The following is a 288,358-nucleotide window of genomic DNA, read 5'->3' as shown; positions in this document are numbered from 1 at the left end:
AAGCCGAGGCCAAGGAGCTTACAGACTCACCCACAGTCACAGCTGGAAAGCAGGGGTAAGGACTGGATCCTAGGGTGGTCTTTAGAAACTTCTAGAAGTGGACAGATGTTATGAGGTAAGGTGGGAAAATGGAGGCCAAAATCAATTTCACTCAAAATTTTTTTCAAGGAAATGAACTTTTCTACCTAGAACTGTCATATTCCAGATAGCACCCAGGAAAAGTTTTCTTTCGTAACTTTAGGTTTTAGATTGAGGAATGACCTAGATTCAGTCTTCTGGTCCACAAGCCACGAATCATCACATGACAGCCATATTTCCTCTTGTTTGATGCAGAAGGGTGGGGGTTATCGTTCTGTATTTCCTGCCTGCAGCCAGTGTGTGGAGGGGGTAGGAGTTCACACATAAATTTGGCAACAGTGTGGTCATGTTTTCTGTGCATCACTTCCCAGCACAGCATCTGATGGGCCTTAAATTCTCAGAAAACACAAAGGCGTGCGGTTATCTCTGTGTCTGTAAACTGGGGACCCCGTGTGTGCTCTCAGGCTGTCACAGCTGAGAAGGACCTTGGAGACCAGTGCCTCCCATCCTTCCATTTTGCAAATGAGATGCAAGCCTTCAGGTGACTCATCCTGCTGGGTTTTAACTGTGGATGAAACATGTGCTGTTAGAAAAGTGGGTTCAGAGAAATTCCTGGAGCTCTCGTCCTGGTCCATGATTTGGCCTCAGCCAGACTTCCTTCCTTCCCAACCTGCTGCCTCGGGACCATCAATCAGCAGTTGCTTCCTACAGCAAACACGCTTCCTTCTGCTCAAACCACATTGGAAGCTTTGTCTGCTTCCAAGGGTGGGGCCAGTGAGTGTCTTAAAGAGCCTCATTTGTCTGTTGTGTTCTGGTTAAGATTGGGGCAGGACTCACCCCCCACCCTCCAGGAAGCTAAGTGTGCCCAGTCCGTTCATGAGTCATTTAACAAACTTTTCTAGAGCACTCGCTATAATTATATGATGAATAATAGTAACTATATTTATATGATGCTTCTCTGTACTTGGCTCTGTGATAAGTGTTGTCTTACATCAGCACCCAAGACTTGATCCCAAGGCTGGAGTGGGCAGGAGAGGCACCTGGCCTTTAACATGAGGGAAGAGTTGGGGCTGCCCTGCAGGGAGGGAAAGCCCCAGGAAGACCATCACGGGGAAGACACAGGCCAGAACAGGCACCATCTGTGTCCGCTTGTGTCCCTGCCCCCAGCTCTGCTGCCTGCACAGGCTTTCCTAGGCCCATCTCACAAGAAGATCCCTTTCCACCTCTCTTTACTACCCCTGCCCACGCCTCATCCATACCACTTTTTCAAAATTCTACCATATATTGGTTTTTTTATTGTTGTTTCTAAATTTATTTATTTTTTTAATTGAAGCATAATTGCTTTACAGAATTGTGTTGTTTTCTGCCAAACATCAACATGGTTCAGCCATCCCCATCCCACCCCTCCAGGTTGTTACAGAGCCCCGGTTTGAGTTCCCTGAGTCATACAGCAAATTCCCATTGGCTATCTATTTTATATATGGTAATATCTATTTATCATAGATTTTTTATTTAATACCAATGTGTAGAAATCACAATTTAGGTCACAACTAGGTTGATTCCATGTGGGAAGCTAATGAGACTGCTGGAAGTTCTCAAGAGTCTTTTTGTCTAAGAGCCATTATCTCTCTTCAGGTGGGCTCATACTCTTGGGACTCTGGGTGAAGATTTAAATATAAATGATTCCCAGGTAGTCATAGGAACTTGACTGAGCAGAGAAAGGTTTGGAAAGAAAGAGCAAGAGCGAGCAAGATTTAGTTTTCATTAAAATAACTTGGTGCCTATAAATAAGGTGAGACGCAGTTAATAGCTTTCTATTCAAGGGGTCTTGGCACTCTGGAGACTATGTATGGGGGTCCTTGAAAACTGAGACATTCCTTTCTAGTCATAGCTTTTGTTCATTCTGAGGGTTGAATTAATTCATTTGTACTTTTCAAGTAGCTAAAACTATTGTTACTTTTTAAAAAAGTTATCTTCACTATTGTTTCCTCTTGGGTAAGAATAAACGTTGACTTCTGACTTGTGAAAAATGGAAGCATTAAAACCAACATCCAAGGTCATCTGGCCAGTCATGGAGCAAACAGTGTGAAACAGCCTGCTTTCAAAGAGAGAGGAATATCTTAGAAAATTTCCCCGAGCATAGAGAGGTCCCACAAAGATATTCACTGTGGCACTGTTTATAATAGGGGATTGTTCAGAGAGTCAAATAAACTGTATTCATCAAACTATCAACTATGATGTTCTAATTAGGAAGAACAAGGTAGATCTAAGTCTAATAAAATAAAGTCATAGTCTACTGTTGAAGGAAAAAAGCTAAAAAATACTTTCAGTCCAATACCATATATCCTAAGACAATTGCCATATATTTTCTGTGGATGCATTTATAATATAGTCATATGAATGTACAGAAAATAGTCTGGGAGGATTTTAATCAAACCAAAAGCAATGTGAAAGTGAAGTTGTTCAGTCGTGTCCGACTCTTTGCGACCCCATGGATGGTAACCTACCAAGGTCTTCTGTCCATGGGATTTTCCAGGCAAGAGTACTGGAGTGGGAGAGGGGACCAGGAATGACCCAGGGAGTTCCACCCTCCTTGGTCCTTAGAGTGGGAAGCCAGAGGATGAAGCTATTGGCCTGCATGCTCCCTGACCAGCTGTGTGAAGCTGGACTTTGGAATTGGCTCTGCCCACCCCTGAGGTCAGGCATCTTTCATCCAGGCAGTGCGTGCCAATCTAACAGAACACGACATTGTAGTAACCGTCAGGGATCCAGCATCCTTACGTAGCACCTGCAGTTAGGCGAGCAGCATTCTAAGTGTTTTATGGATGGTAAGGTCTGTCTAGTCAAGGCTATGGTTTTGCCTGTGGTCATGTGTGGATGTGAGAGTTGGACTGTGAAGACGGCTGAGCGCCGCAGAATTGATGCTTTTGAACTGTGGTGTTGGAGAAGACTCTTGAGTCCCTTGGACTGCAAGGAGATCCAACCAGTCCATTCTGAAGGAGATCAGCCCTGGGATTTCTTTGGAAGGAATGATGCTAAAGCTGAAACTCCAGTACTTTGGCCACCTGATGTGAAGAGTTGACTCATTGGAAAAGACTCTGATGCTGGGAGGGATTGGGGGCAGGAGGAGAAGGGGACGACAGAGGATGAGATGGCTGGATGGCATCACGGACTCGATGGACGTGAGTCTGAGTGAACTCCGGGAGTTGGTGATGGACAGGGAGGCCTGGCATGCTGCAGTTCATGGGGTCGCAAAGAGTCGGACACGACTGAGCGACTGAACTAAACTCATTGAATCCTCACAACCAACCTATGATATTTACACTATTATTATTTCCATTTTACAGAGGAAATTGAGACACAGAGAAGTTAAGTCATTTATCTATTGTCACACTGCTAGAAAATGGAAGGACTAAGTCAGAGCTGTACACTTAAGCTGCTGTTCAGACATAGGATGGTATTATGTACTGAATAGCATCTATGTGTCCGGGGATGCTTTTGAGAATGAAGTTGTTGTTGTTTAGTCACTAAGTCATTTCTGCCTCTTTACGACCCCTTGGACTTTAGCCCGCCAGGCTCCTCTGTCCATGGGATTTTGCAGGCAAGTGTACTGGATTGGATTGCCATGTCCTTCTCTAAGGGATCTTCCCAACCCAGGGATCAAACCCACATCTCCTGTTTGGCAGGAGGATTTTTTTTTTTTTTAACCACTGAGCCAGCAGGGAAGTCCTTTTGAGGACGAAGGGGGCCATCATAAATACTTACACGGATCACTAGGCCTGAGCTGAAGCATGCTGGTCACACCAGGATGTATGGCCACTAAACTGTTTCTTGCCCCTGACAGCATGGCACCTGCCTTTGTAGAGCTGGCTGCTCAGGGGAAGGGAGATGAGTAAGTGGCAGCACTACCATAGTGTGCCATGTGCCAGCATGTGGAGGTCACAGTGGCTGGGAGAAAAACAGCAGCACAGAGAAGGGCCCCTGACTCGGTCTCTGGGAATCAGGGAGGGCTTCCTGGAGGAAGGGGCAACTAAGTTGACACTCTTGGATGAGTAGGAGTTAGGCAGGCAGAGCCGAGTGTGTTGTGGCAAGAGCTGACCTTGGAGGGACACCAAGGCTTGGGTCTAGAGGGGACATCTCTGGCCTCGGGCACACCCTTCCCCTCTGGAACCTCAAGTCCAATAAGATACAGTTTCTATCAGGAGTCTGCAAACATTTTCTTAGGGCTAGATAGTAAACATTGTAGGTTTTGTGGACCAAGAGGCAAAATTGAGGCTGTTGTGTGGAAACCTACATAACTGTGTCAATGTAATCATTTAAAGTATAAGAATACTCTTAGCCCTAGGACCGCAAACAGGGCAACTGATTGGATTTGTCCCTGGGTGGTTATGCCACATTTACCATCTTGCCCAGGTTTAACTGGCGTATCTATTTGTCAAGAAGCTTTGCCGAGTATTACATAGACGATGGTGTAGAATCAGGTACATGACACGATTCAAAACCCAGAGACCCGGCAGCCCGGAGTTCAAAATCATCTCTGCCACCCACCAGCTGGAGGGCTCCCACACACCTTGAAACCTCCCAGAATCTTGGCTTCCTCAGCTTGTAAGATGCAGATGACAACCCCCCCCCCCCCACTTCCTGGGGCTGCTGGATGACCCAGTGAGCATCCATTGGTTATGTCCCCTTTCCTCTTGTTCAACATCCACCACACACTTATTCTGTGCCACACCCTGCTCCAGGCTCTGAGAGGTCAGAGCTATACCTGACAGCCAGGACACCATTCACATTTTCTTTATAATGTATTTTTGGTGGTCATTTCTGTGCAAAACCTGGACCCATGGTCAGGCACACAAGCCCTTGTTCCACCACCACCCTGGTGGAAGGAATGAGTGTGACGTAGGATGTGCCTTCCCCTGGGTCTCTGGCCAGGATTCTACCTGGAATCGTGTTTACTTCATTAAAATGAAGCCTGAATGTGACGGAATGGATGTGAGGTTCTTTGAACTCCTGGGATAAAAAAAAAAACCGAGATGTCACCAAAGCCTTCATCTCTGGCATGAGTCCTGGGGGTGAGTGGAGAGTGATTAGAGCCCATTGGTATCTTCCTTTTGCCTCAGAACTTTCTGCCCTCCCTGTGTGCTTAGTCAGAGTGACTTTCGGTTCTCAGCTTTGATGTGGGAATGAGAGTTCCTCAAACCTAAGTCAGATTCCCGGCCCCCACACTGCAGAAGTTGGGAGCTTCCACTGGTTTAGAGAGCTCCCACCAGACCCTTTGCTGACCAGAGAAGATTCTGGAAGTTGTTGGTCCGTGAATCAGCTCTTGGGATGTTGCAGCAACTAGGGGCCTGGGGAGTTCTTTAGAGAGAGATGAATTGCCTTCAAATCCTGGCACTTTCATTTACCAGTAAATTGTGTGACCTTGAGCACGTCATACGGCCTCTATGAACCTCATCTTTGCCCATCTGTAAATGGACGTAGTGTAGCCCATTTACTTGGTTTGCCATGAGGACCAAGTAGTGGCCATTCTTAGCAGTTAATGAGTATTTCCTGTGTGCCAGCTGCTGTGCTGAGAGCTCGGCTCTTGAAGGTGCTATGAGGTGAAGGTGCTGATCATAGGGAGGTTTCATGTCTGTTCCAAGAACTTAGGCAGTTTGGTTCCAGAATCAAACATCCTTAATCATTAGTTGACCTTGCCCCATTAAGAGAGAGAGAACTTGAAAACTGTGTGTGTGTGTGTGTCAGAGGGGAAGTCATGCAGTTCGACTTCATGAGCAAGCATTTCTTCAACACCCACTCTGCAAAGCCTTGGACACATAAAGACACGGAGGCACTGTTCCTGGCAACAAGGAGGGAGCTCCAGGCAGATACTTCTATCTTGTCTTGTAACTAGTGATAAGAATGTTTCCTTGCACTCAATTCTACCCTCCCTGTGCTTTAACTTACTGTTAAATCATTTTGAAAATTCTGCATCCCAGAGCGTTTGGCCAGAGGTGGGGGAGGCATCCTTGTGCAGAAGCAGCCCTCACGGGCCCTGCCACACTCCTTTCTTGGGCATGTCCGGTCCTTGCCACATACAGGCGTGACTTGGATGTGAGATGGCTGTGCAGTCATGTTCTAGAGTGCCAGGAACAGTGGGACAGCCTGGAAGGAGTAACATTGGTGGAGGTGAACATGTATAGAGGACCTTGTGTAAATGAATGATGTGACCCTCCACCCCATTTGGCAGCAGTGCTGGGCTGAGAAAGGGATGCACAGGAAAGGAGTTTATTTTGCCCTCACCAGAGCAATCATTCTGAGTGTACAGAATATGGTGTTAGACCCCAGGGGGACCCCTAGGTATGTTAAATCACCATCTGCACCCCCTTTGCTGTGTGAAGCCCTCAGTTGGTAGGGGGCTTGGCGAACAGTTTCTAAGCTTTCTGCTTCGTTCCCACCCACTCCATTTCTTTTTCTTTCTCCTCCCACCTCCTTCCCCTTCCCTCCTTACCCCTCCCCACCCCCTCCTCCCTACTTCCTCCCTTCCTTTCTCAATTTGGGAAATTTTTGGAGATAAAGGGAAGTCTGCATGTGCATACTAGGTTGCTAAGTCATGTCTGACTCTTTGTGACCCCCTGGACTGTCTGTCATCCGCCAGGCTCCTCTGTCCATGGAATTCTCCAGGCAAGAATATTGGAGTGGGTTACCATTTCATTCTCCAGGGGATCTTCCCAACCCAGGGATCGAACCAGAGTCTCCTGAGTCTCCTGCATTGGCAGGCAGATTCTTCACCACTGAGCCACCTGGGAAGCCCAAAGGGAAACATCGCAAATGATATATTGATAATAAGCACTCTTTTATTCACCGTCCCACATTAATGAATATAACATCTTGGCATCTTTGCTGCAGTTCTTTTATAGGTCTGCCATATAATAGAAATAAATTGTCACCCACGTAGAAATCCCTTTTGAACCTTTTCTTTGTCCCTCTCTTCTCAACCTTGTATTATGAATTTACTGCAAATCTCAGTCTACGTTTTTACACTTTAACTTCCACTGTGTGTAGTCATATATAATACATAGTTCAGGTGTGTGTGTCCACAATTCATATAGATGACATCATCCTGAATATGTTTTTCTTCAATTTGCCTGTTCCACTCCACCTTGTGTTTTGAGGGTCAGCCCCACGGAGCTCTTGGTTTAATTGCTGTATTGTCTGCCTTCATAAGACCATACCACATTTTATTTCTCCATCTCTCTATAGATGGAAACATAGGTTGCTTCCAACTTTGAGTCATTAGAAACAGTGCTGATTTGAACATTCTGGTGCATGTCCACCTCCCGTTAAAAGAGTTTCTCTACAATCTGTGTGTCAAGACACCCACCAGCAGTGGGCGAGGGCTTCTATTTCCCTGTATCCTCCCAGCCACTTGATTTGGCAGATGTTTTGCACTTCTTATGACCTCTCTATTGAAAAAATTATAAACTAAGGGAAAAATGAGGAGCTGGTACAGAAATGTCATCAGCCCACAAAAAGGAATACTTTGCAAATCCCAAGATTCGGCATCCTCCTTCCACAGGCTCTTAAGAGATCCCGGCTTCATGAGCCTCTTCCCTTTCTCCTGGAACTTTTCAGCTTTTAGTACAACAACATTGCTTAGTGGCCTTAGCCAAGTGAAGGGTGACTCCCTACAGCAGTTTCACCAAGTCTTGACTTTCTTCCTCTGAGTCATTGGAAAGCCATCTGTGCTTCATCTCCCATCTGCTGTCAGCACTCGGTCCAAGTCTCATTACCTGCCTCTCACCAGCTGACCCTCAACCTTCCTGGCTTCCTGGCTTCAATTTCCCCTCCCCCACTTTAAGATTCCATTCATTTCATATAACCATTTATCAACCAATGTATCCATCCATCATTGACCAAAGCTGTGGTACGTGTATCTGTGTAACTACAGCTGTGGCCCCTGTTACCTGCTGGACTGAATCCACATGCCCCTTCCCCCAGCAAGCTCTCCGCCTTCTCCACCCCAGGCATCCAAACTCCTTGCCCACAGTTCTCCAAACACTCAAAACACTGTCCTCACTCTCTCTGCCAAAGTTCCCGTTCTCTACCTATTAAACACTTCGTAGAGGCTGGAGACTCAGCTCGGTTCCTATCAGAGGGGCTTCTCCCCTGCTCCAAGGCAGACCTGATTTTTTCCTTCCTGTGTTCCCATAGGGCTTTGCACATTGTTACCCATCTTGGCAGCAACTGTGCAAACCCTTCAAGAGCATGACCCACCCTCATTCACCTCTGTAACCTCAAGGCCGAGGGGTGTGTCTGGCATATGGAAGGCGTTTAATTAAAGCTTTTAATGAATATCTCCCAACACCTTCATTGCTGAACTTACCAGTTCAGCATAGGTATCACTGCCACCCAACTGTCCATTGTTTGTTAAGGAGGTTTTCTGTTGAGCAAATTAGTGCTGGAGGCATGTCTGAAGGTTTGTTTGTTTAATCTTAAGATAATTGATTAGTTCTTAAAGAGTTTAACCTTAATGTGTGCCAATGACTCTATTTTTAATCAGGAAATCTTATCTAAAACAAGCACTCTCTACTTGAAAACTCTTTTTCAAAGTAATTCAACTGAATGTTATCAGATGTTGTCTTTAATGCAGATCAAACTTTTCTTAGTCCATAGGAATTTGAGAAGGGGCCTTACTGGCTATCTGGTTGATATTTATTAGGCTGCATTTTAGGAGCTCACTGGTTCCATAATGATGAGCTACATCAGAATCCCCTGGAATACTGGTTAAACTACAGAGTCCCAGGCCTCACCTCAGATCTACTGAACTGAATCTCTGAGTAGGACCTGGAAATCAGTATTTTTAACAAATTCTGCAAGTGATCCCAATACACAGTGAGATGGAAAACCATGGTTCCAAATCTATGCTCTCCAGTATGGTAGCCACTGGTCACATGTGGCCGTTGAGCCCTTGAAATGTAGTCAGTTCCACGTGAGATGTGCTATTAGTGTTAAATACACACTGAATTTCAAAGACTTAGTACCCTCACAAAAGAGACTACATCATTAATATTTGTTAAATATTGATGAAATTAAAAGACGCTTACTCCTTGGAAGAAAAGTTATGACCAACCTAAATAGCATATTCAAAAGCAGAGACATTACTTTGCCGAGTAAGGTCCGTCTAGTTAAGGCTATGGTTTTTCCTGTGGTCACGTATGGATGTGAGAGTTGGACTGTGAAGAAGGCTGAGTGCCGAAGAATTGATGCTTTTGAACTGTGGTGTTGGAGAAGACTCTTGAGAGTCCCTTGGACTGCAAGGAGATCCAACCAGTCCATTCTGAAGGAGATCAGCCCTGGGATTTCTTTGGAAGGAATGATGCTAAAGCTGAAACTCCAGTACTTTGGCCACCTGATGTGAAGAGTTGACTCATTGGAAAAGACTCTGATGCTGGGAGGGATTGGGGGCAGGAGGAGAAGGGGACGACAGAGGATGAGATGGCTGGATGGCTTCACAGACTCGATGGACGTGAGTCTGAGTGAACTCCGGGAGTTGGTGATGGACAGGGAGGCCTGGCGTGCTGCAGTTCATGGGGTCGTGAAGAGTCGGACATGACTGAGTGACTGAACTGAACTGATGACATATTAATACAGTAATATTTTGGATCTTTTGAGATAAGTTATTGATATCACCCATTTCTTTTTACTCTTTTCATGTGGCTGCTAGAACACTCTAAAGTACCAGTGTGGCCTGCATTGCGTCTCTATGGGATGGCTCTGGTCTGGATTGTCACTAGGAACATGGTCCTTGCTGCTGCCGCTAAGTCACTTCAGTTGTGTCCGACTCTGTGCGACCCCATAGACAGCAGCCCACTAGGCTCTCCTATCCTTGAGATTCTCCAGGCAAGAAGACTGGAGTGGGTTGCCATTTCCTTCTCCAATACATGAAAGTGAAAAGTGAAAGTAAAGTAGCTCAGTCGTGTCCAACTCTGTGCCCCATGGTCCTTACCTCCTGGTAAATTTCAGACAGTAAATTTCATCACCTGTCTGTTAAATGAATGAATGAATGAAGTTGATCAGTAACACATGGCTTCCTCTTACCTACTGTGGGACCTCAGACAAGCTGTTTCACTTCCCTGGGCCTCCATTTTCTCATCTGTAAAATAAGCAGAGTTACCAGAGCCCCCATTTTCTGCCTTCGGATAGATCTCTTCAGTGATTTGAAGAAGGAATTTTAGTCTTCTGCTTCCAGGGACTGCAAAGTATTGCTCATTGTGGGCAGGGAATAATGGTGTCCCCAGCTTAGTGAGTGGTAAGGTCAGAGCCTCACTGGAACCCTCTATGATTTCATATTCCATTGCAGCACTTCCCAGATCGCCTCTGGGTTTCACTTAGAACTGAGAATAGTCTTGCTGCAGTGGCCATCTTTCTTACAGCTGTCCCCACATAACTTCTGGAATTTATTATTCATTTTTATCCCCTCACCCATAATTTATGACTCAACTCTAGAAATATCAGGTTACACAGCAGTGTTTTTTTTTTCCCCCTCCTACATTTTCTTTGAAAATTATGTATTCATGAGGCTCTGTGGTGGTCAAATGAACCATTTCCAAAATCAGATCATCTGGGTTCAAGTTCCACCCTCTCACATCTTACTATTAGAGTTATATGACTTTGGGCAAGTTACCTCAGTGCCTCGTTTTCCTCATCTGTAAAGTGGGGAAAAAATGCTAATTAATTCATGTAAGATAGAGAAGGTTACATGAACATAATGTATGCAAACCAATTAGCATGGTTCCTGGGACCTGGTAATATATTATTGTATATAATTATGTCATAATTCATATATATGTGCTGTGCTGTGCTAAGTTGCTTCAGTCATGTCCAACTCTTTGCCACCCTGTGGAACTGTAGCCCGCCAGGCTCCTCTGTCCATGGAACTTTTCAGGCAAGAATACTGGAGTGGGTTGCCAATTCCTCCTCCGGGGGATCTTCCTAACCTAGGGATGAATCCACATCGCTTAGCTCTCCTGCATTGGCAGGTGAGTTCTTTACCACTAGTGCCACCTGAGAAGCCCAATTCATGTATATATATATATATATATATATATATATAATATATATACAGTTATATAATTATGCTGTCCTTAGTCGCTCAGTCGTGTCTGACAATTTGTGACCCCAGGCTCCTCTGTCCATGAGAATTCTCCAGGCAAGAATACTAGAGTGGGTTGCCATGCCCTCCTTTACGGGATCTTCCCAACCCAGAGATCAAAGCCAGGTCTCCTGCATTGTGAGTGGATTCTTTACCATCTGAGCCACCAGGGAAGCCCATATATGATTATGGTATTGATTGTATTTTCAAAACGTATATTCTGTACCCACTCTATGCCAGACGTTACTGGGATATTGCCCAATATTTGAGACAGAGAAAGTTTTACCCCCATTACAGTAGCTTTTGGGGAAAACGGCAATGCAAAAAGATCAAGGGTGTGAGTATCCATAAGATTCACAAAGAAGAAGTCAGAGGAGCTGGCCAGGCAAAAAATGTAACAACAACAAAAATAATAGTAATAATGCTAAATGCCTGCCATAGTCTAGTCTGATTACACTTTGGCTACATACATGCTCTTATTTCATCTTTATAATTGTTCCATTTGACACATGAGAAAGCTGAGTTTCAAAGGCTGAGCCCAAAGTTGACTTACTACCAAGTGGCGGAGCTGAATCTAAACTCAAGGCTCCACCCGCAAGTCCACTATTCTTTCTCCCACCTCTAGTTCTCTCCATTCAAGTGACGGGGTCATTTCTTCTGATGCATCTGAAAATTTTCTTTTCCTACAATAAGACATTTTCCTTCCCAACATTATTGAAGACCAGGTAAAAACAAATCACTGAGGTTAAAACCAGTAGCCTCTGTGAAGTGTACCCCTCAGGCACATTGTGGGTAGGCTGTTCTTTAGGTATCAGGGGTCTGGTGATGGTTAAAGCTGGGCTGCCAGGGTAGGTGGAGCGCCTTGTCGTGCGTGAGGCTAGGAGAGGCTAAAGGTGCAGCCTTCAGAAACAGTCCCCATTTTGAGAGACTGGTGAGGTCCCTCCAGGTGAGACTTTAGGAAAAAGTCAGAGATGGAGCTGGAAATCAGACAGGAAGCTGGAACCTAGGCTGCTCAAAGTCCAGTTAGTGTGTTCGGTTCTGCTCAGACTGGGCAGGGAAGACGGATCCTGGTGTCCAGGTGGGGGCTGGGGCATGGCAGGGGCACAGGGTGGCCCTGGCCACAGACCATCCTGTGTTTCCCTCACCAAGTCCTGGGCTCCACTGTTTCTCTGAGCCGACCTCTCTTGGGGTTGGGGTCAGGGTGGGCTCAGCAAACTCCTGATACCCAGGCTGGACTGGGTGGGCAGGACTCACAGATCCACGTGCTGGTCCAAGCAAGTGGTCATCAAACTCATCTTGGATTCTGAAAGTCCATCTTTTATTCGTTCAACAAGCAGCCTGAGAAATTCTTCTCTCTTCCGTTTTCAGAGATCCTTGGAGAGAGTTTCTCCACCTTGGGTGAGTCACAATAGCGTCTCCTTCACCTTGCTGTTTACAAGTTACCTATGGCCCACTTCAAAGACAACCTAATGCCAACATATTCCAGGCGCTTGGTAAACAATAAATGCTAACAATTAGAGAGTGCTTACTGCGTGATAGATAGCATTTTAGGTCATGCTCTACTATTTCATTGAATCCTCTCAGCAATTCTGTAAGAGTTCACAGTAGCCCTAATTGAGAGATAATGGAAATGGCACAGAGAGGTTGAGTCCTTTGCCTGAAGTCCCACAGCCAGTGAGGTCAGAAACCCTGGTGGCCCGAAACCTGAGCTCTGAACGTGGCCACGAAGATGCAGACCTCTGTGATGGATGTTGGAGGACTGAGCCCAGGTGATGCCTCAGGGTCCATCAGGAAGCTTTAAGAAGGGCTGAGGCAGCCTTTCTTCCCAGGAGATTGGCCTCTAGCCTGCTGCAGTGGATCCTCTCTCTCGCCTGCTCCCTCAGCTCCCGCCCAGATCCCTCCCTGCCCCCAGCGGTGTCTGAAAGCTCGGTGGAAACATTAACTGGTCCCCTGTTAGTCGTCTTAGCTGGTGTTGGCTCAGGCAGTGCAGTTTAGACATGTTTCCAGGAGCAGACAGCGGGTCAGCGAGAGTCGATAATGGATTCCAGCGGATTGGATTCCGTTCAGGTTGGATGCGAGCCTGGCGTCCAAGTCCTCCTCATGCACTAACAGCTGCTGGGTGCTGCCCCCAGGGAGGGGCCTGGGCCCCGGGGCGCCTGAGGGCTCAGCAGGCGGGTGGTCAGGGCTGATCCCGGGTCTCTGATCTCCAGGTTCTCCCGGGTCTTCCCTTGTCATCATGCCCTCCCATGCCTGCTGGCTCTCACAGAGCCGGGACTTTTTGTTTCTGGCTACATTTGCTGCAGCCGTGTCAGCTCATAGTAGGCACACAATCGGGTATTTGTTGAATGAAGCACTGGCAGTTCCTGTTCAGAGTATTATTTGGCTGACACAGGGGCCCCCTGGACTTCAGTCTTCTCTTCCATCTGCTTCTTGGATGTCTTCATTGGACATTGCATGTTTAACATGCCAGAAACTGCAGAAACTTCCATTTTCATGCCACATGTTCAACCCGTATGCAGTTCCCTCTCAGTTCTGTCTTCAGTGTGGTCCAGGAATGCAATGACTTCTTCCCCCACCCCACCCTACTGCTGTCTCTTTCCTCCAGTCTCGCCTGGACCCATCCTTTTCCACCAAAGGACATTCAACTGCTTCAGCCAGAGCTGTTCTAGAATATAAGTGAGATCCTGCCATTCTTGCACTCACATCTCCACCTCCCTGTTGAAGGCCTGGGTCCTCCCCAGAGCCTGGGATACCTGGTATTCCCTACCCCATTGCAGGCTCACTGTGATTCTTTGAACATGCCAGGCACACACCTGATTGGCCTTGGTCTTGCTTCCGCAGATATACTCCTGGTTAGCTTCCTCACTTTCTTCAGGCCTCTGCTGAGGAATCACTTGTGATGCTGTGAGGATTAATGAGTTAACATGGGGAAAGCATTCAGGATAGTGCCTGGCTCATTAGCTGTTAGTTACTGCTCCATTCTTATAATGGATCCTTAGTCCGTCATTCATAGCAGACACTCAGGTTGGTCACTGGGCTACATGTCCAGGGCCTGGCCCAATTGGCCTGTCACCAAATGGGAACTCAAACGTTTGTTGAACTGAAAATATAGAGATGACCAGAGTGAAGCAATGTACACCCTGCCTGTCACAGACTAGGAGAGCTTAACAGTTTGGGGAAAAGTTGGAAACCCATTGTTTCTGTGTCCTCTGGAGGCAAAATTTTGTGCCTGTCCCCACTGCCCCTGGGGAGCTACCTTGGCTTGGGTCTTCCCCAGGGCCTCACCCTTACTTCCTGGCTCCAGCTCAAAGACATCAGGAAAGTCCTTGATGTCTCAAAGACTCCCGTCAAAGATGAGGAGTGCTGGCAGGGACTGAACCCTGGAGCAGCCTTGTGGGGTGGCCAAGGCTGTGGGGAGAGGGAGCGGGTGACGGAATGGGGACAGCTCTCCCTGCAGAGGTGACCCCTTGTGCTGGGCCTGACCCCCTCATCTCGCACACTGCCGGTTCTGGGAACTGTTGCTGGTCAGGTAGCGTTCGAGAGCTGGGACCTTTTGCCTCAACTTTCTTTTCTCAGCCCCTCCCCAGAAGCTTTTGCCCTAAAGAGTCCAAAGATCAAGACTGTGGCTCGAGTCCCTTGGTCTCCTTCCAGGGCAGAAAAACCTCGTGAATCTGCTCTCTGTTTAGAGTAGCTTCTAATTTGAAGCAGCTGCTATCCCCAAGCTAAACCACTCTGTAGGTGTCCCAGAACCCCAGCCCTCAGAGGTCTGCCTTGGTTAATTTGACCTCGGCTGTTTGTCCCTGAGGTACAAAGGGAAATGGGAGGTTGTTGTGTCCCCTCCCTGGGCCCCCTTGACCCCTCGGACCGCCCCTAGGGGCAGCTTTGCACAGCCAGCTTTCACTGCAGGGGACCCAGTAGGGGGTATTCAGGGCATAGTTTCTGCCTGTTTATGTTCCATGTGCCCCAGTGTGCTGGAAAACAAAATGCATGGAAACTGCTTATGAATAAAACTACACCGTGAAACTGCCCTCCTGCTCAGAGGGGGTGATCTGGTTGTTTGTCATAGAAGCATCTTTGGTGCTGTTAGCAACATCCCTTTTTTAGGCAAAACAAAGAGCAGCGCTCTGTGCCCACGGAGCTTGCTCTTGGGTGATCTTGGTTTGGGTCATCTGCTTTATGCAACAATTTAAAAAAAAATTCTATTGAAGTGTAGTTGATTTGTAATATTGTATTAATTTCTGCTGTATAGCAAGGTGATTCAGTTATATGTATATATATTATTTTTCATTACGATTTATCACAAGATATTGACTAGCGTTCCCTGTCCTACACCAGTAGGACCTCGGTGTCTATCCATCCTATAGATGAGAGTTTGCCTCTGTTAATCCCAAACTCCCAGTCCTTCCCTCCTCCATCTCCTTCCCCCTTGGCAACCACACATCTGTTCTCTACATCTGTAAGTCTGTTTTTCTTTCATAGATGTCTTCATTTTTACTGTCTTTCCGATTCCACGTGTAAGTGAATATGGTCTTTTTCTATTTCTGACTTACTACACTTAGTGTGCAACATTCCTGTCTTGTGGGTAGAAGCGTCAGGCCTTGTGGGTTTGGAGTCAGGAAGACCCAGATTTCAGCCCCCAATCCATCACTTATTCACTGTGTTTGTTTCGCTTCTCTGAACCTTTATCTTACCATTTCTAAAATGGGAATCATAGTACACACCTGGCAGGATTTCTGTGAGCACTGGAGACTATGTTGGTACAGAGCCCAGCACCTAGTAGGTGCTCAGGAAATAGGAACATTATTCATTGACTCATGCAACAGCTATGTATTGAGCACTAGCTGGGGAATGACAGTGGCAAAAATCCCTGTCCTTGTGGAGTTAATGTTCTAGATGGGGAGTTGGATAACTGGATAAAGAGGTCTAATAGGTAAGTCAGGAGGAAGGGCTGCAGTTTAACTAGTGTGGGCAGGGGAGACTTGCTGAATAGATGATATGTAAGCAAGAACCTAAGGCAGAGCGGGAGCTGGCCACGCAGATGCCCTGGAGAAGCAGTGCTGGCCTTGAAGGGCAGGCTTGCCCACCATCTCTGGCGCTTTTGACCTGAACTTTCCTATATGTGGTCTTTGAGCCCCATTGCCTGGTCTCTGCCCCTTCATTTCTGAGCCTTATGGACCAGTCGAATTACCCTCCACGAGATTGACTATGTCTTCCAGGAGTTTGTCCTAATAACAGAATTAATCAGACCAAATGTTATTTTGAAATGTTCCAGGGAAAGAATAAATATGTGCCCATGTAGGGCTGCCAAATTTTGATGTGAAATATTTGGGCAACATGTAGCTGAAAGGAGAGAAGGGAGCGAGGCCAGAGAAAGATGGATAGAATCATGGCCAGTATCTGAGTCAAGGTTCATTTCTAAACTTTGATAGCAGAGACTGCAGAGAAAATACTGGCCAGCTCCTTCTCATCATTTGGGTCACCTGCTCCAGGAAGTCCTCCCCGACCAACCACTAAAATACCTTCAAAGATTTTGTCACCATATAAAATTATCTTCAGTGTTTTGGGGTTTGTGGTTTATTTTCTCCTTTAGAATGAAAGTGCCAGGAGCACAGGAAACTTGTTTCCCAAGAACCTAGACTAGTAGTTGGCACATAGTAACTGCTTTATGTGTACTTGGTAAATGGATGGATGAAATCACTTTACATTGAGCTCGGGGAAGAGTCCCTATAGACCAGTGTTTTCCATACTGCAAGTTACATCCCATTAGTGAGCTGTGACATCAGTTTCAGTTCAGTTCAGTCGCTCAGTCGTGTCCGACTCTTTGCGACCCCATGAATCGCAGCACACCAGGCCTCCCTGTCCATCACCAACTCCCGGAGTTCATTCAGACTCACGTCCATCGAGTCGGTGATGCCATCCAGCCATCTCATCCTCTGTCGTCCCCTTCTCCTCCTGCCCCCAATCCCTCCCAGCATCAGTCTTTTCCAATGAGTCAACTCTTCACATCAGGTGGCCAAAGTACTGGAGTTTCAGCTTTAGCATCATTCCTTCCAAAGAAATCCCAGGGCTAATCTCCTTTAGAATCAGTTTAGCTGGCATTTGAAAAAATGAAATAGAAAAGAATTTAATATCAGAGTGCATCACACATGGTAAGGATAGGTATTGTTTTAAGAAAAATATATACATGTACATCCATATATGCTGTAGGTATATATGCAACGACATACTTTATTTCTCACTGTGGAGTAGTCAGAGAAGTTTGAAACAGCAGTGAATTCTTGGTTTTCTCCGACTTGTTCTTCAAAAGGCACATTCTTCCCTCAGAGACTGTAAACCTAAGTCACATAAAGTTTACATTCTGGGGCCCCAAAGTAGAACTTTCAGAAAAGATTCCTTTGTTTCATATTAGCTGAAAGAAATGAATCTTTCTACCGCAAAGGCGACGTAGTCTTCTAAGTCTGCTGACATGCGAGGGCTTGTTTACACACTCACCGATACACACCCACCATCATACAAGCACACACCAACAATATACTTGGGTACCCAGACACATCCACACTCCGTACACACACAAACACACACGTATGTACCCACAGACAGGAACACACAGACACACAGTAATACAAACATATATCTATAAATACAAGCACACATGTATACAATGGCACGTTGGCAGATGCAGACACAAACATTCATGTGTACACAGACACAGAAACAAAACACAGTTAGGGACAGGCACGTGGGTACACACACACACTTATATCCACACAGGAACATTCTTACTTCTTCCACTTTGTGCAAGTCTCACCCCCTCCACCTTGGAGACTGCCAGGCCATTTTCAGAGGGTCACCCAGGAAGGGGCACCCAGGCGGGGTGCCTGCAGAGCCCAGGCTGCCCCTGACCAGTGTCTGTGCCTGCTCGGTCCAGCAGAGTCCACAGCCTTTGCATTTGAACTCCCCCTGACTGGCTGAGTGACCTGGGTCAGGTTACTCCATCGCATGGAGCCTGATCCCTCACCTGGGAACTGGGGTGGGTAACACCTACCTCACAGGGCTCAAGAGGCAGTGGGACAGGCAGAGAAGGGGCATGGCCCACTCGCCAGCTGCGCCTGCAGGAGCATCAGGACTCACCGTGCCACTCTCTCTAGGTGGTGCTGGGTCAGCGCCCTGGCCCTCCATGTTTCTATTGGAACAAGAGGATCCTCTGGCAGGATCCTGAGAGGAGAACTAAGATCTGCAAGGGGGTGTGGGCACAGTGGCTGGTGACACTTGTCACACACTCCATATCCCAAGGCTGCAGCTCCCCCATGTGGCCCCGCCCAGCCCACAGGACCCCATGCTGTCCTTTGGGACCGTTTCTCTCAATTTGTGGAGTAGTGCCAGTCTGAATTCTTGAGAAGTTAGCCAGGCTCTCCCTAGAAAACCACCCTCTCTGCCATTGAAAGATCTCCCTTTGAAATGACACCTGTGAGTTCTCGGGTGGACCCACTCTCCCTCAGGCTTTAGAAGCAGCTTCACCGTGTCCAGAAGGCTCTGGTGTAGGGAATCTCATGTTACCTGCACTGGGGTGCCCTGAGGTCTCCCCGGGGTTCACTGAGGCACATCAGTTGCAAAGATTGTGTCAGTTTCACCTTCAGCGAGGAGGTAACAAGAGTCGTGAATGTAGGGAAAGAGAAGGGGTCACCAGGATGGGGTGGGGGTGGCGGTCCTCATCCAAAGACATGGCACGTCCAAACAGAGCAGCCGAGATGGGGAGAAACGGTGTATCCCCCGTATTTTCTGTTTTACATTTTGCCTCCAGAACAACGCAGAGCAGCAGATGTCAGTGACAAAGAAACTGAAAAACAAAGAAACGCATAAAATGTAACCAGAGAGCAGCAGAGTTTGTCTGCCATCTGGCGCTGCCTCCCGGCCATCCCGAGCCTGCATCCATCCACGTGTGGAGAACCTGTGAGCTGCCCGCAGACCTGCCATAGGCCCTCCGTGGGCACGGCCTCCCCTCTCCTCTCTGCTTCCTGTCTGTCATCAGCCAGCAGTGAATGTTTATCGACCCTCTGATATGTGCCTGGCTCGTGCCAGGTGCCCTTGGGGACAAGAAAGTGGAGGAGACCGACACAGAGGTTTTCATCAGATGGAAGGACAGACATTACTCGAATCCTGACAGCCCTGCTGCTGGGCATGCTGGGAGATTTGTTTCTCTACCAGTTCAAGGCAGAGCCACGGAAGCTGAGTGAATTGGTTCAAAGGAAGTGGTTAACCGGGGACATCTCCTTTTGTCCGGACCACTTCCCTTTGAGGGAAGGACTCTAGTGGCCCACCGAAAGAGCCCAGAAAGTTGCAGTCCTGGGGGGTCAGGTCAGCACATATAGTTCTTTCATTTAGAAGCCAGTCACAGAGAACCACATTCTATATGATTCCATAGGCAAATCCATAGACACAAACCATAGATTAGTGATTGCTCAGGGCGAAGGGGACCAGGGGCTGGGAGGTGATAGCTATGGAGAGCCTGAGAGGAACGGGGTTTCTTTTCAAGTAATGAAAATGTCCTGAAATGAATTGTGATGATGGATGTCCAACTCTGTGACTATTGAAACCCGTTGAACAGGACGCTTTAAATGGGTGAATTGTAAGGCATGTGGATTTTATCTCAAAAAAGAGCGTTTTCGATTTCACATTTAAAGTCGAGCCCTCTTCCACACACACTCCCCCGCCCCCCAACCCTGCCCCCGCCATTCAGCATCTCCTGCAGCTGGAGCAGGTTCTTCCTTGTGCTTTTAAGTGGCAGTGGGGGGTGGAGGAGGGGCAGGAGAAGTGGGAAAGATGCAGGAAGGTTCCTGCACGAGTGACACAGTCTTGAGTCGGCCTTGGCTCCCTCTAGACCGGGCAGGCTCTCCCTTTCGTGGGTTGTTTGGAAACTTCTCAGTCCCCGAGGATCTCTCACCTTCATTTTCCGTAATGCGGCTCTTTTTCTGCTTGTTGCTGCCACTTTGTTCCTCAGGACTGAGAATTCCATAGTTACCCTGTGGGCAGCCCAGGAATGAGCCTTGCGGGATCTCCTTGAGCTGGTAGGGGTGGGTATCTGTCTGGTCCTGAGGAAGCCACATTCAACCATTTCCTAATGAAGCTGAGCGGGCTGGCTGATCTCCAGTTCAGCACATGTTCTTACTTGTTGTCAAAGCTGCTCGGAAGTCACAGATTTGAGCCTCTGACGCCGGATAAATGTGGCCTCTCACATTGTGTGGTCGGGGGCACATATATTAAATTCTTCAGTGATTTCAAAGGCCCCCTCCCTCAATTTAAGACAAAGGGCAAAGCCTCCCAGCCTCTCAGCTGGTGTGTGTTTGCAGGTAGGATTTTGGCTCTTCAGTACCTCTCTCTAATAAACTACTCTAAAACCTCTTTACCATCTCCTAAAACTCAACCCTTTCTTGTGGATGTGGGCCAGGCTGGGTGGGATTGTGGGTCTGGGTTAAGAGTTGGGCCACTCAGCTCTTGGTATGTCCTTTGTAAAGTCTGCCTATAGTCCAGTACCTGCGTTGTAGTGAGCTGTTTCATGTATAATGTAGCTTCGTGCTTCATCAGAAACTTCCATTTCAATATCCTAACACAATTATAAAATATTTGCAGCAGAGATTGTATTCTCACATCTTCCCTGGAGCAGCCGTGTCGTGTTCAGTAAAATCATACTCATGCCAAGATGGGCTTGTCCACTGCATACATTTCCTGAGATGCCCCAAAAATGCTTTCTAAACGTTTCCCTTGTCAAACAGTGCCTGAACTTTCCAGAGGATTTGATTTTTTTTCACTTGCTTATGGATGAGGTTTCTTTTGTAGGAGGTCACAGTATTTTTTTGCCCAGCTGAAACACCATTTGAATAGGTTATATAGATCCAAATAAATAACAAACACTTAAAAAAAAAAAAAAACTGAGAAAGTTGACATTGCAGAATTACCCTGGCGTTTTGATCTGTTTGCTGGCACATTTATCCTGAAGCCTCTGGTGAAGATGTCACAAGAAGAGGCTAGAAAATAGCATTAGAAACTATCCCCTTTCCTTCCTCCATGAATAAACAGCCAGGCTCATTCTTTTTAATGCCCTTAGTGTTGACTTTACAATTATTCTTAGGAAGGACCAAAGGACAACATCAGCCAGTTTATAATTGAATCCAAATTTGTGGGGGAGGGGTGGAGGCCGAAGTAGGAGGGGAGAAGTTTATTCTCTTCTCAGCCACGTGCAGTGTCATTTTTAAGCCGTGCCTTCAAGGGTGAATGTAAAAGGGACTTCAAAGGGCAAAGTTGAGTTGCCAACCAGACTCTTTGAAGATGAAGGATGCTTTTGGAAAGAGCTTTGAAAGGAAACAACTAAGACACAGAACCCGGATGAAAACCTCGCATCGCTTGGTTCTGAGTTCACCTTTGGCTCAGGTTCTGACCCGTTTACCCTGTCTCTCTCCAACAAGGAAAAATGAGAAGCCACCATAGATGGGAAAATCTTCCGTGACACTTCAGTGTAGTACAGCTGATGCTTTCTCTGACCCCAAAGAGTTAACTTTATGGGAGGGACGGAATGATGGACACCAGATGTAGTTTCGGAAAGTGGAGTCGTGTTAGAAATGTGTTGATTGGTGCGTGCGTGCTAAGTCGCTGCAGTCGTGTCCGATTCTTTGCGACCCTATGGACTATAGCCTGCCCGGCTCCTCTGTCCATGGGATTCTCCAGGCAAGAATATTGGTGTGGATTGCCATGCCCTCTACCAGGGAATCTTTTGGGTGTGAGGGTAAATGAAGATTGGGCTGAGTGGGGTCAGGAATGAGTTGTTAGGATGAAAAGTCATACTGAGAGCTCCCATTTTTTAAGTGCTTGTTCTGTACAAGGCACCTCATGAGCATTATTTTTTTTTAAGTTTTTTGAATATTTACTTATTTATTTGACTGGGTCAGGTCTTCATCGCGGGCTCTCTAATGGTGGAGGTCAGTCTCAGCTGCCCTGTGACATGTGGGATCTTAGTTTCCTGACCAGGGACCAAATCCACATTTCCTGCATTGGAAGACAGATTCTTAACCACTGGACTGCCAGGGAGTCCCCAGGCATTTTATACAAATAGTGTTCTTTGATTTCTATGAGGTCAGTGCTGTTACTATGACTCTCATTTTACACCTGAGGATCCTGAGACACAGAGGAGCCCAGCTTTCCCCAAGGTCCACACCAGCTGAGAGACAGAACCAGGATTGGGGTCTGCCTTCAGGGCCCCTCTTTTATTCACTCATCTTCCCTGGTGAGGGAAGAGGCAAAAGGAACGGATCATGCCTTTTGGTTGTATATTGATTGTGTGCCAGTATAAAGCTCACAGCTGACTGACTTGGTATGATCATCTCTGGGTTCTCTGGAGAGTCCAGTTGGAGCTGGACAGTAGACACATTGAATGCATTTTTGCCAGCCCACCCTGAGCGGGCCCTTTGTGGTCCTTCCAGCAGCAGGATCTCCTTGAGAGTCAGGACGCTGGGATTTTTAAGAAAACTGGGCAGAAAGAGCTGCTTTCAAGTCTCCCTGACCTGACGTGTGCCATCAATGCCTAATGGACAGCACCGTGGCTCCCTGCCTCCCCCGAGGATGTCTTGGAACTTTGCAGCTTGGTCGTCTCAAGTGCAGTATCCCGGGGCTGTGCACGTGCACTGAGGCTTATAGTACATTCTGAAAGGTCAGACCAAGCACACGACGAAAGAGCACCAGGAGGGACTCCTCAGCACTCTGTGTGAGCAAACTGACCCAAGTCCCCATCAGGAGGCAGTCCCCTGTTTAGAGGGGCTTCCTGTTGCCTCTCCACAAATGCCAGAGGATGAGTGGTTTGGGGGCCAGGAAAAAGGCCCCAGCGTGGGAGGTGACAGAGCTGAGTGCAAAGCCCCGTCTGCTCCCTGGTGACTCAGGGCTTGGCCGGTTTTACCTTCTGCACACTGTGTGCCTTCTCTCTCTGTCCGGGTGGGCTGAGGTCTGAGGGGCCGAGGGATGCATGGGGAAGGGCATGAAGATATAAAAAGGTGCTTGGTAAACGTTAGGAATCCAATTTGCCTTGCTGCTGCTGCTGATAATGCTGCTCATGGCAACAACAGTCCTGAGCTCTGCCAGACACAGCACTGTTTGACATTTGACTTGGCTCAGCCTCTGAAACCTTCTCTTCAGAGTGAGCGATGGTGGTGAGGAGCCCTCCTTAGTACATGGTCTGTGTGATAGGGGAGCATAAAGTTTACATACAGCCTCATAGGTGACAAGGAGACTGCCTGGATTCCACATCTGACTCCACTGCCACCCAGCTCTGTGACCTTAGACCCATCACTCAGATTCTTTGTGCCTGAGTTTCTTTATCTGTAAAATGGGCATGATAGCCGTGCCTCCCTTATAGAGTTTTTGGTTTCAAAGACCATGAGCTAAAACTGGAAATGTGGTGTTCAAATCCAGACCATGTATAAACAGTGCATCTGAGCTAGAGGCAGAGCTATGGGAGGAACCCAGTCTTGAGTCCTGGGTGTGAATCCTGCCTGGGCCCTTGACTTGCTGGGAGTCCACAGGTAAGTTCTAGCCTGTCTGGGCACCTTAGGGTCCTTATCTGTAAAAGAGAGACAGTACCAGTGTTCTCTTCTCTCTGAGCCATGGTGAGGGATTAAATAAGACTCTGTGTGACATAAACATAGCTCACGCTGAGTCTGTGGCCATTAGGTGCCAGCCGCCCAGCAAAACACTTCACATTGTCTCACTGAAGCCTCCCTGACCCCTTCAGGCAGGTAAGATGTTTTTTTGAATCCACAAAACATGTTTTTATTTCTATGTCATATTTTTATTGGAGTATAGTTGATTTACAGTGTGTTCTTTTCTGCTGTACAGCAGAGTGAATCAGTTACATGTATACATGTATCCACTCTTTTTTTAGATTCTTTTCCCCTATAGGTCATTACAGAGTATTGAGTAGAATTCCCTGCACTATACAATAGACCCTTTTTAGTTATCTATTTTCTATATAGTAGTGTGTGTCAATCCCAGTTTCCCAATTTATCCCCCACCACTTCTGCGGCAGGTGCTATAAATGTTCCTTCCTTTATGGATATGGGAACTCAGGTCCCAAGAGGTAAAGGGGCAGAGTGTTGGGGGAGCAAATTGAAGGATGCTGGCACTCCGCGAGGCTCCCAGGGCAGCCTCCACACGCTGCAGCCCCTCCTCCCTGCTCTCACACATCAGCTGCTGTGGCTCCCCCTCCCCCAGTGGGAAGCCTTTCTATCTCTCTGCCCCCACCCTCCTCAGGGAATAGTGCTCTGGGATGAATGGGTCTGGGATTGCAGGCTGTGGCTGGGATAAATGAGCTCATGTGTGTCGTGCCTGTCTATTGTTGAGTGAGCATCAGCCTAGGAATTCTCGATGAGCTTACCCAACGGACAGCCGTATTGGATCAGCGTTTAAATGGACAGCCTTGTGCTTGCAGGGAATGAACAGTCAATAGAGGCCTGTTGACTGCCGACTGGCTTGCCCTGCTCGGGCTCAGGCATGGGGTCTCTGCCAAGACGGGAGAAAGGTGCAGCCCCCAGTTCCTGAGGATCTGGTGGTGCTTATTTTTGCATGGGGAGTGCCAAGGGCTCTGGCAACCTATTTAGCATTCACTTTCACACCCACCTGCTCAAAATCACAGACACTTGCTCTAAATGGGGTCTTGTCATTCTCTAGGCTAGAGGGACATCTTGGGAGCCACAGTCATACCTGCATCTTCTCTGGGATGATCCCTGTTCCCTGTCATTTTAGATGCAACTCAGCAGAGTGTACAAAAGTGCCTGGATTCCGAATATGGTCCACCACCATCCAGCTCTGTGCCTCAGTTCCCTCGTCTGTAAAATGGAGGTGGTAACCTGTGCCTTGGCACTTTCCTCATGAGGGCTTGTGAGGATTGGACGGGTTAATATATGGCACAGTGCCATGCATGTAGTAGGCTCCAAAAAGGGTTCCTAAGATCGTCTCCTGTAAATATCGGTTTAAGGTCAGTGTCCACTCTTGTCTCTGAGCTCCACAAGAGCAGGGGGCCTGTCTGTCCTGTTCACTGCTGGGTCCCGGGGACCTAGTGCCGGGTCTGACATGTAGCAGGTTCTCAGAAAGTATCTGCTAAAGGATGAGTGAGTACGTGTAAATTATACTGCTCCAAATGTGGGATGGAAGAGCAGTCTCTGTGTGCTCCTGAGCTCCTTAGGGGTTCACAGGCCAGGAAGGAAACATCGGGGACCATATTAATTTCCTATGGCTGCTATAACAAATTACTGCTAATTTAGTGGTTTCAAGCAACACAGATATATATCTTACAGTTCAGGAGGTCAGAAGTCTGATGTGGGTCTCACTTGGCTAAAATGAGGGGCTTTTAGTTTCTAAGGGGCCCTGAATTCCTTGGCTTGGGGTCCCCTGCCATCTTCGGAGCCAGCAGTAGCCTTTCTCATATCACATAACTCTGATATCGACTCTTACCTCTTCCCCATTTAAAGAACCCTTGTGATTATATTGGGCCCACTTATATAATCCAGGATACTTTCCTTAAAATCAGATGATTAACAACTTGAATTCTATCAGTCACCCTAATTCCTTCCCCCTTTGCCAGGTAACAAAACATACAGGATCCAGGGATTAGGGAGTGGACATTTAGGGGACAACTCTTCTACCTACCATAGCAACTTTCACTTATTCAGGAAGATGGGAAAGCTATGGCAGAGACTCTAAAGTGAAGTGAAGTCGCTCAGTCATGTCGCTCTTTGCGACCCCATGGACTGTAGCCTACCAGGCTCCTCCCTCTATGGGATTCTCCAGGTAAGAGTACTGGAGTGGGTTGCCATTTCCTTCTCCAGGGGATCTTCCCGACCCAGGGATCGAACCCGGGTCTCCCGCATTCCAGGGAGACGCTTTAACCTCTAAGCCACCAGGGAGGTAGTGCTCCAGAGACTCTCTAACTTCCCCAAACTGTATTTGGAAGATTAAGGTCTTAGAATCAGCACCTCTTCTACAGTAGCTCTTCCTGAAATGTTCAACCCCAGCCTGTGCTATGGTGATTCTCTGCAGTGGTGGTAGGTGCCAGTAAAACCAGCCTTAATAAAGGATAATAGCCCAGAATCATAATCAGGAAATGTTTAGGGAGCCCCTCTGATGTGTCCCACCAGTAGTTGCTCTCAGCAGCATTCCTGCTATTCCAGGTCAGTCTTTTTGAGCACTCACTGTGGGAAAGACACTCACTGAATTCTCATGTTGGCCCCTTAAGGTAGGTACAGTTGTCACCCCTCTTGGCAGATGAGGAAACCGTAGCACAGAGAGGTTTAGTGACTTGCCCAAGGTCACACAGCCCATCAGTGGCAGAACTAGGATTTGAACCCAGGGAGTTGGACTCTAGACCACTACTCTCCCCTGGTTTGCTCTCTTGCTTCTCTACTGTTCATGCTCTTTAGCTCATTTCAGGTGTACATCTATCCTGTGAGAGTAGGGTTTCTTTTTAATACCCATTGCTCAGATTAGAAAACTGAGGCCAGGAATGTTTCCGTGGCAAGCCCAGCCTTATCTGGCTGCTTAGTGCCCTGCTTAGACTTCCCTGGTGGCTCAGAGGTTAAAGTGTCTGCCTGGAATGCAGGAGACCACGGTTCAATCCCTGGGTCAGGAAGATCCCCTGGAGAAGGAAATGGCAACCCACACCAGTACTCTTGCCTGGAGAGGAGCCTGGTAGGCTACAGTCCATGGGGTCGCAAAGAGTCGGACACGACTGAGCGACTTCACTTTCACTTTCAGTGCCCTGCTTAGGCTATTTCTCTGTATCAAACTGCCTCACTATGTGTTACTGTGAAGAATTAATTTAGAAAAATGAACGTTTTCACAACATACCTAGCCCCCCAGTCCCTTTCAGGAGTGTTAGCTGTTTTCAGTACTACCCCTCCTCCTTACAGGTAAGTAATCACTGCTATTTAGAAGGAGAATTGGATGGCATTTTCCCTCCTGCCACCCAAGACTTTCATTTAGGGCCAGCCTGAAGACTGCAACAGGCAGGCGGGTGTCACGCTTGAAAGAATATACACGACCGGTCTCCGAGGAGCTCCTTAATGAGAAATTTCAGTCTTATGGATGAGAGTGGAACAGACACGGCCCTCATTACTACTTGTGTCTAAATTAAATAAGACAAGGGAGGCTCTTGAGAAAAAAGGCAGAAGTTACTACAAGCTGAAAGGACAAGGTGCAGGAGAAATGCTCCTGTCAGCAAAGGTTCTCTGACTTTCTAGGGTGTATGGAACCCCAACATATTTCTCCTTTGGAGCATCAACATCCACTGAGGTCGAGGATATAGAACAGATACAGCTATGACTCTGGCCTCCTCCTCTCCTTGTCCTCTCGCTCAGCCAGGCTTGGGCTGCAGGCCTGGCCCCAGGACTCTTGACCTGACTGCCATGGTTCCAGACTAGGGGGACCCCAGTACCAAAATACCTCCCTGATTTAGTCATTCATCCAATGCACTGACACGCACGCGCACACGCACACGTGCACACGCGTGCACACGCGCGCGCGCACACACACACACACACAGACACAGACACACACACACACACACACACACACACACAGAGCTAGCTGCGGTCCAGCAGGAATATAGGCTTCCTGCCATTAATTGGAAGCTCCTGACTGCAGACACAGCATAACAGTCTATTCATAGTCCTTTTTAATTCCAAGAAATGCTGCTATAGCTAATACCTACTTCAGGGCAAATGACTGGTTGGTATATCAGCACTTTTCAAGTTTTAAGCACCCCCTTTTAGCTGGGACTCCTTGTTTCTCTTAAGTTTTCTTTGGAATGAAGCATTACTGAGTGGCCAGCAGGCCTGGGGAGGTGGTACAGGAGATGAGCTCCCCAGAGAAGTGGCCCACGATGCTCAGGGAGGTGGGTGACCAAGTGACCCATGGGTTCCACTCCCTTCAGAAGCTGCAGGAACCAGGGGGCCCAAGCCACTTCCTACAGGGCAATCCTGGTCACAGCTTTCTTTGCCAGGCACCCATTTCTGGAGGAAAAGTACAAATACTTTAGGAGTTGATCCCTGCCCCATAGCCTCTCAAACGTAGTCCCTCTCTCCAGACCTTCTCTGCCTTCCAGGCTCTTCTACACTTTGGGGTCTGAAGCTGTTGTGGTTTTTTTAATAAACATATTGCTTTTTATAAATTGAGTGAGTGGACTTTTCTGGTTTTGTTAATGGGCTGGAGGCATCCAGGGCCCCAGGAGATATGCTTCCCCATGAAACACACCTCCAGAGCAGGCAGTTGGCGCCCAGAATATCTTACCCACTCTCATTTCTTGAGGACCTACTGTGTGCAAAGCATTTTACCCATACAATCTGTTTCTCTCCTATGTGGTGGATAACCTGACTCTCCTTTTCATGGCCAAGAAAGGTGGAACCGAGGAAGGGGTGATAAACTCATTCACAGCTTCAGCTTCGTGAGAGGCAGGGCCAGGACTGATGACGTCAGACTAGGACAAGCACCTGACCTGAGTTTCTGAGGACTTGGGCACTCATCACTGACCTGTTTTTGAGGTATTTGTTTTCGGTTCTGTGCCCATCGCCCCCTGAAGGCTGTGACTCAGCCTCCCCATCCAGACTCTGGTCCTGCAGGCCTCTTGCCAGACATGCCTGCCATTTATGTCCCCCCATTCAGCAAGATGCGGGTACCCCGGGACTGAGCTGCAGCCACTCTCACCCCATTAGCTGGGTGAGTCTGCCCTTGGTCTCCCCAGGACCCATTTCCCCGAAGATGAATTGTTGCAGCTACTAATTTTGAACAGTAAGAAACACTGAGGTCAGTGCCAAGACTGAACAAAGCCAACAGATGCTCAGCCTTTGAGGGAGGAGAACACTGCGACCTCTCCTTCGCTTTCCTTTTGATTTGCTATTCAATTAAGAAAGAAAAAACATTGGAGAGGATCAGTGAGTAGAAATCTAATTGGAAAAAAAACAGAACCAGTTCACCAGTTCACACAAACAGGAAGTGTGGTGTGCTGTGAGCTGGTTGGCTGCTGCTTCGTGGCTTTTTAAAACGACAGCGCGTGCTCTAGACCCAGTGTGCATCTCCTCCTGCCTCCATTCTTAAGCCTCGGTTCTTAGGCTTAGCTTCCCGGGGGTCAGAAGAACAGGGCTGAGCACAGAGGATGCGGGGATAACATCTGCATTCTTTGCTTTTCTGACATCTTTCATATCATGTCTTCCTTGGGAAACGTTTGCTTGCAAAGGATAAAAATCCACCCAGAGGTGCTAAAACAAAAGGGAAATTTATTAGAGCAGCAAATTCTGGGGCAGGAAGGGCATTTAGGTTTGTGCCTGGCCCCCACCCCATCAGCATCACAGGATCAAGGATTCAGTTGTAACTCTCCAGCACTCTCTCTGGCCCTTGAGTCTCTGCCGCTGATGATTTCTCCTGGTCTCCCTCTCTCCTTCTGTGTCTCACATACAGAACATGTAGCCACCTTGAAACAATACCTTCGGCCTAGAGCCTTCACTTCCGTATGGTCTACTGCCCACCACCAGCTCATCCTGCCTCTCAGATCTTCAGTGCCATATTCGTGGGAATGAGCAGAAAATTGGTCTAGTCTCTCCCTCCATTTCTGTAAAGATAGTGACACTAATAGTACCCTTGTCTAGAATTTCTGTGAAGACTGAAATCAGTTAGTGTTGCTTAACTCAAACAACTCTCTGCCTGTACATAATTAGTGCTCAAAACTTATGGTTATTACCACTGCCCTTTTTATTATTCAGTGGTCCTTGTGCAAAGAGTCGTGTGATCAGATATTTTCCAGACTACCTCAAAGAGAAAGCAACAGGCATAGAAAAAGATTTTTTTTTCTTCTCTTGAAGAACTAATATGAGTACTTGATAAGTAAGATCTTTGTAAGATATTTTGTAATGTTCAAAGTATTGCCCCCCACACACATTTCATTCGATTCCCCTAATATCCTGTGGTATTGTTAAGACTGTTCAATAAGGGTTTGAAACTGAGGTACTGAGCGGTTAAATATTGCCTGTGGGTACATGGTCTGCGAGTGATGGAGCCTAAATTCACATCTGGTCTCAACGCTAAATCCTGTGTGTTTTCAACTTCATCAGAGGTGGAAGGTTTCATAATTGATTATGTTTCCCTTTGTACCTTGGCTGCTAGGAAGCTCAAGCTAAGTATGATGCCCACATTCAGCACTCTCCTAACTGTGGTTATTAGTATGTTTCTTATATCCCATGGATGGAGGAGCCTGGTAGGCTACAGTCCATGGGGTCACAAAGAGTCAGACACAACTGAGCAACTTCACTTCACTTCACTTATATCATCATTAAATGAAGTTCTTAGATGTGGTAGATTTACTTTTGCATACGTGCCTCTGTTCCAGGTAGGTGAATCATGCTCTCCCAATGCATTCTGAAGTGATAAGGATGAATTTGGCTTGTAGAACATAGTGGTTTCTGTTCGTAGGAGACAGCAGGCTCTGGTGGATGCAACCTGGACTGTCTGCCTTTCTGCAATCTGGGTCTCCTTTCCAGACTCCATGTCAGGGGTCTCTGCCCATCTCTTTCCAAAGAGAAGAGGTTCCCTCCTTCCTCCCTAGGCTCTCTCTGCTTCCCTCTGATAGCCTGTGGTCAGGGGGGAGGCTTTTCTCAAAGACCCTGGCAGTGACACCTGATCAAAGAAAAGTTAGTGGAGACCTTTCGGAGGCTGAGATCGGGGGGATGGCGTCTTTCCAGAACTCTTATTCAGGCTCAACCCTTTGAAGGTTTTAAACTTGCCACCAACAAGCCAAAGCGTATTATGGGAAGGATTGATACGTGTCTGGGTGGAGTCTGATGATTTTCTTGGGTTTTGTCTCCCAGTTCTCAGCAGGAGTGTTGCTCAGGGTACCCAGTCAAACATCTCACGTAAGATTCTAGATTCTTCCAGAGTTCCCCTTTCCGTAGACAAGAGGTAGACTTACCTGGCCTGACTCCTGACTCCAGCCCTCTACATGGCGCCCCCTCCAAGCCTCTGTTTGCTGATCTGTGACCTGGGGGTAGTGTCACCTCCTGCAAAAACTGTGATTAACAGCTGGCAGTACTATTAACACTAATAACAAGGGCAGTGACACTTGGGGAAGACTCTTCTTGGCGTGTGAGACTACAAGCTAATGCTTCTTGACTGCTCGCCATATCTCAGTTGCAGTGGTTAGCACTTGGTGTGTTTTATTTAAGTCACAAATGCCTCACAACAGCAGATGAGAAAACAGAGAGGTTAACAATTTGCCCAGAGTCACACAGCAAGTATGTGACAGAGGCAGGACCCAAAGATGAGTGGAAGGCACTAGCTCAGACCATGGCGTGCATTGGGTCTCTCTGCCCTTCCCCAGGGACCCTGCGGCCAGCAGCCTGTCTTCTTTGTGGGCTAACGCTTGTCAGCAGGGCGGCCAGTGCCTCCCCTTGTTCCTCTTTCTCTGACCCTCTTCCACTTGTTGCTCTTTTTTTTTTTCCTTCAGTAAAAATCCAGCCTTGACCTTCACAGGCTGTGTGAGGGGCTGGTTTTCCATTAGAGGTGAGCTGGTGATCACTTCTCCTCCCTTCAGGGGTCTGGTCTTTCTGAGGGAGCCAATTTATAGTTGGTTGAGACACAAACAGTCTGTTTACAAAACCCAAAGTTGTTAGCAGATGAAATGCTCATCCCCCCACCAGACAAGGTGGCGTTCAGACCCTTTGAGCCTGGGGCAGTTTCCACCTTAGAGCACCTGCTCAGGCCCCAGTCCCCCTCCCCCCAGGGATGGGGACACCTCACTGGCTCAGCAGGTGGCCTGAAGGCATCTGACCAGAGAAAGCAAAGGCACTTGTCTGACTCTCGCTTTCCATCTCCTTTAGTTTTGCCAGATCAGTCCTGTTTGTAATCTGGATGAATCCTATCCCTCAAGCCCCTCTGACAGACTGCCGACACACCCACCCAGTGGGGCTGTCTCCTGAGCGCTGCCTCAGTACCCCTCCTTATGGAAAGCAACTGCCCCTTTGAGGGCTGGCCTATACCAGGCACTGCAGCACGGTTGACCAAGCCTCACCCCCCAACCCGGGGAACCACCCCGTCAGCCCCGTTACGGACAGTGTGGCCTGTGACCTCCCTGCCGAGAGGCCTGTGGGTCCCCTCCGGGATTCTGTCTGTGAGCCCTGCTGATGCCAAGAGGCTTGCTCAGCCTGTGGCCTGCAGCCAAATGGGAACTGACTCTTCTCCCTCCCCCGATGCTCACCCTTGGTAAATCACTCCCTGTTTTAGCGGTATTGTTAGAGCCAAAATAAAGCCTCCTTGGAGGGCCCCATATATCTGCCTTTGGCTTATTGCTGGAACCTCTGATGCGGAGAGACGTGCCCCCAGGAGGTGGTGAATCCTATAAAATCGCCAGGGGTGCAGATTGGGCTCTGGGGAGAGGGTCGTCTCGGCTTCTCTGCGCCCCCACCAGTGTCCCCAGCTGCAGTGACCTCAGCCAGCCCTCCTGGGAAAGGGGGCTTCCTCCTGTCCCATCAGAGCCCAGAATACTGAGTGAGTGTATCTGGGTGGTTTTCTGCATCTCTTTCCAGAGAGAAAATGTTATATGAAGTGAACTCTGTTCAGCCTTAGAAAGAAAGGAAGTTCTACATGCTCCATGCTACGAAGTGGATGAACCTCAGTGTGCTATGTGCAATAAGTAGATGCAAATCCTGCATGATTCCACCATATGCTGGGCCTGGAGGGGTCAGATTCATAGAGACAGACGGCAATGTGGTGGTTGCCAGGGGCTGAAGGAGGGGATGAGGAGTTAGTGTTTAATGGGGACAGAGTTTCAGTTCGAGATGATGAAAAATGTCTGGAAATGGGTGGTGGGGATATGACTGTCCCTAATGCCACTGACCTGTACACTTAAAAGTGGTTAAAATGATCAATTTTGTGTATATTGCACCACAGTTAAAAAAAAAAAAAACAAAACAACCCAGGTGGTTTTCCACCTATGTCGCTTCCCAGGGAACTTGTGCCATGGGGAAATGTTTGTTCTGCAGAGTGTGGGGTTTAGGAGCCATCAAGGGACCTCCTCAGGCCTCCTTCCTGCACCTTCAAGGCATTGTGTCAATCTCCCAGGCTGGTCTTTGCTCAGAACCATCTCTGGAGAGCTCGCCCGGTCGTTCTCTCCTCCAGTGGAGCCGAGGTACAGAGCCTTAGAGTGAGCTACTATGCTCAGTCCTGTCATTTTCACAGATTTCTGGAGACCCAGAGAAGCTTGCCTGGATCAACACAGCATGTTAGGGAGGAGCTGACAGTGAAATCCAGAATGTGCAGTTAGCATTGGATTTCATAAACAATGAATAATGTCTTAGTATAAGTATGTCCCATGCAGTATTGAGGACATGCAGTAATTATCTGAAATTCCAGCTGTACCAACTCTATGTATTTTCTTTACTAAATCTGGCAAACTGACCTGAGAGGCAACCCAGATCTCATTCTCCCCAAGTCAGAGCTTCATGGCTGGCAGCTGGGGGCGTGCAGAGGGGGAGGGCATGGGGAACACAGGCTTGTGTCAGACTCCGCTGATAACCTGTGTGACCTTGGGCAAGATACTCAGCTCTTGAGCCTCAGTTCCATGTCTTAAAATGTGGATAATAACAGCAGCCTCCTTATGAAGTGGTAAAGGATTAAATGAAGATACCTATGACTGAGCAACTTCACTTTCACTTTTCACTTGCATGCATTGGAGAAGGAAATGGCAACTCACTCCAGTGTTCTTGCCTGGAGAATCCCAGGGACGGGGGAGCCTGGTGGGCTGCCGTCTGTGGGGTCGCACAGGGTCGGACATGACTGAAGCGACTTAGCAGCAGCAGCAGCATGAAGCCCTTAGCACAGTCAGCATTCAATTAGTGGTAATGCTTCAGTTATTCTTGATATTTTCCTTCCTTTGTGAATGAAAGATAACCATTTACTTGATGAACTTTCATCTGTGGAGCCAAAACTGGAAAACACTGGTGTGAAGATCCGGCTCCTGTCCCGTCCTTGGGGAAATCAGTGAACCTCTCTGGGTCTCAGTTTCCTCAGCTCTAGATTGGATTAGATAGTCCTAAGGTGCCTTTCAAATTTAGAAGTGTAAATTCTACCTCAGCAAAGCTGTTAATAATAATCTTCTAAAATTCCAAAGTAGTCCTCCCTTGCGTCTGCACAAGGCACACACCGGGTTTTCTCATATAATGCTTGAAACCAGGTGCAATAGCAGGGGTCTTTTCCCTACGTGGCTAATGAGTCTCAGGACTCAGAAAAGCCAAGTAACTTGCTCAGGGTCACAGAGCTATTATGTGGCAGAGCCTGGCTTCCAACCTTGGCCTCCTCGTCCTCCCATTCTTACCATCCTGATCCCTTACCCTCAGGGATCAACTTCTTTGGAGGTGGTGGAGAGCAGGCAGGGTCCCATAGCTGCGGTTTCAGGTCATGTCTCCCTGGATGGATTATTCTTGGGCAGGTTCACCACTCACCAGACTGCAGCAGATTTGGCTGGCTAAGTCTGTATGGTGCCCATGGGACATGGAAGTAGTGTATGGATTATCTTCCCTATGGCTTTGCTGCTGCCATCTTGAATAATTCGAATGGAACTGGAAAACAGAGATCTCTTAGCCTTTAAGTCCCTGATGCCTTTTTTATCTATCCCTTAAGCCAGTGAAGTAGGGTTGGCAAAAACAGTGCTTACGATAAAGGCATTGGCTCAGCGAGGCCTCTGTCAACCAGAGGACAGGACAGAAAACAAATATGCCCCTTTCTCGCATGGCATTGCAAGTAATTGCATACTTCATAAGGGGTTCTTAGTGTCTCATCTAGAATCCTCAGCAAAATATGTAACCAGACACTGTTTAATCCTTTGCTTTAGGTCCAGCTACAAAGTTCAAAGGAGTCTTTGTCCTTTTCATTATCTAGACAGACCATTCAGAAGTTGGGTTTTGAGTTGTGGGTCTCCGCTGACCCACAAAGACCATACAGTGCATCCCTTTGGGTGCAGAGTCCAAGGTTAAAGTAGACAAGGGACCTGCCCCTCTGAGTGTTCTAAGAGAAAACCAGGGCAGCTGGATTAAAGTGGAAACCTAAGGGGCTTTTAATTAAAAGTCTGTGGTATAGACCAGAGGCCAGGGAGGTACCTGCTATGAAACTAAAAACGGACCCTTTCCACAAAGCAAAAGGGAGAATCCCAGAGATGATGGGCCACTGGGGGCTGGAAAACGAGAGAGACCGCACTCGTCTGCCTTCCGTTTCCACATGCCACAGCCTGCCCTCCAAACAAAGGAGTTCAGCAGCCCTGCTCCAGAAGGGGATTTTTCTGGAAAGGGCAGTCCACATGTACTGGTGCCATAGGCTAGGACGGGTGGGGTGTGCTAGGGTTTGGGAGGCCTCAAAGTTTACTTGTAACCCTGCCGTAGGGCTGAGACGTTAGAGTGTAATTTCTCAAGATGTTTCCAGATACATGTGTTTTAACTGGATTTAGATATGTATGATCTGAATCCACTGCCTAATGAACCCCTGAGCCAGGTTTAAGATATCTGAAGATATCTTAGCTTTAGAGATCTGAGCCTTGAAGTAAGCAGCTGCTGTCAGCCCTGTCATTTTTCACAGGAGATTCTGGAGACCCAGAGAAGAACCAGGTCTAGCAGAATGGAGGGCCCTGAAAGACTAGGATGTGGGGGCAGATAAATTTGGATAATGGATTAAGGAAGATATTAGGGACAAGTCTAGAACATGTCAAATAATGTAATTCAGAAGGATGGTTTTGTCCACTTGGCAGTTTTGTCTGGTTCACCAAGCTGCCTTAGGTCACCAGTGTTATTTTGAACCGGTAGGTCTCTAGGGATCTAGAAGGAAACAGGTATTTATTTTGCCTCCCCCCAAGGGATGATATAGTCATGGAAATAAATTACATTATTAGAACCTTCTAGAAGGGGTGGTACCTACTTCCTGACTATCACTGGGGGTTCCTAAGATCTTTTTTTTTTTTTTGGTTCCTAAGAGATTGATGGGTGAAATTTTGTGTTATACTCCTCAGGATCTGACATTCCAGACCCTTTAAGGTCAGTCTTGTTCCTGGCTTATCCCATTCAACCTTTTGAGGAGCAATAGATGGGTTAATCTAACTGGGAGCTGGCATCAAGGCTGGGGAAGTGGTCTTTCCCCACAGGTGACTGAAATTTGTTCCTCCAAGCACAACAAAGCAGGGCTATGGAGCCCACAAGAGGGTCAATGGGAGGGTGTGGGGCTCAGAACCTCAGGGCTCTCAGGAAGCCAGTTGCCCACTCCTTGGCGTGGTGTCTTGGATGATGGTGGAATGGAGGTAATGAGACTGGACCAGTCAGCCCACATCTCTACATGCTGCCGATGTTCCTCGGTGCTGGTTTTTCCTTTTTTCAAATTTTTATTTATTTATTTTTGGCTGTGCTGGGTCTTTGTTGCTGCACGGACTCTTCTCTAGTGCAGAGAGTGTGTTTCCTCTCCAGTTGCAGTGTGTCTCCTCTCCAGTTGCCGTGTGTGTCATCGTGGTGGCTTCTCTTGTTGTGGAACACGGGCTCTAGGGTGCTCAGGCTTCAGTAGTTGTAGTGAGTGGTTGCAGTTCCCAGGCTGTAGAGCACAGGCTTAGTAGTTGTGGCACATGGGTCTAGTTGCTCCTCGGCATGTGGACCAGGGATCCAATCTGTGTCTCCTGCATCAGCAGGCGGATTCTTTACCACTGAGCCACCAGGGAAACCCCTCAGTGCTTGTTGAATGAATGAAGTCAATGTGCTTTCATAATCATGTTTAGACAGAAATCTACACTCAGGACCCAAGGAGGAAATCTTTTGTCCTCCAGTCTTCTTCATTCGGTCTCATTCAGTAGGCATTTATTGAGCATCTATTATGTGTCAGGCAGGGTTATAGGTATAGCAGTGAACACGTAAGCAAGCTCTTGGACCGCACAGAGCTTGTGGAGGACAAGCAGATGGGCACAGAATCATGAGAAGTGCTGGGATGGAGGAGGAGCACAGGGGGCCCTAACCTGCCCAGGAAAGCTGTCCCGGGAAGCAACCGCTTAGCCTCTGCCTGACAGGTGAGTTAGGGGTGGGCAGGCAAAGAGGGGAGAGAGGAGTAGATCCAGGCAGAAAGTCAAGCCTTCTGGCAGGTGTTGGAGTAAAATCTAGTATTAAAAGAGCTGATGGCCTGTAGACATAGCATGATTTTAGAAAACCATGACAATAATAATAATGGCTGCAGTTTCTCACTGCTCTCTGTCAAGAGCATTTCCACCACCCTTTCACGGGCTGTGGGTTTAATTAGTCAGGTGTTTCCTTTAGAAACAGAGATTGTCATCAGTCACTGTTCTGAAGGAGGTCTTCGCAGGAACTCATTTGCAAGTCTCTTCAGACTTGGCCTTAAAACTTTCCCAGAGCTGTGAGGACGTGTCTGTCAAAGCCCAGAGGAACTGTGCTGGATTTCAGACTGAACGATAAGAGGAAGTCAGACGTGCCTGCAGTCAGCAGACATGCCAGCTCATAGCACTTCTCAGTCTCTGTTCAGAATCTGGAATAATCAACTCCAAACTCCTTAAAAAAAAAAAAAAGAAGAAGAAGAAAAGAAAAAGGAGAGTCCTGAGGTTAGTTTGCATCAGCTCTGAGTTTGTTGTCTTTTAAAAGCAAGGAATTGGAGTAGGAATCTCAGACACAAGCCACCCATCCCTCTGAAGTTAGCGTGATTTCAGCATCCCTGGACTTGTGTTTTAAAACTGGTGTCCTTCATAGTGCTCTGCGTTTTGCAGTGTCCCTGTGGAAAGTGCTAGCTACAGTGTGCTATTTTCGCCCTGGTTCAATTCAACATTGGTGGTGGTGATTTAGTCACTTAAGTCCTGTACGACTCTTTGCAACCCCATGAACTATATATAGCTCGTCAGGCTCCTCTGTCCATGGGATTTTTCAGGCAAAATTCTAGTTTGGGTTACCATTTCTTTCTCCAAGGAATCTTTCCAAGCCAGGAATTAAACCTGCATCTTCTGCTTGGCCAGCAGATTCTTTACCACTGAGCCACCCTCAACTCTACATTAGAGACCCATGAAGTCCTGTCCCCAATGACTTGAACAGAGGTCCCATCCCTGCCCAGGAAAGCTTGCTGCCCTCTCTCCTCCTGAGGAGAGGGGGCGATCACTCTTACACTTGCTGGAGGGATGAGGAAGAGGATGAAGGGCCGATGGCCATTAAGGAAGGCAGGGGACAGAAAAGGACAAGGTAGACAGTCAGCATCTTTCTCCCTCCTCAAGGTCCAGTTAAAGCAATACCATCCTTGCTTTTGGGTAACTGTTGGAAGAGAAAGTGTGGCTTAAAATTAAAACATAAGAATAAAGCTGAAAAATACACGAAACGTGACTAACACACCAAAACATGAATAATTATCATCTCTGGTAAATGGAAGTTTGGGGGATTTTTGTTTTTCTCTTATTGTTGACCTCTAATTCTTTTAGTTTTTAGAATTGTTTTAAATATTATAGCAGGAAAGAAAAAAAGACTAAAACAGAGTCATAGAGGCCGGGATAAGGTGGCAGAGGCACCAGACACATGGCTGAAATGACCACTAGACCAAGGCAGTCTAAACTTTCCTTCTTTTCAACTTGCTGTCACCTTGAGTAACGACTCTTTGAGCTTCAGCTTTCTCTTCTGTAGTCATGCTTGTGACTTCTGTCTGGATCATCTTATCAGTTGTGATGCTCAAGGGTTAGTAGGGGGACCTGGTAAATGAGGAGAGATTGTATATATGAAAAGATCATTTTGATCCAGTAATTAGGTACTGAGGATTTAAACTGTTTCTTCAGTGAGTTCCTGGAATCATTTGTTAAGAATGCAGATTCCTGGGCACAGAGTGGATCTCTGGCACAGATTGAATCGCTAGGAGAATGACCCTGGCATGTGCATTTTTAACAATTACGTACATGCCCCCTTTGCCTGCCCTGTGGATTCTTGTGTTCATTAAAGTTTTAGATTTTAAGGAATTCTGGCCTTTTAAAGGAAACAGCGTCATAGCAGGAACATGAGACATGGAGATGCAAAACCATACGGTTTGCACGATAAGATAACTCGTGCATTTGTGTGTCCACAGGACGCTCATAAAACTGGGGAAGGGAAATCTACAAAGGGTAGATTGGATGCAGAAAGACTGAGAGGACAGGAGCCGTGGGGCATCTGGCTGGGGGGTTCCAGGGGGAGCAGGGGCCCAGAGGTGGGGGAATGTCCTCCCCTCTCCTGGCCTTCCTCTCTGGCTCTGTGTGTCAGGCTGCTGGGGTGATTTTTCACTCTCTGGTGCCTGATTTCCACCTTCCCGCCATGGCTGGGTGCTCCAGGTAGCACTAGGCTGGCAGTACAAAGTGGCCCCTGGTTCCCTAACCTGCTGGGCTGGCTGTTGTCAGATGACAGCAGAGCCACTCCAGAAACAAAGGCAGCACCACGGCCTGCCTTGTGGGCTTTGGATGCACTGGTCTGCTCCCAGTAGACTCTGAAAGCTCCTCTGCTTCCCCACTTTCTCCACTCATTCATTTGAGAGGCAGTATGGCATCATGGGCAGTGCACTCAGGAGCCACCTGCCTGGGTTGGGATCCTGTCTCTGCTACTCACTCACTCACTTTGTGGCCCAAGACCAGCTCCTTAACCTCTCTGTCCATGTGGCCTCTTGTCACAGAGGGTTGTCATAAGGATTTTCACTGAGATAACCCCACAAAAGCCTTGTCACAGGGCTTGGCACATAGGGAGGGCTCCGTGACTGTTGTTGCTTAGTCGCTCAGTCGTGTCCAACTCTTTGCGACCCCATGGACTGCAGCATGCCAAGCGTCACTGTCTTTCACTGTCTCTCAGAGTTTGTCCAAACTCATGTCCATTGAGTTGGTGCCATCCAACCGTTTCATCCTGTTAACTGCTGATAACAGTTATCAGCTGGTCTTCCAATAACCATTTATGGAATAGCTACCACATAAGGTATGGCTGCTGCTGCCAAGTTGCTTCAGTCATGTCCAACCCTGTGCAACCCCAGAGATGGCAGCCCACCAGTCTCCCCCCTCCCTGGGATTCTCCAGGCAAGAGTACTGGAGTGGGGTGCCATTGCCTTCTCCGTCACTAGGTATGGAGGAGGGGCTAGAAACATGACATGATTGAGCACATACACACACTAGAAGCATGAGAAGCTTGTGGTCTGGGGCCTGAACAGGTGTGAGACAACTTCCTGTGACGTGGTGTAATGTAGTGTGTCAGCACACAGGTAGCACAAAGCGTGGAGCAGCTGCCTCATCAATTGGTCCGAGGAGGAAACCCTTAGGCTGGGCTTTGAAACAGGTAGCGGCAGAATGGTGTGTGTTGAAGGGGGCATGCATCCCAAGCAGAGGGAAGAGCTGTGAAAAACCCACCTAGGGTGTGACATCCTCACTTGTCGTCTGCTCTGCTTGCAAAGAAATGGGATAGGAGGGCCTCTTTTGCGGGGGAGGCTGCACTGGAGTTTAGTTGCAGCATGCAGGATCTTTGTTGCACTGTGCAGATCTGTTGTGACACACAGGCTCCAGAGTGTGAGGGCTCAGTAGTTGGGGTGCTTGGGCTTAGTTGCTCCAAAGCATATGGGATCTTAGTGCCCTGACCAGGGACCGAACTGGCGTTCCCTGCATAGCAAAGTGAATTCTCAACTGCTGGACCACCAGGGAAGTCCCAGGACAGGAGAGCCTCTTGATCACTTGTTTTCTGTCTCACTGGAGGCCACCAGTTGAATCCAAGGCCACCCTGGAGCAGACAGAGGGTGCAACAGTTCCCTGGAAGGACTCTCCTGGCTCCGGGGTTACAGCTGCCAGTAGAGTCCCAGCCTGCAGGCACCCTGTCCCAGGTGTGGGATGGTCAGCCTTGCAGAAGCACCTTGGCAGCCCCAGTGTCAGTGCTGGTACAGGGCTGAGCATCTTCTCTCTGACCCACAGCAGCTGTTCAGCATCCTGTGTATGGCCCTCTGCTCTCCGCTTACAAGCTGTCTTCCTGGGGCCAGTCTTTGCTGCCTCTCTCCCCGACCCCTTCATCCTGTTTGTACTGTGACTCTGTCTCCTCTAGCATTCCAAGCCAAAGAGCACAAACTAACCAGAACCTTCTTTGGAGGGTTGGTTTGCTGCTTGCATGGGCTTTGGAGAAGTGGAGGGCGGACATACCCATCACCCAGACTTGGCTGACCTCCACCTTGAAGACAAGTACAGCCCAAACAGTTACTGCCCCCCCACCGCCAGCAAACCAAACAGGAAGTTCAATCCATAAGGAAACCAAAGCCAAAAGGAGTGTGCCAAAGAGATTTCATTATTTCCCGGGGTGTGTGGGCCAGTGGCGCTCTTTTATACTTCGACTTTAGAGGGGGAGCCCTGCTAGGGTTGGAAGTGTCAAAAAGACCTTAAAGAGAGGCTTTTCTAAGTTTTGTTTGGGGGGAATGAGGAGAAGGGAGAAATCTGGTACCTCCTGTGCAGTACATGGGGGTTCAAACTATCACTCAGAAGGCCCATCTTATTATAGAAGAGTGAGCAAGCTGGTATGAACCCCTGCACCCCCTCCCTGCCAGCGCCGAGACTCGGGCCAGAACTGGACTCAGTGTTCTTGTCTGTCAATCAGAGATGAGCTTACCCTCCTCTCTGGGTTGAAGAAGGGACAGGGGAAATACACCAGGTTTCTAGCCCTAAGAAAAGGTTTCCAAACATTGGTTCACTCCCTACCCTTCCCCAGGGTGATGACTGTGCCCAGTAATGATTCCAGAATGTGGTTTTAAATGAAACAGTGGCTTTCCCCCATGGAGCGTTCATTTACCAAATGGTTTAGAGTGAAGCCTACCCATGGAGGGTTCAGTTGTGGAGATGGCTGTGGAGCCTGCCCCCAGGGTCTGGCAGCTGGGCCATGACTCCAGCCTTTGCTGGACTGTTTGGTGATGGCAGATCTGTCCCCATTTGACTCTGGCCTAGGGCAGAGAAAACAGAGCCAGCTCCCCGGCTTTGCTCCATTCCTCCAAGGAGATAATGGAACTGCTGGTGGCCAGAAGTTCTGTTCTGATGGTACCTCCTGTATCAGGGGTCAGGGAGTGTTGGGTCATGTCCATGCTATGTAAGGCCTCCCGGGGTCAGTGACTTCCTGGCATGACCCAGGCTGTGCTCATAGCGTGCTCTGTATTGGCCCACATGCTGGAAGCCAGCAGGGCTTTTCCTGCACACTTGCAAACTGTCGAAAGATGAACCTTAAAGACCTTCCAGCCTTGGACTGGATCCCGGCAGGAGATCTAGACTATGGCATGCTTTCACAGCTGTTTTAACCCCAGGGGCATCTGTATGTGGCCTGATAACCAAATCACTGGACTTTTGCTTACTTTTAAAACATTCATCTTTCTCATTTGAAATCAACCTTCTTTCCCCATCTCTTTTCTCCAAACCCACCCTCCAAGGGGTAAAGGATAGGAGAGATACCAGGATGGGGGCTGGGCGAGAATATCTATCACCCGTATTACCAGATAATAAAACACCTCTTGTTGTTTCACCGGCTGAAATCACCTGGTCCCACTGTCCCTCAAGTCAAAGCGTTGGGATTAATCCTGACCCCTTTGTTATCAGTGTCGCGGCATCCCGAGGGCATTTGCTGAATCCGGGCAGTTGACGTCATCTATCAATAAATACCCTCTGTCTCTAGCATCTCTTTGGCTTCCTCCATCCCCACTTGCTACTCACTTACAAGACCAGATGGCAAAACAAATGGTGATTTATTTTGCAGGGACATGAAGAATTGGAAGCTAATTTTCTTTCTAGAATTAAGTATTTATTAAGCATTTTTAAAGCCCTTATTTCCAGACACATTATCCATAGAAAAGGTATTAGCCCTGTACTCTGAACTTGACATGTACCATCTCGTTTAATCCTCTGTGTACTCTTGTGTGGCAGGTGTTACCAGCCCCATGAGAGGTGGGGAAACTGAGGCCCAGTCTGGGATTTCCCCCACCCCTGCCAACCCACCCCTCGACTCTAAAGTGTGTGCCCCTTCCACAATGCTGTGCTGCCCTCAGGCTCTTTAACTAGGTGATGTAGATGAGAAGTATGTTGCACATAAATATAGAGGGCACAAGGCCAGACTTTGATTCTTGCTTGATGTAAGCTGTCCAGATCACACAGGGAAATAATCTCCAAATCGATTCAAGATTGCTGAGTGGAACAGAATAAAGAGAAAAGGGGGGATGTCCCTAAGGCCTTTGTGGGAGGGAGTAACACGGACTGGGGATGTCAAGAAAGGGCCCTGCCTGCTGTGGGGGCACCTTCGAATTCAAAAGGCATGCCTCCTACACCCCGAGCCTGCCCACCTAGCAGGATTGAGCCTGAGCCTGGGTCACGTGGCAGTAACAGCAGCTAACGCTTTAGCACGTGCTGGGTTTCAGGCATTCTTATGAGCATTTTACCTATTCTGTGAGGTTGGTTCAACTGACTGCTATTCCCACATAACAGATGAGGAAATTAGGCTTAGAGAGGTAAAGTAACTTCGTCACTTGACTCAAACCCTGAGAGACTGGCTCTTATCTCCACTGGCTCTGAAAGGAGGAACTCTGCATTTGAGACTGGAAGTTAGGAAAGGTGGGCTTGGCAGTGGAATGGGCACAGGATTTCTTTGAAAAGCCAGCTGGAGGTGATTTGAGCTGGAGATGGTGCGATGTCTGCTCTCCAGGGCCACCACTGGTGAGGGTGAAGGCCTCAGTAAGTGTTCGTGGGGCTGCCGGGATGCAGGCTCAGGCCCGTCCCCACCTCTCCAGCTCTTTCTGCAGCCCTGGCTGGGCCCAGCTCCTTGGAAAAATGCAGCAGGGCTTCCAGTGCATGCACCAGTAGCTCTCAAGACAAAGGGATTGGAAGCCTGGAGGGCCTGCTTGCAGAGTGGCACCTGGCTAGTGCTGCTGCCAGGAGGAGCCCAGGGCATGCTTGTTCAGACCCGGCTTGCAAAGGGACCAATGACTTCACACCTGTCTATAGAAGTGGACCTGCCTTTTCTGTTATTTTTATTAATTTTTTTTTAGTTTCAAAGCAGTTGGAAATACTTAACCACTGGAGGAAAACCCAACCCCCCAAACCAGAACCAGGTCAGTTGATCTCAGGATCTGGTGTTGGGTCTGCTCTGTACAGGAGAGAGGTTCCTCCTGAGGAGCCAGTAATTCCAGGCCCTATGTAGGCAGGGGATGGATGATGTCCATTTACCTCTCAAGCCCAGGGCCATTTTAATGGCAACTAGGCTGGGCTGTGGGCAGTGGATGTCCCGGAGTCTGGCGGACCCTGGGCCCACTGCAGTGCCTTTCCCAGAGGTGAGGACATGGAAGAGGTGGGTGACAACTCACCTTCAGATATTTGGAGGTGGAGGTTCCTGCAGGACGTTCCAGGGGCAATGACCAGTGGGCAACATGCTTCTTGCTTCCCATGGATCCCACCCTCTCCAAAGGCCTCCCTACAACATGGCCAACCAAGTGGCCCTGAAAGCCTGCGTAGAAGGAGCTTTCCATGTGGAAGGAACAGGAAGTTCAGCCACCCTGAGATGAGTTCAGAGGAAGGAGGAAGTTAGAGGGGTGAATGATGGAGGACAGGCAGGAGGAAGCGAGGCAGGCAGGAGGGAAGCCATCTTGCAAAGGAGGGTGCTAGGAAAGAGGCCGGAGACTCGCAAGTTCGCTCAGTGAAAGCTGGTCCTGGCAAAGCCGGAGCTGCGCCCTGAAGGCGTCCAGCTTAGCCCCTTGTATTTCCAGATGTTTCTGGTTAGACGTTCCTATAAAACTCGGAGAAAATGCCCCACCCTTCTGGATTCTGGCCTGTTTGAAGAGCACCCAGACTGACTGTGCTGTAGCAGAGACCGGAGCCCCAGTGAGGTTGGCAGGGGGCTGGGCCCACACATCAAGGGCGTCCCTGGAAGCCGCGTGGACGGCTGTGCGCCTGCGCGAGATCCCGGCTCCGTGGCCGTGACCCCTCGCCCTGAGCTGGCCACGGGGGCGCGCTTTGTAGAGACTGGCTCTGCTCTGATCTGCTCCTCATGTGACTGCTCGTGGAAGCCGGGGTCTCCCTAAGCTCAGAGGTGTAGATAATGCTAGAAGTCGTGTGTAAACCACCCTGAAAATCTCTTTTACAAACTCCGAGGAGAAAGGCGGCCGTACCCGTGCTGTGCGAGGCTTCGGATTGCCCCACTTGATTAAAACAAAATGTGGCTTCAGGGGACAAGGCACAAACCACACCCTGTGGCCTCCAGAACTGAAACTGGTACTTGGGAAGAAAATCTGATTTCTCAAACCAGTTATAGATGATCTTTATTGAACATGCTGACGAGAGGATAAATTATGAGAATGGTTGAAACTGCTTAGTAACTTCAGGAAGAGAATTTCATCAGTGCTTCCTTCCTTACAGCTTGGTTCATTAATTATTGCCCTGGTGTTTTCCATGCACCCAGAAGTCATGCCTGCCCCTCCGAGGTAGATCTGGGCTGAGGATTAGCCTGTGTGCTTCAGGCTTTTCCTGATGGGAATGGCTTAGGGTCATAAATAAAGTGAACCAGCCACAGGTCAGCGTGGGGGTGTCTAGCTCAAGGCTGAAGACCCTGCTCCAGAACTGGGCCACCAGGGTTGAATCACAAAGTGTGGGCCTTGAGATAAGTGTTGGAGCACCCTGAGCCTAAGTGTACTAGTCAGTAAAGTGGGGATGACACTTCTAGGTTGTCCTGGGGATTCAGTGAGATGGTGGCTGTCCAGTGCTTAGCAGGATACCTGGCACATGGCAGGTGCCTAGCCTTCCCATCCCATTACTGGTCAGGTACTGCCACTCTATCCCTGTGGCACCTGGGCACATTTTCCACAGAGCAGACCATGCTCCAGACACAAAGGTCCAGGTCACAATGGGGAGGGCTTATCTCTGTCAAAAAAGCAAAGACAGACTGACAACCTTGGAAAATTGCTTAACTTTCTGAGCCTCAGTTTCCTTATCTGTCAGACAGAGATGTTAGTTTGCATCTCACAGAGTTATCAGAATCAGAGGTAAAATGAGGTAGAGCCCCAGCATAGTGGGTCTCGGTCTGCCTTTGTTATCAATGGTGACTCCATATTTGACAAACGGGCCTCCTGCTGTCAGTCTGGTTCTGAAAATCCATGACCTCGTTAATGGATGCACAGGTTCCCATAGTCGTAAAGAGGCAGGAATCCCCACATTTCCATTTATGTCTGAGTACTCTGGGTCCCAGGCAAGGGTCCATCACCACACAGAACCTGGATCCCTATCTGTGGTCTTCCTGGTCTATCCCTGTCCACATATCTGATCCCCCGACTGGACCCAGCTCCTCTCCTACCCCATGACAGTTCAGTTCAGTTCAGTCACTCAGTCGTGTCCGACTCTCTGCGACCCCATGAATCGCAGCACGCCAGGCCTCCCTGTCCATCACCAACTCCCGGAGTTCACTCAGACTCACGTCCATCGAGTCAGTGATGCCATCCAGCCATCTCATCCTCTGTCGTCCCCTTCTCCTCCTGCCCCCAATCCCTCCCAGCATCAGGCTCTTTTCCAATGAGTCAACTCTTCACATGAGGTGGCCAAAGTACTGGAGTTTCAGCTTTAGCGTCATTCCTTCCAAAGAACGCCCAGGGCTGATCTCTTTCAGAATGGACTGGTTGGATCTCCTTGCAGTGCAAGGGACTCTCAAGTGCGCACTAAATGTTTACCTCAGTAAATGCAACATCTGGTTTTCTTCCTTTTCCACCTGAGCCTGAAGGTGAATTTGTAGTTTTCTGTTTGGGGTCATGGACTTGTTAACAAATGGTCAGTTGACCTAGAATTGTCTAGCTCGTTCTGTTTCACTCCAGACCTCATCTGGACCCTTTGCCCAGTACCTTCCTTGAGGCAGTCTAGGAGACACAGAATGGAGGTATTCCTGTCTCTCTTAAGTCACTGTAGTTCTTACGGTTTTTCAAAAGAAAACAGAAATGGGGGAGAAGAATCCTCCTCGCAGGTGGTTTTGCACCCTGGGCCTGGCCTGGAGAGTGCGCAGAGCAGGGGGAAGTGAAAGGTGATGCCTGGGGGAGGGCAGTACCGAGGCTGTGTCCCCTGGGGAGGCTGTGGTGGCCTGTCCCTGGCTGTCTTCAGGTGCTTTTGGTCCCTGGTGCTCAAAAGCCTCCCCTGGAGGCTTCAGTCACCACAGGAAGGAGATTCATTCATGAAAATCAGTCCCCCCAGGCCCTGATCCCACTTGCTTTTCTGAACCTCTCTGTTGCTTTGGCCCAGAGAATGCCACTTAGTGTATAAAAAAGATTCCCAGAAGGCTGCCTCTCTCCACCAGTGTAATTATGTCTGTGAAGCTTCCTTTCTGGAAGGCCGGGGGGCGGGGTGCTTAGCCTCCCCTGGGCTCTGTAGGCTCATTTAGCTTGGGCAGATCACCCTGGCCCTCTCACTGGGGGCTCACGGCCTGTGCAGGGACAGCCCTGCTCCCTGTTCCTGCTGAGTCTCTGCGCGTCCAGTTCCCACCCCTGCTCCAGTTCACGTGTCCTTTTAGCCTAGCTCACGCCTTCTCTCTCCAGCTTCCCAGGAACACTCCTTTCTCAGGGAAATCATTTCTCCCAAAGAAAGGGCATTGCCTGCGCTGTCCTGTCCTCCTCCATCCTCACGCTGACCTTGTGAGGCAGTGAGCTCTCAAGCATGGAGTCATATGCAAGGGCGTATGTCATTCCTCTCAGCTGATCTTTTCCACCCCCTTTGAGAGAGGGGCTATTGCTTTGCCCATTTTACAGTTGGGAAAATAAAGGCTCAGAGAGGTTAAGAGAGCCCCATGCTTCTAAGCTAGTAGGTGCTAGGTCTGGGAATCATCCCGACACACTCCTAACCCCTGGGTGAGCGCTTGTCAGCTGCCACACTGCATTACCATGTTTTCCTTTGCTCTTCTGTGTCCGTCATTAGACTGCGAGATTTCTCCCTGAAGACAAACCTTATCTGGCTCTGAAGTGGCCACCCGGCAGCGCCTGAGCCTTGGTTGCTTAGCCTGCACCAGCTGAGGGATTGAGGTGGAGTATGAAGCATCTGCCGTAGGTGTCCCTCCTGGGCTTGGAGACCATGGCCGGGAGGTCAGTGACCTGCTGGGCAGTGGGAGAGAGGCGAGCTGACCAATCTGAAACCCTCTGAGGGATAAAGTGGGACCTCCAGGTGATGGGCTAGGTCAGCTGAGAGGCTCTGGTACCACTCTGTGTTGTGTCTGCCAGAGGTCAGGAATCGGCGCCTTCTCCACCCACTCAGGAGTGCAGGCGTATGCAGCTCAAGCTTGCTCTCCCACTTCTCTCTGGACTCGCCACTGTTTGGCCTCCACCCGAGAGAGACAGGGGAAGTGAAAGGACAAGTGACATCAGCCACTCTCCCTCCTTGTCAGCACTTTATGGCAGAGGTTTATGGGGAAAGTAATGTGGGGAACTTCCTCATCTCTTCATTATCACACTGGTCTTAACAGAAGATAAGTGATACCTCCAGGACAGTCCGCTGTGCACCCCTAGTGTTTGGGGCATACAGTGAGCTATTATCACCACCACGTCAAAACTTAGATGGTCAGTGGTGTTCTCAGCCCCATTTTATAGGTGAAAATATTGAGCCACATGTCAAGTAACTTGCCCAATCTCCATAGCCAGTAAGTGATGGAGCCAAATTTTAACCCCCGGCTGTCTAGCTGCAGTGTCTGTGTTCTGTTTCTTGATGGAAACAGCTAGAAAATAAGACCTCTTTTTGCCCCCCATGGGAAAGAATTTTTAACTCTGAATAATACTTGCATGTACATTAAGAGCAGCTATGGGCCAGGTGATATGCTTAGTTCTTTGCAGAGTTTACCCCTACAAATCTCACGACAGCCTGTAAAGTATGTGTTGATATCAGCTTCCACTTTACAGATACAGAAACCGAGGCTGGGAGGGTGGAAATGACAGTCCTGGATCATGCAGTTCTTCAGGGGCACTGCGCGGATTCAGGTCCGAATGTGTCTGCCTGACTTCAGAGTCTGACCTCCGATCTCTGTGTCAGGCTGGCTGAGCAGCATCCTAGGCTTCCTAGGCAGTGTAAGAAACCAAATACTCTCAATATTTGTTGAGTATTCATTTTATGGGATCAGGGAGACACTGATTTTCTGTAAAAATTCTATCCTGAAATTGAGTTACTTATTTTCTTCTTCCACTGGCCCAGTCACTGTTCTTTTCTTTTTCTTTTTTAGTTTTCTGCACTCTTAAATTTTTTTTAATTTTTAAATTTTTATTTGATATTAGGGTATGGTTGATTTACAAGGTTGTATTTTCAGGTATACAGCAAAGTGATTCAATTATATGTATACATATATATACATTACTCAGATTCTTTCCCCATATACATTATTACAGAATATTGAATACTGTGCTCTGCAGTAGGTCCTCGTTGATTATCTATTTTACATATAGCAATGTGTATCTGTTAATTGCCCACTCCTAATTTATCTCCGCCCCCAACCTTTCCCCTTTGGTAACCATAAATTTGTTTACAAAGTCTGTCTCTTTCTGTTTTGTAAATAAGTCCATTTGTATCATCTTTTTGGATTCCACATATAATTGATCTATGATTTTTGTCTTTGACTTACTTCACTTAGTATGATCATCTCTAGTTTCATCCATGTTGCTGCAAATAACTTCCATTGTATATATGTACCGCATTCTTTATCCATCCGTCAATGGATATTTAGGTTGCATTGTAAACTGTGCTGCAGTTAACTTTAGGGTGCGTGTATCTGTTCAAATTATGGTTTTCTCCTGATACATGCCCAGGAGTGGGATTGCTAGATCATATGGTATTTCTATTTTTAGTTTTTAAAGACCCTCCATACAGTCCTCCACAGTGGCTGTACCACCTCACATTCCCACTAACAGGGTAGGAGGGTTCTCTTTTCTCCACACCCTCCCCAGCGCTTGCTGTTTGTCAGCTTTTAGATGATGACCATTCTGACGGGTGTGAGGTGGTACCTCACTGTAGTTTTGATTTGCCTTGCTCTGACACTTAGTGGTGATCAGCATCTTTCCATGTGCTTTTTGGACATCTGTATGTCTTCTTTGGAGAAATGTCTACTTAGGTCTTCTCATTTTTTGATGTTTTTTTTTATATTGAGCTATATGAGCTGTTTATATATAGAGAGATTAATCTCTTATCAGTGATATAGATTGCAAATATTTTTCTCTCATTCTGTAGGTTGTCTTTATATCTTATTTATAGTTTGCAATGCAAAAGCTTTTAAGTTTAATTAGTTCCCATTTGTTTATTTTTGTGTTTATTTTCATTACTCTAGGAGGTGAATTCAAAAAGATGTTACTGTGATTTATGTCAGAGAGTGTTCTGCCTATGTTGTCTTTGAAGAGTTTCATAGTATCTGGTCTTACATTCAGGTCTTTAATCCATTTCAAGTTTACTTTTGTGTATGATGTTAGAGACTGTTTTAGTTTCATTCTTTTACATGCAGCCATCCAGTTTTTCTTCCTCAGAATTTCTCTGGCTATTTGGAACCTTCTGTGTTTCCATACAAATTGTAAAACTTTTTGTTCTAGTTCTGTGAAAAAATGCCATTGGTAATTTAAAAGGGATTAAATTGATTGAATCTGTAGGTTGCCTTGGATGGTACAGACATTTTGATGATAATGATTCTTCCAATCCAAGAACATGGTGTATCTTTCCATATTTGTGTCCTCTTCAGTTTCTTTCATCAGTGTCTTATAGTTTTCAGAATACAAGTCTTTTGCTTCCCTAGGTAGGTTTATTCCTGGGTATTTTCTTTTTGATGTGAGAGTAGATGGGATTGTTTCCTTAATTTCTCTTTCTGATTTTTTGTTGTTAATGGATAGAAATGCAAGAGATTTCTGTGTGGTAATTTTGTATCCTGAAACTTTACCAAATTCATTGACGAGTTCTAGTAGTTTTCTAGTTGCACCGTTACGATTTTATTTGTGTGATATCACGTTGTCTGCAAACAGCAGTCACTGTTCTTAAAAAATCGTCAGACTTTTCCTAGTTCTTACTTCAGTTTTCTTTATGGTTTCTTCAGTCAAGCCAGCCCAGGGGAATCTATGCCATGGTCCCTATTTGTTGTTGTTGTTTAGTCACTCAGTGGTGTCCAGCTCTTTGCGACCCCATGGACTGTAGACCGCCAGGCTCCTCTGTCCATGGGATTTTCCAGGCAAGAGTACTGGAGTGAGATGCCATTTCCTACTCCAGGGAATCTTCCTGGCCTAAGAATTGAACACATGTCTGCTGCAAGTATTCTGCATTGCAGGCAGATTTTTTACTGCTGAGCCACTTGGGAAGCCCCATGGTCCCTATAGTGTATAGTAAAATAGGTCACTGGCTCCTGTTCGGCTTCAGGAATTCCACCGACCATGACTCTACGTTATCAAAAGACTTCCTAAGTTGGTGGAAGCAGGGTTGTTTTCTAACCTCACAGAGATGTTTTAGCACCATGGATCCATCCCTGTGCCGTGCATGTGCTGCTGGGAGGATGGGATGAGAAACTTCTTTTTACAGTCCAGCAGCACAAAGGGGCAGCAGACTCAGGTTCCAGCCCCAGCTTCCCCACTTCCTGGGAGTGAGTGGAGGGATTAGCATCTTTGGGCCTCAGTTTTTCTATCTGAAAATAAGCATGTGATCTCAGGTGATCACAAAGTATTCTCTGACTCTGAAGCTGTGTTTCAAGGGCTCTGTTGTTTAGTCCCTCAGTCATATCCGGCTCTTTGTGACCCTGTGGACTGTAGCCTGCCAGACTCCTCTGTCCGTGGGATTCTCCAGGCAAGAATACTAGATTGCCATTCCCTTCTCCATCCAAGATCTAGGGATGGGAAAGTACTCTGAAGATCTACAGAAAGAAGGCAATGCCCACCCTTAATGCCATTAACTTGAGAATCTTATTAATCTGTGAGCCCCTGGTTGAAGTCCATGACATCACGTACAGCTGTGTTATGGGTATGTCCCCAGAAGTGACCTGAAGTCCCTAGAAGAAGCCCATCTTCTTAAGTTTCTCCATAAGCACCTGGCAAATGGTCTTTCTGTGGCACTTTCAGTAGCATCCCAGATGGATCATCCTTGAGGGAGGGGAAAGGCATTAATGTGTTGTTCAGTTCAGTTGCTCAGTCGTGTCTGACTCTTTGTGACCCCATGAACCGCAGCACGCCAGGCTTCCCTGTCCATCACCAACTCCCGGAGTCCACTCAAACCCATGTCCATTGAACCATCCAACCATCTCATCCTTTGTCATCCCCTTCTCCTCCTAATTACTCTTTTCTAAGTCCTGCAAGCCTTGGAGAAGGGAAGTCAGTTGAACCTACATCATTCATGGTGCTCTAACTATGATCGGGATGGAGGAGCTTGACACACAAGAGCCTGGGTGAAAGTGGTGGAAATGGCTCCTTTGGGGCCCCCTCTCAGAGCTGCTTCTGCCTCTCCTCCTAATGAAAGACTAGCCTTGCCCTCACCAGGAAACACACAACATGCAGATATGAAAACCCAAGAATGTACCCTTTGAACAATAGGGAAATGGGATACTGTTGAAACATGCTTGTCTCTCAATCCACAGTTCACTCACTCTGAAATTCCATGCATACTGTACAGTCTGTTAATGCATATTAATAGCTAATCTCTCTATAGCTAGAAAATTGCTCTTCAGATCTCCAATTTGCTTAACTGCTGCCAATCCAAGTTGCCTCCAATTTTTTTCCATCCGTCACCAATGTCAGTGAGATATTGAATCGCCCTAAGCCAGGAGTTTTGCAGATGAAAAATGTGTTGGATGTTCACTGCAGATCCTGTTCATGTAAAAGTAATGTCTGATCAGCAGTTTTCAAATGGGACCCAGGACCACCGACCTTGGAACTGACATGGTAGAATCACCGGGGGGCAGCCATCCAGAGCAGGCAACCAGACCCACTGAGTCAGAGTTTCTTCTGGAGGTGTCAAGAAATCCACATTGCACCAAAGATGTGCTGTGCTTCTGACATACACTGCTGATTGAGAACTGCCATCAGGCTGAGGAAGGCAGGGTGATTTGCTCGCAGTATCAGCCACTTCTGTAATATTTAAAATGATAACGAGAGATACTGTTTACTGAGTGCCTGCTGTGTGCACAGTGCTAAGTGCTTTCCTGGTAGGTTCTCATTGAATTTTCTAAACAGTCTTGAGAAGGAGATACTATTGTTGCCCCCATTTTACAGGTGGGATAACTAAGACTTGAGGGGGTCAAGTGATCCGGGCAAAATATGAGCAGTAGAACATCCTGGTGGGTCTAGGAAGAGAACTGATGAAGCCCGTTCGTCCCAAGGAGGGAGAGAGCAGAAGAAGCTGGGGCGGGAGTTGCTCCCCTCTGCCTCAGAAGAGTGTCGCCCTCTGGGAGCCCTATCTGGATGGGGTGCTGTCAGCCCCCAGAAGTCACTGTTGGCTGGGGGGGTGGCGTGAGCCCTTTAAGGCTGCGCAGTGGAGCCCGCCCCTTCCAACCGAGAGTGATTTCTAGGGTCCCAAAGTGCCAGGCAGCAGGTGCACATTCTTCCTGCCCTCTGACTGCTGCTTTCCCAGGAAGGCCAGAGCTGCCCCGGCCCCGAGCAGCGTGGGAGCCACATCCCTTCCCCACCATTGTCCCAGTTCTGGGCGCCCATTCATCGGACGCCCCAGCTTGGCAAGAGCCGCATCCTCAACCCTCTGCCCCTCCCGCACCCCGCCCAGGCCTCCGGAAGCCCGCACAGCTGATGTGAGATGGAAATCAGCCTCCTCCATCCACATCTGGTCAGGCTGAAAGGGGGCCCTTGGCACTGGCACCCTCTTGAGTAATTCTGCCGCGCCTCCTGCTTCCTGGCCTCACCATTCAGGTGGAAAGTGCCAGAGTCCCTCTCCCCCACTGCAGGCACCCTGAGCCCATTTCCACCCAGCGCCAAGCACCCCAGCTGCCGGTCTCTTGGCCTCCGGGCTGATACTAAGCTCTTGTGTTGCAGCTGCAGGATCTTTGTCATCAATCCTCCGTGGGAAGATGGGCTGGGCTCGCAGCAGGTTGAGGCACCAGGAGGCCCATGCAGCCTCAGCAGCCACTTTGTGGCCTTTAAAATCTCTGTCACCCCCAAGTCATTCATGCATGCATGCATCTGTTCATTCCTTCAACAGAACTCTGAGTGTCTACCATGTGCCAGGGACGGAGTACACAAGAAAGAACAAAAAGTGAGAAGTGCCTGCCCTCCTGGAGTTTACATTCTAGAAGGGAGAGACACACAAAATAGACAGTAATCAGAACGTTAGAAGGTGGTGTTACAAAGAAAAGTGGGGTGGGGAGCGCTGAGGTTCCAGGGGTGTCTTAATAACCTCTGATCCTGAGCTTTCCTAATTGCAGTCTGGCCCATTCCACCTGAGGTTTTTTGCCCCGACCCCCACTTGCTTACAGCTCCTAAGCTGAGCAGGGCAGTTGGACGGGAGGCAGCTGTGGTGGGCCCAGCTCAGAACAGCCCTTCTGGAGAGGGCTCTTCCTTACTAGCCTCACTGTCCTCAAAAGCCTGGGTGAGGGCGCCGACTGCTGGCCCTCAGACAAACCCAGCCCAAACAAGTTTAAAAATCTTTTAAACACCATTAAAAAAGCGGGGTTTAAAAAAAATAAATTATAGTTAACATTTCAGATTATGCATAAAATCGGGCTTTCTGATTTTCTTAAGAATTCAAAAGGCTAAGTCCCCATTCCCTCCTGACTACATGACCAAGATTTAAGTGGTGTCTCCCACACCTTCAGTGGGCCAGGGACTCCCTGCTGGCTTGGGAGGGCATTTGAATAGGCACTGACTCTAATCCAAATTTAAACCCAGCATAGAAGAGACGTACCTTAACCACTAGCCTGAAAAAGAAAACTCTGCTTGCTTGTTTGCCCTCCAAGTGCCTGAGGTTAAAATGCAGCTCAGTGACGTAGCTCACCACCCAGAGGCTGCATCCAGAGGCCCTCTATCACCCAGGGTCGCCTGCAACCCCCACCTCACCCTTTCCAGGGCTCAAAAGCCCTCCCATCCATTGCATGTTTTCCTTCTTTTTGCTTTGGAAAGGTAGGGTGAGCTCCTGTAGCAACTCAGTCCTTGTAATTAAACAGGTGACAAGTTGAAATCCTAAGAAACCAATTTCCTGAGGCAAGAGTAGACAATGGGAAAAAGACAGTCTCTTTAGCAAGTGGTGTGGGGAAAGTCAGACAGCCGCATGTAAATCAGAGTGAAGTTAGAACGCACGCTCTTAGCATACACAAAAATAAACTCAAACTGACTTAAAGACTTAAACATAAGACATGACACCATAAAACTCCAGAAGAGAACATAGGCAAAACATTCTCTGACATAAATTGTACCAATGTTTTCTTAGGTCAGTCTCCCAAGGCAAAAGAAATAAAAGCAAAAATAAACAAATGGGACCTAAACAAACTCACAATCTTTTTCACAGCAAAGGAAACCATAAACAAAAAACAACATAATGGAAGAAAATATTTGCAAACGATGCAACTGACAAGTGCTTAGTTTCCAAAAATATACAAACCGCTCATACAACTCAACAACAGAAAACAGACCAATCCAAAAATGGGAAGAAGATCTAAATAGAGATTTCTCCAAAGAAAAAATACCGATGGCCAATAGGCACATGAAAAGATGCTCAACACTGCTAATTATAAGAGAAAAGCAAATAAAAACTACAATTAGGGTCCACCTCACACCAGTCAGAAAGGCCATCATTAAAAAGTCTACAAATAACAAATGCTGGAGAGGGTGTGAGGAAAAGGGAACACTCCTACACTGTTGATGGAAATGTAAGTTTGATACAGCCACTGTGGAAAACAATATGGAGGTTCCTCAGAAAACTAAAAATAGAACTACCATATGATCCTGCAATCCCACTCCTGGGCATATACCCAGAGAAAACTATAATTTAAAAAGATACACGAACCTTTATGCTCAGAGCAGCACTATTCACAACAGCTAGGACATGTTCAGTTCAGTTCAGTCGCTCAGTCGTGTCCAACTCTTTGCGACCCCATGAATCGCAGCACGCCAGGCCTCCCTGTCCATCATCAACAACACCCTAAATGTCCATCAACAGCTGAATGGATAAAGAAAGTGTGGTGTACATAGTGGAATATTCAGTTCAGTAGCTCAGTCGTGTCCGACTCTTTGCGACCCCAGGGACTGCAGCACACCAGGCTTCCCTGTCCATCACAAACTCCTGGAAGTTCATGTCCATTGAGTCGGTGATACCATCCAACCATCTCATCCTCTAGTCATCCCCTTCTCCTCCTGCCTTCAATCTTTTCCAGCATCAGGGTCTTTTCCAGTGAGTCAGTTCTTCGCATTAGGTGGCCAGAGTATTGGAGTTTCAGCTTCAGCATCAGTCCTTTCAATGAATATTCAGGACTGATTTCCTTTAGGATTGACTGGTTGGATCTCCTTGCAATTCAAGGGACTCTCAAGAGTCTTCTCCAACACTATAGTTCAAAAGCATCAATTCTTTGGCACTCAGCTTTCTTTATGGTCCAACTCTCACATCCATACATGACTACTGGAAAAACCATAGCTTTGACTAGATGGACCTCTGTTGGCAAAGTAACGTCTCTGCTTTTTAATATGCTGTCTAGTGGAGTACTACTTAGTCATAGAAGAGAACAAAATAATCCCATTTGTAGCAGCATGGACACAATTATCATACTAAGTGCAGTAAATCACAAAGAGAAAGACAAATACTATCTGATATCACTTATATGTGGAATCTAAAATAGGAAACAAATGAACCTATCTATGAAACAGAAACAATGGACATAGAGAACAGACGTGGTTGCCAAGGCGGAGGGGGCTAAAGGAGGAATGGAGTGGGAGATTGGGGTTAACAGATGCAAACTTTTATATATAGAATGAGTAAACAACACGGTCCCTGTGACTAGCACAGAGAACTATATTCAATATCCTATGATAAATCATAATGGAAAAGAATATTTTAAAAGAATGTATATATTTATAATGAATCACTTTGCCGTATGTGCTGTGCTTAGTCACTCAGTCATGTCCAACTGTTTGTGACCCCATGAGGTCCCCAGGCAAGGCTTCTCTTGCCTGGGGATTCTGCAGGCAAGAATACTGGACTGGGTTGCTGTGCCCTCCTGCAGGGGATCTTCCCAACCCAGGGGTGGAACCTAGGTATCCCGCATTGCAGGCAGATTTCTTTACCATCTGAGCCTGATTAATACAACATTGTAAATCAGCTATAATTAAACTTCCCTGGCAATGTTAATGTCCGTTAATGTGAAATCACTGCTTTCTTAAACCCTTTAAGTTTTGCAACAGGTTCAGACTAGATTCTCTCTTTAAAGGCTCAAAGGCTTTTTCTTCTTTTCTAAACATAAAAGTTTTTAAGCATTATAGAACTCCTAGCAGTTCGCTAAGGATATAGCCAAAGACATCAGGATTATGGCCTTCTAGACCTTTGATCTCTGGCCCTACGGGATGGAAAGCCCCCAATTTCAAATCTGAAGACTAGGAAGGTGAAACTTTCCCAAGATCACAGACAGATCATCGCTCAAGTCCACTCTGTGCTTTAGTTAACAGCTGCCAGCACTGGAGCCTCTAAGACAGTGACCTCCACCTGGGCAGCTTTTGAATCCCCAGGGAGCTGGCCACACCCAAAGCAATGGCATCAGATCCCTAGGGTGGGGCCCCCAAGCTTCAGTGGTATTTACGTCTCCCCTGTGAGCCGCCAGCACAGAGACTCATGGCTCCAGCAGCTGCCCTGGAGTTGGTAACTTCTTGGGAGGGCTGAGGATCCTGGGAGGCTGCACAGTGCGGGGGCTCAGAGCATAGGCTACATGGATTTGAGCCCCAGCTCCTAGCTCCCTGATCTTAAGTTACCTGTTCTCCCTGTGCCTCAGTTTTCTCATCCATAAGTTGGGAATACTAACAATACCTGTCCCCTAGAGTGCAAGGATTAACGGTGGCTCAAAAAGTGGTAGCCAGTATAAACTCGGGCCTCTTTTCTGCTATGGATGTGGTTTCTTTGTGGATTCCTCCGTGACTAGCCTTTTAGGTGAGAGTTTAGGAATTTCTGTAATGAAGGAAAGAGAATAGAATCACAGCAAATCAGATCACTGGATTTTCCTCTCCTTCCCCACAATTACAAAATTCAACAGAACTTCCCTGGTGGTCGACTGGCTGAGACTCCGTACTCTCAATGCAGAGGGACCAGGTTCGATCCCTGTTCAGAGAACTAGATCTCACATGGCCGAAACTAAGAGCTCGCATGCTGTAACGAAAAGATCCTGCAAACCACAGTTAAGGATCCCCCATGTTGCCATGAAGATCAAATATCCCATGTGCCCCAGCTAACACCCGGCACAGCCAAATAAATATTAAAAAAAATAAAATCAACAGGATGATGGCAGTGCCACCAGGATGCTAAAAGGGGTCTTGTATTAGGATTTTCAAGTGGATAATCTGAGGCTGGGTCCAAGCAGACAGTTGTTAATGACAGGTTCTGCTGGTCCACACTCTCTGGATGCCTTTAAATTTACCTTTTTCTCTGGGTTTCCACTCCTCTGCGTCTCCCCCACTCAGTAAAATGGACCAGCTGTTCTTCCTTCCATCTGGGTTCTTGTGTCTGAAAGAAATTGTAAACACCACAAAAGATGTTTTAATTTAAGGGAAACCAGCCTCCCTTCCTTTTTAAGATGAAACGTAGTAAAGTTTTAAAGACTTTTTTCAAATAGTCCCTAAATTTGGTACTTCAACTAATTATACTTGCCTTTTTTAAATGTCCAAATTAAAAATAGACAGCTAAATGAGAACGCAAGATACAGCTCAGAGCCTGTAGCCATGTCCATGGTTTCCTAGAATCAGCCTTTCTCTGACCTAATTGATACTTTTGGGAGATCAAAGGGAGGTGAGGGGAGTGGGGGCTGGAGCTGGAAGTAGACCTGGGAGTTGCCTGGCAGCAGATGATGAACTTGATTCGGGGTTCTATAATTAAGACTAGCTCTGGCACAACGTTATAAAGTAATTTTCCTTCAATTAAAAAAAAAAAAAAGACTAGCTATGAATTGGTGAAAGATGTTAGATTACAGTCCTTTCCTCATAGTATAAAGATGTGGTTCTCAAAGTGTGGTCCTCAGACCATCAGCATCACCTGGTGTAATGGGCTGAATTGTGCCCACCCCCAATATTCATATGTGGAAGTCCCAACCTCCCAGTACCTCAGAATGTAACCCTGTTTGGAGATAGAGTCTTTAAAGAGGAGTGTGTGTGTGTGTGAGCTCAGTTGTGTCTGACTCTCTCTGACCCCATGGGCTGCAGCCTGCCAGGCTCTTCTGTCCATGGGATTTTACAGGCAAGAATACTGGAGGGGGTTGCCATTTCCTCCTCCAGGGGATATTCCAACCCAGGGATCAAACCTGCATCCCCTGCATTGGCAGGCAAATTGTTTACCAGTGAGCCACCTGGAAAGCCCTTTAAAGAGATAACTGAATTCAATAGAGGCCATTAGGGTGGGCCCTAACCCAGCAGGAATAGTGTTCTTATAAGAGAAGGAAGAGACAGCAAAAGGTAAAGATGCACAGAGGGACGGGCAGGTGAAAAGGCAGCAAGAAGGCAGACACACTCAAGCCAAGCAGAGAGGCCTCAGGAAACCAGCCCTGCCTGTATCTCCAGGACTCAGAAAATCCATTTCTGCTGCTTAAGCAGAAATGGTATTTTGTTAGAGCAGCCCCAGCAAACTGACAACCTGGGAACTTTAATGCAAATTCTCAGGCCCTGTCCCAGACCTGCTGACTTAGCAACTCAGGGTGCGAACCAGCAAACTGTGTTTCAACAAGCCCTCTGGCTGACTACCATGCATACTCGGGGTTGAGAACCATTCATGTGAAGTATTGTTAATACCTGGCAGGAGCCAGCCCAGAAAAAGATGATACATGGCTGGAAGCTTGGGCTGGTCTGCTAAATATAAACTTCCTTTTAATAGGCTCTGGAAGACTCCCAATGGGACCTTTACGTGGGATGGTGTGTAAACATGCTCTGTGAATGCTGGAACACCCTGTAGACACAGGTGGTAGTGAGGCATGATACTAGTGTCTGGTGAAGAAAGTGACCCTCTGAACATGCCAACATGGGCAGACTGAATCCAACAATCTCCCTCCTCGACTCAAATTTCTGCATCCCTTAAGGTTGTGTACATTTTCTGGACTTCCCTGGTGGCTCAGTGGTCAAGCGTCTGCCTGCCAATGCAGGAGGTCCCTGGTCGAGGAAGATCCCACAGGCTGCAGAGAACTAAACCTACGAGCCACAACCATTAAGCTTGTGCTCTAGAGCCCAGGAGCTTCAGCTGTTGAGCCCACGTGCTACATACTGAGGCCTTTGTGCTCTAGAGCCCATACTCCACAATAAGAGAAGCCGCTGCAATGAGAAGCCCGTGCAGCTAAAGAGTAGTCCCTGCTCCCTGCAACTAGAGAGAAGCCCGAGCAGCAATGAAGACCCAGCATAGCCAAAAACAAATTAATAAAGACTGTGTACATTTTCTGCCCTAAACAATTGGAATGGTTCTCCTTTCTGAGAATAAAAGCAATGAGATTTAATCACATTTCCCATTTCGTCCCTGCTACTAGGAAGCCCACCACCAAAGGAGATCCTTAATCACAGCCCTCTTTTTTTCCTATTTCAATTTTATACCACACATCTGTCCTTTGTACAAATACTTTTGAGAAAAGAAAAACAAAGAGGGGAGATAAAGGGAGTTAAAGAGTGAAGAGATTGATCTCGCAGCTCAGATAATTATCAGCACAACAAACCCTCTTTGTAAAATTGATAAAACATGGTTGGAGAAGACACATGTTTTCTGTCTGTGACAAGGGAGTGAACTGTTCCCCCAAAGAATGCTCTTTACTCCCTCGTTTTCCTGATGTCCCAGAGCTGTAGGTCCCTTGACTAGATCCCAAACTGATACTCAGAGAATGTTATTAGTTGCTGAAGAGTTGGGACCATTACAAAAGCTCCTGTGAAACTGCTTAGGATACAAGTGTGGAAATGATGTAACCAGATCTGCATTTTCTTTAAGTTAGAAACAGTGGTTTATCTGATTACAACTTCTAACCTGCTGTTGGTCCTGCTAACAAGTGTGGAGATAACTGTAACAGCCCAGGCCACCATCCGAAATCTCTCCTGCTCCATCCTGACCGTGATGGCAAAGCATTCCTCCAGTCCCTCTGACCCGTCCAGGGCTCTCCTTAATCCAGGTTTCTTAAACGAAGGTTCAAGGGGTCCACAGATAGAGCTCCCACTCCAAGTTCTAAGAATTAATTTAAATTTTTATTTTGTACTCTTATTTGTGTTTTTGAAAAAGTTAAAGCATTTCTGGATTATCCCTGGGCCACCCCTGCTTACCTAGTCCTACCATGTGAAACGATGGCACGTGTGTTCATCGATGGCCATGGTGGTACTGTGTAGCTCCATTTTTATTGTCTTGGGCTCATTAGAAATGGGCAGAGACAGAAAATACAGAAATGATGTATTTGGACCAAGTAAAGGTCAAGTGATATTACAGGGTGCTGGAATTCACAGTAACTAGAAATGAGAAAGTGGTGGGAGAGTTGAGTGGCATATAGAGGAGGGATGCCACACTGCAAAGATGCTGTCCCAGCACAGACAGCAAGTACCTTATATGTTTTTTTTAATATAAATTTATTTATTTTAATTGGAGGCTAATTATTTTATTGGTTTTGCTATACATCAACATGAACCTGCCACGGGTGTACAGGTGTTCCCCATCCTGAACCCCCCTCCCACTTCCCTCCCTGTACCATCCCTCTGGGTCATCCCAGTGCACCAGCCCCGAGCAGACCTTGTATGTTTCAAGCAGGGCCCTGGTTCCAGTAAAACATCATCATCCATCATTTGAATGTTTGGTCTCATCTCCCTACTTTTATATTTGTGCATACTTTAGTACCATTATACTTTTAATGAATTATACATTATACTCTTAATAAAATCTACACTAGCCTGAAATCATTTGCAAGTAAGAAGTTAAGAACCTCTCTGGTGGTCCAGTGGTTGAGACTCTGCCACTAATGCAGGGGACACAGGTTTGATCCCTGGTCCGGGAAGATCCCACGTGCCACAGGGCGACTAAGCCTGTGTGCCACAACTACCGGGTCCGTGCTCTGCAACAGGGGAAGCCACTGCAGTGAGGCGCCTGCACACCACAGCTACAGAGCAGCCCCCACCACGAGCGAAAACCCGAGCGCAGCAACAATGACCGAGCGCAGCCATACGTTTTAAAAAGTTTAAATAAAAGCAAAATAGTATTTTAAAAATGCAACACTAAAGGCCTGGGTGAGTTTTGTCCTCTGAGAAGCAATTGCGAATGTGTCTCAGGATTGAGAGTATACTTGTTCTCTTGATCTGTGCCCAAGTCCTCCTGAGGGGAACTGTGCTGCCTCATTGCAGCAGGTGCGCCATTTGCCACCTAGACTGCCGTGGAGGAGGAGGAAATGGAAAATAAAGAAACCCCAAATACCACATTTCAAAGCCCCTCTGAGTTATTTTCTGTCTCTGCAACTGGACGTAAAACGCCGCCATGGCATAGTTTCCATTCTTCATGGCTTCGTGGTCCTGAGTGCAGTATTAGCTGACACACTGCCTCCCTGGGGAGTCAGCCAGCCATACAATTGTCTCCAGCTGAAAACAACTGAGGGGAAAGTAGGCAGGGACCCCGTTTCTCTGTTCATTTGGCCATTCACGCCTTTAAACTTGTCCAATAGTGATTTAAATGGACAAAATTGATGCACCCTTTCCCCCTCCTTATCCTTCTGTTTCTTTTAGAACAGTTCTATTTGTTTTTTCAAGTGGCATGAATGCTCTTAAGGTGATGAGTACATCTGCTCAGAAGTCAGGATGTGCAAAAGTCAGAGTTTTACTGTTCAAAATAAATATGAATTGAACTTCATGACCTAGGGTTGGCCTGCAACAAAAATCACAGAGCTGGTGAAATTTGTATTTGAAAGTTCTGGCCTCGTATTTTTAATTTTTTTCTTCTGTCATCAAGAATGAATTGCCCCTGGGTACCATACTTTGTACCTAAACTAGACCTGATCTTATTTTCTAAATGCTGAACCATACTTTGTTTGATTTAATCTACATCCCTGCAGGGTAGGTGGCACTGTTCCAGTTTTGCAAATAAGAGAACCAAGGCTTAAAAAGTTAAGGGTCTTGCCTAGGTCTTCTGATTTCAGGTCTCACCCACTTTCTACTTAGTGCTCTAATACTCTTTTCTTACTCTTCTATGTAAAAATATGATCATGTATAACATTACCCACTCTTATACACTTATATTTTATATCAATTTGCTCAAAGTCATAGGCTGAAGGCTTGGCTCCTGTATTAATTCCCTAAGACTGCCAAAACAAAGTAGCACAAATTCACTGGCGTAAAGTAACAGGAATTTTCTGTTACAGCTCTGGAGGCTGAAATTTTAAAATCAAGGTGTCAGCAGGGCGGTCCTCTCTGATGGCTCTAGGGCACACCCTTCCTTTCCCTCACGCACTTCCGGTTGTGGCCGCCAATCCTGAGCATCTCTTAGCTAGTAGATACGTTACTCCAGCCTCTGCCATCACATGGCCTTCTCTCTCTGTGTGTTTGAGTCTCTGTGTTCTCTCCTGGTAAAGACGCTAGTCATTGGACTAGAAACCACCTTAACTCAGTATGACTTCAGTTGAATTGCATCTAAAAAAACACACAAAACCTATTTCCAGGAACTCCCCTGGTGATCCAGTGGTTAAGACTACACACTCCCAATGCAGGGGCCTCAGGTTCAATCCCCAGTCAGGGAACTAGATCCCACATGCTGCAACTGAGTTTTTATGCCACAACTGGGCTTCCCAGGTGGTGCTAGTGGTAAAGAACCCTCCTGCCTATGCAGGAGACATAAGAGACGTTAGTTCAATCCCTGGGTTGGGAATATCCCCTGGAGAAGGGAATGGCAACCCACCCCAGCATTCTTGCCTGAAGAATCCCATGGACAGAGGAGCCTGGTGGGTCACATAGGGTCACAGTCCATAGGGTCACAAAGAGTCAGACATGACTGAAGTGACTTAGCACCCACACCTGCCACAACTAAAGATCCTGGAAGTGAAGCGATCCCAAGTGCCACAACTAAGACCCGACGCAGCCAAATAAGTATTTTTCAAAAAACTTATTTCCAAATAAGGTCACATTCTGAGGTCCCTAATATAAGCCCTTCCCAATTGCCCCATGCATGTTCTAAAATGAATTGTACAGACTATGGGTCAGAGTTGGAAATACAAGGTCAGCTTCCTGTATGCCACTCAGGCCCTTGGCTCTACTGATTCGGTTTAGAGGAGGGAGTTCCCTGATCCCTCTGCATTCCCAACTCTAGGCCACCCCCAGTCCAGCCTGGAGGGGACAGACCTCACAACATAATTTGAGTGGATGGATCGGTGGCTCAGTAGATGAATGTGGCAGAGAGGAAAAGATCAAAGGTAATACATGTAAACACCCACATATTTTGCTTCCAAATGATATAACCCAGACAGACTGCCTTATGCACCAAAGCAAATATACTGACTAATGTAACCCCAAAGCCCAGAATGTGGGGGTCTGGTTTCAACAACATATGGACCTGGGTATTCAGATGATGTCCCTGGAAATACATCCCCCTGTCTTTCTGCTCATCTTTGCTCAGTCCCCTTCATTGCCAGTCTAGTGCTCCCTGCATGGTAGCCCTTCTCTCTGTCCCCAAGCTCCAGACTGCATTCTCTCAGCTTAGCAGCTTGAGAGGGCAGGGAGCAGAGAATGAAGGAAAGCAGGTTCCCAGAGGAGAATCAAGACCCTGGTACTGAGGAAGCAAAAAACGACAGGTGTGCACAGTGATAGGCTTGTAGAAAAATTGAATCCCCTTGCTTTGAGATAGATCAATCCAATTCCAGAACTCTAGGCTTCTGTCCTGCCTTAGTCAAAATATGGGAGGACTGGACATCAGATTAGAGTGGAAAGTGGGTAGCTTTGGTTGCCAGGAAGACCTGAGTTTGAATAGTGACTCTGATTGTGTGGTCTCAAGCTAGTAACAACCTCATCCTTGAACCTCAGTTTCCTTTTCTTTCCAGCTGGACTTTAAGCTCGATAAGGGCAGTTACCTTGTACTTTTTCATTACTGCTACCCTGGTGACTAGCAGCATGTTACCTGGCATGGTGGCAAGCTATTATAAATCAATAATGGTTCAAGCTTTTCAAGAAAAGAAAAACTATATATGAAGCTCTGGTACAATGCCTGGGATGTAGAGGGTGATGGGCACGTTACAGAGTTGATCATTATTATTACTCTCCAGAGGAAGTACAGTGGAAGGGAGAACCAGCACAGTCCTGACAGCTGATAGAGAACTGGAAATGGAGACAGGCCATCTAGGTTGGCAGTGGCAGCCTTGGTGGCCCGCGTTGGCCATCGTGGTTGTGGACCGGTGGTCCCGTATCAACATCCCACACCAAGTACTGATCTCTCATCCCTCTTTCGTCTCCCCTGCAGTTGGAGCTCTCCAGCACGGCGGTCCTGCATCAGATGCGGCGGGACCAGGTCACCGACACCTGCCGGGCCAACAGCGCCACGAGCCGCAAGCGGCGGGTGCTGACGCCCAGCGACCTGAAGCACCTGGTGGTGGACGAGGACCACGAGCTCATCTACTGCTACGTGCCCAAGGTGGCGTGCACCAACTGGAAGCGGCTCATGATGGTCCTTACCGGCCGCGGCAAGTACAGCGACCCCATGCAGATCCCGGCCAACGAGGCGCACGTCTCGGCCAACCTGAAGACCCTCAACCAGTACAGCATCCCGGAGATCAACCACCGCTTGAAAAGCTACATGAAGTTCCTGTTCGTGCGGGAGCCCTTTGAGAGGCTGGTGTCCGCCTACCGGAACAAGTTCACGCAGAAGTACAACACCTCCTTCCACAAGCGCTACGGCACCAAGATCATCAAGCGGCAGCGCAAGAACGCCACGCAGGAGGCCCTGCGCAAGGGCGACGACGTCAAGTTCGAGGAGTTCGTGGCGTATCTCATCGACCCTCACACCCAGCGCGAGGAGCCCTTCAACGAGCACTGGCAGACGGTCTACTCGCTGTGCCACCCGTGCCACATCCGCTACGACCTCGTGGGCAAGTACGAGACGCTGGAGGAGGATTCCAACTACGTCCTGCAGCTGGCGGGCGTGGGCAGCTACCTGAAGTTTCCCACCTACGCCAAGTCCACGAGAACTACTGATGAAATGACCACAGAGTTCTTCCAGAACATCAGCTCGGAGCACCAGACGCAGCTGTACGAAGTCTACAAACTCGATTTTTTAATGTTCAATTACTCAGTGCCAAGCTACCTGAAATTGGAATGATGGTGGGGGGGTGGGTGTGGGCGGGGAGAGGGGAGAGAGAATCGTGCTTTTTTTAATTTAAGATGTTTATTTGTCAAAAAGAATTATATGGATATTGGGTTATTTTGTAAATTAATATTTCTTTGGGGATTGATGCTGCGAGCAGCATGGTGAGAATTATTTAAAATCCTTACTCGGGAAGGACGGCTGTCTTGGCAGGGGACTAGGATGGGTGTCCTTGTTTTTTTAGACGTGAATCCCATGACACTGTCTCAGAGGTTTCTTTGTGTTCTGGTGAATTCCATGAATTGTGCATTCCATAAATGCTAATTAAGTTATTTATAGTTATTTAAACATGGTCTCTGTATAGATTTCTTTGGGGGGGGCAACAAGATTTTAATGTCTTTTCCGAAGAAATCTATGTTTTCATTCTGTGCTTGCAAACAGCTCCTGCAGGGGCATGAATGTTCTCCTTACTAACCGCTCAGAGTCACTGTGATAACCATTGTGCTGTCCATTGATGCCACCATTCTTAAAATTCTGCTGGAAATAAATAGAGCCACCTTTGCAAGGGACTGATTTCAGTCATGTCATGCTAAAGAAAAGTGATTTTTTTTTTAAATCCCAAGGAGAAAGCTGATTGTGGCTTTTCCCCCCCACCAGAATTAGCAATCTGGTAGAATAGGCTTTTGTACAGAAAATTTTAACTGGCAGTGCCAGTTGTGATAAGGTGAAATGGCTGTTGCTTTACATTCAACAAGTATTTATTGAGCAACTGCTATGTGCTAGGCCTAATTCTGGACCCTGTGGGTAGAGCCTTGAACAAAACCAATAGTCTCAGCCCTCAAGAAGCTTTACATAGACACAGAGTATCCAGCTTGACAATTAGCAAACCCCTGGTATCCGTGGACTTAGGGTGACCCCCCAGGAGGATCCGATCCCTACAAATTCACATTTTTTATGGCCCAATTTGAAAACCACATGCTTGAAGCAGGCCACTTGAGTAGTCCAAGCTCTATGCGTAACACAAAAGGTGACCAGTTCCCTGTCCTGTGCCCATTCCAGTTTATTGGTAATATTTGCCTTTAAGCCCCAGAAGAGATTTGCCAGGCATGGCACGGAAGAATGCTGTAGCTGATTAGTGATGTCTGCCTTGTTGAGGGAAAGGGAGAGATTCGCCAACCGCCTCCTCCTGTCATTTCCAGCCAAGCATTCAGGTCTCCACCTAGAAGTGTTGTTTTCTACTCTTTGCCATGTAAAAAAGATTGAAATTCTGTGGCAGGACTCTGACATCGGAGGATTTGCAATGGCCTGGCGTTTCTACTCCTGGTGAAGGTCAGAGGCAGACTGTTTGTACACACAGGCACAGGCATACCCTCTCCCATGTCCTCCAGAGGCCAAGAGACCATCAGCGCCTTCGAGACCACCAGCAGTGAGCAGCAAGGACCACCTTCTGGGATGGTAATTCATGCCCCTTTCCTCTGGAAGGCTGGAAACATTCCATTTCCTGTTTCTTGCTAATTAACGCCTGCACACGCTTCTCATTTCCGAGGCCATGGTTGAAGTTTGAGCCACCTCCCTCTTACAGCCAGTAAATGAGTTGGTAGCAGAGACTGTATATAATAATAATAGTGCTAATAATAGGGGATGGGGTGGGGGTAAGTTTTGCTTTGTTTTTTTTTGATTCAGTGTATAGCACAGAGGTGAGAGTATTCTAAACAAACAAAAAATGAATAATTTATTCACAGAAACTATTAAAACTGTATCAGCAAGCTCACAGCCAGCTCAGTGAGCAACAGCTGCCATGTCTCACTGAGAAAATTATTTTATTGAATGTGAGTGAGGCATGCACTGGAGAGGGTGGCCGAAGCTATATATAAAATGATGTATACCTTCTTCTTACAAGCTCGCTCTCCCCTTTGCAAAGGGCACAGCGACCATACCCTTGATGGATAGAGATGTATGCAAGTAGAGGGACAGACTTCAGCTCTCTCTGGTATTATTATTCCTGGACCCTATGACCAGGCAGGGGAAACTGTCCTCGGAGACAAAGCTTCTACTGATAAAAGAGGTTTCTGGCATTTCCTGATAACGTGCTTCAGAGAACACAGGTTCTCCCCAGACACGAGTTGGTGTGATGCAAAATAAGGGTTTTGTGGTCAAGTGTCTCTGGGAAACAAAGCTAAGTCCATTTCCTTTCTGCAGGACTTTTCAGAGCCTTGATTGTGTGCTGTGTGTTGTGAATCCCCAGGAGCATCACTGATTGAGTCCGTGGCATTTCCTGACTTTCCATAAGCAGGATGCTGTACTTTATAGACTATCTCACAGAGCTAGCATTGCTCTGTGTAGGCTTTGGTTAGGTTGTTTTAGCACATCTTAGGTCTTCTAGGATAAAAACTGCTTCCCTCACCCCTCCCCTCCAAAAATATCCAAAACACAGCAACAATAAAGCAACACCACTGTGCCCACCTGATTTATTATAGCAGTGACGGTACTTTACCAAATGAATTCCATTTTTGCCTACGTGCAATGGTTCTAATTCTGGATATTACATGGGCCACAGTTCCCTCCCTGCTGCAGGGAGCAGAGAAATCTTGGGTGGTGTGGACAGAAAGGAGGGAGGGGACACAAAGCCTCGGCTAGACCCCCAGCATTCTAGCTTAAGATTGCTCAATGCAAGCTGACTGCTCAACCCTTAACGAGTGCTTCTTCAGTTCTATAGTTTGGAATTGTTCACTATGTCCTTTTTGTTTTTCTAAGTGGAAATTCATGTAGATTTCCCAAGCTTTGTGTTTCTGCGTCTCATCCATTTTTGATCAGCCATGATGCCTTCTTTCGTCCGTCTTCTCCCGCTAGTGAGAAAGAGTGTCCTTCAGGACCATACGGCAGTGTGGTTCAACCACGAAGGGCTCTTTCTCCTCCTGTTTTGTGTTCATAGTTTATTTTCTAATGCCATAAAAACTTTAAAAAAAATAGATTCCGTTTTTGCAGAATGTAGAAAAAACTCTGTGTCCTTGGTTAAAAAGAATCCATAGGTGAAATGTGCCTGGAAAATAAAAATTCTTGGTTCTTTTGTTCCTTTTTTTTTTTTTTAAAGAAAACTGAACATGCTTTCTGTTGCATGCTTAGCTGGAGAAAAGTACAGGCAGGTGTCCCATCTCCCAGCAACTTTCAAAGGTGCTGCCTTGTCTTCAAAACCAGGTACAGAGTAGCATTTACAAGGACTTTCCTGCTTAACCTGACCCTTTGGTTGGACAACTCTATTAGCCACAGGGTTTGAATTCCTGCAGCTGCTCCAGACCCTCTCCCATCTCTGCCTCCCCAGCTGGTCTGGGAAAAAGGACAGTCTGCTGACCTGTGGTGTCTCAGAGGGAAACCTTCCTTCCCACCTGTCCACCAGGTGAGTTTCACTGTCTTGCCTTTTCACATGGATGGCGTAGGATGGCAGTGGACAGTGGAAACTTCATCAGACCAGTGTCCTGCTGGCAAAGGTGTGGAAGCACCAGGGTCCAATCCCTATGGGTAGAAAATTCCCAAAACAAAAGCTTAGCTGGTGGGGTCTGGACCAGTGCTGAGCTAGTGATTACAAAAGTCCTGATTCTAAGCTAGCCAGATGCTGAGGGACTGTGTCCCTGGTGAGTGGGACTCAGAGCAGATGTCTCACAGCCCAGCCCTCCCCTCCACACACACACACACGTGATCTGAGCTGCCCTGTTCTGTGTCATCCTGGGGACCAGAGTCCCTTTCCCCTTCGTGTCAGCAGGACTGACATCACTCCCGCAAAGTCCCCACAGCCAGTATTTCCTCCAGCTTTTTTCCATCACAGCCAACTGGACCCTACGAACAGGCGGCAGGATCTTCTACAACCAGCTTGACTCTCGGCTGTTAACAGGCGAATTTCAGTCTGTTACACTTTGTGAGGCACAGAAGGGGCGGCCCGTACTGTTTTCTTATGAGCAAGCTCAGTATGGCGTATGGACCTATAATTTAACATCTGTGGAGTGTGATTTTTTTTTTTTTACATAGTTGTATGCAGTAGAGGGCTTGTAGAAAACTCTCCCTGTATCTTACTGTACTGTTCAAGAAAGCTGAATTCCACATTGCCAACAAAAGTGTGAAAATGTTCATGAATCTTCTTCCAGGAAAAGCCATTCAAGCCTGATTATTTTTCTAAGTAACTTCAATTAAATTGAAGAAAAAAAGAAGCTTCTCTCTGTGTATGGTTTGTTCATGGCTCATTGACATAGGACTATAGGGGTGGGGTAGGCTGTGCTCCTTAGCATGTGGGGGGCCCTGCTCGTGTGTATCAGAGGATAGAAAGGGAGAGACAGAGACACTGACCCCGCTGGCGGCCTTGGCCCTGGTAAAGACCTCCACAGACCCAAACCCTGTCTGTTTAGTGGATGAACAGAACAAAAGCTTCATTCCTGTAGAGGACTGCACTAGAAGGCCCACCCTGATCGAATAGACTACCATCCCTGTGAAAAATAAGGAAACAGGCCCTGGAGGGCTAAAGGGCATTGATGGCAGAGCCGATATTCCAATATGGGTTAACGTGCCTTCAGAGTTGTGGCACTTGGGACGTCCTTGGTGTTCCAGGGGCTATGACTCTGTACTTCCAACGCAGAGGTCCTGGTTCAGTCCCTAGTTGGGAACTATATCCCACATGCCACTGCTAAAGATCCCACATGGCCGAATAAATAATAAATCATTTTAAAAGTGTTGTGGCACTCAGTGACATGACTGTCCTCACTTCAGAAGTTGTAGACCCTTCCTTCAAAGCCCTATTTTCCCTTTCCAAATCTGCTGCTTTCCTGACATCCTACACAGCTTCTTTCAGTCCCGTTAATGGCTATTTTTAGTTTTACTGATAAAAATTATTTATATGCCAAAGAAGAAATCATCTCAAAGTTGCAACTTTATTGTACCCTAATTTTTAAAAATGTATCATGTAAACATTTTAACATGAGAATATTGGATTAGAAAATATACCCCATTTTTTCAATCATGCCAGATATAGGGTCTATGTGTCCATTTACCAGCGGGTTGTTAACACCAGTGGCTTGGCTGCCTCCCACTCCTGGTGTCACTGCTACCGTTGCTCTGGTTGAATGAATCTGGTTGGGAAATGTCCCCATGGAGCTTAGTTTTCTTAAACAAATGGGCAACGTACCTGCTCTTTAACATGGTGAGTGAATATGATTGTTTTGGCCTGTCCCTGTCTCATTTGGGACAATGTAAATGTCAGCAGGAAGCAAAGCTGAGTAAGGACACCCCCAGTCTTAGCTTACCCGCCTTAGAGTAAGACTAAATACCCTCTTATCCTTATTTCTGATGGTGCCACAGGTGTCTTCTGGGTGATGAGGCAGAAGCTACAGAAACCAAGCAGCCTGTGGCCCAGGACACTGCCAAGGCCAGAGGTTATTACCAATCCCCCACCAAGTGAACAAAAATAACCCCAGGCAGAATCATGAGTGTTTGATGCCAGTGTCCTTTCTTGGCAAGAGCTCTCCTTTCTCAAGTGACAACTTCCCTACAATTTTTGGTATTTAAATCACTTTCATAATGGTAGGTGTTAATTGACATTGTGCTTAGTCCCTCAGTTGTGTCCGACTCTTTGTAACCCCACGGACTGTAGCCCACCAGGCTCCTCTGTACATGGGATTCTCCAGGCAAGAATACTGGAGTGGACTGCCATGCCATCCTCCAGGGGATGGCATTAGAAAATACAGTTTCATTTCAGCACCCAAAGCCATTTCAAATATTTTCTCAGAAAGTCCAAAAAGACGAGGAATCATTAGCCAAGAATGCATATGGGGGGTGGGGGTAGGTAGAAACCCAAGAGAATTGGATGGGAAACAGCCCTCTCGGGGAATCCCCCTCAGGGACAGTTCTGACCCCTGCTGGCACACTGTGGGTCCTTGGGACCCTGGGATGACTTACAAGACTGATCTGGTCTACATTTACCAAAAGGAGTTTATCACACATCTTGTTTCTGGGATGATGGACATTTCCAGTATAAAACTTTTTTTTAAGTGACATTCTAGCAAGACTGACATGAGGAAAAAAAAAAAAAAAACTAAACCAAACAACCTTTCCTCTGGCCCAAAATCCTCTCCTAGCGACAGCCTCATCCTCGCATCTTAACAACCCGTAGACAGAACAGTCAGAATGGAAGAGCCTGCTGATTCCAAACACTTGGCTGGCTGCGAACAGCTCACAGACACAGTGCCTTAGTCTCTTCCCCTTTGAAACAAGAAAAGCAGCAACATCTGAATTATGCCAGAGTTGAGGTTAACCAGAACCCCTCGTGGAAACATAGACATTATCATATGTAAAACAGATAATCAGTGGGAATTCTCTCTATGACTCAGGAAGCTCAAACTGATTCTCTGTGACAACCTAGAGGGGTGGGATGGGGTGGGAGGCGGGAGGGAGGCTCAGGAGGGAGGGGACATATGTGTACCTATGGCTGATTCATGGTGATGTATGGCAGAAGCCAACACAGTATTGTAAAGTGATTATCCTCCAATTAAAAATAAATTTAAAAAAAGAAGCAAGAACCCCTGAGGTCACTAGCCCCAGTTCATCCACCAAGGACTTGTTTGCAATCTAGAGGTAATCACATTCAGTTTGGACCAAAGTTTCCTTGTTGGTAAAATTACAAAATTGAGCTCTGTGGTTTTTCAGTTTTAAGGGGGAAAAATGAGCCTCAAAAATTTGTGTGCTAACCACTCATGTAAAATAGATGAAATGGAGATACTGTGAGGCCCAGCTGAGCCTCTTCTGTAAAATGACTATGGACCTCCAGGGAACCCTAGGGTTCTAAGAAGCACAGTTTGAGAAGTCAGATGACCTCATTCCTTCCAGTGTTGACATTCTCTAATGATCTACCCAAATCCTACACTGTGACTCTTTGTGGCTTTATACCAAAGAGGTCACTTAGCAATTAGATGGTACCATGGAAGTAAAAACTTTCAAAAACATAGTTAAGGCAACAGCATTAGAATGAGATTAAGATGGAAGACATAAGGAGAAAAAAAAAAGGTAGAAGCAGCTGCAGTAAAGAAATAGGTCACACTCAGATTTAAGATTGGAGACCAGTTTACCCTTCTCTTTTTCAGTGGTCTACCAAGGAAACACAGGCTCCAAGTTCCTACATATCCCCATTAATTTGAAATACAAGAGACTGGAATGAAAAACAGTCTCTGTATTGATCTGCTTTTTATTTTTCAATGTTTGTTTTTAAAAATAATAGAGCATCTTGTTATGGGAGAATAACAAGGGCTTTGAATTTCACATTGGTTTGGACAAGCCAGCAGCTAGAGAAGATTTTTTGTGGCTGCATCCAGCTTTGGGCCTTTACCTGATAGATCAAGCCAGAAACAACTTTGTGCTTGGAACCAAACTGGCAACAGGATGGAAGAAAAATGCCTAAAGAAGAAACAAAGGAAGAAGGGCCTTTGTCTACTGGAATGATACCTGTACACTGAGGTTCTCTGTACAATGAGCATAGATTCAACTGCAGGTGCCTTGAAATTGTTGGCTTTTCATGTAGTCTTTTCCAAAAATAATTAGCTTCATAAAGTTAACCATCAAAGTGACTAACTTCTATTAATTCACATAGTTTACTATATCACTTGTAATGCATTAAATGTTTTCCATTTAATCCTCACAGCAACCAACAAGGTAGATACTTTAAGATAGGGGTTTTTTTTCCGTTTTTAAAAAGCTGAAGTATGGTTGATTTGCAACGTTGTGTAAGTTTCTGGTGTACACACATAGATACTTTCCCTCTTTTTACAGATAAGGAAGCAGATGGTTAGAATGCTTAGATAACTTGCCCCAAATTACTCATCTTATAAGAGACAGAGACAGGATTCAAATGCGGGTCTGGTTGACCCTCTAGCCCACTGGAATCAGTATCACTGATGCACCAACAGGGGAGAGAGCCAGAAGTGGGAATTCTGGGAATGATGATGTTAATGAAGAGACTTTACAACTTTGGCTGAAGTGGCAAAAACTTGATTAAATACAAGCAAAGAGAGGATACAACAAAAGAGCTGGAAGACTATAAGGGTAAATTTCAGACTAAAATAGTCGCAGAAAGCTAGATGATTAGTCCAAAAAATTAAAATTCTCCCTGTGTTGTCATAGGAACAACTCAGTTCCCCTCCTGTTTCTCCTTCCCTCTCACACCACTAATCACTCTCTGACAACAGACGTGGGGAAGTTTTTCCCCACAACAAGCAATTCTCTGTGACACCAGGTGAAAACCTGAAAGTTGCTCAGTCATATCCAACTCTTTGCAACCCCATGGACTATACAGTCCATGGGATTCTCCAGGTCATAATACCGGATTGGGTAGCCATTCTCCAGGGAATCTTCCCAACCCAGGGATCGAACCCAGGTCTCCCACACTGCAGGCAGATTCTTTACCAGCTGAGTCACCTGGGAAGTCCACACCAGGGAAGACACCAGATGAGTGCCCTACAATTTAACTCAATTCTGACACTATCTGCCTAGAGATAACATCAGATCCCACAGGTAAAGGGCTCAGTCCAACAAGACAACTCACCCCTCACCCCAAGGCCAGGTTGTCACTTGTGCTCCTGACCAATTGATCATTCCCACCACCCCTTCCTCAGGTTCAATTAATTTGCAAAAGTGGCTCACAGAACTCAAGAAAAGAGTTTCTGTATTGTTTATAAATTTCTTATGAAAGGATATGATAAAAGACATAGATGAACATCGAGATGGAAGAGATGCATGGGCAAAGTGTGGAAAGGGATGCAGAGCCTCTGTGCCCCTTTGAGTGCCACCTCCATGGGTTCACCAACCCAGAAGCTCTCTAACATCTCACGCTTAAGCTTCATCTCATAGGCAATGATCAGTCATTAGTTCCATTTCCAGCTCTTTTCCCCTTTCCGGAGAACAAAGGATGGGGCTGAAAATTCCAACCTTCTAATCATGACCTGGTCTTTCTGGTGACCAGAGCCTTCACCAAGAGTTACCTCATTAGAACAAAAAAGACATTGCTATTACCCAGGAAATCCCAAGGGATTGAGGAGCTCTGCATCAGGAACTGGGGTCAAAGACTATTAAAATAAAAGATACTCTGATTACTTAGGAAATTACAAAAGGTTTCAGGACCTCTGCATCAGAAACTGGGGCAGAGACCAATACTTACATTCTCCATCATCTCACAGTTGTCTATTTCGGTGTCTTACCAAAACAGCTGTGGATAAATTATTCAGAAAGGCTGGACTTCAACTAAAAGCCAAATGGCAAAATTGAAATTTAAATTGGGATCTCAGAGGAGCCTGCAAGTCTAACAAATGGAACACATGAGCCATAAGTACCCTGATGGTCTGGACAGACATGTTAACCTGGACTTCAACGGTAAGCACCAAATCCAGCGTCAAGGGTACCGTTAAGGACAAAGGTGTATTCAAACAGCTGTTCACATAGCATTGCTGCATGGTGCACCCTGGGTGAGCAGTAGTAAGATAAATGACCTTTCTGAGCAGTGTAAAGAGACCAGACAAAAACGGGTCAAGACAAAGGCTGAAGGGCAGGTGGGAGTGTCTGGGAGCAGAAACAGCTTTGGATGTCTGCGACGTCAGGCTCCCAGCAAGACATGGCCAGGTGTTACTCTGGCCCTGGGCAGATCTCCTGCAAGCTGAGTTCTGAGCATCCTCACCCTTCTAAGGAGCCTGCAGCTGTCAAGGGATACTTCCATTCGTTCATTCACTTACTTAAATGTGTTAAGCATCTATCTGTGTTAGACCCTGAGCAGGATGCCAAGAATATGGAGATTCTTAGAACTTATAACCAAGTGAGAACACAGGAATGTTAGTAGTTACAACGTAGTCAAAACACACATGATAATGAAACATCAAACCATCCCCAGGAAAGAAGGGATGCAAGTCCATTGCTGGAGAAAGGAAGGTGAGGGATTGGAACAGTGGTAATTTTGGCCTCCACTGGACAGATATCCACCACAAAGAATTGTCTGGCTAAAACATGCCAAGGCTGGGAAACCTTGAACGGGAGAGATACTAAGGGGTGGGGAGAGGATACAGTCTGTGGTTTTTAGTAGCTAGATGAATGTGTAGTGAGAAAGAGAAAAAAGAGGTGAGAAGAGAGGCATGTTACCAGCTTGGGATACAGTCACTGGAGACTGGAGCCATTAATGGAGATCACATGAGGAGGAGCAGGTTTCTGGGAAAGCTGAATGTTACTTGCGAACTTGCTAGAAACACAGTTTCAGGCCCCAGACAGGCCCTCCTACATTTTAAGAGGCCATGTGGTTCATTAGCACGTTCACATTTGAGAAGCAATGGTCTAGAGAACGGTCTGAGACAGAGCCATAGCTCTGGGGGAGGGGGTCTTCTTACTTTACTGTGTATTTTTCCAGCAACTCTGAGGCATGAGGCTAATCAGAGCTGCTATGTCTGGTTGCCCAGGTTGTGTACTGCACAAAGGTGCCTGGTTCAGGATGGGGTTGACATTTGACATTTACCCTTCCTATGTGGTGCAAGTGGTAAAGAATCCACCTACCAAAGGAGACATGGGTTCAATTCCTGGGTCAGGAAGATCCTCTGGAGAAGGAAATGGCAACCTGCTCCTGTATTCTTGCTTGGGACATTCCATGGGCAGAGGAGCCTGGTGGGCTACAGTCCATGGGGCCCCAAAGAACTGGATGTGACTGAGCACATACATTCTGAAAAGAGATGCATTTTTTTTTCACCACAATTGCTAAGTTATCCGCACAGGGGCTGTGACCACCCAGAAGATGTATTGTTCTAATTTGCACAAAAGCCCTATGGCTGAGTAGTGGTCCTAGAGATAGTACAGATCCACATCGCCTTCTCTGCAGTTTTTAAATCTACAAAATCCTGAAAGTCGAAAGGTTTTTTAATAGATTTGCAGCAAGCTCACTTGGCAGGAAAACCTGACCTTAACTAACATGAAACTAATTATAAGTCTCTATTTTTCTCACTTACTGTGAGTATTCCTAGATTTTCCTGCAGACATATTAATGTAAATATAAATGAATTTTCTGTGCAGTACAGCTCCACACACGGCCAGCACATGAAGTAATACGCAGAATGCACAGCATTATTTTTCTAAAATTTGAAAAAACTTGGAATTCTAAAGTACATTTGATGGACAGGGAAGCCTGGTGTGTTGCAGACCACAGGGTCGCAAAGAGTTGGGCATGACTGAGTGACTGAACTGAACTGAACTGAAGCGTTTTAGACAAGAACTTGTACTAACCCAGTTTTACAGATGGGGAAACTGAGACACAGAGAGGTCAAGTACCTGATGGATTCAAGGTTCAAACCCTACCCCTCTGTGCATCACACTAGTTACAAGAAACTTATTGAGTAAGATAAGTCTGTGTATAGTCCAGGCCCCTCCCTCACAGGTACTCACGGTATATTTTCAGACACAAAAAATGGGTAAGAGGCACCAGAATCTGCCTTTTGTGGGGGTCTCCCATAATAGAATGCCAGTCCCCAAGCTTGAGCAGCATGTTTCCAAACCAACCTCTGGATGTTCTGACAACACTTAACCCAAAGCTAGGCACCCCAGAGTCATCCATCAACCTCAGGCTTGCTAGCAGACACAGAGAACCCCAGGAAGACTGAACAAGTATGAAAGCAAGTGAATTCTCATTTGATCTGTGATTGAGACAATGCAGACCAGAGCAAAACGGCATGGGATGGTCTTCTGTTGTGCTATTCTTATTCCGCAGATGGAGGTCTCCAGCAGTGAGATCCAAATGTCTGTTCCTTCTTGAAAAGACATGGGTGTGATGCGGAGAGCAAAGCGCCTGTCATCTCTACAGAACCACGGGTTGCTCTGCTCCTTCAACAAAGAATAGACTCTATTCCAACAGAAATCAGCCTGGAGCTGTAAGTTATCAGCCAGATAAGAGTCAGTGTACCATCTTCTCTGAAATTCTGCAGATTCTAAAATTATATTCATGTGATGTATCCACAGCTGTATTCTTCACCTTTGAGCTTATATATGACCAACCTAGACAACTATTAATAAGCAGAGACATTACTTTGCTGACAAAAGTCTGTCTAGTCAAAGCTATGGTTTTTCCAGTAGTCATGTGTGGATTTCTATACAGAAAGCTGAGTGCCGAAGAATTGATGCTTTTGAACTATGGTGTTGGAGAAGACTCTTGAGAGTCCCTGGGACTACAAGGAGATCAAACCAGTCAATCCCAAAGGAAATCAGTCCTGAATAGTTATTGGAAGGACTGATGCTGAAGCTGAAACTCCAATACTTTGGCCACCTGATGTGAAGAGCTGACTCATTGGAAAAGACCCTGATGCTGGGAAAGACTGAAGGCAGGAGGAGAAGGGGACGACAGAATAAGATGGCTGGATGGCATTATAGGCTAGATAGACATGAGTTTGAGCGAGCTCCAGGAGTTGGTGATGGACAGGGAACCCTGGCATGCTGCAGTCTATGGGATTAGAAAGAGTCAGACACAACTGAGGAACTGAACTGAACTGAGCTTATGTATTTGGGTGCTGCCACAGGGCAGATGCTTGGAGGACACAAACACCTTGTATGGACCAGGACTCAGGGAGAGGAGCAGTGATGACCAAAAGAGAGAGTGCCGGACCTCCCTGTGAGTGTTTGAGGGTCTCCTGCAGTGGCGTAGGTCAGAAGTGACCTGCCACGGAGCAGCAGTCCTAGGAGGTGCAGCACACGTCCTCTTGAAGGAGGTTGCCATCAGCCCACTATAGGGCTTCCATAGTGGCTCAGATGGTAAAGAATCCACCTGCAATGCAGGAGACCTGGGTTCAATCCCCAGGTTGGGAAGATCCCCTGGAAGAGGGCATGACTAATCCACTTCAGTATTCTTGCCTGGAGAATCCCCATGGACAAGAGGAGCCTGGCAGGCTACAGTCCATGAGACTGCAAAGTCAGACACGACTGAGCAACTAAGCACAGCACGGCACACATAGAGCCACCAGGTGGGCAATCTACAAATTGGAGAACAATTACCCCAAAGAAGTTCTCACATTGCTGTGAAAGTTCTAGGCCCCACAACAGACTTCCCAACCTGGGGATCCAGCAAAGGGACTGAAAATCCCCAGGGAATCTGACTTTGAAGGTCAGAAGGATTTGATTACAGAACTTCCACAGGACTGGGGAAACAGAGACTCTTGGAGGGCACAAACAAAACCCTGTGCAGACCAGGACCCAAGAGAAAGCAGCAGTGGCCCCACAGGAGACTCAGCCAGACTTAGTTTAAGTGTTTGGGAGTCTCCGATGGAGGCGTGAGTCAACAGTGGCCTGCCATGGGGTCAGGGGCACTGACAACAGCAGTGCTGGGAGCCAGGACTAAGTCCAGTGGTGAGCTGGACTAAGTCCTTCTGGAGGAGGTCACCATTACCCTACCACAGCTTGGCCTCAGGCCAAACTACAGGGAGGGAACACAGCATCAACAGAAAATTGGATTAAAGATCTACTGAGCATGGCCTTGCCCACCAGAGTAAGACCCAGTTTTCCCCACAGCCAGTTCTTTCCAGCAGGAACCTAACACAAGCCTCTTATCCTTATCCATCAGAGGGCAGGCAGAATGAAAATCACAACCACAAAAAACTCACCAAACTGATCATATGGATTACAGCCTTGTTTAACTCAATGAAACTTTGACCAAGACATGTAGAGCCACCCAAGATAGATGGGTCATGGTGGAGAGTTCTGACAAAACTTGGTCCACTGGAGAAGCGAATGGCAAACCATTTCAGCATTCTTGCCTTGAGAATCCCATGAACAGTACGAAAATGCAAAAAGATATGACACTGAAAGGTGAACCTCCCCCCAACCAGGTCAGTAGGTATCCAATATGCTACTGGAAAGAGCAGAGAAATAGCTCCAGAAGGAATGGAGAGGCTGAGCCAAAGCAGAAATGAGGCCCAGCTGTGCATGTGTCTAGTGGTGAAAGTCCAGCACCTTAAAGAACAATATTGCATAGGAACCTAGAATGTTACCTCTATGAATCAAGGTAAATTGGAAGTGGTCAAATAGAAGAGGGCAAGAGTGCACACCAACGATTTAGGAATCAGTTATCTAAAATGGACAAGAGTGGGTGAATTTAATTCAGGTGACCATTATATCTACTACTGTGGGCAAGAATCCCTTAGAAGAAATGGAGTAGACCTCACAGTCAACAAAAGAGTCTGAAATGCAGTTCAGTTCAGTTGCTCAGTCCTTTACGACTCTTTGTGACCTCATGGACTGCAGCACGTCAGGCCTCCCTGTCCATCACCAACTCCCAGAATTTACTCAAACTCATCTCCATTGAGTCGGTGATGCTATCCAACCATCTCATCCTCTGTTGTCCCCTTCTCCTCCTGCCTTCAATCTTTCTCAGCATCAGGGTCTTTTCCAAAGAGTCAACTCTTCACATCAGGTGGCCAAAGTATTGGAGTTTCAGCTTCAGCATCAGTCCTTCTAATGAACACCCAGGACTGATCTCCTTTAGGATGGACTGGTTGGATCTCCTTGCAGTCCAAGGGACTCTCAAGAGTCTTCTCCAACACCACAGTTCAAAAGCATCAATTCTTCAGTGCTCAGCTTTCTTTATAGTCCAACTCTCACATCCATACATGACCACCGGAAAAGCCATAGCTTTGACTAGAAGGACCTTTGTTGGCAAAGTAATGTCTCTGCTGTTTAATATGCTGTCTAGGTTGGTCATATCTTTACTTCCAAGGAGTAAGCGTCTTTTAATTTCATGGCTGCAGTCACCATCTGCAGTGATTTTGGAGCCCCCCAAAATAAAATCTGACACTGTTTCCACTGTTTCCCCATCTATTTCCCATGAAGTGATGGGACCGGATGCCATGAGCTTAGTTTTCTGAATGTTGAGCTTTAAGCCAACTTTTTCACTCTTCTTTCACTTTCATCAAGAGACTCTTTAGTTCCTCTTCACTTTCTGCAATAGTGAAGGCAATAAGGAGTTCATGATCTGAGCCCCAGTCAGCCCCTGGTCTTGTTTTTGCTGACTGTATAGAGCTTCTCCATCTTTGGCTGCAAAGAATATAATCAATCTGATTTTGGTGCTGGCCATCTGGTGATGTCCATGTGTAGAGTCTTCTCTTGTGTTGTTGAAAGTGGGTGTTTGCTATGACCAATGCATTCTCTTTTGCCCTGCTTCAATTTGTACACCAAAGCCAAATTTGCCTGTTACTCCAGGTGTTTCTTGACTTCCTACTTTTGCATTCCAGTCCTGTATAATGAAAAGGACATCTGTTTTGGATGTTAGTTCTAAAAGGTCTTGTACTTGGGTACAATCTCAAAAATGACTGAATGATTTTGGTTCGTTTCCAAGGTAAACCATTCAATATCACAGTAATCCGAGTCTATGCAAAAAACACTAATGCCGAAGATTAAGTTGAACAGTTCTGTGTTCTAAGACCTACAAGACCTTCTAGAACTAATATCAAAAAAAAAAGATGTCCTTCTAGTCTTCCATAGTGGCTCAGTGGTAAAGAATCCACCAGCCAATACATGAGACTTGGGTTTGATCCCTGGTTCAGGAAAATCACACATGCCATGGGGCAACTAAGCCCCTGTGCCACAACTATTTAGCCTGTGCTCTAGAAGCCAGGAACACAACTACTGAAGGCTGCGTGCCCTAAAACCTGTGCTCAGCAACAACAACAGAAGAAGAAGCCACACACAATGAGAAGCCCACACGCTGCAACTAGAAAGGAGCCCTCCCTTCTCCACAACTAGAGAAAAGCTTGCACAGCAATGAAGACCCAGCACATCCAAAAATAAATAAATAAGTAACTTTAGAAAAGATGTCCTTTTCATCACAGGGGATTGGAATGCAAAAGTAGGAATCAAGAGACATCTAGAGTAACAGGCAAGTTTGGCCTTGGAATGCAAAATGAAGCAGGGCAAGGGCTAAGAGTTTTGTCAAGAGAACGCACTGGTCACAGCAAACACCTTCTTCCAACAGCACAAGAGACAACTCTACATATGGACATCACCACTATAGCCAAATCAAATTGATTATATTCTTTGCAGCCAAAAATGGAGAAGCTGTATATAGACAGCAAAAATAAGACTGGGAATTGACTGTGTTTCAGATCATGAACTTCTTATTGTCGAATTCAGACTTGAATTGAAGAAGGTAGGGAAAACCACTAGGCCATTCAGGTATGACCTAAATCAAATCCCTTATGATTATACAGTGAAGGTGACAAATAGATTCAAGAGATTAGATCTGACAGACAGAGTGCCTGAGATTCTATGGATGGCGGTTCATGACAATGTTCAGGAGGTGGTGATCAAAATCATCCCAAAGAAAAAAGGCAAAGTTGTCTGGGAGGCCTTACAAATAGCAGATAGAAGAAGAGAGGTGAAAGGCAAAGGAGAAAAGGAAAGATATACCAATTTGAATACAGAGTTCCAAAGAACAGCAAGGGGAGATAAGAAACCCTTCTTAAATGGACAAAGTAAAGAAACAGAGGGAAACAATAGAATAGGAAAAACTAGAGATCTCTTCAAGAAAATTAGAGATACCAAGTGAAAATTTCATGTAAAGATGGGCACAATAGAAGACAGAAATCGTATGGACATAACAAATGCAGAAGATATTAAGAAGAGGTGACAAGAATACACAGAAGAACTGTACAAAAATTTCTAAATGACCTGAATAACCGCAATAGTATGGTCACACACCTAAAGCCAGACATCCTGGAGTGTGAAGTCAAGGGGGCCTTAGGAAGCATTACTATGAACAAAGCTAGTGGAGGTGATAGAATGTCAGCTAAGCTATTTCAAATCCTAAAAGATGACGCTGTGAAAGTGTGGCAATTAATATGCTAGCAAATTTGGAAAACTCAGCAGTGGCCACAGGACTGGAAAAGGTCAGTTTTCATTACAATCCCAAAGAAGGGCAATGCCAAAGAATGTTCAAACTACCACACAATTGTACTCATTTCACATGCCATCAAAGTAATGCTCAAAATCCTTCAAACTAGGCTTCAACATTACATGAACCTAGAAATTCCAGATGTACAAGTTGGATTTAGAAAAGGCCTAGAAACCAGAGATCAAACTGCCAACATCCACTGGATCATTGAAAAAACAAGAGAATTCCAGAAAAACCTCTGCTTTTTCTTCATTGACTGTGCTAAAGCCTTCGACTTTGTAGATCACGGCAAACTGTGGAAAACTCTGAAAGAGATGAGAATACCAGACCACCTGACCTGTTGCCTGAGAAACCTGTATATAGGTCAAGAAACAACAGTTAGAACTGGACATGGAACAACGAACTGGTTCAAAATTGGGAAAGGAGTACGTCAAAGCTGTTACTATCACCCTGCTTATTTAACTTATATGCAGAGTACATCATGTGAAATGCTGGGCTGGATGAAGCATAAGTTGGAATCAAGATTGCCAGGAGAAATGTCAATAATCTTGGATATGCAGACGACACCACCCTAATGGCAGAAAGCAAAGAGGAACTAAGGAGCCTCTTGATGAAAGAGGAGAGTGAAAAAGCTGGTTTAAAACTCAGCATTCACAAAACAAAGACCATGGCATAAAGTCCCATGACTTCATGGCAAATAGCTGAGTAAAACATGGAAACAGTGACAGACTTTATTTTCTTGGGTTCCAAAATCACTGTGGATGGTGACTGTAGCCATGAAATTAAAAGATACTTGTTCCTTGGAAGAAAAGCTATGACAAACCTAGACAGTGTATTAAAAAGCAGAGATATCACTTTGCTGACAAAGGTCCATATAGGCAAAGCTATGAATTTCCCAGTAGTCATGTATGGATATGAGAGTTGGACCATAAAAAAAGGCTGAGCTGAAGAACTGATGCTTTTGAATTGTGGTGCTGGAGAAGACCCTTGAGAGTCCATTGGAAAGCAAGGAGGTCAAACCAGTCAATCCTAAAAAAAATCAACCCTGAATACACATTGGAAGGACTGTTGCTGAAGCTCCAATGCTTGGGCCACCTGATGTGAAGAACTGACTCATTGGAAAAGATCCTGATGCTGAGAAGATTGAGAGCAGGAGGAGAAGGGGGCCAAGGGGATGAGATAGTTGGATGGCATTATCAACTCAATGGACAAGAGTTTGAGCAAACTCCATGAGACAGTGTAGGACCGGGAAGCTTGGCATGCTGCAGTCAATGGAATCACGAAGAGTCAGACATGACTGAGTGAATGAACATAATAACAACAACAACAAGGTGATAATTGGAAATTTGGTATCTTATTGCCAAAATCAATGATGATCTAATCTTTAAATGAACTTAAACTTTTATAAGAATATTTGTTTTTTAAAAACCCTTTAAAATATTTCAGTGAACACTGAATTCAAAATTGTTTTCTGATTCATTTCTAATTCTTTCGATTGTGTATATATCAATTATGCATGAATGTGTATTTATCACTTAATTATTTTATATACACATCTGCATCCCTTCTGGGAGATGGTGAAGGACAGGGAAGCCTGGTGTGCCACAGTCCATGGGGTCACAAAGACTTGGACACGATTGAGTGACTGAACAACACAGAAATCCTGTTTCTGGAAAAGTGCTTATTGAACTCCCTTGTCCATTTAAAAATTGGTTTATTATTGAGTTGTAAAGATTCTTTATAATTTTTACATCAAAGTCAATCAGAAATATGGTTTTCAAATATTTTCTCCTAGTCTGTGGCTTGCCTTTTCATTCTTAAAAAGGTGTCTTTCAAAGAGAAAAAGTTTTAAATTTTGTTGAAGCCCCACTTACCAATTCTTATCTTTTGTTAGGTTATAGGTCAAGTAAGACATCTTCATTCAACCTAAAGTCTCCAAGATTTTCTCCAGTGTTTTCTCATAGAGTTATTATAATTTTAGCTCTTATATTTAAATCTATACTTATTTAGAGATAATTTTGTACATGATACAAGGTAAGGGTCATAGTTAAGATCATATGTATATCCCGTTTTTCGAGTGCTATTTTTTGAAGGAACTATATTCTTCTCACCTTGGTACTTTTGTCAAAAACCAAGTGACCATATATGTCTGGGCAACTTTCTGGCCTCTCTCTTCCTTTCCCCTGACCTATATGAATTTTTTCATGCTCATATCACAACATCTTAATTACTGTAGTTTCATAATAAGCCTTGAAATCACATAAGTATAATTTCCTCCAGTTTTTATGTTTTTAAATTTCCCTGGCTATGACCTTCAATACAAGGTTTAACAGAAGTGGTTAGGAGGAAAGTGGGCTTCCCCAGTGGCTCAGCTGGTAAAGAATCTGCCTGCAATGCAGGAGACCTAGGTTCGATCCCTGGGTTGGGAAGGTCCCCTGGAGAAGGGAAAGGCAACCCATTCCAGTATTCTGGCCTAGAGAATTCCAGGGACCATGGGATTGCAAAGAGTCGGACACGACTGAGCGAGTTACTGTAGGAGCAAAGTATTCTGTTTTGACTATAAAGTATGATGCCAGATGTAGGTGTTTTGTAGGTGTCCATTATCAGCAAATTGAGGTGGCCAGTTAGATATTTTATTAGAGATTTTGCATTTACAGCCATGGGAAATACTGTTCTGTAGTTTGTTTTTTTTTTTTCCCTCATAATGTCTTCATGTGCTTTGGTGTCAGGGTAATGCTGACTTCATAACATGACTTCTTGTATTTTTTGGAAGAATCTGTATATAAATTGTATTATTTTCTCCTCGAATGTTAAGTACTATTCACCCATGAAGCCATCTGAACCTTGATTTTTCATTGCAGGGAAGACCTTTAATTACAAATCCATTTTACTTAATAGATATATGGGTGGGCTTCCCAGGTGGCGCTGTTGGTAAAGAATCTGCCTGCCAAAGCAGGAGAGACAAGAGACAACGGTTCGTTCCTTGGGTCAGGAAGATCCCCTGGAGAAGGAAATGGCAACTTGCTCCAGTATTCTTATCTAGAGAATTCCATAGACAGAGGAGCCTGGCAGGCTACAGTCCATGGGGCCGCAAAGTGTCAGAGACGACTAAGAGCACACACACACAACAGATATATGAATACTTAAAATATCTAATTTTTCTGGACTTAGTTTGGTGGTTTATATCCTTTAAGGAATACATCCATTTCCTCTAAATTGCTGGATTTATTGGCATGAAGTTGTTCATAATATTCCTTTATTACTTTAGTGTTTGTTGTATGTCGTTAAATCCCCTTATATGTTGGTGGTTGATATCTTCTCTTTTTGCTTCCCCAATCTATTGGTGAAATTTATCTGTCTCACTGATTCTTTCTAAAATAAGCTTTAGTTTCATCAATATCTCTTTGCTTTTCTTCTGTTTTTAATTTCATTGATTTATGCTTTCATCTTTTAATTTTTCTTCTAGCCTTGGGATTAATTTGTTCTTTTTCTAGTTTACACTGGAACCTAAAAATATTAGTTTGCATCCATTCTTCTTTACTAATATAAGCACCGAAAGCTATAATATTCCTTCTAGGCACTATTTCTAGCCACATTCCATATATTTTGGTAAGTTGTGTTTCCATTTTTATTCAATTCAAAGTACTTTCTGGTTTTCCTTCTTTGACTCATGGGTTACCTAGCCGTATGATAGGAATTTCTCATATATTTTTCAGTCTTTTATTTCTAGTTAATTCCACTTTGGTTAGAAAACATAATTGTATGATTTCCACTCTTTTAAATTCGTTGAGACTTATTTTATGGCCCTAAATAGTGTCAATCCTGATGTTTGTTCTCTTTGCAACTGAGAAGAGTATGTATCCTGCTGTTACTGGGTGGAACATTCTATAACCAACTAGGTCAGGTTGACTGATAATGTTGTTCAAGTTTTACATATCTTCATTGTTTCATCAATTGAGAAAAATAGTGACATTGTCTATTATTATTGTGGCTTTATCTATTTCTCCTTGAGGTTCTATCAATTTTTGTATTGATGTATTTTGAGGCTTTCAAGATTAGGTGCATGCACATTTAGTAATATTATGTTCTCCTGAGGAATTAACCTTTCGCTATTACGAAAAGTCCTATTTGTCCCCATTAATGTGTGAGAGTTGGACTGTGAAGAGGGCTGAGTGCTGAAGAATTGCTTTTGAACTGTGGTGTTGGAGAAGACTCTTGAGAGTCCCTTGGACTGCAAGGAGATCCAACCAGTCCATTCTGAAGGAGATCAGCCCTGAGATTTCTTTGGAAGGAATGATGCTAAAGCTGAAACTCCAGTACTTTGGCCACCTCATGTGAAGTGTTGACTCAGTGGAAAAGACTCTGATGCTGGGAGGGATTGGGGGCAGGAGGAGAAGGGGACGACAGAGGATGAGATGGCTGGATGGCATCACTGACTTGATGGACATGAGTCTGAGTGGACTCTGGGAGTTGGTGATGGACAGGGAGGCCTGGCGTGCTGCGATTCATGGGGTCGCAGGGAGTCGGACACGACTGAGCGACTGAACTGAACTGAATGTGCCTTGTGCTGAAGTCTGCTTTTTCTGATACTAATATAGCTACTCCATTTTTCTTTTTTTCAGATTTTGTATTGTAATCTTTTCCTGTTCTTTCACTTTTAGTGTTCTTTGTTGACTACGTACAAATGGATTCTTTTAATCTAACAATCCTTGCCTTTTAATGATAGTATTTAATGTAATCTAATCTGACAACTCCTGCCTTTTATTTAGACAACTTACATTTAATCTAGATGGGGAGGGGGGGTGGTTGAGGGGAGGATGGGATGAACTGGGAGAGTAGCACTGATATATATACACTGTGCTTAGTTGCTTAGTCATGTCCAACTCTACAACCCCATGGACAACCCAATGGATTGTAGCCCACCAGGCTCCTCTGTCCATGGGGATTCTCCAGGCAAGAATACTGGAGTGGGTTGCCATGCCCTCCTCCAGACGATCTTCCCAACCCAGGGATCAAACCCAGGTTTCCCACATTACAGCCAGATTCTTTACCCTCTGAGCCACCAGGGAAGCCCAAAGAGATTGTCCAATGTGGGGCTCGAACTCATGACCCTGAGATTAAGTATCACATGCTCTACTGACTAAGCTAGCCTGGCAGTATGTATAAAATAGATAACTAGTGGGAAGCTATGGTATAGCAAGCACAGGGAGCTTGACTCAGTGCTCTGTGATGACCTAGAGGGGTGGGAAGGAAGCTCAGCAGGGAGGGGATATATGTATACTTATAGCTGATTCACCTGTTGTACAGCAGAAATAACAACATTGTGAAGAAATTGCACTCCAATTAAAAAAAAAAAAGAGTGGTGGACTGAGTCTGGGATTTTTCTGTGGGCTACAGTAAGGATTACCTCCAGGCAGAAAACCCTGGCAATGGCAGACATCACCTCACCTCATTGTTCTCTTTTCTCAAGGATCACAATTTTTTTCTGCCTGTTGTCCCCAACTTCCAAAGCTAGTTATTTCCCATATTTTGCCAATTTTACTATTTTTTTTTAAATCATGGGAAGGTAATTCTAGACTATGTTAATCCCTCATGGTCCTATGCAAATGTCTGCTCATTGTTTTATTTTTATTTATTTATTTATTTATTTTGTGTGTGTAGATATAAGCTTTTAATTCCTTCAGGTAAAAACCAAGGAGCATGATTGCTGGTTCATATAGTAAGATTGTATTTAGTTTTGTAAGAAAATATCAAGGCATCTTGCAAAGTGTCTATATCATTTTGCCATTACCATGAGCAATGAATAAGACTTCTGTTGTGCCACATCGTCAAAGTATTTGATGTCAATGTTTTGGATTTTGCCCATTCTAATAGGTGTGGAGTGATATCTAATTATTGTTTTAATTTGTAATTCCTGATGATATATGATGTGGAACATCTTTTTACATGGTGATCTCTCATCTGTATATCTTCTTTGTTGAATTATCCTTAAGAGTTTTGAGCCTTCAAAGAAAACTGAGTTGTTTTCTTATTGTTGAGTTTTAAGCATTCTTATATATTTTTGATAAGCCATTATCAGATTGGTCTTTTCCCCCAGTACATGGCTTGTCGTATTATTCTTTTGACATTGTCTCTTGCAGAGTGACATGTATTTAATTTTAATAAAGTATAGCATATTATTTTTTTTCACAAATTGTGCTTTTGATATTTTGTCTATAAAGTTATCACCATGCTTAAGTTCTTCTAGACTTTTTCTTCTGTTATTTTCTAAAAGCTTTATAGTTTTGTGTTTATATATAGGTCTTTGCTCACTTTAAATTAATTTTTTGTGACAGCTTTAAGCTCGGTGTTTAACTTTTTTTTTGCATGTGGATGTCCAGTTGTTCCAACAGCATTTGTTGAATGGGCTGTCTTCCTCATTGTCTTGCCTTTCCTCTTTTATCAAAGGAGTGGGCTATATTTCTGTGGGTCTGTTTCTGGGTTCTCTATTCTGTTTCACTGATATATTTGTCTATTCTTTCACCAAACTCTGCTGTTTTGATTACTGTAGCTTTGTAATAAATCTTTTTTAAAACAATTATTTTTAACTGGAGGGTAATTGCTTTACAATATTGTGCTGGTTTCTGCCATATGTATGGCAGAAACCTGCTCATTGTTTTAATTGTTGTTCACTTCCTCAGTCCTGTCTGACTCTTGCAACCCCATGGACTGCAGCATGACAGGCTTCCCTGTCCTTCACTATCTCCCAGAGTTTGCTCAAACTCATGTCCTTTGAGTTGGTGATGCCATCCTACCATCTCATCCTCTGTTGTCCTTTTAATAGCTATAGCAAAATTTACACCCCCTGGCTTAGTTATTCCTTTAACATTGAGAATTTGGATTATATCTTTAATTTTTTAAAAAAGTGTTAATATGAACGCTATTGTTTTTAAAAAACTTGGATTTTCTTCAGAATATATTTTCTCGATATTTAGTTGAGTTAGCAGAACAAATAGTGTGAACAATTTTACAGTTTTTGTTGCAATATCCTAAGTGTTCCTAGAAAGATAAAATCCACTTACAGTCCTGCTAGGCACTGTAATATGAATATATATTTCTCCTGATTGCCAGCATTGGACTTTATCAGTTTATTTTTGTAAATTGAAACCATGAGTAATGGCACCTAGAAGATGGTTTATTTTTTCTTATGTTGCTATGAAAATTGTGCACTTCCCATCAAGTAATTAAATGTCTGAGGTCTGTTGTGCAGAAACTGTTTATCTACCTTGACAACATATCAGGAAAAATTAAAGTATCCTTTCTGTAAGAACTCATCACATTCCGTATGATAGTAAGCTACACAGTTCAACCTTTTTTACTTTACATATAACTTTCTTTCTTTTTTTTTTTTTTTTTACTTTACAATACTGTATTGGTTTTGCCATACATCAACATGAATCCGCCATAGGTGTACATAAGCTCCCACTCCCAAACCCCCCTCCCACCTTCCTCCCCATACCATCCCTCTGGGTTATCCCAGTGCACCAGCCCCAAGCATCCTGTATCCTGCATCGAACCCAGACTGGTGATTCGTTTCTTACATGATATCATACATGTTTCAATGCCATTCTCCCAAATCATCCCACCCTCTCCCTCTCCCACAGAGTCAAAAAGTCTGCTCTGTACATCTGCATCTCCCCTGCTGTCTCGCATACAGGGTTATCGTTACCATCTTTCTAAATTCCATATATATGCATTAGTATACTGTATTGGTGTTTTTCTTTCTGGCTTACTTCACTCTGTATAATCGGTTCCAGTTTCATCCACCTCATTAGAACTGATTCAAATGTATTCTTTTTGATGGCTGAGTAATACTCCATTGTGTATATGTACCACTGCTTTCTTATCCATTCATCTGCTGATGGACATCTAGGTTGCTTCCATGTCCTGGCTATTATAAATAGTGCTGCGATGAACATTGGGGTACACGTGTCTCTTTCAATTCTAGTTTCCTTGGTGTGTATGCCCAGCAGTGGGATTGCTGGGTCATAAGGACTCTATAGAACTCTATTGAAATAGAGTATTTCCAGTTTTTTAAGGGATCTCCACACTGTTCTCCATAATGGCTGTACTAGTTTGCATTCCCACCAACAGTGTAAGAGGGTTCCCTTTTCTCCACACCCTCTCCAGCATTTATTGCTTGTAGACTTTTGGATCACAGCCATTCTGACTGGTGTGAAATGGTACCTCATTGTGGTCTTGATTTGCATTTCTCTGATAATGAGTGATGTTGAGCATCTTTTCATGTGTTTGTAAGCCATCTGTATGTCTTCTTTGGAGAAATGTCTATTTAGTTCTTTGGCCCATTTTTTGATTGGGTCATTTATTTTTCTGGAATTGAGCTGCATGAGTTGCTTGTATATTTTTGAGATTAGTTGTTTGTCAGTTGCTTCATTTGCTATTATTTTCTCCCATTCTGAAGGCTGTCTTTTCACCTTGCTTATAGTTTTGTTTGTTGTACAGAAGCTTTTAAGTTTAATTAGGTCCCATTTGTTTATTTTTGCTTTTATTTCCAATATTCTGGGAGGTGGGTCATAGAAAATCCTGCTGTGATTTATGTCGGAGAGTGTTTTGCCTATGTTCTCCTCTAGGAGTTTTATAGTTTCTGGTCTTACGTTTAGATCTTTAATCCATTTTGAGTTTATTTTTGTGTATGGTGTTAGAAAGTGATCTAGTTTCATTCTTTTACAGGTGGTTGGCCAGTTTTCCCAGCACCACTTGTTAAAGAGACTGTCTTTAATCCATTGTATATTCTTGCCTCCTTTGTCAAAGATAAGGTGTCCATAGGTGTGTGGATTTATCTCTGGGCTTTCTATTTTGTTCCACTGATCTATATTTCTGTCTTTGTGCCAGTACCATACTGTCTTGATGACTGTGGCTTTGTAGTAGAGCCTGAAGTCAGGCAGGTTGATTCCTCCAGTTCCATTCTTCTTCCTCAAGATTGCTTTGGCTATTCGAGGTTTTTTTGTATTTCCATACAAATCTTGAATTATTTGTTCTAGCTCTGTGAAAAATACCGCTGGTAGCTTGATAGGGATTGCATTGAATCTTTAGATTACTTTGGGTAGTATACTCATTTTCACTATATTGATTCTTCCAATCCATGAACATGGTATATTTCTCAATCTATTAGTGTCCTCTTTGATTTCTTTCACCAGTGTTTTATAGTTTTCTATCTATAAGTCTTTAGTTTCTTTAAGTAGATATATTCCTAAGTATTTTATTCTTTTCGTTGCAATGGTGAATGGAATTGTTTCCTTAATTTCTTTTTCTACTTTCTCATTATTAGTGTATAGGAATGCAAGGGATTTCTGTGTGTTGATTTTATATCCTGCAACTTTACTATATTCATTGATTAGCTCTAGTAATTTTCTGGTGGAGTCTTTAGGGTTTTCTATGTAGAGGATCATGTCATCTGCAAACAGTGAGAGTTTTACTTCTTCTTTTCCAATTTGGATTCCTTTTATTTCTTTTTCTGCTCTGATTGCTGTGGCCAAAACTTCCAAAACTATGTTGAATAGTAATGGTGAGAGTGGGCACCCTTGTCTTGTTCCTGACTTTAGGGGAAATGCTTTCAATTTTTCACCATTGAGGATAACGTTTGCTGTGGGTTTGTCATATATAGCTTTTATTATGTTGAGGTATGTTCCTTCTATTCCTGCTTTCTGGAGAGTTTTTATCATAAATGGATGTTGAATTTTGTCAAAGGCTTTCTCTGCATCTATTGAGATAATCATATGGCTTTTATTTTTCAATTTGTTAATGTGGGGAATTACATTGATTGATTTGTGGATATAGAAGAATCCTTGCATCCTGGGATAAAGCCCACTTGGTCATGGTGTATGATCTTTTTAATGTGTTGTTGGATTCTGTTTGCTCGAATTTTGTTAAGGATTTTTGCATCTATGTTCATCAGTGATATTGGCCTGTAGTTTTCTTTTTTTTTTTTTTTTGTGGCATCTTTGTCAGGTTTTGGTATTAGGGTGATGGTGGCCTCATAGAATGAGTTTGGAAGTTTACCTTCCTCTGCAATTTTCTGGAAGAGTTTGAGTAGGATAGGTGTTAGCTCTTCTCTAAATTTTTGGTAGAATTCAACTGTGAAGCCGTCTGGACCTGGGCTTTTGTTTGCTGGAAGATTTCTGATTACAGTTTCAATTTCTGTGCTTGTGATGGGTCTGTTAAGTTTTTCTATTTCTCCCTGGTTCAGTTTTGGAAAGTTGTACTTTTCTAAGAATTTGTCCATTTCTTCCATGTTGTCCATTTTATTGGCATATAATTGCTGATAGTAGTCTCTTATGATCCTTTGTATTTCTGTGTTGTCTGTTGTGATCTCTCCATTTTCATTTCTAATTTTATTGATTTGATTTTTCTCCCTTTGTTTCTTGGTGAGTCTGGCTAATGGTTTGTCAATTTTATTTATCCTTTCAAAGAACCAGCTTTTGGCTTTGTTGATTTTTGCTATGGTCTCTTTTGTTTCTTTTGCATTTATTTCTGCTCTAATATTTAAGATTTCTTTCCTTCTACTAACCCTGGGGTTATCCATTTCTTCCTTTTCTAGTTGCTTTATGTGTAGAGTTAGATTATTTATTTGACTTTTTTCTTGTTTCTTGAGGTATGCCTGTAATGCTATGAACCTTCCCCTGAGCACTGGTTTTACAGTGTCCTACGGGTTTTGGGTTGTTGTGTGTTCATTTTCATTCATTTCTATGCATAATTTGATTTCTTTTTTGATTTCTTCTGTGATTTGTTGGTTATTCAGAAGTGTGTTGTTCAGCCTCCATATGTTTGAATTTTTAATAGTTTTTCTCCTGCAGTTGAGATCTAATCTTACTGCATTATGGTCAGAAAAGATGCTTGGAATGATTTCAATTTTTTTCAATTTATCAAAGCTAGATTTATGGCCCAGGATGTGATCTATCCTGGAGAAGTTTCCGTGAGCACTTGAGAAAAAGGTGAAATTCATTGTTTTGGGGTGAAATGTCCTGTAGATATCAATTAGGCCTAACTGGTCTATTGTATCATTTAAAGTTTGCATTTCTTTGTTAATTTTCTGTTTAGTTGATCTATCCATAGATGTGAGTGGGGTATTAAAGTCTCCCACTATTATTGTGTTATTGTTAATTTCCCCTTTCATACTTGTTAGCATTTGTCTTACATATTGCAGTGCTCCTATGTTGGGTGCATATCTATTTATAATTGTTATATCTTCTTCTTGGATTGATCCTTTGATCATTATGTAGAGTCCTTCTTTGTCTCTTTTCACAGCCTTAGTCTAGTTTATCTGATATGAGTATTGCTACTCCTGCTTTCTTTTGGTCTCTATTTGCATGGAATATCATTTTCCAGCCCTTCACTTTCAGTCTGTATGTGTCCCTTGTTTTGAGGTGGGTCTCTTGTAGGCAACATATATCGGCATCTTGTTTTTGTATCCATCCAGCCAGTCTTTGTCTTTTGGTTGGGGCATCCAATCTATTTACCTTTAAGGTATAACTTTAATTTTTAAGTGCCTCTCTTTAAGCCGATTGTTTACTTTTGTTCTTAATTCTGGCAGTGGCTCTTTATCCAGATGATTCCATCTTTTTAACTTACATATAAATGATACATTTTTTTTGAGAGAGAGAAGAATAGTTTATTAGAGTGGGAGACGCTGTTAGAAATGCAGGCTGGCTCAAGGGAAAGCTGAATGCTTTTGCAGGCTAATAGCCAATTTTTATAACCTCAAGACAGAGAAAATTCTTGTGATTGGTTAGGATGCTACAGGGTGGATGATAGGGTGAGTATTTTACATAATATGGCATCTGGTCCTATCACAGTCAGGGAACTGGCTGGTTTAGGTCTAAAGGCTCATGGCAACAGTTGCTGTGGGGCTTGGTCAGTTCCAGAGATTTTTATCCTGTGACCTTGGTATCAGTTCAGTTCAGTCACTCAGTCAAGTCAGACTCTGCGACCCCATGGACCACAGCATGTCAGGCCTCCCTGTCTATCACCAATTCCCGAAGCTTACCCAAACACATGTCCATTGAGTTGGTAATGCCATCCAATCATTTCATCCTCTATCAGTCCCTTCTCCTCCTGCCCTCAATCTTTCCCAGCATCAGGGTCTTTTCAAATGAGTCAGCTCTTTGCATCAGGTGGCCAAAGTATTGGAGTTTCAGCTTCAACATCAGTCCCTCCAATGAACACTCAGGACCAATCTCCTTTAGGATGGACTGGTTGGATCCCCTAGCAGTCCAAGGGACTCTCAAGAGTCTTCTACAACACCACAGTTGAAAGGCATCAATTCTTTGTCACTCAGCTTTCTTTATAGTCCAACTCTTACATCCATATATGACTACTAAAAAAACCATAGCCTTGATGAGACGGACCTTTGTTGACAAAGTAATAACTTTGCTTCCAAGGAGTAAGTGTCTTTTAATTTCATGGCTGCAGTCACCATCTTCAGTGATTTTGAGCCCCCCCAAATAAAGTCAGCCATTGTTTCCACTGTTTCCCCATCTATTTACCATGAAGTGATAGGACTGGATGCCATGATCTTAGTTTTCTGAATGTTGACCTTGGTATAGGGCTCAACATTCCCCCCTCTTTTTATTTATGGGCCAAGTCTTTGGCTCCTTAACAACCTGCTCATAACTAACTGTCTACCTATCCTTGTCTTGCGGCATGGGGACCAAGTCATTGGGGAAAGGGGCTATGACTGCTCTGGCTTCTTCAAGCTGGGCAGGGGCATCATGGGGTCCTGGGTCCCAATGTCCGCTCTCTGTATGGGTGCATTTACAGAGGGATGTGAGAGTACAAGGAAAGATATGGCAGCTTGTTCCAGCATTGTCTGGGTTTTGGCTGGGGGATATTCTTGTCATACTATCTTAGTGATACATTTATATTAATATTTTTCACCACCTTCCATGTACATTTTTACTTGCTACAATGGCTTGGTTTTTAATTACATAGCTGCCACAGTAAAATTCAATGTCTTGATTTCTCTTCATTCGGTACTCTCAATCTTGTTGTTTAGTTGGTAAGTCATGTTAGACTCTTTTGCGACCCCTGGACTGTAGCCTGCCAGGCTCCTCTGTCCATGGGATTTCCCAGGCAAGATCTTCTTGACCCAGGATTGACCCCATGTTCTGCACTGGCAGGTAGATTCTTTACCAAGCCACCAGGAAAGCCCCACCCTCAAGCTACGAACTTTAAATTTCACAAACCATGTCTGTGCTCTTACCACCGTATATCTAATGTCCAGAATTCTGATTTATTTAAAAACAATTATTACAATCTTATAATGAAAGCTGTGGAGACCAAGTGTGGGCGTTAACTCAGAAATCTGACATTTATTTTTAAAGAATCAAGTTTGTATCTCGTGCTTCTCATATTTTTTGGTCTGACAGATGTGAACATTCCTTCATTCACCATGCATCCTGGGAGGCACTAGGCAACTTCTCTTTCAGAAAAGCCTCATCCAATTCAAAGCTGCAGGGCCCCTCATAAAAGTTCTTACAGATAGGGGATTTGTTTCAGAACCTCTTACAAACACCCCTTTGGCTTCTTAAAAAGGTCAACATGGTGTCTGCTAAAGGTCAAGGTAAAGGCCAACCTAGCCAACCTTGTGAGAATACTGACAACACAATTTCTCTTAGCTTTCTGCAAAATTTTCCCAGAGCCTTCCTCTTCTATTCTCTAAGGTTATAAAGGATAAACTCCAAATTTGTTTTATTTTTATATCTCCCAGTATTTCTTTTATTCTCAAAGACTTAGAAGATCATGTCTTTAAATATGATGTTTAAAGCCTTGACCACCATCTGTCTTTCTTGAGCTTTGCTCCTACGTGGATCTCCATATTGTTTCCTCACCATGACTGAACTGAGGTTGCCATTCAGGTCAGAATATTGATCTTGAATGATTTCCATTCATCCTGGCCTTTCCTGTGGAATCCTAGACACTGTTGGGATCTGCTTTTTTTTCAACTTAGTTGATCGAGTACCTGCCAGGATTTCCAATGTCTGTCCCTTTTGCTTGCATTTTACTGCCTGTCTTTCTGATTTGGTCTTGATTCAGACTGCCATACAGATACAATTTCTACTTTTCTGATTGGCTCTCAGTGCCAGTGCAGCAACATTCATTTAAACTTTGCATGAACTTCCAAACGATGGGTTCAAATGAAATCTTGGAGCCTATTACACCGAGTGAAGTAAGTCAGAAAGAGAAACACAAATACTGTATATTAACACACGTATATATGGAATTCAGAAAGATGGTAATGATGATCCTATGTACAAGGCAGCAAAAGAGACACAGATATAAAGAACAGACTTTTGGACTCTGTGGGAGAAGGGTGGGATGATTTGAGAGACTAGCATTGAAACATGTATATTACCGTGTATAAAACAGATGACCAGTGTAAGTTTGATGCATGAAGCAGGGCCCTCAAAGCCAGTGTTCTGGGACAACCCAGAGGGATAGGGTGGAGAGGGAAGTGGGAGGGGAGTTCAGGATGGGGGAATACATGTGCACCCATGACTGATACATGTTGATATATGGCAAAAACCAGCACAGTATTGTAAAGTAGTTATCCTCCAATTAAAATTAATTTTTTAAAAAAGAAGTCCAAGCTTGTAATCGGGATGAATGTATCTGACCCCATATTGTATCTGTTTCTTTTACTTTAACCTTTATATTCTATTGGGCTTCTCAGGTGGTGCTAGTGGTAAAGAACCTGCCTGCCAATGCAGGAAATATAAGAGATGCAGGTTCAATCCCTGGGTCACGAAGATCACCTAGAGAAAAGGGCATGGCAACCCTATCCAGTATTCTTGCGTAGAGAATCCCATGGACAGAGGAGCCTGGTGGGCTACAGTCCACGGGGTCGCACAGAGTCAGACACCACTGAATGGACTTAGCACACACACACAAGTTAAGGATGTTCCTATAATCTGAAATGTATAGGACAGTCCATTCTCAAGGTTCTGACCTTTAAGGGTATACCACTTTTCCATTCATACAGTGATTAGAAGCTGTAGAGAACATAGAATAACATTTGTCTTGTTGAGTTCCGTAGGAATATTGTGATCAAACCTATGTCGATGGCTATAAGAATAAAGGATTTGGCTTGCAGCAACCAATCCTAGCCCCTCCTCTTTAAGTATAAAAGAAGCCTGAATTCGAACCTGGGTGAGAAGGTATTTTGGGACACTAGTCCCCTATCTTCTCAGTCTGCTGACTTTTCAAATAAAGTTGCTATTCGTTGCCCCAACAACTGGTCTCTTGATTGGCCTGTTGTGTGGTGAACAGTATGAACTATGACTCAGTTGGAAAAATAGACACCTGCAGAGCTGCTTTGGTCTTTGGTGCTGGTAGGAGGAGGAGACTGAGGTCTGGAGCCTTCTCAGCCTCATCATTCCCCAAGCGAACACTGAGAATCCAAGGGCCCCTCTGAGGAGCTGGACTCAAGCCACTCTTGTTTGTCTTACCCCCACCCCCACCTCAGTCTCACTTCCTGGCCACGTTCATGAGCCTTGGTTCTGTCTTTCAGCTCCACTCTCCTTTTTTAACAACCATCATTTCTTAATCTTTCACGTTAACTCCTTTCTTATCCTTCATGATTCCTTGAGGGTCTTTGAGAATCTGGGCTGATTTGGTTAATTTTTTAAAAAATCTATTTACATTTAGGAATTGCAAGGAAGCCAGAAAAGAAGTGTTGGATTTTTAAAAACTACACATATGGGCTTCTTTTTATTTATTAACAGCTTTTATACATTTTCAATATTATTCCTTAAAGCAGCTGTTTTTTCAGGTTCTCTTTCACACCTGCCTGTCACTTGAAACTTCCATTTGTTAATTTACAAATCTGAACTGGAAGTGATAAAAGTAAAGCACAAGGTAATTTTACTAATTTAAAGTTTTACTTATATGTCTGAGAGTCATTTAGAAGCTCTGTGTAAAGCCAGCTAGGATCACAGAAAGACCACTGGCTTATTCTCCATCCCTTAAATACTATTTCTGAGGTGTTAGTACTACTACAAATTTTGCCAAGCTTGTATTAGTTATGTTTGTGTATTCTTCCTCCACTAGACTGTAAAACTCTGAAGGGAACATTTCTTCTCTTTATCCATTATTGTACTTGGTATGATGCAAATGAATAATAGATGCTTCAGTTGAAAAAGAATCTGCCTGCACTGTAGGAGACCTGGATTTGATCCCTGGGTTGGGAAGAAGCCATTGAGAAGGGAATGGCTACCCATTCCTATATTCTTGCCTGGAGAATTTCGAGGACAAGAGGAGACTGGCAGGCTACAGTCCGTGGGGTGGCAAAGAGTCCGACATGATGGAGCAACTAACACTTTCACTTTCATGATGCAAATGAATAATAGATGCTTCAGTGGGAAAGACATCATCTCTTTATCTTTCCAAAAGGTATTAGAAGTCTATTAAAAATGTTAATCTTGATGTTGGAGAAAATATGATAAACTGTCTTAAAAAGGGAAAAAATAATAGGGATAATGTTCCTTTTCCTAGATGGAAAATAATATAATGTTCATCATTAGTCTCAAAGAAGGCACATTTTCAGATAAGCGGTTATCCAGGTTAGTGAGATGACCAAACAACAGAGCTGATGCAATACTGATAGCACTTTAATGTGGAAAATACAAGATAGGAAAATATCCAAATCAAATACACACAAGGGATCGCCATACACAGTCATCCCTTGATAGCCCCAGGAAACTAGTTCTAAGAGCTCGTGCAGATACCAAAATATACAGATGCCCAAGTCCCATATATAAAATGGCATAGTCCAGCAGCCCTCTGTATACCCGGTTTTGCATCTGCAAATTCAACCAACCAGGGATGGAAATTTCCATCTGCAGTTGGTAGAATCTGCAGACATAAAACCCAGAAATAGAAAAGGCTGACTGTTTATGGGGAAAAAAAAACACCTCTATAAATGGACCCACACAATTCAAACACCATGTTGTTCAAGAGCTAATTGTAGTTAGAAGCCATTATCTCCATGTTCAGTTTTGACAAAAAGGATCCAAGAATGAATTTGGCCTCATTGCTAAGCATAAGCAGCAACACAGCACAGTGGAGATGATGGCCATACTGATGGGTGCTAAGCACCTGCAGATCCTTGTTTCCATACATTCAATCTGAGTTGCCTCACCCGGGTGGATCACTAAGGGCCTGGGGTGGGGGACCTCTGACACAGCAGTTAGTTGGCCAACATTATTAGGTTGGTGTTATTTGAGTTTCTGGGAAAGGCTCTAAATAAATTTAGCTTATCCATTTATTCATTCCACAAGCATTTATTGAGACATTGAGGAATATCCAGATGAATAAATGACAGTCCTTGTCTTCAGCTGGCCACAAGTTATAGTACAATAATAAAATATGGTAAGGGCATAGTACAGTGTGTTGCCAAGAAGTCATGTGTAGACAATAATACTCTGGTACTCATGTCTGGCACTCTATGGTTGGCTATTATTCTTTGCCTTCCAATGTGGGAATAAGCCTTTTGCAATATACATGTTAGTTGAGATTCTGGAGAAATGTCCTTCAAAGAAATGCCCAATTGCCCTAATGATTCTAAAGTGAAATCCATGTCAGCAAATGAAACCATATGTGGTCTCATTCTTAACTATAAGCTGTTAGAATAACTAAACAATATGTAAGCCATACAGCATCAGTCGCCAGAATCTAAGCCTGTAAATGCTTTAAGGTTATGAAATGAACACAGTAAGGACAACCAATCACAAACAGAAAACTAGGCTTTAAACTATAGCCAATCAAATAATTTCCTTTCTTTGCTTTCACATTTCTCTATATAAGTCTTTCCCTGGTTGCTGGGGGGTACATTTCTAACCACTTTCCATTCGGCACTGCTTTGAATGTACTTTTGCTCAAATGAACTCTTAAAAATTTTAATATGACTCAGTTTAATCCTTTAACAAAGCAAATAGCAAAGAATCTCCAAATATTTGGGAAAGCCATCAAAAACAAAAGAACACAAAGCAAAGAGAAAAAAATAAATCCAGAGGAAATAGAGAAGATGAAAACAAGCAAAACCTACCAAGTGGAGCTGGTATCTTCCAAGAGGTAACAGAGGATATTGTATTCATAAAACAAGAAATGCCAAGAACAAGGAACAGATAGAGAATAAAAAGAAATTTTGGAAATTAAAAATAGGAGAGCCAAAGTAAATTCAATTGAAAGATAGGGAGATGAAACCTCACAGAAAGGAGATTTAAAAAAAGAGAGATTCAAAGATAAAAAACAAGAAAGATGAGAGAGTGGTTAACCTACTCAGAAGGCACAGTTTCCAACTTAGGAGTTCCAGAGAGATAAGGCAGTGAGTAGAAAATTACCTAAATATAGTGGGAAATTTTCCAGAAGTAAAGGAGAGACTGCTTACCACAATGAAGAAAAAAATATCCAAGAGGCATATCATAAAATTTCATAATACCAGGCACAAAGACTTCTGGTAAAAAGGTAACAAACCCAAGTAGAAAAATAAAGGCATTATCATATAGTGGGGACAATAAGAAATATAATAGGCTATCTCCTGGTGGAAGATGACATATTGAGCAGTTGAGTTTACCCCCTTTATCATCTCAATGAGTTTCTGGGAACAAGAAGTCATTCAGGGTGGTAGTAGTGAAGATGAAAAAAGAGTCAGATTTTAGAAATATTTTGAAGATAGAGCTGGTAGGATTTGCTGATGGTTTGGGTATTAGTTGTGAGGAAAAAAGAGAAGTCAAGGATAATTCCAACTTTTTGGCCTCAGAAACTAAAAGGATAGAATAGTCTTTTATTGAGATGGAGAAGACTGTGGGAGGAGGAGCATGTTGAGGGCTTGGTTTTAGACAAGTTAAACCTGTGATATATTTATTAGTGAGTTATTACTACATAACAAATTACCCCACAATGTAGTGGCCAAGAAACAAACATACTATCTCACAGATAACAATTTAGAAGTTAGGTGGTTTAGCTGGGTGCCTCTGGCTCAAGATGTCTCAAGAGGTTGCAGTCAAGCTCAGTTGAGAGTCTGGGGCTCTGCTTCCCAGCTCACTGATATATGTCGTGGGTCCTGCTCTCTGACCACACAGGCCTTGCTGCAGGGCTGCATTATGACCTGGCAGTTGGCTTTCCCTAGGGTGAATGACCCAAGGGAGAGCTAGAAAGACCGAGTGTCCAAGCTGGAAACCACAGTCTTCTATTTACATAATCTTAGACTTGACATCCCAGCATGTCTGCCAGGTCAGACAACCATCATATCCACTACTGTAGGCAATAATCCCTTAGAAGAAATGGAGTAGCCCTCATAGTCAACAAGAATTGGAAATGCAGTACTTGGGTGCAATCGCAAAAGCAACAAATGATCTCAGTTCGTTTCCAAGGCAAACCATTCAACATCACAGAAATCCAAGTCTATGCCTCAACCACCAATGCCAAAGAAGCTGAAGTTGACTGGTTCTATGAAGACCTACAAGACCTGCTAGAAGTAACACCAAAAAAAGAAGTCCTTTTTATTATAGGGGACTGGAATGCGAAAGTAGGAAATAAAGAGATACCTGGAGTAACAGGCAAGTTTGGCCTTGTTGTACAAACTGAAGCAGGGCAAAAGCTTAGAGTTTTGCCAAGAGAATACACTGGTCATAGCAAATACTTTCTTCCAGCAACACTAGAGACGACTCTACACATGGACATCACCAGAGGGTCAAACAGAAATCAGATTGATTATATTCTTTGCAGCTGAAGATGGAGAAGCTCTATACAGTCAGCAAAAACAAGATCTGGAGCTCTCTGTGGCTCAGATCATGAACTCTTTATTGCAAAATTCAGGCTTAAATTGAAGAAAGTAGGAAAACCCTAGACCACTCAGGTATAACCTAAATCAAATCTCTACGATTATACAGTAGAAGGGACAAATAGATTCCAGGGATTAGATCTGATAGAGTGCCCGAAGAACCATGGATGGAGGTTAGTAACCTCGTATAGATGACAGTGACCAAAATCATCCTCAAGAAAAAGAAATGCAAGAAGGCAAAATGGTTGTCTGAGTAGGCCTTACATATAGCTTGGAAGAAAAGATAAATGAATGGTAAAGGAGAAATGGAAATCTGAATGCAGATTTCCAGACAATAGCAAGAAGAGATAAGAAAGCCTTCTAGAGTGAACAATGCAAAGAAATAGAGGAAAACAATAGAATGGGAAGGACTAGAGATTTCTTCAAGAAAATTAGAGATATCAAGGAAATATTTCATGCAAGATGGGCAAAATATAGGACAAAAACAGCAAGAACCTAACAGAAACAGGAGAGATTAAGAAGAATATACAGAAGAACTATGCAAGAAATGTCTTAATGACCCAGATAAACACAATGGTGGGGTCACTGAGAGTCAGACATCCTGGAGTGTGAAGTCAAGCGGGCCTTAGGAAGCATTACTATGAACAAAGCTAGTGGAGCTGATGGAATTCTATTTGAAGTATTTCAAATTCTAAAAGATGATGTTGTTAAAGTGCTGTACTCAATATGCCAGCAGATTTGAAAAACTCAGCAGTGGCCACAGGACTGGAAAAGGTCAGTTTTCATTCCATTCCCCGCAAAAGGCAATGCCAAAGAATCAAACTACTCTACAATTGCACTCATTTCACATAGACTGCAAGGAGATCAAACCAGTCAATCCTAAAGGAAGTCAACCCTGAATATTTATTGGAAGGACTGATGCTAAAGCTGAAGCTCTAATATTTTGGCCACCTGATTCAAAGAACTGACTCACTGGAAAAGACCCTGATGCTGGGAAAGATTGAAGGCAGGCAGAGAAGGGAATGACAGAGTATGAGATGGTTGGATGGCATCACCGACTCAATGCACATGAATTTGAGCAAGCTCCGGGAGATGGTGAAGGACAGGGAAGCCTGGCATGCTGCCATCCATGGGGTCGCAAAGAGCTGGACATGACTGAGTGACTGAACAACAGAACATGCAAGCAAAAGTAATGCTCAAAATCCTTCAAGCCAGGCTTCAACAGTACATGATCTGAGAAATTCCAGATGTACAAGCTGGATTTAGAAAAGACAGAGGAACCAGAGATCAAATTGCCAAAAATCCACTGGATCATAGGAAAGGCAAGGAAATTCCAGAAAAAGATCTACTTCTGCTTCATTGACAACACAAAAGCTTTTGACTATGTGGATCATAACACACTGGAAAATTCTTAAAAAGATGGGAATACCAGACCACTTTACCTGTCTCCTAAGAAACCTGTTTGTAGGACAGGACTATTGACAGTTAGACCTGGACATGGGACAAGGGACTGGTTCCAAATTGGGAAAGGAGTACATCAAGGCTGTATATTATCACCCTGCTTATTTAACACACAAGCAGAGTATGTCATGTGAAATGCCAGACTGGATGAATCACAAGCTGGAATCAAGACTGCTGGGAGAAATATCAACAACCTCAGATAAATGCAGATGACACCATCCTAATGGCAGAAAGCGAAGAGGAACTAAAGAGCCTCTTGACGGTGAAAAAGGAGAGTGGAAAAGCTGGCTTAAAACTCAACATTCAAAAAATGAAGATTATGGCATCATGACAAATAGATGGCAAAAAGGTGGAAACAGTGACAGATTTTATTTTCTTGGGCTCCAAAATCATTGTGGACTGTGATACCGGTCAGGAAATTAGAAGATGATTGCTTCTTGGAAGAAAAGCTATGACAAACCTAGACAGCTATTAAAAAACAGAGACATCACTCTACTGATGAAGGTCTGTATAGTCAAAGCTATGGTTTTTTCAGTAGTCATGTATGCATGTGAGAGTTGGACCATAAAGTAGGCTGAGTGCTAAAGAATTGATGTTTTCTAACTGTGGTACTGGAGAAGACCCTTGAGAGTCCCTTGGATTGCAAGGAGATCAAACATGTCAATCCTAAAGGAAATCAACCCTTAATATTCAATGGGAGGACTGATGCTGAAGCTCCAATACTTTGGCCACCTGATGCAAAGAGCTGGCTCATTGGAAAGGACCCTTATGCTGGCAAAGATTGAGAGCAGAAGGAAAAGAGGGTGACAGGATGAGATGGTTGGATGGTATCAAAATGGACATGAGTTTGAGCAAGTTCTGGGAGATGATGAAGGACAGGGAAGCCTGGCATGCTGCAGTCCATGGGGTTGCAGAGAGTCAGACATGGCTGAGTGACTGAATAAGAACACGTTTGCCATACTCTATTCATTAGAAGTGAGGCAATATGCTCATCCTGTCCACACTCAAAGGGAGGATTATACCAAGGCATGAATACCAGGAAGTGGGGCTCACTGAGTGTCCATGTGGCAAGGTTATGTGTGCAGTTTGAAAAAATCTGAAATTTGGGGGATAAATTCAGCTAGAGAGTCATCATCAGGAAAGCATGGTATTGGGTTTTTGGCATCTTAGACAATCTTGAAAGAATAGGAGGAATCAACCTGGAGTCTCCAGGAACATCTTCCAAACCATATCACAAAACTAGTCTGGTGGAGCGTGATCTGTGGTCCCTGCTGCTACAGATCTCAGAGAAATTTTGCCTTTGCCTCCCCTCAGCGTAATATAGATGTCATGTGTCCTAGCAATTCCCTCATACAACCAACTTTAGAATCAATGTTCTCTTAGAAACATAATTTGGCTGACAGAACCAAAGTCTAGTTACTGGGAGTTGCAAATTTGATTTTTAAAATACATCTATTGTGGGTAGAAGAAACTAGTATCATAGAGAAGTATTAAAATATAGAGTGTTCAAAAGATATAAGGCCTCTATAAAGGACCATTGTCATCACATTCTGAAGGACCCGAGATAATTTAGCAGAAACTGGAGATCATAAATCTAACTAAAGCCACAAAGAGATGTGAGTAGGTATTAATTATGTCCATTAAAAACTCCAAAAAGGAACAAAGAACAAGCAATTGTTTGTGATCAAGATATGGGTGCAGAAATTTTAAATGTAATATTTAAATTAGATGGAAGAAATAGAGATCTTCCAGCATATAGAAAGAAATGGAAAATCTGAAGAAAGAAGATAAGAAACACACAAACTCAATCCAACACAGCCTACATTTAACTAAGATAATCTAGAAAGAAGAGAGAAAATGGAAGCCATGAAAGTATGTTTTAAACTATTTTTTAGATTTCCAGAGTTGAAGATACTTGAAAGGGTGTTCTAAGTACCAAGTTTATTGAGTGCAAAAGGACCTCCAGAGCTTTAGTATCATGAAATTTCAAAATACCCAGGATAAATATAAAGATAATGATAAAATTGATTCCAAAAAAAGAGCCAACACTTTTATGGGGCTATCTGTGTGTGAGTAGCTGTTTTAACTTGATATATATTAGGTAATTCAATTCTCAAAATAGACCTAAGAGTTAGCTGCCGCTGCTACTACCACTACTGTTATTATTATTACCATTTTTTATATGAAAACTCAGAAGAATTTACCCATGGATATAAAACCAGCAGACAGCAAACTAGGATTCAAAGTGTAACTGAGTAAAACCCTATGGGGTCTTCCCAGACAGATGCTCACCCCACCCCTATGTTCTCTGCCTACCTCTTGTCTGTAGAAAAACTATCTAAAAAATAAATCTAGTCAGAGCAGTGAGAAAATGCTGCAAGAAAAACAGTCAAGCAAGACAAAACAATAATTGTTTAGCCATTAAACAAAGTCAAGGACTTCAGTTCCTCCTCAAGGGCTATGGATAATACTTTGAGCCATATCTTTGAGCTGTTAGGCAGATGCTAGAACTGCCACTGGGTGGAAGAAGTTAACTATATGCTGCTGCCCACAGCACGTGGACCCCAGATCATGTGGAACCAGAAGCGCTAGCCGACCAGAGATCTGTGGCTCAGATAATATTCCAACCACAAGTGAGATATGACCACCACCTGGAATTATGTGGCTGAGACAATCATCTCTGAAAATAGTTTACCCCCTCCTCAGGACGTAGCCCTTTCCTCTTTCCCCCAAAATCTCCAAACAAAACCTGAGGAGTTGCTTCTTTGAAACCTTGGATTCATAGAAATTTCTCCCCAGAATCACCAACATCTTTAATAAACTGATTTTTCCTTTTACCCAACACTTGACTCTTAGTATTGGATACTGAGCAACAAACAAACCTCAATTTGGTAACAAAACCCAGCAGTTTGGGGACTTCCCTGTTTGTCCGGTGGTTGGGAGTCTGCCTGCCAATTCATGGGGCACAGGTTCAGTCCCTGGTCCAGGAAGATCCTACATGCTGAGGAGCAGCTAAGCCAGCACACTGCAACACCTGAGCCCATACCCTCTAGAGCCCACGAATCGTGCCTAGAGCCGCAGCGCGCAGTGAATAATCTGCATGCCGCAACTAAGACCCAGCGGAGCCAAATAGACAAAAACGCAGACTAAACAAAGCCCAGCAGTTTGGCTCCGTACTCTTAACCACTACTTTTTAGTGACACTAAACTCTATAAGGCAGTTGAGAAATACCTTCAAAGCGGTTCTGAATGAAGGTGATTTTGATTGTAAAATTAACCAAGTCACTAATCAGATTATCACAGGCATATAATACATAATCATATATGCAAAAATTCAGCTATCCCAAAACCCATTTTCAGCCATGCAAAAACTCAGATAAGCAAAAACTTATTTTTAGATATGCAAACACCTATGTTTTCTGGGAAAGGAACTTGAAGCTCTACTTTGGCAAAAGGAAAAATAAAGAAAGACAGTGACGTGAGCTATAAGAACAGTGAAACTCAAGAGTGTAACAAAAAGTACTCACAGGATAAGGTCTACTCACATGGCCTAGAAAAAGCCAGTGCATATTCCTGGCTTCAAAATGTATCAAACAGCTGGAAGATATTAGTAATTGGGGGTGGGTGGGAAATGATCTTATCAACAAGAAAAGAACAAGTTTTAAAACACCAGGGGTACAAAACAGTACAAAAGTATTTGTTCCAAAAGCAAAACAAACTATACACAGCAGGACTGAAACTGTTTGATGGAGTTTAGAGGAAGAGAAATGGATTTGATTTTGACTCTTGGAATATCCCCACTGATATGAAATTAGATTTTCTATCTTGCATGGCCAGTCAACCTGCCCCACTTCTTCATCAAACAATATTTTAACATAAATTTTAAAACTGTTTTCCATTTAGATAAACAAAGTAACCAAACAGCTAACTGGACTTGGAAAGAAAAGAGAGGAGTAGAGGAATATGTAGGCCTGTATATTCCTTTATCTTACACATTAGTAAGTAAAAGCACAGTATCTAAAGAGTATGAGCCAAGAAACAAGTCTAAGCATGTTACTTAAAATTATAAAAGTAACCAAAGTAAGAACCAGTCATTAAAAAATACAACCAACAAAAATCAGGAGGAGGGTGTCAGAAAAGAAGATGGTAGCAGTGAATTAAATTTCACATTTTTCACCTTGGAAATTCATAGACATTGCTTAAAACCAAGAAATCATGAAGCAGAGGTATAACCATACATTTTCGCATCGGAGGTAGCCATGATAAGACTTTGAAATAGTCAGTGGGGCTTACCTGTGAGCAGAAGGGCTGGGCATGGGCAGGAAGATTTTATCTCCATATTATTGCAATTTCAATTTCCAGATGCATCTTGAAAGAAATTTCCAAAGGGTGATACTCCCCACACACAAGAAACCTGGGGAAATGGGGAACTGCTTGCCCAGAGCACTCACAAGTACTGGCCATTCCACAGATGAGAAACTCAGTTCCAGGTAGCAGATGTTTCGGTTTGAGGCCAGTTCATATTTTTTCTCTTGGAACAAGGCAGATATGATGTCTGTGTTTTGGCCAGTGCACGGCCTTGGGCCTGGAGAGGGGCTGCAGCTAGCATCTGATGCGTAACTGCTGCTGCTCCGTGGGCCACGCACAGCGCAGGCCCTGGAAGGGCGCCCTGCTCTGGACTTCCACGGTTCTGCAGCTTTGGGACCCCTGGGAGATTTGACAGGCAACACCAGGGTCTGAGGGCAGGCACTCCCTCCCCAGGTGGTATCTTGAGCTTTTAGCATGAGCTAGGAGATACTGGGCTGAAGAACCTGAGAGAATTATTGTTGGAATGAACCGAGAAAAGACCCTCCCTGCCCAGGACCACCTAGAAATCACTGGGTGAGACACAGAGAGGGAGCTGGGGGTTCTGTGATGTACAAACTGAGTGCTAAGGAGACGTTTGAGTAAGTACCACAAACATATTGTAACCATGAGACCTTACCTGTACTCAGATTGGTGAGGTTGGGGGGAACTTGAATTATGTTTACCCAGCTTTCAAATTAGCATTACCATCATCATCCCATTTGGTTGAAACGCAGTGTGCTTTATCTTGGGCTTCCCAGGTGGCGTTAATGCAGGATACATAAGAGATGGTTCATCCTTGGGTCGGGAAGATCCCCTGGAGGAGGCCATGGTAAGCCAATCAGGTATTTTTGCCTGGAGAATCCCCATGGACAGAGGAGCCTGGAGGGCTACAGTTCATAGGGTCACAGAGTCAGACACAATGGAAGCAACGTAGCACACACATGCTTTCACTTTCTTCTTGGATGCACAAGAAGTGTGTATTGGTGCCCTGTTCCAGCTTTGCCATTCTGAGCTTGCTATCCATAGTGTAGTCCACAAACAAACACAAGCTGCGCACCTGGGAATCTTTCCTGATCACAAACTATCGAGCTTCACCGTAAGCCCGCTGAACCAGGATCATCACTGTAACAAAAAGCTCCCCCACCCCCACTCCCGTGATTGATAAAAACATTAAAGTCTGCGGAGCCCTTCTCTGAAGGGGTAGTTCTTAACCTGGCTGTGCTTTAGAATCACCTGGAATACTGAAAAGCTTTGAAAGTCCAGACCCCACCTCAAGCAATTAAATCAGAATCTCTGAGTGTGGAACCAGGTGGCCATATTTTAGAACAGCTTTCCAGGTGATCCTAATGGTCAGCTAGTGTTAAAAACCTTTGCTCAAAGAATCAGTCTGCTTAGGTTTCATGAAAGCTTTTACCATGACCGCCCCCTTATAGATTCAAATATGCAACCTTCTCCTTCTCTTTGCCACGGGTTTACCTACCTCTGGCTCCCTCTTTCTCCAGAAATGATTCCTTGTCGAGGGCTAGACAGGACTCAGACACGGAAGAAAATCAAGAGAAGTAGCACGGGTGATGAGGGGTCATCCCTCATGGGGGATGAGGAGGCCAGCCCTGACACCAGTGAAAGCTTGTGTCAAAGGGAAACGAGGGGGCTTCCCTGGTGGTCCAGTGGTTGGACGTCCACCGGCCAAGGAAGGGGACATGAGTTCTGTCCCTGGTGGGGGAGGATCCCACGTGCCTGGGAGCAACTAAGCCCATGTGCCACAACCATTGAGCCCGTGTGCTCTAGCATCTGTGCTCCACAACAAGAGTAGCCCCGTGTGCACTGCCCACACTCACGGCAATTAGAGAAAGCCCGCACGGAGCAATGAAGACCAAGCATAGCCAAAATAAGTAACTTTTTAAAATGTGAGATGAGGGCAGGAGCACCATGAAGGACTTTGATGGTTGAGCATCTATTATTTAATGGGCATCTGTTACGTAAAGTCTATTTAATGTGGTGGAGGAAGACGAAGCCATTGAAGATGGGAGAGAGGTGGGGAGGAAGGTGTGATAAGAATTTAGCTTGGTGAAGGTGATAGTTGCTCAGTTGTGTCCTACTCTTTGTGACCCCATGGGACACTGAATCTATATCTGAAAATACATCTTTATCCACTTCAGACATTGAAATGATGCTCACTTAGGTATTCTTCTGAAAATATCTACCAAGGCATTCCCCATACCAGTCTGCTCTGGAGCCCATAATGAAATCAAATAAATGCTTGCTAATTACATTCCCTAATTAACTGTGAGACTGCCTAATCCACAGGTCAGCGCTTTGTATAGTCAATAACTGTGTTAAATAGCCTCAGTGACTTATGTATGATGTCTAATTTTGGTGTTATTTATACCCATGAGCCTACACAGAATAGTTTTAAATTCCTGCAGGATGGTTAATCCCTTGGAGTAGGAAATGGCAACCCACTCCAGTATTCTTGCCTGAAAAATTCCACAAACAGAGGAGCCTGGCAGGGTATGTTCCATGGAGTTGCAAAGTGTAGGACACAATTGAGCACACACACACAAACATGATTAATGTGCTGATTCCTCTGAGGACTTAACCACATTTTTCTTGTCCTGCATTTATTTGACCTTCTGGATTAAGTGGCCAAAAAATTGAAATCTCTTCATGTGAAGTGCTTCAGAATCTTTGAATTAAAACTCAAAATCAACCCTACTGGTGTTTCCTGCTCACAAAGGTGACAGATGAAAGAAAAGTGACTAGACTTCTATCCTTCAGAACCGCTTGAAGAAGAACTTTTGTAACTTGAGTTAGCAGTTTTATGAGTCAAGATCTTCTCCAGCTAATCAAATCATCTCCATTTACCAAATTAAGTGGGCCCAAAATGTCCCTTTACTTTTGTGGGCATGTATCCCTGATGCTGGGAAAGATAGAAGGCAGGAGGAAAAGGGAATGACAGAAGATTAGATGGTTGGATGGCATCACCGACTCCATGGGTATGAGTTTGAGCAAACTCCGGGAGATGGTGAAGGACAGGAAAGCCTGGTGTGCTGCAGACAATGGGGTCGCAAATAGCTGGACACAACTGAGGGACTGAACAACAGCACATGCTAGCTAAGTAATACTCAAAATCCTGAGCAACTGAACAACACTGTTAATAGACTTGAGGGCACCATCTTACTTCTGATGGCACATTTCAATGGATGTGGTTGAGATGGTTCGCTCCAAAGGACAGCTTACTCCAATAATCTGATCGAGAGCAGGGTGGAACAGAGTAACTAAAGTTTTAGTTAATATATTTTATTGCACGCTAGAGCTTAAGACGGAGAAGGCAATGGCAACCCACTCCAGTACTCTTGCCTGGCAAATCCCATGAACGGAGGAGCCTGGTGGGCTGCAGTCCATGGGGTCGCTAGGAGTCGGACATAACTGAGCAACTTCACTTTCACTTTTCACTTTCATGCATTGGAGAAGGAAATGGCAACCCACTCCAATGTTCTTGCCTGGAGAATCCCAGGGACAGGGGAGCCTGGTGGGCTGCCATCTCTGGGGTCGCACAGAGTTGTACACGACTGAAGCGACTTAGCAGCAGAGCTTAAGAAGATATCATGGTGTGTAATTCTCGATAGAACAAGTTATATTTTGCCCAATATATGTTTGATAGAGGTTTTGGAAGCCTAGGAAATGCAATTAAGAGCTCTTGTCCTGTATGATCCTGACAAGTGCACACAGAAGGGGTCAGTTGCTCACCTTAAAAGAGTGCAAGAAGTCCTTAAATCACTATCCTGTGAAAATGTCAATCAACTTAGTATTAACTGATAGTGATGACAGTAAGCTGATGATGAGGACACTACAAACATATATGATACTTTCTGTCATAATCGCTAGAGTCAAGTGAATACTCCAAACACAAATTTCACTGGAAAACCCCATTTAAAACATACTTTTGGAAGTCCAGGATTGCCTTTTTTGTAGGACATACAACTTTCTAAAAATACAGTAATAGTCATACATGTTCCCTAGAGAAAATTTTAGAAATATAGAGAAACAAAGAGAAAAGAAAAGCATCAGAAATCTCACTATAACCAATGTTATTTTGATGTGTTTCTTTCCAGTTTTATAAAAATGCATTAGGTACACATCACACATGGGTTTATCTTTCTCCCACCCCCCGACTCCCACCCCCCGACCCCCCCATCCTCTTGCTCAAAGTCACTGTGAGTCCTGTGGCAGGCCCCTACTCATTCTGTCCCCAGAACATGTCTGGTGAAAGTTGGGGCCTTCAATTGATGCCCCCTGATATTCAGCAATCTACAGCAAGGGGGTTGTTGTGGCTCACACAAGGTAAGACAGGAGACCAGCCTTTTCCCTGAAGCATGTCCTTTGATAACTGACTCAATGGCTGCCGCAACATCATACTCAATTCGGGAGAGGAGGAGTTGACTAGTTGCATACTGGTTTATTGGACTGGTACTGGCCCACTCTTGCCTTCTGTACCAGGGCTGTGAGGTGCGCAGGCCCCACAGCTGTCTCAGTTAGTTGGGTAGAGGTATCCATGCTTTTTCAGGCACTCAAGTGACTCATATGCAGTAGTGAGAAACACTGGCTAGGCCTACAGGGCTGTGCCACACAGACCTCACTTACATCTGAATTCTCTCCATTTCTCTCTTCTTCCAGTGGCCTCCCCAGCCTGCTCCTTTTCCCCCAGAGCACAGTGCCTGCCACTCATCCCTGTAGAAACAACAAACTCACTAAGACTTGCTCCTGTCTTGCAAATTTCACCTTCTAAGACCACCAGTGGCTGTACTCCCTGCAGTTTCTTTTGACTCCACCAGGGGCAGCAGTGAGCCTGGATCTCTGTGGCCGGTACTCCAATTCATTGGGGTTGACATGGAGACCCTAAGGATATGGATAAATATGAGTGCTGATGCTGTTTTCCTAAAACAAGCTCTGAAATCATAGGCCTGGCCTTTGTAAGAATTCATTTCCTTCCTGCAGTATTTATTCCTCCCTGCCTGGGCTGTGTTATAGTTTCCTTGCCTTAATTTACCAGAAAAATTGGTAAACCCAAGTTGCTTCCTTGTTTCTCCTTAATCTCTAGGCAAGGGTTGGTAGAAGACAATCCACAATAAGATCAAACTGCATATATCTTGAGTTTTCACTTATATTGTGAAAATTTCCCCCATGTCATTAAATGTTTAGGGAAAATATGATCATATATGATGATGTATGTTTTACATATATTTTGCAAATTGGGTACCATAATTTTTAAACCTTTCCTCTATTGTTGGACATCTAGTTTGTTTACAATTTTTACTCTTATCAACAACTGCTGTGAATTTTCTTATATATACATCTTTGACCCCTTCAGAGATTATTTACTAAGAATGGTAAGTACCTCGTTTCATCCTTGGAAATCTTGTCAGCACTAACAGCAGAAGTGGCTTCACATATGGTGTACAGTGAAAACTCATTAATTCCACTCATGGTCTAGATCAGCTTGCATTGGAGCCCTATAAAAACTGTCTCTTTACTATTAAGCTATACGAAATCACAAGATTGTGCCAAATCCAATTAGCATATATCATGAGCTAGGCATCTCACATTTTGTTATATTCAATTTCCGAAATGCTATTAGCAGAAACCATTAAGGCATTAGAGAATCAAAGCACAAGTAATAATAATAATGATAAAAAACCCCACACACTTTCCAGTGAATGTATATATCATGTATTATCTATTCATCTGCTACAGCAACAAAAGCCCCTGTTCAAATGATGACCTTTTGAGAGGAACTATTTAACGAAACTTAGGTAATACTAGGGCCTCCCTGGTGGCTCAGATGGTAAAGAATCTTCCACAATGCAGGAGACCTGAGTTGGATCCCTGGGTTGGGAAGATTCCCTGGAGGAGGGCATGGCAACACACTCCAGTATTCTTGCCTGGAGAATTCCATGGACTTAGGAGCCTGATGAGCTACAGTCCATGGGGTCGCAAAGAGTTGGACACAACTGAGCCACTAACTTTCACTTTAAGCAGTTTAAGCTACTTTCTTGGTGCCTTATATGATGTATACCATCACATGTAAATCATAGCATCAAGTCCAGATTTGACAGTTACAAACAATACACACACATACACACTCACATCAGTGCACACATTCACACTGTGTATGACACTAACACCCAGCACTGATAGAACAATCAGCTGTTGATTCACCAAGAGGAGGAGAAAGGCAAGACAGAGGAAATCTACATCTCAAAGCTACTTGACTACTGCCTTTGTGGAAAAACAAAAGAACAAAAAGCAAAACAGGAAATCACCTCTCAAGCCTTTAGTTTTACCATCACTACAAAATAGTGCATGCATGCAAAGTCGCTTCATTTGTGTCCGACTATTTGTGACCCCGTGGACTGTAGCCTGCCAGGCTCCTCTGTCCAGGGCGAGTATGCTGGAGTTGCCATTTCCTCCTCCATGGGATCTTCCCCACCCAGGGGTCGAAGCTGTCTCTCTTAAGTCTCTTGCATTGGCAGACAGGTTCTTTGCCACTAGCACCACCTGGGAAGCCCACCACGAAGTAGACTGAACTCAAATGCTATTTTAATATCCGCACAGCCCTGGGCCCAGAGTTTCTCACGGAATACAGGTTAACTTGACCAAGATTTAGACTGAATCCATTTACCTCTCGTTCCTGCAGCTGTTTCCATTCTCTGTGGTTTTAACTGATAGAAACTTCTTTTGATATGAGGGGAAAAGAAAGTTGCTGTATTCAATCTAAGAATATCCTACTTCCTAGGGACAACTGGAGATTTACCATTTAAAAAAAATCCAAGTGTTTTCTATCCATATTCTGTGTGTAGCAGGCTATTTTTAGGCTCTTAGATCTCTATGTTATATAACTTTACCTTGCAACTTTTACTTCCTAAAGTACCAAGTTATAGTAACACACAGTATAAGGAAAAGGTTGCTTCCTGATCTATTCTTAGCAGTTGATAACATAACTTTTCAGGTCACCTTACCTGGGATGTGAAGATTGGCTTGGTGTATACCCTAGAGACACCAGTCCTCTCCTCTGCCCTCTAAGAGGGCTTATACAGGCAACCAATTACCTGGGACCTCTGACTTTATTGGGCTTCCCTGGTAGCTCAGATGGTAAAGCGTTTGCCTATGTTGTAGGAGACCTGGGTTCTATCCCTGGGTCGGGAAGATCCCCTGGAGAAGGAAATGGCAACCCACTCCAGTATTCATGCCTGGAGAATCCCATGGACCAAAGAACCTGGTGGGCTTCCCTGGTGGCTCAGACGGTAAAGTGTCTGTCTACAGTGTGGGAGACAGGTGCCCTGGTTTGGGAAGGTGCCCTGGTTTGGGAAGGTGCCCTGGAGAAGGAAATGGCAATCCACTCCAGTACTATTGCCTGGGAAATCCCATGGACAGAGGGGCCTGGTAGGCTCCTGTGTGTCAGTCTATGGGGTCGCAAAGAGTTGGACACGACTGAGCGACTTCACTTTCACTTTCCTGACTTTATTGGCCTTGGCTGACTGGACGCCCCCAGATCCAAGATGAGTCAGTTAGGTCTTCTGCGCTGTTCCGCTGTGCTTAGTCACTCAGTCGAGTCCAACTCTTTGCGACTCCAGGGAATGCAGCCCTCCAGGTTCCTCTGTCCATGGGGATTCTCCAGGCAAGAATGCTGGTGTGTGTTAACAATTCTGACACCCCAACACATGTGTATTGGAACTGAACAATTTAAGTAAATACATAGCAGATGGTGAGCCAGGCTTCTCATTGTTGGAATTTACGGATAAGCAAGAGGAAGAGGCTAGAATAACCCTCACAGTAACAGAGTTGGAGACATCAGTATGAGCTCATGTTTATCTTAATATATAGATGGCTACATATGGAAATATTACATGTATATGTAGATGCATAGGTTAGCATACACACACGTTTCCTTGCTCTCTTAGCTGAGAGGGCCTGGAAGCAACCACTTCCCAGTAGCAATGAATACACCTAGTGCCTAGAGAGTGGTTTCTAATACTCTTTTCCAATAAAAGGAACGAGGGCTCCTTGGAGAAATTGCTAATTCTAAGACTGGGCAGGAAATGAACAAGATGAGCCTTAAAAGTTCTAGTCATCAGGAGAAAAAATTGTAACCAAGTGTGGGTACAGATAGTAACTAGACTTATTGGGGTGATCATTTTTATAATATATACATATATGGAATTATTGTGTTATATAACAACCAGAAACTAATAGAATGTCATGTCAAATATATCTCAATAAAATTTTTAAAATTTAGATTAAAAAATAAAATTGGCAATTTCTCCAATATTTGCTAAGCTCATATCTCATAGAAATTTTATATATGAAGAACTCCTACTACTCAAAAGACAGCCCAATGAGTTGAAGATGTTTGTTCTATAGTACTCTTAGGAAACATGATGTAGCCTTGGGACTAGGAAGACATTCTAACATCTCTCATGACACACAAAACCAATGTGTTTATTCCATCACAGCAAAATGCTTCTTTGCTAAGACCAAGATGAAATAATATGAGGTTTCTTCTATGCCCACCTTCTAACAAGTCTTTATCATAAATGGATGTTGAATTTTGTCAAAAGCTTTTCCTCCACCTACTGAGAGGATATGATTTCTATCACATTGATCTGCATATACTGAAGCACCCTTTCATCCCTGGGATGAATCCCACTTGCTCATTGTGTGTGATCATTTCAATGTATTGTTAGATTCAGTCTGCTCTATTTTATTGAAGATTTTTTGCCTCTATGTTCATCAGTGATACTGGCCTTTTTTTTTTTTTTTTTGGTGGTATCTTTGTCTGATTTTGGTATCAGGCTGATGGTGGCCTCATTGATTGAGTTTGGGAGTGTTCCTTCCTCTGCAATTTTTTGGAGAGGATAGGTATTTCAGAAGTTTCAGAAGGACAGGTGTTAACTTTTCTCTAAATGTTTGATTTAGAGAAGCCGTCAAGTCCTAGATTTTGTTTGTTGGTAGTTTTCAATTTCAGTTCTTCTGATTGATCTGTTCATATTTTCTATTTCTTCCTGGTTCAGTCTTGAGAGATTGTATCTTTCTAAGGAAGTATTTGTCTATTTCTTCTAGGTTGTCCATTTTATTAGCATATAGTTGCTTGTAATAGTCTCTCAGGATCCTTTGTATTTCTGTGGTATCCATGGTAACGTCTCCTTATTCATTTTTATTGAGTCCTTTCCTTTTTTTCCTTGACGAGTCTCTGCCTGAGGGTTTATCAATCTTGTTTATCTTTCCAAAGAACCAGCTTTTAGTTTCATTGATCATTTTCATTATTTTTCTTCATCTCTGTTTATTCTGCTCTGATCTTTATGATTTCCTTCCTTCTACGAACTTCTGATTTTGTTTATTCTTTTTTCTCTACTTTGCTTTGTGTTTGGTGAGGTGGTTTACTTGAGATTTTTCTTGTATCCTGAGGTAAGACTGTATTGCTATAAACTTCCCTCTTAAAGCTGCTTTTGCTACATCAATAGGTTTTGGATTGTGGTGTTTTAATTTTCATTTGTCTGTAGGCATTTTAAAAATTTCTTTAGGAATAATAGGTATAGATGTCATTTGAAACAATTAGGCGAGGTCACCTAGGGATAAAAAATAGAGAAATGGTAATAAAAACCGAGCTGCAGGGCATTCCAACGCTTAGAGGTTAAGAGGTGGAGGAACCACCAGCAAGATGAAGATGAGGCTTCCAGCAATGCCATAAAGGAAAGCAAAAGCAGATTAAAAAAAAAAAAAAAAAGTCAAGTGAAGAAAGTATTTCAAGAAAGGAGGAGACTCTGTCAAATACCTGTAGAAACTAAGATGAAGATAAGGAAATCAACTCTGAATATTCACTGGAAGGACTGATGGTGAAGCTGAAGCTCCAATAATTTGGCCACCTGATATGAACCAACTCATTGGAAAAGACCCTGATGATGGGAATACCTATCTGACCTATTTCACATGTACTGTTGTGAGAACTAAATAACATGATGTTATTTAGGAGAAGAGGGTGGTAGAGGATAAGATGGTTAGATAGCATCACCAACTCAATGGACATGAGTTTCAGCAAGCTCTGGGAGATAGTGAAGGACAGGGGAGCCTGATTGGGGTCAGTCCATGGGGTCACAAAGAGTCAGACACGACTTAATGACTGAACAACAACAAGATGAGGATTCTTACTGAGAATTAAGCACTAGATTCGCAACATGGAGATCTTTGGTGACCTCAACAGGTATACTTTCAGTAGAGTGGTAGGGACAAAAGCCTGATCTCTCAAAGAGTGAAGTGATTAGAGAAATAGAGGAGGCTGCTGGGTCGCTGAGGGTTAGCTTGACGTCTGAGGTTATGAATTTACAGATTTGTTGTGTGTTCTTCATGAACCACGCTCAGCTGTTCAAGTGCAGGGAAAGCATCGGCAGAGAGCTGTATTTAACCAGAGCTGTCCAACAGGAATGAAGGAGATAGTTGAGGATGTACAAATTGATGGGCCAAGAAATGTAAACTGAATAGTGAAAACAGTACTTAAGAGTGAAAAGTGGTAAAGCAGTAAAGTGGAGGTCTACGTATGGTCAGAGCCCAATTTATTATGCTCATAAACAACATATATACATTCTCTTCTGGGTGAGTTCTACAAGGCTCAATGTTCATCTAGTTTATCAAGAAGTAAGTACAACAAGGCTGGGTAAATATGTCTTAAATTTTATTATTTGAGTTTACAACAATTCAAAGATGGCAGATGCCAATTATAAATGGGTATGCTATACAAGAGCTGTATTAAAAGGCAAGGAAACCCAATTACTGAAAGACCCCTAAAAACGTACTTCATTTGGCTACATCATTGACAGTCTATGCCATAGAATTTTCAGTGTCTCCCAGAAGATACATTACTAACAGTTTCTATTTTATTAGGTTCTAAGAAACTTTATTTCTTAAAGAATAAAAAGCGATTGGTGGGCAAAAATAAAGTCTTTGAAAAGATTATCCGTGTTTAAATAAATTGCCTGATAAATTAGTGAGAGGAGGAAATTCAGAAAGCAAACTTACATGGTGTAAAAATAAACTTTGTTAATTTGCTTTACATACAACTATAATAAATGCATTTTGTGGGTAGGCAAAGTTATCTTATTCGTTCTATACTTATGTAAAGGCTTTCAAAAAACAGTAAAAAAAATTTTAAAAGAATTTAAATCTGTTTTATAAATTAATTCAGCTGACTGTATTTAACCAGAGCTGTCCAACAGGAATGAAGGAGATAGCTGAGGATGTACAAACTGATGGGGCAAGAAATGTAAACTGAATAGTGAAAACAGTACTTAAAAGTGAAAAAGTGGTAAAGCAGTAAAGTGGAGGTCTATGTATGGTCAGAGCCCAATTTATTATGCTCATAAACAACATATATACATTCTCTTCTGATTTTTCCAAGTCTTTATTTTTTTCCCCATTACATGTCTTTTAGACATTTTGTTGCTGTAACAAAGATTGGGTAGCAAAAAACAAAGAGGACAGAACTCAAATCAGTCATTCTAGTTATTTATTAGCATCTATGGAAAACGGCTAGATTTGGGAAGGCAATTAAATATTCTATGAAATAAGGCATTGTTCTTTCTTATAACATTTTCGTTTATCTTTGATTTCCTTGGTCTTAGGAACATGAATAATTTTAGAATTAGCTATATTTACCAGTAAGATATATTAAATGAAGATTTCCCTGTCTGAAGTTGGAAAGATGTAGCAATATTCTATTCTGCTTTAGAAGATCTTGTTTCTGTGGTTGATTTCCTCATAGTTGACAAGTTGTATACACTTGGTACATTTGGAGGGTCACAGAAAAAGGACTGGCTTAGGAGATTGATGATCTAGACTAAATCACAATTTGGGGCCCTTTGTAGCTGTGCAACATTAAAAGTGTAACTTGGCTGATTTTTGTTTCCTTCTGCTGTAAAATAGAGATAGGAATACCTATCTGACCTATTTCACATGTACTGTTGTGAGAACTAAATAACATGATGTATTTGAATGTGCTTTGGAATATGTAATGAACTAAAGCTGTTGGTAAATACTTAAAAAAATGTGATTTGCTGTGCATTTTTTAGGTAAAAAAATGAAAACAGAAATCATTGGGAAGTATAAATGCTTATGAATTATACAGCCCAAATATAAATAATTTACAAGTGCTTTATAACAAAATCAAAGAAATTACTTACGGATTTTTTTAAATAAAAAATTTTTCAGAATGTTCACCACATGATATTATAACTCTCCAAAGGAGAAATCCTATAATTAGTTCAGTTCTCTGCCTTACAACTTCATTATAAGGCAGAAGAATGGAATAATTAAAGTTTTAAAATAAGCAAATATATACCTCTAAACCACAGTCCCTTTATTTTAAAAAGCTTGATAAGAACAATTCCCTCAATATATATACAAACAACCTACTATTTATATAATGTTAACACTAACTCACAATTTAAACCATGATGATCAAAGTCAATGTGCATTTCTTCTTCCCTTTATCAGCCAGATTATTAAATATCTGACAATCTTGAGAGATTCCACTGTATTTTTCAAAATATATGTAACATAAAAAATGCTTACCTATTGAATAACTAAGATGTTGGTCAAGTGTTTGGAATACAGATCAGAGTTTTAGAAAAATATTTGAGAAACACAGCAGTGTACCTGATAGTGTCCCATGCAGACGTGAGCCTGTGCGGAGACCATGTGCACAGGCAGGAACAATAACTGAAGTCAACCACCAACTCCTCCTTTAAAACGGTAAGCCTGCAAGTTTCAACAGACCTCTTAAGAAGAACAAATGAACCATTTGTTCATTCTAAATCTGATGATATCTTGATTATATTAAACGGTACCTTTTAAAAAAATTATGAGGGAAGTATTAATTATAATGTAGCTAACAAATACTATATTCTGGGCAAGAGCAAAATTTTTACACCACATGACAAAAGCATGTCAATAAAGTGTGCTAAAAGAATAACTACAGAATGCTAATATCCCACTGTGATCTTGGCTATCAGCAAGCCAAGAGTCAGCACTCCATCAACAGCTTCTGTCTCTCTTTCACATGCTGCACACACACACACTATTTCTCACACCATCTTGATCTACAAATGTAGTGCAGCTCATCTCATTTTGGACTAGTAAGTCTTCTGAAAAAGATCAACCTTCTTTCAATAAATCAATCATCACAAATGACCCACTGCTTTCACTAAAGGCAATTCTGTGTTTAAAGGGTAGCCTGCAGAGAACTTTCAAGGTTGAAATAAAATTACCATTGGCACAGAGAAATTCATACAAGCAGATAAAAGTGAGTTTATCTCATACTCAGTAGAACATATTGAGGTCAGGTTAGGAGCAAACAAACTGGTAAATGGGTCCTCAGCTGGCAGAGAGGTGGGCATAATTAAAACAAGTTTGCTTGGGCCCCTTTCATTTTAAAGTCTGCTTTGCAGAACAAATACATCTGTGAGACAAGAAAGATGAAACCAGAACTCTTGGCATTATAAGTTAAACAGTAAGACAGTACATTTCTGCTACATCTGTGGTTCTAAAACTATTCATTGTAAACATCCTATATTCCTTTCTAGTTAATCAATTTCAGAGCTTGAGCTTGTGTCTATGTCTATGTCAAATTATCATTTATTCTATGAAAAGCAGAACAAATACTGTTCATTTTCATTTCAACACAAATTCCTTAAAAAAAAAAAAGTGTTAAGGCCATTTAATGGAATCAGGGCCAACTGAAGATTACCCTGGCAGAAGTCAAACTATCGAATTAAAAATTGTGAAAAAGAGTCATAAGTGGTTGTCTTGTGTTTTCCTTCTTGGTTACTTGAGAGTAGCTTGTAGGATTTATTAGTCCCCAACATCTCCATCTCGATCTCCAATAAGCCAGAGAAAATGAAAACTTAAGGCCAACAAGGCTGTTCCGAGCAGATCACCCAGTGCCGTCAGATAGGGGATGGAGAAGCTATCCGGGTCCTTTCCTTTCCTCCAGAAATGATGCACCATCCAGTCAGCAATCCACAGCAAGGTAAACACCTAAAAAAGAACATCAAAGGTTATTCCTGTCACCTGGACAGTCCCAACCCAGTAAATACGGCCATTAGCCTAGGCCACGGCTCTCTGAAAGGAACAATATGTGTCTAGGAGAAAGAGTTAATTGACAAGAAGGTTTTCTTTTCACCAGAAAGAAATACTATATGTCTCTGCAATTAATGAAGTTTTTCGGGCTTCCCTGGTGGTTCAGTGGTAAAGAATCTGCCTACCAATGCAAGAGACATGGGTTTGATCCCTGGTCCAGGAAGATCCCACAAGCTGCAGAGCAAATAAGCCTGTGCGCCACCACTACTGAGCCTGCGTTCTAGAGCCCAGGGGCCACAACTACTGAGCCCAGAAGCTGCAGCTACTGAAGCCCACCTGAAGCCCATCTAGAGCCTGTGCTCTGCAACAAGAAAAGCCACTAATACGAGAAGCCCGTGCACCGCGACTAGAGAAAAGCCCAGGCAGCAAGGAGACCCAGAACAGCCAAAAAAAACAAATAAATCTGAGCTTTTCTTCAACTTGTCACATGTATCTTATCATTTTCTTCTAGCCTCCCCGAAACTACCATGAGCCTTAACTTTAGTAGTACTGTACATTTTGCCAAACCACTATCATTTCAACTCACTGCATCACTGTTGTAAAGGTCAAAAATTGGAAATAACCTAAAATGTTTAATGCCTCAAGAATGGCTGAATTAACACTTAGGTCATACAACCGAAGGGCTCCCCAGGTGGCACGAGTGGTAAAGAACCTGCCTGCCAATGCCGGAGACTTAAGAAAGTGGGTTTGATCCCTGGGTCAGGAAGATCCCCCAGAGGAGGGCGTGGCAACCCACTCCAGTATTCTTGCCTGGAGAATCGCATGGACAGAGGGGCCTGGCAGGCTACAGTCCATAGGGTTGCAAAGAGTCGGACACGACTGAAGCAACTTAGCATGCCTGCACAGTTAATAGTGGGATTCCTTCAGACCTTCATTTTGTTCCAAGGGACAGGCAGGAGTCTAACTCCCCAGAGAGGAGGTTAGATGTTCAGAACTGGAGGGCTCCCCTGAAACGGCCAACGACCCCTGCCCCAATTCTCCAACAGTAAGGTGCCCAGTCAACCACCACCTCCCACCGCCAAGCTGCTTAGCCTCTCCATGCCTCAGTTGCCTTTCTGTAAAATACAGAAAACAATCCTTCTCTCATAGAGATGATAACATGAGCATTAAATAATGCAGAGCACTTAGAACAGCGCTGGACACACAGAAAGAACATTAAAACTATTTACTATGATTTAAAAGAAACTAGGTCATATATGAAGAAACAAGAATCTGACTTTTCAACAACTGCAGTAGGAGAAAAGCTAGCAATACCTTCAAAATCCTGAGAGAATATTTCTGACTGTAAATCTGCACCCAATTTATCAACCAAGGGTTGAGGGTTAACTAGAGGTATCGTAAGACATGTCAGCACTCAGGAAAATTCTCCCCTGTTCCCTTTGGAACTTTCTTGAAAATGTGTTGATGCAAAATGAGGGTGAGAACCAAGAAAGAGAAAGACCCGAGGAGCTTCCCTGGAGGTCCACAGGCTGAGACTCCATGATCTCAGGGCAGGGAGCCTGGGCTTGGTATCTGGTCAGGGAACCAGATCTCACATGCCACAACTAAAGATCCTATATGCTGCGAATAAGACCTGGCGCAGCCAAATAAATAAATATATATATATTTTTAATAGAAAAACCTGAGAGCCAAATAATAGAAGTGCCAACCAAAGAGGGAGTGAGCAAAAGCTCCAGAGAGAGACAGACACAGCAGGCTGAGAAGAGAGTCCAGACAGAGCTGGAGGTTGGAGGCCTCTGGAAGTGAAGTCTCCAGGAAAAAGGCAAGCTGGTAAGTTATCTGATATAACAGAGTTTGGGGGAAGGGACTAATTATTTAGGTGGGTGATAGATATGATGGAACATTTGGGAAAAAATTAAAGATAGGTATACAGAAGGCTGAGGAGGGCATGGCAACCCACTCTAGTATTCTTGCCTGGAGAATCCCTTGGACAGAGGAGCCTGGTGGGCTATGGTCCACAGGGTTGCACAGAGTTGTACATGACTGAAGCAACCGAGCAAACACGCATACAGAAAGCTATGAAAGTGAAAAAACAGGGCAATTATCTCCAGAAAAAATTAAAGAGAGATAAAAAGAAAGGAAATGTATTGTAATACACAATGTGGCTTTGTGATCAATGATATTTACAGCCACAGAATATAAATAATATTTATTATATAAAAATAAAAATTGGGCATTACTGCATTAGGAGGTTCAAAGTTGGGGAAATAAAGCATGGAGTTAGATAGCTAAATCCTCACTACCATAAGTGTGGGTCCATAAATATTTGTTTAAATTGATAGAGCAAAATTAGCAGTGCAAGTACAATACAGAGATAAATAACAGAAGAAACAGTTACATGAGCTCTGGAGGACTATCAGTAGTGAGCACTTTATCCCCCCTAACACATAAAATATCTTTTGTTAATATACATAAAATATCCTGTTTCAATAGGTGATGCATGCATGGGCTATGAAGCAAATTTAATGTAACTGGTCTTAAAACAGTGAATAGAATAAAATGAATATAATGAAATAGAATAGAAAGTATCAGCATGTTAAAAAAAAGTACTAGCATGTACAGCACACTGTAAGGATATTTCATAAAACTTTAATTTCAGTTATGAAATTATATGTTTTAAAAACATATAACTGTGTGTGTGTGTGCATGCTTGCTCAGTTGCTTCAGTCATGTCCTACTCATTGGGACACCATGGACCATAGCCCTTCAGGCTCCTCTACCCACGGGATTCTCCAGGTAAGAATACTGGAGTGGGTTGCCATGCCCTCCTCCAGGATAAATATGAGTGTACTTATTGAAATACAAACATATTTCTTACTGAGGTCAAAAACATTTGAAAGCTACTGATCTAATATGTACATCTTGCTGTTACATTCCAGGGGTCTAATATGTAATTCCCCAGAAGGGGAAAACCACGTCTTCTTTCTATTTGATCTCTTGGTTTCCAGCAAAACACTTGTACATGATAAGCCTGAAACCAATGGCTGGTGTTGAAGAGGTTCTACCACTGAGTAACTGTGTTGCTATCAACAAGTGAAAAAGCCTCTAAGTATTAGTTTTCCTCATCTCTAAAACGAGACTCACAGGCTAGTTGCAGAAATTAAGTGAGCTGTAAAGGGTTAAGCAAATGTTTGGAACATAATAAGCACTCAATAAATATTAATGCCATCATCGTTGACCGTGAATTGTTACATTGTCTCAGAATTTACCACCTTTATTTAAAAGGTAATTTGGAGTAGAAGCATGACTTCTCACCTTTCTAAGCCTTAGTTTGGACTTCTTTAAAATGAGTGAATTGATGTCTCCATGGTCTGTTTTAGTTCTAAAGTACAAAGGTAAGAAATCTGTGGTCATAAACCACATAGGGATCACTCTCCTTACCTTAGCATTTCTTCCTCCACCTCTCCCACATTCTTAAGTCTCATAATTGAATTTAAGTTCTCTTCCCATGCAATTTCTTTTTTTTTTCAATGCGTAAGTTGTTTGGTATTTATTTATTCGTTTGTTCATTCAACAAATATTTACTGAGCATCTACTATGGGTCAGGTACCACATACAAATAAACAAATATTCTTGCCCTTTCACAGCTAACATTCCAGAGGGAAGAAACAAATAAAAATTTAAAAACACAAATAAAGAACACAGTATATTAAAAGATGATAGATACCATGGGAAAAATAGAGCACAGTAACAGAAGACGGCAATGGAGAGAAGGAATGAAATTTAAAATTTTCTGTGTTTTAATTAAAAGTTATTACAAATGAAGCTAAAGTCTGTTTAAAAAGAAAAAAAAGTATTGTTTCACATTAAGTTCCTTTCTCTGGGAATGTACTCTCTACCATGCCTAATTTTATTAATGCTCTGCTGAAGCTGGAAGCAAATTTCCTTCTAAAGCAAATAATTAATAATTAAGGTAAATAAAAATCAATACCACATAATTGAATACCTAAAGAAATATTATTAAATATAGTGATAACAGTGCTCCATAAAGTTTCTTTTAAAAGGTATTGTGATGACTTAAAGTTCAAGCAGGTTTAAACTTATTGTTTTTGGCAAGTTAACAAAGGATATCAGTGTTTCTTGGAACACTGTATAAATGAATCATTAAAATCACAGTAAGTATCAGATACTTCTTAATGCAACATGTTTTATTTTCAAACTAAATGATAAGGAATGTATGCTTTTTTACTGGGAAAACACATCAAAAACATAACCAAGCGTTGACTGTATTTTTACATGGTCTGTTTGTTTTTATGAAATATGCATAACTTCTTTGGGTAAATATACCTCCTGAAAAGGCAAATCTGTAGCCCCAGCTAGTTATGCATGTTCTAAGAGTATTATTTGGAATCTAAATAAATACATAAAGCACAAGAATATATATTTGCTTTGGACAATTGATTTCCTTGGCCAGTTCCTTTTCTGAGCTAGAATCAACATTCTCATCCAATGAGCATCCCCTCAGTGCCCCATTGCCAGTAACAGCCTTGTATCATGTGAAGAAAGATGATTTCTTTGGGAGAAGAATGCTTAGAAATATGATACAAATAAACACAAGGAATAGCAAATTAGTTCATTTCTTCCTAAGCCTTAACTTACAAAAGCAGAATTCATTTTCCCTATAAAAATGTGATTCCTTAATCCAGTTTCTAGACTGGAAATGCTACTCATTAAAATATAATATTTAAATGTCTGCTAAGAATAATTTAGGATTATTAGTCAACAGGAATTCAATCTACTCCTGATATACAGATAAAAGCATTTTTTCTTTGGCCTAAATTATTTTTGTGAGGTGAGAGGTGAGGGAAGGCAGGAAATGAAGGAAACTTATTTTAAGGAGACCATAATAGTCACCAAAACTTCTCAAGAAGTCCATGGCACAAAAATGGGTAAGACCTTCTTAGAATGGAAGGACCTTTCTTCTATCCAAAGGAAACCCTTAGAATGTGTTCAGGAGACAAGATAACAATATTCACAGCCTTGGTTTTTAATAGCAAAAAATTATAATGTAAGGCTTCCCAGGGGGCTCAGTGGTAAAGAATCTGCTTGCTAATGCAAGAGGTGCAAGAGACGTGGGTTTGATCCAACTAAAATAGGTGAATAATAGGTACACATATGAATGAATCTCAAATACAATGCTAAGCAAAAGAAAAGAATCACTTAGCACAAATTCACTATGATTCTATTTTTTACAAGTTTCAAAACCATGTAAAACTAAAAACATATATTTTTAGGTATTCAAATGCATTAAATTATAGGGAAGAGCAAACACTCATTAGCTATACAATTCTGAATGAAAAGTTTGCTTTGAGGAGAAGGAAGGAACACAGAGGTAGCTTTAAAAGGTGTAGGTATTAGGTTACTGGTAGTTCCTGATTCTTAAGCTGACTAGTGAGTGTCCTGGTGGTCACTGTATTATTATTTTTTATATCATGTGCATGTCATTGTTGTTTATCTATTCAATAATTAATATACAGTTGAACTTTTTTTTTTAATACATAATTTTTGCCAAAGCATCTGGCTTTCCTGGTGGCTCAGATGGTAAAGAATTCACCTGCAATGCAGAGACCTGGGCTCAATCCCTGGGTTGGTAAGATCCCCTGGAGGAGGGCATGGCAACCCACTCCAGTATTCTTGTCTGGAGAATCCCCATGAACAGAGGAGCTTGGTGGGCTACAGTCCATGGGATTGCAAAGAATCGGACACGACTGAGTGACTAAGCACAGCACACAGTACATTAACCCTAGCCCAGTGATTCTTGCCACTGGTCATGTGACCATATTATTCCGTTCCAATCATGCAAAGACCAGTGATAGCTAAGGTCACTTAATATTATGAAATGATAAACTGAAAATTCAGCAGAAATTCCAACTAAATAAGATGTTTCTTAGTTTAATAATAATAAAAGATAGAAATAAAACATACAAACTGCTAGAGGAAATTAACAGTTATTGGCTGCCTACTACATGCTTCTGAGAAACCTGTATGAAGGTCAAGAAGCAGTAGTTAGAACCAGATATGGAACAATGGATGGGTTCCAAATTGGGAAAAGAGTACGTCAAGGCTGTATATTGTCACCCTGCTTATTTAACTTTTTTTTTTTTTTACTTTACAATATTGTATTGGTTTTGCCATACATCAACATGAATCCGCCACGGGTGTACACATGTTTCCAATCATGTGAAATGCCGGGGTGGATAAATTGCAAGCTAGAATCAAGATTGCCAGGAAAAATATCAACAACCTCAGATATGCAAATGATACCGCCTTTCTAATGGCAGAAAAGCAAAGAGACACTAAAGAGCCTCTTGATGAGGGTAAGAGAGGAGAGTGAAAAAGTTGGCTTAAAACTCAGCATTCAAAAATCTAAGATCATGGCATCCAGTCCCATCACTTCATGGCAAATAGATGGGGAAACAATGGAAACTGACAGAATTTATTTTCTTGGGCTCCAAAATCACTGTAGATGGTGACTACAGCCACAAAATTAAGATGCTTGCTCCCTGGAAGAAAAGCAATAACAAACCTAGACAGCATATTAAAAAGCAGAGACATCACTTTGCCAACAAAGGTCTGTATAGTCAAAGCTATGGTTTTTCTAGTAGTCATGTACGGATGTAACAGTTAGACCATAAAGAAGTCTAAGTGCCGAAGAATTGATACTTTTGAACTGTGGTGCCAGAGAAGATTCTTTGAGAGTCCGTTGGATAGCAAGGAGATCAAACCAGTCAATCCTAAAGGAAATCAACCTAGAATATTCATTGGAAGGATTGACACTGAAGCTCCAATACTTTGGCCACCTGATGCAAAGAGCTGACTCATTGGAAAAGATGCTGATGCCAGGGATAATTAAAGGCAGGAAGAGAAGGGGACGACAGGATGAGATGGTTGGATGGCATCATCGACTCAATGGACATGAACTTGAGCAAATTCCAGGAGATGGTGAGGGAGAGGGAAGCCTGGTGTGCTGTAGCCCATGGGGTCACAGACTCAGACACAACTCAGTGACTAAACTGAACTGAACTACATGCTAAATAAAATTATTTTAAAGATGCTAATATCCATAGAATATTAGGAAAATATGCAGTCAGCAGAGATTAAGTCCTGAACACCTCAAGTGCTCCTTCCTCACCCTCTGCCTGTAGCCTGAAGATGGCTCTGCTTCTATACCTTCCCTTTTCAAATAGGAAGACTTTGTTGCCCATAGAAACATTTCAGTGGAAAAAGGAATATTCAATCACTTAAAACTATTAATATTTATTGAATGCCTTTCTAATACATTACTCAAGTCTGGGAAATAATTTTTTTAAATAGCACACCAAAATATTTACAGTGGTGATCTAAGAGTATGCGGATTTTGGACTGTCAGACTCCCTGACTCCAACCTATACGACAAAGACACAGTAATCAAAACATTATGGTACTGGCACAAAAACAGATATATAGATCAATGAAATAGGACAGAGAGCCCAGAAACAAACCTATGTACCTATGCTCACTTAATCTACAACACAGAAGGCAAGAATATACAATGAAGACAAGACAGTCTCTCCAATAAAGTGGTGATGTGAAAAGTGGACAGCTACATGTAAAAGAATGAACAGTCTGCAACACCATACACAAAGATAAACTGAAACTGGATTAAAGATCTAAATGTAAGACCAAATACTATAAATCTCTAGAGGAAAACATAGGCAGAACACTCTTTGATATGAATTGAAGCAATATTTTTTTGTATCTGTCTCCTACAGTAATGGAAATAAAAATAAAAATAAACAAATGGGACCTAATTAAATGTTTTTGCACAGCAAAGGAAACCATAAACAAAATGAAAAGACAACTCATGGAATGGAAGAAAATACTTGCAAATGATGCAACTGACAAGGGGTTAATCTCCAAAATATACAAACAGCTTATACACCTCAAAAAAACATGGACAGAAGGGCTAAATAGACATTTCTCCAAAGAAGACACACAGATGACCAAGAAGCACCTGAAAGAGGCTCAACACTGCTAATTATTAGAGAAATATTTACGATCAGTCAGAATGGTCATCATCGAAAAACATAGAGAGGATATGTGAAAAGGAAACCCTCCACACTGTTGGTGGGAATGTAAACTGGTGCAACCATTATGGAGAACAGTATGGAGATTCCTTAAAAACAAAAAAATAGAGCTACTATATGACCTTACAACCCCATCCCTGGACATGTAGAAAACCATAACTGAACAGATTACATGTACCCCAATATTCACATAAGCACTACTTACAATAGCCAAGACATGAAAGCAACCTAAATGTCCACTGACAGATGAACAGATTAAGAAGATGTAGTACCTATAAACAATGGAAGACTACTCAGCCATACAAATAATGAACTAATGCCATTTGCAGCAACACGGATACAACTAGAGATTATCATACTAAGGGAAGTAAGTCAGAGAAAGACAAATATATCACTTATATGTGGAATCAAAAAGATGATACAAATGAACTTATTTACAAAACAGAAACAGACTCACAGAATTAGAAAACACACATCATACCAAAGGGGAAGAGGGGGAAGGGGATAAATTAGGAGGTTGGGATTAACATATACACACTACTATATATAAAAAAGATAACCAACAAGGACCTACTGTATAGCACAGCAAACTCAACTCAATACTCTAATAACCTATATGAGAAAAGAATCTGAAAAAGAATAGGTATATGTATAACTGAATCACTTTGCTGTACACCAGAAACTAACATAATATTGTAAATCAACTATACTCTAATATAAAATAAAATTTAAAAATCCATTAAAAGCAATAAAGTTTAACATTCTATTTAAGTGGTTAAGCTGTTTCCAAAAAACCTAGTTATAACACTTAAGTAGTCAATTACAGAATATTTTATTTGTATTTGCTAAACATTTAATACTTCTTTAAAAATAGCATCATATTCAAGTAATTTTATGTATATATTTCACCACTCCAATGGATTTATTCTCTCTTTTAGATGAGGAATCTTGTCAAGTATTTGCCTTATTACCCAAACAAAGTACACTCAATACATCCTGAATCCAATTTAACAAATATTTATCTATATCTAACACAGAAAACACTGTGATGAGCTTTCTGGAGCAGCAAGAGAAGAATAAGACATGGTTATTGCTTTCAGTGAGATCAGACTCTAAATGAAGAAACATAACTGAAATGCCAAAAATAATCCAAGAATAATATAAAGCTGAATATTCATTTTATAAATATTTACTGTAGTAGGCAGGGACTGGATGCTGAGTCTATGATGATGAATAATACATAATCTCTGAATGAGCCTGAACTAGCAACATACTCTTCTGTTCTCTGGGGGGAAAAAATGGAATAGACCTTTACACAGAGCTGGAAAGTAACACCATAGGGAACCTCAATTGAAGTTCTCCAGAGCACTTCCCGAAGCAGATGACTCACAGAGGCTGATTATTAACTCAAGATTCTCAGAACAAAGAGATGAGCACACAGAGTAAACAGCTTCCAACCAAGTCCAGCAAAGTAACAGCTATTGTTACAGATAAAAGAATGGTGTTGGACTTTCTTCTGGCCAAGCAGAATGATGGCTGACACTTCATATTATACCCAAATTAATGTTACAGGTGAAATCAAACAATCTGTATCTAAGCTAAAAGAAAAGGCAGTCTGGAGACCAAAGAAATCACTGGGGCATGTTTTCTTGGTCAGGTCTGAAAAATCTCAGGTTATGGTAGTGAAATACATTCTAGTTCCTTCTTGTTGTGTAGTTGCTAAGTCAAGTCTAACTCTTTTGTGACCCCATGGATCATAACCTGCCAGGCTCTTCTGTCCACGAAACTTTCCATGCAAGAATACTGGAGCAGCTTGCCATTTCCTTCTCCAGGGGATCTTTCCAACTCAGGGACCGAACCCATATCTCTTGAGTCTCTGCACTGGCAAGTGGATTCTTTAACCACTGATTCACCAGGGAAGTTCCTTCTTACAATTAGAAGTTCCTTCTAATTAGTCTTGTTTATCTCATATTTAGTGTTTATTATCCAATGTCTAAAATGTTTCAACCCAGGCACTGTCCCATCAGATGTTTCAATAAATAATTCAAAGACCTTTCCTCTGATTTCCGACGGACTCAAATTGAAAATCAGATACACTTCAGGAAGAATTGACAACAAAAGTGAAGTTCTGGATAATCCTTAATGATACCGTGCAGCTTTGACTGAGTGAGGAACAAAGTGGAGATTGAGAAAGTAAAAGTTCCCACACTCCCAGGAAAAGACTGTTCTTTGGCTATGGTAACAAGAAGCCACCAGAACTGGTTTTATGTTCATTCAATCAATAAACAACTTGCTTTATTGAAAGCATTTAGAAGGAAATCAATCAATGATAGTCCTTGCTCCTGAAGTAGGTAATTAGGAATACACTGGGTCCAATAAATACACCTTTGAGGACCAACTAACAATAGTGTTCACACCCAAGTATCCAGACCTCAATAGAGGACGTCCGTCTACTCAAGCTTCTGGATATCTGCCCATCCCTGAACTCCATGCATCCCTGAAACCCTATAAAAGACCAGTAGTTGCTCTGCTTGCAGAGGTTTTGCCTGCTCCCAGCTTGGCTTCTTTACAATGATGAGCAATAAAATCAATTTTGTCTTTTTACTTCAAATACTGAATGACAGTCTCATCATTTTTTGACTTCCTTTAAACACCCCTTCTAAAAAATGCAAAAGTCTTTACTTTCTGCTTTTACATATTTCCCTATATGGTACAAAAATCACAAGTTTGATTAGCTTTGTTATGCAGAACTAACACAGACACTTTTTTTAAGATAAAAAAGAAGAATGGTGCTAAACATCTATTTTTTTAAATAGGAAAAAAATTTTAATGATTGAATCACTCAGGTCAATATTGTCTGGCTGAATATCCCAGGGTCATAGCCAACCAAGATTTCATTCTCACAAACTTCTTGAAAGATAGTTTTTATGCTTTTCAAGTCAGTGCTTTCACATAGCTGTGTTATAAGATTTTTTTTTAAGCAGATGTTGTAAAAATTCCTCTGCACAGGAGTAATATCCTAACCAAAACACTAGAAAAAGAAGGCTCAGCTTCTCTGGTCCTAACAGTGTCAGGCTTGACAGGATGCAAAAGAGATCTCTTTCTGAATGTCTTCCTCCACGGGGCTCTGGCATGTCATGCCTCTGATCAGGCAGGCAGTTGTTTCACCTTCTTTGTTTACTGGCCTGGAGCCCAATTATACCTCTCCAGAGAATGAATCATAAATATGGATTTAGGAAAGTGTCTCAATTTTAAGATCCTATAATCTAAGCTATAGTAGCATAATACAGTATTGCATCACAAAAAAGGTAATCCCAGGACTAAAGTCCCACTCCAATATTCTTGCCTGGGAAATTCCACAGAGAGTGGGGGCTGGAGGGATACAGTTCATGGGGTCACAGAGAGTCAGACACTACTGAGTGACTGAGGACACGGGGCTAAAAAGGAATCTCAAAAAATCACCTGTTTCAATTTCCCTCTTTCACTATATTAATCAACTCCTAAAGTTAAACTAGATATTTTTACAACTAGAAAAAATAACTCCATGGAACTATAGGTCCCCCTTTACATTTCCTTTATCATTCTCTTCACAGTTTCCACTCAACCCAAGCTGACAGACAGGAATCCACGAACAGACAGGGGCAGAAGAGTCACACAGAAAGAATTCAGGGATCCTTACTTGCCCGTTGGAACCTGGTGGATTTAAATCCTGATGAAGGAGGGAAAATGTGCGTGAAATCAGACAACCTGTTAAAATCTCTTCATTGCTTAGCTCTTTCCTTTGAGATGACATCTGGGAATAGGATTTGACTTAATGTCATAATTAAAGGCTTCCCTGATAGCTCGGTTGGTAAAGAATCCACCTGCAATGCAGGAGACCCTGGTATGATTCCTGGGTCAGGAAGATCCCCTACAGAAGGGATAGGCTACCCACTCCAGTATTCTTGGGCTTCCCTGTGGCTCAGCCGATAAAGAATCTGCCTGCAATGCAGGAGATCTGGGTTCGATCCTGGGGTTGGGAAAATCCCCTGGAAAAGGGAAAGGCTTCCTATTCCAGTATTCTGGCCTAGAGAATTCCAAGGATTATACACTACATGGGGTCACAGAGAGTCAGACACAACTGAGCAACTTTCACTTTCATAATTAAAAAAAGACATAACTGCACCATACAATAGGGGCCTACTATGTGCCAGGTATTTAAACATTATAACTACTGTGAAAAGAAGAAACATTATCCTAATTTTACAGGCAAGAACAATAAGACTCCCCCAAGGAATTAAGTAACTTGCTCAAGGCTAAGTCAATTAACTTGCTCAGCTATTGAGAGTCCCTTGACTGCAAGGAGATCCAACCAGTCCATCCTAAAGGAGATCAGTCCTGGGTGTTCATTGGAAGGCCTGATGTTGAAGCTGACACTCCAATACTTTGGCCACCTGATGTGTAGAGCTGACTCATTTGAAAAGGGCCTGATGCTGGGAAAGATTGAGGGCAGGAAAAGGGGACGACAGAGGATGAGATGCTTGGATGGCATCACCGACTCAATGGACATGAGTTTGGGTGGACTCCAGGAGTTGGTGATGGACAGGGAGGCCTGGCATGCTGCAGTTCATGGGGTTGCAAAGAGTCGGACACAACTGAGCCACTGAACTGAACTGACTGGGTGGTTATCCTGGGATTTCAATTATGGCCACACTGCCACCATATGGCTACATTGTCCTTACTTAGAAGAATGAGTTGGGTATTAGAATCATGAAAGAGATTCAGCACTAGATTCCACCAGGTTCTGATCCTCTCATGGGTAACCTGATACTTCCTGCCCCAGTAGTCCACAGCCACAAGAGATGATGATATTATAATAATCAGACACTACTGGGGACAGGGAAGGGTAGAGGTCTATCCTTGGCCTCTTTTTACAGATGCGAAAACAGATGAGAAATTACTTTTAATCAACCTGATACAGGCTATGAGTGGGGAAACCAAAGCTCAAGCCCTTCCACGTTACATGATGCTGTATCTGAGCAATGTATCAGATCTCTGGAGTTTGTTAGGAATGGGAAAACTGTTGAAAATCTTCATTCTGTAGAATAAACTGCACTCTTCAGTCTGGACTTCAAGACCCTTTTATAATCTTATCATAATCTGAAATTTTCAACCTTATTTTCCATTATTGCCATCCATAAACTCTTTGCTCCAGAAACATTCTTACTTTTTCTGTAAATTTTCTTACTATTTCTGACAACTATTACTATCACCTTATCCTGAGTTTTCTCATTTATTCAGTGAAGGACAGGGAAGCCTGGCAAACTGCAATCCATGCAGTTGCAAAGAGTTGGATACAATTTAGCGACTGAACAAACTTCCTTTTGCTGAAATGGCATTTTCTGTGGATTGCAAGAAACAAAATTTTATCCATTATAAAACTTCCCTGGAACTTCCATAGCAGTCCAGCCATTAACACTGGGAGTTTCCAACACAGTGGGCATGGGTTCAATCTCTGGTTGGGGAACTAAGACCACATATGCCTCATTGCGTGGCAAAAAAAATATTAAAAATAAAGCTTCCCTCCCCAACTAGAAAAATAACCTCCCACTGCTGAAATTCCATAGCACTGAGTCCTTCTCTCGGGATATATTTATGTCCTTGCCTGGATTCCTACTTAACTTCAGTAGGCACAGATCCTAAGTAAACTCTGTGGAATGAATGCCCGTTAGAGGCAGAACACCAGACTGCAAGAAGTATGAAGAGCTAACGAAACCAGAGAGAAGAGGCGGCTGCAAATCTTCAGAAACTACATCCTAAATACTATGGCGCTCACTAAGAGCAAAACTGTCAAACGTATTCTTGTAAAATACAGTGGTGAGCAGTGTTCACGGAGAAGGCAATGGCAACCCACTCCAGTACTCTTGCCTGGAAAACCCCATGGACAGAGGAGCCTGGAAGGCTGCAGTTCATGGGGTCGCTAAGAGTGGGGCATGACTTCACTTTCACTTTTCACTTTCACGCATTGGAGAAGGAAATGGCAACCCACTCCAGTGTTCTTGCCTGGAGAATCCCAGGGACGGGGGAGCCTGGTGGGCTGCCATCTATGGGGTCGCACAGAGTCGGACACAACTGACGTGACTTAGCAGCAGCAGCAGTGTTCACTGGATCCAGAATCCATCTTGCCGTGTGGACTTGGACCAGTCGCTCAAATTCTCCACATCAACTGCTCATCTGTAAGTGGAAACTAGTTATAACTTACCTCACTGGGTTGTGGTGAGTATTCAGTGAGCTCATGTACCTGAAGTGCCTAGTAGAGTGCATGGCTCAGAATATATGTTATATAAGTATTTGCTATTACCATTTTGTAAACTCATATATATATATGCTTCTCTCTCTCTCTCTCTCTATATATATATATATATATATAAAGTAGCTAGAGCACCAAACCTCACGAAGGTAATTGTCAAGAGAAGGAAAATTTTCAGAATGAACAACTTAGGTGATAAGGAGATACGCTGGCTTATATACAAGAGAATCGGTACTCGTTTCCTCTCAAAAGTCATAGATCAGGAGGAGATAAAGCTGAACAGTGTAAAATAACAAGTCACACTGTGGCAGAAATAGGTAAATACAGACTTTTAGGTAAAATACAGAGATATTAGAATACAGAATGCACCTGGGGACCTGAAGGACATTGTTTTAGGCTGAACAAATGCAAAAACAGATACTTTCTAACATTAAAAACAGACTAATTCAAAATTAGCTATTTGGACTTGGACCACAATTTTTTAGGAAAATAACACTTTATGTGTTGCCTGGGTTCTCTGGCTAACCCATAAAAGCCAACTGAACTTAATATTACCTTTGTAGCAATGATGGACGTTAATATCAAATACTGTCTTAGTTGCCAGATAATTTTAATATCAGCATATACATTACTAACTATGGACAACAATGCTTTGTAACAAATCATCTTTATGGGAGGAGTGGGAATTCACAAAATCAACCCCTGGAAATGCAAGAAGGGATCTGAGTGATCACTGCAGTCACTCTACTTCTGCTTTGCCCAGGACAGTCAGGGTTTATGCTTGTCTCTCTAAACATAATTTGGAGTAGGAAATGGCAACCTGCTCCAGTATTCTTGCCTGGAAAATTCTATGGACAGAGGAGCCTGGTGGGCTACAATTCACAGGGCTGCAAAGAGTCGGACACGACTGAACGCGTGCTAATTCTACCAAGTGCTGCATACTATTAGCTTAGGCCTCCTCACTATCCTCTGAGGGAGGGAAAAAAATAAGACCAGAGATGTTACGGAACTTGACTAAAGTCACGAAATAAGCAGCAGAGCAGAAATTCAGACTCTGCTCTAACGATGAGGAGCTCTGTGATGTTTCTACAATGTACTCACATTGATCTTATCTTCCCTTTTCTTCCTTTGCCCTTTGTATGTGACATAGGTGGTGATTTAAAAGGTTTATAAATACTTTCCTTCTGTGAAAACATTTATTCATGTATCTTTGTAGTTAAAATAATGACAATGAATCATGTGAATGTGACTTCAGAACTAAGACATTGCCAATTAAGATGTTGTTTCTGTTAGGACGTCCATGGACCATATTTCTGCCCCGAGCATGTTCTACTAGATGAAAAATGGAAGGTGTTTCCTCTTAATCTCCATTTGTGCTGTGACCATGTTCATGTTACCAACACAGATCTCAAAACAAATGAACTATTATTTATGAAACAGAAACACTTTTTAGGAAATTCATTATTCAATATTCAGATTATTAATTTTATGATAAGAGTCATTCATTTGCTCATTTAAGTTGGGCTTGGGCTTTGCTGAGAATATTTTTTCTTGAGAAAACATGAACATCCTTGGAAATGTAAGATGGTGTAATTGGCATGTAAGTATAAAATAGCTTCCTGGTGGAACCTGCCTTCAATGTGGGAGACCCAGGTTTGATCCCTGGGTTGGGAAGACTCCTTGGAGAAGGGAATGGCTACCCAATCCAGTATTCTTGCCTGGAGAATTCCATTGACAAAGGAGCCTGGCAGACCACGATCCATGGGGTCACAAAGAGTTGGACACTACTGAGTGGCTTTCACTTTTACTTTCCACTTTCATAACATGAAGAAACAAAACAAAACACTGCCTACTGAAAAGGCAGCAATAAAAACTAGAGCCTTCTGCTTTCAAAATTATATTAATAAGAAGTATGTGGGACTTCCCTCGTGGTCCAGTGGCTAACACTCTGTGCTCCCAATGCAGTGGAGGACCTGGGTTTGATCCCTGGTCAGGGAACTAGATCCCAAATGCCACAACCAAGACCTGGTGCAGCCAAATAAATAAATATTTTTAAAGAAACAAGTGTAAGTATTACTGTTTTGCTAAGGGAAGTTTCATATTTACTAATATTAATTCAAGCTTCTCATCAGATATAGTGTATACTCTGATCTTCCCTTTTAAACCACCACCCACCCCAAACCTACTAAAGTACTTTTAAAGAATGAAATCATGCATAAGTGTAAAGTTTGATTCTGAAGGTACATGGGAAGATGCTTATAACTTACTGTTATAAGGAGGTTAAGTCTTCAGCTCCTCTCTAATTATTTCATGCATTTAAATCTCATTTCCCACAGCTAAGAGAAGCCTGTGCAGGGCAGGGACAATATCTATTTCTTTTGTACAGTGACTAGCACCATGCTTGGAAGATTATGAGCATTATACAGTGGGTAAAATCCTGATATTTATATTTTCACCTTTACAAGTTGAGAATTCATCATTCCACCACTGACGGGAAACGTTTTGCCTTTCCCACGTTAAAGAACAGACACAGTCAGGTTTTCCACAAATGTTCACAAGAATTTCCCATGGTATTTAGTACTGCTAGGAGTTTAGAAATGTTCTTAGCAAACTAATTTTGAATATGAAACAATCGGTGCCTAAAAGAGGAAATTAAAATTTTCATTTAGAAATGGTTTTGTTTTATTCTTTCTGAATTATATTAACAAACACTTTGTTGGAATTTAATAGGCCTCTCGGGCTAGAAAAGTCTCATTTTTCTTTCCCACTGACCTATTTTATAGTAGAACAAATATTAATATACTCCATATGGGCCTATCTTTTTGCCTTTTGTAGGTTCTGTCATCCAAAGTTTAAGCTTTTATCTCTTCACAGACAAAGGAAGCATATTTAGGATTTCAAACACTAAAGTGAACTAGTAGAGGTTTTAAATTAAATAGGGAAATGAGCTGCAATGAATGCTGTTCTTTCTTTGATGAAGAGATCATCAGTCTGTTTATTTGATTGATAGTTATCTTTGTACCTTCTCAGGTGTATTATGCTGTCCAGGTACTATATCCTTGAAAAAGACCGCAGGGAATGAGGCAAATAAGTGAATTAGAAAACCCTGAGGAGATATCAAAATTCCCTTTTGCACATCTTTGAAGGAAGCCCATCAAGGTCCGTCATAGCCTGGAATACTGTATTATGCCTTTGATTTAACAAATTAACAGGTTCCAAGCAGTCAATGGAGCATTTGAATAAATAAGATGTGAAGGCAGAGGAAATGACTGCTTGGCGAGAAAGAATTCAATCATCTCTAAGTCTGCAGAAGAAAGTATACACTCTGGTTCTACGAAATCAAAGTTGTGGGTTCCATGAGCTAATTTGATGCAGATGAAAAATTCTCGTTTAAAGCCAGCAACTGTACCCTTAGCCATAGCCAGCAGTCTCATAAATGCTGACTGATGGCATAAAAGGTAGAATGGGTGATCAGCATGGTCAGCTTGGTGCCAACCCATTCTTAATGTTGAGAAAACAAAAAACCCCTCAAAATGCAGTGTTGCTGGTGGTAAACTAAGCTGAATGCCTTCAGCACATTACTCCAGCCTTGACATATTCCAATTACTGTGGCTGCTCCTGGGATCCGGGCAGGAACAAGAGTAAGAGCACAATCCATCACACCCACTGACTCTCTGTGGACTTAACGTCACATCACAAAAGCACATTCATTAGGGTCCTTCTAATTTCAAGACACAGGATAAATACCTAAACAAGGAAATTTGTGACAAGTATATAGATTTTTAAATTTAAAAACCAGTTTCAAAAAATGGAGTCAATGTGCACCTGGGACAAAAAAAGACAGGAACTCAACCATTCTAAGTCCCAAACAATTTCAATTTCAAGTTTACTTTTTACTTTAAGAAATAATCAGCTACAGGACCAAAATTACTAAGTCAATATGCTCTGAAAAATCTTAACTTTAAAAACTTCTTACTGGACTTCCTAGTGGCTAAGAATCCACCAGGAGACACAGGTTCGATCCCTAGTCTGGGAAGATCCCATATGCTGAGTGGCAACTAAGCCCATGAACCATAAGTACTAAAGCCTCAGAGCCCTAGAGCTTGTGCTCTGCAACAAAAGAAGCCACCGCGATGAGAAGCCCACGCACCACAACTAGGGAAAGACTGCGTGCAGTAACGAAGACCCCGCACGGCCAAAACAAGTAAATAAATAACATTTTAAAATTCCTTACTATGTAAAAATTCAAACATATACAAAAGTAGATTACAAACTGTCCCCACACCACTCTCATGTCCTATTCCCTCAGTTGCATCCATTTTCAACTCATTTCCAATTCTGCTTTATCTGAAGTCAACTTTGCACGTTCCCTTAAAGTGAAAGTGCACTATAGTTCATCTCTAAGTATTTAAGTTATTTCATCTCTAAACATTTCAGTAAATCCTTACAATTCTAACTGAGTGCCAACAGAATTTGTGGTATTTTGTGTTTTATTTTTCATTGCCTTTTATTTTAAATACCTAGGTCTGCAAAAGAGGAAATTTGGAGCAAGGAGAAAATTTAGATTTCTCAGTTTTTCTGGAATTTCTGGTACCTAAATACAGTTGTAAAGTTTTCTCTTCCTGAAGAGGGAAACAGAACTAGCAAGATATAGTCATTCAGTTTAACAAACATTAATTGAGCACTAGAGATGGGGCAAGATGCCAGAGACAAAAAAAAAAGAGTAAAATAAAGACCCTTTCTGTAGAATGGGTGAGACAGACACACGAACAGATAATGTCAACATAATGTGGAAAAGCTAGGGTAATGGTATTCACAGGGTGCCATGGGAACAGAGAGTAAAGGCACTTAGACCAAATTAGGTATTCAAGAAAGACTTCCAGGAAGATGACATCTGAGTAAGTGCAAAAATACTGCAAAGAACTGTCACTGTGTCATTGTAATAAGTTTGATATCAAGTTTCTTTCAAGTGGATTTACTTCATTTTGTTGGGTGAGGAATTAGGTGGTGGGGGGAAGTTTCCTTAAAGAACACTGGTCTGAGAAGAGAGTGAAATATCAAGAATTGAATTGAGAGAGTAACAGGGACTGATATACACTACCACGCACAAAAACAAATAGCCAGTGGGAACCTGTCATCTAGCACAGGGAGCTCAGCTTGGTGCTGAGATGGCCTGGAGGGGTGGGACGGCGGTGAGGATATATGTTACAGCTCGTGCACTTTGTTGTACAGCAGAAACTAACACAACACTGTGAAGCAATTAGACCCCAATCAAAAAACCAAAACAAAACCAAACCTTTCTATCATGTCTTGATAGAATACTGAAAGGCTTGGTCTCTACCCTCAAGGAGGTAGGAATCTAGATAGAGAAAAATCAAGCATGCATTAGAAAATTTTACTAAGGAATAGCTAATCAAAATACAGATTTTAGTGACGGGAAGACAGTATGGACTGAAATATTTAAGTAAAAGCTGGGACTTCAACCAAGATTTTGAATATAAGTTTAAACCTAGATCAAAAAAGGAAGCCAGCTGACTAAAGAATATTAAAATATATGTCTTAAGTGGTGAAGAATTCTTCATCTTTGAAAAGTTTTTATTTATTCTTCCATATTTGGATTAAGTGAAGTAGGCAGGGAAAGGTCAAGATTTTTAATCTAAACCTCAAGCCTCCACAGAGATACGTGAATGTGTGTGCTCATGTATGTGTTAGACATGTTAGTGCTGGAGCATGAAGATTTGAATTGAGAATTTACAAGCAGATTCTAAACTATTCCATTGGAATAATACAATGTCAGGTACAAAAACAAACATCTTCTCTGGCAGGTATCTAATTCTTGGGGAGAAATAAAAACACAAACTCATAAAAATGAAAGTTGTAAAAGGCACATAAGAAAATTCAATCAATACTACAAGATTAAAAAAAATTTCAATTGTCACTCAGAGATGAATGACTCACCATTTATAATTCTATGTTTAATAACAGTAACAATAACAACAGAATCAGCCAACACTCATATAGCATATACTATGAAGCCAAGTAATTAAATCATTTAATCCTCCAAAGTGCCTATGAGGCAGGTACTACTACATATCTTCCTTACCTTATGATGAGGTTACATCCAAAAAAAACCATGGTGAGTTGAAAACACTGTAAATGCATTTAATACAACTACCCTACTGGACATCATAGCTTAGCCTAGCCTACCTTAAATGTGCTCAGAACACTACCATTATTCTACAGCTGGGCAAAATCATCTAACACAAAGCCTATTTTACAATAAAGTACTGAGTAGCTGATATAATTCATTGACTACTGTACTGAAAGTGAAAAACAGAATGGTTGTCTGGGTACAGAATGGTCTTAAGTGGATCGGTTTATTGGTTGGTTGCCCTCATGATCGTACAGCTGACTGGGAGCTGTGGCTCACTGTCACTGCCCACATCTTAAGAAAGGGTTATACTGAGTATCACTAGCCTGGGAAATGATCAAAATTCAAAACCTGAAGTATGGGGGGGGGTTCCACTGAATGCATTATTACTTTTGCACATCATAAAGTTGAAAAATCATTTAAGTTGGATTGTCTATATCTGTCCCACTTTACAGAGGGGGTTTGGAGACACAGTGAGATTAATAATTACTCTCTTTAACTCTAGTTTTTCAAACTTTATTAATCAGAATTTGGGCTTTCCAGGTGGCTCAGTGGTAAAAAACACATCTGCCAATGCCGGAGATAGGGGGTCAATCCCTGGGTCAGGAAAATCCCCAGAAGGAAATGGCAACCCACTCCAGTATTCAAGCCTGGAGAATTCCATGGAAAGAGGAGCTTGGAGGGCCCCAGTCCCTGGGGTCACAGAGTCAGACACGACTGAGCATGTATCCACAATCAGAATTTACATCAGAGGCTAACAAAAGACATATAGGTGTACTGTGAGAATAAGGTTGAAATCTAATATTTGTATAAATTCAGATAAATGTCTTACATCCTTCATTAATTTAAGTGAAATGGTGCATGACACTATCTTGGCAAAGAACCATAAAGATAAATGTCAAATCCATACATGAGGTAAAGAGGTCAAGTTACAAATAGCAACTTACTGTAAAAATGGTGTGTTTAATAGACCAAAGAATGGTCTCTTAAATATTTCCCATCAGATTGAGGAAAGCATCTTTTTCATAATACTTACATACATGGAGAAAATAAATTATAATAAATAACCATAGCATATACAGCAATAAAGATAGCCAGTAGTAAAAACGCATTTGAAATAACTTCTGTCCCTACTGAACAGTAGAAAAATATTACTCCCCAGATAGGATTAGTTGCTTTTTTCCCAACCTCTGACAGCAAATTATGCATAGCTATTTCCAGCATTTATTTATATCACGTGACATTATAACACAGCTATTTGTTCAGCAGTCTTCTCTTCAGGCTGTGAGTCTTTGAGTATAGGGCCTGAATTTATGCATCCTGGGATTTAAAGCCCATACCTGCATCTAGTATCATGAATAGAATTAAGGCTTACTGAAGGAATAACTCTGGGAGTTGGTGATGGACAGGGAGGCCTGGTGTGCTGCAGTTCATGGGGTCACAAAGAGTTGGACACAACTGAGAGATTGAACTGAACTGAACTGAAGGAATAAATGAATGAATGATTTGATAGGTGACATCTAATAAAATCTCGAGCACTATAAATCATTATAGAAAAGTTAAAACATCAATAAGGTCACAAGGGTTTTGTTACTTCATGAGTAGATTCTTGTCTCCCTTGTTGAGCATTTAAGGCCTTTTTACTAATTTACCCTTTTAACCTTTTCTCATCTTCTCTTCTTTTAGTTAGATCCGCTGTATGAATTACTTTCATTTTCTGGCTTAAGTTCTGTGTTCTATCATCTCTATACTTTTACTCAGTAATCTCCAAAAGTTTTAGCTTATGCAGTCCTTCAGTATAAATAAGTATACTTTACTTAACACTGTGATAATATGCTTATTGTAAATCAATCATAAAAACAGAAGAAATATTTTAAACAAATGATGTAGACACACATAAACAGAAGTTTTAATCTTTCCTTTATGAAACAATGCATTGTTTTGCATGTACTTCACTTTTAAAATCACTGATTTATATCAGAAAAATAAATCTCATAGAGTACTTGTGAGAATAAAATGAATCTCTACATGTAAAGCACTTAGAACAACAGTGGTCATACAGGTAACATAGTAGATGTCAGTTAACTTGGTTAACACTATTACTGTCAATGCAGTTTCTTCTGACTGGAATATTAATAATTCCACATCCTTATCCTCAAGTCCCACTCCTACAAATCCCTTGAAGGCCAAATTCATATGGTATCTTTTCAAACAATTGTTTGAATGCATCTCTTAAGTTAGGATTTCTCAAAGTAGGAGGTACTAAATCTTACAGAGCTTAGCAAGAAGCCATGGCTAAAAAGCCAAAATAAAGATGGAACAGTTGGAAAAAAGTAAGGATGGGTTTCTAGAAAATGAGGCAAATGAAAAAAGAAGTGATTATTAACCCTAAGAAAAATAAAATACACAAAAAGGAAATACAGTACATTATCTGGCTCTGTAGTAAACAGCGCTTGTGTGTGTTAGTCGCTTGGTCGTGTCCGACTCTTTGCAACCCCATGGACTGTAGCTAGCCAGGCTCCTCTATCCATGGAGATTTTCCAGGCAAGAACACTGGAGACCACTATAGGGTTGCCATGCCTTTCTCCAGGGGATCTTCCCAACTCAGGAATCTCCCAGGTCTTCTGCACTGCAGGCAGATTCTTTACCATCTGAGCCACCAAGGAAGCCCAAACAATGTTTAGATAGACCCAATGACAAAACATTGACTACTAATTTAACCCCAAACTGTGATATAACCATAGGGGAAAGATACAGCATTATACCAGCCCCCAAATCCTCAACTTTTGTTAGCAAAAGTCTAAAGGGAATTAAACATGAACTAGAAACTTAGGTATATTACTTTAAAACTCATAGATAAGTACCAGAAGAAATTTAAAAACAATCGGGAAAAGGAAAAGATTTTCTTTCTAGAAACTTCTAGGAAGATAAAAGTAGGTTTGTACCATGAGATCAGCAGTGAGAATGGCATCTCTCTTCTTTTCAATGGTAACAGGAGAAGTTAAAAAGCAAGGAAGCGTTCTCCTTGCTTTCAAAATTTTTAAAGAAAATTTAAAAGAAACAGAATTTTATATCCAGTCAACCTGTTCAAAGCATTTTACAACATGCAAAGACTCAAAAATTTTTCTCCTATGCAGCACTCTTCCTCAGGAATTCATCTGCCAAGACACATTCATACTAAAGAAGAGAATTAAAAAAAAAAAGAGAGAGAAGAGAGAGAGAGGACACAGAATCCAGAAAATAGGAATCCAATAGGTCTATTGATCAAATCGTATTAAAAGTTATTGGTTTTAAGAAGATCAATATGAAGGCATTCAGCTGATTTTTAAAATGTTAAAATATTTCTTGTGCCTTTAGACTTAGTTATACTTTAACATTAGTCTGAACATAAAAGAAATTACAAGAGGTTTTCTCTCTTACCTGTAACACAGCAGCAAATAAGTATACTACTACAAAGATCACAGTTAAAGAAGTGTGACCACTTTTCATCAAATGAATAGTGTAGAGGAAAATTAAATGTCCAGGTATCACTAAAAGCAGTAGAACTTGAGCAGACTTATTATTTACTCCTGTAATATAAAATATAAAAGTTGTTAAAACAAAATCATGTATTGGTGAATAATAGATCATAGTTATTAAAATTTGAGGATTACTTCTAGTTATTACTACTATAGTGCACAGAATCACATAAAATTCAATTGCTAAAAATAAATTTTAATTATTTATAATTTGCTTAATTTTTAGAAATTTTCCCTGTATGTTATATATTAATTAAGTGAAAGGTGGTTGATGAAAGCTTGCTGTGAAGAACACTGATCAAACTATAACATTATAAAAACGGAGGGAAGACAAAAGAAAAAATATGAAGTTCTTAAAGTACTGGAAAGTACTTTTTCCTACATCATTTAATTCCTTATTATTGATCATTTTAGTAACTAAATGATACCTAATCATCTTCTAATAGAGGTTTTTTGGTCATTAAATATTTTAATTTTATTTTCCCTTTAGAAGTCTTTCACTGCTATTAAAAGACTGGGTATTTCTGAACCTCATTCAAAAGTTATACTTATTATAATACATTTATTTTTATCAGAAAAAAAAAAGTTTTCAAGAATTGTGAGGTTTAAAATTGTGCTTTAGAGGTTTCCCTGGTGGTCCAGTGGTTAAGACTCAGCTTCCACGGCAGGGAGCATAGGTTTGATCCCTGGTTGCATAAGTTCTGCATGCCCGCCACATAGTGCAGTCAAAAATAAGTAAAATTGTGGTTTAGTTTTTTGGATATCATATGCCTGGGACATAACAATGTCCTTGTAACTGAGGCTATCCCCTCTCATTCTGCTTGCTGGAGATCAAATGTCTACATTTGGAAAGGTCAAAAAGATTAATGTATGAAAGAGTGTGTGCTATGTGGTTAGTTGCTCAGTTGTGTCTGACTTTTTGCAACCCCAAGGACTACAGCCCGCCAGGCATCTCTGTCCACAGGGATTGTCCAGGCAACAGTACTGGAGTGGGTTGCCATGCCCTTCTCCAGGGCATCTTCCCAACCCAGGGTTGAACCCAGGTCTCCTGCATTGCAGGTGGATTCTTTACCAGCTGAGCCATGAAGAGTGGCTCTAGGGAAGCCCATGAAAGAGTATGCTTCCCTAAATCACCTAACAATGTTTTCTTATATGCACAAGGTTCTTCTTTCCTAACTTATAAACAAGATATCCAAGAGAAAGATAAAAAAGAAAAACTATACAAAGTTCTTTAATAATTGCAGAATTGATCCGCATTCTTGTTGTTGCTGTTCACTAAGATTTAGTGAACAAAATCTACTCTATTTAAAATCTATCTGGCTCTCAGAAACAGAAAATTGGGCAACATTCATAAACAAAATGTGTATTCAACAAATGTTGCCTGCCTGTACTCATAGAGAGGAAGAGTTTCAGGAATAAAATATGCAAAAATCCACAAGCACCTACCTGGACCAAAAAAAGTTCTAAAAGGGTAGTAACAACCTTTGGGTTCATCAGGCAATTCTCCTGGAATGCTGTGTAAATGAAGGTAGGTAGAAATCCTACTGGCCTGAATGGCCACCAAATTACCACCAATACCTGAAACAGAAGAAGAAACAAATAAGATAGTTAGCTTCGTATTTTCAATAATGTGCACAAATTCAATTGAATTTATGTCTCTACATCACCTCCTGGGCCAATAATACAGAACAAAGAGTTCTTCTGAAATGTTGATTTATTTGATGTTGATGTAGATATTCCAAAGGCATAAAATTCCTGCTATGAAAGACTCATTCATTGTTTTTTCAAATTTAACTCACTGTTTGGTCTGAAAGCAGAGTAAGTAATTTTTAAAAATTACTATCGCAATCAAGATGTAAAACTAGGTAACAGTATGTTTCACATTTATCATCTTAATAAATTTATTCAAATAGATAAGGCTTGATACATGTCTTCTCAGATTTTGTTGGGGTCCTTTAACGGACTGGGACCTGGCGGTCCGGAGTTGACAATAAGAGTGAAAGAGAGAAAGAGACTGATATTCCCTGGTTTATGCAGAGAACCAATAAAGCCCTTGACACAGGGCTTGCATCACTCACAAAGGCACAGGGCGCCCTCTCGAGGGATGAAGGCACAGGGTACCTTCTTGAGGGGGTCTTGGAAGCCCAGGCAGGAGTGAGCATGATGGGTTTCCACGCTCCAGAGAATTAGCCAGGGAGAGAGTGAGAGAGAGAGAGAGAGAAACAAAAAAGACATGGGGACCTAAGGTCTGATGGAGCAAAGGTGCTTTAATGATCTTTCTGTGAGTATATACAGGCTGTTGTACAAGAAATTTCTTTCGAGAATGATAAAGATCAGAAAACCAAACGCACAGCAACCGTTACCAAGGGAACGAGGGATTAATAATGGTCACAAGGTCAGGAGACAATCCATATCTCAAGGAAGGGGATCGAGACTAAGCAGTTTTGTCATAAGGAGAATGTTTACTGAAGAAGACCCAAGCCTGTCTCACACAATGACCTCAGTCCTGGGAACAGCTTGCTGCTCCACTTGATAAGGAACAGAGGATTTATGGGAAACAGCATGTAGGAATCCTCCTGTTAAACATTCCTTGACAAGATTACTAAATAAATTGGTATAAGACACTGAAAAAAATACTTAAGAAAGTGATCTTTTAACCTAGATTATCCTCTCATGTACTCTGAGGAAGAGGAGTTAATGCCAAGAAGGAAAATTAATTCCAAAGGGTGGTAAGTAACCCCAGGGTGAATTAGGACACCCAAACTCTTCCTACTTTGACAGATTATGAGAGAAGGAGATAGTAGCCATAAAATCAAGTATGAAGAAAACAACTGAAAATTTCAAATTGTTGAATTCTGAGCATGAGCTAAAATAACCATTTAAGAATACCTATGAACCCTGGACACAAGGGGAGTCTACACCCACTGTCAACTATTTCTGCAAGCATGCCATGAGTGCTTGTGAGATAGACTCAGGCAGGACAGAACACTTGAGGGAGCCAACCTTGGTGGCACACAGCAAGGAATCCCATCCAGGACTTTGCTGGTGGTCCAGTGGTTAAGAATCTGCCTGCCAATGCAGGAAGCACAGGTTCCCTTCCTGGCCTGAGAAGATCCTACATGCCACAGAGCAACTAAAGCCTGTGAGTCACAGCTACTGAGCCCTCATGCCCTAGAGCCCACGCTCTACAAGAGAAGCCACTACAATTGGAAGCCTGCACACTGCAGTTAGAGAGTAGCTTCCGCTCACCACAACTAGAGAAAGCCTGCACCCAGCAATGAACACCCAGCACAGCCAAAAATTAAATACATAAATAAGTGAGTTTTTAAGAAAGAGAAGAAACTGCATCCATTTCTGACTCCCTCTCTCATACGAGGGCTTCCCTGGTGGCTCAGATGGTAAAGAATCCGCCTGCGATGCAGGGGGCCTGAGTTGGGAAAATCCCCTGGAGAAGGAAATGGCAACCCACCCCAATATTCTTGCCTGAATCCCTATGGACAGAGGAGCCTGGCAGGCTGTAGTCCATAGGGTCGCAGAGAGTGGGTCATGACTGAGTGACTGAACAACAGCAACATAACTGGGATCAAACGGAGGAGCCTGGTAGGCTGCAGTCCATGGGGTCGAGACGAGTCGGACACGACTGAGCGACTTCACTTTCACTTTTCACTTTCATGCACTGGAGAAGGAAATGGCAACCCACTCCAGTGCTCTTGCCTGGAGAATCCCAGGGACAGCGGAGTCTGTGGGGTCGCACAGAGTCGGACACGACTGAAGCGACTTAGCAGCAGCAGCAGCAGCAAACTGAGTCCAGCTGGCTGATTCTAAATATCAAAGTTTTCACTATAAAAAATAAAAGCCTGTGAATGAATGGAGTAAGCAAATGTCTGCAATCTCTCATCATTCTTACAACTGTTCTGCTCAAGAGGGAGAATAAAGGAATGTTTTCTGTAGAAACTGAACAAGAAAGACTCAGGCCTTAAGGACACCAGACACTATGTGGTACTGATGGAAAATAAGGATGAACTAGAAGTCTGCATAATTAACAGTGGGATTCCTTCAGACCTTCATTTTGCTCCAAGGGGCAGGCAGGAGTCTAACATCCCAGAGCGGAGGTTTGATGTTCAAACTTGGAGGGCTCCCCATAACATGGCCAACCAACCCCATCTCAATCTTCCAATAGTGAAGTGCCCAGTCAACCACCCTCTCCCACCTCCAAGCTACTTAGCTTCTCAATGCCTCAGCTGCTTTCCTGTAAAACAGAGAAAAAATCCCTCTCTCATAGAGATGATGACATGAGCAAGTTTGTGTTTATACTTGGAGACTTTGCCACTCTTTTCTCATCAACTGATAGACCACACTGATAAAAAATCAAAACGATGAAGAAGGTTTTTAACAATATTATCAATCAACTTGATCTAAAGGACATTTATAGGACACACCACCCAACAACAGCAGAATACATAATTTTACAAGTATACACATGGGAACATTCACACAGATGGACCACATTGTGAGCCATAAAAGAAGTTTCAATAAATCTGAAATAATTGCAACATATAAAGTATGTTTTCTGGCCACAATGGAAAAGATAGATATCTGAGAATTCCCCAAAATGCTGGAAAGTAAACAATACCCTTCCAAATAACCCACAAATCAAAGAAAAAAAATCACATAGGAAATTTTAGAATATTCTGGATTTAATGAAAATGAAAACACAACATATTGAGATTTGTGGGAGGTACCTAGAGTAGTACTTATCAATTCACAGCATTAAATCTTACATTAGAAAAGAAGAGTACTACTCTACATAAAATAACTAATAAGAAACTGCTGTATAGCACAGGGAATTCTGCTCAGTACTCTATAATGGCTTATTTGGGAAAAGACTCTAGAATCTTAAAAAAAAAAAAAAGAGTGGATATATGTGTAACTGATTCACTTTGCTGTACACCTGAAACTAACACAACATTGTAAATCAACTATACTCCAATAAAACATTTTTAAAAACTCACATAATGAGACTAGCATAACTCTGCGTTCAAAATCCAACAATGACAATATAAAAAAGGAAAATTATAAGCCAATCTTGTGAATCAAAATAAATGTAAAAAGATATCAATCTGCTGGCAAACCAAATCCAGCAAAATGTTAAATGTGTAAAATACATCACCAAAACATCAGATTTATCTTAGGAATATAAGACTGACTTAATAATTGAAAATAATACATATAGCACATTAACAAATAAATGAAGGAAAAATATGATTATATTATATGAATAAACAGAAAAGTTGATAAAATTCAGCATTTTATTATTTATTATTAAAAACGCTTAGCAAACAAGGAATTGAGGGTGACTTCTTTAAACTGATAACCACACACACTTGTCCCCACCATACACATCCACACACATGAAATCTGTCATATACAAAAGAGGTATTGCAGATCAATAAAGACTGATATAAAATTTTCAATAAATAGTGTTTTTAATTGCATATTTTTAATTCAAAAATTAATATTAAATGGAAGTCTTTTAATTACTCTATTGTAAAAGCCCTAAGTAAAACAGTTCATTTTAACTCGGGTAAATGGTTTTCATGGCAGCCACAGCACTACACTTCATATACGTTGTTCTCCTGTCATGTAACATCCAACAGATAAGGTACCAAGAGCTCAGAACAGTTACTAATTGTTTGCTCTTTACACTCTGTAACATAAATAGCCACTATCTCAATCAAGCTACAGGCATCATGATAACAGAGGGAATTTGTCTTATGCTAGCTGTACATAGCAGACACTGATCTAATTTGTTGGATAGCTATTTCATATTTTAAAATATAATTTTAATTAATTTATTTATTATAATTGGAGGCTAATTACTTTTCAATATTGTGGTGGTTTTTGCCATACATTGACATGAATCAGCCACAGGTGTACAAGATAGTTATTAAACACCAAAAAAATACCAGTGGGGGTGTAATGGAATTGTGAATTAGTAAAGGTGAATTGGCCAGTCTTAGATGAAAGAGTCCACTCTTTTTCAGAGATACAAGTAGAAAAGGTTAAGAGTAGAGGTTAAGAGTAGACACTCTTAACAGTCAGAAGAGGGGTAAAGGAAGAGGAAGGAGAAGGAAGCTGGGAGGTACCTGCCTAAAGTCTCCATCTTCTCTGCACAGCTGCCCTACAGCAAACATTAAAGGAACTTCTGGCAGGTGGAAAACAAAGCTAGATGGAAATCTGAATCTACAGAAAGGAAAGAAGAGTGCTGAAAATGTTAAATATATAGGGAAATATAAAAAGATGCCAACCCCTCAGTTTTAATCTTTTAAAAATATAACTGTGGAAAGCAAAAATGTTACAGGGTTTATAACAAAGAAAAATATATGACAAAAAGAGCTCATAAGAAAGAGTGAAATTGCAAAAGGATGACATAAGGTTCTTATACGTAAAGGATAAGAGATAAGGTTCTTATCCTTTATGTAAAGTGGTATATTGCTGTTTGAAAGAGACTGTGATAAAGATATAATAAGCCCTAGATTAGTAGTTCTCAAAGTATGATCTGGAAAGAAGGTTAGAAGGAAGGTTAGATTCAGAAATTCTAACTCATAGCCAACATACGTATCAGAAGGGGAGGTTCACATCATATATTAGCATGGAAAAAGCTTTATGAAATTCTGTGGAAAAGAAATCTTTTTAACCTAATATTTCCCAAACTTAGCTGACCACAGAACTCACTTTTCAAATTATACTTATTAACATATAGAGAACTACTGTTATAGGAAATATATTTTAGAAAATGTTACTGGATCTAAGAGATGTTAATAAAATTTAAAAGATACCCGAGATATAAGTCCTTATCTTTATTTGAGGATTAAATAGTATGCATAGAAGACCTAAAAGTCATTTGCCACATAGTAAGGGCTTACTAAATAGCAAATGATGATGATATGATATGATAAAGACTACAACACAACAGGGATCTTTTAAATAGTACATGCTTTAGCACGTTTTAAATGAAATTCAGTTCTCAGAAGTTCCACTTCTTCTGAGGAACGTGGAATGTCTCTTCTCTATCAATGTTTTTAATGAATGGCATTTAACACTAGAAAGAGTTTACAGTGATACCCAACTAAGAGGTTTACTTACTGAGATAAAAAAAAGATTTACCACCATGCCAAACCATACACAGACTTCCAAAGATAGCACTTCAGCAAACTGTTTCTTATGGAAGGTGAAATCACAGAGAAACTAAAACCTTACTACTAAAGGGGTTGTAATTTAAGTTAAATTTCTCATTAAAATGCTGGGCAGCACGGTTCTAGCTGGGCAACACAGTTCTAACAGTCATTGTTGGATAATATTTATCCTAGTAAACTCATCAAATAATAGTCATTGAAGAGGATTTGAACAGGGGGAAAGAAAGTAGTAGCTACTCCAGGCAGTGAAAATTATATCTCTGTATGGCCACAATACAAGAATCAAATCATGATGAAGGATATAGTTGTATGCATATAAGGAGAGCCTTGAAAGCTAGGGAGAAAAATTCTAATTTGGTTGAACAGGCAGGAGAAAATCACTGTTAAATCCCATTATCTTAAAACAAATGTAATAAGAACAATGCTTAAGGTAGACCAGTTTTCTAGTAACATTCAATTTGTATTGAATAGGGAGTGAATCAAGAACGCTACTTTATTACTTGACTGATGGCTGGACTGAGATATCAGTGGACTAGTGATAAGACGTACTTGTTATATAAATAAATGAACAGATAAATTATGTTAATGTACAAATAGACAAGGTTTGGTCATTATCTATTCAAAGAGGATGAAGAGCCAGGTAGAATCAAATGGTTCTGTGATTTTACGGGCAGGGAGAATGTTGGTATCAGGAAAACTGGAAGGGGCATATCTAGGGTAAATTTATTCATTTACTGAAAAATTAAAATGTTAAGTAAAAATTTTAGATATGGTGACTTCTCTAGTGGCTGAGAAGTTAAGAATCCATCTTGCAATTCAGGGGACATGGGTTCCATCCCTGGTTGGGGAACTGAGATTCCACATGATTCAGAGCAACTAAGAACACACACATCACAACTAGAGATCTGGCAATGGAGATCTGATGTGCCACAACTAAGACTGGATGCAGGAAAATATATAATTAAAAAAATTTTTTTAGATATGAAATTAGATTTTAGAGAATCTGCCTCTGTAGAACATATTTTCTTATCCATAAATATATAAAAAGTGATTTATATTAAATGTATATATCCTTTGATATAGTTTCCTCCAGGTAGAATTATTTTAAATTATATTGGCTTAGGTTATCATGAAATCCAGTTTAATGACAGCCAGCCCTAAAGCCAGTGGGACTGGATTAAAATTATCTTTTTAAAATGGAATTCATAAAAAAATCCTTGTGAATTTAACTATTATAATTCCCATTTTATAGATAAGAAAAAACATAAAGCAGACCTGAAATGGATCAGCAGAGGAATGATAGATTTTAATGGGCTGAGTTGACTTCAGCAATGTTTAAATCTAGCTAAATCTAATTTAGCCACAAAAACTGATGAGGGCAGCAGCAAAACGATGTAAGATAGCATATAAGATAAGCCCAAAGTAAATAACAACAGATGACTGAGATATCCTATGTGGCTCAGATGGTAAAGAATCTGCTTGCAGTGGAGGAGACCCAGGTTCAGTCCCTGGGTCGGGAGATCCCCTGGAGAAGGGAGTGGCTACCGGCTCCAGTATCCTTGGCTAGAGAATTCCATAGACAGAGGGGCTACAGTCCATGGGGTCACAAAGAGTCAAACACAAGTGAGTGACTAACACTTTTTTTTTTCATTCTGCACACTAACTTTAAAAATCAAGTATGTTTGACTCTTAATATCTAGAGATTAGATTAGGTAAGAGTTTTTTTCAAAAATATGTTCTGTATACTGAGAACATGGAATATAATTTCTACCACAAGCAACAACCTGGTACTGAAAACAAAATAGATATAACATTTATTTATTTACTAAATGGATAGAAATAAAATGAAAGAGAGACCCCTGAATTCAAAGATTCCTGTTCATACCTAAGAATACCGAGAGATACCACATTATTATAAAACAGTAACTCTTACCATTAATAACTGGTGTGTAAACAACAATCCCAACCAAGTTTGGATCAGATACAGTTGTGTCCAGAATAAGGCCCCCAATGCTGAAAGATATAAAATCATGTAATTTAGGGAAGAGGAAAGGAAATGGACTAATTTGAAATTGTTTTTTATATATAAACACTCTTACTTTTAAAAATAAAGATTTAGCTATTTAAAAAATTGAATAAAAAGAAAAGATATTAACAGTAAAAATCAATGTCAAAAGTAAAATGTTGATAATAAAATATGGCATAAGCTGTAGCCCCACATTTCAGGGCTCTCCTTCTCGTCTGTATATTTACATATGCTATTTGTAAAAAGAAAAAAAAACCGTACTTTCAGTGCACTAAAATGTCTGGAAGGACATAAAAGAAATTACCAATAATGTTTATCCCTAGGGCTGAGACTGATAGGAGACTCACGGTTACTTTATATCCTTCTTTGCTTATTTGTTTTTTAAAAATCATGTGCATTTTATTATCTTTATAGTTAAAAAAATTTTTTAAGAGTATTTTTTTACATTTGAAGTAAGCAAGCCACTAAGGGATGACTTTTATTCTGTTCACATTAGATATAGTATATGACAGTGTCTTATCATTGCTAAGTTAAAATAATGAGTTGTAGCCAGAGGAGGAGCTGACCTGGAGAACAGAGGTCCAGAAAAGTAACATACTTTTTTCTTTTTATATAGTGGCAAGACACATACTATCAATATCTCAATGGAGCTTGGAGATGTTTTTTGTTGTTTCCAAGACCATTATCAATTGGTTAACTTGAGTCTGTTGGTCTACCTAGTATTATATAAAACAGTGTCGGTCCCAATATTTCATGGGATCCTGTTGTTTAAATCCACATTACAGAAAAATGAGCTATATGTGTCATGGAATAGGGTTGATGGTCAAAGCATCATATCGAATGTACTTCCCACTAACGGATAGTTAATACTAGGAAATTATTTTTTAAAATTTATTATTAAATCTTTATTATTTTAGTTCTTGAATAATTGAAAGGCTTAATATGCTTATTCTTCTAGGAGTTCCCATAAAACGGTATACTATAAAGTCTAAAAATAGTTATCCTTAGAAATATTTTATTATTTTAAGCCCTAATTTTAAAAAATACATATTTCCTAGAATAAAGTAGTTACGCGTCTAAGAATAAATCTCCCTGCCAAAACACATAGATAATGCTGTGCAGCAAATAGGAACACTTGCTAAAACACATTTTTAAATAGTTGTATTACCTAGGCAATAAAACTTATAGAAGAGATAGAAAATACAAACAAAATGAATAAAATAAAAATCAACCATAGTTACATCGTTCAGAGTTATACTGCTACCATGTTGATATACAGACTTTGAAACATTTTTAAACATGTATATTTTTAAAAAATAAAAACTCAAATTGTAAAAGTACTTCTGCTGCTACTGCTAAGTCACTTCAGTCATGTCCGACTCTGTGCGACCCCATAGATGGCGGCCCACCAGGCTCCGCCGTCCCTGGGATTCTCCAGGCAAGAACACTGGAGTAGATTGCCATTTCCTTCTCCAGTGTATGAAAGTGAAAAGTGAAAGTGTAGTCACTCAGTCGTGTCTGACTCTTTGCGACCCCATGGACTTCAGCCTACCAGGCTCCTCCGTCCATGGGATTTTCCAGGCAAGGGTGCTTCACTTTTATTAAATTGTATTTTTATCAAACAAACATATATGCATCATTTAAAAGGTGAAAGTACCACAAAGCATATAAAATAGTCCCTAGCCCTAACCCCACATCCTGCTCTCCACTAGCAATTCTTTTTAACTTCTTTAACTGTTTCTTCTGACATTTACTCCTCTATTTCTAAACAGTATGTTTATACTGCTATTCCTTGATTTTTAATTTCAGACATTTACCTAATGACGTTCAACAGCAGGATGAGCATTTAGTCTCTCTTTCTCTTCCCTCCCCACTGAAGTCCCCTCATAAGTCCCTTCCTTGCCCTCTCCTGCCAGTCTGGTGATAGCATTCCAACTTTTGGTGAAAATATTTAGGTTTCACTTTATTAGAACAGTGAAATCATTATTCACAATTATTCTCCTTATCTTTTGTTATGAAAAATTCCACTGTGATGAATATTCTTACAATTCAATCATTTGCATATATCCATAAGTATATCTTTAAGTCCTGTCAGAGTCTAGAAGTGGAATAATCCAACAGTATGTACATTTCTAAGGTTTTCTGATATTTACCTGAGCAACTTAAAATAAGCAATGTTCTTGTCAGGTTAAAACTCACACAAAGACAAAAACACCACTAGATTTTAATCATCAATCTCGTTAGGATTTGGTTGGGGAAAGGTATGAAACTGGTTCTATGTATCTACTGATTTCAATAATCCTTGTCGCTTATATCTCAATCACTTGGGATAATAAAGAGTTGGCTACATAAAATGACAGACCTGAGAAATAAAAATAGGCAATTGGTTTGCTTTAATATATACACAGATACATGCATATATAATAACCCACAAACACACACACTTTAATACTAACCTACTTATAACCATAGCAGTTATGACAGGCTCCCAGCCTGAGTGGAGAACTGTCCTTGTGGCTGGATGTTTGGCAGCTATTATAATCCAGATAGGAGTTAGAGCCAAGAAAACAACACCAACTAACGGAGGAATGTAGTAGTATGTCTCTAAAATTAAAAAAGACAACATTTCAATCTCTCTTCTAACCATGTAGCACATGTGAATATTAAAAGTTTACCAGAAGACATATTATCAAACATACTCATGCTATATATATACTTTATATAAATTTCAAGCAAATTAAAATCTACAGATAAGGTTAAAATGTTACATAATGTAACTGAAAACTAATGTATTAATTCAATATTTATTGAAATAGTTATGTGACCTAGAAGTGAACAACAACAATAAGAAGAAAAACAACAATTAAAGACTTACTTGGCTCCTACCATTTACTAAGTACTGTGCTAAAAGTGTTGTGTTCATTATCTCACTTAATTTGTCCTTAAACGCATGAGGTAGAAACTCATTCCTACCTTATAAAGAAACTGAGGCTCAGGAGTTTAAGAGTACATGCGTGTGTGTGTGTTCAGTTGCTTAGTCATGTCCAACTCTTTTCAACTCCATGGACTGTAGCCCACCAGGCTCCTCAGTCCATGGAATTTCCCAGGCAAGAATACTGGAGTGGGTTACCATTCCCTTCTCCAGGGGATCATCCTGACCCAGGGGTTGAACCCTCATCTCTTACATCTCCTGTACTGGCAGGTGGATTCTTAACCAATGAGCCACCTGGGAAGCCCCAAGAAATAGCAAAAATTGGGAGAAAAGGACATCTGTTTGACACCAAAGTTAGCGCTCTAATCTCCAAACTATACAGACCAATAGGATATTGTTTTTACCCATAAGCAACTTATGCATTCCATTGAACACTGGCCAATCAATTGATAACAGATATCTTCTCCATCATGAATAGTGTTACAAGCTCCAAAATAAATATGAAATACTAGGTCTAATAAAGATAAACAGATTTCTTCACTGTGAAATTCCTCAGAACCTTCATTATGTCAAGAAAGAATATAGGATACTATATTAACCACAGTTTGGCCAGACTTCCTCATTTCATATCTGGATGTTACAACTTAACTTGGACAAGAAATTTAACTTCTATACACTTCTATTTCCTTATCTATAATATGGTAAAATTTATAATAACTATTTCATGAGGTTATTATGAGTTTTAAGAGAATTAACACATGTAATTTAGCACATAGCTAAATTACATATGGCACATAGCTAACATTTACTGAACACTTACTATCATCATAATCATCATTGCCATTAACATACTTTTATTTCAGACTACCATGATTTTTTTAATACCTCTCATGATAGACTGTCTTACTTGATCACAATTATCCTCTTCTCATTCTTGTTAGGCTTTCCTATAGAGTTCAGCAAAGCTTACTGACTTTGGCTTGGCTTGGCTTGGTTCGTAGACGTGATGTATGCTATCTCTGAGCAAAATCTAAAATGTGTTTCCAGAAATCACTGTAAGATTTACATATATATAGATAGATAATAAGCTGCTTTCAGGACACTGATGACTATTATTACAGTTCTGTGATCCCTGAGACAGGGGAAAGAAATGAAATAAGCCCTACAATAGCCTGAAGTACTGTACTGTGAAGTAGCGGACTGCCACTCAGTCATGTCTGACTCTTCTGCGACCCCATGGACTGTCGTCTGCCAGGCTCCTCTGTCCACGGGATTTCCCAGGCAAGAATACCAGAGTGGGTTGCCATTTCCTTCTCCAAGGGATCTTCCTGACCCAGAGACTGAACCTACATTTCCTGCATTGCAGGTGGATTCTGTACTGCTGAGCCACTTTCTAACTAAAGGCACATTTCAGACCACAACTCAGAAAGAGAGAATTCTAGCAGAGTGGGTCTAAGGCAGCAGGAATTCACAGGGCAGAATACTGGAGAAGAGGAAGCTACTGGAGAAAGAGCTTGCAAACTGAACACCAAGCCATGCACGCATAGGGCGAACTCCCCAAGGCTAGACTAAGAATAACGGGAGAGCTGTAAACTGAAAAATTCTCAGAGTTTACAAAGGGGTAGAAGTCATTTGAGATCTAACCCCTAGAGAAGAGAGCCTATTTGAACCCTGAAAATATTTAGTGGAGACCAGAGAAGGTCACTTCTTAGCAGTAGCACTGCTGCTGCTGCTGTTGCTGTTGCTAAGTCGCTTCAGTTGTGTCTGACTCTGTGCAACCCCATAGACGGCAGCCCACCAGGCTTCCCTATCCCTGGGATTCTCTAGGCAAGAACACTGGAGTGGGTTGCCATTTCCTTCTCCAATGCATGAAAGTGAAAAGTGAAAGTGAAGTCGCTCAGTCGTGTCCGACTCTTAGCGACCCCATGGACTGCAGTCTACCAGGCTCCTCCATCCATGGGATTTTCCAGGCGAGAGTACTGGAGTGGGGTGCCACTTCCTTCTCCAGGGGATCTTCCCGACCCAGAGATCAAACCTAGGTCTCCCGCACTGCAGGCAGACGCTTTACCATCTGAGCCACCAGGGAAGCCCATTTGTTTATTTTTGTTTTTATTTCATTACACAATAGTGTAATGCCTATTATAAATCTATTCCAATGAAGCCTAAAGCCAAGCCTTGTAAGGCTCAAACTAATCCACAAATAGTTGCCTACAAGAACAAAGTCCATTAAAACTGTAAGATGCTGATGAAAGAAGTTGAAGGCAACATAAAACAGATGGAAAGATAACACATAAAACACTGTGTTCTTGGACTGGAAGAATCAATATTGTTAAAAGGACCATACTACCCCAGGCAATCTACAGACTCAAAGTAATCCCTATCAAATTACCAATAGCATTTTCCACAAAACTAGAACAAAAAAATTTTATTTGTATGGAAACACAAAAGACCTCGAATAGCCAAAGCAATCCTGATAGCAGAACGAAGCTGAAAGAATCACACACGCAGACTTCAGACTATACTACAGTGTTATAGTAATCAAAAAAGTATGTTACTGGCACAAAAACAGACATATAGATCAATAGAACAGAACAGAAAGCCCAGAAATAAGCTCACGCATTTATGGCCAATTAATTTACAAGAAAGGAGGCAAGAACAAATAATGGAGAACAGTCTCTCCAATAAAGTGGTGCTTGGAAAACCGGACAGCTACATGTAAAAGAATGAAATTAGAACATTCTCTAACATCACGCACAAAAATAAACTCAAAATGAATAAAGACCTAAATGTAAGACTGGATACTACAAAACTCCTAGAAGAAAACAGGCAGAACATTCTTTGACATATATTGCAGCAATATTTTTTTGGATCTGTCTCCCAGAGTAATAAAATAAAAACAAAATTAAACAAATGGGCCCTATTATAAACTTAAAAGCTTTTGCACAACAAAGGAAATCATAAAGAAAATGAAAAAATCCTCAGAATGGAAGAAAATATTTGAAACTGATGCAACTGACAAGGGATTAATTTCTAAAATATACAAACAGCTCAAACAGCTTAATATCCAAAACACAAACAATGTAATAAAAAAATGGATAAAAGACCTAATAGACATTTCTTCAAAGATGACCTACAGATGCTGCTGCTGCTAAGTCACTTCAGTCGTGTTCGACTCTGTGCGACCCCATGGACCGCAGCCCACCAGGCTCCACCATCCATGGGATTTTCCAGGCAAGAGTGCTGGAGTGGGTTGCCATTGCCTTCTCCGACATACAGATGACCACATACTAATTATTAGAGAAGTGCAAATCAAAACTGCAATGAGGTGTTACCTCATACCAATCAGAACGGCCATTATCAAAAAAAAAATTATAAACAATTAATGCTGGAGAGAATGTGGAGTAAAAGGAACCCTTCTACACTAGTGGGAATGTTAAATTGGTACAGCCACTATGCAGAACTGTATGGTGTTTCCTTAAAAAAACTAGAAATAGAACTACCATATGATCCTGCAATTCCACTCCTAGACATATACCCAGAGAAAATTCTAATTCAAAAAGATACATGCAACCCAGTGTTCACAGCAGCACTATTTATAACAGTCAAGACATGGAAGCAACCTAAATGTTCATCGACAGATGAATGGATAAAGAAGATGTGATGCATATAAACAATGGACTATTACTCAGCCGTAAAAAGAATGAAATAATGTCATTTGCGGCAACATGGATGGACCTAGAGATTATCTTATTAAGTTGAGATAGAGAAAGACAAATGTCACATGATATCACTTACATGTGGAATATAAAGAAATGACACAAATGAACTTATTTACAGAAACAGACTGACACACATATGCAACAAACATGTTTACCAAAGAGAGGGGTTGGGGGATAAAGGAGAGAGATAAATTAGGAGTTTGATATCAGTATACACACACTGCTGCTGCCACTACTGCTGCTAAGTTGCTTCAGTCGTGTCCGACTCTGTGCGACCCTATGGACAGCAGCCCACCAGGCTCCTCTGTCCATGGGATTCTCCAGGCAAGAATACTAGAGTGGGTTGCCATTTCCTTCTCCTGTACACACACTGCTGTGCATAAAACAGGAAAAGAACAAAGACATACTATATAGCGCAGGGAACTATACTCAGTATCTTGTAATAACCTCTAAAGGAGAAGAATCTGAAAAAGAACATCTGTATATATATGTATAACTGAATCACTTTGCTGTACACTTGAAACTAATATAACATTGTAAATTAACTACAGTTTTTTTAAAGAAAAAAAAAAACAAAGTCTAATACTTTGTAGGAAAAAAGTCAAGCACTTAGCATTACATTAATAATGTCTAACATCCAACCAAAGATTATTTTTAAGAGTTTGAAATTATATTTGGTTGCATTTACAAACTTAAATACCCTGAGATATTGTACTTAGGCATTTCATTTATCTCACAAAAGATTCCTAGTACTTAAAGTAATCTGGCTAAATCGAACAAATGTATAAATATGCTAAGTCTTATGTTTTCATAAATATTCATACAATGTATATAAAATTGGTAAATTTCTATTTGACAATTATAAGGATAAATTAATAACATGATTATAAAATTTAAAATAGAATCAAAAGATTGACATGTTACTGTAATGGCTTAAGAAACAAGTATATTTTAAAATAAGTACTGCTTTGTTAGCATAAAATCATTCATACCATAATTTTGATTCTCAAATATTTTTAAATTGAGTTCTATATCGCCTTAGGGTTAAAAGTTTGCCTACCCATTCTTGAAACAGTTGCATCATCTCAAGACATTTTTGGTAATATCATTCTAGCTGATAAAGCTTTTATTATTATCAGAGATTTTAGCTAAGACATTCCTGGATTTTTCTCAAGGATTCTAATACTTATTTTGTATAGTAGAAACTTCATAACTTAAAGACAGAGTTGATCTCATGGTCTTTGTAGCCTACCAGCCCTTTTCTGACATTTCACAGAATTCTTCAACTGTTATTCATACCCTTATCTTGGATTAAATTTTATATTTTATTGTCTTTTTAAGATATTTAAAGATCTCCTCACCTATGATTAAGTGTTTGAATTAGAAATTCATTTTTTTTCCAATCAGGTAGAACAATTACTATAAATATTAAAATAAAGCCCAAACAAATTTTATACCCATGGTTTTAGCTGGGTTTGCCATCACATCTTCAAAATAATTATGCTAACAAAATTCATTAAATATTAAATATTTTCTTCCACTTGAAAGGATATGACTAATGCTACATATAGAGCAATTTTCTCCATAGTTTTTTAAAAGATGAAAAACCTTTACTGGATGTATTCCCAGTTCTCCTTGCTAAGCCATTAGAAGAGATAAATAACATTCAAATTAAGAAGCATTCTTACCTCCTAAAACAACTAAGGTTGCCAACAATCTCTTTATAGACTTAAACAGAAAACTAAAAGCATTAAAACCCACTAACTACAAATGAAAAGAACAATCCTGCTAGGTCAGATCATCTTCGTATTTCATTTTCAGGTCAAGAGAGGAGCACCATGCCAGGCTTTCAATTTATTCTCAATAACAGATCTCTGGAAGGACATCTGAAGTTGAAAAAAACACTCACCATCCTAACCCCAGAATCACTGCCCTGAATTTTCAAAGAGGGGCAAGAATTTCTTAGGAAAGAAATAAAATATGAGTGAGCAGTTCCTCAAAAAGTTAAAGACTATCATACGACCTAGAACTTCCACTCCTAGGTGTAGATCAATAGAACAGCAAACATATGTTCACACAAAAATGTGTACAACAATGTTCAAAGCAGCATTATTCATAACACCCAAAAAGTGGATGCAACCCAAATGTTCATCTAATGGTAAATGGATAAACAAAATGTGATATATCCATACAATGGAGTATTATTCAGCCATATTACTAGTCCATATAATGAAATATTATCTAGTACTACTTGGTATTCAGTACTGCTTCATGATAAAGCATGAACCTTAGAAACATACTTTACAGAAGGAAACAGAATATAAAAGGTCACATATTGTATGATTCCATTTTCTGAAATGTCTAGAATAGGCAAATCCATAGAGACTGAAACTATATTAGTGGTTGCCAGTGCTGGGGGCGGGTGGGGTGGAATAGGAAGTGACTGCTAAAGGTATTTTTGGGGGGAGGGTGATGAAAATGTTCCAGAATGAGATAATAGGTTTCACAATCTTATAAATATGACAAAAACTACTGAATTATATACTTTTAAAGATGAATTGTATGGCACAATTGAATTATATCTCAAGTTTTTAAAATTCCAACAATGAAAAAAAAAAGAGGTGAAGGCTATATTCTTTAAAAATGTCAATGTTATAAAAGACAAAGAACATACACATATTCATAGAGGAAGATGGACAGAATAAAAGATAAAGTAACATAGCTAAAGTAGTCCAAATTGCTATAATTCCACTTAACTGTCACACATAACTGCCATCTGTTTTTTTCTGGCCATGTCACATGACATGTGGGATCTTAGTTCCCTAATCAGGGATCAAATCCGTGCCCCTACAGTGGAACCTCAGAGTCTCAACCATTGTACCACCAAAGAAGCCCCAAAATTGCCATCTTTTTTATTCACAGCTTTACTGTTTCTAGAGATCAGGATGTGAATGTCTTTGAGTGCAATCATTCATTATTCAGCCTACCACAGTACCCATTTATGATATACCTAGAAATCAAGGCAAAATATTATTTCTGACCAGGATCATTTAGATGTATTTGATTTAGAAAGCTAGACACTTTTAGATTTTGATATTAATGCAGAAGTTCCTGTCTGGCATTTAATCAGTTTCTCTTGCTGCTTGTGTCATTAGTGGTTTTCTAAAAACAATTCTTTAATATTAGAACATCTGTAAAATACCAAATAAATCCGGATGTCATAATATTAAAGACTTATTTTTAGAAACGGTAAATGTTACCACATAAGGCAAAGGGGGCTTTGCAGATGTGACTAAATCAAGCATTTTGAAATAGGGAGCCCTAATGTAATCACAGGTGTCCTTTAAGGCAGGAAGTAGAGAAGAATTTGACTACAGAAGACACAGTGTAACCACAGAAGCAGAGATCAGTATCATGGCTGCAAGCCAAGGAATGCTAGTAGCTACCAGAAGACGGAACATTTAAGGGACAGATTTCCCTTTGAAACTTTCAGAAGGAACAAACCCTGTTGATGCCATGATTTTAGCCCTGAAAAACAAGTATCTTGAACTTTGGCCTCCAGAGCAGTAAGAAAATTAATTTCTATTGTTTTAAGCCACAGGTTGCAGTAATTTGTTACAGCAACAATGGAACTGAACACAGGCCTATAGAAAAAATGTGAAATTTTAAGCCTAAAAAGTATCTGTATACATTAATACTGATCCTATGTAAACTACAGAAAGGTAATGATTAACATAGCTAAAGTAGTCCAAATTGCTATAATTCCACTTAACTGTCACACATAACTGCCATCTTTTTTTTTTCTAGCCATGTCACATGACATGTGGGATCTTAGTTCCCCAACCAGGGATCAAACCCGTGCCCTCTACAGTGGAAGCTCAGAGTCTCAACCATTGCACCACCAAGGAAGCGCCAAAATTGCCATCATTTTTATTCACGGCTTTCATCTTTTATTACATGGTTGGTGTTTGCCGGGAGAAATATCAATAACCTCAGATATGCAGATGACACCACCCTTATGGCAGAAAGTGAAGAAGAAGAACTAAAGAGCCTATTGATGAAAGTGAGAGAGAGTGGAAAAGCTGGCTTCAAACCCAACAGTCAGAAAACTAAGATCATGGCATCTGGTCCCATCAGTTCATGGCAAATAGACAGGAAACAGTGGAAACAGTGTCAGACTTTATTTTCTTGGGCTCCAAAATCACTGCAGATGGTGACTGCAGCCATGAAATTAAAAGACGCTTACTCCTTGGAAGAAAAGTTATGATCAACCTAGACAGTATATTAAAAAGCAGAGACATAACTTTGCCAACAAACGTCCACCTAATCAAAGCTATGGTTCTTCCAGCAGTCATGTATGGCTGTGAGAGTTGGATTATAAGGAAAACTGAGCGCTGAAGAATTGATGCTTTTGAACTGTGGTGTTGGAGAAGACTCTTGAGAGTCCCTTGGACAATCCATCATAAAGGAAATTAGTCCTGAATATTCATTGGAAGGACTGATGCTGAAGCTGAAACTCCAATACATTGGCCACCTGATGCAAAGAATTGACTCATCTGAAAAGACTCTGATGCTGGGAAAGATTGAAGGCAGGAGGAGAAGGGGACAACAGAGGATGAGATGGTTGGATGGCATCACCGACTCAATGGACATGAATTTGAGTAAACTCCGGGAGATGGTGATGGACAGGGACACCTGGCGTGCTGCAGTCCATAGGGTCACAAAGAGTTGGATATGACTGAGTGACTGAACTGAACTGGTGGTGTTTTCCAACTATTATTACATAGTTTCATTAATGAAGTGAAGTTAAAGTTACTCAGTTATGTCCGACTCTTTGCAACCCCATGGACAATACAGTCCATGGAATTCTCCAGGCCAGAATACCGAGTGGGTAGCCTTTCCCTTCTCCAGGGGATCTTTCCAACCCAGGGATCGAACCCAGGTCTCTTGCATTGCAGGCAGATTCTTTACCAGTAGAGCCACAAGAGAAGCCCAGTTTCATTAATAGCATTCCTTATTTTCACCCTAAATCCTTCCTAAATATGTAGCTGCTATGAGTGACATTTTTATATGTTAGCTGTTTGTGTGTGAACAACAAAGAAGTGGGCATGGAAAGTTGGAAACAATTTTTAAAATGCCCTTTATAATAGTCATCAGAATTTTCTCACTTAACGGATCTTATAGGAGTCACTCTAAACTGGGGATGTTCAGGACTAAAGAACTCTGTAGAAGAGTGACAAGCACAATGATTTTAGATTCTACTCACATCAAGGCAGTGATACTCTAGAATGTTTTGTAAATACATTACAGGTGGCCTCCTTGTTAGTCTTCACAGGACCCAAGTAACAACCTGAGGCTATTACTGTTCTTAGAGCTTATTGCTTCTTAAGCCATCTTTCTAAAGTTAAAATGAGCCAACATTTTGCTGCTCAGATCTTGCCTGAAAAGAAAAAAGCTGATAATTTTTCCAATCAGTATACACATTGTGCATACAGGAATTATATAACCACATAGTTATAAATAATTGAAAAAAAGAGTGTTTAAAATCCTTTAAAATTATGCACTCAAGAAAAAGAAAAGGCAACAATCATTGTGTACAGCTATTTCTATTACTGGCCCAACTTTAGACCCTTTTAATAGATGGAGAAGCTGTATACAGTCAACAAAAACAAGACCAGGAGCTGACTGTGACTCAGATCATGAACTCCTTATTACCAAATTCAGACTTAAATTGAAGAAAGTAGGGAAAACTGCTAGACCATTCAGGTATGACCTAAATCAAATCCCTTATGATTATATAGTGGAAGTGAGAAATAGATTTAAGGGCCTAGATCTGATAGATAGAGTGCCTGATGAACTATGGAATGAGGTTCGTGACATTGTACAGGAGACAGGGAGCAAGACCATCCCCATGGAAAAGAAATGCAAAAAAGCAAAATAGCTGTCTGGGGAGGCTTTACAAATAGCTGTGAAAAGGAGAGAGGCAAAAAGCAAAGGAGAAAAGGAAAGATATAAGCATCTGAATGCAGAGTTCCAAAGAATAGCAAGAAGAGATAAGAAAGCCTTCTTCAGTGATCAATGCAAAGAAATTGAGGAAAACAACAGAATGGGAAAGACTAGAGATCTCTTCAAGAAACTTAGAGATACCAAGGGAACATTTCATGCAAAGATGGACTCAATAAAGGAAAGAAATGGTAGGGACCTAACAGAAGCAGAAGAGGTGGCAAGAATACACGGAAGAACTGTACAAAAAAGATCTTCATGACCCAGATAATCATGATGTTGTGATCACTCATCTAGAGCCAGACATCCTGGAATGTGAAGTCAAGTGGGCCTTAGAAAGCATCAGTACGAACAAAGCTAGTGGAGGTGATGGAATTCCAGTGGAGCTACTTCAAATCCTGAAAGATGATGCTGTGAAAGTGCTGCACTCAATATGCCAGCAAATTTGGAAAACTCAGCAGTGGCCACAGGACTGGAAAAGGGCAGTTTTCATTCCAATCCCAAAGAAAGGCAATGCAAAAGAATGCTCAAACTACCACACAATTGCACTCATCTCACATGCTAGGAAAGTAATGCTCAAAATTCTCCAAGCCAGACTTCAGCAATATGTGAACCATGAACTTCCAGATGTTCAAGCTGGTTTTAGAAAAGGCAGAGGAACCAGAGATCAAATTGCCAACATCTGCTGGATCATGGAAAAAGCAAGAGAGTTCCAGAAAAACATCTATTTCTGCTTTATTGACTATGCCAAAGCCTTTGACTGTGTGGATCACAATAAACTGTGGAAAATTCTGAAAGAGATGAGAATACCAGACCACCTGACCTGCCTCTTGAGAAATCTGTATGCAGGTCAGGAAGCAACAGTTAGAACTGGACATGGAACAACAGACTGGTTCCAAATAGGAAAAGGAGTACGTCAAGGCTGTATATTGTCACCCTGCTTATTTAACTTCTATGGAGAGTACATCATGAGAAACGCTGGACTGGAAGAAGCACAAGCTGGAATCAAGATTGCCGGAAGAAATATCAATAACCTCAGATATGCAGATGACACCACCCTTATGGCAGAAAGTGAAGAGGAGCTAAAAAGCCTCTTGATGAAAGTGAAAGAGGAGAGTGAAAAAGTTGGCTTAAAGTTCAACATTCAGAAAACGAAGAGCATGGCATCCGGTCCCATCACTTCATGGGAAATAGACGGGGAAACAGTGGAAACAGTGTCAGACTTTATTTTGGGGGGCTCCAAAATCACTGCAGATGGTGACTACAGCCATGAAATTAAAAGACGCTTACTCCTTGGAAGAAAAGTTATGACCAACCTAGATAGCATATTCAAAACCAGAGACATTACTTTGCCGACTAAGGTCCATCTAGTCAAGGCTGTGGTTTTTCCTGTGGTCATGTATGGATGTGAGAGTTGGACTGTGAAGAAAGCTGAGCGCCGAAGAATTGATGCTTTTGAACTGTGGTGTTGGAGAAAACTCTTGAGAGTTCCTTGGACTGCAAGGAGATCCAACCAGTCCATTCTGAAGGAGATCAACCCTGGGATTTCTTTGGAAGGAATGATGCTGAAGCTGAAACTCCAGTACTTTGGCCACCTCATGCGAAGAGTTGACTCATTGGAAAAGACTCTGATGCTGGGAGGGATTGGGGGCAGTAGGAGAAGGGGACGACCAAGGATGGGATGGCTGGATGGCATCACAGACTCGACGGACATGAGTCTGGGTGAACTCCGGGAGATGGTGATGGACAGGGAGGCCTGGCGTGCTGCAATTCATGGGGTCGCAAAGAGTCGGACACGACTGAGCAACTGAACTGAACTGAACTGAACAGCTTTTTAAAGGATGAAGCAACTTAGCACACAATAGCTTTTAAAGATTGCTACATATTTTTATACACACTGAAAGTGTTAGCCTCTCAATCATGTCCGACTCTGTGATCCCATGGCTTATAGCCTGCCAGGCTCCTCTGTCCATGGGACTCTCCAGGCAAGAATACTGCAGTGGTTTCCATCCCCTTCTCCAGGGGAACTTTCCAACCCAGGGATCAAACCCATGTCACTTACATCTCCTGCACTGGCAGACAGGTTCTTTACACTAGTGCCACCTGGGAAGCCCCTGATACATACACTGCAGCTGCTGCTGCTGCTGCGTCGCTTCAGTCGTGTCCAACTCTGTGCGACCCCATAGATGGCAGCCCACCAGGCTCGTCCGTCCCTGGGATTCTCCAGGCAAGAATACTGGAGTGGGTTGCCATTTCCTTCTCCAATGCATGAAAGTGAATGTGAAGTCGCTCAGTCGTGTCCAGCTGCAGGCTACCAGGCTCCTCCGTCCATGGGATTTTCCAGGCAATAGTACTAGACTGAGTTGCCATTGCCTGCTCCGATATATACACTACCATGTGTAAAATAGCTAGTGGGAAGCTGCTGTATAGCAGAGGGAGCTGAGCTCAATGCTCTCTGATGACCTAGAGGAATGGGATGGGGGCTCAAGAGGGAGAGGATATACGTTTGTTAGTTGCTCGGTCATGTCCAACTCTTTGCGACCCCATGGACTGTAGCCCGTCAGACTCCTCTGTCCATAGAATTCTCCAGGCAAAATACTGGTGTGCATAGCCATTCTCTTCTCTAGGAGATCTTCCCAACCCAGGGATTGAACCCGTGTCTCCTGCATTGTGGGCAAATTCTTTACTGCCTGAGTCAGAAGGGAAGACCAGCTATATATACATACAGATACATATAGCTGATCCACTTTGTTGTACAGCAGAAACTAACACAACTTTGTAAAGCAATTATATTCCAATATAAAAGGTTACTATATGTTTAAATATTACTGTATGCATGAATAAATGCCTTTATATTTTCTCTGCAAGTCAAATCTAAGCATATCATAATCTAGAGCTTAGATTACACTGTAAACTGACTTTCTATTTCCTCTTCTATTTTCATTTGAAATAGGTCTTTTCCAGCCACAGGTTGCCCTTTTTATTTTCCTATGGTGATACTAGATACTTTCTGCTAAGGCAATATACCCTTCCAATAACTTCCTTATACTATGTCTTCTCTAAAAGGATCATTTTTTTCCCATTACAATCTATTATGTTTTTGGGTAGGCACTGTGGCAAAGTCATTCAGAGGCATATCTGTCCTCCATTTTCCATATATACACCACTTCCTTAATAATTTCTACACACATTAACTGGATAGCTTTCAAAAAGAATAAAGCATGTGATGAAGTGCTATTTATTTAACACTCATTACGTATACAGTATATGGGGTCTACAAAACAAATACATAAAATAAAGACAGTTTTGTCCTTCCTTTATACCTTTATAAGGGAAGACACATTTACTTTAAAAGCTATAATGACTGGCCAGATGTAAAGAATGTCTTAAGAGAAATGTCAATAACATCCTATAGAAATTCAGGGGAGAAAAAGTTTACCTAAGATTAGGGAAATCTATTAATTTAGTACTGAAAAATGACGATTCTGATTGACCTTCAGGGAGAGGAGGGGGGATAACATAAGAAAGACAAAAAACACCAGCAATGTATGAGAATCAGTAAATGTTGGAGTTTGGCTGGAATATAAGAAAGGGAGGGGCGGCTGGGAGCTTGAGAAGGTTAAGTCTCCAAGAGGCCTGAAGACCAGGCTTAAACTCTAACTCTGTTCACTAAGCAATAGAGGCTTCCCCAGGGCTGTGACAAAATAAAGTCAGGAAGAGTAAACAAAGCTTAGTCTCTTTTTTTTTCCTTAAAGCTTAGTTTCTTTTGTCTTGTTTGTTTTGGAGGACTGGGTAGGCGGGAAGGGGGGAAATTCCATATTTACTTCAGGCATCAGAAATCACATTTTATTGGGAGTGAAAGGTAGCATACTGAATGACTGTGGAGGGAGCCTTCGCACACATGCCGAAGCCCACAGGACACCAGGGGAGCTATTCCAAGTTGTTTCCGAATATCCAAAGCTCTTAAGTGGGGAGTTAAGTGAGACTTCTCTGTGTTCGGTTCTTTCAGAGCCACACGATTCACGGCCTCTATTTACAACCAAAGCCTATGGTTGCCATGAAATCCCCTTTTTTATCTCTAAAGACTGCTAAGCGTTTCCAATATATCATAGTTCAGGAATTAAACCTTTGTTTCCCAGAGCTAGGCATCCCACTCGGCAGCATGAGGGGATCTTGGAATTTTTAAAAATTAATTTATTTTAATTGGAGGCTAATTACAATATTGTGGTGGTTTCTGCCACAAATTGACATGCATCAGCCACGGGTATACGGGTGTCCCCGCTGTTGGTGCCCATTTCTAACCTCTGTTCAGAACACCCTCAGTACTAGGATTCCCACTGCTGTTGCTATGAGGCCCCCTAGTGCTCATAATGCACAGAGTGACTTCAGAAACATCTTCAGATCAACTGGAATCAATCAGCAGCCCAGGAAAACAATATCATTTTAAGGAACCAAAATGATACTGACGAAACATAAAAGATTCTGTTTTAATGAAGTCATCTTGAATTATGATGCGTCAACTTTCAGAACACAGGCCTAGAAAAGTCTAAGCAATATATGATAATAAAACTATTTTTCAAAATTATGATCTATACTACTATCATTATATTTCACTTTTGATTTCCTGACTTAAACGCTATTTATCGTCTATAACACTCAAAATATTAAAATTTTTAGAGAACAACACATTTTGATTAAGTCTTTTGTAAGGAGAGTTTACCACTTGTATAATTTTTAGAAATAAATTTTAAAAGTGAGATTTTCCTCAAAAACCGATTTATCATATGAAGTATCCGAATATTTAGTCTGTCTCATTATAACAACTGTCATATTTATAGGAACATTCTTCAATGGCTTTAACTGGGGAGACACCCTGGTATTTAGCAGGCAGCTGAGAAATGTGTTACAAATTACTTCACAGTAATTTGAGTACTCAAGGGTGCAAATATACCTTTATCTATTATGGGAACAAGATCTTATATTTGGGTCCTTGATCATTTATTGTCTTCTACCTTACAATATGCAGACACATCTTATCTTCCAAAAGAGAATTTTCCTTGAATATACTTCATCTTAATGAGTATTGCTTTTTTATATCACTCATTAAATAATGTAAGGTAATTTTATATACTAAATGAAGCTTCTCTTGATATCTCCAAAGGTAGCAGAAAATCACGGCCTTGGTTAGGTTAAAGCTCTTTCTTTAGTTCAAACACATTTATCTGAGATTCTGACTTCTTCAAATCAAATGTACTTTTAGACTTATTCTAAAGTACAGCATAAATCTGTCTAGAATCCACGAAAATATATGAGGATATGTGAATATATGTTTGCTCCTGGCTTGGCTGATAAACTACCTTTCTCTCTCTTTTTGTATTACTGTGGGTTTATATTTTCTTTTAATTTTTTAAAAAATTTGGCATCTAAAAAAATGAAACTACAATCAACTTTTAGCTCTAAATGTATGTTCACAAATCATATACATTTACATTGACAATAGCTCCAGAGTATAAATTTGCATTAAAACAATTCATTAGATTCTATAAATACCCAATAACTATTATCAGGAATTGCAGGTATAAGTTAACTTCAAATTCCCACAACACTCAGGCTAATTTTCATGGTGATTTTTCAGCTGCTATTATTAATTGCCACACTGGTTTCTGATATGGGGGAAAATCACTAAATTTCAAGCACAAACTTATGCTCTGCGACAACAGTGCAACATGTTTCAGAATCCTGTGGGTTGATGCCTCAGTGCTACATATTCAGAGGAGAGAATTCAAAGACTATGATAGACTTGCATTCAACCTTTCTACAAACAGTGAGTAATACACATAACCTCTATGACCCTCAGTTTTCTCATCTGAAATCAGAGATGATATTCCTTATCTTTTAGAGTGTTAGATTCTTTATGAAGAGAAGAAGGATGTGAGAACCGCAACATATAGTAGGTGTACAGCAAGTAGCAGTGATTGTTCTAATCAGCCTCAACCACAGTTCCAACACAGATGAAGGCCACCGTGAGTCATGATAATGCTGCAACAATATTTATTTAAAGAGACTTTGAATAATGCATTATATTTAATTTCAGGTCAACTTACCAAGACAGGAGTACAAACCCTGACTTATCCAAGCTAATATGGCAAGAGTTATAAGGTCACCAAAACTAGCAGCAATGGGTGTAGCAACATTATCAGGGTTTATACCAGTCTTCTTTGAGCCAACGATAACCCCAACCATTATTATTCCTAGGAAAAAAAAAGTTAATTACTTTTTGTGCTATGGTTTAAAGAAAATCCATTCCCCAAAATACTGAAGTACACACACTAGACAAATAGCACATCAATTCCCGTTAGGCTGCTTAGATAAGCTGACTAAAGCAAACAAAACATTTCACTTGAATGTTTTGGTAAAGTGTCTTTCAACAAATTCCAAGTAGGGATCACAAAAGATGTGAGAAGTTCAATGTTGCATTTAGAGACCTGAAAGGCTACGGTAAAATAACATTAAAGTTTCCAATTTAGTAACATGCATTCTTGGATGTAATGCATTCATGTGTACAAAGCCAAAGATTTTATTTTAACCCTCAAATAAAGTATGAAAATGTCAAAGAAAGGTGAGTTATATTTACACAGATAGCAACTGAGAAGGATGCCAACAAAACCAGATTTGTTTATATAGAGGTAGCCAGAAATGCTTGCCCCATTTTTTATTAAAAAGTGTTGAAGTATTAGGAAGAGAAGAGTAATTAAATTTTGAACATTGGAGGTCAGAATACAAGAAGCAGTCTTTGTAAAGGATATTCTTAAACTCCAAACTTTCTGTCTATAAACCTACAACAACAGAAGATGAAAATGTGACTGGGTTCTTGTACATTTAAATCCTCATATTCTTGAATACAGAAATGGGAGGAAAATGGTAACATCATATCTATACCATACTGGACAGATTTTCTCATGCCAGCATATTAAGAGGATGCAGTACAGAGAAAATTTAAGATTAGTTAATTTACATGCTAAGCATAAATTAAATCCTTGCTTAAGGTCACACAGCTTATAACAGTTTTTTTCCTACTACCTGTAAGGCCAAAATTATTAAAAGTATAAATTCTGTCTTGGTTCAATGCCTCACATCTTTTTCTGGAGGCTTTTTCAATCTATGGACTTATCTTTTCCATAATATCATTGTAAACAGAAAAAAAAATAGCAGAAAAACATTTAAATGTATATTACAATAATCATTCAAGATGTGATCATATAATTTTTTTTTCAAAATTAGTACATTTAAAGGTCAATGTGGAAAGTTCTCCTATGACAGAATGCTATTTATAATTTCAGCTGAAAACAAGTTATTTTGCCATCATGGACCAGGGGAAAGAGTTGAGAGATAAGAAACAGGTTTTAATTCTGATTTTTCTGTTAATAAGCTGATGAAATTATACAAGCCAACTGACCTAAGTCAGTTTTCTCACCTACAAAAGGTGGTTCAATACCATCTGCTCTACATATATAAAGGTCAAGTTACTATAAAAGTGGAATACACATTATTTAAAATGAAGGTGTAGACTTATATTTTTTAAATCTGAATTTTAAAGTTTTAAAAATCCCAGGCAATACAGATACTTGTTAGTCTGAAATTTTTTAAATAATTCTTTCTAAATAAAACTAGAGGGAAAACAGAAGCAATTGAGTCTAAAGTAACCCGTGGTGGATTCATGTCAATGTATGGCAAAACCAATACAGAATTGTAAAGTAAAATAAATAAATAAATAAAATAAAGTAATAGTGTTAATGTTTTAACACTTTTTCTTATCAGAAATCAATTTTCCAATAGCATAACTTCACTCCGCTTTACCCATGTTAACATCAGTCAATTCCAGTAATTCTATATAAAGATAAGATACTACCCTTGGTATAATTTGAGTACTAAAACAAAATGCTTGAAAATATTTTTGTAGCCAGGTCTTAATTTTAATAAGAGCTTCTAAATTATTAGAAAAGAAAGAAAGTGAAGTCGCTCAGTTGTGTCTGACTCTTTCCAACCTCACGGACTGTAGCCTGCCAGGCTCCTCCACCCACAGTATTTTCTAGGCAAGAATACTGGAGTGGGTTGCCATTTCCTTCTCCAGAGGAATCTTCCCAACCCAGGGATCGAACCCGGGTCTCCTGCATTGCAGGAAGACGTCTTCTTTACAGTCTGAGCCACCAAATTATCAGAATCTAACCCCAAAAGTTACCTTCATTGTATGAGATCACCTGATATGAGAGTATTCCATTTTTAACCTTGCTGGTGATATAAAATGAGAAGATGGCAATTATAAATAAAAATTAACAAGTCTTTATGATTATGATTCCATAATCTAGTTCTCCAGTGTGAAGTTCATATAAATAAATCAATATAAAAATGGTATCCCAACTAAAAACGTCTGGCTCTTTAACATTCTATAGCCAACAATATGCTCTGTTAAGCATATGGTTATACTTCTACTGCTACAGAAACAGTAAAGGAATTTTTTTTGAAATCTGAAACTTCAAAAAATTTTAATGGAGGGACAGCTTTTGAAATCTAGAATTCCTGGAATACTTGTTACTCAAATGACAAGCTAGCATGATTTCCAGAAAGGAGCTTCTCAATTCATTTAACTTACAGAGACAAAATCTCTAGGCTATTTTCCTGGTCTTGTTTGGGAGCTGTACCAGGAGACCTAAAGCCAAGACAGAACCTTAGAAAGCTTGCTCTGTATGCTAAGGTTTACATGCGATACATATAAATATATCTGAAATAAGCTATTTGAAAAGCTGTAGGTAACTTTTCTCTGTTTTTTTAAAATAATGAAAAAATATCAGTTAAGTAGAAATAGCTAACATGGAAAATGAATAATTAGAAAGCAGAGACTGCAGAGGAGACACTGACAGATTTACTTACCCTGTAGGAGCGATGCAATGAAGGCAGTTGCTACACTGCTAGAGCACAAAAGTATGGAATGATCAAGGTAGTATTTTCCCTCTGGAATCCAGCCCAATATAATTGCTGCCACAGCTGCTAGGAAGCCAACTACTGTTGCTTGAACCTTAAAAAAATATTTAATAAAACCCAACTGAATTATTCATCGAGAAAACACATTTTTTTTTTATGATGTCAATAGGCATATAAGGAGTCAAAAGAAAGTATTATATACGGTAACTGAGTTGCCTTACCTTTTGAAGAAGCTACTACATTTTAGTTTTACTATTGCCTAAGCTAGTGGGTTCTCAAAGTGCTCTGATCTGGTAGCAGTGGGTATGGAATGGGGTTTAGGGATGTATTTTTAACAAGCATCTTAAGTGACTTTGGTGGTGAAATCCATAGATCATCTAAGAAAATACCAACCTTAAGACTGAAAAGTACCCAATCCACGTAGCTTAAGTCTGACTCTTGAGGCAATATTGGCAGGAGATTGAATTCTATAATCAAATGATAAGGGTTTCATTCCTAGCTATACCACTTAATCTTGTGGTAAGTTATTCAACAAGCATTAATTTAGGATCTACTATATACAAGGTACTATGCTTGGTGTTAGGCTACAACAGTGGTCAAAACAACTTTACTCCATGCTGTCACAGAGCTCCTGGTCAAAAAAATAACTTCACAAATAGCTATTAAAACTTCAGCTCCTAACCTGAAAAATGGTAATATTGAACATGGAAGGGTTATTTTTGTATTTAAATGAATTACATGAATATATAAAGTACTTTCCACAGTGGTAGCACAAAGCAACCCTCAAAAAAAAAAAAATTTAAAAAGTCACACTGTGAACTCTTAGAATCACGTTAGACTAAGGCTAGAACCAAAAGAAACCCTAAAGGCACCTCTAGTTCACTTATTCTTATTGTGTCTGTGTCATGGACTCCTTTGACAATCTGGTGAAAGTTTTATTGATTCTTCTCTCCATGAAAACACAAACGTAGTCAAAATTTTGAGCAGAATTTCTGTGTGCTCAGAGATTCTCTGAAGCTAATCCATGTACTGAAATCCAGGGCTCCAGGTGAAAAACCCAAGTATTCTGATTTTGTCATAGAGTAAATTAATGGAAAAGCCAGACTAGCAAGTTCAGATAGCCTGGATTCCAGCCCCAGATCTTTCATTGGGGCAGATTTAGTGCTGAGAGGCAAGCTGCAAGCATCACTATGATAGTATCAGTTGTTAAGATACTTCGGCATTCTGTTCCTGGTTCAGTTCAGTTCAGTCGCTCAATCATGTCCGACTCTTTGTGACCCCATGAACTGCAGCATGCCAGGCCTCCCTGTCCATCTCCAGCTCCCGGAGTCCACTCAAACCCATGTCCATTGTGTTGGTGATGCCATCCAACCATCTCATCCTCTCTCGTCCCCTTCTCCTCCTGCCCTCAATCTTTCCCAGCATCAGGGTCTTTTCAAATGAGTCAGCTCTCCACATCAGGTGGCCAAAGTATTGGAGTTTCAGCTTCAACATCAGTCCTTCCAATGAACACCATCTGGTGTTCCCTAGTTCTGTATTTCATTTCCAAGAAACAAAAACTCTGCATTTTATTTCTAAGAAAAACCTGTATTTCCCATCTGGTATTGACCATCTGGTGATGTCCATGTGTAGAATCTTCTCTTGTGTTGTTGGAAGAGGGTGTTTGCAATGACCAGTGCATTTTCTTGGCAAAACTCTATCAGTCTTTGCCCTGCTTCATTCCGCATTCCAAGACCAAATTTGCCTGTTACTCCAGGTGTTTCTTGATCTGCTTTAGGATGGACTGGTTGGATCTCCTTCCAGTCCAAGGGACTCTCAAGAGTCTTCTCGAATACCACAGTTCAAATGCACCAATTCTTCAGTGTTCAGCTTTCTTTATAGTCCAACTCTCACATCCATACATGACTACTGGAAAAACCATAGCCTTGACTAGACAGACCTTTGTGGACAAGGAAATGTCTGATACTGGATAGTAAACAATGTATGTAAAAGTGATAAAATTAATAATTTAAATTCTAATACTGTGACTCCAAGGTTTTTCTTAGAAATAAAATGCAGAGTTTTTGTTTCTTGGAAATGAAATACAGAACTAGGGAGCCTATGGAAGACATTGTAACACACAAACAGCTGAGAAAAAGAAGTCCTATTGTGTAAACCTGCAAAGGAAACACCCAATCGTACCCAAGAGAAGAGCAAACTCTAGGTTAAGGAGGAGCTGGGGAGGTTAACAGCAGTCATGGGCCTAAATAGACATGAACACAGGATACACCTATCCTGGTGAGGGAATGACTCTTCAATGAGATTGGGAACTCTGGGGTTCCCAATAAATAAATAAATAAATACCTACTTTACTTGACAATTTATGGACAGGTTAAGGTGGCCACTGTGTACAACTGTGAAGAAATTCTGTGATGGTCATCTGCTTGGGATCCCATTTAATAGTCAGAAGAACACGCACACCAGCTAATGCCAGCATGAGGTGCCTCTGTCCGTCTCATCCTTCCCTACCCATCCCCTCCACAGCCAGGCTCAAGTCAGAGGAGCTCTGCCAGCCTGCCCTGCTCCCCCAGCCAGCTGTCTACTCCCTCACAAGCTGGAGCAGATAAAGCTTCAGAGATGGCACCACTGTCACCCCCCACCTGACCTTATTTTCTTCTCCCCTCTGCTTTTGTCTACAGGTAACTAGCCTCCAACCAGTTGCTGCCTCACTGGCTTATACCAGCTGGGTCCTGATGAGCCTGTGTGGGGTTCCCCGTTTCTCATGCATCCTTGGTGGAGTGAGACAAAGACACAGACTTCAGGCTGTGGCAACTATTATGATAGGATCAGTGAAACCCCAGCCATCTCTAGCTCTCATTCTGACCAACAGTTACGGAAGAGAGGATGGCAAGGGAAGGGTGGAGACTAAGAGTGAAAGGAAAAGTTAAAAGCAGAGATGGGGACTCTCCTGGTGGTCCAGTGGTTAAGAATCCGCCTGCCAATGCCGGGGACAGGGGCTCCATCCCTGGTCTGGGAAGATCCCACATGCTGACGAGTGCCTAAGCCCGTGAGCCACGACTACTGACGTCTGCACGCCTAGAGCCTGTGCTCTGCAACAAGAGAAACCACTGCAATGCAAAGCCCGTGCACCGCAACTAGAGAGGAGCTCCCACTTGCTGTAAATAAAGAAAGCCCACACAGCAATGAGGACCCAGCACAGCCATAAATAAATAAATAAAAATTTTTAAAAAGGATGAGCGCTTCTTAAGAAAATAAAAGCAGAGGTGGAAAATTATTAGAATAATTTATAATCTAACTCATGTTACTTAGTAGAGTTTAGGGTACTTAAAGAATAAAATAGGATATATTTTCAAATTTTCATTTATTAATTTATAAGTAGCCTACTGGTTGTTGGATATATTGGTTATTACTCCAGCATAGATTCCTATAGTTTCAAGCTGAAAAGGATCTTGGGTATCTCTAGTGCAATACTATGGAAATGAAGAGGAAAATGAAACACGGAAGAAAGGCTAAATTAACAAACATTATATAGCTGGTGATTGCTAGAGCTGAGACTAGATTTCAAATTTTCTTGTCTCTAACCCTGTGATCTTAGAAACACAGATACCTTTTAAAAGCCTATATCCCCAAATTGCCTTTATTTTTTTGTCTTTGAACATTACATGAAAGTTCTTTTTTGCAACCACGTTCTCAACATTATCTCTGAGTTGACCTAACATTAAAATTAGTTGAGCCAGACTTCTCCAATGGTCTAGTGGTTATAACTCTGTACTTCCAATGCAGGGGGGCACAGGTTTGATCCCTAGCAGGGGAACTAAGAACCCACATGCTGCACAGCGCAGCCAAATTAAAAAAAATTTTTTTTTAATTAGTAAGCACTTCATAAACTCAGATTTGCTAAAGAGGTGCTGGGGGCTGCCATCTTGTGTCTTGGGGATAGCAGCAGGTAGTGGGAAAGAAAGAGATATTCCCCTGAGATTAGAAAGACCTGTAGATAATCTATATATAATTGACAATTTAATGTGCTCATTTGTATTAACACTGATAATATTAACAAATTAAGGAAAATTCAGCTTACACATCCTATCATATATAAATGAGCAAAATTTAATTAGAGGATTTACTTTTAAAAAGTCAAAGAAAAATAGCATCTAAGCAATGAAGTGCTACATATTTATTTGTACACATATTAACTCAAATTCTGGCTCTATTACATATGGGAGAAAATATTTTTTATATTTACTCTATATTTTGTATGTTATACATTTTCCATATTTAGAAAAATCTAATGTTTCTAGAAAAAGAAAACTTTCAGAAGTTATCCATTTATTCTATCATTTGTTTATAAATATATGTGTATGTATACCCATACACATATCACTTACCTGTTTTAAAGCCAAGTTGCCAATTATTAGGTTCCACTTTTCAATGGGTGAATCCATCTTCCCAATGTTTACCTGTTAAAATGAATATTTTCATGTATCACTGAGTAAGCTATATGCCCTTTATTCTGCTTAAATAGCATATTAAGTATTAAAGCCAAAAACAATTCTTTGGTATATCTGATGAGCTTATACTGATATTAACTATAATTCTAAATTCACTACAAGTCTTTTATTTCATATTTAGCTTGCCTGAGATGTTTAGAAAAAAAATTTTTAACTTAATTCCTAACTCAAAAGAACCAGTTAGCATTGTCCACCTGGCCTCCGTTATCTTACAACTAACATCAAGTATCATCCTAATATGTTAAATTTTGTCTACTAAGGCCCAACATAAATAATTACATAATTTTGAGATGCTAGCATTTAATTCCACATCATGAAACTTATGCATTGACCAAAAAACCAGATGTAAATAAATAATTCATATAATTTATGTTTGAGTCATAATTGAGTCAAAATTATCAATAAAAAATTCATGTTGTTCACATAGGAATGTTGATAATGTATCTCACTATTAAAATGTATATATCTATTGGCTAAATGGAAGAATATTCTCCAGAAATTAATATTTTATTCACACATTCAATTGCTCTGTAAGCTAAATCATACTTTTCAACAACTTAGGATTCAAAAAACATATATCCAAACCTGACAGTTTTTCTAATGCAGTCATTTGGAAAGCAATAAGCAATTATTATTAAAAATTCACTGAGCCAAGTTTCAATTATTCATTATATGGTTGGTTATTGAAGACACATGAATGGGTAAAGTAGCAGATACATAAGGGTAATTATTTATGGGTAGTTAACCATGGACAAACCACAGTTTAGCTCACTGGTTTCAAACCAACAGGTTAAGTGCCACATCAACATTCCGTTTCAATCTGGAAAACAGATTCTGTTCTCTAACTTCACTTTTGACTGTTGTCTCAAAGTATCAAGCAAATGCACATATTAAGATTTTTCAGTGTTTCAGAATAATTATTCTTGCTCTCTTTACTTGGATGATTTGCTTCCTAAGCCCAGAAGTCTGAATTATTCATAAAACTTGTGTTTGTAGCTCTGAGTCTCTGCTCTAGTGAATACAGTATAAGTGAAGTGAAAGTAAAGTCGCTCAGTCATGTCCGACTCTTTGCGACCCCATGGACTGTAGCCCACCAGACTCCTCAGTCCATGGAATTTTCCAGGCAAGAGTACTGGAGTGGGGTGCCATTTCCTTCTCCAGGGCATCTTTCCAACCCAGGGCTTGAACCCGGGGCTCCCGCACTGCAGGCAGACGCTTTACCGTCTGAGCCACCAGAGAAGCCCTATAAAGTATAAGCCATGTTTAAAGGGTGGACCTATCTCAGGTTTAGTGTTTAAGAAACAGGTATAAGAGAAACTCGTGTTATTTGTAATAACTTTTAGAAAGATGTCTACAGGTATAGGAAGCAATCTTAAATGATTCCATGAAAAAGTACAAGATGTCAAGACTTCAGAACCCCTTGATGATCAATGGAGACACATTCATTACAGTCTAGGAAAACAGAAAAAATAAGTAAACAAATAAGAAAAACTGGTTTGAGAAGCTTCATTTGTATTCTTTGCTTCCCCTCAATGGATCTTACAGATGCTAACAAGAGTGTTAGAGTAATCAATGTTAAAAAAAACTTGTAAGGATTACTTTCAAAAAACTTGTAGATATTACTTTCTAAAAGGTAAATTTTAAAAGGAGTTAAGAAATATTTAGATGGTTATTTTAAATGGGAGAAATAAAATGGACACTTATTGGATGAAAACAAGATCTGATCTCACTGCACTGTGCTGTGCTCAGTGCCCTCAGTCGTATCTGACTCTTGGTGATCCTATGGACTGCAGCCCACCAGGCTCCTCTGTCCATGGGACTCTTCAGGCAAGAGTACTGGAGTGGGTGGCCATGCTCTGCTCCAGGGGGTCTTCCCAACCCAGGGATCGAACCCACGTCCACTGCATCTCCTGCATTGCAGGCAGACTCTTTACTGCTGAGCCACTGGGGAAGCCCCTTACTATACTACCCTCAGGTTAAATGGGCCAAAAGGGACCCCTCCCTCTAGTCCCTAATATTAAAAGCCACACAAGTCTTTTCTACTTACCCCAGTTTTAAAATATATATATTTAAGGGGCTAGAAAAATTTACCCTGAGATATATGACTAGCAATTATTTGCAGCAACAGTTAGGCCAAAGAGCATGACCTCCTCGGCTTAATCCCACTCTGGGGATTCCAGAATTCTTAAGTAGGTAGAATAGACAAGAAACAAAAGAAAAACTTTTAAACTCCTCCTCTAAGATCAAAGATTGTTGACTGGATCCCAGTGAAATTTAAAGTTAAGGGTGGGGTTCCCAGGTGGTGATAGTGATATAATCCACTCACCAATACAGGGGATGTAAGAGACACAAGTTCGATCCTTGGGATGGGAAGATACTCTGGAGTAGGAAATGGCACCCCACTCCAGTGTTCTTCCATACACAGAGGAGCCTGGTGGGCTACAGTCCATGTAGCTGCTAAGACGTGACTGAGCAACTGAGCACAGGAAAAGATAAGGAGGTGAGAGCTCTCACACTGGTCGCACAGGGTCAGACACGACTGGTCAGAATGGCCATCACTAAAAAGCCAACCAATAACCAATGCTGGAGAGGGTGTGGAGAAAAGGGAAGCCTCTTACACTGTTGGTGAGAATGTAAATTGGTACTGTCACTATGCAGAATAGTATGGAGGTACCTCAAAAAACTAAATATAATTACTGTATGATCTAGCAATCCCATTCCTGAGCATATATCCAGGAAAAATTATAATTTGAAAAGATACATGCACCATTATATTTACAGCAGCACTATTCACAATAGCCAAGACAGGGAAACAACCTAAATACATGTCTATGGACAGATGAAGGGATAAAGAAGATGTAACGGAACACTACTCAGCCATGAAAAAGAATGAACTAGTGCCATTTGCAGCCACATGGATGCAACTAGAGATTATCATACTAAGTGAAGTAAGTCAAACAGAGAAAGAGAAATCCTATAATATCACTTATATGTTGAATCTAAAATACAATACAAATGAACATATCTATGAAACAGAGACTCATAGACCTAGAGAACAGACTTGCAGTTGCCAAGGGGAAAGGAGTACAGGGTGGGGGATGGATTTGGAGTTTGGAACTAACAGTTACAAACTATTACATATAGAATGGATAAACAACAAGAAAACTATATTCAATATCCTATAATAAACCATAATGGAGAAGAATATGAATAAACCATGAGAAAAATTATGATTCTATTTATATGAAATTCTAAAAAAGTAACTGAAAGAACAGAGATTACTTGAGGTCAGAGGGATTACCTGGCAGCTGAATTAACAGCAAAAGCACACCAGGGTGAGAAAAATGTTCTGTACCTTGTTGATGGTGGTAGATACATATTTAATATATTTGTCAAAACTCATCAAATTATATAGTTAATATGTACATGTATTATTAGATGTAAACTGTACTTCAATGAATTTAACTTTTATAAAGACAGTTTCATACAACAGCAATTGCTTTTATGCTCTTCAATAACATTTATATTCCCACTACCTGGTTTGGTCAAGTATTAAAACTTTTACCATATATAGTATACTAATATATCACACATATGTTTAACAAAAAAGATCTTAATGACTCAGATAACCATGATGGTGTGATCACTCACCTAGAGCCAGACATCCTGGAATGTGAAGTCAAGTGGGCATTAGGAAGCATCACTATGAACAAAGCTACTGGAGGTGATGGAATTCCAGCTGAGTTATTTCACAACCTAAAAGATGATGCTGTGAAAGTGCTGTGCTCAATATACCAGCAAATTTGGAAAACTCAGCAGTGGCCACGGGACTGGAAAAGGTCAGCTTGCATTCCAATCCCAAAGAAAGGCAGTGCCAAAGAATGTTCAAACCATACAACTGTACTCATTTCACATGCTAGCAAAGTAATGCTCAAAATTCTCTAAGCTAGGCTTCGATAGTAGGTGAACCAAGAACTTCCATATTCATTTTAGAAAAGACACAGGAACCAGAGCTCAAATTGCCAACATCTGTTGGATCATGGAAAAAGCAACAGAATTCCAGAAAAACATCCACTTCTGCCTCATTGACTACACTAAAGCCTTTGACTATGTGGAACACAAACTGGAAAACTGTGGAAAATTCTTAGAGATGGGAATAACAGACCATCTCACCTGCCTCCTGAGAAACCTGTATGCAGGTCAAGAAGGAACAATTAGAAACTGACATGCAACAACGCACTGCTTCCAAACTGGGAAAGGAGTATATCAAGGCTGTATATTGTCACCTTGCTTATTTAACTTATATGCAGAATACATCACGTGGAATGCCAGGCTGGATGAAGCACAAGCTGGAACCAAGATTGCCGGGAGAAATATCAATAACCTCAGGTAAGCAGAAGATCCCATCCTAATGGCAGAAAGCAAAGAGGAACTAAAGAGCATCTTGATGAAGGTGAAAGAGGAGAGTGAAAAAGCTGGTTTAAAACTCAACATCCCAAAAAGCAAAGATCATGGCATTTGGTCCCATCATTCCATGGCAAATAGATGGGGAAACAATGAAAACAGTGACAAGTTTTATTTTCATGGGCTCCAAAATCACTGCAGATGGTGACTGCAGCCATGAAATTAAAAGACGCTTGCTCCTTGGAAGAAAAGCTATGACAAACCTAGACAGCATATTAAAAAGCAGGGATATTACTTTGCCAAGAAAGGTCTGTCTAGTCAAAGCTATGGTTTTCCCAGTAGTCATGTATGGATGTGAGCTGCATCATAAAGAAGGCTGAGCACCAAAGAATTGATGCTTTTGAACTGTGGTGTTAGAGAAGACTCTTGAGAATCCCGTGGACTATAAGATCCAACCAGTCAATCCTAAAGGAAATCAACCTTGAATATTCATTGGAAGGACTGATGCTGAAGCTGAAGCTCCAATACTTCAGCCACCTGTTGCAAAGAACTGACTCATTGGAAAAGACCTTGATGCTGGGAAAGATTGAAGGCAGGAGGAGAAGGGGACAACAGAGGACGAGATGGTTGGATGGCCTCATCGACTTAAGGGACATGAGTTTGAGCAAGCTCAGGGAGATGGTGAAGGACAGGGAAGCCTGGCATGCTTCAGTTCATGGGGTCGCAAAGAGTCAGACATGACTGAGCAACTGAACAACAATGACCACAGCAACGTTTAACATCATTATATAGTCAGATATCCAAGACTCAATTTATGATGTCTTCAACCTTTTCCTCTCATTTTTTCCGAGTGAATAATTTCTACCGATTTATCTTCAAGTTCATGAATTCTTTCTTCTGCTCTCACCAATCTGATACATTCACTCATTAAGACACATTTGTTTAATTCTTTGAACATTTTTTCCTTTAGTTCTTTGAACACATTTATATTAGCTGCTTTGGAAGATTTTGTTAAATCCAACATCTGGGCCCACTTTGAGTCACTTCCTGTTGACTGAATATGAATCACATTTTTGGGTTTGGTTTCTTTCCACTAGTGATTTCAGTCAAAAAATAGACAGTATAATAATGTGTTATAACAACTCTGGATAATGTTATGTTCTGCTGAGGATAATTGGATTTTCCTTCTAATAGGCAGTTAATTGGTCTAGACTCAAACTGCAAACCACTGTCTCTTCTACAAGGTACAGCAGTTCATATCTCTGCTTGGTTCTTTCAGCTACCAAATACTGCTTTTCAGCTCAGCATTTGGGGAGGGTTTCTCCTCATCTATGTAGTTTAATGGTCAGAACTAATGCTCAGATTTTGGGGCTTATCATCTTTGCAGTTCTCTTGCTGCTGGAATTTCCCCATAAACTTCTACCTGCTCTGTCAGCTTCAAGCTCTGTTATCTGATAATTCATGCCACCAAAACTTCAACTTTCTGCCACGATAGGTATGCATAATAACAGAAGGCACTTAGTCAAAAAATGCAAAACCTCAAATTTTAGCCAGTATATTTGTCTTTCAAGTATAGGATGCTTCACGTTTTTGCCTGCTTTTGTTCTTTTTTTTTCTTTTGCCAGACTCCTTAACCTTTGCCACCTCAAGTTGGGAAGACTATGGGTTTTCTACCACATGAGATTGGGGAATTCCACCAAGAAAAAGAAGCCACAAATTTTGCCATTCTTACCCACTGCAGTTATGGTCTCTTAAGGGAACATTTCATGCAAAGATGGGCTCAATAAAGGACAGAAATGGTAGGGACCTAAAAGAAGCAGAAGATATTAAGAAGATGTGGCAAGAATACACAGAAGAAAGAACTGTACAAAAAAGATCTTCACAACCCAGATAATCACGAAGGTGTGACCACTCACACTCACCTAGAGCCAGACATCCTGGAATGTGAAGTCAGGTGGGCCTTAGGAAGCATCACTACGAAAAAGCTAGTGGAAGTGATGGAATTCCAGTTGAACTATTTCAAATTCTAAAAGATGATGCTGTGAAAGTGCTGCCTCAATATGTCAGCAAATTTGGAAAACTCAGCACTGGCTACAGGACTGGAAAAGGGCAGTTTTCATTCCAGTCCGAAAGAAAGGTAATGCCAAAGAATGCTCGAACAACCGCACAATTGCACTCATCTCACATGCTAGTAAAGTAATGCTCAAAATTCTCCAAGCCAGGCTTCAGCAATACGTGAACCATGAACTTCCAGATGTTCAAGCTAGTTTTAGAAAAGGCAGAGGAACCAGAGATCAAATTGCCAACATCTGCTGGATCATGGAAAAAGCAAGAAAGTTCCAGAAAAACATCTATTTCTGCTTTATTGACTATGCCAAAGACTTTGACTGTGTTAATCACAATAAACTGTGGAAAATTCTTACAGAAATCGGAATACCAGACCACCCGACCTGCCTCTTGAGAAACCTGTATGCAGGTCAGGAAAAAACAGTTAGAACTGGACATGGAACAACAGACTGGTTCCAAATAGGAAAAGGAGTACGTCAAGGCTGCATATTGTCACCCTGCTTATTTAACTTCTATGCAGAGTACATCATGAGAAACACTGGGCTGGAGGAAGCACAAGCTGGAATCAAGATTGCTGGAAGAAATATCAATAACCTCAGATATGCAGATGACACCACCCTTATGGCAGGAAGTGAAGAAGAACTAAAGAGCCTCTTGATGAAAGTGAAAGAGGAGAGTGAAAAAGTTGGCTTAAAGCACAACATTCAGAAAACGAAGATCATGGCATCCGGTCCCATCACTTCATGGGAAATAGATGGGGAAACAGTGGAAACAGTGTCAGACTTTATTTTTTGGCAGGCCCCAAAATCACTGCAGATGATGATTGCAGCCAGGAAATTAAAAAAGACACTTGCTCCTTGGAAAGAAAGTTATGACCAACCTAGACAGCATATTAAAAAGCAGAGACATTACTTTGCCAACAAAGGTCCATCTAGTCAAGGCTATGGTTTTTCCAGTAGTCATGTATGGATGTGAGAGTTGGACTATAAAGAAAGCTGAGCACTGAAGAGCTGATGCTTTTCAACTGTGGTGTTGGAGAAGACTCTTGAGAGTCCCTTGGACTGCAAGGAGATCCAACCAGTCCATCCTAAAGCAGATTAGTCCTGGGTGTTCATTGGAAGGGCTGATGTTGAAGCTGAAACTCCAATACTTTGGCCACCTGATGTGGAGAGCTGACTCATTTGAAAAGACCCTGATGCTGGGAAAGATTGAGGGCAGGAGGAGAAGGGGACGACAGAGGATGAGATGGTTGGATGGCCTCACCAACTCGATGGACATGGGTTTGGGTGGACTCTGGGAGTTGGTGTTGGACAGGGAGGCCTGGCGTGCTGTGGTTCATGCGGTTGCAAAGAGTCGGACATTACTGAGCGACTGAACTGAACTGACCTGAAGGGTAAACTCTAGTTTCTAGTTGTTTTTGTAGGCTTTCAATAATCTACAAATAACCTATCATTGTGATTTTATAACTGTTATTCTCTGAGAAGGTTCACAACTGAATTGGGAACACTATTAGAATGTTACATGGTTGAAATATTTGATAATAAAACTTAATATGGTAAAATACACACACACCCTAATATCTTCTGTATTGTCAGGGGTGACACATATGGTTATAATCTTGATTGTGATGATGGTTTCACAGGTACATACTATGTATTAAAAACTCATCAAACTGAAGACTGAATTTGTCTGGTTTCTTGTACATTGATTATACCTCAAAAAAGCTATAAAGAAGAGGAGAGAGCTTAAAAATCTAGTTGATTAAAACAGTTCTTGATTAAACTTAAGCAGTTCTACTCCACAAAATTATGACTATGGGTTAGTAGTTATAACTTAAGAAACATATCTTAAAATTAAGAACTATTAATAATAGGAATTTGCATTCTTACTTGTATCTAACAGTGAGGGTATGACAATAACACATAAAATTTAGAATTATGCAAATTTAGGAAAAAATACTGAGACTGTAACAGTACCTACATTAGGTCAGAGTTATTAGTGTCATTATTGGGGACTTTCTTTTTTAATTTAGAAGTTTTACAGTTTGAATGGAAAGTCTAGTGTTAAATTATTATGGAAAGAGGTTTTTTCCAACTTCATATGCCTCCACTGGAATGTAAGCTCAAAGAAGGCAGGAACATTTTCCAGTTTGTTTATTACAGATTCCCTAGCACACGGAGCACTGCTTGGCATATAGAAAAGGCTCAAAAATATTTTTTCAATTAATGAATTTAAAAGGTAGAATGTTTCAACATAACTTCAGAGAACCAAGGTTTGAGGCAACAAAAATAACAATTTGCTCCCAGAAAATAGTTTTAAAAGCTTAAAAAAAAACCCCTACTATCATTAGGACAGTGAATATCATTCCTGACTCTTTAGTATTCAGAAGCAGAAAATTTTAGACCTCAGATAACAGAACTTAAACTCAGCAATTTATAGAATCACTGTACTTGGTTTATTTCTCAATTACATTTATAAGAATATCTACTCTAACATATATCTACTGTTGAAAAGATAAAAATCTAGGAAAACATTTTCAAGTTAATCATTATACCTTTAGAGAGAAATTTTGACTAACGTAAGGAGGGTGAGATAAAGTCGATTTGGATTCACTGTTATGAAATCTCCCTTGTTGAAACAGGAAATCTATTTTATTGGAATATCTTTTTTTATCTGTGAACATTTAATCTTTAGCTTTATAAAACAACAAATTTTATATACAACTGACCTTCAACAGATGGGGTGAGCAGGCTGTATCTGATATCTTGTGTTTTAAATTCTCTATCTTTATAGGCCTTTCTTAAAATCCTATAAGTTCATTTAACCTATTTCTATTGCAGACAATCATAAAAATGAGAAAAGACTATTTCATGGAGCAAAAGATTATAGTAATCGTGGACTAGCCTTCTACAGCTATAATGATTTTAATCCTACTTTCACAAATGAAAATAAATAGATCATAGAAAAATTATAAAATGTATAGAAGAATTATATTTTGACCACAGATGGAAGAGGTAACTTTCAACTAGTGCTTGTTTTAAGTTAAAAAAATTATATTCGTCCAACCTTCTTCCTGGAACCAGCGAGTACAGTCAGCAGTCTGCTACAGCATCCCAATTACAGACAACAGGCAACCAAATTAAGGTGGTGGCTGGTTGGGTGTAAGAGAAAATGATGAGGATTTCATAGGTGGAACTGACAGACTAGTCAATAACTAGATAGAGGGAGGGTAAGGGATTGTAACGAAAATAAACTGAAAAGACAGAAAGCTGTCTTACTTGTTAGAGTAAGAGAAGACGATGAGTTTAGCTTTGAAACTACACTGCAGTGAGTGGTGCAGATAATTGAAAATTTCAATTTGGGAGTCAGCAAAGAGACCGGAGACACAAATCTGAGAATCTGTAATGTGTTAGCAGTGGTGGACTACAATTATTGATGGAGAACATGGAAGACGAGGTACTGAAACTTCAAGAAACTCTCACACGCAGAGAATGAGCAAAGAAGAAGTAAGGAGAAGCGGTGAAAGAGGTGAGAGGGTAGCACAGTGTGGGGTCTCAAAGTCAAGAGTAATAAAAATTTCAGGTAGGCTGTTTCAGAACAGTCAGTGAAGAGTCTCTAGAAGGTAAGGCTTTGGGGGTTTTGTTGTTAAGAAGTGATTAACTTAGAATTGCTTTAACAGCAAATAGGGCTTCCCTGGTGGCTCAGATGGCAAACAATCCGCCTGCAATGCAGAAGACCCAGGTTCAATCCCTGGGTTGGGAAGATCCCCTGGAGAAGGCCATGGCAACCCACTCCAGTAGTCTTGCCTGAAGAATTCCATGGACAGAGGAGCCTGGTAGGCTATAGTCCATGGGGTCACAAAGAGTCAGACACAACTGAGGGACGAACACACACACACAGAGCATTGGAGCTGGACTACAAGTTGATAAAGATTCTCCAGTACTCTACCAGAATGGCAGTATTCTACCTAGGAAACTTGAAGTCAGATTCACTAAGCAATTAAAATATCACAAGCTAGATGAATATCACCTAGTCATGTCATCCATGTCACCTAAGCTTGATGCCACAAGTACTACTTTTCTATCTTCTAATTTCGCTATTTTTACCCCTCTCAAACTTAGAGAATATTTCAAGTCTTTAATTTAGCTAATCCATCAGCCAATTCTGTCAACTCCCCCTAGAAAATGAGTTTTGGACTCCAACTATGTCTCACTACATCCTCTGCTAGCAGCCACGCTGATCCAAGCCAGCCTCGTTTCTCGTCTGCAGTATTATTGCAATGGACTCTCAACTTGTCTCCCTGCTTTAATTCTTGGCTTCCTACTGCTCTGTTGCAACACAACAGTCAAAATAATCTGTTAAAAGTGTCTATCAGATCACATCACTCAACTGCTCAAAATCTTCCAAAGGCTTCCCATTCACACAATAGCCCAAGTCCTCACAATGACCTACCAGGTGATCTCGCATCCTGTGATTTCCCCCTTCTCTCACTTGGTCCCAACCCTACTGGCCTCATTTAACAGGGTGGTTCTCAAACACTGATGTGTACCAGAATCATCTGGAAAGACTGTTCAAATACAGATGGTAAGCCACACCCCAGAGTTTCTGACTCAGTAGCTCTGGAGTAGGGCTGAGAACTTGCCATTCTAACAAGATGCCAACACTAATGTTCAGAAGACCACATTTTGAGAATTACTGATCCAACGGTGGTCCTGCCTCGGGCCCTGGCAATACCTGGGACATCTCATCTCACCTCTAATAGCCTCAAAAAATAAAACCAAACAAATTAGTAGATGGAAAAGTAGTAACTCGTGACATCAAGCTATAATAACATGGTTTATTCATCTCTTTATGGTATTTTAATTGCTTAGAGAACTGAATAATTCCTTTAGTTTATGACTCAGACATCTTATAATCAGTGACACAATTCTTGACCTATGGAAGAGAGCAACTCCACCCCAATCTTCCCAATGAAAGGCCCAGCTAAATGACCCTGCAGTAAAGACCGTGTGCTGAGCTTCTATTCAGCTTTGGGGTTCTCCTGTCTTGGGGCTGAGGACATTAAAAACAGTAAATCTCCCTCCTCATCCCCTGCCACAAGCCAATATCCCTTTATTTATCAAGGTTCTTATCCTGTCCCTTCCTCAAGAGCTCACAGTACACTGTTTGTTTTATAAGCCCGATATGCACAGGTTTCAAGTGACTCAGAAGGTTTTACTGCCTTTTTAAGAAAGGATTAAAAATACACTCCTGCTGTGCCCCCTTCCTCCCTTGCAATTCCTGCCTGTGTTTGTGTGGATCCCTAATCCCCAGAACCATGCTGTTGAGATGGATAATACTGTCTGTAAACCCTTGGGTAACTGTCATGATGCAGACTTCATGTTGTTCTGTATAAAATGAAAAATAAATGTTTTTATTAACAATGAAAAAAATTAAATATGAACAGAATAATAAATATAATAAATATAACTAGACATATGATAAAAAGTTGTAATATAAAATATAGTCACAACAAATAAAGTTCAAATAAAAAGATGAAATTCAGCTTTAATGGTAATGGGTGCATGTGAGCTAAGTCGCTTCCCTTAGTTGTATCCGACTCTTTGTGACCCCATGGGCTGCAGCCTGTCAGGCTTCTCTGTCCATGGGATTCTCCAGGCAAGAATACTGGAGTGGGTTGCCATGCTCTCCTTCAGGGGATCTTCCCCACCCAGGTATCAAACCCACGTCTCTTATGTCTCGTACATTGGCAGGTGGGTTCTTTACCACAAGCACCACCTGGGAAGCCCCTTAAAGGTAATACATGATCAAATTAAACAATTTAATTTGCAGCATATTCTTTTTTAATCAGATTCCCTACAGCATGGCCTATTTTAAAATGGATTTGGTATGTTTAACACATTATTTGAATCTAAACAAATGCTGGGTAATGCTCAATAATGTCACTTTTAGAAATATTTTCTTTGCGGTAAGTTAGTCAAAATTTCAGTTTTCCTGGCAAACTTATCAAGCTGCTTAAATGTTTGTATGCCTAACTATATTTATCAGAACAAAGTTCATTTTCTAGCAAAATGAAACTAAAGCCACCTTTTAACTCTCATTCTAATAACTTTCTTTTCCCTTAAACGTTGTCACTCTTGTTTTTCAAGACCTCTTCTGTATTCACATCTCCTGCCAAAAAGCCTTTTGGAATGAGTTCTATCTAGGTAACCTACCAGCTCTTAAAATAGATACAAGTGTGGATCACTGGGAAAAGATGGCAGATTAAACACATGTAATTTCACTAACTCAGAAAACTACATAAACTAGTAAAACTACATAACTAGTAAAACTACATAAACATACTGTTGTTTTTTAAGACAAAAGTTCAAGGTATAGTAGCTTTTACACACATGCCACACATTCCAGTTGGATGCCAAATGTTAAAAAACAATATTCAGCTGACAGCAATGTCACCATTACATGAGGAACTTCTAGAATATTAGAACAAATGTGAAATTTAATGAAATTTAAAAAATCTTATTGCTGTTGTTGTTGTTTAGTCACTCAGCTGTGTCCTACTCTTTTGCACCCCATGGACTGTAGCCCATCAGACTCTTCTGTCCATGGGATCTTCCAGGTAAGAATACTGGAGTGGGTTGCCATTTCTTTCTCCAGAGGATCTTCCCAACCCAGAGACTTAACCTGTGTCTCTTGCACTGCAGGCAGATTCTTTACCACTGAGCCGCCAACTGGGGAGCCCAAAGTCTTATTACCGTTTTATTTCTAAATTTTTAGAAATAATTTCTTAGCACTGAGGCCTGCTAGACTGATCTTGTGGCCATTATCCTTCATAGCTGTAATACTATGCAGATGCCCACTTTCAAATGAAGTCATTAGAGAATCAAGATTGTTTTGGGCTAGTTTTGCCAGTCTAGATACTGCTGAGAATGATGGTGTTATCAAATTATTAGGCTTTCTCTCGTAAACAGGAAAGAAACATAATTGATAAAGGACTTCTATACTCTCTAATTTCCAGGTTTGATGTTTTGTTAATAGTAATGATGCATTTTCATTGAAATAATTCCATAAACTGAAATTTTGTATATTGCTTCATGATGATGCTTTCTAAATATTTTCAGAGTCAAAGGAATGTTGCTTTAACACATTTTTTAATTTTAATATTTTACACATACTTACTGCTTCACATGATCACTTGAGAAAATTTTGCATTTAAATTTTGGATCTTTTCAAAGTGTAACAACGGAGCGATGTGTCTGGCTTCCAAGACAACAAAAAAGTAATGAAATTTCATTGGTGTCTCAGCTTTTATTGAATTCATGACAATTTTAGTACCTTCTCCAAGAGTAGGATAGTAGGAAAGAGATCATGTAAGAATAATTTGTATACTCAAGGTGCATCTATTTGGATACTTATGATGTTTCCAATAAAAGAACTGCTTTTCTGTAAGCAATCACTGATTATTATTAAGTCCTGTGACTATTACTTTCAGCGTGTACTAGTAAGGCTATTTTATCCAAGCAATCCTTCTGAATATATAACTTTTCCCCCTTGTTTTTATATCTTACTGAAGTACATCACAAGGCAGCTTTGAAATCCCTTCTGTCATGTAATTTTCCTTAGGGCAGAAGAAGTTTTGAATCTGTAAGAGGGACCCCAGCTTTGAGAACCATAGTTTAGAAGGCCCCACTTTGGTCCTCCATTAGCCATGCCCCTTTCAACAGGGTGAAGAGTGCATGGGACCCAAGCAGTGTGCCCACTCAACACCTGTGCCTCACCCCCTTCTAGGCCACACTTCAGATACCTAGGACCATAGAAGTCCATGACCAAATGTCCTTGAGTCCAATTCCAGGGCCTCTTCCTGAAGCCAGTCCTCCTGAAGACAGGCCATGCCACCTCTGGTGCATGCTCAAGCCCAGGAGTGCTCAGAGGCTGGCTGGCTGCTGGGGGTGTAGATGGATGTGAGGTCTGAGGGATGTGTGAGGTCTCCCAGAGTGCAGACCATACAGCCAAGGGCGGGGAATGAAGTGGGGCAGGGCTCAGACCAGGAACTGGCTCCTTCCACAACACTGTGTTCCAAAACAGAACCCAAGGAGTCCAAGAAGTATAAATTTGATCTTGGACTTTCAGATCATCAGAGGAAATATTTGCAAAGGTGGAAAGATGGAGATTTCTTTTAAAATGTGTAAGCTTGTTGTATAATTTTAAACTAAGTACACATATGGCTAAATGGGCCTCTTTTAATTCCTGCCCCAGGCTCAACTGTGAAACTGAATCTGTACAGAATGTTTTTAAATATCTGATACTGTTACACTGTTATCATTATACTGATCAGATACAAGTATATTGATCAGATTCCAGTAACCTGGAATGGTCTTTTCCCAGATTTTGATATGCCTGACTCACTTTTATCATTCAGGGTCCTTGGTAGCTCAGCTGGTAAAGAATCCAGCTGCAATGCAGGAGACCCCGGTTCGATTCCTGGGTCGGGAAGATCCCTGGAGAAGGGACAGACTACCCACTACAGTATTCTTGGGCTTCCCTGGTGGCTCAACTGGTAAAGAATCCACCCCAATGTGTGAGACCTGCATTTGATCCCTGGGTTGGGAAGATCCTCTGGAGAAGGGAAAAGCTACCCACTTCAGTATTCTGGCCTGGAGAATTCCATGGACTGTATAGTCCACTGGGTTGCAAAGAGCTGGACATGACTGAGCGACTTTCACTTTCCATTTTCCAGCTTACACACCACCTCGGAGAAGTCGTCTCTAACCACCTAATACAAAACAGCTCTTGTTAATCTCCTTTCATCACATTACCCTGTTTTATGTTCTTTACTGCCTCTACCAATATCTGAAATTATTTATGTTAATTCTACCACAGCAGAGACCATGCCTGCCTTGTTATTCATCTGCAAACTCATGGATTCTTATCTAATGCTATGAGTTATAATTTGGAAATATCATTATTTATTTTTTAGCTCGAATTGTCCCAGATCTGGTTTGTATGCTACCCTTTCATCATGTACCTATCATTCTTTGTTTGTTTATCCTAGCATTTCTTTATACTTTATGGCACAAGATGTCCCAGGGTCATTTTAAACTTTTATGTTCCAATCTAAGGAACTCCAGCTTTATTATTCTCCAGTTCTTTTAATACTCAATAATGTAAAATTATAGACTAGACTAAAGTGAATTTACAAAGTAATTCTATGTGGTTTGGTTCCAACTGATACCTCTGATGCTAAAACTGAAACTCCAGTACTTTGGCCACCTCATGCGAAGAGTTGACTCATTGGAAAAGACTCTGATGCTGGGAGGGATTGGGGGCAGGAGGAAAAGGGGACGACAGAGGATGAGATGGCTGGATGGCATCACTGACTCGATGGACTGAGTTTGAGTGAACTCCCGGAGATGGTGATGGACAGGGAGGCCTGGCATGCTGCGATTCATGGGGTTGCAGAGTCGGACACAACTGAGCAATTGAACTGAACTAACTGACTGACTGACTGATACCTCTGTATATTAACTCCAACTAACTACAGAGATAAGCCACAGGGTTATATTTACAAATAATATTTTTTAATATAAAAAGTTAAGTTTTAAAACATACATACCCCAGATAGAGTATAGTGGTACTAAGACCAAGACCATAGGAGAGCATTTTTACAATGTAGAGGAGGAGGTTATACAGTTCAGTTAAGTTGAAATGCTCAGTCGTGTCTGACTCTTTGCAACCCCATCAACCACAACACCACCAGGCCTCCCTGTCCATCACCAACTCCCAGAGTCCACCCAAACCCATGTTCATCGAGTTGGTGATGCCATCCAAACATCTCATCCTCTGTCATCCCCTTCTCCTCCTGCCATCAATCTTTCCCAGCATCAGGGTCTTTTCAAATAAGTCAGCTCTCCGCATCAGGTGGCCAAAGTATTGGAGTTTCAGCTTCAACATCAGCCCTTCCAATGAACACCCAGGGCTGATTTCCTTTAGGATGGACTGGTTGGATCTCCTTGCAGTCCAAGGGACTCTCAAGAGTCTTCTCCAACACCACAGTTGAAAAGCATCAATTCTTGGGCACTCAGCTTTCTTCACAGTCCAACACTCACATCCACACATGACTACTGGAAAAACCATAGCCTTGACTAGATGGACCTTTGTTGGCAAAGTAATGTCTCTGCTTTTTAATATGCTGTCTAGGTTGGTCATAACTTTCCTTCCAAGGAACAAGTGTCTTTTAATTTCATGGCTGAAATCACCATCTGCAGCGACTTTGGAGCCTCCCAAAATAAAGTCAGCCATTGTTTCCACTGTTTCCCCATCTATTTCCCATGAAGTGATGGGACTGGATGCCATGATCTTCGTTTTCTGAATGTTGTGCTTTAAGCCAACTTTTTCACTCTCCTCTTTCACTTTCAAGAGGCTCTTTAGTTCTTCTTCACTTTCTGCCATAAGGGTGGTGTCATCTGCATATCTGAGGTTATTGATATTTCTTCCAGCAATCTTGATTCCAGCTTGTGCTTCCTCCAGCCCAGAGCTTCTCATGATGTACTCTGCATAGACGTTAAATAAGCAGGGTGACAATATACAGCCTTGACATATTCCTTTTCCTATTTGGAACCAGTCTGTTGTTCCATGTCCAGTTCTAACTGTTTTTTCCTGACCTGAATACAGGTTTCTTAGGAGGCAGGTCAGGTGGTCTCGTATTCCCATCTTTTTCAGAATTTTCCACAGTTTATTGTGATCTACACAGTCAAAGGCTTTGGCATAGTCAATAAAGCTGAAATATATGTTTTTCTGGCATAGCTGAGAAGAGCTACCCCAGGCCCGAGGCCAGGGGTGGTGGCTGAGCGGAGCTACCCTAGGCCTGAGGTAAGGAGCAGCGGCTGAGCTTTGCTGGAGCAGCTGTGAAGAGATACCCAACATCCAAGGTAAGAGAAACCCCAGTAAGACGGTAGGCACTGAGAGAGGGCATCAGAGGGTAGACAGCCTGAAACCATAATCACAGACAACAGGCCAATATGATCACACGGACCACAGCCTTGTCTAACTCAATGAAACTAAACCATGCTGTGTGGGGCCACCCAAGACGGACAGGTCATGGTGGACAGGTTTGACAGAATGTGGGTCCACTGGAGAAGGAGATTATTAGGGGTTTGCTATTGTGTTTATTTATTGGTTTTATAAACTCAGACACAGTTATCCTGTACAAGTAAAAGGAAAAGTTCTGGACTATGACTTATTTCACCGCATACTACCTCTGTGTCTTTGGAAAAGTTACTCAACTGTTCAAAGCCTCAGTTCCTCCTCTGTAAAACAGGAATAGTGTTTATCTCATAGGGTTTGTTATAAGACATCCTAAAGCAGTTAGCGCAGTGCTGGCACATTATGCGTACGTGTTAAGTCCCTTTAGTCATGCCGACTGTTTCCAACTGCATAAGCCTGCCAGGCTCCTCAGTCCCTGGGATTCTCCAGGCAAGAATACTGGACTGGGTTGCCACTCCCTTCTCCAGGGGATCTTTCTGACCCAGGGATCAAACTCACATCTCCTGTCTCCTGCACTGTCAGGTGGGTTCTTTATCACTAGTGCCACCTGGGAAGCCTGGCACATTATAAGAACTCACTAATACCCAATACTTCATTATTGCCTGGATGGAGTATGGCTATATGACCTTTTATATATAAGCAAACGGCTTAGAAGTTTCCATAGGGTATATGTAGCAGTTCTTGAAAAAGCAAATAATAATGTTAATAAAACATTACTTAATGCATTTCTTTTCCAAGCATCTGTTTCACTCAAGAAAACTTAGGGACCTCACAGCTGCCTGGAGAAAAATGAGGAGAGGGGAGAAGGAGGAAAAGCGGGCTTCTAGCAAAACACAGCTGTTCAGCTTCCACATCTTCATTACCTTCAGATACACAAATGTTTTTTCCTAGTTCACAGACAGATTCATAGGTTGCATCTTCTTTAAAGGAAAAAACAAACCTCATATACTAACAGCACTGCAATCAGTAATGATAGCTTAGTTAATTTGGGGCTAACATTCAATATAGTGCTAGAAAAGACTCTTGAGAGTCCCTTGGACTGCATGGAGATCAAACCAGTCAATCCTAAAGGAAATCAACCCTGAATATTCACTGGAAGGACTGATGCTGAAGCTGACGCTCCAGTACATCGGCTACCTGATGCAAAGAGACGATTCACTGGAAAAGACCCTGATGCTAGGGAAAGACTGAAGGCAAAGGAGAAGAGGGCGGCAGAGGATGAGATGGTTAGACAGCATCACTGACTCAATGGACATGTATTTTAGCAAACTCCATGATACAGGGGAGGACAGAGGAGCCCAGGGTGCTACAGTCTACAGGGTCACAAAGAGTTAGACATGACTTAGCAACTAAACAACAACAATAACGTTCAATGGGCTGATGGTTCATTGAAGTGAGCCTCAGTAGCTACATGGATTTAATCATAATTTGGTTCCATGATGGTGGAAACCCCAAAGAATATTATAGTGAGAAAATAAAATCCTTTTTGGCTACTAAAAAAAAAACTCAGAACCCTGCTAGTGGCAGTATTTTTAGAAGTGTTTAATGTTTCTGGATGACTATTTTCTACTATGTGGCTAAAGCCATAAAAGTATGCTTTTTTTTCTCCCCTGAACAATAATTTCATCTTAGAATCTGCCCAAAAGAAATTAGAGTATAAAACTGTATATACAAGAATAATCATAACAGCAAAACATTAAAAAGAACCTACATATTCAATAATAGATTAAATCCCAGTAGAGCTATACAACAGAAAAACACACAGCCAATAAAAATGGCATAGGTCCACATTTCTTGATATGGAAAGATGATCATGATGTCTCTTCAAATGGATATCAAAGACTATAAATGAGAATCTATACGATTCGAGTTCTTTTTTTAAGAATATAGTGTGTGTGTATATATATATATGTGTGTGTGTGTGTGTGTATATATATCACATTATGCTATACCTATGTGTAAGTAGAGTTATCCCAGTATAGAAGGATCTATAACAAAATAGTAATAGAGATTATGTCTAGGTAAAGAATTGAGGGTAGTTTTAAATTTTCTTCTTTATACGTTTTCCCTTTCCTTCAGTTTTTACAATAAGCATGTATTACTTTTACAATCACAGAATCTCAGTGTCTGACTTGCCCATGTCTTAAGCACTGATGATGATTGCCAGAATACCTTGAAATGAAAGGAGGCAAGAATCCTACTTCTTCTCAGGATAAAAGAGGGCCTGTAATTCCCAGATCAGACAGCCCAGGGAACTTTCAGGACATGATACCAGGCATAACTACTTAGCATAGCCCTGAGGTTCAGAAACTTATCAGTAGACAGAGGAAAAATTTTTCTCCTCATAAAAGTTCTCCTTAATAGAGAGGAACAGCATATATGATATATATATACACAAAGAGACATAGACACACACACACACATATATATCTATGTGTGTGTGCACATGTGTAGAAAATATACATACTTAGAGGTAGGAATAAACTTACTGCAGTGGATAATCTGGATGCCAATGTCATTTCCAAGTTCCCTTTGAGACCAAGAAGTGCAGGAACTAAAATGAAAACTTCTGTTACTTTTTTGAACACCTCCCAGTGCTGTAAGGAAAAAAAAAAAGAATTTTCAACACTCTTTAACACTTTAGAATAAAAGATTTCCAAAAATTTTAGCTTTTTTTTTCAATGTTGCATCTACATTTTAAGTAACTACATAGATCATTTAATCACTGAACATTCAGCTTAACCCATTCCCATAGATGGGGGAAAAGTAGAAACAGGGACAGATTTTGCTTTCTTGGGCTCCAAAATCACTACAAATGGTGACTGCAGCCATGAAATAAAAAGACACTTGCTCCTTGGAAGAAAAGCTATGACAAACCTAAATGGCATATGAAAAAGAAGATATTACTTTGCTGACAAAGGTCTGTATGGTCAAAACTATGGTTTTTCCAGTAGTTATGTATAGATGTGAGAGTTGGATCATAAAGAAGGCTGAGTGCCAAAGAACTGATGCTTTCAAACTGTGGTACTAGAGAAGACTCTTGAGAGTCCCTTGGACAAGCAAGGAGATCCAGCTAGTCAATCCTAAGGGAAGTCAATCCTGAATATTCACTGGAAGGACTGATGCTAATGCTGAAGCTCCAATATGTTGGCCACCTGATGCGAAGAGGAGACTCATTGGAAAAGACCCTGCTGGGAAAGACTGAGGGCAGGAAAAGAGGGCGGTAGAGGATGAGATGGCTGGATGGCATCATTGATTCAGGACATGAGTTTGAGCGAACTCCAGGAGATAGGGAAGGACAGGGAAGCTTGGCGTGCTGCAGCCCAGAGGGTGGCAAAGTTAGATATGACTTAGCAACTGAACAACAACTCCTCTCCAGAGTTCTGAGGCCTTGAGTTACTTTAGAAGACTCCGAGTTGGGAGTAATAGCTGATAAAGTCATTATATCTCATAGTATATCTAGCTTGCTACACAATCTTTTTTATTTTTTAATTTTTTTGCTGCCCTGGGTCTTTGTTGTGGCACACAGACTTTCTCTAGCTGTGGTATGTGAGTTTAATTGCCCAGCATCATGTGGGATGTTAGTTCCTGGATCAGGGATTGAATTCCATATTCCTGTAAAGCAGAGTCTTAACCATTGGACCACCAAGTTCAGTCTGACTCTGTTACTCTTTAAGTCTACTTTATTTCTTAATGATGCCAAGTCAGTGTAACTAGTGATTAGGAGCACAGATTCAAGAACCAGATAAAATGTATTTGAATCTTGGTTCCAACACTGATTCTAACCAACCTACAGAAAAATTCAGTTCAGTTCAGTTCAGTCACTCAGTCATGTCCGACTCTGCGACCCCATGAATTGCAGCACGCCAAGCGTCCCTGTCCATCACCAACTCCTGGAGTCCACCCAAACTCATGTCCATCGATTTGGTGATGCCATCCAGCCATCTCATCCTCTGTCGTCTCTTTCTCCTCCTGCCCCCAATCTCTCCCAGCATCAGAGTCTTTTCCAATGAGTCAACTCTTCGCATGAGGTGGCCAAAGTACTGGAGTTTCAGCTTTAGCATCATTCCTTCCAAAGAAATCTCAGGGCTGATCTCCTTCAGAATGGACTCGTTGGATCTCCTTGCAGTCCAAGGGACTCTCAAGAGTCTTCTCCAACATCACAGTTCAAAAGCATCAATTCTTCGGTGCTCAGCTTTCTTCTTAGTCCAGCTCTCACATCCATACATGACCACTGGAAAAACCATAGCCTTGACTAGACAGACCTTTGTTGGCAAAGTAATGTCTCTGCTTTTGAATATGCTATCTAGGTTGGTCATAACTTTCCTTCCAAGGAGTAAGCGTCTTTTAATTTCATGGCTGCAGTCACCATCTGCAGTGATTTTGGAGCCCCCCAAAATAAAGTCTAACACTGTTTCCACTGGTTCCCCGTCTATTTCCCATGAAGTGTTGGGACCAGATGCCATGAAAAATTACAGTAATATTATTAGCTAGTTTCACAAATGAAGAAATAGAGATTCAGATAAAGTGATTTTCCCAAGACCAAAAGATGGGACCTAAAATTGACCCTAGAAGTTCTGAGTTGTCCCATGTTCTGCTCCCCATTCTAGGATGTGAGGCAAGAGGCTGTAGAGCAGAGGATCATAAAGAGCACAAAACTGGAAATCAGAAAATCTGTTATCAAGGCATGGATCTGTCACAAACTGGCTGTGTGATCTTTGATGAGTTGTGTACATTCCTGATTTCAACTTCTTCAACCATGAAATGAAGATACTATCTGTCCTGTCGAGCCTATGGAAAAATACCATAATAATGAAAACAACAGATATTAGAGCACTTTATAAACTGGAAATGCCATACAAATGACTAACACAAAATGCTACTTCACAAGTGCTATTAAGAGCTGATTGTCCCAGTATGAGACTTTAGTAACTAAGCATCTTAATTTATGCCAAAAGATATCAAGAATGTAGTCCTGTCACTAACACCAATACAGCTGAGAAAAGACTTAAATCTATCAGCCAAGTGAAAGGAAATTTTAATTTGTCTCCAAAGTTTCCCTAGAGGCTGTTCCAAATAGATGTAGAACTAGGGACTAAAGAGAGTTCAGGAAATATTTGTCAGACAAGTCTCTGTAAAAACCTGGTTCAAAGGAGTCACAAGTGAATCCATCCAGGGATTAAACTAAGGATGGAGATAAAAGAAGTCAATAAAGGATGGGGCTAAAAGAGGCACTGGGGGTCCAGAAACCTCTCAGATTCCTTAACCTATCAAAGAAACCACCAAACAATTTTGCCTGTGTTTTATGTTGGGTCAGAATTCTGCTGTCCTAGTGGGATATGCATCCTTCTGAGATGACAGTGATGATGATGACGGATGATGACGAATAACAACAGACAATAATAATAATAAATACTAACAGCAGTCAACATTCACTGATTGCTTGTTGTGTGCCAGTCACTGTTCTAGCCTTCATCATTTGATTTTCACAACAAACTTATGAGATAGCATTTTTATCAGATTAGATATAATTCAGGAATATGTTTTACCTAGGTCATAATTTTGAGGCACCTACCTATACAATGATTTTAGATTTCTCTATCAGTCACATGCAGTCCCACCGTAGACCTGTTGGGATGCAGTCCACTGGGTTACTAACATCCTTTCCGAGTTTAATTAAAATCAAATGTTCCTGTGAGAATTCCTATGAAAACACTTACACCTTAGCATTGATAAAACAATAAGAACTTTAACATACTGCTTTCCTGCCTTGGGCCCAATAGATTCTGCGTTCTTCTCTCTATAACCTGAACACATGTGCTTATTGAAGTTCTCAAACTTTCTCAGCTCACAGCACCTGTAGCATCTCAGAAATGTTTTCACAGCTTCCTTTGGTCAAAAGAAATACCTAACAGTCCTGCCAAGCAGCTAGGTCCAAACAATTTAATAGGTATTTATTCCCTAACAATTTTATAGCCTTCTAAAGAAATAACACAAACACTGAAAGGAAAATATTGTATTTTTATGTCCTCTAACAACATTAATTCCTAATTGGATGTGTGTATCTGTTGGGCACTGCATAACTTCTCAAACCTTGTAACTGGAAACCACTGCCTTCATTTCTTGTTCCATATTGACTTTTGTGTGACACCTGCTTTTTTCCCCAGCACTGTTGAAAATCTAGTTTTGCAGAGGTATGTTATCAAGAGAAATGGAGTATGATCTAATGCTGAATGCTGAACCACCTCGAGCCAGTGGTCTGCAGAGATGTCCAAGAAATGTCACTGTGTTTCCCTCAAAAATTTAATATATATCACAGCACCTCTAAGGTCCAGCCACATAGTTTGGGAAATACGAGAATAGGGAGAAACACTACAGTACAGTAGTCAAAGGGAGGGATTCTGGAATCAGATTATCTGGGTTGAAATTCTGATACTAATGAGAAGGTAACAGGCAGGAAGGCCAGGGGTCTCCTAACAGAGGAAATAGGCTGCAAGTGTCAGACATTTTTAATTTCTCTCTTTAGCGGCAGGAGGAAACAAACTACTAGTGTTATATTTTTTCCCCTTCTCTATGAAAATTTAAAAAGAGGTTTCTTTTAAAATTCTGTGTTGCCATGACAACACCTGGTTCCACCTGAACTTAGTTAATGATTTCAGTCACTCAGTTGTGTCCGACTCTTTGCAACCCCATGGACAGTAGCACGCCAGGCCGCCCTGTCCATCACCAACTCCTAGAGTTTACTCAAACTCATGTCCTTTGAGTCGATGATCCATCCAACCATCTCATCCTCTGTCGTCCCCTTCTCCCGCCTTCAATCTTTCCCAGCATCAGGGTCTTTTCCAATGAGTCAGTTCTTCGCATCAGGTGGCTAAAGTATTAGAGTTTCAGCTTCAGCATCAGTCCTTCCAATGAATATTCAGGACTGATTTCCTTTAGGATGGACGGGTTGGATCTCCTTGCAATCCAAGGGACTCTCAAGAGGCTTCTCCAACACCACAGTTCAAAAGCATCAATTCTTTGGTGCTCAGCTTTCTTTTTTAGTTCAACTCTCACATCCATACATGACTACTGGAAAAACCATTGCTTTGACTAGATGGACCTTTGTTGGCAAAGTAATGTCTCTGCTTTTAAATAAGCTGTCTAGGTTGGTCATAACTTTTCTTCCAAAGAGTAAGCATCTTTTAATTTCATGGCTGCAGTCACCATCTGCAGTGATTTTGGAGCCCAAGAAAATAAAGTCTGTCACTGTTTCCCCATCTATTTGCCATGAACTGATGGGACCAGATGCCATGAATTTCATTTTTTGAATGTTGAGTTTGAAGCCAGCTTTTCCACTTTCTTTCACTTTCATCAAGAGGCTCTTTAGTTCTTCTTCACTTTCTGCCATAAGGGTGGTGTCATCTGCATATTTGAAGTTATTGATATTTCTCCTGGCAATCTTGATTCCAGCTTGTGCTTCATCCAGCCCAGCATTTTGCATGATGCATTGGAGAAGAAATGGCAACCCACTTCAGTGTTCTTGCCTGGAGAATCCCAGGGATGGGGGAGCCTGGTGGGTGAAGGACCTAAGCTACTCCATTTTGTTAACAGAAAAACTCCATTTTGTAAGGTTCCAGGAAAAGAGCCTTTGAAAATCCAAGAGCCTTTGGAAATCCCCTGACCTCACCCCACCACCCTCGAGCCAATCGGACCCCAGACCAAAATCTCCTGACTTAACATAGTCTACCTAGGTAATGGGAACCAATCAGAACCCAGGGCCAGCCCGGGAAAATAAAAACCAATCAGAAACCAACACCTAACCCTTCCACAGAAGGTAACCAATTAGACGTCTCCCAACTCAGAAACTCCCGTTTTTCAAATTTCTTACGCGAGAATACCCTATATAAGCAACGTAACCCAGAACTCGGGGCTCCTCCCTATAGCCGCTGAGTCGGTATCGGTGGGAGCCCCAGCTCAAGCTTGGTAATAAAAGCTTTCTTGCTTTTGCATCGGATATCGGCTCCCTGGTGCTCACTGGGAGATTTCGCGACTTGGCACAACAGTGAGCTGCCGTCTATGGGGTCACACAGAGTCGGACACAACTGAAGCGACAGCAGCAGCAGCAGCTCTGCATAGAAGTTAAATAAGTAGGGTGACAATATACAGCCTTGAAGTACCCCTATCCCAGTCCGTTGTTCCATGTCCAGTTCTAACTGTTGCTTACTGACCTATATACAGGTTTCTCAAGAGGCAGGTCAGGTGGTCTGGTATTCCCATTTCTGTAAGAATTTTCCAGTTTGTTGTGATCAACACAGTCAAAGGCTTTGGCGTAGTCAATAAAGCAGAAATAGATGTTTTTCTGGAACTCTCTTGGTTTTTCAATGATCCAACAAATGTTGGCAATTTGATCTCTGGTTCCTCTGCCTTTTCTAAATCCAGCTTGAACATCTGGAAGTTCCCAGTTCATGTACTGTTGAAGCCTGGCTTGGAGAATTTTGAGCATTACTTTAGTAGTGTGTGAGATGAGTGCAGTTGTGTGGTAGTTTGAGCATTCTTTGTATTGCCCACCTGAACTGAAAGTTTCTCAAATCTTGAGTTAACCAATGCAATTTTCTTATGGAAATGTTTGTCTTAAGCTATGTTAATGAACTATGTATTTACCCTAGACTCTAGTCTTCAAGTCAGTTCTGCCTCTCAACCGACTTGACAAGCCAGTATATTTTACTCATGCAAATATTCTCTTAAACTATGTTAATGAAACTATATTTGCTTGGAAACCTGCCTTTCTTGTCATGTCAATCATTTTATGGCCGGGGACAACTCACTTTGTGCCAATTTTATCTCAAATGCATGTTGCGGGTGAGGGGCCTGGTGCCAGTCTCTGAGTTTTGAGACATTTCTTTTCCTCTAATTAGCAGACTGCCCACTCCAGTATTCTTGCCTGGAAAATCCCACGGATGGAGGAGCCTAGTAGGCTGCAGTCCATGGGGTTGTTAAGAGTCGGACACAACTGAGTGACTTCACTTTCACTTTTCACTTTCACGCATTGGAAAAGGAAATGGCAACCCACTCCAGTGTTCTTGCCTGGAGAATCCCAGGGATGGTGGGCTGCCATCTATGGGGTTGCACAGAGTTGTTGGACACAACTGAAGTGACAGCAGCAGCAGCAGCAGCTATATAACATCCAGCTAAAGACTAGCAGGGGGGCACTCTTTCTGCTCTCTTCTGATGTCTATGTCAGAAGCTTTCCCTATCTCTTTTATACTTTATACTTTAATAAAACTTTATTACACAAAAGCTCTGAGCAATCAAGCCTCGTCATTGGGCCCAAATTGAATTCTTCTTGTCTGGAGGCCAAGAATCCTGGTGTATTTAGTGGTTCAGCAACAACCTTTCACTATTTTTACTGTATGCCTTGAGTATGCTATGTAAAACTATGCTTTACATTCTTTACCTAAAATAGGGTCATAATTGTACCTACCTCATACAATTGTGTTCAGGACCATTTCTATACATTGTAATAAATAACAATATTGACAGTTTATTAGTTCTAACACCAAAACATATTATCAGTTAATCTTCCTGTAAGGAGGAAGTAATGAAAAAAAAAAAAGAAAAAGGGAATGCTGATACAGCTAGTGACCCTGTTAGGGGAAGCACACTGACTGAAACCGCCCTCCCTGGCCAGGAACCATAGTAACCATTTGCATGAGTTGTTTTCCGACAGGAGGTCCTGGTAAGGAATACAGAACTAATAAGCCACCACCAACTGGAAGAGTTCAGGAAAGGTCAAAAGGAGACACCACATGTCCGACCACCTCGCAAAATCCTTCTCTCTGGCATCCATCTTGGCTGAACAAGGCGTGCACCACCAGGAAGGACTCTGAGTCAGATGATTGGCTAGAGACAACCTGGAAACTAATGCCATCACCATAAAACCTGAGACTGCAAGCCACGTGACACAGCTGTTCTCCTGGGTTCCCTTACCCTACTGCTCTCCACCCGAGTGCCCGTTCCCAATAAAATCTCTTGCTTTGTCAGCATATATGTCTCCTCGGACAATTCCTCTCCGAGTGTTAGACAAGAGCCTAGTTTCGGGCCCTGAAAGGGGTCTCCCTTCCTGCAACACCTCCAGTAAATTTCACCTACTTACAAATTTTGCCATGATACAGACATGTCCTCCAAGGCAGATTATTATGCAGTACAAGCTTCCACAAGAATCTGCCCTACAGGAAATCGATTTTTAATCTTACCTAATTTTGGACGCCTGTCAATAACCAGAATCTTGGGCAAGAACCCACTTCTCAAATGTAATGTCAGATTGCTTACAAATGTACTACATTTGAAACTTAAAAATCCATTACTGCCCCAAAGGACAAACAAATATGAAACTTAAGAAAAAAAGAATAACATAAGCTGCTGCTGCTGCTGCTGCTGGGGAATACATAAATAGAGTCTTAAAAATCAATAGAAAAAGTTAAAAAATATCTGATTGGTAAAACATGCTTAAGCAATTTTAAAACATATAACAGAGAAGAATTGTTTCTCATTTTAACTTAGTTTTAAAAAGTTAAACCCATTCACTTTTAAACATATGACTCCATGACCAACCTCATTCATAATTATAAAATGCAAATTAAAAGATGATCAACTTTCTTCTGTGAGACTGGTACAGGTCAAAAAGTTGGATAAAGTTTGAGAGTTTGGAATGGACATGTATGCACTGCTATATTTAAAATGGATAACCAACAAGGACCTACTGTATAGCACATGAAACTCTGCTCAATGTTATGTGTCAGCCTGGATGACAGGGGAGTCTGGGGGAGAATGAATACATGTACAGGCATGGTTAAGTCCCTCGGCTGTCCACCTGAAACTATTACAACACTGTTAATCAGCTATATTCCAATACAAAATCAAAAGTGTAAAAAAATAAAAGTTTAAATTTTTAACAACTTGGATAATACTCTGTTGGTAACAGTATTAAAAAAAGGAAATAGGCACTCTATTATACTTTTGGTGAGAACATAAATGAAATGTAAAGGTTTAACTTTGGGGGGGAATTCAGCAATATGTATCACATGTAAAATGCACATAACTGTCAACTAAAAACTCTACTTCAAGGAAAGTTACCTTACAAATAAACCTGAACATGAGTTCAAACACATACATATAATGAGTCAACTTCATCATTGTTCATAATCACAAAAGATCTGAGACACTTTAAATCTCCTTCATTAGGTAACTTGGTAGAAAAACAATGATACATCTTTGCATAGATGGAGAAGAATCTGGTAAATCTGTGTGTATCTGTAAGGAAACTCCAAGATAAATTAAGAAGAACAAGGCAAAGGGCAGCATTATAGGGTGTTTTTTGCTTGTGGTTTTTAGTGAATACACACACATATTAACATGTATGTATGCATCTTCATGCATTTAACTTCAGTTGAAGGAGACAAAAAAAATTGCACCACTAAATTCTAAAGAAGAGACTAGGGTAAGGGCACGCAGAAGACTTCTCCACTACATATTCTTTCATACAGCTTAGATATGCTCAACCAGATACACGTTTTTCATTAAATTTTTTGAAATAATTATAGATTCACATGCAATTATGAAAAATAATACAGAGAGATTCCCATGTACTCTGTATCAAATTTACTCCAATGCTAATATCTCTCAAAACTCTAGGACAATCTCACAACCAGGATAATGACATTGATAGTCAAAATACAGCACATTTCTATCACCACAAGGATTCCCTATTGCCCTTTTATAGCCATGTCCACTTTTCTTCACTTCCAGTCCCTTCTTAGTCCCTGGCAAACACTAACCAGCTCTTTATAAAATGTCAACTCAAGAATTTTTATAAATGAATATAGTATGCATAACCATTTGAGATTTGCTTTTTCCGCTCAGCATAATTCTCTGGAGATTCATCTAGATTGTTGCATGTATCAATAGTTGATTCCTTTGAGTAGTATTCCAGCATATGGATTTACCAAAGTTTAACCATTCAGTTTTTGAAGGACACCTGGGGTGTATCCAGTTCTTGGCTATTATGAGTAAAGCAGCTGTAAACATTCACATACAGGAGTTGTATAAGCATAAGTCCTCATTCTCTGCAATAAATGCCCAGGAATGCAATATCTAGGTTGCAAGACAGTTAATGTCTAGGTTTTTGTGTGTAAAGTGTTTTCCAGAGTGACTGTATCATTTTAAATTCCCACCAGCAATATATGAGTGATGCCATTTCTCTGCATTCTCAATGGCATTTGATACTACTACTGTTTTTCATTATAACCATTCTAATAGATACATAGTGATAGCTCATTGTGGTTTTCATTTATATTCTCGAATGGTGAAAGATACTGAATATCTTTTCAAGCTTATTTACAATCCCTACACATTCTTCAGTAAAATGCCTTTATGTTTTTTTGCCAATTTTCTAACTGGGCTGTTTTTGTTTTTTACTGTTGAGTTTTTGAGAGTTCTTTATTCTAGTCTTTTGTCAGATGTGTGGTTTGCAAATATTTTCTTCCACTTGGTAGCTTGTGTTTTCCTCCCTTTAATGGAGTCATTCACAGAACAAAAATTTTATTTGATGAAGTCCAATTAACCCATTTTTCCTTTTGTGGATCATCCTCTTGGTGTCAAGTCTAGGCATGTTCACCCCTCTACCAATTACACAGTCTTGATTACTGTGGTCATTTTAATAAACTTGGAATCAAGGAAACAGATCCTTTCCACTTTTATTTTCAAAAAAGAAAATTCTACATTCTGTGCCTTTGTGTGTACATTTTAGAATATTATTTATTCTATTAAGAAATCTTATGGAGATTTTAAAAGTTCTGTTATACACTACATCAATTTGGGGAGAACTGACATCTTTACTGTGTCAAATCTTCCAAGCCATGAATACAAGTCTCTCCATTTATTTAGATGTTCCTTGATTCTTTCATTGGTGTTTTATAGCTTTCAGCATATAAGTCCTGTACACGTTTTATAAGATTTACATCCAGGTATTTATTTTTTGAGTAAATGTTATTGTCATCAACCACAAACTGGAACTTGCCATGGGTAATTGCCATCTACAAGGATTAAATCAGGTGTTGCTGCAGCCGTTGACCTCCAACACCCCCTGAAGGATGGACAGCAGAAATTAGGTACTCTGTGCTCCAGGAAAACTGGCAGGACAGGTCTTCAGATAGTCAGATATTCTCAGAAGCTGATTTTATGAGCCCAATTCTTCTATCTCCTCATATCTAGAAAAACACTAAAATCCTTCATGGTGATGACTGTTTCTCATGACTAGCAGAAGCTTCATGAGACCAGCAGAAACTTTCTACAAAAAAATATATGCTTGATTCCATGTGCACCCCCTTTACCAAAATCACATATATACTATCCTTTCCCCCTGCTTCTCTGGAGCAGCCTCTCAAAACTTAACTCACAACTCTCACATTGTGCATTTTTTTTTAGTTGACAGTTATTTTTTAATTTCAGCATACTCATTGCTATAATCTGAATTTCTTTTTTTGTACATATTGGGTGTCCATGGCCTTACTGAGCTCATTTATCAGTTCTCAGAGTTTTTCTTTTGATTTTGGTAGATTCCTTGGGATTTTCTAAGTAGACCATCATGTCACCTGCAAATAGGAAGTTTTATTTCCTCCTTTCCAACCTGTATGTCTCTTATTTCCTTTTCTTAAATTACTGCATTATGCTGAATAAAGGTAATGAGTGTGGACATCCTTGCTTTGAACCTGTTCTTAGAGGAAAAGCAATCAGTATTTCACCATTAAGTACAAGGTTGAGGAAGTTCTACTCTATTCCTATTTAAGTTTGTTGTTATGTCTTTTTTTAATCATGAATGCATGTTGAATTTTGTCAACTGCTTTTTCTGTATCAGTTGATACAGTCATGTGGTTTTCTTCTTTAGCCCGTTTATATGGTGAATTACAGTGATTTTCAAATTGTGAACAAGACTTTCATCCCTGGAATAAACCTCATTTTCCATGGTGTATAATTCATTTAATATGTTGCTAAATTCTATTTGCCAATGTTTTGTTAAGCATTTTTTTGTCTATATTTATGGCAACCCACTCCAGTGTTCTTGCCTGGAGAATCCCAGGGACGGTGGAGCCTGGTGGGCTGCCATCTATGGGGTCACACAGGGTCAGACACGACTGAAGCGACTTAGCAGCAGCAGCAGCAGCAGCAGGAGAACTATTGGTCTGTGGGTTTTGGGAGAAGGGGTTGGGTTTGTTTGTCTTTGGTTTGGTATCTGGGTAATACTAGCTTCCTAAAGTGAACTGGCAAGTGTTCCTTCCTTATCAATTTTCCAGAAAAGCTTGTGCAGAATTAGTGTTGATTCTGCTTTAAACATTTGGTAGAATTTTTGGGTGAAACTATCTGTGTCTGAAGATTTCTTTTTGGGGAGTTTCTAAAAGTATGAATTCAAATTCCTTAGTGAATAAGAGCTATTCAAAATACCCACTTCATTTTGGGTGAACTGTGGTAACTGCATTTACACTTTAAGTTGTAAAATTTATGTGTGCAGAGTCATTTATAGCATTTCTTTCCTATCCTTTTGATGTCTGCAGAATCTGTAGTGATATCCCCTATGTTGTTTTGTTATTGGTAATGTCTTCTCTCTTTTCTTTCATTGTCAGTCTGCTACAAATTGTCAGTTTTACTGATGTTTTCAAAGAATCAAATGCTTGTTTCACTGATTTTTTTTCTATTATCTTCCTGCTTTCAATGTCATTGAGTTTTGCTTTTATATTTATTATTTCCTTTCTTCTGCTTGCTTTTGGTATATTCTATTCATTTTTTCTAAGTCTGAGATGGGAGCTTAGATTATTGATTTGATGATTTTTTTCGTTGTGAGGTATGCATTCAGTTCTAGAAACTTCTATCTCTGGACCACTGCACCTGTGACTCACAAATTTTGATATTGTACTTTCATTTTCACCCAGTTCAATGTTGTGTTTTGTTTTTTATTTTTCTTGAGACTTCCTCTTTCACCAACAGATTATCTGAAAGTATGCTGTTTCACCTCTGAAGATTTTGCTGTTACTGCTTTCAAGTTTGATTACACTGTGGTCGAAGAACATACTCTGATTTCAATATTTTGAATTTGTTGAGGTTTCTGTGATGGGTCAGGATGTGGATTATCTCTAAATATGATCAGTAAGAGCTTGAACAGAACGGCATTCTGCTGTTTTTTTGGGTGGAGTGTTCTATGAATGTCAGTTAGATCTGGTTGATTGGTGCTGTTGTCAAATTCTTCTATATCCCTGCTGATTTACTATCTAGTTGTTCTATCAATTACTGAGAGAAGAGTGTTGAAGTCTCCAACTATAACTGTGGATTTTTCTATTTCTCTTTCCAGGTCTCTTGGGGCCCTCTCATTATCAGCTGACAAGATGAAATTCCCAGCACTCTGCTTGCCCTTCTCTGATACCATCTTCGCTAAAGTACTACAGCACCTCATTACAGCCTCCTTCACCCCACCCCGGCCCCCAGCTTTACTGAGGTATAACTGACAAACAGAACTGTAATATATTAAAGGGTAAAGTAGGATGGCTTAAAACACATACAGATTATGAAAGCAATTCCACCAAAAAGTTAATTTATATATTCATCACCTCACAGTTACTTTTTCTTTTTTCAGTGAGAATGCTTTAGACCTATTCTCTTAGTAAATAATGAGTATACAATACAGCACTATCAACTACAGTCACCATGCTGTACATTAGATCCTCAGAACACACTTAGCTTATAAGTGAAAGTCTGTACCCTTACCAACTTCTCCCTGTTTCCTTCACCCCCTCAGGCCCTGGCAATTACCACTCTACTCTGTTTTTATGACTTTGACTTTTCTTTGATAAGAGATCCCATGCATTATTTGTCTTTCTCTATTTTATTTTACTTAGCAGAATGCCCTCCAGGCAACCCACTGGGGCTCTGCTGAGGTGGCTGTGGGTGGGGCCACAGTTTTTTCTGTAGTGTTTGGCTAGAGTAGAGCAGTTATTGTCTAAAACTTTTCTGACTTGTTAGGGTGTTCCTCTCCTAGTCCTTCAGCTACAAAGACCAGACTTATGTTGGTTTGGCTTTGTCTGCCGTTGTTTGCATATCTCTGCTGCTGGCTTTTTTAGCTCCAAATCTGGGATAAATGTGGGCTTCCCTGGTGGCTCAGACAGTAAAGAATCTGCCCGCAATGCAGGTGACCCAGGTTTGACCCCTGGGTCAGGAAGCTCCCCTTGAGAATGGAGTGGTTACCCACTTTAGTATTCTTGCCTGGAGAATTCCATGGACAGAGGAGCCTGGAGGGCTAACATCTGTGGGGTCACAAAGAGTCAAACATGACTTGAGCAACTAACACTTTCACTTTCTGGGATATATGAAGCAAAAGAAAACCTCAGGAACTCATTAATGTTTTGCTCCTTGAGCCCTAAGGGGCCTAGCCAGCCTCTTTCTTCTTTCTTTCAGAGCCTTCTTATGTGTGCTTTATATAAAGTTTCTGGGGTTTGGGGGGTACTTAATGGGAAGGAAAAGTGAAAGTATATTTACTGCAGCTTCCCAGAAGTAGAATTACATTTATTATTTTTGAAATAAAAACCAGAACCATTACATCAGAGTGCTAGTGCCTTCCTCAGGTCACGGTTATGTTAAAAGAGGAATTTTATCTTTAATACAAACTCTTAAAACTGCAGCTATACCTTGTGAGGAGGGACAAGCATGATGTCCCTAGCTTTGCAAAACGAGAAACTGATGACAAAAAATTAATCTAACACTAGTACTGTCCTCTTACCTTCTCTTTGTACTTTTTAAAACACAATGGTATTTAATCTACAAAACTTCAACACACTATCCCTTTCCTCTCTGATCTCTCTACTTTATACATCAGAAAAACAGGGTTACTCAGAGTTCCAGGGTCAGTGCATCATTCTATCTGAATTCTGAAACATACACAAACTGCCTTAGCAGCATAGTAATTAAGGAATACTTGAGAGTCATACTATGCTTGATTTCAAAGGAAGATTTTTCAGCATTCCAACAATATCCTCTTCATAAAATACAAAAAGATAGTGGGGTTTTGCAGCCATCAGCTTCCAATAATATTCTAAGTATAAATTTACCTAGGAACTACTGGAAAGTCCAAAGGTATTAGCTCAGTTTACTTGTATTTCTTTTAGATGGATGGGTGGCTATCACTAATCCTATGTGATAGATTAAGTCTATAGACAATCTGAGATACATATATAGCATGTTATACAGGGAACAGGATTTAGCCACATACAGGGCTCTGTCATTTACTAGCTGTATATTCGTATATTCCTGGGTAAATCACTTACAACTCTGTTCATTTTTAGTAAGGGAAGGAAAAAAAGGGCTTGGATCAGGTGATTTCTATGGATTTCCAAATCTGACATTCTATGACTTAAAACTCTTAAATTTGATTATTAAAATTCAGGGATCTTTATAACAGAGGTAGAGTTTAATTTTATTTCATTCCTTATATTATCAAGGAATCACCAAACATCTGCTCTGTGTAAGGCATTAGGCTGGTTTTTTGGTCTGGGCCCTACTTAAATGGGACCAAAAACTATGTGGCCTAACTATTCTACCCAACCCCATTTACTAGCAAGAAAGGAACTTGGATTACTTTAGATAATTAGTTCTCAAACTTTTACCCATAAGACTCTTTGCAACCGCATGGACTGTATAGTCCATGGAATTCTCCAGGCCAGAATACTGGAGTGGGTAGCCTTTCCCTTCTCCAGGGGATCTTCCCAACCCAGGGATCCAACCCAGGTCTCTCGCATTGCAGACGGATTCTTCACCAGCTGAGCCATAAGGGAAGCCCGTCAAGACACCAAGAATGCTTATACAGATTGCTGGGCCCCACCCTGATGGTTTCTGATTCAGAGGAACTGGAATGGAGCTTGAGAATTTGTGTATCTAACAAGCTCCCGGATGCTGCTGGTTCAAGGAGCACACATGGAGAACGACTGATTCAGATAAAGTCCCATGCGTCAGTGGTCTCTGCTGTAAAGCTGGTGCTCTTGCCTCTTCACACTCTTTCATCTCCCTTTTCCTTGCAACAATATTCATTCCCTCTCTATTGAGAAGCAGTTACATTCCTTTCTTTGTGTGCAGTTCTGGTAAAATTACTGATCCGAATGCCCCTCTGTTCCAGGGATAGAAATGTACATTTAAATAGGCTAATCATCACCCACTGATCCTGGGGGTAAGCATGTGACCAAAGACAAGCCAACTACTGAGCTTTGCCTAGAATCTGCAAACTTACAGAAGACTAGCGCATTCTTTCCTTCTGTAAAACAAACTAAAAGGATATGACCTCACAGCTGTCAGCAGCCACATGCAACAGGAGTGAATAAGGGCCACAAAGAAACGTTGAAGTGAAAGAGAGAAGGTAATCATGAATTTAATCATAAGTGTAAGCCCCAGATCTACTTATATCTGAGGTAGATAGATATCTGAACAGACTCACTGGAAAAGACCCTGATGCTGGGAAAGATTAAAGGCAGGAGGAGAAGGGGACGACAGAGGATGAGATGGCTGGATGGCATCACCGACTCAATGGACATGAGTTTCAGCAAGCTCCAGGAGTTGGTGATGGACAGGGAAGCCTGGTGTGCAGTCTATGGGGTTGCAAAGAGTCAGACACGACTGATCAACTGAACTGAACTGAACTGATCCAAAGATAAGCTATGTTCCCTATAAACAAGGAGACGGTATAGTAGTTGTAATAGCTCAACATTCAGAAAATGAAGTAGTTGCTATAGCTCAACATTCAGAAAACGAAGATCATGGCATCTGGTCCCATCACTTCATGGGAAATAGATGGGGAAACAGTGGAAACAGTGTCAAGGGGCTCCAAAATCACTGCAGATGGTGATTGCAGCCATGAAATTAAAAGACGCTTACTCCTTAGAAGAAAAGATATGACCAACCTAGATAGCATACTCAAAAGCAGAGACCTTACTTTGCCGACTAAGGTCCGTCTAGTCTAGGCTATGGTTTCTCCTGTGGTCATGTATGGATGTGAGAGTTGGACTGTGAAGAAAGTTGAACACCGAAGAATTGATGCCTTTGAAGTGTGGTGTTGGAGAAGACTCTTGAGAGTCCCTTGGACTGCAAGGAGATCCAACCAGTCCATTCTGAAGGAGATCAGCCCTGGGATTTCTTTGGAAGGAATGATGCTAAAGCTGAAACTCCAGTACTTTGGCCACCTCATGCGAAGAGTTGACTCATTGGAAAAAACTCTGATGCTGGGAGGGATTGGGGGCAGGAGGAGAAGGGGACGACAGAGGATGAGATGGTTGGATGGCATCACTGAACTGAACTGAACTGATAGTAGTTGAAACCATGAGTTTTAGAGTAACAAACTTGGGTTTAATCCATCCACTTACCACTTGCGTGAGCTTAGGTAAATCTCTAAGCTTCATAAAATAAGAATAATATCACCTACCTCAGAGTCTTCCTTACAAGCATCAAATGAGATAACTCATGCTGTCCTGACAGGGAACATTCATGCAAAGAATGATACTTGTTAATTCAGTTCAGTTCAGTCACTCAGTTGTGTCTGACTCTTTGCGACCCCATGAATCACAGCACGCCAGGCCTCCGTGTCCATCACCAACTACCAGAGTTCACTCAAACTCACGTCCATCAAGTCGGTGATGCCATCCAGCCATTTCATCCTCTGTTGTCCCCTTCTCCTCCTGCCCCCAATCCCTCCCAGCATCAGAGTCTTTTCCAATGAGTCAACTCTTCACATGAGGTGGCCAAAGTACTGGAGTTTCAGCTTTAGCATCAGTCCTTCCAATGAACACCCAGGACTGATCTCCTTCAGAATGGACTCGTTGGATCTCCTTGCAGTCCAAGGGACTCTCAAGAGTCTTCTCCAACACCACAGTTCAAAAGCATCAATTCTTCAGTGTTCAGCTTTTTTCACAATCCAACTCTCACATCCATACATGACCACTGGAAAAACCATAGCCTTGACAAGACAGACCTTTGTTGGCAAAGTAATATCTCTGCTTTTCAATATACTATCTAGGTTGGTCATAACTTTCCTTCCAAGGAGTAAGCATCTTTAAATTTCATGGCTGAATCACCATCTGCAGTGATTTTGGAGCCCCCCAAAATAAAGTCTGACACTGTTTCCACTGTTTCCCCATCTATTTCCCATGAAGTGATGACACCAGATGCCATGATCTTCGTTTTCTGAATGTTGAGCTTTAAGCCAACTTTTTCACTCTCCTCTTTCACTTTCATCAAGAAGCTCTTTAGTTCCTCTTCACTTTCTGCCATAAGGGTGGTGTCATCTGCATATCTGAGTTTATTGATATTTCTCCTGGCAATCTTGATTCCAGCTTGTGCTTCTTCCAGCCCAGTGTTTCTCATGATGTACTCTGCATATAAGTTAAATAAGCAAGGTGACAATATGCAGCCTTGATGTACTCTTTTTTCTATTTGGAACCAGTCTGTTGTTCCATGTCCAGTTCTAACTGTTGATTCCTGACCTGCATATAGGTTTCTCAAGAGGCAGGTCGGGGGGTCTGGTATTCCCATCTCTTTCAGAATTTTCCACAGTTTATTGTGATCCACACAGTCAAAGGCTTTGGCATAGTCAATAAATCAGAAATAGATGTTTTTCTGGAACTCTCTTGCTCTTTCCATGATCCAACGGATGTTGGCAATTTGATCTCTGGTTCCTCTGCCTTTTCTAAAACCAGCTTGAACAGCTGGAAGTTCACAGTTCACACATTGCTGAAGCCTGACTTGGAGAATTTTGAGCATTACTTTACTAGCGTGTGAGATGAGGGCAATTGTGTGGTAGTTTGAGCATTGTTTGGCATTGCCTTTCTTTGGGATTGAAGTGAAAACTGCCCTTTTCCAGTCCTGTGGCCACTGCTGAGTTTTCCAAATTTGCTGGCATATTGAGTGCAGCACTTTCACAGCATCATCTTTTAGGATTTGAAATAGCTCAACTGAAACTCCATCACCTCCACTAGCTTTGTTCATAGTGATGCTTTCTAAGGTCCCCTTGACTTCACATTCCAGGATGTCTGGCTCTAGGTGAGTGATCACACCATCGTGATTATCTTGGTTATGAACCTCTTTTTTGCACAGTTCTTCTGTGTATTCTTGCCACCTCTTCTTAATATCTTCTGCTTCTGTTAGGTCCATACGATTTCTGTCCTTTATCAAGCCCATCTTTGCATGAAATGTTCCCTTGGTATCTCTAAGTTTCTTGAAGAGATCTCTAGTCTTTCCCATTCTGTTGTTTTCCTCTATTGCCTTGCATTGATCGCTGAGGAAGGCTTTCTTATCTCTCCTTGCTATTCTTTGGAACTCTGCATTCAGAATCTTTTATCTTTCCTTTTCTCCTTTGCTTTTCACTTCTCTTCTTTTCACAGCTATTTGTAAGGCCTCCTCAGACAGCCATTTTGCTTTTTTGCATTTCTTTTCCATGGGGATGGTCTTGATCCCTGTCTCCTGTACAATGTCACGAACCTCCATTCGTAGTTCATCAGGCACTCTGTCTATCAGATCTAGGCCCTTAAATCTATTTCTCACTTCCACTGTATAATCATAAGGGATTTGATTTAGGTCATACCTGAATGGTCTAGTGGTTTTCCCCACTTTCTTCAATTTAATCTGAACTTGTTAATATTACACCACTTAATGCAACGTTTATCTCCCAGGTACTATAACTGGTGTTTTATATGCTATTTTACTAATCTGGGACCAAAAATGAATATTAAGGATGTTAAAGGCATAAGCACAAACAGGTAGTTTAGACTGGCACAAAAGCTTACTCCTTTGGAAAATCTTGAATATGTAAATGCAGACATTCTATACTCCTACAGGTCTTTTTATTACCTCTACAGAATTCCTATAGCACTCACTTTTTACCTCTATAGATACATGAACATACCTGCAACAAGCAGAGAATAATTTTTTTAGAACTGTATCACTTAGAATAGTATTGTGCTATCCAGTTAGTCGCTTAGTCATGTTCAGCTCTTTGTGACGCCATGGACTATAGCCCACCAGGTTCTTCTGTCCATGGAATTCTCCAGGCAAGAATACTGGCCTCGGTTGCCATTTCCTCCTCCAGGGGCTCTTCCCCACCCAGGGATCAAATCTGTGTCTCCTCTGTCTCCTGCATTAGCAGGCGGGTTCTTTATCCACTGAGCCATCCAGGAAGCCCTTACATTAGCATTTAAAAGTATCAAATAACTAGAAATGAACCTAACTAAAAATGTAAAAGACTTTTGCTCAGAAATTGTAAAACATCAATGAAGGGAATTAAAGATGACCTAAACAAATGGACTATTATTATTATTATTCCACATACAGGACTATTATTCCACATACATGGAACAACAGAGTCAGTTCTCCCCCTAATTATGTCTGAATCACAACTGCAACAACTTTTTTTGAAAACTGACATGTTTTTACACTAAAACATACATGGAAATGCAAAGGGAAAGAATAACCAAAGCACTCTCCTGGAAGACTGAGAGAAAATTCTCTACTAGACAGCAAGACTTAGAGTAATGATGACGGTGTGGCTTTCATGACAAGAGACATAAATACACCGAAGGCACAGAACTGAGAGCCCAGAAGTAGCCCCACTCACAAACGGGCACTTGACTTACAACAAATATTTTAGTTATATGATAGTGAGGACATAAATGGAAATCCACGTGGAAAGGAAAAAATAGAACCCCATACAGAATGAATTCCAGGGAGGGAAAGGTCAAAGTGTAAAACACAAAACAAGGACACTTCGAGGAAGTATTATACAAGAATATCTTAATTCACAGGGTGTAAAAAGATTTCTTAAACAGCAGACAAAAAGCACAGACCATAGAAAAGCAGGGAAAAGAGGACTGTATAAAAATTAAGAAATTCTGCTCATCAAAACATACCACTGAGAGAGTAAAAAAGCAAGCCACAGAGGTGTGGGGGGCGGGAAATATTTGTATTACGTATAACTAAAGGGCTTGGGGCGTCCCTGGTGGCTAGACAGTAAAGAATCTGCCTGCAATGTAGGGTTTGATCCCTGGGTTGGGAAGATCCCCTGGAGAAGGGGATGGCTACCCACTCCAGTAGTCTTGCCTGGAGAATCCCCAGGGACAGAGCAGCCTGGTGGGCTACAGTCCATGGAGTCACAAAGAGTCAGACATGACTGAGCAACTAACACTTCCACTTTTCACTTTCACTAAAGGGCTTACATCTATAATATAAAAATAACTCCTAATCAATTAAAAAAAAAGACAAACAACTATATACAAAAATGGGCAAAGAAACTTCAGCAATGATATACAAATGATCAGCAGACATCATCAGGAAAATCCCACTCAAAACCTAATGAGATACCACCCCACATATGCCAGAATTCCTAAAATTAAAATGACTGCTAGGGCATCCCCGATGGCTCAGTGGTAAAGAACCCACCTGACAATGAAGGAGACGTGGGTTCAATCCCTGATCTGGGAAGATGCCACATGCCATGGAGCAACAAGGCCTGTGCATCAGAACTGCTGAGCCTGTGCTCTAGAGCCCGTTGAGCCGCAGCTACTGAGCCCATGTGTGCAGCTACTGAAGCCTGTGCGCCACAAGAGAAGCCACTGCAATGAGAAGCCCACATACCACGACTAGAGAGGAGCCCCTGCTCACCGCAGCCAGAGCAAAAGCCAGCCCAGCAATGAAGACCAAGAACAGCCAAAAATAAATAAATGAGTAAATTAAAATCGTTTTGGGCTTCCTTTGTAGCTCAGTTGGTAAAGAATCTGCCTGCAATGCAGGAGACCCAGGTTCAATTCCTGGGTTGGGATGATCCCCTGGAGAAGGAAATGGCAACCCCCACTCTAGTATTCTTGCCTGGAGAATCTCATGGAGAGAGGAGCCCAGCAGGCTACAGTCCATGGCATTGCAAGAGCCAAACACAACTTAGAGACTACACCACAAAATCGTTGTTAAAAAGACTGCTGATACCTTGTATAAATAATAATATAGGACAGTGGAACTGCTCATATACGGCTACATTCGTCTGTAAATTGGTACAACCACTTTGGAAAACCATTTAACAAACTTTACATTTAAATACTTGCATATTCTAAGACCTAGAGATTCCATTTCTACCTATATACCCAAGAGAAACGCATGCATATGTACACCAAGAGCCCGGAAACACCATTCAGCCCAAAGTCCATCAACAGTAGAATGCACTGAAGAAAAGAGTAGAATGGATAAATTGTGATGTATTTATACACTGGACTACAACACAGCAATAAAAATAAATGACCAACAGTTTTCTAAAATTTACATAATGTTGACCAAAAAAACCCAAACATAAAGGTATACTCCATACTTCCACTGCATAAATTTTAAAAAGAACCCAAGCAATGGTGTTTAATAATACACACTTATAAAGAGAAAAAAGTACTGAGAAATATCAGGTTATTGATTATCTTTGGTGACAGAGAAAAAAGCTTTTGGAAGGGAGCACCAATGAAAACTAATGAAATACAGGTAAGATTCTATTTGTTGACCCAAGTGACCGTTATATGGTTATTTGTGTCATGAAAGTTCACTGAGCTGTATATTTCTGTTTCTTACACTCTATATATTTTAAACTTCACAATCTAATAAGTTTTCAAAACCTCATCAAATTAAATGCAAAACATTTACATTATACCTTCATGGTTTTTAACACCAAAGTTTATCACTATAAAGTCCTTAGGGCTAGCAGTGTTACAGTTCATAAAGTCATAAAAGCAAGGGCTTCCATGGTGGCTCCGTGGGGAAGAGTCCGCCTGCCAATGCAGGAGACATGGGTTTGGTTTCTGGCCCGGGAAGATCCCACGTGCTGTGGGGCAGCTAAGCCTGTGCACCACAACTACTGAGCCTGTGCTCTGGGGCCCAGGGCCCGAAACTACTGAAGCCCTCGCACCCAGAGTCCATGCTCTGCAACAAGAGAAGCTACTGCATGAGAAGCCTGTGCACCGCAACTAGAGAGGAGCCTCTGCTCTCTGCAACTACAGAAAAACCCACATGCAGCAATGAAGACCCAGCACAAGCCAAAAATAAACAAATAAGGAAAAAATCTTTATAAATCATAAAAGCAACTTTTCCCACTTACACACATGCTCTTCTCTCAAATATCAAGAAATCAGTGAGCATACACCAGAGGAAGGGACATAATAAGTTATTTAACTATTCTACCTAACAATCTATATACATTAAGATATTTTTCCTACAGATGTTATCATACTATATAGAGCTAACTGTTGAGTGTTTCTTCAGAATAACTGTCACCAAAAAGTCAGAAAAAAAAGTCAACCTAAAACAGTATATTCATTTTAGCAGTTATGATGCTATGGTAATAATTTAAAACAATCATATTTCAAGTGGACAGATAGGTTTGGTCCCCCTTTAGTATTACAGTCTATTCAAAAATTCAATACACTTAACAGTTTTCTTCATACCTTTTTTCCACCTGATGGTATAAAAATTATGTTTCTATTTAGATAAAATGTACATTTTCCATTTAGATAAAAATGTTATGTGTTTAAAAGTGTCTTAGAGTCATAAATGACCTGAGATTTCCTTTAGAGAGCAAACAGTGAAAGAGAAAGGCACATTACCATAATGTATCTAACACTTTCTTAGACACAATATTTTTCTGACTGATGAATGAAAATTAATAGTAACAGAATGCTACCTTTTTACAATGTACTATGTTAGAAAGATAATTATATAACAGGTAATTTTGTAACTTTATATAATACTACATTAAGAACTCCTACAAGTAAATAAGTAATGTACACATTTTAAAATGGATAAAAGAAAGAACGAGATGGTGGAGGAGTAGGTGGACGTGGAGTACATCTCTCTCCACAGATACATCAGGAACACACCTTCAGACACAGAAGTTCATGCAGAACACCAGCTGAGAGCGGACAGGAGTACCTGACCAGAGGAAAAGAATGTATAGAAGCAGGCAACACTCAGTAGGACGAAGAACTAGGAGGGAAACAGGAGTGTTAGTACGACTGGCCCTGCCCTCAGCGGGTGGGGGAACTGAAGCAGGGGTCCGGCCCCCACATCGGGGCAATTGTGTGAGTGAGAGGAGAAACATTTAAGGCTGTGAGTGAAAGAGCTGATCTGTGGCGGCCTGAATGGAATGAGAATCAGACAGTCCTTGCCGCAGCCATACATACTCCGGACAAGGACGTAGATTCCCTGGAAGGGGCAGCGGCTGGGAGCTGGAGTTTAGGGATTGTGGAGCAATTCCAGGGTGAGGGCTGCTGTTGACTGTGGAGAGATGGATCGAGGGGCCGTGAGGGAGGAGACTGTAGTGGGAAATGCCTGTGGAGGAAAGCCAGGCAGCCATGGAAGCAAGGCGATACTGCTGAGTCATGCGTAGGGGATGGAGCCACAACCACAGCCTCTCTCTCCCCACATGCCAGCATCAGCAGCTGAACGATAGAGAGGCTGGCCCATCAGACATCTGCCTGGTGCACTGAACTACAGAACAGGGTCCTGTCCAGGGTGCCCCTTTACGTGCCTGATGCGCTGATCTACAGAGTAGGCCCTCAGCCACAGTGGGGCCCTCTATGTGCCTGATGAACCAAACGACAGAAAAGGACCCCAGGCAAGGGAGCCCTCTAAGTGCCTGAACGGGCAGAGCTATGGAGAAAGACTGGCCAAAGAGGCCTTCTGATCACCAGCTATGAAAAAGACTCTGATAGGGCCATAACTCCTGTGGCTGAGGCAGTCTGTGTCCCTGCACACTTGGCGCCACCAGGGCCCCTGCAAGCCAAGAAGCCATGCCATCTTCACACTCAACTCACTGGGGCTGAGCTGACACAGGCAAAAACAGTCTTGCATCTATGCTTGCAAGGTCACTTTGGTAGTATCCGACTCTGCGACCCTGTAGACTGTGGCCTGCCAGACTTCTCTGTCAGAGAGGGCGGTTCTCCAGGCAAGAATACTGGAGCATATTGGCCAGTACTGGTTGCCGTACCCTTCTAGAGTACTATATTTCCTGCTGCCCTAGCTGCCAACTCCCCTGAGTATCTGGTGCTGCCAGAACCCCTGCAACCCAAGCAGCTGCACCATCTCCACACCTGGCCCTCAGAGGGGCAAACCCAAGTCTTCCAGGGCAACCTCAGGAGCAAACCCCAGGGGAAGACCCACATGCAGAGGTGGAAATAAAACCATAACTGAAACACAGGGGCAGTGTGACTAAGGAAGAAGACCCCAAACCTTCCCACCAGCTGTACAAGCTACAGATTAAATCCACACAATCAACTAGGCAGACTCTGTGTCTATGGAATATATAAAAGGTCATTAAGAGCTCCCACAAAAGAAAACACACTAATTCTGATAGCTGTGGGTACTGGAGGCAAGAACACAGAGTAGGTCCAGAATAGAATCTGAGCTGCCCCTATAACAGGTCCAGAAATCAGCACAGTGTTGGAGGGCATCCTAGGGTGGTGAGGTGGACTGTGACTCCCAGTGAGGGAAAGACTCTGACAGCAGTGACTCAAGAAAAACATTTATTAAATTCTTATGTTTTGACTTATTCTTTAGATTCTTTTGGACTTTTTCCCTTTTTTTCCCCTTTATCCTCCCTCTGTTGTAGCTGTCGATTTTATTGGCACTATGAAATCTAATTAAGCTTTTGAGCTTTTTTCCTTTTTTTTTTTCCCTCAGTCACATTTTTTATTATTGTTATAAACCTCTGCCTCTACGTTGGGCTTTTGCACTTCTGTGGAGTTTGCCTTTTTTTCTTTTCTCTTGTTTTATTTTTAATTTTTAAACCTATTATTATTTTTCTACATTTATTCCTTTGTTTGCTTTTCCTACTGTTCTTTTCCCCTTGCAGTTAATCTTTAATGTATATAAATCTTCTTTATCTACCTCTATTTAACTTTACATATCTTTCTTTCTTTCCTTTCCTCTCAACATATTTGTTAGTTTTATTTTCATTGCTTTATTCCTCAACTGGCATCTTGCTTTAGTTTTGTTTTCTAGTTTCTGCTTTAGTTAGTTTTATTCTGGTAGACATAATTTTTGGTTTCCTTTGTTTGCTGGGTCAATCTATTATATTTTATTTTTGTTGGACTGTGTTTGATTTTGTTTATGGGTATATATGTATATGTGTATATTCAGTCACACTTTTTATTGCTGTTATAAATCTCTGCCTTTACGTTGGGCTTTTGCAGATATCTGAAGTTTTCCTTTTTTCTTTTTCTTCCAGTATTTTTTTCTTTCTCTTTTTTATAATTTTAATTTTTTTAAACCTAGTATATTTTTTCTACATTTATTCCTTTGTTTGCCTTCCCTACAAACGTTCTTTTCCCCTTGCAGTTCATCTTTAATGTATATAAATCTTCTTCATCTACCTCTATTTAACTTTGCATGTCTATTCTTTCTTTTCTTTCTTTCCTTTCCTCTCAACATATTTGTTAGTTTTATTTTCATTGCTTTAGTTTTGTTTTCTACTTATGCTTTAGTTAGTTTTGTTCTTAACTGGTAAATAAAATTTTTGATTTTGTTTGCTAGGTCAATCTATTGTACTTTATTTTTGTTGGACTGTTTTGAATTTGCTCATGGGTATATATGTATATGTTTATATTCCATTATTTTAGTTGTTATTTGCCTAATTTTGTAACTACCATTTTGTCTGGGGTTCATCTTTGGTTTCATGGTTTTGGATATTTGTTTTAATCTCACTTAATGCCATAACAAACCAATTGTGGAATCTTTGTTCCTGATCAGAGATCAAGCTCTGAGCCATTGGAGTGAGAGCACTGACTCCAAGACCCTAGATTGCCAGAGAACTAACCCTAGGGAGTGCCAAATAGTGAGAACTCACACAAAGGAAACCACCTGAACAAGACCTGACATCACCCAACCACCAGTAGCACCCTGTGCAGGATGCCTCATCTAAATGACAAACAAGACAAAAAAAAAATCCAATCATCATCAGACAGGATCACCACCTGACTCAGCCTTGCCTATCAGAGGAAAAACAAAACAAACAAAAAAACTCAGCACAAATCTCAACCTATACAAAGCTAACACCAACCACTGGACCAAACTTAGGAGGGCAGAAACCAAAAGGAAGAAAGAATTCAACCTTGAAGCCTGAGAAAAGGAGACCTCAAACACAATAAGTTAAAAAATAATAATAATAATGAAAAGGCAGAGAAATACTACATAAATGAAGGAACAAACTAGAAACACAGAAGTCCAAATCAATGAAGAGGAAACAGGCAAACTACCTGAAAAACAATGTGTTATAATGATAGTAAAGATGATCAGAAATCTTGAAAACAAAATGGAGAAAATGTGCAAGAATCAGTTAACAAAGACCTAGAAGAATTAAAGAATAAACATGTAGAGACAACACAATTGCTGAAATTAAAAATACTCTAAAAGGAATCAACAGCAGAATATCTGAAGCAGAAGACCAAATCAGTGAGCTGGAAGATAAAATGGTGGAAATAACTTCTGAAGAGCAGAATAAAGTAAAAAGAATGAAAAGAACTGAAGATAGTCTCAGAGACCTCTGGGACAATATCAAACGCACCAACATTTGAATTATAGGGGTTCCAGAAGAAGAAGAGAAAAAAAAAGGGTATGAGAAAATTTTTGAAGAGATTATAGTTGAAAATTTCCCCAACATGGAAAAGGAAATAGTCAATCAAGTACAAGAGGCACAAAGGGAGAGTCCCACACAGGATAAACGCAAGGAGAAAAACGCCAAGACACATACTAATCAAACTAACAAAGGCTAAACACAAAGAAAGAATATTAAAAGCAGCAAGGGAAAAACAAGAAGTAACATACGAGGGAAACCCCATATGCTTAACAGCTCATCTTTCAGCAGAAACTCTGCAGGCCAGAAGGGAACAGCAGTATATATTTAAAGTACTGAAAGGGAAAAATCTACAACCAAGATTATTGTACCTGGCAAGAATCTCATTCAAAATTGATGGAGAAATAAAAAGCTTTTCAGACAAGCAAAAGTGAACAGAATTGAGTACTACCAAACCAGCTTTACAACAAATGTACAGTCAAGAAATACAAGAGAAGAAAAAAGATCTACAAAATCAACCCCAAACAATTAAGAAAATGACAATAGAAACATATGTATTAATAATTACTTAGAATGTAAATGGATTAAATGCTCCAACCAAAAGACACAGACAGGCTGAATGAATACAAAAACAAGACCCATATATTTGCTGTCTACAAGAAACCCACTTCAGACCTAAAGACACATATAGACTGAAAGTGAGAGGATGGAAAAATATATTCCATGCAAATTGGAAGCAAAAGAAAGCTGGAGTAGCAATCCTCATACCAGACAAAATAGACCTTAAAATAAAGTAGATTATAAGAGATAAGGAAGGACACCACATAATGATCAAGGGATCAATCCAAGAGGAAGACATAACTGTAAATATCTATGTACTGAATATAGGAGCACCTCAATGCATAAGACAAACACTAACAGACATAAAAGGAGAAATTGACAGTAACACAATAATAGTAGGAGACTTTAACATCCCACTCACAACATTGGACAGATGATCAAAACAGAAAATTACTAAGGAAACACAAGTCTTAAATAATACATTAGATGAGATGATCTCATGGATATCTTCAGGACATTCCATCCAGATACAGCAGAATATACCTTCTTCTCAAGTGCACATGGAACATTCTCCAGGATAGACCACATCTTGGGTCACAAATCAAACCTCAGTAAATTTAAGAAAACTGAAATCATATCAAGCATCTTCTCTGACCACAGTGCTATGAGACCAGATATTAATTACAAGAAAAAAACTGTAAGAAACACAAATACATGGAGATTAAACAACACATTTCTAAATAACCAAAATGTTACTGAAGAAATCAAATTGGAAATAAAACAATTTCTAAAAACAAATGACAATGAAAACATGACAACTCAAAACCTATGGGATATAGCAAAAGCAGTTCTAAGCAGGAAGTTTATAGCAATACAATCCTACTTCAAGAAACAAGAAAAACATTGAATAGACAACCTAACTTTACACCCAAAATAACTGGAAAAAGAAGAACAAAAAAAACCCCAAAATTAGTAGAAGGAAAAAAATCATAAAGATCTGAGTAGAAATAAGTGAAAAAGAAATAAAAGAAACAATAGTAAAGATTAATAAAAATAAAAGCTGGTTCTTTGAGAAGATAAACAAAATTGACAAACCTTTAGCCAGACTCATCAAGGAAAAAGAGAGAGAAGAATCAAATCATCAAAATCAGAAATGAAAAAGGAGATGTTACAACAGACAATGCAGAAATACAAAGGAGTATAAGAGATTATAAAGAACAACTATATGTCAATAAAATGGATAACCTGGAAGAAATGGGCAGATTCTTGGAAAAGTTCAATCTTCTAAGACTGGACCAGGAAGAAATAGAAATTATGAACAACCAAATTACAAGCACTGAAATTGAGGCTGTGATCAAACATTTCCCAAAAAACAAAAGCCCAGGACCAGATAGTGTCACAGGAGAATTCTATCAAACATTTACAGAAGAGCTAATGGCTATCCCTTTAAAACTCTTTCAAAAAACTGCAGAGGAAGGAACACTTCCAAACTCATTCTATGAGGTCACCATCACCCTGATACCAAAATCAGACAAGGACAACACGAAAAAAGAAAACTATAGGCCAGTATCACTGATGAACATAGATGCAAAAATTCTCAACAAAATTTTAGCAAACAGAATTCAGCAACACATCAAAAAGCTCATATGCAATGATCAAGTTGGGCTTATTCCAGGAATGCAAGGATTCTTCAATATATGCAAATCAATCAATGTGATATACCATATTAACAAATTGAAAGAGAAAAGCCATATGATAATCTCAATAAATGCAGAAAAAGCCTTTGACAAAATTCAGCACCCATTTATGATTAAAACTATGGGCATAGAAGGAACCTATCTCAACATAGTAAAGGCCATATAAGGTAAGCCTACAGCAAACATTATGCTTAATAGTGAAAAACTAAAAGCATTCCCCCCCTAAGATCAGAAACAAGACAAGGATGTCCACTTTCACCACTATTATTCAACATAGTTCTGGAAGTCCTAGCCACGGCAATCAGAGAAGAAAAAGAAATAAAAGGAATCCAGATTGGAAAAGAAGAAGTAAAGCTCTCACTGTTTGCAGGTGACACGATACTGTACATAGAAAACCCTAAAGATAGTATCAGAAAATTACTAGAGCTAATCAGTGAATTTAGCAGAGTTACAGGATACAAAATCAATACACAGAAATCACTTGGATTTCTATATACTAACAATGAAAAATCAGAAAGAGAAATTAGGGAATCAATCCCATTCACCATTGCAACAAAAAAATTTAAGTATCTAGGAATAAACTTACCTAAGGAGACAACAGAACTGTACACAGAAAATTATAAGACACTGATGAAAGAAATCAAAGATGACGTAAACAGATGGTGAGATATTCCATGTTCTTGGGTAGGAAGAATCAATACTGTGAAAATGACTATACTACCAAATGCAATCTACAGATTCAATGTGACCCCTATCAAATTACCAATGGCATTTTTCACAGAACTAGAACAAAAAATTTCACAATTCATATGGAAACACAAAAGACCCCAAATAGCCAAAGCAATCTTCAGAACACATTTGAGTCAAGCTTCCTGACTTCAGATTATACTACAAAGCTACAGTCATCAAACCAGAATGGTACTGGCACAAAAACAGAAATATAGACCAATGGAACAATATAGAAAGCCCAGAAATAAACCCATGCACCTATGGGTACCTTATTTTTGACAAAGGAGGCAAGAATATACAATGGGGCAAAGACAGCCTCTTTAATAAATGGTGCTTGGAAAACTGGGCAGCTACAAGTAAAAGAATGAAATTAGAACACTTCCTAACACCATACTATACACAAAGATGAACTCAAAATGGATTAAAGACCTAAATGTAAGACCAGAAACTAGAAAACTCTTAGAGGAAAACACAGAGAGAACACTTGATGACATAAATCAAAGCAAGCTCCTCTATGACCCACCTCCTAGAGTAACGGAAATAAAAACAAAAGTAAACAACTGGGGCCTGATTAAACTTAAAAGCTTTTTCACAGCAAAGGAAACTATAAGCAAGGTGAAAAGACAGCTCTTAGAATGGGAGAAAATAATAGCAGATGAAACAACTGATAAAGGATTAATTTCCAAATAACACAGCAGCATATACAACTCAATGCCAGAAACACAAACAACCCAATCAAAAAAATGGGAAAAAGACCTAAACAGACATTTCTCCAAAGAAGACAAACAGATGGCTAACAAACACATGAAAAGATGCTCAACATCACTCATTATTGCTGCTGCTGCTGCTGCTAAGCCGCTTCAGTCGTGTCCGACTCTGTGCGACCCCATAGACGGCAGCCCACCAGGCTCCGCCATCCCTGGGATTCTCCAGGCAAGAACAATGGAGTGGGTTGCCATTTCCTTCTCCAATGCATGAAAGTGAAAAGTGAAAGTGAAGGCACTGAGTCATGTCCAACTTTCAGTGACCCCATGGACTGCAGCCCACCAGGCTCCTCCATCCATGGGATTTTCCAGGCAAGAGTACTGGAGTGGGGTGCCATTGCCTTCTCCACACTCATTATTAGAGAAATGCAAATCAAAACCACAGTGAGATATCACCTCACATGGGTCAGAATGGCCATCATCAAAAAGTCAACAAACAAAAAATGCTGGAGAGGGTGTGGAGAAAAGGGAACGCTCTTGCACTGTTGGTGGGAATGTAAACTAATACAGCCACTATGGAAGATGGTATGGAGATTCCTTAGAAAACTAGGAATAAAACCACCATATGACCCAGCAATCCCACTCCTAGGCATATACCCTGAGGAAACCAGGATTGAAAAAGACACATGTATCCCTTTGTTCATTGCAGCACCATTTACAATAGCCAGAACATGGAAGCAACCTAGATGTCCATCGACAGATGAATGGATAAAGAAGTTGTAGTACATATACACAATGGAATATTACTCAGCCATAAAAAGGAACACCTTTGAGTCAGTTCTGATGAGGTGAATGAATCTAGAACCTATTATACAGAGTGAGTCAGAAAGAGAAAGATAAATATTATATTCTAACACACATATACAGAATCTAGAAAAATGAAAAATTTATTTACAGGGTAGCAATGGAGAAACAGACATAGAGAAAAGACTTATGGACATGGGGAGAGAGGAGGAGAGGGTGAAATGTATGGAAAGAGTAACATGGAAACTTATATTACCATATGTAAAATAGATAGCCAATGGGAATTTGCAGTATGGGTCAGGAAACTCAAACAGGGGCTCTGTATCAACCAAGAGGGGTAGGATGGGAAGGGAGACAGGAGGGAGGTTCAAAAGGAAGGGGATATATGTATACCTATGGCTGATTCATGTTGAGGCTTGTCAAAAGACAACAAAATTATGCAAAGCAATTATCCTTCAATAAAATATAAATTAAAAAGAAAAAAAAACACCTTAAAAAAGTGGATAAGATACAAAAAAGTAATTCATATAAGAAACATTCACAGAAAAGGTAAGAATGGTCAATAAACATATGAAAAGAGGCTAAAACATTAATAGTAATTAATGTTAATTAAAATAGGATAACACTTTACTATCAATTGGCAAAAATGAAAAAGATCAAGAACATCAAATGTTGATAAGGGTATGGAAAAATAAAAGTATTTACATATTTCTGGAAGGACTACAAATTGGTACAAACTTTTTGAAAGGCAATTTGACAATACCTATAAAATTTTAAACACACACACCTACTCTAATACCCAACAATCCCATTTTAAAAATCTTATGAAAAAATTAGTATGAGTGTATAAAAATAAATTTGTAAGGATATTTGTTAGAGCACCAGCATAGAAGAATGAATAAGTAAATTTTGTATATATATATATATATACCATATATATATTATATATATATTATATATACATATACCATATAAATATATTATATATATAACATATATACCATATATTATATATATATAATGAAAATATTAAGCACTCTTTTTAAAATGCTAAATATCCTTTTTACTAATTTAGAAACATGTCCAAGATATATTAATAAGTAGTGAAAAAATAAACTGAGAAAAAAAATTTTATTTAAAAAATAAAAAACCTCTGCACATATGCTTGTATATAAGCACAGAAAAATCACCTGCAAGTATATACAGCAAACTCCTAACGATGGTAACCTCTGGAGGGGAAGAGAATTTTGATTTGGAGATGAGGACAGGACTTTTTATAATTTACTTAATACTCTGCATTGTTTGAGTTCATTTTAATGAACATATATTATTTTTTATTTTTAAAACAGGGATATATTTAAATATATTGAGTTATTCATTTAGCTGACTTACCCTATTTGGGATTACTTTATATTTAATATTTTATGAAGAATTACTTTATGGCCAGAATCAGACAATTCTCTTAGAATTTCAGAAAACAAACAAAAGATACCTAGAAAGAGCAGATTCTCCACCAGAGTCTGCATCAGTTCATTTTAACTAAGGGATAAATTAAAACTAAATATAATGTCTGAGATTAGTACCTGACACAAAGCACTTTAAACAACAGTCAGTGAAGTTAAACAAAGATGAGAACCCACCTGGACTATATCCAAAACCATGCCAGCTGAGACTGTTCCAAAGCCAGCTAACAAAAATGGCACAAGTATTTGCAGTGCCATGACACCACTGGATTCCTTTGGTAACTTCTGGCTTGTCTCCACAATGACATCTTCATCGCCATCACTAGATACATCGTCATCTTGCAACATGGCTGTAGTTTCTGAAGCCTCCCTTCCATCACAGTAATTGTAGTTGGCATAGTCATCATACTTTTGGCTACAGCTCGATGGTGTGTGCCCACTGTTGTCATGAAAAGACTGCTCCGAGAAATTGTGATATTCCATGTGCTGTTCAGATCTATTACTGAAAGTCTGTGCTGCAGTTGATAACCCATCTTGCCAAATGTTATTTCCTTTTTTGTGTCTGTCTTCCTGGTTTTTCTGGTATATTACTGGAACCATACTCAGCAGTAAGTTTAAAAACTTATCAGACTGAATTGTATTTAAACTTAAAGTCCAGTCCACAAAACCTCCTCCACTGCTTCGACCACCACTTGACTTATTAATAATAGATCTTCCTTTACTATTAGTCATATTGTCATTGCAAAAGACCCTGTTTGCCTTAGATCTCAAGCTTCGTGAACCAGAGCAGATGAATCAGAACCACACAAACGCTGGTGTAAATTAAGATGCTGACGTCATTGTGCAGAAAACAGCACTTCCACTAATAGAAGATATTTAGAGGCTCCACACAGGGACTGGATCTGAAAAAATAAAATAATTTTTAAAAGTCAGAATTTTCTTGATACCTCATAGTTACAGGTATAAAATACACATGTTCTTAAATGAACCCCAAGGTACTGACATTATACTCTGTGGGCTTAATGCATAACTGGTTTGTGCCATGCAACTGCTTTGGCTGAAGAAATGTAGCATACAGCTTTTTTTGGTGGCCTATTTTGGTTAAAAGTATTTATTTTTGCATACTTTATGTAATTAATACCCATATAATGTCTTCAAAGTGAAAGTTATTCAGTCATGTCTGACTCTTTGCCACTCCATGGACTGTACAGTTCATGGAATTCTCCAGGCAAAAATACTGGAGTGAGTAGCCTTTCCATTCTCCAGGAGATCTTCCCAACCCAAGGATCGAACCCAGGTCTCCCACATTGCAGGAGGATTCTTTACCAGCTGAGCCACAAGGGAAGCCCAAGAATACTGGAGGGGGTAGCCTATCCCTTCTCCAGCGAATCTTCCCAACCCAGGAGTCGAACTAGGGTCTCCTGCACTGCAGGCAGATTCTTTACCAACTGAACTATCAGGGAAGCCCTTCAAATGTCTTCAATGTCTCTGCAACTCTACAAAAGAAAAATTTATTAAAGTAATGGCTTCCATTACTTATACTGAAGTCTCAGAATTAAATTGCTACCACCCTTTACATATATCAGCACAACAAAGGTAAAGTTTATGACATTATATTTTAAATATATTAAATAATATCTGTTACTTTATCTCCAACTTAATACAGTATGCATCTTGCTATTAAAATATGAAGAAACAATGATAATGTTTGCTATGAAATTACTTGATAAATATCCTAAATAGTGTACATGGTATTTATTTCACATGTAAAAGTATGTTGATGTTATATTTGTAGTTCTAACAACAAAAAAATATCATTATAGTTGATTTAGGGATATAATAATGTTACCTAAGAAATAACCAAAATGAAAAGGGATTACAAAAAATGACTTAATCCTATTTTACAAGCCAACCAAAAGAAAGCTTTTAATGCCCTTCTCAAAGTTAGCTCTGACCTTCAACCTCAGAGTAGGCTCCTGATTGGCTAGTCAGTGATGAGATTCTCTCTCTGAAGATCTTAAACTAGAGACACATAGTGCAAGCTTGCAATCCTAAAGGAAATCAGTCCTGAATATTCATTGGAAAGACTGATGCTGAAGCTGAAACTTCAATACTTTGGCCACCTGATGCAAAGAACTGACTCATTGGAAAATACCCTGATGCTGAGAAAGACTGAAGGTGGGAGGAGAAGGGGATGATAGAGGATGAGATGGTTAGATGGCATCAGTGACTCGATGGACATAAGTTTGAGCAAGCTCTGGGAGTTGGTAATGGACAGTGAAGCCTGGCGTGCTGCAGTCTTCATGGGGTCACGAAGAGTCGGATGCTGTTGAACAACTGAACTAAAGTGTAAGTTAGTTTGAGAGTGACAGACACTGAAGTTGTGAGGTCATATATCATCTGCCCAGGTAGAGAGTTTCTTTGGACAACTGCCACCAAGGTACAGAGGTTTTCAAAGTTATTAGAGTGGGCCTAAAGCTGGTGTTTCTCAGGAACACCCAGCCCTATCTTACACTTCCAAGAGCATTCAAGATCTGATTTGATAAGGGACAGATAGCCCCACTGCCTAACTGGACTGTTCACCAACCAAACTAGACTAAGAACTGTTGCTGCTATACTGCTGCTTTTAATGAAAACCATTCTATTCAATATTTGTTTTCAACTTCTTAGAATGCAAATCTCCTCTCCTTAGATAGGAAGATCAATGGCAAGAAATGGCAAAGGGAAAAAATAGAAGGGGCTATGTCAGGGGAAAGTGGATGCTAGGGCCTGGGTTCATCTACTTCATCCTTCACTCACTTGCTTTCTCTTGTGATTACAGACAGGTCTGGGAATTCCTGTGAGGGGAAAGTCTCAACATGTAGATTCTAGGACTCTAGACCTACTGGCTCAGAATGTGTTTGAGGCATAGAAATCTTTTTTTTTTTTTTTACATTCCCCAAGTGATTACAGTACAGACATTCTGTGGACTTGCAGAGAATCCAATGAGATGAAGTACTAGTTGCCATTGTTGCCACTGGCAGGTGGATCAGTATACAAACTCAGTAGTTAAAGAAAATCAAATGAACAGAAACAATGTCCAGAATGAAGCAAAGAAGAAACCAAGCAATCCAGAGAGGAGGACAGAATGGCTCCTTGAGGACCTTCCCTGTAAGAAGAGGCTCAGCTGTATGTCTGAAACTTAGGAGATTGCCAGCAGCCTTACATGAGTCAGACTGAGTGGGTTTCTGTTCCTTAAACCAATTTGTCTCCTTTTAAATAGTGAGCACTTCACTGCCCCAAAGAGATCTTTAATCAAACAAAAAACAGAACAAACTTTAAAGACAGTCTATTCCACTAAATGGCCAGTGATGGACATAGGCAATTTCTTCTTCCTCTTGAAGCAGAATTATAAAGTTATCAAACTGGAAATGCAGAGAAATGTAGATGACAGTATGTATATTACCATTCAGTCAGCATTCACCTCAAAATGCATGGTCAGGAAACTTGACCAACTAACCCTAAATAGAAAAATGGAGGGAAGAGAAAAGGGAGAGGGAGGAATTTTCCAGAAAGTTCTCTCTCTTAGAATACCTGCAGGGCATGGCTAAGCATAGAGTCTACACTGAGTTGGCCAGCGGGATCCAGATGCATCCAGCTCACACATTTTTGCCCCTGGTATTCTTTCTCCAGGGAAGTTATGAAGAAAGTGAGATGGAGACACAGATATTCAACCGGGCCCAGTGGGCACAGACCAGGCAGAATTTAGGGGTAAATTTAAAACAATGCCTCCTGGAAAAAGGAAGCCACAGGTGTGGAGTCTCGTGCTGGATTTCAACCCCTCTCCCTCCCCTCAGCCAAGCACCCTCATGCCCTGCAGAACCTACACAACTTTACACTACACACTGGGCAGCTGAGTGAAACAGTAAACCAAGTTTAAAGAGCATAAAATACACGTGCTTTTGTTGTTGTTTCCTCAGCATCTTTTCCCAATTTTTCAGCTTATAGTAGCTCCATTTCCCATGTGCAATCACACTTGCCTCGTCTATGAGGCTCAGGTGTGCCCAGTAATCAAACTTCCCTGACCTCCAGACCATATAATGACAAGATTGTGGGTATGTGGTCTATGGTATACACTTATAGCAAGATAATTCTTCTGGGGCAAGAGAAAGAGATAATTCTTCTGTAGCAAGATAATTCTTCTGCTTCTGGGGCAGACCTGAGTCCTACCCTGGAATTTCACATACCTGTTGCCTTACTATTTCCTGAATGGCTGACGGATGCCAACCAAAGAGGCACTACTCCTTCTTCAACGATTTTACCTTGTGGTGGAGAGGAAAAAGAAGCAGGTGAGCAAATAAGTAAAGGAGATAACTTGTGATAAAGGTAATGAAGGAAACAGCTGATAGAGCAAAGAGTGAATGACTTACAGGGCTACTTCAGAGGGGGAGGCCTCTGGAAGAGTGTCTTCTCAGGACCTCCCTGGTGGTCCAGTGGCTAAAACTCTGCACTCTCAATGCAGGGGCCTGGGTTCAATCCCTTGTCAGGGAACTAGATCCCACATGCTGCAACCAAAGATCCCGCATGCCGAAACTAAGACCCAGCGCAGCCAAATGAATAATTCTTTTAAAAAAGAGTGTTTTCTCACTTCCCTTTTGAATGAGAAAATTCTGAGGTTTGTCACTATATTTTTATCCTCCAAAAACTCCCTCCACCACCACCACCACCATTTACACTTGGAGGAAAGCTCATCCATCCACAGAAACAGAGAATCACAGCTAGGAGATGTTGAGAGGGTTCTGATAACACTACACGATTAGGATATCTCATTTATTTAAAGCCCATTCCACCCCAATTCTTCCCAATTTTATGGGCCAATAAATCTCCATTGCTTAAGCTAGGCTAAATGGTGCTTCTGTCCTAACATCTGTTTGTAAAATAATGCAATTTGGAAGTACTAAGAATTATCTTGCTACAAGTGTATACCATAGACCACATACCACAATCTTGCACTGAGGAAAATGTGCTCATTTTTATTTATCCTTCATTTTACCCAGCTAATGAGTGATCAGTTAGTCTAATGCTTGCATACTGACAAGGTCTATAAAGATCTATTATCTCCCTTAAAGATTTCTTGAATTTTCTTCCTTGAAAGAAGTCACTTAGAAACTCGTTGAATAATGGCTATAATCAAATTACTTTGAAGTTGATTTAAAATGGGTAATGTACACATATGGTACTAAATAAAAAATCAGTTGGATTGCTCTATATTGCTCTTCATCCATAAATGAGTAAAAATTACTAAACAATCTAAAAATAAGTAAATAGAATTGGGCAAAATTTCTCTAGTTTTACGTGCTATAAGTGAAAGAAGATCAGTGGAGATATTTATGGGTCACAGGTTCAATCCCTGGGTTGGAAAGATCCCCTGGAGTAGGAAATGGCAACCCACTCCAGGATTCTTGCCCAGAAAACCCTATGAACAAAGGAGCCTATGGGACTGTAGCCCCCCAGACCCCATCACTCTTTGGGATGGAATCTCAAAGAGCCAGACACAACCGAGCACAGGACACAGCAGTGTCAGCATCGCCTGGATGGTTATGAGAAACGCAGGATCTCAGTTCCCAAGCATAACCCAACCTACTGAAGCACAACCTGTGCTTATAGCATTAATACCATCTCCATGTGCTTTGCTTCCCTGGTAGTTCAGTTGGTAAAGAATCTGACAATTTGGAAGACCTGGGTTCAATTCCTGGGTTGGGAAGATCCCCTGGAGAAGGGCATGGCAACCCACTCACTCCAGTATTCTTGCCTGGAGAATTCCATGGACAGGCAGGCTACAGTCCATGGGTTCTCAAAGAGTCGGACACAACTGAACGACTAAAATACATACCATGTGCTGTATGTAAACATGGAAGTTTAAGAAGCACCTCCCTGAGCATCCAAGAGAATTTGATTTATACACGTTGGACTAAAAATTAGATGTCAGACTTTCAGATGTGACCAAAGACCTGAGTACTGGTAACACATACACCACCACTAGTGGGAGGGGAAACCGCACAACCACTTTAGAAAACAATGTGGTCTGATCCACTAAAATTAAAGACACATACGTGCCACATACCAACAATTCCACACCAAAGTCCATACCCTAAAGCAACTCTTGCTTTGTACACAGAAGACACATAAAAAAATATCCTTAGCAACATTTTCACATTAGCAAAAAAAGAAAATAAAAAACTAGAATTAACACAATAAAAGATAAATTGTGGGATATTCACACAATGGAATCTATGAAGGAGGGGATTATAACCAAGTGCAAATTTCAAGAGAATGGTTACATTTGGGAAAGTAGTACAAAAACCACACAGGGAGCTCCAAAGGTAGTGGTTTTATTTTTTAAGCTGGGTAGTAGATACCTAAATGTTTATTATTGCTCTTTAGTTCAGTTCAGTCACTCAGTTGTATCTGACTCTTTGTGACCTCATGGACTGCAGCACGCCAGGCTTCCCTGTTCATTACCAACTCACGGAGCTTGCTCAAACTCATGTCCATTGAGTCGCTGATGCTATCCAACCATCTCATTCTCTATCGATCCCTTCGCCTGCCTTCAATCTTTCCCAGCATCAGGGTCTTTTCCAGTCAGTTTTTCGCATCAGGTGGCCAAAGTACTGGAGTTTCAGCTTCAGCATCAGTCCTTCCAATGAATATTCAGGACTGATTTCCTTTAGGATTGACTGGTTTGATCTCCCTGACATCCAAGGGACTCTCAAGAGTCTTCTCCAACACCACAGTTCAAAAGCATCAATTCTTCAGCGCTCAGCTTTCTTTATAGTCCAACTCTCACATCCATACATGACTACTGGAAAAAACGATAGCTTTGACAAGACAGACCTTTGTTGGCAAGTAATGTCTCTACTTTTTAATATGCTGTCTAGGTTGGTCATAGCTTTTCTTCCAAGGAGCAAGCATCTTTTAATTTCATGGCTACAGTCACCATCTGCACTGATTTTGGAGCCACATAAAATAAAGTCTCTCATTGTTTCCACTTTCCCCATCTCTTTGCCATGAAGTGATGGGACTGGATGCCATGATCTTAGTTTTCTGAATGTTGAGTTTTAAGCCAACTTTTTCCACTCTCCTCTTTCACTTTCATCAAGAGGTTCTTTAGTTCATCTTCGCTTTCTGCCATAAGGGTGGTGTCATCTGCATATCTGAGGTTATTGATATTTCTCCCAGCAATCTTGATTCCAGCTTGTGCTTCACCCAGCCTGGCATTTCTTATGATGTACTCTGCATATAAGTTAAATAAGCAGGGTGAAAATATACAGCCTTGAGTCCTCTTTTCCCCATTTGGAACCAGTCTGTTGTTCCATGTCCAGTTCTAACTATTGCTTCTTGACCTGCATACAAATTTCTCATCTCTTTAAGAATTTTCCAACAGTTTGTTGTGATCCATACAGTCAAAGGCTTTGGCATAGTCAATAAATCAGAAATAGATATTTTTCTGGAATGCTCTTGCTTTTTCGATGATCCAATAGATGTTGGCAATTTGATCTCTGGTTCCTCTGCCTTTTCTAAAACCAGCTTGAACATCTGGAAGTTCACGGTTCACATACTGTTGAAGCCTGGCTTGGAGAATTTTGACGATTACTTTGCTGATGTGTGAGATGGGTGCAATAGTTCAGTAGTTTGAGCACTCTTTGGCATTGCCCTTCTTGGGATTGGAAAGAAAACTGATCTTTTCCAGTACTGTGGCCTCTGCTGAGTTTTCCAAATTTGCTGGCATATTGAATATAGCACTTTCACAGCATCATCTTTCAGGATTTGAAATAGCTCAACTGAAACTCCATCACCTCCACTAGCTTTGTTCGTAGTGTTGCTTCCTAAGGCCTAATTGACTTCACATTCCAGGATGTCTGGCTCTAGGTGGTGATCACACCATCATGGTTATCTGGGTCATGAAGATCTTTTTTGTATAGTTCTTCTGTGTATTCTTGCCACCTCCTCTTAATATCTTCTGTTTCTATTAGGTCCATACCATTTCTGTCCTTTATTGTGCCCATCTTTGCATGAAATGTTCCCTTGGTATCTCTAATTTTCTTGAAGAGATCTCTAGTCTTTCCCATTCTATTGTTTTCCTCTATTTCTTTGCACTGATCACTGAGGAAGGCTTTCTTATCGCTCCATGCTATTCTTTGGAACTCTGCATTCAGATGGAACATTTTGATTATTTGGCATGTGTGCTTTGGTCTGAATGATTCTGTGACAGATTTTATTACTCCCCATTATTGCTTCCCTCCTGTAAGAGGACTGTCATCTCTGCCTGTTGCCAAATTACCTGCAGGGAGTATGTGAAGATTACACTGCCTCATCTCTACTGACATCAAGTCTGGGCAGACGACTCAGGAAGCAACAACATCTACAAACAAAAGCAGTTCAACTCTGCCTTCTTTTTCCTCCGACATGGGAATGACATGTCCAAGGTTCAGACTGGGTCCCGGGACAAAGATAATACCCAGAGCTGCAGGTACTGAAGCTTATCTGCAGCAACTTACGGGCAACATGTAGGAGGAGAGAAAGAAAGCTTTGCTGCTGAAAGCCACCGAGGGTTCAGGATTGTTTACTACCACAGCAAGATTTAATGAAAACTAAACTCAAAAGCAGGCATCTTAAAAAAGAATCTAATCCAAATATTCCCATCTATTTTAGTTTAATAGAGTCTCTCTGATATACTGAGCATGTAAGTATTCCATCTATGGTTAAAGAGCTTTAAAAGAGTGTTTTCCAAACATTTAGATCTCGTTAACCACATTTCCCCTCAAATTTTATCAAGTTAACAATGATTTTCCCTTTAAAATATAAGTGTACATTTGAACACCAAACAAGTAGAAAGGACAAAGTCTTAGACTAAAAGCCTTTCCATTGAATACACTTAGGTTTATTAAGAACTCACTCCTTGCTTCCTGTGGAAGCTCTGTCATGGGCCAACATTAATTAGAGAGTTGTGTTAGAGAACCAATGACTTAAAGGAAAACAAACTAATATCAGACAGTCCTGACTAATTCAACTGCAGTTACAATAATAATAATAATGTTAAAATTGCTTGTTTTTAAAAGTTAAGAAAAAGAATTGTATGTGTGCTGATTTACTAAATCAGTATCTTGGAGAAAATCTGCCCATTGTGCTGGAGGAGGCCATCTGTACCTTTGCAAAGGTTAAATAATACACTTGAAAAATTCATCAGAGCAGTTGACTTAGCAGACTTGTGTCATGCCTCATTACTAAGAAAGGCAATAAATGGAAGTTTAATACTTTATCTTCCCATTAGAACAAAGAGATGAAAGTATTTAGTCAAAAATCTCAAAACTTGTCACAGCACTGTCACACACATGTATTTACACTAAATGACCTAGAAGTCAAGGCAGATTATGGTTATTATGTATTGTTAGTTTTGCCACTCTCCAAGTGTGCATTCTGCTTTTCACTTCCTCTGAATATATGTATTCTACATCTGTTTGTTAGAAGATGTAGATAGTCACCAAACAGGATGTATTATGTGGTCAGTTAAGTCAGATTTCATGCCAGACAAAATGAGACCTTAGCTGATGTTGTACAAATTATTTTCTTTTTAAAAAAAAATTTTTGGCACATTTTTTTCAACGATACCCAGTAAGTAGTGACTTGTTTCACTGGATAGCAGGTTCACAAAGAAGGATTATATATCTATTTATAATAATTTGCCTTTTTGCAGCACCCAAACAGCAGGCTGCCTTCAAGGCTGATTCATTTTCTTTCACTATTTCCATTTAAAGAATAAAACCTATGTAAACATAAATCCTCATTGATTTCAATGATTACTATTTCCCTTTAAGCAAAAACTATTTTTAAAAGTCTCAATAGTCTTTTCGATGCCCAGTTTGGTCACCTGAAGTCCTTAGCTTCTCCATTTCTTATCCCCAAACTCCATTTTCCTGAAGAATTGACCATCACATCACTTTTATCAGCACATATCCCAAACAGCTCTTAAACAATCCCCCCTTTGGTTTTCTCTTGTTCACTCTGACACCAGCTTTCTGCTGTCCTGCCATAAACCCACTGTCAAACCCTTCTTCCTGGAGAACACATCAGAACCCACAAGGTCACCCTAGTCCCAAGCATGGCCACCACAGCCTTGACTACTAAGTCATACTGAAGAGCTCTGTTCCCCATTTGAGCTAGTCCAACAGCTACTACTAAAATCAAACCTCATTAAAAAAAAATTTTTTTTTTTTTGGCAGCGCTATCAGCATGCAGGATCTTGTTTCTGTACTAGGGATCAAATCCAGGCCCCCTTCATTAGGGGTGTGGAGTCTTAACCACTGGACTGCCAGGAAAGGCCCATCATTTCTCATTTTAAACCCTTTGACTTCACTATTCTCATCCACAGGGCTCCCTACATGCTGATTTTGGGTTCCTAATTGTTTCAAACTAATTGTTTCTACTCAATTTCCTAAATCAGCTAATTATTATCTCTTATTCTTCTTTAAGCTTTCTCTATTCCACCAAATTTCTTTTATTCAGTTGTCCCTATACTTTCTACCAACTGTTCCTAATGTTCTGGAACTTTGGCCTCATTTAAAAGGTCACCATAAAAATTGACCACCTCAGAGAAATCTACCTAAATTAATGTAGAGTTCAGGGTACAGAAAGGAAAAAAAAACACAGTCAAAATTAAATGTCCAAAACAGTGAGCAATCTTCCTATCATGTAATACAATATTGTAAAGTAAAAAAAAATAAATAATAAATAATAAAAATTTTTTTAAAAGGAAAGAAAATTTCAGAAATAAAAATAAAAGGTATCCATTTGGTTTCCCATTGCCAATTCCTACAGGGCAAAGAGAACATCTTCTTTTTCAGATGATACTTGCTATATCACTTGACCCTCAAAAGTTAAAAATCAATATGGCAATGAAAAAGAAATCTCCAGAACTCCAAATGTACCAATATTACTGCTGCTTGGCAGAGGTATATATAATTCATAGTATCCAGTTGGTGTTTCCAATAGTCACATATAGTTGTGAGAGTTGGACAATAAAAGAAGGCTGAGCACCAAAGAATCGATGCTTTCAAACTGTGGTGTTGGAGAAAATTCTTGAGATTCCCTTAGACAGCAAGGAGATCAAACCAGTCAGTCCTAAAGGAAATCAACCCTGAATATTCACTGGAAGGACTGATGCTGAAGCTGAAGCTTCAATACTTTGTCTACCTGATACAAAGAACTGCCTCACTGGAAAAGACCCTGATGCTGGGAAAGACTGAAGGCAAGAGAAGGGGATGACAGAGGATGAAATGGTTGGATGACATCACTGACTCAATGGACAGAGTTTGAGCAAACTCTGGGAGACAGTGAAGGACATTGAAGCCTGGTATGCTCCAGTCTATGGGGCTGCAAAAAGTCAGGCACAACCTATGGAGGGAACCACACGACTAGGAAAAAAACAAATGTATGGATCTTTTTTTTGCCCATTTCCTGTAGTTAACCAAGGAAAAGGAACAACCCCAAGGCAAGGATTCTAAACTACAAAGGTGCATCCAGTCAGTAACTATCCCACAAACTCCATGTGCCGTAAGTCTCAAACTGGTCCAAACAACAGCAATCCACATTATCTTATCTCACAATTTCTATCAATGTTCAGGGCACTTAAAGTACTTGGAAATTGAAATATAAAACATGCTACCTCCCTGATGAAAAGGCTCACCTCTAAAGTAGAATGAAGTACCTCTCCCCAACTCCTTTTTTGTTTTGGCTCAAATGCACAGAGTTAGCTCCTTAAAAAAAAAAAAAAAGAGTTTTTTTTTTTAATTTAAACTGGAAACTGTCTACTTAAAGTGAATTCAAGCATTCACACAGGTTTCATTTATGTAATAGGTAGTGATGACAAACTTTATTGATCTGGCGGTCCTGATAGTCTCTAACAAACACAAAAGCTTGAGAAATCATGGGAATGATTCAGCTCCTGCTATCCAAAAGCTAGCTGATTCCATAAAACAATCAGTCATTCTAAGGCTACCCAGAGAAAAAAGTAACAGTCAAAGTTTCTACAGGCCTAAAAGACAGCTAAACATTTGTAAAGAATTTGAGTCCAGAGAAACAATCAGTGGGTATAATAAAGCCTCTGTATAATAAATCCTCAATATACTTCAAATAATTTTTCAAAGGAAACCAGACCCAGACAACTGATTTTGTTTTCAGAATTACAATCCTCAATCCCACTTTAAAAAAAGTCACTTTTAAAAGAATGCTTTATTTAGAAGAAGGATACATCAAAGACAAGCCAATGAATCAACTAAAACAAAATCCACAGTTGAACCATTTCTGCTTATTGAGAAAATGTTGACAGAATAAATAGAGTGTGCATCCAAAGAACAAAGTGTATTGCATAAACAAAACAGTTTATTCTACCAAGTGCCAACAGTTAGATTATATTTAGCCCCTACCAAACCAACTGAAAAGTGAAAAACAAATCATTTTACTAGATATTTTGGTTAGATTAATAATAATACATAAATACATAAATATTTTTATAATATGGTAACTGCCATGAAATTAAAAGACACTTGCTCCTTGGAAGAAAAGCTATGTGTTTTAAAAACACATAGCTAGACAGTGTCTTAAAAACCAGAAACATCACTTTGCCAATAAATATCCATATAGTCAAAGCTATGGTTTTTCCATTAGTCATGCATCGACGTGAGAGCTGGACCATAAATAAGGCTGAGCGTCAAAGAATTGATGCTTTCGAATTGTGGTGCTGGAAAAGACTCTTGAGAGTCCCTTGGACAGCAAGGAGATCAAACCAGTCAATCCTAAAGGAAATCAACCCCAAATATTCATTGGAAGAACTGATGGTGAAGCTGAAGGTCTAATTTGAAGAGCCAACTCAATGGAAAAGACCCTGATCCTGGAAAAGATTGAGGAGAGGATAAGAAGGGGGCAGCAGAGGATGAGATGGTTGGATGGCATCACTAACTCAATGGACAAGAGTTTGAGCAAACTCTGAGAGATAGTGAAGGACAGGGAAGCCTGGCATGCTGTAGGCCGGGGGGGCAGGAGGGGGTTCTCAAAGAGTCGGACTTAACAACAACAATACAGGTAGTAGACAATAATCAGAAATATCAGTACTACTGTTTGAAATAATCCAGTTAATGGTCAAATAACAAAGAAGTTAAAGCACAGAAATCTGTTTTGAAGTAGAGAAACTGCTTTTAAGCAACAAAAAAAGTATATTTCTCCCATTTTAAAACATTTCTTACATGTATCTTATTTAAAAAAAAAACTACCAATTAATGATGCTCTTGCAATTAACTTGCAATTGACATTCATTAATTTCCTGCAAACTATTGCTAAGAACAGGCTTCAAAGGTAGCTCCGTGGTAAAGAATCTGCCAGCCAAAGCAGGCAATGCAGGTTCAGTCCCTGGGTAGGAAGATCAACTACAGTAGGAAATGGTAACTCGCTTCAGTATTCTTGCTTGGAACATTCTATGGACAGAAGAGCTTGGTAGGTTACAGTTTATGGGGTTGCAAAGAGTCGGACATGACTGAGTGAGCACACATTGCTAAAAGAGTCACCTTATCAATCACCCCTAGAGAAAATCAGATAAAACTTTACTTAAAAATTATACTAGAGAAAGCCTTGCTACTGAAAACTGGCATTTTTCTTTCTCTTTAATAAAGATTGAGCCACCCTTTAGATGTCCCTGGTGCTCCAGTGGTTAGGACTCCCAGCTCCCACTGCAGGGTGTCTAGGTTCAATCCTTGGTCTCCTTGTTGAAGAACTAGGATCCCACAAGCCACATGGCCAAAAACAAAACAAAACAAAGCCTGAGCCACCCTTTTACTTTACTTCAGCAACAGGAAATCTACAGCCACACCTGAAACTCAAATTCATGATCAAGTTATTCACCTTAATACTTTGGCCACCTCATGCGAAGAGCTGACTCACTGGAAAAGACGCTGATGCTGGGAGGGATTGGGGGCAGGAGGAGAAGGGGACGACAGAAGATAAGATGGCTGGATAGCATCACCGACTCGATGGACATGAGTCTCAGTAAACTCCAGGAGTTGGTGATGGACAGGGAGGCCTGGCGTGCTGCGATTCATGGGATCGCAAAGAGTCGGACACAACTGAGCGACTGAACTGAACTGAACTGAATGTTACATTCTTAGTTTTATTTTATCTTGTACTGGCTTCATCACTTTTTTTTAAAACCAGTACTTCTTGTAGCTGTTTTTACAAAGTGACTCAACACCTTTGTGTAAAAGGTAGTGTACATGAGAATAAAACATAAATAATATATTTCCTTACTGCTTTTCTCTGGCATTTACAAATCTGAAATACTTAAATATAGATACTAGGTAACATAATAGGATAAGATGAACTCCGGCATTTCAAATGAGGACAAATTATTATTCAGAACTCTCTAGAGTATACTTCCATATTTTAGCCTTAAGATGCTTACTCCTTGGAAGAAAAGTTATGACCAACCTAGATAGCATATTCAAAAGCAGAGACCTTACTTTGCCGACTAAGGTCCGTCTAGTCAAGGCTATGGTTTTTCCTGTGGTCATGTACGGATGTGAGAGTTGGACTATGAAGAAGGCCGAGCGCTGAAGAATTGATGCTTTTGAACTGTGGTGTTGGAGAAGACACTTGAGAGTCCCTTGGACTGCAAGGAGATCCAACCAGTCCATTCTGAAGGAGATCAGCCCTGGGATTTCTTTGGAAGGAACGATGCTAAAGCTGAAACTCCAGTACTTTGGCCACCTCATGCGAAGAGTTGACTCATTGGAAAAGACTCTGTTGCTGGGAGGGATTGGGGGCAGGAGGAGAAGGGGACGACAGAGGATGAGATGGCTGGATGGCATCACCAACTCGATGGACGTGAGTCTGAGTGAACTCTGGGAGTTGGTGATGGACAGGGAGGTCTGGCATGCTGGGATTCATGGGGTCGCAGGGAGTTGGACACAACTGAGCGACTGAACTGAACTGAAATGACATCCTTATACTCTTAAAGAGAATTCAGTTTGAAAAATCCGAACACACTTCTGCAGACAACTTAAAAGATATACTTTATTCTTTGCATAATTAAACTGAAAGCTGAATATAAAACCTTCCAGAATTGTGAAGTACAGAAAAGATAATCATATGTCAAAGCAAAAATCTTCTTTCTAAGAAAAGGCAAAGGGAAACGTGATATGCCATGGGTAAGGTTAACATTTTTCTTTCTTTAAAGACCAAGAGTGCCCCATCATTTTCACGGTGATTCCATACCCGGTATTTACTCAGAGCACTTCTATTCCTCTAGGGACCCTGGTTCCTCCCCTTGTCCCGGAGGTGAAGTGGCACACCACATCTAGATGAGCAGGCCACACTAAATTACTCTACCTTCCACTAGGTGATGGAACAGGACAGCCCCCACATGGAGCCAGGTCTTCCTCAGGTGGGGGTCTAGCATCACCTTCCCTCACTGGGACACCTTCACCATGGCATCACCCAGGGAGATGAAGCCAATCTTCCACGTTCCCAGACTGGACTTTCCCTCAATACTGCTCCCTGGTACCTGGTGCTGTGAAGTCCACTCAAGCACACAAACTCACGGCAAAAGACTCTTCGGAAGGTGAACCACAGGTACACGGAGTTACATTAGTCAACTATCTTGGCATCAGCCTCAAAGAATGATCTAACTCTTTCAGTATCTTTACTCTCTGAAACCATGTCTCTACCCTTTGGTCAGGGCTGCATACTTTCTTGTTCAAATACGACTTAAAAAAAAAAAAAAAAAAAGGAGCCCAAAGGCTTTAAGTCCAACTTGAAGTTCAAACTAAAACTATCCTCAGGTAGTTAAAGTCACTTGACTACCTTTCTTTCTCAGCTTGTTTGAAATGGTGTTTCTGACGTCCAGTGGCGTGGAGTTCTCTTTTACTATTCTGGTTTTCACAGAATGTGTGTTAAATTCCAAAAAAAAAGGGGGGGCGTGGGGGAGAAACCCAAAGGACAAACAAGAATTGTTTACTTTAGAAACCCACCATCCAGAGATAATCCCTGATGATATAATAGTATATATGATAACTTTGCTATATTTTTTCTATATATACATATATGTTTAAACCAAAAGTACACTCATATTATACACACTGTTTGGCATCCTGCTTTTGCATTTTGTAAAATACCAAAAGACTTTCTTATCAGTATTCTACAAAGTTATTTTTAACAGCTACTTATAATTTCCTCTTTCTAAAACTCTCAGGGGCTCTAAGATTTATTTTTCCTACTTTATCCCCCTCCACAGTTTCCCAACAGGAACACGACTAAAAGGCAATAGTCTTCATTCATTAACACATCCTAAACAGCTTCCAGAAAACTAACATTCTGCTGCATTCATAGAAGTGATTTCATTTATATTTTATATTGTTAGATGATCGTGGATACATAACTGCATCTATCTCACCAAGCTCCAAGGCAGGGCCAGGGTGCCACCAAGTCCATGGTGTGCCTCTCCTATGATCCATCACATATAATTCAAAATGGACTTTCCCTCAATAATTCAAAATGATAATAACTCCAAACTAAGTAAGAGTCATAACAAGCTGTGACTTTTCCTAGAAAGACCATCTCATTGTTTCTTTAAAGACTACAAAACATTAACAGATGGCCAACGGGCAACAACATATTAGAGAGACACAAATCAAAACCACAATGAAGTATCATTTCACACTGGTCAGAATGGCCACCACCAAAAAGTCTAAAAATAACAAATGTTGAAGAGGGTGTGCAGAAAAACAAACCCTCCTACAGCGTTTTGTTGTGGTTTTTTTTTCTTTGTGGGTATGTAAATTGGTGCAGTCACTATGGAAAATAACATGGAGGTTCCTTAAAAAAGAACTAAAAATAGAATTGCCATATGATCTAGCAGTCTCACTCCTAGGCATAATATCCAGAAAATATGAAAATTCTAACTCACCTCAGTGTTCACAGCAGTACTATTTACAATAGCCAAGACATGGAAGCAACCTAAATGTCCACTGACAGATTAATGGATATTATTCAATGATGAATGTACTAAAAAGAAAGAAAGAATGCCATTTGCAGCAACCTGGATGGACCTAGAGATTATACTGAGTGAAGTAAGTCAGAGAAAAACAAACATATGATATCACTATATGTGGAATCTTAAAAAATAATACAAATGAATCTATAAACCAAACAGAAACAGACTCACAATCATAGAAAACAAGCACATTACCAAAGGGGAAGGGAGGGAGGGGAAGTGATAAATTAGAAGTATGAGATTAACAGATATAAACCACCATACCTAAAACAGATAAGCCACAAGGATCTACTATTTAGCACAGGAAACTATATTCAATATCTTGTAATAACCTATAATGGAAAATAATCTGAGATATATATACACATATAAAAAATTACAGAACATTATTTAAATGTTTTTGTGTCTTTTGGCGCCCCCTCACTAATGCTCAAACACATGCCTGTGTGTGTGCTTAGTCGCTCAGTTGTGTCCAACTCTTTGCGATCCCATGGACTGTAGCCCACCAGGCTCCTCTGTCCATGGGGATTCTCCAGGCAAGAATACCGGAGTGGGTTGCCATGTCCTTCTTCCGGGGATCTTCCTGACCCAGGAATCAAACCCAGGTCTCCCGCACTGCAGGCACATTCTTCACCGTCTGAGTCACCAGGGAAGCAAGACTGTCTATTAAGCACTGCCCCCAGAGACTGAGGAAAGAATAGGCTTTTTTCCAAGGAACAATATGAGTTTAAACTCAGATGATAAAATCTATGCATAATCAAAATCTCAGACTTGAATACAGAGATTTCAGTCTAACACATTTTGAAAGGGACAATATTAACTGCTTGTTCAAAGTTGTATTATTCATGTGGAATCACTGGCAAATGCTTTACGCCATGTTTGAAACTGTACAAAGCTTCCTGAGATATTTGCCATGCTTTCATTAGATGAATAAACTGATAACATGACTTGCATTGAGTGGTTTTATGGGGATATTTCAAGTGACTTATTCAGCAAATCTTCACACTTCAATTAAGAGAGATGATTTGCTTGCAAAAAATTAAATGTGAAGAAGTGTCAACACACTAAGGATACTGACAGTAGTTAAGAGATTGGTCTCCAAAGTCAAACTTTGTTGTTGTTGTTTAGCCAGTAAGTGCTGTCTCTTTTTCAACCCCCTGGACTGTAGCCCACTAGGCTCCTCTGTCCATGGGATTTCCCAGGCAAGAATACTGAAGTGGGTTGCCATTTCTTCCTCCAGGGCATCTTCCCAACCCAGGCCAGCATTGAACCCGCGTGTCCTGCATTGCAGGAGGATTCTTTACCACTGAGCCACCAGGGAAACCCTGGTTTGGCTTAAATTCTGACTTTCACTAGCTATAGGACTTATGCCTCTATTCCTCAGTTTCTTCAAGGGAAAATTATCTCCTCCACATGTTACTGTGAAGATTAAGTACTTTACTACATGTAATATGCTTAGAACAGTGTATTGAGTCTTCAATAAATATTAGCTAGTTATCATCATCATTACTCATCACTATTACTCTACACTTTTTATAAAGGGCTCATAACCTAACTTTCTACCTCTTTCTCCCCATAATTAGGAATATACCAGTTACACATTGCTATATTAAACCCCTGCCTTATAATTTTCAGATCAACTGTTTTGTTTCAACTTTCTCTAAAAAGTCAACTGAAGTTTAATATTTACATTTTGTACACTGTCCTCATCCTACTTTTCATTAAATTAAACTGCCAGCATGCTATAAAATATTATATATCTATAATGACTTCCCTGGTGGCTCAGACAGTAAAGCGTCTATCTACAATGTGGGAGACCTGGGTTCAATCCCTGGGTTGGGAAGATCCCCTGGAGAAGGAAATGTCAATCCACTCCAGTACCGTTGCCTGGAAAATCCCATGGACAGAGGAGCCTGGTAGGCTACAGTCCATGGGGTCGCAAAGAGTTGAACACAACTAAGCGACTTCACTTTCACTTTCATAATGACTAGTATATACAGAGACCAAATGGTACATATTATAGATACTGAACAACACAGATCTTTGGGAAACCACAATCTCCTAAAAGAAAAAAAGAAAATGAAACCTGGAATAGGAAGTAGCTCTGATACTGTTGTTAAATTTAAATATCACATCTAATGTACTTTTTTACTTCTAAAAGATATCTAAGCAACATTTTTATAATTTACAAATAAAGCAAACAACCGTAAACCATCACTGTAAGGTTTATTCTAGATTAGAGAACTAAGTCTGCTCAACCAGAGCAAGAAATACTACAAAGAATCCATCATGAGTTTGCCTGAGGTTATTCTGAAACCCACAATCCAGAAATAACAGACAAGAATTTTCCGACTTTTCTTTTTCCAAAAGTACTAGAATGTTACCATAAAAATTCTTTGTTTGTTATGTAAAAGACAGAGGAAAGCGGCACATAAAATGAAGCAAGTAGGCCAGGCTGTGGACTCTGGTTCTACCTGTTAATTTTGCTTTCTTGATCATAGATACGACAGTCTGCTTAAAATCCCAGGAGAATACACTGGCTAATAATGAAAAAGATTTATTTCTCCACTAAATGTTGGCCTTAATACCTTCCTATACTGTTTATTTGTACCTTACCAGGAATATGAATAGCTTATCAAAAAGCCACTCTTGAACTAAAAAAAAAACAACAAAAAAACACTTCTTCAAAGAACTAGTCAGGGACTTCCCTGGCGGTTCAGTGGTTAGAACTTCATGCTTTCAGTACAAGGGGCGCAGGTTCAATCCCTGGTCCGGGACCTAAGATCCTGAAAGCCGTACGGCATGGCCAGAAAAAAAAAAAAAAAAAGAACTAGAGTCTAATCCATACGTCCTACAAAATATTTAAAAACTTAAACCCGAAAGAAAGGAGAACAATCACTCATTCTTTAGAACAGGGGTCCCCAACCTCTGGGATCTAATACCTGATAATCTGAGTGGAGCTGATATAGTAATAATAGAAATAAAGTGCACAATAAATGTAATGCACTTGAATCATTTCAAAACCACCCCCACCCCCTCCCTGATCCGTGGAAAAACTGTCTTCCACAAAACCGGTCCCTGGTACCAAAAAGGTTGGGGACCTTCTGCTAAGACAACAAAACCACTGAAAGCAAAAAGAAGAGGCTTCATTGGTGAGTACTTGGGTCATCTTTTCTGAAAACCTAGGAGATAGGCATGTTCATACACTATAGCTCAGGAAACTGAGTCTCAGAAATGCCCAAGTTACAAAGTAAAATAAAGAGCCTGGAAAATCCCATGGACAGAGGAGCCTGGTGGGCTGCAGTCCATGGGGTCGCAAATAGTCGGACACGACTGAGCGACTTCGCTTTCACTTTTCACTTTCATGCATTGGAGAAGGAAATGGCAACCCACTCCAGTGTTCTTGCCTGAAGAATCCCAGGGATGGGGGAGCCTGGTGGGCTGCCGTCTATGGGGTCACACAGAGTCGGACACGACTAAAGTGACTTAGCAGCAGCAGCAGGCTTCCCTGCTGGCTCAGTGCTAAAGACTCTACCTGCCAATGCAGGAGACATGGGTTCAACCCCTGACCCGGGAAGATTCCACACACTGAGAAGCAATTAAGCCCTTGGGCGGCAACTTCTGAGCCTGTGCTCTGGAGCCCACATGCTGCAACTACTGAACCCTGCGCACCAAAAGCCTGTGCTCTGCAACAAGAGAGTATCCTCCGCTCTCTGCAACAAGAGAAAGCCTGCACAGCAACGAAGCCTCAGCATAGCCAAAAATAAATAAATATTTTCAGAATAGATAAAGACACAGGACTCAAATTCACAATTTTTGAACCAGCTAACGATAAAGAAGAAATGACAGTCATCCCCCGTACAGCAGTGGGAGTGGTCGGAGATGAGGAATACAGAACCAAGGCCTGCTAGTGCTCCCTCCCAAGTCCACTCATGCCCAGCACTGGATGGATTAAACTGGATTCAAGCTCTCTTTGAACACAATTGATGGCTCAGGAATGGAAACAGCTTCTTCTCATGTCTCACTCCCTAATTCTCAAGTACATTATCTTGTCTTACTCAATAAACGAAGTTACTGAAGACCCAGAAATGTAATTATACCATAAATTGACCATTTTATAAGTGGCACACTCCAGTATTCTTGCCTGGAGAAATCCACGGACAGAGGGACCTGGTTAGCTACAGTCCACAGGGTCGCAAAGAGTCATACACTTAAAAGTGCTATATAAGATAGTGTAAAAAAGACTATTTATACCTTTAATATCTGCCCCTCAAATGCTCTTACTTTACAGTAATTGCACTTACTTATATGAAGTTCAGTTGCCTTTTACTAGTCTGTGAGCTCTTGATACAAAATTCTGTATATTCCCCACTCGTTGTTTGGTCGCTAAGTCGCATCTGACTTCTGCAACACCATGGACTGTAGCCTGCCAGGCTCTCCTGTCCTTGGGATTTTTCAGGCAAGAATACTGGAGTGGGTGGCCATTTCCTCCTCCAGGGGATCTTCCCCAATCAACCTGTGTCGCCTGCATCGGCAGGCAGATTCTTTACCACTGAGCCACCAGGGAAGCCCTATTCAGTATTACACAGGGGGCGTCCACTAAAAATGTTAAAAGGAGCAAAAGAAACGATGATGAGTTGAACCTTAAATAACAAGTAAGAGTTAGAGAGATGGGAAAAAAGAGGGGAAAATGCATTCTAACAAGGTGGCTGGTAACCAGGCAGACAACTCCTGGGGAAATGAACAGGCAGGTCAGAGCAGAAGATCCACATCACCAAGCAGCAAAAACAGTAAACCAAAGACATGGAATTCTTTTCCGGGGGGTTAGGATTTCCTTTTCTGAATTAGGCTGATTTGTTTTTAAACATTTATTTTAATGCAGGAGAATTCTGTGTTTAAATTAAACCCGACATGAAACCCCACTATATTGATAGAAAACAGGTACTCTGAAGCCCCACTCAGTCCCCACCTTATCTGACTTGAGAAGACTCCAAAGGCCCTCCTTGGACCACAATCTGAAAAAACCTGGGTTAGAAAAATGTCTGGAAGCACAGATGCCAAAGGGCTCAGAGCACTGACCTTTGGGTTGGCCTAGGTTGGGGAACATAGTAAGGAGGAACTTGAAGTAATATTTTCACTTTTTAAATCTTGCATATTTTTATATTATTTGAACTGTTATTTATATTGAGCACTTTTTACTTTCTAGACTTTAAAAATAAATACGACACCATTGCTCTAAAAAAAGCATTTTTTAATGGTTCAATTTCTTCAAGTGGATTGCTACATTTTAATCAATCACTTACTTATAATTGCAGGATACTTTTTAAACTAAATTACATCGCAATGAAAATGAACATCTCTGTGCATAAGACTTTCCCATATTTAGAATGATTTGCTTAGGATAAATTTATACAAGTTAGTTAATGGTTTCCAACTAAGTTCTATAAATCATGGCTTAAAATAAGACTCTCTAGAACATAAAAAATATATAAAATTCAATGAGTATTTTTTAATACTTGCCATTCTACAGTACCAAGATTTTGATTCCAGCATTCATGATTAAGATACATAAAATCTAACTTATCAAACTAATCAGCAAAGTTTCCACATCTCAAAAAATGTATTAAAGAGAAATCTGAAACAGAACTTGAAAGCGCTCTACCTTTCATGAATTTTTCATAACTTCTCTTGCCACTTATCAAAACCATACACTGAAAGAATCTTTCTTCACAGTTGGGTTTCACAATCTAATTCTGTGAAGTCACAGTACTGTGACAGTACAATCATTCTCTGGCAACAAACTAACATCATTAAATTCTTATTTGGAAGTTCTATGGGGTATAAGGATGTTCTATTTTTACTTCTAAGATCAAAATCTATTTTTTGTTGCCTCTCCATTAAGCTCCTATGATTGATACATCTTGACCTAATTTATTCTCTTGTTCCCAGCCATCTTTATAAAACTACCTTTTGGTGAGGGCTCAGAGAATGCCTGTCTGTTCAAACAAAATATAAATGGTTGCTGGATTGCCTCTGCCTGTGAACAATCGGTTAATGCTCTGTACTCCTTGGAAGGTGAAACCTCAAAGTCAGAAAGTGTGTTGTTCTTTTTCTTATCTCTATTACTGTTTTAATATAATATAAGAGTACTTTTTACTAAATTATCTTTTAAATAAGTGAATGGGGTTCCATCACTAAGGTTTCCAACTGGGCAAAAAGAATTTCTAATAAACCCTTTTTCTTTTTTCCAAAAGCAAGGATTGCTAGACACCAAGGTCATTCGTGCTAATATGTAAAAGTTCTAAAAGCAAGGATGGCTAGAAATATCAAGGTCATTTCTACTACTAACATTAAGGGTATTCAGACTCTATCAGCAAAGATTTGCTTAGTCCCTGCCAGGTACAGAGCACTATGCTTCTGTGTGAACAAGACAGAAGAAAGATCTGCTCTCATGGGCCTCTCTCTCTTGGTGCAAAGGCATGTTTATAAACCACAAATCTTTATGAAATGAGAAGTTCCAATATCAAAAACAGAAATATGCTTTAGAAGAAACTGGAACCAGATTTTGGAATACCTGTCAAGGCCAAGGAAGGTGGAGTTTATGTTTGAATAAAGGAAACCTAGGTATTCAAAGTGATCCTTAGAAAATATTAATCTATGCAGGTGCTGACTAAAACTTTTGGATGGCTTCTCATTTCCTGTAAGAGAAATCCAAAATCTTTAAAAGAAAATCTTGAAAAGGGTAACTAAACCTTGCGTCATCATCCCCACCTACCCAAGATCTTGGGTTGTGGTCACACTGCACTTCTGTTTCCTCTATTATAGGGATTTTCAAACTTTTATACACTGTCATTTACTAAAGTATCAGTATACGACACATTTATTTTTTATTTTGTTTCTTTTTAAAAACATACAGGTTACAACCACTAAACTGGTTTTATAAGTTCCTGGTCAGTGCTTAGGTACTGCAGTTTGAAAAATAGCACTTTAGCATATACCACACTCTCTCTCAAGCTTCCCAGGTGGCACTAGTGGTAAAGAACCCACCTGCCAGTGCCGGACATGAGGGAGGCACGGGTTCGATCCCTGGGCCCCGAAGACCCCCTGGAGGAGGGCATGGCACCCACTCCAGTGTTCTTGCCTGGAGAGTCCCATGGACGGAGGAGCCTGCTGGGGTTTTATAGTCCATGGGGTCGCAAAGAGTCAGACACAATTGAAGCAACTTAGCACACATGCACACTCTCTCTCTCACTTCTAGGCCTTTCCATACATTCTTTCTGTCTGAAACATTCTTGCTCATCCTCATTCTTTCCTTTTTTCTGGCTACTTCCTATTCTACTTTGTGACCTGAGCTCATAAACATCACTTCCCTGACCCTCTTAGATTAGTTCTCTGTCTTCTGTGTTCCTAATACTCTATGCTTCTAATGTTCATTAAGCTTTACTGTAATTGTACATGGCCTGTCTTTCTAAGATGTAAATCCCATGAGCATCAGGACCCATTCTTGTTCATTGCTGAAGCCTGAGAGCCACACCCAGTGCCTGCTACAGATTAGGCCCTCAATCAATGTTTGAGGAGTAAAACAAGTGAGGAAATGAACTTGAATAATCTATATGTTAATATTTAACCACATGATGAAATGAGCACCCACTTAAAAACTGTTAAGAGGTTTAGCTAGTTCCAAGGAAAATATATGCTCAGTTCCAACTGTGTAAGTGGTGATTAGGCTCCTAAGCTAGCCTGCAAAATACTATTACCTCCACACACACTTAACTGATGAGAGGACAGCTGCTTATTTCCCTCTCTGCCAGAACAACAGAACTTTCACTCCTCTAAGTAGGAGAAAACAGGATTAAAGGGACACTTTGCTTTCTCCCTATTTTATCAATTAGTTCCTCCTAGAGCAAAGTGGACTTCCCTGGTGGCTCAAACGGTAAAGAGTCTGCCTACAATGCAGTAGACCCAGGTTCGATCCCTGGGTCAGGAAGATCCTCTGGAGAAGGAAATGGGAACCCACTCTAGTACTCTTGCCTGGAAAATCCCATGGATGGAGGAGCATGGTAGGCTATAGTCCATGGGGTCACAAAGAGTCAGACATGACTGAGCAACTTCACTTCACTCCTTAGAGCAAAGTGACTTAGCTAATGGCTGAGATGAGATTAGATAGTTAGTGGGAAGATGCTGTATAGCATAGGGAGCTCAGATCTGTGATAACTAGAGGGTTGACATGGGGATGGGGGAGGAAGATTTAAGAGGGAGGCTATATATGTATTCGTATAGCTGATTCACTTTGTTGTACAGCAGAAACTAATACAACATTGTAAAGTAATTATACTCCAATAAAAAAATAATAAATGAGGAAAAAAAGAATAAAGGTCAATATTCCAGACAGGCCTCACCCCTGAGTTCTCACTGATTCTTGAATCTACTTGTCTTCAAGAAGAGAAAGTTTTCTTTTCCCTTCCAAATCCTATGAGGAAATCTTTCTGAGACAGGGCTTTCTGTACCTGCAGGAGAGACCCGCAGTTTTTTAGGTGCTAGACAATCATCTGTGCAGATAAAGTAAGAAGGAACACAGTAAATATGAGTCTAAGGTAAACTCTCCAAACCAGCTTTACCAGAAATGAAAAATTAAACTGTATTTTAATAGTACTATAATTCTCACCTGGCTTCATGAATCTGATCTCAATCTGCAAAGTCGGGAGACAGAAGAGATGTAATCAGGAATAGTAACAACAATCATCCCAGACTGATTCCTGGGTCCCAGGAGAACAGCAACATTTGGACCAAGGTGGGACGAAAGGGAAGGGAATGGCATGAAAGCTAAGGTTTCTTCCACTTCTTTTGAATTTTTCTTGGGCAAAACTGTCTGAACAAGTTGAATCTGTCTTTGTATACTACAACCTTCCCTTCCAAATTTTCCTTCTTGCTTCTCTTTTCTCATCTTCCAAATCCCTTTATGCTGCCCGAAGATCTTCATTTTCAACACCCACACTTCTAGAAATAAGCAAATTTTTCTCAAACCTCCAAAATGTTCCTTGAGCCCATACCACTAAACTCTCCTCTTCCTCTTCACACCAAAACTCCCACTTTCTCAGTGCAGCTGATCAACAGGAAAGCAATCTGACTAAATCCATTCACATTAAGATAAAATAACTGACAACCCTAGCTTTTAAACCCTCCTAGAAATACATCTGGGCTTCCCGGGTGGCTTAGCAGTAAAGAATCTGCCTGCAATGAAGGTTCAATCCCTGGGTCAGGAAGATTTCCTGGAGAAGGGAAGGGCAACCCACTCCAGTATTCTTGCCTGGGAAATCCCATGGACACAGGAGCCTGGCAGGTTACAGTCCATGGTGTCACAAGAGTCGAACATGAGTTAGTGACTAAACCACCACCACCAGAGATACATATATGTTTTATTTTATACACACATACATTTTTAAGCTATAGACATCTAACCACAGTAATTTCAGAGAAAAGATGAGGGGTGCCTAAATTTCCCCTAAAGGAGTCAGGTCTGCTCTGACCAGCTCTCCCAAAGATCATATCCCCAAAGTTGTTGCCACATTTTCCCCAATTTTCAGTCCTTAAGTGACACAAAAAACCCAAGAGGACAGAGAAAATCAACTTGGGAAAGCATCTCTAGCTACAGGATACTTAATCATTGATTGGGCAAGTCAATGACAATCAACATTAGATTGGATAGGTTATACTTTAAGTATATTTGATAATCATTCCATTAGGTAAAACAAAAACATTCACTCAGGTTATATATTGCAATTATTGCCTCATTCTACTAATGAGGTCAACGAGGCGTAATGGGGTTAAATAACACTCCCATTGTTTAAAGTTCACTAGTTGAAGAACAGGATGGATGGCTCTTCACACACTTTGAATAGGTTGTTTATCCATTAATTCCACTTGAAAATCTTTAATTTTATTTTCCATAACATTTCTGAAATTTGGTAGTATACTTTAGAACAGTCATATTAGAGTAAAAGAAAAATGACTTGAATTCCTGGGAGGCAAAATCATGTCTTTTTCAGGGGTTTTTGTAAGAAAGACCTAAGCCTGAAATTGAATTTGTGTGTACTCAGAAAAAAAAAAACACAAAAATAGGCAAAGTAGCATTCATTCAGCTCCAAGTGGTTCTTAACTTCAGCGCCATGAAAAATACTTATTTGCCACCCAAATAAGAATAGAGCTATAACAAAGATTACACAAACTTAGGATAATAAGATCTTTCACTTTGCCTGAGAGATACGTGAAATTTTAATTGAGGAATTAGTGTTTGCTATTTTTTTATTAGTTTGCTTAGCTAGCCACCAAAATAAATTACTTGAAATTAAAGTGATAACAGGAACTTTTCAAACCGAGCACAGAACACATGAAAATGCTAACTGGGTGTGGTCTCTCTTGCCTTTGGTCATGAACACACTTTCTGCAGCTTTTCTCAAAATTCCAGAAAGGGTAAAGGGTCAGTAAGATTTCCAAGAAATGACAGGGTATTCAGACAGACTGAAACAGCATTTATTCACCTACCCCAAGTACAACCATTATGTTGCTTGGTATGGAGCTGTTTGGTTTTTCGGGCAGTGCTAGCCCCCCAAACCTAGAATTTTTAACACATAATTCAACAATAAAAAGACAAATAACCCAATTAAGATATGGGCAGAAGATACGAACAGACATTTATCCAAAGCAGATATGTAAGTGGCCAATAAGCAAATGAAAAGACACACGACATATTTAGCCATAAAAAACGCAAATTAACACTACTTTATTCCCACTAGAATGTCTATAATAAAAACTAGTAAATAGTCAATAACAAGTGGTGAGAACGTGGAGGAATTGGAACCCTCATACACTGTTTGATGAGAATGTAAAATGGTGCAGCTACTCTGGAAAAGTTTGACGGTTTCTTAAAAGTTAAATATATAGACCCAAAACAATGGAAGTCATATGCCCACCTAAAAACTTGTACACAAATGTTCATAGCAGCATTATTTACAATGACCAAAAACTAGAAACATCCTTAATGTCCATTAACTGAAAACCAGTAAACTGTGATAATGTGGTACACTCATACAAGGGACTGTTATCCAGCCATAAACAAGAGTTAAGCACCAATGAATGCCACACGCGGATAAACCTTGAAAACATTATGCTATGTGAAGGAAGCCAGACACTAAAAGCCACATAAAGTACGACTCCATTTATATGAAATTTCCACAACAGTCAAATCCTTAGAGACAGAAAGATCAGTGGTTGCCATGGGGTGGGATAAGAGGGAATGAGGAGTGACTGATAATGGTACAGGGTTTCATTCTCGGGTGATGAAAATGTTCTGTACAGTGGTAATAGTTGCAAAACTTGGTGAAAATACTAAAGACCGTGCTTGAAAAGGATGGATTTTACGGTGTGTGAAGTATATCTCAATTAAAAAAAACCTGTTCATTTACGGAAAGAAATTGCACATGTAAAGTACCTACAAGTGTATTACATACATATACGTAATCTCTTTCTAAAAATCAACGTTTGGGGTTTTTTTAATTGAGCTATATTTCACATATATAAAGAGAGAAATGAAAGAACACGGTGACACGGAGCAACTGTGAGCCCTGAAGCCGTGGATCTGGGGTGTGCCCCAGTCAGCCTCGCAGCGTCCCCATCCTGCTCGCCTTCACCCATCACTCAGCCCCCACCCGCCGTCTGGTCCAGTGTCAGGGCCGGGGACGACCCACCGCGGCTGCCCGGCTCCGCGGCGGGCGCCCAGGGCCGGCCAGCCCTCCCGCCCAAGGTGGGGCAGCCGCGGCGGGTCGGGCTCGGGCGCTGCCCGCGGGCCCGGAGGGGATACAGAGCTTCGGGCCGGCCCCGCCGCTCCCCCAACCCCGGCCTCCCCGCGTCCTGGCCGCGAGTCTCAAGCCCGTCGCCGCCGCACCTCCCTCCAGTACCTGGGATGCGCCCGAACCCGGCGCCGCGGCCAGAGCCGAGACTTTCCCTCCATATCACCTGCACGGGAGCGCGGTGCAAGGAGAGGGACCTCGCCTCCTCAGACGCGACCGAGGCACCGGCACCAGGGGCACGGAAGGGGAATTCACCTAGTCCCCCCGGGCGGCGGCTGAAGCAGCTGCCCAGCGCCCGCGGCTCCTTCCTCTCGCGCGCCTCCTCGCGCCGTCCCGGCCCGGAGCTGACAGCCCCGGAGCCGGCGCCCGCGGCCCGCTGGCTCCCGGCCGCCCACCCCGCCCCCGCGCGGCCGCCCCGCGCACGCGCAGCGGCGCCTGAGCCCGAGGGGAAGCGAGAACCTGGTGATGTGGCCGCGGGGGTGGCGACCTGCAGCGCCAGCGCCGCCCAGTCCTAGACCCTTGGCAGCACCCTGACCGACGCGCTCCGGGAACCCGATCGAGCCGAGCAAAAGGGGAATTTTCATGGGAGCCTACTCAGCAGGGAAGGGCTGTGGCCTTCCTTGTTCGCCAGCCCACTCCATCCCCATAGCCCTACTGCCCCCACCGCCCCACATCCACATCTCTGGCTGCTCCTTGGTCCTAACGCTCAAATTTATGACTCATGACTTCTATTCTCAAGCCGGGAGCCTCCTGGTTGGCTGGCTTCGTGTTTTCTTCTCTCGCGGAGACTGGGATTTAAACTGCGCAAAATGGTCCAAGTGTGAGCCTAGGCAGGAAAGAAGGGGATTGGCCTCCAAATGAGTCCCAGCAGTGGGAGAGTGGTGTTCAGAGCAAAGTGCATGGACCCAGTGGAGGTGGCTGGAATGCCAGACTTTTCAAACCTGCTCATGCTTGTTTTTAAATCTATGTAAAAAAGTTAAGCTAGAGTTTGCAAAGTAAAGCCAAGAATTCATTTACTTTATTTCACAACTATCTTTCGAGCATCTTTTGCAGGTAATGGGTGAAGCCCTGGAAGTATTCCAGTGACCAGAACAAAGGTTTCTGTCCTCAGGCTCTGCGAAGAGAGAGACTGCCCTTTTAAAAATTACCCAGCACATGATACTTCCTCAAGTCAAAGCTTCCACCAAATCTTAAGTCACTCCAATGATTTAACAGCAGATTTTCAGGTGCTAAGAGAGATCAGAGAGTATATTTATCCACTCTTTTTTCTTGAAGCACACTCCTTTTTTTTCTTTTTTAGTTGCAACATGCAAGTTCTTAGTTGCAGTATGTAGGATCTAGTTTACTGACCACGGATCAAACCTGGGCCTCCTGCTTTGGGAGTGTGGAATCTTAGCCACTGGACCACCAGGGAAGTCTCTGCCATGAGAGTTTTGACCTTCACCTTCAGGATGAAGGGTACTTCTGTATCAGTCTTAGTCATCTGAGGTAATGCTTTTTATAATGGCCCATGCAAGTTTAAGGACAGGGAAGCCTGGGGTGCTGCAACCCATGGGGTCGCAGAGTCGGATACAACTGAGCCACTGAACTGAACTGAACACGCAAGTGTTCTTCACCCCTAAACATCGGTTAGGAATGAAAGTATAATTGCAAGGAAGTGGAAAAACAGTGTTTCCACTGCATTTTCAAATGGTTTTTGTTCTCAAGGTTTTGAATTGCATATCACCCCGAGGTAATTAACTGCTCTTGAAAGCTTTTGTTATTGTTGTTGTTGAAACCTTGCTAGAAGTAAAAGTTCCAAAAAGATACATACCTCCTCTGAGTCCTGTAGTCCCAAGATTTCTGCACAAAGCATACATAGGATACACCACCCTCTGCCGGTTTAGAAAATTCTACTGGTTTTTTCCTGAGAGCTAATGGTTTCCATTGCCCTGAATTTCACTAGTCAGCATGTAGCAACTTTCTCCTCATGCAGTGCCTCTCATTCTATATGCCACAACGTGGAGTGTATATATATATATAGTTATTTTAAGCTTCAAGTTGGAATCCAAATTTAAATCTCAACCCTGAAAATAGCTCAAGGTGGAAGCTGGTGAAGGGATACCCGCTTCTGAAAAGTTAGGTCTCAATGTGTGCAGGCAACAACATCATATTACGACTTCATCTTCTATCTGACAGCTGGCAACTCTAAATATGAAGCAAGTGACTTAGAATTGAGGATATGTAGTAATCACGGTTATGATGATTGCTAGAGAAAAGCCTGGGAGTTATGAAAGTGTATAACAAAGGGACCTGTCTGTTCTAGAGGCTAAGAAAGAGCCCTTTGAAGAAGTGACATTTAATCTGAGCCTTGAAGAATAAGGAGTAGGAGGCCTGGCAACAAAGGGAAGGGGATGGGGTGGGGAGTGGAGTCTGGAAACTGCAGGTTTGAAGGCCCTTTGGTAGGAAGGGGTTCCACCTGTGGAGGCCTTGAGAAGGGACCACTGTGGCTGGAGTAAGATGGCTAATGCTGCAGGAGAGGACAGCAGGAGACTTGAGTGCCACGATGAGGACTTTATTTATTCCGAAAGACAAAAGGAAGCCACTGAAGAGTTGGAACGGTCCATTTGGACATGATCAAATTTGTATTTATGGAAGACATTTCTGGCTGCAGTGGGGAGCACGAATAAGAAAGGAGCCACGGAGGAGGTGTGAAGACCAGTTTGTAGGCAATGGGAACTAGGAGGCAGTGAATCAAACAAATAGATGAGGGTTAGAACTGCAAAGGCTTGAGTTTTGACTGTGTGTGAAAGGTGAAGGAGAGAAAAGTATCAAAAAATCACTCCCCATTTTCTGGCTTGAGATTATCCTTTTCCTGGAGAGGAGCTACCTGAAGGAGGAAGTCTAAAGGAGACCATTTTGAGTTGTTTTGGCTATGATGGGTTTGCTGACTCTATGAGATATCCAAGTAAAGATGCTAAGAATATACTTGGAGAATAAATCTGGAACTCAGAGATCTGGACTGGAGATAAACTCAAAGCTAAACTTTAAGATAACATGAAATATGATTTGTTTGTAAGAATTTAACCTCTAAACTATAGAGAAAATGAGAGAAGCAAACGGAACCTTAATTGACTAACTGTGAGACACTTTACAGAGGTTATTTTAATCCTTACCCTCTATGAGGGATTATAGTTATAATCCCATTTTTCATATGAGGAAACTAAGGGTTAAATCCTCACTCAAAATTACTTAAAATTCCCAATTAAATAAGAATCTCTGCGGGTAGATTTGATGATCACTGAGGTTCAAGAACTACCCTGTGGACTGTTTGAACGTGGTCCTGCAGGGACTTCCCTGGTGGTCTAGAGCCTAAGTCTCTGCATCCCCAATGACGGAGCCCAGGTTTCAATTTCTGATTAGGGAACTTGATCCCATGTTGCGCAACTAAGAGGTCCTGCATGCTGCCAACTAAGACCTGAAAAAGCTGAATAAATAAATATTTTTTTAAGTGGTCCTGCAAACCATATAAAATACTCATAAAGAAAAAGGATTCGAGAAAACCATGACTCAGAAGACATGCAGCCCATGCAGTACATGTTTCCAGGCATATGTTCCAGTTTCTTCATCTCCATCCCCTGTTATCAACACCCTTCTTGAGAATTTCTAGAACATTCACTTGTTCATTCAGCAAGTATTTATAGTGGACCAAGTAGTATTAGTCGCTCAGTTGTGTCTGACTCTGTGCGACCCCATGGGCTGTAGCCTGCCAGGCTCCTCTGTCCATGGGATTGTCCCAGCAAGAATACTGGAGTGGGCTGCCATTTCCTTCTCCAAGGATATTTACACTGTCATGTAAAATGGATAACTAGGGGGAACCTGCTGTATAGCACAGGGACCTGAGCTCAGTGCTCTTTGGTGACCTAAAGGAGCAGGAAGTGGGTGCGGAGTGGGAGGAAGGTCCAAAGGGGAAGGGATATTTGTATATATAGTTGATTAACTTCATTGTACAGCAAAAACTAACACATCATTAAGAAGCAACTATATCCCCAATTTAAAAAAATGTTTTAATCAGTTCAGTTCAGTTGCTCAGTCATGTCTGACTTTGTGATCCTATGGATTCTAGCATGCCAGGCTTCCCTGTCTATCACCACCTCCTGGAACTAAAGTTTTAATAATAAAAAAAAAAAAGCCATGTCCTGTGTGACTGGAGTGACCTGATCAAGGGGACAGTGGTCACAGATGTGGTCAGGACAGTGGGTAGAGGCAGGGCACGGGATCATAGGTCACAGTAACGTCTTTGGCTTTCACTTTGGGTGACACAGGAGCCACCAAAAGTATCTGAGCAGAGAAATGGTTTAGGGAACAATGGTGTCACCATGGAGAACTGAGTGAGGGGAGGGAGGGCAAAAGCAGGAGGACCAGCAAGGAGGCTTTCACAATAATCCAGGTGAGAACGCTGGGGGGACAGGCCAGGGTGGTTACAGAGAAAGTGGTGAGAAGGGCCTGGACTCTGAATATATTTGTCTGACAGTGGAGCTGAGAGATAGGATTTGCTAATGGATTAAATGAGGAGTATTACAGAAAAGGGGGATTCCCAGGCAGCACTAGTGGTAAGGAACTCTCCTGCCAATGCAGGAGACATGAGAAGCGTGAGTTTGATCCCTGGGTTGGGAGGATCCCCTAGAGGAGGGCATGGCAACCCACGCCAGTATTCTCACCTGGAGAATCCCCATGGAGAGAGGAGCCTGGCTGGTCCACGGTGTCGCAAGAGTCAAGACACGACTGAAGCGACTTAGCATGTACGCATGCAGGAGAAAAAGAGAAGTGTTCAGGAGGCCTCCAACGTTTTGGTGTCAACTGATAGAAGAATGGAACTACCATTCGCTGAAAGGGGAAAGACTGCAAGAAGAAATTCAGGAGACAGGTGTGAGGTCAGCTGGTGAGGGCTCACGGTTCTAAATGCCCATCTAGGTGAACTCATCCAGTCTTCATGACAACTCTGTACAGTAAATACTATTGTTATTACCACTCTGTGGATGAGGAACGGAGCCCTGACTCTGCCTCAGATGCCACAGCTGTAAAATGCAGAGACGACTCCTGAGTTTACCACTTCACTGTCTGTAAGGGAAGACAGACCACTCAATAGACAACTACAGCAATATCTGGAGCTGTACGAGAGGGAGTCTGAGGGGCTGCAGTTGTACACAGCGAGAGCATCTCCCAAAGTTTCCGGGGAGGGAAGACAGGCAGAAGTCAGAGAAGCCTTACAAGAAGTGATCATGGGCTGAAGTGTAAAGGATCAGTGGCTAAACTAAAAGACATTTTAAGAGGTAAGATAGGAAAGGAAGGAGAGAGTCTTCCAGGCAGAGGGAACTACTTGTGCAGAAAGGAGGGGGAATGGGGATTTTAAGGAACTAAAGAATTTCAGAGTGGTTCTCTTTTAGAGAACCTTGTGGATTGATCCCTATAGAGAATTTTCTTCCACAAACTCACCTTAACGGTTCAAGGGTTCCCTTTCCTGCTGTCTTTAGACTGTATCGCTGAGAAAGCAAAGGTCAGCTGCCTTTGATCACTTATCAGAGCCATGTTGTACCTCAGCTGTGCTCACCGGTTCCTGCCTCCCAGCTTCAGGGCTTGCTGTTCTCATTAACTAGGACACTCCATTCTCCCATAAGCCTTCCCAGGTCTGTACCCACCAGGTGAACTCAGAGTCTTCCCTCTTGGTTTCCATGACAGCCAGTGAAGGGCATGATCATAGTACTTAAAAATACCACGTTGTAATGTGTAATTATCTGTCCATCTTTTCTTTTTTCATTTTTTTGAATCACCCACATGTGCTTGTTTTAATTACAGACCTCCTGAATCCAAACTTTCCAGGAGAAAGGCATTGGAATCTTTTTACTAGCACCTAGGTGAATTTTTTTTTAACTTTTTTGACTGCACCTCACAGCGTGTCAGATCTTAATCCTCCAACCGGGGATCGAACCAGTGCCTCTTGCACTGGAAGGCAGAGTTTTAACCACAAGACCACCAGGGAAGTCCCCTATCTGTCCATCTTTCTACTAGGCTGTCAGCAGGGCCTTTGTATCTCAGATTAGCATACCATTTTTAGCCTTAAACATATATTCAATACTTTTTACCCTGAAATGAATAAATAAATACATTTTAATTGAACTTCCTTTGCATTTAGTGGTGCTGCTACTGGCATTTTGATTTTCTGTTCTAGTTCCACTCCCAGCAGAATTATTAATAGATTTTATTTATTTATTTATTTATTTATTTTTAATTTTTACTTTACAATTCTGTATTGGTTTTGGCATAGATTGACATGAATCCACCACAGGTGTACATGCGTTCCCAAACATGAACCCCCCTCCCACCCCCCTCCCCACAACATCTCTCTGGGTCATCCCTGCGCGTCAACCCCAAGCGTGTCATATCCTGCATCAGACATAGACTGGCATTTCTATTCTTACATGATATTATACATGTTTCAATGCCATTCTCCCAAATCATCACACCCTCTCCCTCTCCCTCTGAGTCCAAAAGTCCGCTATACACATCTGTGTCTTTTTCACTGTCCTGCATACAGGGTCATCATTGCCATCTTCCTAAATTCCATATATATGTGTTAGTATACTGTATTGGTGTTTTTCTTTCTGGCTCACTTCACTCTGTATAATCGGCTCCAGTTTCATCCATCTCATTAGAACTGATTCAAATGTATTCTTTTTAATGGCTGAGTAATACTCCATTGTGTATATGTACCACAGCTTTCTTATCCATTCATCTACTGATGGACATCTAGGTTGTTTCCATGTCCTGGCTATTATAAACAGTGCTGCAATGAACATTGGGGTACATGTGTCTCTTTCAATTCTGGTTTCCTCTGTGTGTATGCCCAACAGTGGGATTGCTGGGTCATAAGGCATTTCTATTTGCAATTTTTTAAGGAATCTCCACACTGTTCTCCATAGTGGCTGTACTAGTTTGCATTCCCACCAACAGTGTAGGAGGGTTCCCTTCTCTCCACACCCTCTCCAGCATTTATTGCTTGCTGATTTTTGGATCGCAGACATTCTGACTGGTGTGAAGTGGTACCTCATTGTGGTTTTGATTTGCATTTCTCTAATAATGAGTGATGTTGAGCATCTTTTCATGTGTTTGTTAGCCATCCGTATGTCTTCTTTGGAGAAATGTCTATTTAGTTCTTTGGCCCATTTTTTGATTGGGTCGTTTATTTTTCTGGAATTGAGCTGCAGGAGTTGCTTGTATATTTTTGAGATTAGTTGTTTGTCAGTTGCTTCATTTGCTATTATTTTCTCCCATTCGGAAGGCTGTCTTTTCACTTTGCTTATGTTTTCCTTTGTTGTGCAGAAGCTTTTAATTTTAATTAGATCCCATTTGTTTATTTTTGCTTTTATTTCCAGAATTCTGGGAGGTGGATCATAGAGGATCCTGCTGTGGTTGATGTCGGAGAGTGTTTTGCCTATGTTCTCCTCTAAGAGTTTTATAGTTTCTGGTCTTACATTTAGATCTTTAATCCATTTTGAGTTTATCTTTGTGTGCGGTGTTAGAAAGTGATCTAGTTTCATTCTTTTACAAGTGGTTGACCAGTTTTCCCAGCACCACTTGTGAAAGAGATTGTCTTTACTCCATTGTATATTCTTGCCTCCTTTGTCAAAGATAAGGTGTCCATATGTATGTGGATTTATCTCTGGGCTTTCTATTTTGTTCCATTGATCTATATGTCTGTCTTTGTGCCAATACCATACTGTCTTGATGACTGTGGCTTTGTAGTAGAGCCTGAAGTCAGGCAAATTGATTCCTCCAGTTCCATTCTTCTTTCTCAAGATTGCTTTGGCTATTCGTGGTTTTTTGTATTTCCATACAAATCTTGAAATTATTTGTTCTAGTTCTGTGAAAAATATCGCCAGTATCTTGATAGGGATTGCATTGAATTTGTAAATTGCTTTGGGTAATATACTCATTTTCACTATATTGATTCTTCCGATCCATGAGCATGGTATATTTCTCCATCTATTAGTGTCCTCTTTGATTTCTTTCATCAGTGTTTTATAGTTTTCTGTATATAGGTATTTAGTTTCTTTAGGTAGATATATTCCTAAGTATTTTATTCTTTTTGTTGCAATGGTGAATGGAATTGTTTCCTTAATTTCTTCTTCTACTTTCTCATTATTAGTGTATAGGAATGCAAGGGATTTCTGTGTGTTGATTTTATATCCTGCAACTTTACTATATTCATTAATTAGCTCTAGTAATTTTCTGGTAGAGTCTTTAGTGTTTTCTATGTAGAGGATCATGTCATCTGCAAACAGTGAGAGTTTTACTTCTTCTTTTCCAATTTGGATTCCTTTTATTTCTTTTTCTGCTCTGATTGCTGTGGCTAAAACTTCCAGAACTATGTAGAATAGTAGTGGTGAAAGTGGGCACCCTTGTCTTGTTCCTGACTTAAGGGGAAATGCTTTCAATTTTTCACCATTGAGGATAATGTTTGCTGTGGGTTTGTCATATATAGCTTTTATTATGTTGAGGTATGTTCCTTCTATTCCTGCTTTCTGGAGAGTTTTTATCATAAATGGATGTTGAATTTTGTCAAAGGCCTTCTCTGCATCTATTGAGATAATCATATGGTTTTTATTTTTCAATTTGTTAATGTGGTGAATTACATTGATTGATTTGCGGATGTTGAAGAATCCTTGCATCCCTGGGATAAAGCCCACTTGGTCATGGTGTACGATCTTTTTAATGTGTTGTTGGATTCTGATTGCTAGAATTTTGTTGAGGATTTTTGCATCTATGTTCATCAGTGATATTGGCCTGTAGTTTTCTCTTTTTGTAGTATCTTTGTCAGGTTTTGGTATTAGGGTGATGGTGGCCTCATAGAATGAGTTTGGAAGTTTCCCTTCCTCTGCAATTTTCTGGAAGAGTTTGAGTAGGATAGGTGTTAACTCTTCTCGAAATTTTTGGTAGAATTCAGCTGTGAAGCCGTCTGGACCTGGGCTTTTGTTTGCTGGAAGATTTCTGATTACAGTTTCAATTTCCGTGCTTGTGATGGGTCTGTTAAGATTGTCTATTTCTTCCTGGTTTAGTTTTGGAAAATTGTATTTTTCTAAGAATTTGTCCATTTCTTCCAGGTTGTCCATTTTATTGGCATATAATTGCTGATAGTAGTCTCTTATTAATAGATTTTAAAATGTAATTACATATGACATTGTTCTTGCTCCTTGAGCCTGACATTTTGGATGTTGTTGGGAGACAGGCTTTCTCTAACACTGGGATGCTGGTGGCTATTTTTCTAGCCTTTTCCAGCTTCTAGAGATGGATCACATTCCTTGGCTTGTGGCCCCCCTTCTCTGTCTTCAAAGACAGCAGTGTATGCAGCATCTCTGACCCTCTCATCCTCACCACTTTGATTCTTTTTTTCTGCCTCCCTCTTCCACTTTTAAAGGCCCTTGTGAATACATTGGGCCTACTCAGACAATCCAGAATAATCTCTTTATTTTAATGTTAGTTGACTAGCAGCCTTAATTCCCTTTTACCATGTAATGTATGATGAATAAATATATTGAGAATAATGAAAGTCAGGTTTCCAGTGGTACTCTGCTAAACTGGTTCACTGTGGGAGGAGGGGGGAAGGGTAATAAAACTTGATTTGCAGCATTTGCCAATCGCAATGGTATAAATGGTCCCATGACTGATTTTCAGGCAACAATCAGCTCAAAAAATTACAAATAGCTAGTAATCAGCTTTCGTGAGCTGGTTCATACTGGTTCCAGCGCACTGTGGCAAGCTTCTCATTCTTGAAGTTTTTAAATATAGATAAATATAGAAATAAATATAGATATATTGTGGATAAGGATACGTATGTGTGTGTTTCCTTGCCCTCTACAATGGAAAAGCCTAAGAACTAGGGCACATCAGTAGCAATTAGAATGTGTGTTCATGCTCACTCACTCAGTTGTATCCAACTCTTTGTGACCCATCGACTGTAAATTGCCAGGCTCCTCTGTCCATGGGATTTTTCAGGCAGGAATACTGGAGTAGGTTACCATTTCCTCCTCCAGGGGATCTTCCCAATCCAGGGATTGAACCCACGTCTGCTGCATTAGCAGGCAAATTCTTTACCAAGGAGCCACAATTAGCACACCTAGCTAACTAACACATTCAGATCTTACTTTCCAAATACCACTCTCAACATTAAAAGGAACCAGTGCTCGTTGGAGAAAAGGTTAATTCTAGGGCTAGGGACGGGAAAGTACAAAATGAGCCTGCAACAACTTGTACCAGAAATTAATGAAGTGCTCAAAAAAATAGATGAGGATACATGAAAAGGAGAGATTTGCAAATAGAAAGAGCTCCCTCTGGGATAATTTTAGTATTAAAATAAATTATAATAGTAATGGCTTAAAGCCCTTTAAATAGAATAAAAATCCATGAGTTAAATAGACATAAATAAGTAAATGGAAGAACAGAAAGCTTTTTCACAATAGAATACCAACTAATACATAGAAAGTCCACCTGCAATGCAGGAGATTCCTAGGTTGATTCCCCGGTTCGATTCCTGGGTCGGGAAGATCTGCTGGAGAAGGGATAGGCTACCCACTCCAGTCTTCTTGAGCTTCCCTTGTGGCTCAGCTGGTAAAGAATCTGCCTGCAATGCGGGAGACCTGGGTTGATCCCTGGGTTGAGAAGATCCCCTTAAGGGGTTGCAAAGAGTCAGACACGACTGAGAGACTTTCACTTTTACATAGAAAATCATCAGGAGATGAAAAATTGAGTGAAATTTTAATGAGACAATATGTTTACATCTCTCCCCACAAATACTTGTTAATTGAAAAGAAATAACTAGTAATTTGACAGAGCAGAAATTTCACAAATACCACCTTAACCCAGTGATCAAAGTTAATATCACCAGGAGGAGCCTGGTGGGCTGTAGTCCATGGGGTCGTGAAGAGTCGGACACGACTGAGTGACTTCACTTTCACTTTTCACTTTCATGCACTGGAGAAGGAAATGGCAACCCACTCCAGTGTTCTTGCCTGGGGAATCCCAGGGACAGGGGAGCCTGGTGGGCTGCCATCTATGGGGTCGCACAGAGTCGGACACGACTGAAGCGACTTAGCAGCAGCAGCAGCAGCAGTGAGACAAATCTACATCATGTACATATGTGATCGACTGAAAGGACCTAATATCAGCTCTGTGATTAATTTGCCAGAATATATCATTTGAGTCTAACCACAGGAAACAGGAAAGAGACTCAAATTGAGGGATATTCTGCAAAATCTCGTCTATCCTCTTTAAAAATGTCAGTCATAAATGACAAACGATGACTGATGACTGAAAAACTATCACAGATTGATAAAAAGGCCTGAATGCAGTGCATGACCTTGTGTTTGATACTAGCCTGGCCAAAAAAAAAAAAAAAAATCATGAATGATAGTATTAAGACAAAGTCTGAATACAAATAGTGGGTTCCATAGTGGAAATAAATTCATGGTAAACTGTCTGATCTTGTTTATGGTACTCTGGTTATGTAAGAAAATATCCTTATTTTATACTTAGGATTTATACACTAAAGTACAGACTAGGAAGTTTACAATTCGCTCTCAAATTATTCAAAGAAAGGATTGTGTTGTATGGTGTGGGGAGAGAGAGAGAAATATGACAAAGGGTGGCTCAGTGGTAAACAATCTGCCTGACAATGCAGAGACATGGGTTCAATCCCTGGTCTGGAAAAATCCCACGTGCCATGGTAAGCCCATGTGCCACAACTACTGAGCCACAACTATGGAGCCCGTGGTCTAGAGCCAGTGGACCACAACTGCTGAGCCTGTGAGCTTCAACTACCGGAGCCTGTGTAGAAGCCTCTGTGCACTGCAAGAGGCAGAGGCTTCTACATAGAGAATCAGAGCAGCCCAGGCACTGCAACTGGAGAGCAGCCCCTATTCTCTACAACTAGAGAAAGGACTGTGCAGTGTGGGAGATCCAGCACAGCCAAAAATAAATCAATAAATAAACAAATGGGGCAAACTATGTCCATTTTTGAATCTGGGTAAAAGGTTTACAGGCCTTATACTGTTGTTGCAACTTGTCTATAAATCAGAAGTTATATCCCCGAAAAGTGTAACCAGAAAATTGAGATGGGGGAAGTGTGTGTGTTACTCGCTCAGTCATATCTGACTCTTTGGGACCCCATGGACTTTAGTCTGTCGGGCTCCTCTGTCCATAGAATTCTCCAGGCAAGAATACTGGGGTGGGTTGCCAGAGATGGGGGAAGAGGGACATAAGAAGTTATTTTGGTAACAATTCACCAGTGCAGGGGGAAACGCCATACAAAACCATGGTGGTTGTATCTGCTCCTGCTCTCTGTAGCCACCTCTCTGTTGATACCGTCTGTATTCTTGGCTAAAACAAAACAAAAGAGGAGCTTCTAACCAGTGTGTAGGTGGTCTGTTTGGGCAGCTTCAAAGACAGCTTTTGTGAAAATGAAAGTATTCATTTTAAAATCATAGAGATCTCTCTGTCCTGCATAGCAATTTGGGAGCCCTGTCATAGTTTGTAATCAGAATGTCTAATCTTGCAAAATATTCTTTTTTTCTTTCCTAAGTCAATTTCTTTTAAAATTTTTTTAAAATATTTATTCATTTTTAATTCATTGATGATTGCTTTACAATCTTGGCTTGATTTCTGTCATATATCAACATCAGTTAACCATAGGTATACATATGTCCCCTCCCTCTTGAATATCCTTCCCATCTCCTGCCCATTCCCACCTATCTAGGTTATTACAGAGCCCCAGTTTTGAGTTCTCTGAATCATACACTAAATTCCCATTGACTGTCTACTTACATATGTTAGTGTATATGCTTCCATGCTCTCTTCATTTATCTCACCCTCTCCATCTTCTCTCCCCTGCCCTCGCCCATAAGTCTGCTCTCTACATCTGTCTCTCCATTGCTGCTCTGCAAACAGACTCATCAGTACCATCTTTCTAGATTCCATATATATGCATTAAATATATATGGAATCTCTTCTGAAATTTTCTCTTTCTGATTTATTTCACTCTGCATAATAGGCTCTAGGTCCATCCATCTCATTAGAACTGACTCAAATGTGTCAATTCTTGCAAAATATTCTTAAAGTAAGATAAATGAAAGAGGTAGTATGTAGGATCAGAAAACAGGAACAGTAAAACCATACACAATTTATGGATTTTTTTAATAAAAAGGTATTTCCTTCCAGTCCTCTCTTGGGATTTAACTTATGGGTATTATTGCTTCTGGTTCATTACTATTTAGCAGAATTTAACACATCTCATTTGTTCCTTTTGATGAAGAAATGATGCCTTGTACTATATACAAAATTCAACTCTTAAAAAAATAACTTAAAAATTAAGTATTAAAAATTTAGCACATGAGGCACAGAATCAAGGTTTAAGCCAGTTTAGCTAAGGTGGCTACTCTTCAGAACGAAAAATAAAATCTTGTTCTCCATGCCTCCCTACTTCCTCCACCAGGTGAACATTTTATGTTGCTAGAAAATAAAGCATTTCTTGACACAAACGTTTGATTTGATCCCTAGTGTTAAATAGATGAATTGAGAAGCTAACAAAAATCAATTATTTGCAATCTAATTACACCATAATTTTTAGCATTTAAATATCCATATCTCTAGAGATAAAATAGTTTTGATTTGCAAAATTGGATAATTAAATTAAGCACATAATTGTTCCTATAGGCCTGAGAGCCAGGTAATAGCAACTTGAAAAGTTAGCAATATAAATGATCAGTTTGGTTAGTCTGCTGAAGATTTAAAAAAAAAAAAAAAGAGTAAAATTTATCCCTGAGGAGAAAACCTCAGAGCAATAAATCCCAAATATTATTGACTGCAGTAGAAATGTAAATGCTTCCCTAGTTTCCTTTGCACTCTCCCCCTATGGCAGCAGCTCTGCCTTCTGGGTGATATTGACCCATCCACCCCCAGCTGGAGGGGTAGGCCTTGATTTGCCTAAACCAATTAGGATCATCCTAATTGTCTCAGCTAGTTCAATAGCAGGCCTTGACCCAAGTTGGTTAGTTTTACATTTAATTTCTGGAGAGCACTCTTTTTTTTTTTTTTTTTTGCTATACCACATAGCACATGGAATCTCAGTTCCTTTGACCAGGGATCAAACACACATCTCCTGCATCGGAAGGGCAGTCTTAATCATTGGACCACCAAGGAAGCCCCTGGATAACAATCTTAATTCCAATTTCTTCGGAAAGTTTTATGGTAACACCCAATCAGCAACCAGGACTTGCCTCCCTTCTCCCATGATCAGAGCTTGCCCATGATCATAACTGTATACAGTAGAAGTGACAAATAGATTCAAGGGATTAGATCTGATAGACAGAGTGTCTGAAAAACTGTGAAAAACTATGGAGATAAGAAAGCCTTCCTCAGTGATCAATGCAAAGAAACAGAGGAAAACAATAGAATGGAAAAGACTAGAGATCTCTTCAAGAAAATTAGAGATACCACGGGAATATTTCATGCAAAGATCGGCTCAATAAAGGACAGAAATGGAATGGACCTGACACAAGCAGAAGATATTAAGATGAGGTGGCAAGAATACACAGAAGAACTGTACAAAAGAGATCTTCACGACCTAGATAATCACAATGGTGTGATCACTCACCTAGAGCCAGACATCCTGAAATGTGAAGTCAAGTGGGCATTAGGAAGCATCATTACAAACAAAGCTAGTGGAGGTGATGGAATTCCAGTTGAGCTATTTCAAATCCTAAAAGATGATGCTGTCAAAGTGCTGCACTCAACATGTCAGCAAATTTGGAAAACTCAGCAGTGGCCACAGGACTGGAACAGGCCAGTTTTCATTACAATCCTTAAGAAAGGCAATGCCAAAAAATGTTCAAACTATCGCACAACTGTACTCATCTCACACGTTAGCAAAGTAATGGTCAAAATTCTCCAAGCCAGGCTTCAACAGTATGTGAACTGGGAACTTCCAGATGTTCAAGCTGGATTTAGAAAAGGCAGAAGAACCAGAGATCAAATTGCCAACATTCATTGGATCATCGAAAAAGCAAGAAAGTTCCAGAAAAACATCTATTTCTGCTTTATTGACTAAGCCAAAGCCTTTGACTGTGTGGATCACAACAAACTGTGGAAAATTCTGAAAGAGATGAGGATACCAGACCTCCTGACCTGCCTCCTGAGAAATCTGGATGCAGATCAAGAAGTAACAGTTAGAACTGAACATGGAACAACAGACTGGTTCCAAATGAGGAAAGGAGGACATCAAGGCTGTATATTGTCACCCTGTTTATTTAACTTATATACAGAGTTCAGTTCAGTTCAGTTCAGTTCAGTCGCTCAGTCGTGTCCGACTCCTTGCGACCCCATGAATTGCAGCATGCCAGACCTCCCTGTCCATCACCAACTCCCAGAGTTCACTCAGACTCACATCCATCGAGTCAGTGATGCCATCCAGCCATCTCATCCTCTGTCGTCCCCTTCTCCTGCCCCCAATCCCTCCCAGCATCAGAGTATATCATGTGAAATGCCAGGCTGGATGAAGCACAAGCTGAAATCAAGATTGCCAGGAAAAATATCAATGACCTCAGATATGAAGATGACACCACCCTTATGGCAGAAAGTGAAGAAGAACTAAAGAGCCTCTTGATGAAAGTGAAAGAGAAGAGTGAAAAAGTTGGTTTCAAACTCAACATTCAAAAAATGAAGATCATGGCATCTGGTCCCATCACTTCATGGCAAATAGATATGGAAACAATGGAAACAGTGACAGACTTTATTTTCTTGGGCTCAAAAATCACTGCAGATGGTGACTGTAGCCATGAAATTAAAAGACACTTGCTCCTTGGAAGAAAAGCTATGACCAATCTAAACAGCATATTAAAAAGCAGAGACATTACTTGCCAACAAAGGTCTGTCTAGGCTATGGTTTTTCCAGTAGTCATGTATGAATGTGAGAGTTGGACCATAAAGAAAGCTGAGCACCAAAGAATTAATGCTTTTGAACTGTGGTGTTGGAGAAGACTCTTGAGGGTCCCTTGGGCTGCAAGGAAATCAAACCAGACAATCCTAAAGGAAATCAGTCCTGAATATTCATTGGAAGGATTGATGCTGAAGCTGAAACTCCAATACTTTGGCCAGCTGATGTGAAGAACTGACTCATTTGAAAAGACCCTGATGCTGGGGAAAATTGAGGACAGGAACAGAGAATGAGATGGTTGGATGGCATCACTGACTCAATGGACATGAGTTTGAGTAAGCTCCGGGAGTTGGTGATGCACAGGGAAGCCGGGCGTGCTGCAGTCCCTGGGGTCGCAAAGAGTCGGACATGACTGAGAGGCTGAACTGAACCGATGATAATAACTGTAACTTATAATATATGCAGGTCAACCAACAAGCTTCTTATATGCCTTTTAAGTATCTTAATGTTTAAAACAGTTTATCTTCCTTTTCTATGATTTTCCTTTTGAATAAAACAGAAATTTATCCTGTAGAATTTCCCATATTCTAGATTTGATTGGTTGATTTCTTGAGTGGTTTTGCTTGCTAATCCCTGTTTTTCATTTTTCCTATAAAATAGTAGTTTGTAGTAGGGGCTTGATTTAGAAATGTCATTGTTTTACAAAATGTATTAGGTGGCACTGTGTGCTTCCTAATGCATTAAAGTCAGAACCACACAAACTTAGGTTGGTCATAGTTTTAGTGATGTCAGAATGGTTGGCAGAGTCAGATTTAGTTCATTTGGGCTAGTGGGAATTTCTGGAGTTAGTTCCAGATTCCTGTTGACATGACCCCAATAGTATTTGAGGGCCTCCTTGTTCCCCCAGTGTCCCAGGTTTATATTTCCTGACCCAGACATGAAATCAGCCATGTGTCTAAGAAGCTCTGTTCCTTTTCTTAATAGTGGGGAAAGTTGTTGAGTGGGCACCACCTGGGCTCAGGAATACTTGTAACAGTGGGTTTTTATTGTTTCTAGACCTGCCAGTGGGCCAAGCTAGGGAATAAGTAGTTTTTCAGAAAAAGAAGAGAAAATCATGAATTTATACAGATATTGCCAATTTAAATTTAAGATTATAGGAGAACTTTACCTCTTATCTCTTAAACAAAAAATCTGAGCTGGACGACCAAGGATGAGATGGCTGGATGGCATCACAGACTCGATGGACATGAGTCTGAGTGAGCTCCGGGAGATGGTGATGAACAGGGAGGCGTGGCGTGCTGCGATTCATGGGGTGGCAAAGAGTGGGACACGACTGAGCGACTGGACTGAACTGAATCATGTTTATATAACTTTATTTGCTTTATCTAAGAATGTTTAAGAATCTAACAGTATTTAAAAACCTAAGAATCTGAGCAAACTCCAAGAGATGTTTACAGACAGAGAAGCCTGGCATGCTACAGTCTATGGGGTTGCAGAGTCAGACACAACTTAGCAACTAAACAATAACAAGAATATTTATATAAGCAGTTTCAAAATAACCATATCAATAGGAGTACTAAAAATTAAGATGATAGAATGCATTTTAAGATTTGTTGAGGGTGTGTGGCTATTGTCTTTGTCCTTAAGATATATCTTATTAAGGACGTACTGTCTAAATATTAAGTTTTAGAATTATCTAAAATAAGTCTTTTCTGTGTTGTTGTGCCACAAACTTGATATATAGTTAAATTCAATTACTTCGGTCCATTTTTAGTTTTGGGAAGAGGGTTCTTTCTTTTTGTATTTAATTTTTTAAAGTATAAGTTATTTACAGGATTCCAAAATCAAAATCGTTAAACAGTACACATTCAGAAAAGTCTAATAGCCTTCCTTGTTCCTTCCTTTCCCCTCTGTTAATGTTATGAAATGAAGTAACATTTTTATATGAAATGAATGACTGTTTTATTCATTTTTGGCTTATCCTCCATTGCTTCTTTTTGAAAATATACATGCATATGTATCTGTGTGTGTGTATATAAACATACATAGGTGTTTTCCTCATTTTATTAAACAAATTTGCCTTATTTGCTTATAAATATATCCAGAAGATCCTCCATAGCAGGATATGCATATTTACCTAATCTTTTTACCATGCATAGTATTCCATTTTGTGTTTATTCAGATAGACCCCCACTGAAAGACATTAGGTTATTTTAATTTCTACCATTACAAATAGTGCCACAGTGCCTACGTTATCTTGAATTTTTTTCCCAGAATAGTGATAGGAATTTCTGAGTATAAAGGTAAATGCATATATGTAACTTACTGGATAATGACAACTTCTTTCCACAACTCTATTATTTTTCATTCCCAACTTTAATGTACGACACTGCCTGCTTCCCCACTACTTTGCCAATGGGTATGTTTTAATTTTCCATTCTTGCCATTCTGATAGATGAGAAATAGCTCCCCAATGTCATTTTCTTTTATGTGTGTGTGATTTAATATGAGTGTGTTTCAGCTTTTTAAAAATATGAGTGTGTTTGAGCAACTTTTGTATTTCTGTTTCTGTGAATTGTTGGTTCACTTTTCTAACCTGTTTTTCTGTGGAGTTATTGGTCTTTTTCTTCTCAGTTTTTAGAAGCTTTTAATGTTACAGGTATTAACTCCAGTGAGATAAGTTGGAAGTCTTGTTTTCAGATGCGTCATTTGTCTTCTTATATCACTTACGCTGATTTTTCTTCTGTAAAAATTATTTTTGAATTTTTATATAGTCAAATTCATAAATCTTTTCTCTTATTGAGTCTAGATTTTGAATGATCGTTAAGAAAGTTTTCCCCATCCATTTCAGTAATAAAGAAAACATTCTATTGCCCTCTCTCTTCCTAGCTCTCTTTTATTACTTTTAAAGTTTCATTTTTTAAGTTGGACTCTCTAATACATTTGGAATTTGTCTGGATGCATAGTGTGTGGAATGGACCCAGATTTACCTTTTTTCCTTTTTTCTCAAATGGCTATTCTTTTGTTCCAATACCATGTTTGTTTTCTTTTTGGCCATACCACATTACCTGTGGGATCTTAATTCCCCAACCAGGGATCAAACCCAGGACCCCTGCATTTAAAGCATGGAATCTTAACCACTGGACCACCAGGGCAGTCCCCTAGTACAACTTATTGAAAAGTGCATCTCTTCCTTACTGATTTGAGATGCTCCCTTTATCTACACTAAAATTCCCAAAGTGTGGGGATCTACTTCTGAATTTTATTTTTTGTCCTCTGTTTAGTTTGTGCATCAGTACTGTTTTTAATTATTAGGCAGACTTACATTTTAATATCCAATAGAGGAAACACCCCCCTCTCGTCATAGCTCCTCTTTTTCAGTCTCCTGGCTGCTACTGTCATTTTGTATGAACGTTTTCATCATTCAAAGGGAAAAGATTACCTGATGGCATTTTTATTAGGGTTATGGAAATTTCATGGTGTACTTTAGGAGACTGACGGTATTTTTGATATTGAGTCTTTCTATCCAAGGCAATGGATATATCTGTTACATCTTTCCTTTTATTCAAATCTATTTTTTACCTTTCAAGAATATTTTATGGTTTTAACTACTTTTTGAAGATTTATTGTTAAGCTTATGCCTAGGTGTTTTAGTTTATCTTAATCCTCTTATAAATGGGTTTTCCCTTCCACTATATTTTCAAACTGGGTGGCGTTTCTCTACATTTATTTCCTACCATTTTACAAGATTCTCATTTGTAGCAGTTTTTCTGATTCTTTCCCCACCCCTGTTCTCAGATATACTATTGTAACATTTGTATATAGAAATAGTCTTACCTCACACTTTCCAAGTCTTATGTTTCTATTTCCTCTTGTGTAAATGTTTTGGCTAATATTGCCAATTCAATGCTTAGGTAATAGTGAAGACTGTGAACATCCTTGTATTTCCTCTAGATACTTTAGGAAGAAAGCCTTGCATTTACCCATTAAGTAAAATGTTGATTTTGGGGGCAGAAGTATATATGATTTTATTATGCATAATGGGTATCAATTTTCATCTTATTGAATGCTCATCTGTAGAGACGATTACATGATTTTTCTGTGTAACTGTTAAACCAATACGTTAATGACAATACTACTATTAATATACTAAAGACTATACTAATTCCTCTTAGAATAAGCACCTCTTGCATGGTATCTAGTTTTTAATGTACTCTTGGATTCTCTTGCTAGTATTTAATTTGTTGCATCTTAAAGAGATGGGAATACCAGACCACCCTATTTGCCTCCTGAGAAACCTGTGTGCAGGTCAAGAAGCAACAGTTAGAACTGAACATGGAACAACGGATTGGTTCCAAACTGAGAAAGGCTATAAATTGTCACCTTGCTTATTTATCGTATATGCAGAGTACATCATGTGAAATGCCAAGCTGGATGAGGCACAAGCTGGAATCAAGATTGCTGGAAAAAATATCAATAACCTCAGATATGCAGATGACACTACCCTCATGGCAGAAAGTGAAGAAGAACTAAAGAGCCTCTTGATGAAGTGAAAGAGGAGAGAGGAAAAGCTGGCTTAAAACTCAACATTCAAAAAATGAAGATCATGGCATCCAGTCTCATCACTTCATGGCAAATAGAAATGGAAACAATGGAAACAGTGAAAGATTTATTTTTGGGGGCTCCAAAATCACTGTAGATGGTGACTGCAGCCATGAAATAAAAAGATGCTTGCTCCTTGGAAGAAAAGCTATGACAAACCTAGACAGTGTATTAAAAAGCAGAGACATTACTTTGCCAAGAAAATTCTGTCTAGTCAAAGCTTATGGTTTTTCCAGTAGTCATGTATGTATGTGACAGTTGGACCATAAAGAAGGCTGAGCACTGAAGAACTGATGCTTTTGAATTGTAGTGTTGGAGATGACTCTTGAGAGTCCCATGGACTGAAGGGAGATCCAACCAGTCCATCCTAAAGGAAAACAGTCCTGAATATTCATTGGAAGGATCGAAGCTGAAGCTCCAATACTTTGGCCACCTGATGCTAAGAGCTGACTCATTAGAAAAGACCCTGGATGCTGGGAAAGATTGAGGACAGGAGCAGAGGATGACAGAGGATGAGATAGTTGGATGGCATCACCAACTAAATGGACATGAGTTTGAGCAAGGTCCAGGAGATGGTGAAGGACACAGAAGCCTGGCGTGCTACTCCATGGGGTCGAAAAGATTTGGACGCGACTGAGCGACTGAACAACAACAAATCTCTTGCATCAATATTCATAATTAAGACTGATCTTGTCGTAAAGGTTGTCAGTGCCTCACGCATAGCCCATTGGCACTTACTATTTATATACACTTCTGCTCAACTTTCTTTTTTCAAAAAATTGTTTTAATTAATTAATTAAATTTAATTTTTAGCTGCACTGGGTCTTCATTGCTGGCATGGGCTTTCTCCTTGTTGCCATGAGCAGGGGCTATTTTCCAGTTGCCAAGCATGGGTTTCTCTTTGCAGTGGCATCTCTTGTTGCAGAGCGTGGGCTCGAGGCCATGGGCTCAGTAGTTGCCCCATGTGGGCTTCAGTAGTTGTAGCCCACGGGTTTAATTGTCCTGAGGTATGTGGAATATACCTCAGACCAGGGACTGAATCTGTGTGCCCTGCTTTGGCAGGAGGCTTCTTAACCACTGGACCACCAGGAAAGCTCCTGCCCAATTTTCAATGAACAGCATTTGTAACTCTCTGCCTAAAGATTTTCTCTTGCCACTGGAGCCCACTTTAACTAGAAAGCAAAGAACAGGCTGGAAATGCTGGGCAACTTGTACCGCGTAGGAGCAGCCCTCAACCAATAACTGACATGAGCTAGTAGACAAATACCTAGGCTCACTCAGGATAATTGAGAATTCCCCAGCAGAATTAAGTTCCAGTTGCCCTTTTCAGCCACAATTTGCTTGATAGTAACACATTATTGTGGATTCTCAGGTGGTGCTAGTGGTCAAAGAATCCACCTGCCAATACAAGAGACTTCAGAGAAGCAGATTTGATTCCCTGGGTTGGGAAGATACCCTTACCCTGCAGTTCATTGTTGCCTGGGAAATTCCGTGGACAGAGGAGCATGGACAGTCCATGGGGCCACAGAGAGTCGGACACAACTGAGCACATAACACAGTACAGGTTCCCTTCCTTCTCTGTTTCTGTTCCCTCTTCTGGCTCCAAAGCTACTTGCACTTGAACCTCATCTCTAGGCTGGCTTCTAGGGAAACCAATTAAGCCAGTTCTATGATTTTCTTCTTTGTACAATCTTTCTGAAGTTTGGGTATCAATGCTATATTCATTTCTTAGAACTTGGGAATTTTGCTTTTATTTCCCATGCTCTGAAATAGTTTAAGTAGCATTAGGTTTATCTGATCTTTGAAAGTTTGATAGAAATCCCCTTGTAAAACCAACTGGGCATGGTGTTTTTATGTGAGAGCTCTGACAACGCTCTCTGTAACGTCTATAAAAATTGCTCTATTTAGACTTGCTATTGAATTCTGGGGAAATTTTGCAAATTATATATTTCTGGAACATTAACCATTTCAAATGGTTTCATTTAGGCTTTCAATTTTCTTTGCATAGAGTTGTGCAAAGTAGCATTTATACGTTTTTACATATTTCCTCTGATTTTATGGCTATTGTTTCATTACCTTTTATTTCATATATTTATACCTTCAAACCTTCCTTCACCCCTGTATTTTGACTCACATTAAGCTAGTGGTTCGTCATTTTCTTGACTTTTTCAAAATAGCTTTTTAAGGACAAAGGTTCATTTCATTATTTCCTTTTAATGCAAGGATTGATTAGCAGTGTGTTTTTACATTTTTAGGTGGAAGAGATTTTTTTAATGTCATTATTTGCTAGTTATGTAGAATTGTGATCACAGAAGGCCACTTATATCATTTATATTTTTGGAATGTATTGAAATTTTGTGGACTATAATATGGCAATTTGGTGAATTTTTCATGTGACTTAAAAGAAGGTTTAATCTCTGTTACCAGGATTCAGTGTTTACATTCATTAGATCTGTGTGTGTGTGCTCAATTGAATCTAACTCTTTGCAACCCCATGGACCATAGCCTACCAAGCTCATCTGTATGTGGAATTTTCCAGGCCAGAATACTGGAGCAGCTTGGCATTTCCTACTTCAGGGTATCTTCCTGACCCAGGGATCAAACCTGCATCTCTTGTGTCTCCTGCATTGGTAAGGTGGATTCTTTACCTCTACTTTATTTATAATTTTGTTTAGGTCTTCTGTAACCACATAATTTTTTGTCCAATTAGATATAGTCTGTTCTGAAACAGTGTTAAAATTTCCAATTAGTAGAGTTTTTGCTTAATTTTCTTTGCATTCCTTTTTAGTTTCTGTTTTATAATACTTGTTGCTGTTTTATTAGGCATGTGGATATTAATGATAGTTTCCTCTTTGCAGATTCTAGTATTTAGCATTGTATTTATATTTAGCATTATAAAGTATCTTTTTGTTTCCTTTTAGGGGAGAGAGCCTGAATTCTTTTCTATCTTATTAA

At 41.2% G+C, this 288,358-nt stretch overlaps 2 protein-coding genes across 5 annotated transcripts in view; one reads left to right on the top strand and one right to left on the bottom strand.

Annotated features, from left to right (window-relative positions):
* The window catches only part of CHST11 (carbohydrate sulfotransferase 11), a 266,938-nt gene extending 196,077 nt beyond the window's left edge, over positions 1-70,861 (top strand). For both annotated transcript variants that reach the window (XM_040234827.1, XM_040234826.1), the window contains exon 3: positions 65,823-70,861. In XM_040234827.1, the coding sequence (XP_040090761.1) occupies positions 65,823-66,677 (855 nt within the window). In that variant the 3' untranslated portion in view covers positions 66,678-70,861. The remainder of the gene's footprint in view (positions 1-65,822) is intronic.
* Positions 70,862-119,932: 49,071 nt separating this feature from the next.
* Positions 119,933-265,208, bottom strand: SLC41A2 (solute carrier family 41 member 2). Of its 3 annotated transcripts, none has more exons than XM_040234822.1 (11): positions 264,949-265,208; positions 236,098-236,822; positions 202,805-202,912; positions 182,679-182,750; positions 178,243-178,387; positions 175,419-175,565; positions 159,117-159,264; positions 156,568-156,647; positions 148,885-149,016; positions 147,341-147,489; positions 119,933-123,312 (listed from the first exon to the last, which is right to left on the bottom strand). In XM_040234822.1, the coding sequence occupies exons 2-11, from the start codon at positions 236,650-236,652 to the stop codon at positions 123,127-123,129; spliced, it is 1,722 nt and encodes a 573-aa protein (XP_040090756.1). In that variant the 5' UTR covers positions 236,653-236,822; positions 264,949-265,208; the 3' UTR covers positions 119,933-123,126. The 3 variants fall into 3 exon arrangements, with proteins under 3 accessions (XP_040090756.1, XP_040090759.1, XP_040090757.1); XM_040234825.1 differs by having other exon boundaries at positions 265,096-265,208; XM_040234823.1 differs by lacking the exon at positions 264,949-265,208 and adding an exon at positions 247,643-247,711.
* Positions 265,209-288,358: the final 23,150 nt, after the last annotated feature.

Source organism: Oryx dammah, unplaced genomic scaffold (genome assembly GCF_014754425.2).
Source record: "Oryx dammah isolate SB20612 unplaced genomic scaffold, SCBI_Odam_1.1 HiC_scaffold_29, whole genome shotgun sequence".
Taxonomy (NCBI): Eukaryota; Metazoa; Chordata; class Mammalia; order Artiodactyla; family Bovidae; genus Oryx; species Oryx dammah.
This window is presented reverse-complemented; position numbering and strand designations above follow the sequence as displayed.

Coding starts and splice junctions, on each gene's coding strand:
- SLC41A2 (XM_040234822.1), bottom strand. CDS start 236,652: ATGACTAATAGTAAAGGAAGATCTATTATTAATAAGTCAAGTGGTGGT. Junction 159,265..175,418: donor GGGTTTGTACTCCTGTCTTG/GTAAGTTGACCT, acceptor TTTTAATTTTAG/AGACATACTACTACATTCCT. Junction 147,490..148,884: donor TAGAACTTTTTTTGGTCCAG/GTAGGTGCTTGT, acceptor TTTATATTACAG/GAGTAAATAATAAGTCTGCT.